The 285,092-nt window shown below is 40.7% G+C and overlaps 1 protein-coding gene across 1 annotated transcript; it reads right to left on the bottom strand.

Moving 5' to 3' along the window:
* Positions 1-42,051: 42,051 nt before the first annotated feature.
* Positions 42,052-242,365, bottom strand: man1a1 (mannosidase, alpha, class 1A, member 1). Its single transcript, XM_049589654.1, has 12 exons — positions 241,649-242,365; positions 186,505-186,601; positions 154,793-154,908; positions 141,883-141,963; positions 87,014-87,108; positions 70,787-70,910; positions 70,425-70,518; positions 63,907-64,022; positions 59,858-60,077; positions 58,927-59,099; positions 58,444-58,559; positions 42,052-49,785 (listed from the first exon to the last, which is right to left on the bottom strand). Exons 1-12 carry the CDS (start codon positions 242,162-242,164, stop codon positions 49,659-49,661), a joined length of 1,875 nt encoding a protein of 624 aa, XP_049445611.1. The 5' UTR covers positions 242,165-242,365; the 3' UTR covers positions 42,052-49,658.
* Between the last annotated feature and the right edge of the window lie 42,727 nt (positions 242,366-285,092).

Here is a 285,092-nt window from a genome sequence, read left to right as displayed (position 1 = left end):
CAGCATGTGTACACATTCAGTAGGCTATATCTTCAGTAGCTAGCTAGCTAACCCTACACTTTTCAGTGTCTGACTTTGAAACGTCTATCTTTTTCCAACGTCTCCAGGTAAGGAGTATCATTAATACACGACGTGCCCCAGGCACAACATTTAGCTCCAAATCCACAAAACCAGCCTGAAAATGAAGGCAATGTGTTGAGTCAATAGAGCACAGCTGTGTTGTTGTCACACCCTGGTATGAGCCAGCCCGATGCCACGTTATGATTGCCCATCTGTGTCTGAGGGCAGGACTTGTTTGCATTTCTGGCTAACCAGCCAACTCTGTAAAGGCCAATTTGAAGTTTCAGTGTCCGCAAGTTTCTTGTTTTCACAAGGGTCCACTTTTGTCTGTGTGACATAAATGTTGTCATCCACCCATGTCCGTGAGGGCCCGCACGGACCCCTATGTGGACATCTGAGTGTAGCCCTTTTTTTTATGACAGTGCAGACTGTACGTATTGTGCGCTGACTGCGTATGCTTTAGTCTCTTGTGACTTACTGATTTACTCCAGACCCAGCAGTGTCTTCTTAGTATCACTTTCACCCAATGTCAGCAGTGGGAGGATGTAAGCTCACATCCCAACCCTCCTGTTTACTGCTGGGGGCTGACGCAGACCCTCAGTTGTACTATGAATGAAACCACGTGCACCTGCATGACCGCAGCTGTTCGCAGAGTTTCAGTGTGCAAAGTATGTCCAAGCTGAAGCCCAGTTTTTAACAGATTTAGGCTTTTAGAACAATATGCAGTTCACCAACAAGGACCACGCCACAACAATAAGTCATTTAAGTGTTTAATTGTAATTCATAAGGCGTTTGCTGTTGAGGACTGGTGAATCATTTTCCCACCCCAGCTGACAGGCCCCCGCCAGATGGTACCTAAAGTGAGACATGGGAGAGGTATGCAATAGACTGAATAAGAAGAGATGAGAGGAGAAGTGAAGAGATGATGAAGGCATGTTGGTAGGTATGAGGTAGGGAGGATGATGGATGAAGGAAAGGGAGGGTGGGTCGAGAAACCTGAGACACACAAGGCAGGATGGGTTGACCAGGTATAAAAAGGTTTGGATGTTAGCTATGATGTGGTTCAGGTGTGGAACTGCTCCCGAACCTAAGTGAACAAATTAATTAATCTATCGAGAGCATTAAGTTAATTTAGACCCTTTTTTAACCCGTTTCCTATTTTAACACAAGCCAGCCAGAAACAAAGTCAACCACAGACAGAGTGAGTTTTCATCCAACTCGGGGAGCTAACGTTGACTAAATTAGCTAGCTGATAAAATCTGGTTGCAATTTCAGCCAGCAAAATCAATGATCACTAGCTAGAAATGAGAAACCTGCTTTTGTCTACCTCTGAGTGAACTCAAGGACCAAGTGTTGCAAAAACTGCCAAATAAGTCTGCAGTACATCTGCCTCAGTTATCACTGCAAACTGTATATGCCAACCAAGAACAAAAAGCTTGACAGACATAGCAACAGTAACTAAGGTGCTCAGCAAAAGGTCAGTTTTTTAAAGATTCAATATGTGAGAAGCACAAGTACACACATGCCTTATACACACACTTCATAATCACTCCTGTTTACTGAAGCTTGAAGCCAATAAAGGTGCATTAATTTTTGTCTTGTCTTGTTGTGGGTCAATAACTCTTTAAACCTTCAAGGACGGTGATTTGCAGTGCTACACACAGTCAAACACACAAATGGATGCACAAGTTAGATGCGTCTGGGGCCTAGTTATTGGAGAAAACAATGCTAAGTATTCATAGAGTACATTTAATATCAGCTTATACAAGAAAGAGCCTCAAGGTCCATCAATAAAGGGATTAAGCTCCCAGGTGCTGAAATTATTCATTACAGCATACAAGGTTATCACACAGGCTCAGTTGTTAGTTTATGTGCAGATACCCACGGCAGGGGCAGGGGGCATCAGTAAGCCCTGACAAATCCCTCGCATCTACAATCATTTACCACCAAAACCTACAAAGCCTCAGCTTACAAACAGAAGAAAACATTTGGGGACAAAGTGGAGAAATGACTGACAGGATGTTATCTAGTTAGCATGATAGATAGCTGTAAACTATCAACACAGGGAGACGACTTGTTCTGAATGTTCCCTGATGTCTCTTTTTATAGCCATGCATTGAGGTCTATGGCAGTGTCAGTTGGTCCAGACTGAATTCTGACTACAGGTGGATGGACTGCAATGTTACTTGTTAAAGAAATTTATGGTCTCTAATGGAAGAATCAAAATCATTTTGTTGATCCCTTGACTTTTGATCCAGCGCTACAAACAAGTCTCTTTACACTTGTCTGAAATGATTACAGTATACCTCTAATATATTGCTACTTATGATCCTGCTAATGAAAGAACCTGTGAGCGTTACCGCCTGATGGGACTGCTAACACTTTTAAGAGTCATTTATGTTCCCTTTATGTACCAAAATAGATACGTCCGTTTCAAACATTGTCAATGTCACTGCCCTCACACTTCCATGCGTCCTTTATGTCTGCATAGATACAGTCAGTAAATGGCAAATTAGGGCAGAGTCAAGAGGAGGTCGTAATATTGTACCTTTAAATGGAAGCAGCATTGTAGATGGTGGTGTTCTGTGCAGCCATTATATACATCCCAACATGTGGATGGAGAATGCTTCTCACTGTATTACTGATTTGTTCCATTCTGCCATCATTTAACTTTCTGCGTCGTCCACTACGGTCATATCTTGCTTGAACTATGCTGCACTGCCTCCATGAGCTCTGGTGGTACTGCTTCAGTTCATCGCTATATGTAAGCTTTCAGAAAACATGCACAAATACAGATGAAATTAACGCAGAGTACAGACAGAATGTTTCATCCATCTCCATCTCAGCATCTATCGTTTAGCATAAATTAGCCCTTTGTCTTGGTCCTGGACATTTTGAGATAAACACTCATTCTCTTCCTTGCCGAGAGCTAAGATACCACTCTCTGTATGATCAAGTGCAGTGCTGGAGCCAGAAGGCTATTAGCCTACAATCACTTGAAGTACCTGAAAGCCACACTTGAGTAAAAGTACAGATATCTTGCCAGAAAATGACTTTGGTAGAAGTTCAAGTCATTCATTCATTCATTCATTCATCTTCTAACTGCTTCATCCTCTTGAGGGTCGCGGGGGGGCTGGAGCCTATCCCAGCTGACATCGGGCGAGAGGCAGGTTACACCCTGGACAGGTCGCCAGACTATCACAGGGCTGACACACATAGAGACAAACAACCATTCACACTCACATTCACACCTACGGACAATTTGAAGTTCAAGTCATCTATTAGGATATTATTTTAGTAAACGTATCTGATACTTACTGTATTTTAGTATCAGAAGTAATTCTATTATATTAAATGTAATAATGCTACAATAATGGCGGATGGTCCTATCTCTCTCAAGTGAACACCTTCTGGCAACCTAGGTCTGGTCTATCTTACAAAGTAACGCAAACCATTGCTGGTCCACTGTGCGTTGGCATTCTTATTTTGTACTTAGCGAAAAGTGGTTATTGGAAACAAACTAATTATATATATATATATATATATATATATATATATATATATATATATATATATATATATATATATATATATGTATGGGTGCATGTGTAGTTTCCGTCCACCCACCTTTGAAAATTAGGGCTCCTTGAAAGCCACAGTGTAAGTTGAACACTTGACATAACAATGTCTTGTTAACTAGTGAGTGAGAGTGTTGTCAATCTTTCAAAGCATATACACATATTTTCCCAAAATAATACAAAGACAGCTTCCAATTAGATAAATGGTAATTTTGCTTGATCTTTGCTCTCTGTTGTTACCCTCGCCAGCTGAATGTAGTTGATCACAGGACACTTGGCTTTCTTCTGGCACCAAAGATCAAATGTGACCCAGGGTTTGGCTCACAAATAGCTGCCAGATTTGGTTAGCTTTGGAGTGCAGACTTTGAAGAAATCGGCCCCAGTTAGCTGCACTTCTTCCAGCCTTTGGCTAGTGTCAGCCCCTGGGAACAGTCAAGTCTACTTAGGCCAAATCTGGTGCATTATTAATTAATAGATGTTGAACTGAAGCCACTGTTGGGAGAAGGTATTTTGACTACCTGTGTAATGATGAAAGATGACACTTGGCCACATAAGCTCAAGTATTAAGCTATGGTATTGCATATGATATATTTCCATACCTAAAAGCACTCATTCCCATAGTTAATGGGGCTGTGCTATTAAACTCCACAAGCCTCTGTTGTTATCAGTATTTGTCAGTACACTGAGGCTATTATAGTGAGAAGAACCATTATTTAGTGAGCTCAGGCCCTCTGAAGGCCACTTTCCTTTGGCATCATGTGTATGTCATTGAGGTGGACTGCCAGGGGACGTTTATTCCTCTCTCCTCATATCAGTAAATCAATAACACTAAAGTACACTCAGAGGGAGCAGTATCCTTGGCTCTCTTTCTCTGTTTTTCAACAAATTTGGTCATCTTGCAGCGACAGGAACAGAATAATATCAGCCTCATGTCCTTTCATCTATTAAATCCTGTCTTTGGACACAAAATCATATTATAGAGACTAGCCATGTACATCAAGTCCTGGACTACTACAGAATAACACACACTGTCACCTGCAACAAGGTACAGACTATTTAATGCTACTGTACTATACATAATGAACAAAGACAGTTTAAATTAATTTACTTTAAATGTACAGTAACTCATTAAAAGATGGCTCTAAAGAACCGGTGTGTAAGATTTAGGGGGATTTAGTGGCATAGCGGTGAGGACTGCAGATTGCAACCATCCGAAACTGCTCTCTGTCAGAATTCCCTCAGTGTTCAGTGTTCAGGAGGTTTTTACCAAGAGCCAAATTATCTGCAAATATAAAAGTTATTCACAAAGCATCAGCTCCTAAGGTGAAAAACTGTTAGGAGCAGAGAGGAGGACTTTAAGAGTTTCTTAATCAGAGGAGAAAATGGAGGAAACACAAAGAGGTCCGAAAAATATTCTCCAAACACTGAAAGACAGTGAGTAAATGAAATGCAACAGATTAGATCATGCAGGGATGCTGTGTGTGTGGTTGATGTCATTAGGGATAAGCACACATTTCCCAACCAACAAAATAACGCTATAACGCCAGAAACAAAATGATCGCGATACTAAGATATTTGACATTCATTCATTCTAACCGCTTCATCCTCTTGAGGGTCGCGGGGGGGCTGGAGCCTATCCCAGCTGACTGACTTGAGTCTGTCTCAACCTTCCATCAGCAGAGTGATCACACTAACAATAACAACACTTTCACAGTCAGCAGTCCATTTCATTTCCACTGGGTGTCCACACCTTACAGGCTCACAAAGGGGTGTGTCTGTGACAACCAATCACATCTGTTAAAAGAATGCATCATACCTAGCCGTGGGGTCAACACACCTCCTCACTAAGATAAAAGTTTCTGTCCCTTCCTTGCTCAGAGTTGCTCTGACAACTTTTCTAAATCACTTGTAAGCTAGGACTCCTTACTAAAAGTTTTGGTGCTGTAGCATTGTTCCGACCTCTCATTGTTCCAACCTCTCATTAGTCCTACGTCCCGTTGTTCCGATATGTGATTATACTAGGCTATACTGTATTTGTGTACCATAGAGGATCAGTAAAGCAACAAAAGTAGGCTACTGATCGAGATACAAGTGCCATAGAGAGGAGAGAATGAAACACCATAACCTCCTGTTATTAACTCTGGGGTCGGGGAGCAAATGGACCTGGTGATTTACACCAGTAAAAATGGTGAATAAAGCAGTTTCAAGTCAGTGTTTTCCAATGCTGCTTGTTGCTACTTACTGCGGTGGTCGACTTGAGCCATGGCAGTCCTATCTAGAGCCAGTGTTTGGTTTTTCCATTCTGGGATTCTGTAGAAACATGGCAGTGCAACATGGGTGACTCCATGGATGAGGAGCCACTTCCTTTGTAGATATAAATGGCTCATTCTAGGGTAACAGAAACACTTCAATTCTTATTTTCAGGTGAATATACACTAAAGAAAACATGATTATATGATATTTAATTTCTGCCAACATATCCTAAATCTTACACACTGGACCTTTAATGGTTTTGTGTTTTTTTGTAGCTTGTAAGCATTCAACGGTTTCTGTTTGCTCTGTCCAGTAAGGTCCTGTTTGACAAGGACCTTGATGACAAGACGTCCTTCATTCTGTGATATAAAGTATGTTTTTTCAATAGGCAGAAGTACTGATAGATTCAAAAGGCAACTATTTGATCTAACAAAGATCTTTCTGAAACAACCTCTACATAGAAAAAAAAATCTGTATTGTTTCTATATCTTTTATTTCTATTATTTTGTTTTTATTCTATAAGTATTCCCATTTAGTATTATAAACATATGCATGTGCATTTACATACTGTACATACATATATTACTTGTTATTGCCTGTCGTGGAGTGTTGTACACCTACACGAAGTATATGACTGATCTTAAATTATATTATCACAGGCTAAAGTACTTCACAAATTTGAGCCACAGGAAGGACCTGAAGGACTGAAGTCCCAATTAATCTGATTAGAAATCAGTAAAATTGGCCTATTCGCTGCATGGTGTTATCATTACAGATGTGTAACTGCGCTCCTTTGTTCAGAAATATTAGACCTCTGAAGTAATTTGTTAGCCGACAGAATTCAACAAGTGCCCACAGGAGTATTAAAAGTTGTGTAATTATATGTAAACACTTGTCTGAAGAGCAGAGATGCATGTTAATTCCACAGCTTTGCTTTTTCTTTTTGAGTTGGTGTTTATCACCTGAAATAATTTCCATGCAAACACACAAACATGGAGCGCTCCAGTGTTTCCCCTGAGCCACGGGTCTGCAGTCCTGTACCATGAAGGAGGTCGCCTACCGAACCCCCGCAGCAGCTGTGTTAATCAGGAGCAACAGCTGCTCCTGTGTTTGGTTGGAGGGAAATGGAACGGAAATGGAGGAGTTGTCTGGGAACATTAGCAGCAGGATTGTAGTCAAGGGGAAGAGTGGGCGGATCACAATTTGTACTTTTAGAAGACGAAGAAATAATCTATTAATCCCAGAGGGGACATTTATTTTTTTTCTTCACTCTGTTGTCATATACACACAGGCCTGAATACACACATATAAATAAACAGGACCTATACAAGCATTAAATGGAGAGATATCAGAGAGACGGGGCTGCCTTGGACAGGCACCTCAAGCAGTAGGCGGTTCACTGCCGTGTTCAAGGGCACCTCGGCAGTGCCCTCGGGGCAAACTTGTGATGGAAGATTCAGTTACAAATAGTCCTACATTCAAACTTTAACTTAAAGGTCCAATGTGTAGGATTGAAGGGGGGTATATTGGCAGAAACGGGATGTTAAATTCATAACTATGTTTTCATTAGTTTATAATCACCTGAAAATTAAAAATGTGTTTTTTTTCTTAGAATCAGCCTCAGAATGAGCCTCTATCTACAATAGAGCACGTCCTCTTCCATGGACCTGACATGTCCACCATAATAAACAAACAAAACACTGGCTCTAGAAAGGGCATAGAAATATGCGTTTTGCCTCGGTCATTTAGGAGAACTATGTTCTTTGGCACATGTGAGAAGTTTCAGTTCTGCATGCTCACCACTAGATGCCACTAAATCCTACACACTTGACCTTTAACTACTTTATATTTGGGCTGTCAAGTGATTAAAAAAATTAATCTCATTAACGACATGCTCTATGATTAATCCATCTGAATTGATACATCAATTTCAAGTCAAAGGAATTTTGTCAGATATGCCATAGTAAAGCTGCTGGATGTTGGACACAATTGTCTTCCTATTATCCTCTACCATCGAAACTGGTCTACAGTCCATTGCAATTCATTTTGCAAGGGAGTTAGACGGTCATAGGTAGACTTACTCACTTTGTGGCTTGAAACTCAGAAAATGTGCTAGCTTGGATCTCCGGGTTCGCTGCTAAATGCTTTGTGTTGAGTTTAGTTTAGTTTAGTTTTATTAGATTGCATAAAACACAAGAGTACATATTACTCATGCACGTTGGCTAACACAATTGAGGATAAAAACACAAAGTCCAGGACTTATTTCCATTGTGGTCCTCATACATACAAGGTGGCAACCCACATGTGCGGCGGTTAAAGCGCCATCAATAAAATCATACAAAAACATACACAGCCATGGTCACAATAAAGAAACGAAGAGAACAATCATATTTGACACAGATACATCTTCAAGAGCTGAGGCAATTTTCACATAGGAACCTTTTCCAAAAGCCAGTCTTTTGTAAGAAATTTGAACCATCTTAAATTGGAGGCTAATTTAATAACCAAATCCAAGCCGTTCCGTTGAAAAGCCCCAATGTAAGAAAAGGATCCTTTACCGATAAGAGAGTTAAACTTATACAAGCGCACATCAGCAACACTGGCTCTTGTAGAGATACTGTGTACTTCCCTAACATGTTGAAAATAATCTATTAAAAAAGCAGGGACAGCACCATAAATGATCTTATGTACTATACACAGCCTAGATAAAGTGACTCTCGCTTCAACTGGAAGCCAGTTGAGTTCTTTAAGATGGCTCCTACCTATGTGTGACCGGGGGCCCAGACCTAAAATCACCCTCATAAGCCTGTTTTGGGCAGCCTGGAGCTTGCCTTTAAGAAGTTTAGTTAAACTCTCAAACCAAGAGGTACTGGCGAAATCAAAATGACTTAAAATTAAAGAGTTAGCTAAAACTAACATTGACTTCCTGTCAAGCAATCTGGAGGTTCTTGCTAAGAATTTAGTGAGTCCAGAGACCTTGCCAAGAATTTTGGAAGCCATAATGTTACCATCCAAACTGCTTTCAAGAATACAGCCGAGGTACTTGACAGATGAGGTAGCAGATACCGTCTCACCATTTAGTGTGCCCTTGACAACCAAGGACTTACTCAACCTGTGTTTGGAGCCAAAAAGAATAGCCTCGGTCTTGCCTAGGTGCAAAGACAACATGTTATCAATGAGCCATGAATTAACCTTTGACAGCTCAGCACTCAAAATTCTCTCCAAGGAATCTTGTTCCTTGTGGGAGACAAGGAGTGCCGAGTCATCGGCATACAAAAATAAATCACATGAACACGCATCCTTCATATCATTAATGTACACCAAAAACAAAAAAGGGCCCAGAATGCTGCCCTGAGGCACACCACACTCGACAGGCAGGGCATCTGAAAAGACACCGTTTACACAAACTCTTTGATAACGCTCAGACAAGTAAGACAAAAACCAAGAGCAGGAAGAGCTGGATACACCTAAGGCCTCAAGCTTACTGATCAGTCTGAAATGATTGACAGTATCAAATGCCTTTTGGAGGTCCAGTAGCACCATACCACACAGATTCTTATTAACAGCTTCTTTTCTTAAGTGTTCGGTTAAGTAAGGTAAACAGGTGTCAGTGGAGTAAGATTTTTGGAAACCTGACTGAAATTTGTATAAGAGGTTGTTGCTGCACAGGTAGTCAGAGAGCTGCTCATTGACTTCCTTTTCAAAAATTTTTGAAACTGCACTCAAAATTGAGACAGGCCTATAGTTCCCTGGGTCACTAGTGCTCCCTTTTTTGTAAAGGGGAATAACTTTGGCCATCTTCAGGTCATTTGGGAACACACCCAAATCAACAGAAAGATTAAAAATGTGTGATATGCAGGGGGCTATAAGGAATGCAACATCTCTCAGAAAAAGAGGAGATATCCCGTCAAGACCAGCTGCCTTAGAACATTTAAGTTCAGAAAGTCTCTTTGCCATCACCTCCACTGTGACCCTTTTTAAAGAGAAGGAATTTTTAGAAACTCCTAAATTGGCATAAAAAGACAGGTGATATTTTAGGCTTGAAGTACTCTGATGGTACAAAATACATTACTGCAGAAATTGCAGAGAACGGCGCTCCTATCAACACTTCCATCTTTGTGTGTTTTAGATGGAAATCTTCGATTCACACGGCCAAGTAGCAGTGTCTCATCTGCCATTAGACAAAGCCACTGTGGCCTTCAGTGACCCACCGGTTCAGGGGCACTACGGAACACAATTAATCAGCACTAATTTTTTTCTGTGATTAATTGATTGAAGTTAATGCATTATTTGGGCAGCCCTACTTTACACACTGCTTGGTGGTTTAACCTAAAATAATATTATAATTTATTAGTTATATTTTGTATTAATAATCTTAATCTGCAAAACAACTACAATTCATCAAATGAATGTAGTGGAGCACAGAAAGTACAATATTTGCTTCTGAAATTGAGCAGAGCAGAAATAGAATGTGGGCCAGCATAAAATGGAAATAATCAAACTTGCATTAAATTGTAGCACTGCTTTTAATATTACAGGGAAGTTGGATAGATTTTTCTCTTAACTTGAAACCTGCTGAAAGATCTGAAACGAAGAGGAAGAAGAAACTGATACAAAAACAAGATGTTATGCTCGATGTCGTGACCTCAGTAAACTGCACTCTCCTAATCAGGCTGCAGGTGTAACAAAACTTAAACTTGTTGGCACATTTGACGGTTTCACTTCTGATCGTCCCAGAGCACTGGAGATGTATTAATTCAGGTGTGTGTGTGACAAATGCAGAGAAGCTCATGCTGAATTTAAACTTACAGTTGCAGCTGCAAGAATTAAAATACAGACTCTGATTTTCCGCCGTACCCAGCAGAGAGTTATATTTGGAAGTACTGACACAGTTGTGTATGTTGATGCTTTATTATCTTTGTGTTGACAGGTTGTGGTGTGAAAAAAGATGCAGTCAGACTCTGAAATAGAAAAGATGACTTAACTGATAGCAGTGTGACATGTTCCTCATGGAGACATTTTCCAGCTAACTGACGTTAGCTTGCTAGCTTAATTTTATTTCCCTGTTAGTATTAGCAGCTAATGCTAACTGTAGCCTTTTCACACAAGATTTTTTTATGTTGTATTATTATTTTAAGGTGGATGAAAAAAGTGCATAGCCTACTTTAAATAGATTTTTGCGCACAAGTTTTAGACACTCACATTTGCCTCCCAGTTTGCCATCATTGATTATGCTATAGGCACTGTATGTCATACTGGCCTTCTTTCTGATTTGACAGTGAAGTGACTCTTTTCTGAATCCCAAAATTAAATCAAATGTTCTTTGGGGATTTATAGGAAACTTGGAATAATCCATTGCAGCAGCTAAAGCACCTCACTATCCAAAAGGTCAAACAAGAATTGGGGTTAAAAGTTTAAATGCTCTCTTAGGATTAGGATTTGGTCATTTGGATCATGGTCTGCAAAATCTTAGTGAACTCCAGTACATGATGCACCCTGGATAGATGAGATGACAGCTCAGAGATCAAAGATTAAAGATTAAAATACATGTTCTATACATTTTTCCCAAAGATGGTTCCTGTCATTTTAGATAGTTCTCATCACACTGATGTTTGTGTGTGTTTATTTTTCTGATACGTTTGGTTTTAATTTGTTAATTCATACTTTAAAAGAGGGTTTCACTTCATGATTGACAACTTTGTGTGATGAAAAATAGCGTGCACAACTCCAAAAATCTTAAAAAAGGTGCACGGTTCTAGCACAGAACATTGGAACTAATGGTAAACTTTACCAAGTTAATATGGGCAAAAACTACAAACACAGATGCATTTCAGAGAGCCATCATCAGTGTGACAAAACACCAGTGAGTGGCTAATTACATACACACAGGTGAGGTTCAAAACACAGTCAGGATTGAGAATACATAATTAAGTAATAAGATCCCTCGGTTAATGAATGAACTGTGAAATATAAGCCTCTTACAAATAGGAGGAGTGTCCATAATAATCAAGAAAAGAAGAACAGCAGCAGCTGCTGACACAGACTGCTGAAGCATACAGTAAGATGCCCAGTACCAGAAATAATAGTGAAAAGCTATACTTAAGGAGTTATATGATCCAGAGTCATAAATGAATGAATGAACAAACAACAAATAATACATGACCCAATAAAAAATGCATAATATCTCGAAGAACATTATGTATAAGGGAGCCCTGAGAAATATCATAGATACATGAAAAAAAATATATGCAAACAAACTCTTAGTATATCATGCTTACTGGGAAAGACGATACCAAGAACTGAAGTGAACAAAAATGCTCCTTTTAACAGAATTCTAAATTTGCCATTCACTATGCTGGTGTTCTCCTCCGAGAACCGTCACCTTATCGTGGTGGAGGAGTTTGAGTACCCTAATGACCCTAGGAGCTATGCTGTCGGGTAGGGTTTCCCATGGCAGATTGGTTCTGGGCGAAGGGTCAGACGAAGAACAGTTCAAAAGACCCTTCATGATGGTTATGATCAAGGATATGTGTACCCGGCCCGGAGGGTTACCAGGGCCCCGCCCTGGAGCCAGGCCCAAGCCTGAACCGGCTACATGGGTTCGTCCCCCTGCAGACCCACCACCCGTAGAGGGATCCAGAAGGGTTCGGTGCAATGTGGATTGGGCAGCAGACCAAGGCGGGGGCCTTGGCGGTCTGATCCTCGGTTACAGAGGTTGGCTCTTGGGACATGGAATGTCACCTCTCTGGCGGGGAAGGAGCCGGAGCTTGTGGAAGAGGCTGAGTGTTACCGGCTAGATATAGTCGGCCTCACCTCGACACATAGTTCCGGCTCTGGAACCCTAGTCCTTGAGAGGGGTTGGACTCTCTCCTTCACTGGAGTTGCTCCGGGTGAGAGGCGGAGGGCCGGGGTGGGCTTTCTGATAGCCCCCAGACTCTCTGCCTATACGTTGGCATACGTTGGGGTTTACCCCAGTAGACGAAAGGGTTGCTTCCCTGCGCCTTCGGGTCGGGGAACGGGTCCTGACTGTCTGTGCTTATGCACCGAACAACAGTTCAGAGTACCCACCCTTTTTGGAGTCCCTGGGACGGGTGCTGGACAGTGCCCCAACCGGGGACTCCATTGTTCTGCTGGGGGACTTCAACGCTCACGTGGGCAATGACAGCGGGACCTGGAGGGGCGTGATTGGGAGGAACGGCCTGCCCGATCTGAACCCGAGTGGTGTTCAGTTATTGGACTTCTGTGCGGGTCGCAGTTTGGCCATAACTAACACCATGTTCAAACATAAGGATGTCCACGTGGCACCAGGACAGCCTAGGTCGCAGGTCAATGATCGACTTTGTAGTCGTATCATTTGACCTGCGGCCATATGTTCTGGACACTCGGGTGAAGAGAGGAGCAGAGCTGTCAACTGATCACCACCTGGTGGTGAGTTGGATCAGATGGTGGGGGAAGACGCCGCGCAGACCTGGCAGGCCCAAATGAACAGTGAGGGTCTGCTGGGAACGCCTGGCGGAAGAACCTGTCCAGATGATCTTCAACTCCCACCTCCGGGAGAGCTTCGACCGCGTCCCGAGGGCAGAGGGGGACATTGAGTCCGAATGGACCTTGTTCCGCTCTGCCATTGTTGAGGCGGCGGTTGCGAGCTGTGGCCGCAAGGCCGCTGGTGCCAGTCGCAGCGGTAATCCCTGAACCCGCTGGTGGACACCAGAGGTGAGGGGAGCCATCAGGCTGAAGAAGGAGGCCTACAGGGCATGGTTGGTCTGTGGGTCTCCGGAAGCAGCTGACGGGTACCGGCGGGCCAAGCGGAGCGCGGCGGCGGCAGTTGTGGAGGCAAAAACTCGGGCGTGGGAGGAGTTCGGTGAGGCCATGGAGGAAGACTATCGATCGGCTCCAAAGAGGTTCTGGCAAACCGTCCGGCGCCTCGGGGGGGAAGGCGGCAACTTGCTCACACTGTTTACAGTGGGGCGGGAGCTGCTGTCAACTGGGGACATTGTCGGGCGGTGGAAGGAATACTTTGAGGAGCTCCTCAATCCCACCAACACGTATTCTAGTGAGGAAACAGAGACGGGGGTCTCGGGCGGTCCCAATTTCTGGGGCAGAAGTCGCCGAGGTGGTGAAACAACTCCGAGGCGGCGGAGCCCCGGGAGTGGATGAGATTCGTCCCGGATATTTCAAGGCTCTGGATGTTGTAGGGCTGTCTTGGCTGACACGCCTCTGCAGCATTGCGTGGACATCGGGGGCAGTGCCTCTGGAGTGGCAGACCGGGGTGGTGGTCCCCATTTTCAAGAAAGGGGACCAGAGGGTGTTCCAACTACAGGGGATCACACTCCTCAGCCTACCGGTAAGGTCTACTCCAGGGTGCTGGAGAAGAGGGTCCGTCGATAGTTGAACCTCGGATCGAGGAGGAGCAATGTGGTTTTCGTCCCGGACGCGGAACCGTGAACCAGCTCTTTACCCTCGCCAGGGTGCTGGAGGGGGCATGGGAGTTCGCCCAACCAGTCCACATGTGTTTTGTGGATTTGGAGAAGGCTTACAACCGTGTCCCCAGGGGCATCCTGTGGGGGGTGCTCTGGGAGTATGGGGTGGGTGGCCCCTTGCTAAGGGCCATCCAGTCCCTGTACCGAAGGAGCATGAGTCTGGTTCGCGTGGCTGGCAGTAAGTCGGACCTGTTCCCGGTGAGGGTTGGACTCCGCCAGGGCTGCCCTTTGTCACCGGTTCTGTTCATAACTTTTATGGACAGAATTTCTAGGCGCAGCTGAGTGGTGGAGGGTGTCAGGTTCGGTGATGGGAGAATCTCGTCCCTGCTTTTATCGGATGACGTGGTCCTCCTAGCTCCATCAAACAGTGACCTCCAGCTCTCACTGGGGCGGTTCGCAGCCGAGTGTGAAGTGGCCGGGATGAGAATCAGCACCTCCAAGTCCGAGGCCATGGTCCTCAGCCGGAAAAGGGTGGATTGCCCACTCCAGGTCAGGGGGGAGGTCCTTCCTCAGGTGGAGGAGTTTAAGTATCTCGGGATCTTGACAGGCGGATTGGGGCAGCGTCAGCAGTGATGCGGGCGCTTAACCGGTCCGTTGTGGTGAAAAGGGAGCTTAACCAGAAAGCGAAGCTCTCGATTTACCGGTCGATCTTCGTTCCAACCCTCACCTATGGACACGAGCTCTGGGTAGTGACCGAAAGAATGAGATCGCAAATACAAGCGGCCGAAATGAGTTTCCTCTGCAGGGTGGCTGGGCTCAGCCTTAGGGATAGGGTGAGGAGCTCAGACATTCGGGAGGGACTCGGAGTAGAGCCGCTGCTCCTCCACATCGAGAGGAGCCAGTTGAGGTGGTTCGGGCATCTGGTAAGGATGCCTTCCGGACGCCTCCCTTGGGAGGTGTTTCAGGCATGTCCAACCGGGAGGAGACCTCGGGGCCGCCCCAGGACACGCTGGAGGGACTACATCACCCGGCTGGCCTGGTAACGCCTCAGGGTTCCCGCGGAAGAGCTGATGGAAGTGGCTGGGGAGAGGACTGTCTGGGCTTCCTTGCTGAGGCTGCTGCCCCCGCGACCCGGACCCGGATAAGCGGAGGACGACGACAACGACGACAACGACAAATATGCTGGTGTTCTGTTTTCTGACAACTGTGTGTGCCAATGGTGCGCTTGGGATCAATGGCGCTGCTCGCGATTGGTCTGCCATCAGGGACTCTATACTGCGGAGATCGCTACTGCGCATTCTCTTGGTGCTTCTCAAAGTCAGGGATCCCTCCTTGGTGAGAATACTGTCAAGCTCCACTGGCAAATTGTGCGCAAAGAATTGTGGGTACTTCATGCCTGCTGAGGATACACACATACATCCTTGAAAATTCTCTTTAGAAAGGACTCTCCTCAGTAGGATTTGAAGGATCTTTGACTTTGGAACAGTCCTTAGGCAGGTGGCCTATGTCGATGACGTAGCCTCCTTGAAATTCAGCTATTTAAGGATCCTTCCTTAACTTTGAGAAGCACCCACAGGCTCACAATAAAGTGAACAGCTCAAGATGGCAGCGGCAGAATCTGCGATATTTTGGCTTCATTTTTGTACAATGGGAGGAAGTGAGGAGCCATTGTCCATCTTTATATGTAGTCATAGTTTATAGACCCTTTTAGGTCAAACGTCACAATGATGTCAGTTTGTTAGCTTGAGGCCAAACACGACTCTCCACCACAGGGCTGTAGGCTACATAGGAGTCTTAAAATATCATCTTGTTATGTTATTGGGAGCCAGAATAGGAGGAGTCATGGCTCAAAACTTAAATTCTATCGTCAACAAAAACCAAGACAATTATGATTAAATGTGATAAGACCAAAGGACAGCACGGAGGTGATCATCAAAAATGCTCACATGTGGAGCGCACACTTCATATCAGGTTAGGGAAAAAGTATTTCCTGTAGTAGGGATTAATAACATTACGTGTGTTAAGGGTTATCATGTCCACCTAATCAGAAATTTGGAAGGTTTTAAGAGGAATATTGGATTTCTCCATAAAGTTAACTTTTCAGCGCATTAGCTAGCGCTAGCTTCAATAGCAAAACAAAGTTGAAGAAGCCATTCAAGTGTCATCCTCCTTTGTTAGACTGGCATAGTAATCAACCACAAAGCTGCCATCTCACCTTCAGCAGTCCTGTCAAATCATCCATCCACTGAGTGAGAGCATACGGGTCAGCCAGTCTGGTCCCGTTGGTCAGTGTTTACTTTTTCAAGTAACACTCAAGGCCCCAGAGAGTGAGTGACCTGACATGGTGCGTTTGTAAATTCAGTCTGATGCTCTACACTAAAATGAGAGCCCTGTTGGTTGAAGAAACTGAGCTTTATACTTCTGTACGAATTAATGAGCGGTTCAGTTAGTCATACATTCATTCTGCTCAACGCTCCGCTGCTCGGAGAGCGTGGTGCTCTGAATAACCGAACGGTACATTCCAACACCAAATTTACGAACGGGCCAGTTTGTGCCAGAGTGCGTGCCAGCAATCGGATGAGTATTTCTAAATGCACTACTCACATCATCTTACTGTCTAAAACAAGCCAACAGAACTTGCTAGCTAGTGCTAGCTACTGTCTGTGGAGAACTGTTTTGCCTCCAGCTAAGCCCCGCCCACCAAAAACACCATACTGCTTACTAACAGTAAAAGGGTCTTTGTAGCCAGCGCATTAATGTGGAACAGTGAACGGGCAGTTTCACTGGAACTACTCACTACATGTCCATTATCAGAATTAATAGACACCCTGCAGCCAATCAGAATCAAGAATTCACCCAGACCATGGTAGGAGGTTTAATCAGCCAGAATAACTGGAAACTTTACTTCTGTAAAGGTGAGCTGAGCCTTTAAACACCGTAGATATCAACACATAACATCCCATTAATGCAAAACAAGTGTAAATATTGCTATAAAGCAGTCCTGCAATGACTTTAGAGATCGTTACTTGAGTTTAAACAGTATCACGAGGCACATCTACATCACATTACCCACCCCTGCTTTGGTCCTTGCACAGACTAATGGCTTCATGTTTTGGCTGTCAGTCAGTTTTGAATATGTATGTGGTGCCAACGTATATGTTAAGAGTGATTACTGTTTGTGATGATTTGTAAATGGGGCACATCCTCATTTAACTTGCTCTTAATGAATAATGAAGAGGGACGTGCTGGCTCAGCTTTAGCCGACTGAATCTGAGATCAGCTTTTTTAATCGCAACATGACAGAGCAAAGCAAGGCTAATGAAGATATATGACGAGAGTGTAGGTGTGTGTACTTGGAGTATTGTGTTTTTATATCTGACACACACTAAGGGTGACTGCAGCTGGAAAAAAAGCGCAGGAGATGTTCGGTACTGTGGAGAAAAATGAAAATGGGGAGAGCTGGGGGAATATGGATTGCATCTGGTGCAACAAAATGATGGACTGCTCTCTATTGTTTCCCATTGTGTACTGGGGATTGATTCGGTAACTGCAAACACATAGGCGCACACACACACACACTTACACACACACTTGTTTGTCACCCATCTGTGTTTCTATTTTTAGCGGATCTAAAATTGAGGCACACATTCCGCTTCACTTCTCCGAGCTTAATAATTGGAATATTTTATAGGTTTAAGCTTCCTCTTGCCGAGGGAATACAGACTACCACAATCCAATTAGGTGAGCCTGGTGGCTCACCCAAAAAGTAATAAAGTTGACAACATAATAACCACAACAATCTAATCTCTCTTTGCTCACCGAAATATACAGCGTGCGGCGTTAACACTGGAGGGCAAACGATCAGATTGAAACATAATTGCATAACTTCACAGAAGGTTATTGTGTGAGCAAGTTTTACAGAGGAAACAAGTATTAGATCAATTCAAAGCAGATAAGTCAGATCACGAGTGCAGCTCCAGTAAAGACTAATACAGCACCAACTCACCTGTGACACATTAGTCAGGCTTCTAAGCAGCTGTATGTGGCAACAGAGTGCCAACAACAACACTGTGGTCAGTGTGAGCATTTATTTTTCTCATCTAATTAATGTTTGAGTTAGATTTTTCCATCAGATCTCCAGCCAACAAGCTCTTCCTGTTGTAGGATTATGTTATTGAATCCCTCTAAAACTAGTTTATTAGTTTGGCTTCCAGTAGAAGTTTTTAATGTCTTGTGATAGTCTAAATACTGTTTAAGAGGCTTTCCCACTCTGACAAAGATAACTGTGGTGGAGATATACACACATATGAGCATAATGGGCCAACAGTTTTGAAAGTTTTGGCACAAGAGAAGGAAGATTTACTGTACACAAAATGTACTGCTCATTCTCAGCTTCAATCCAATAATGTCACACCAGTTTTGGCAGTTATAGGGGCTCAAAGGACACAACTTGTGTAATATATCAGGAATAAATTTAGTTGTGAGAATCCAATTATGCTAATGTACTGCATGTGTTTCAGAAAATTGTTTAGCAACCCAACAAGACACCTTTGAGACCATGTGGTTTGAGTTTACAGGCACTGTAGTGTGTCGTGGGGCAGGATAATGAAGTTAGCTCAATAGTATACCATGGTCTGGGTGAATACTCGATTCTGAAATAAAGACTGTTAATGGACACTGACTAAGTAGCTCCAGTGAAAATGTCTCTTCTAAATTAATGTGCTGGCTACATAATAGTATTAACCTGTATCATACGGAAAACAGGGACGCAGTCAAAGCCTCTATTTACAATTTATTTACAACACTGAGAGAAGTCCTTCAGTGCATCTACTGGACACCACAGGATGGAGACTATAACACACACTGCAGGTACTACACTGCCTCTATGAACTTAAACAATCATCTAATATCCCATTGGCTATTCAACTCACTACTTCAGGCTGCAGCCAACAGTAACATTACACAGGGCGTATTGTTTGTTCCTGAAAATCCAACATTGATTTTGGGGACAATGACGTTAGCTAGCTAGTCGTGTTGTTAAACATCTTGTTAAATATACTGTTGTTAACTGTATGCAATATTATTGACTTTGACTTCTGCTAGCATAGCATTAGCTCTCTGGCTAACAGCTGAACCAAAGGGTTCTATGAGCTGAGTGGACTAGAAACATCTCCCATTGCTAAGTCGTATCTGGTGTTCATCCTATTGACTGGAGTAGTGAATAACGTGTCAATTGCACAAGAATCATATGGGGCAGTAATGATTGTTTCAGGTCTTAAGTAAACCCCTAGGTGTTACCAGGGAAACAGAGTTATGGCTTGTAAAAAAAAAAATTGCTGCTGACAATCCCACAATGGTAATTGAAGAAACCTAAATCAACGAATCACAAAAAAAAACAAAAAAAACAAAAACAAAACAGTAGTAAAAAGGATAATGCCCATTATCAGCAAATTTGGCAGTGGATATGCACAATAGACTGTTCATAGAAGATCTCAGGCTCAGAAAAACAGAATGGACACCTCAGGTTAACACTACAATTACTTGACATATAAAACCTGATTCCTACCCAAATCTGGGACATCTGTAAATGTATCCTCCGTAGAGTTCCACTTGTGCCTCTGTGTCAGAAAGTGCAGCCAAGGCTAGATAGTTTACACATATTTTTTTATTTTTTTATTCCTTTCTTATTTTTATACCTGAGGTTATCTGTAACACGTTACTGCAGCAAATGCAGCATGCCAAAATACCAGGATGTTTTACTGCATCCAGTCGCATTTTGTATAAGTCAGCATGCTTTTCTGGTTATTCTAACCCATGCTGCATCCCAAATCACATAGGCCTACTTTTTACATTTTGGAGTTACAGCAGTTACCCTTAGAAAGCATGTACTGTTGCATGCAGTATGCATACAGTTGGGACATACTACTTCTTCATAACATTATACCCTATCTTTGACCCTCTTGCTCATATATCTGTTACTTTTCTGAGAGACAGAGGTCAATCTGGAGAGCTCTGCTGGTGTAACACTGCAATATATATTATATTATAACCTGATTCTAACATTCACAACAATAAAATTACATATGCATTTTTTTCTGTCTGTTAAGTTGATTATTTTTTTGTTGTTGGTTATCTTTATGATTATTTTGTTCTCTTAAACAATTAATATTACTATCATTATCGTTCAAGTGGACATCAGTCACCTAAATGTGTTGTCATCCATCACTGTGGCTTCTGACAGCTGTTAACAAGCTGTCATTTGTTTGCAGTTCAGTTGATGTGACGCATCTTCCGCTGCACTGAATCTTTTTTTTTTTTTTTGGCATACTATATAGTATAATAGTATGGGCACTGGAAAGAACAGCCACAATCCTTTGTGTAGCAACAGATACGTCACATTGACTGAGCTGCAAACAGATGGCAGTTCATTGACAGCTGTCAGAAGCTGTAACGACAGATGACACTGTAATCAAGTGATTGATGACCAATCGTATAGATAGTAATGTTAGGAATATTAATTGTTTAGGGTGAACAAAACACTCCCACAGATTGCCAACAAGAAAAGGACCCAACTGTCAAAATAAAAATGAAAAAGAAATGATGTCATTTTACTGTTGTGAACATGTTGGAAACGGCAATGTATGTAGTACCTTGTAAAAATGAAAAGTACGTAGCCCAAATTCTTTTCTGAAATACTAAATAGTGCGGTGGTGTGAGTATTGGAATGAATGGAAAGTACATTGCAGGGAAAACAGAGCAGGAAAGATGACGTGATGACATATTTACATACCTTAAGATACCTCAAAGTTCACTTGGTTTCTCATGGGACATGAACACCAGTTTCCTGGGGAAAAGCTGTGCGTTTGATTGACCCATCCACCACCCCAACCTGCCTGCTTATGTGGGCTTTCATCCTTTATACTCTCTTCTTTACTCCCATCAGGCATACGCCACGTGATCACAGCCTTCACAATTATATCCATTGGTTATACTTGACTTCTGGCGTACTGCACGGCGCGCAGTATTAAACATTTACTAACACAATCGCATACCTAATGGTCAAATTTAAATATGCTGAATATGTAAAAAATTATAAATAATTGAGAAATAAAACATAAATTTCACTAATAGGAGCGGGAGAAGAGGGACCGCTGCATCCTCGCCGTTTTACTCCTCACCTTTTGTTCTTCATCTCCTCACCGGTGTCCCAAGAGGAAACGCCACTGACAGTTCCCTCGATAACGCAGAGTGCCAAACAAGCATGCATATGTATGTATGGACTGTTTAGGGATTCAGCTGGTATGTGCTGGTGTGTGTGTGTGTATGGAAATGAATTCAAAGGCACTGTGTCACTGCTGTCATCCCTCTGCTCCCCTGCCAGCTTATGGAGAATGCCGAAGAGTAAATCCACATCTAGTCTCTCTCCTCCTCAGCATCCTCACTGTTAGCAAAGTGCGGAGGACTGTAGCGTTCATCCATTATTCACAGCTGAAAAGTGTCGCCTGTAGTGATTTAACATGCAACTAAAGAGCGGAGGCCTCAAGTTCCTTATGTCTTTTTAAAGGGTGATCATTTTCTTCATTAAAAAACATGCAGGTTCCATGTTACCACAGTATAAAGGCTAGGTTTTTGGTTAATTTCAATTTGTGTGTTTTTTTTTTAACACTAATTTACCATCCAATGATTTACAATGAAGGGTCCTGCTTACCTACATGTGTCCTCAGTTAGTTTGTCTTTATTTGGACTGTCCAGAAAGCAGCAACAACCAGCAAAGTACAACTTCTTCATTTCTATCAGATTTTTGAAAATAACTTGTTGTTTTTTTATTTATGAATTGGACAGATGGAGAGCAGACACATATTAGGCTTATTGAAGACTTATTTCTCCTATATGTTGCTGCCAAATGGCACGTATTTTTATTGCTGTAATGTCATCCTGTTTGCTGGTTTTTGCCCATATGGACGGTGAAAAATGACAGCTTGACAAAAATATGAAAACAGGAAAGAAAATGGGAGCAAACTGTGCTGCCATACTACCAAATAATCTGTGAATCTTGGACAGAGAAAAGCTTTAGGTTGAGCCAAGACTGTGAAACTTATTAGCAACTGAGAGAGAAGAAATTACATTAAAGAGGACCATTATGCTCATTTTAAGGTTTGTAATTGTATTACTGTTACTACTAGAATATGGTCGCATGCTTCAATAGTCGAAAAACATTTTCTTTTCCTCATATCGTCTGCACTGGAATACTTGTATTCACTCTGTAGCTGAGACGCTCCTTTTAGCGCCTGTCTCTTTAAGCCCCCCTTTCCCTAAAAAAGCCCAGTGTCAGTCTTTCCAGGTCTTCCATATTGGTGTCTCTACACCATTACTGCAGCCAGAGAATGACAGCACCAGAGAATAGCAGCACTTTCTCCCGTTTAAAATCAACACTAAAAGCTTCTGAACACAATAGGACATGTTCCAGCAGGAACTTGACCCCAAATTGACCTTTTGCTAAGCCCCGCCCCTTTGAGATGCTCTGACAAACTGTCAAAAAAGCATTGGGGCCCACACTGTAACTAACTGCACTCCCTGAAGAAATATTATCATATTTTTGGACAAATGAAACAGTGATTCCAGAGAGAAGCAGACAGAGGGGTCTACAGTCTGTGTTTGAAGGATATATCCAGGATGTCAAACTGACTCAGCAGCAACAACAGGTTAAAAAGACAAAGATAGTTAGAAGCTAAAGCCGAACTATAGGCTACAGATCACAGTGTAAAAGTGAACCACCACATCACTGCTGATAGACACAGAAGACAATGAATATAAAGGGAAACTTTGCTGATATTGAACCAGCTGTGTGGCATCACAGTGTGCGCAGATGAACACTGTTTGGCTTCACCCCCATGCTGCTGCCAGCACACGGAGCTCTGCCACCAAATGGGCAGGGATCTCCTGGGGGAAGTCAAACAATGTTCACCTGCACACACTGTGATGACACACAGCTGGTTGAATATCAGCAAAGTTTCCCTGCTTCCCTTCACTGGTTCCTGTAAAGCAGGGTTGGTCTTTATTCACTGTTATAATCATTAAAAAGCAAAAGCAGCATGTGTATACATTCAGTAGGCTATATCTTCAGTAGCTAGCTAGCTAACCCTACACTTTTCAGGGTTTGATTTTGGTTTTGGAACAGGGAAGAAATGTATGTCTTTTTCCAGTGTCTCCAGGTAAGGAGTATCATTAATACACGATGTGCCCCAGGCACAACATTTAGCTCCAAATCCACAAAACCAGCCTGAAAATGAAGGAAATCTGAAACAATTGCATTAGAGTCAATGGAGCACAGCTGCGTTGTTGTTGTTGTTGCTACATTATGATTGGCCAGTCGGCAACTGGAGGGGCGGGACTTAGCACAGGGGACAATTAGGGAGAAATTGACCACATCAGCAGCCAAGATATAGGTTTTCCTAACATTAGCATGTAGCTACATGTAGCAGTGTAGGCTATGTAATGTACACACTTTAAGTAGCATGGCTGGAGCAGATGACAATAACTGGCTTTTTTAACATAGACACATTTCCAGTGGTGGTTGTGGTGACGATGCTGGATATTTTAAGCCAGACTCTAAACCTAACCACTCAGTAACCACAGCATTATTACTACATAAAATTGAAAAATTAACATTTCCACATATTCGCTACAAACGAAATGTGCAGATATAACATATCTATGGTTTGTAGAAACGTACAATGCCAACATTTATTCTGGTGACTGGGTTGATATTGTACTCTGAGGAAGAGCAGGAGATTTGTTATTCACCTCTGAATGTATTCTGGGACACTGTGCTGAGCAGCAGTGTCCTGTGCTGTCTCACCGACCTGCTGGAGCTGCTGCAGCCCTGATGTGGAGTTACTACAGGAGCAGTTATTTAAAGTTTGAGCTGGAGCTGGATGTGACTCAGACCCAACAGTATGAGATCCAGTGGGTACGACTAATAATTCATTCCTCAGACAATGATGCTAACTGCAACCCAGAAATTAAAATTCAGGATGCACAATGAGACTATTGACAATGTCAGGCTGCAGCTGATGAGGACTGGAGTCGATATTTCTGTATATTTTTTGGTGCTTCAGAGTGATTTCTCACATTTTTCCTTTCAAAACATGAAAAGGACATTCTGTCAAAGGCAACAATAAACAAACAGAGACTGACCATGCATCAGAAAATAAAAGTTTTTTCTAACCAGCGATTGGTTAGAGGGTAGAAACAAATCATTTACTATTCTCCGTGCTCTGGTGTGTTATATTGAATTTAAAGGTCAAACACTGCCTCCGTGTTGTTTCCACGTGGTTTGCAATATTGCAGCTGTGTATGATTGTTGGATAAGTTTGGGAGTCACGCAGTTTATACCACAGAGGGCGCTGGCTGCTTTGTGTTGGTCACCAGAGGGGATTGTTGGGGTTATGACAAATGCCTGTATTCTTGGATTATTGCTAGAGTTCTCAACAGGATGAAAAAAATGACAGCCTAAATTGAATTGACCTGTGTGAGCTGAGGGGGAACTGCCCATTGGTTCGACATCCCATTGGTTCGACCATATTAAACTCATTTTTCCGAAGTCTGTTCCGAAATCATCATGATGCCCTGTGGTTAAGGTCTGGTTAGGTTTAGGCACAAAAACCACTTGGTTAGGGTCAGGAAAAGATCATGGTGTGGGTTAAAATGAAAAAGAAAGTGACAAACTCAAAAGCCGTGAGCCTGCTCCGCCTCAAGCCGTTCAGCACCGCGGACAGTAGGACTAATGGGCTGTCGAACCAATGACATGGACCCAGCTGAGGCCCAAACCTGGCCTGAGACCATTGATAAAATACTGAGCCTGAGCCGACCCTGGCCAATCAGTGCACATTTTCAGCCCTAACATGGTTTCGACCTGTCGGGCTTGGCTTGAGGTTGAGAAACAACAGGAATTAAGTAAAAAAATAATAATGGCTTTTGAGTTTTCATGTTTGAAAGTTCTGTTGATGAAATGTATTTTTTCTCTAAATGCATACTGGTGATTCAAAACTTTGGGAAACACTCTTATTCACTTGAGTTACATGAGCAGATTGATACTACTCACTACGGCCAGCAGCTGGTTAGCTTAGCTTAGCATGACTTGAAAAGAGACCGCTCACCTGGCTCTGTCCAAAGGCAATGAAATCCCTGCAGAAAGCTAGTATGCAAGGCGTGAGTTAAAATTATTTTGTCAGCCTAATGTTCAGTGGCTCAAGGATGAATGGTCATGCTGTTGTTCATGGGATATGTACCTATATACAGTATGTGTTTCAGTCGGAGTGAAATGGACGGACAGCTAGGAACAACCCAGCTGCCACAACGTTGGTATTGTACATCTCTGCAAAAACCAGATGTGTCACAGTTCTGTGTTTCATATGTAGTGGATATGTTGACCCTTTATTTCTTTATGTTTCAATTTTATGTTGTGAAATTCTGGTTGTGGTTAGGTTTAGGCACAAAAACCAATTAGGTTTGGTCTTAAAATATCGACGTTGCTCACTGCAAACACTGCTGGAAATGTGCCCAACTGTTGTGAAATAACTTTTTGTTGGTACACATATGGCTCATAATATTGTACTTTTAAACAGAGGTAGCATTGTAGATGGCGGTGTTCCTTGCAGCCATTATATACATCACAATATGGGATAGATAATGCTCTGTTTTATCTGTCCGCAAACTTGTACACCTTGTTCCAACTTGCATATATGTACTGAGACAAGGCAACTGCAAGTCCATTAATTCCTGTGGGAATCTCTGTGATATCAGATGCCTGCGAAATTCCTCCCATCCGTAATAATTCGGTCCAGATTTTGCCTCGAGTACGTTCAGAAGTGTGCTACTTTAGCTAACAGGCAGCTAACTGGCTAACATGCCATTTTCTTCGATGCAGATGCAGTTGCCTGATTAAATTAATATAAATATTTCACCAAACATGCCGCATTCCTGGCAGGTCCTGTTTCTGTCCCGCTAATGTTCCAAGCGTATATTCTAAACTACTGTATGGCAAAAAGCAGGCAAAATTCGCCTCTCCCCCACAGCTACAGGTAGTTTCCATTAGGTTTCTATCCAGCCGTAAAAAAATGCACTTCCTTGCTTTGGACACTAGAGGCATCATTCATATATTCATGGCATATCTACAGACACCGGTCACATAACGCAAGTGTAAATGAGGCGTCTGAAAATGCATACAATGCATACAATGCAGCTAAATGCATTGTATGGACAGAAGGCTCTGTTTGTGTTCATATACATATGTAAAGCTGAGCATAAATGAGCCCTTAGTTTCTGTATTTTTGTTCCTTCCTTTCTTTACTCCATTCAATAGCACGTCTGTCTGAGTGTGTTTAATCCATTTTTATGAGAACCAATGTGAGTTAGGTTAGGGTTGAGATGGGGCATTGAGTTTTGATGGTTAAGGTTAGGGTAAGGGACAGGGACTGCATTATGTCAGTTAGAGTACTCACAAGTATATAGGTGCCAGGTGTGTGTGTGTGTGTGTGTGTGTGTGTGTGTGTGTGTGTGTGTGTGTGTGTGTGTTAATCTAGACAGACACATTACTGCATCAATGGAGGGTAATCTGAATATTCATCATGATGAAGCTATGGCATCATTAGCTCTAAAAATGATGCTGCCTGTACACTGCATAACTGAAAAATCCTTTAATTCAAACACCCATGACTGTTTTGAACATTAAATACAAATGTAAAGATTTCTTTACTAGAATATTATTATATGAAAATATTGAAAGAGAAAAGTGAACAATAATCTCTACATTCAGGTGCCATTAGAATTCAACATGCTGTTTTTGTTATCGATGAGCACAGACAGTGACGGTGATTGTCCAGCTTCTCAGCTGTTACCAGTCAGTATATATTAATATAATTCCATATTTTGAGTATTCAAAATGTTCATATACTCGGAGTGATGTAACTTTAAGCCATGCAGCTGCTCTATAAGTACACGCATTTAATTTACTGATGCACATGTACTAAATGCATATATACATAATCAGGCTTTATAATCCCTGTGTTTTGCTGAGAGTGCGGTACAGTATACCAGAGGCAATAATGACAGTTATGTAATGAATAAGCTCTGAAATGGATCATAACTTGGAAACCCCATAGAGTCTGCATGGTATTTAGAAAACGCACACCTAATACACAACAATGCACACAGCACACACTGTATGATGTGGGACTTAAAAACCCAGACCACAATAGATTTTTTGGAAAAGGAGATATTTTATGCACTTACTTGCCAATAGGGAGATTTTCAATATGTATAGCACTTTTCAAACTATTGTCAACCTCACATATTTTATGTTTAATATTTGTCCTTGGAGATAAAGTGTTGCGATGGCGTCAGGTGTCCACAGTAGGCTGATAAACATACCTATGTTTTTGTTTGTAGGTGGGTCAAAGCTTGATTACAGTGTGGTACACTTGAGGCCAAGAGGGGGACAAGAAAAATGGTTGTGTAAAACTGTCCAGGGCATGGATGGATTACTGAATGGGCTTACCAGGCACAGGCCCAGGGGCCCAAAGTGTCAGGAGTCCCATGGCTTTCACTTACACAATGTTACTCAAATTAACAGGTACCAACCAGGAGGAGACGCACAATGACTACAAAGAGATATACAAAGACCATAATGAGATGCAAAGGAACCACAAAGAGACAAACAACCTCAAGGAGGTATAAAACGACTACAAAGTGATGCAAAATGACCAAAAAAAAGACATAAAATTACCTCAAACCTTAAGGAGAAACACATTTACATCAATAAAAGACAATTAAATCAAAGAGACCCAAACAACTACAAAAAGACACAAACCAGTCACAAAGTCTGTGTGTTTTGCTCCTACATAGCAGAGGTGGCGGGGCCCAGGAGCCCATTGCCTCATGATCTGCCCATGGTCCAGGGTTTTGTCAAGCAGTATTAAATCCCATATAAACTTCATATTCCACTCCTCCCTGTGATGTCTTGTACTGTATTTGACTACTGAATAGTGACTTCACTGTTTCCTGCACTCATGTATCTTCATGCAATATTCAGAGATCGTTCTAGTGTTTTTGGATGGGTTATCCCTTTTTCTAAAATTAATCTGACGTCTGCGGTTGGCTGGAACTCGGTTTGCTGGCGTGTTCGTGTGCTCTGGGAAACTTTGAGAATCTGCTTGATTTCTTGTTAACATCAACACTTAAACTGATCTTTTCTTGACCAAAGGTTTTATCATTTCAGCACGAAGATGCCCTCATTTACTCTGTCTCTTTTTCTTTGTCTTTTTTTCCTGTTCCTTCCTTCTCCAGTATGATTCAAAAGGTGATTTGCAGTAAGGCTGGGTAGTGGTACTCAGTGTCTCAAAAGGTGTCAATCGCAATGTCTTAGTGCCAAGTACTGTAGTATCAAAACTACTCCAGTCAAATGATATGTGCATTCATTCTTTTGTAGCAAGATCTAGAAAAAAATAACTTTGTATGGTTCTGCTCGCAGCCAATCACAGTAAGCATTCTTCAATTTAATGCAACATACGATTGGCCCGCTACCACAGCAGCTACAACCAGGTGAAGTCGGGTGCAGATGCCATCAAAACGTTGAAACGTATGAATGCTGCAAATGCTTCCATTTACATGATGGGTATCGACTGAAGTAGAAATTTAAGGTATCAAAGTACTTTTAGCATCGGTGTCACATTACAACACATTCTCACTGCGACCTCGTCACATATTTAGTCATGGACTTTCCATGTCCAGATATGACATGAAAGGTACCCTGGGTGCGTTGGTTTTTAATGTTCTGGAAAGCCATGTCAAAACACAGCAAACTGATGTTTTTTTTGCCTTCAACAACAAACACACGTGGTTGGGTTTAGGCAACAAAGACACATGGATAGGTTTAGGAGTAAAGAACAGGGGTTGGCTTTAGAATCTTACGGGGCACGACCACCGCTCTCCAGGGTGAAGGTCAGTTTATGTTAGAAAGTCCATGACCAAGGTTGGTGTTTGCTGGACCCATCCACCACCCTTCCCACCTGCCCTACTCAGACTTTTGTTGCCTTAAATTTCTTTCATGTCCCACCCTGTTTCCCGCTGACACTGCCCAAACGCCTTTAAATTATAATGGGGACCGGCTGCATATTATGCCAACGTTAAAGGACAGATTTCTGACAGTGTCTGACGCCGCAAGTCATTGCCCAAGTGCCCAGTTTCAACTGAAACTTCGGGTTGCACTTTAAGGGCGCTGGTATCGTCATCTTTTAAACTATACCCAGCCCTGGTTTGCAAAAACAAAAAAGGGAATCTGATTTCTCCTTCGGCTGTGTGAGAGTGAGGCTTTAAAAGCTGAACAGTTGGGACAATGATATAAACTCAAAATGAAATGAATCCAGGTTTGGATTCAGCAGAGTAATGAGACTGTGGAGGGAGGACAGTACAGATAAATTGAGACAACAGCTTTTTCTATGATAACATATATCACAGGGAACACAATCACAGTACAATACTTCATCCGTTTTCTGTGAGAGGATTGAATTCAGACACGACTGCAGCGTGCATGTTGTCCATATATACTGCACAATTATTATGCTGCATGCTGGAGCATCCATCAAACTGTTTACAAGAAGGTGTGAGAACTTTTTCAATAAGAGTATTAAAACGAGGAAGCAAAAATCCTAAATATGAGGAAAAACCCTGAAGTCTATCTTGTCTCCGTTGTTCAATAAAAGATGAGCGCAAGAGAGAAAAACAGTTCCTCCTTCAGGGTTATTGTGGCTCAGCAGATTCTCACACACACACACACACACACACACACACACACACACACACACACACACACAAGGGAATTTTCAGGAACGCAGAGGTTGCGTCCTCTCCTGTTTTGTAATCTGCTGCTTGCTGAATGAAAGTTGTTTACTATTTAAAGCTCTGCTCTATTCTTCTTGTTTAAACAGAATATAATCTGAGTACTGTGTTGTTCTGCAGGGAGATGAAAGGATGGCAGGAGGAAGCAGGTACACAGGAAAAATAAGGAGGAAGTGAGAGGATGAGAGTGAAAGGACAGGAAAAGGGATGGTAGCACAATATTAAGGGAGCAGTTTGAACAGACTCCAGGAAGTGCTTCATTAACTTGCTGATTAGATATCTGCAATGACAAACAAATGTACCTCCTGAAGTGGCAACTGAATGTAGATATATACACAGCCTGGACTCTCATGTTGTCAAATACCAACACATGTCACACTGCCCAGCGCCTGATACTGATGCGCAAGGCACCCTTTAGCATCCGTATGAGACATGCTTGGCTTTCAACCATCTCCAGTGTAAACCCATCCACAGCAATATTATTCGCTGACATAGTATGAAAGCAAGAAAGTCTGCAGAGGTAGGAGGTTTGAGTGGATGTACAGGTCAAACCAACCTGTTCTCATTTCCAGGTCGTCAAATACCAATGCTTTGTCACCCCTTAGTGTCTCATACTGTAGCATAGGGCATCCTTTAGCCTGTGGTTCCCAATTGGTGGGTCGCAGTCCAAAAGTGGGTCCATTCTGAATGGACTGTCAATGACTTACTAACATGTCAAGTTTGAAGAAAACACACTTTATTTTAAAGTGCAGTGAATTTCTGGCACAGAGCTTTATTATGAAGTTGTGTTTCCTGCTGTAGAGTGAGTGACCTGTGGACAGCTACTTGACAGAGACAGCGAACTAGCTCAGTGACATGGCCAATGCAAGTCTGATGCTAAATGTATTAAACTGTGTGGAGAAAGCTGGAAATCAGAACTAAAGTACAGAGAGTTGTTGCATAGAGATGATACACCATCTCATCTAGTTGCGTTGGTGTGAACTGGCAGGTTTTTAGAACACAATGGCAAATTGCAAGTAGTTGCCTGTGACAGCTTGTGTCATGGCGAATCTTTCGTCTGGACCGGGCATAAGAAGTAGGAGAATTTTCTCAACACACAAAATTCTTCAGTTTATCATAAACATTCAACATCAGCACATCACTGAACAGGAAGGGGATGAAAAACTGTAATGGAAAGTAACTAAAGCCATCAGATAAACGAAGTGGAGTAAAAAGTACAATATTTACATCTAAGGTGTAGTAGAGTAGGAATACAAAGTTTCATAAAATGGTAATACTCAAGTAAAGTAAAAATACTTGGCCACATTCCACCACTGGCTCTGCGTACGATTGGTCCCCTGCCCAGGATGTGTCTTATTGGCCAGTCATGTGCTGAATCACACTCAGCTTTAGATCTCCACTGCTTTGTTTGTGCATAGAAACACTCCTGTGTGTCACAGCTCTCCAGCTGACAGATCGTACATCGTCCCTTTGGATCATTAGAGAAACAACAAAACAGCGAGCGAGTCCCCTGAGGCTACTCTACTGTTGAGCTGACTCACAGCTTTGTCATATTAGCAGCTATTGACACTGATGTCTGGATTAATGACATGTTTCCCTCAAACATTATGCCATCAATTAAACAAACGTGAGACACTGAATCAACTCGTCACTTTGAGAGCGCAAACAAGGTTTATTCAACAGACATCATTTACATTTAAAATGTTTACTCATGTGTTTGCTGTGGCGGAGAGAGATTATTTTTATTCTGCTCAGACATAAAGTTACGACCACTTCACAACAGTGAGGAGCCTCAGTTAAGAAAAACACTGAAGAGAGATGGATGACAGGGTCATTTGTTTCTGACACATCTATGACAACAACTGTGCAGCAGACATGTCACAGTGCTTATAACTGTGGAGTACTTTGCACCTCAGGAGGTTGACATTTGGAAAGCTTCACTCTGTGTCTGAAACATTCAAGTATTTTTTAATCCTGCACAAATACTGTAACCACAACGCCATACCCCAATCGACGCAGTCACAGCTTAAATAACTACCTATGTCGTATTGTACTTTTTATTCCACTTCATTTATCTACACTTATACTTACCTGTGATTTGTTGTAATACTTTACACTAATATTATACTAATAATCTACCCAGTAGTACACATTCATTTTCACTTATCCTGTCACGGGGAAGCTGGAGCCTATCCCAGCTGACACTCGGCGAGAGGCGGGGTACACCCTGGACAGGTCACCAGACTATCACAGGGCTGACACATAGAGACAGACAACCATTCACACTCACATTCACACCTACGGACAATTTAGAGTCACCAGTTAACCTGCATGTCTTTGGACTGTGGGAGGAAGCCGGAGTAGCCTGAGAAAACCCACGCTGACATGGGGAGAACATGCAAACTCTGCACAGAAGGGCTCCCAAAGTATCTAAAACTGGCTCCACATTGACAAATTACAACATTAAGCAGAGTCACATAATATTCTATAATAAATGTCAGTAGCTCATGTTGTGATCATAAAATTAATATTCATGTGGTTATGATACTTTAAAAAGGAGCCAGTCTGCATAATGAGCACTTATTACTTTTGATATTTTAAGTACGTTTTCCTGATAAACATACATAGATGATAAGTATTAAGTAGCATTTTGAATCCAGACTGTGGTATTTCTATTTTTAAATTGGAGTGCTTTTTCCGCCACTGATAACATTATAACCAAACTTTTAATTATCATAAACTGACATGTTATTTCACAGAGTGCTGCTCACCTCCCCCCTCAGCTGGGAGTAGGGCTGGTTCATTGGTAGTGGGAGGTATGGGGGAGACAGATGAATCTGCCTCTGTACTTTGTCATCGTACCAGGCAGGGACAACTGATTTAGTACAAGTAGTTTGCTAAAAGTTTGCCTGTGATGATTAAGTGACGGCTTTATGAGGAGCAGAATGCAAACACTGCGCATTTCCTGTGAAGATATGAACTGTCAGGGGAGCAAATGTGGTCTATTTCACTATATTTCACTGTGACTGAACAGGTTCATTTCCTCCTCTCACGGCGACCCACCTTTCTTTGTGAAGAATTGGGTGATGTACTGTCGCTCTCTCTTCTCCATCTCCCGTGTTTCCTTTCATTTTCCTTAGCCAGATTTTTCCTTTGAAAGCTGACACATGAATCTCAGCTCCACTCTGCGAGCAAGTACCATTTGCGCCAGGTTCAGGGGCAGGACCGAACTATAGCTTGACAATATAGGGAAATGCAGGAAAGAGTCAACATGAATAAACTGAAAGTCACATAACTAATGTCGAAATGTAAGAACCAGCCCTTTGCACCACAGCTGCTCTTGTTAAAGCCACACATTTCTTTTTAGTGGTTACAAATACAAAACAATGGTGATAGTGCTGGCTGACATGTCCGAGATGTTTGATAGAGTAGGCCACGTCCACATGCTGCCACATCTGGATGACATAGAGTTGTGCCCAGAGGTTACACCTGAGAGCACCCAAGGAGGTGTGACTGTCTTTGGCAACAGAAAGGACATTGGGTATGCTGATGACATAGGACTGTCTCAGGCCATTCCCTCAACCAATACTGGTGACACTTCAATGGCGATAGAAGCCCAGCAGCTGGGTAAGTGGTCTGCATCAAACAACACACTAATCAATGAAGGATAATCAGTGGGATCTGCTTCTCAATACACCCACCACAACCTGCTCCTGTTTCTCAGGGCACAGGAAGACCCATTCGTGACCACTACCAAGTACCGAGGCTTTTACCTGTCCTCAGTGGGAACACTACCTCCATATAAACATGGCAAAATCTCGTCGCACAGTAATTATCACATTGCCAAACCCTCGTCTGTCACATTCAGACCAAGTCTGTTTGTCTCTCTGCATGCTGCTGAAACATTCAAACCAAGGCTGTGTCAAATATCAGTGTCTTATTCACTGATTCAATGTTTTCTAAATAACAGAAACCAAATAGTTTAGTTGGTAGTGGCAGTAAATTGAGAATTTGGAGGCTCACAAATTATCAGAATTCTGCGTCACCACTGACAGGTGTGAAGTAATTGTTGTCAGCTGTGGAGCATTGCATTGGATTATTGTGAGCAGAAAGTAGTCTAAATGCTATTGTGCTATTATAACACTTTTTCAGAGATCAGACACTCTGATGAAATCTGGCAAAAAGGATTTCCAACACAGCTCAAGTCTGTGTCTCTTTCATAGTGCTGAAACATTCAAAGCCAATATGTTTCTCTGTCATCACTGTGCTCGTCCAACTGAGCACATCCTGCGTGTTTCCATCTACCACCTCACAAACTGAACAGAACACCCAACAACCACTTTGACACATCTTAAGAATCACATCAGACCACAGACTGTATAAAATAATGGACGTAGCCACTCTGAAATCACCCAATGGTTTGTGGACTCCTGTCCTGAAGCCTTGCATTTGGAATTTTGGCCATCGCCATCTTGGATTTTTTGAGCCAGAAGTGACCATGTGCGGATAAAGAGGTGCAAATGATAATCCTAATACTCGCTGCTAGTTTGGTTAGCATGGTACATTTACAGTGTGATAATGCTAAAAAAAACAGGCTTAAAACCATTCAAACAAACCGCACTTTACAAAAAAACTGAACATCCAACTCCTTATAGTGTCTTTCAATACAACTAAATGCTGAACATTTATTTATGCGACCAACATGTTACACTTAGCTTTCATGAAAGGAAAACACACTGATATAGCAACAGCTAAGGCTATGCTTATACTCTGGCAATCTGGGGTTACGTCATGGTTACATTACCTGACCAACTTTATTGCTGTGATAATGACTTGTCAATGGACAGCATCCACGTCACTGAAAACAGCCACATCCTTAATTATGCATAACTTTAAGCCTTAAGAACATTTAAATGGGTGAGTTCTGTAAAAATCAACCCCCATACAGTTGTAATGAACGAGGAAATTAGCCATAGAGACCAAAATTGTTTTTTGTACCAGGCTGTAAATGTGTTTATTTCTGCTGTAAAGTTGGGTATTTTAACATAGGGGTCTACGACGATTGACCTACTCTTGGAGCCAGCCTCAAGTGGCCATCAGAGGAACTGCAGTTTCTGGTACTTTGCCTTGGCTTCATTTTGTTTTTTAGCCCTGGAGGTGCCACTTAAATAAACCCTTCCAAACACACAGAGTGCTACAATGCTGCCACCATAAACCTATATTAATTCCAATTTAGCATTACCTTAATACCCTTTATCAACATGCTAGCAAAATTGTTTCTTTTTTAAAATGCTATTTGGCACTAGAGATAAAGACAGGAAACACTGGAGGGAAGACAGACCCAGCAGGAATCAAACATGTTGTGGTTACATGGTATGAAATGTAACCATTATGGTATGAAGATGCCCACCAAAAATCTGAGCAAAGCTTAACCAAGGTTTCAAAATAAAATGTTTGCCTTTTTCCATTATTATTACAATTCAAAGTCTTTCATAGAACAACATGAATCTAAGTGATGAAAAATCCCAAAGCAATCAAATTCAGTAACACTGAACAAGCAACAAATTACACATCCAGAGGCTGGTGTCAGATGGGTGATCCCGTTCTGAATAATGACCTCATATCTTAGTAACTTTATCGAGTCTCCATTTATACCAGAGAATTCTTTCAGTTCTGTCTGTACCGCAGTCATCCAGCTGTGTTGTGCAAACAAAGGCTCAGATTTATGCTTTGAGGCTCCAGAGTAACAAGGAATCAACAGCATGTAACATCTATAAGTACCAGTCTTCAGAAACCCATTCCTTTCTCCCCACAAGCTTCTCCTTATACCACAGGGGTTACCTCTTTTACTGGCTGAGCACAACCACTTTTGTGCTGTCATTAATGGGATGCTAAGCTGCCCGGAGTTTCCTGGCTGTTTAGACATCAGGCTTAAGTGGTAATGTTGCCAGAGGGTGGGCTTTGTACATGCAGGGAGAGTTAAAGACCAAAAATATAAAATCACCTTTTAGAGTGTGGATGAGGCGTTTATGAGCTTAGATGGAAAAGGGAATCTTTGAGATAAAAACACATGAAAGATTAAGAACATAAATTACATAAAGAGCGTTAAGATTTTAAGTGGAAATAAAAGTCATGATGGTCAGACTCAGACTGAGCAGAGACAATCTACCAGAGTGCTGTTCTGATGGTCCTCTGCTGCCCTCTGGTGGTCACGCACATTGTTGTCTTTCAATGTAAATGAAAGAAGTGTTCAGGTTTGGGTCCTCTAACAGCAGGTACACACAGGCTGCTTTGGCAAAATGATAGGTGGCAAGGGGCCAGTTAAAAAACCATTAACATATATTTATTATTATATATAATAAATAAAATACCCGTTCTCAGTCTCGCTCAACGATTGCTGTCCTCACTCATCTTCCACAAGAAGCAAATGCAGTCGCAGCAGCCTCACACAGGTCAGGTGTACACACAGGTGTGTCTAGGATTTGAGGACATGTAGGGCTCAGCCCTGACATCTGTTGGAGGGTCTGGGATCCTGCCCTTGTGCAAGGGCAGGATCCCAGACCCTCCAACTTTGGCACCTTATTTACATTTAAAGTTATAATAAACTTCTCAGTGTGAATTGATTTATTTTCATTGTGATTAGAAAATGGCAGGCGGCCACCTGGCACCACATCACAGGCCAGATGTAGCCAGCGAGCATGGATGCATTACTGAATGAGCTTTCAGGGCACAGGCCCAGAGGCAGTTGGGGAACCCTGGCTTTGACCTGCAAAATGTCACTTGAGGAGCCACGTACTGACAACAAAGAAACATAAAACGACTACAAGAGATGCCAAACAGCTGCAAAGAGACACAAAGCAACCACAAAGAGACAGAAAACGTATTCTTGAGACAATATATTTTATCCTATAATATACGTCTTATGTTTGCCATTTGTCTTGATGTTAAACTCAGGGAGACTCTCTGCTCTTTAGGGCCCAGCTAACGGAGATGCTAACAAACAAACAAAAACAAAATGACCAATACAGGGGCCAAACAACCTCAGACACAAATCAAGTACAAAGAGCCACACACCCACAAATAGATCTGTGAAACAACTACAAAGAGAGTCTAAGGTCTGTGTGTCTTGCTCCTTGGTGGGGCCTTTTGCATGCTGCCCATGCCTGCAGGCCATAAGCTGAGTATCACACTCTAAAAACTAAAATACACTTAATATTTAAGTGTTTCAGCAAAAAAAAAATCAGTTGACAACTTATTATAAGAAGTTTTTAAAAAGCATCTGACATTTGTTGTGGGATGGAATTAGAATAAAGAAGTTAGAATATCTTAAATAAAATGATTCGATTACTAAATATCAACACAGCTTTTGGATAAATATTAAGTTGGTTCAACTTCATTAAGTTTTTTTAGGTTAAAGAAAATCATGTTAGTTGCACTAATCTCAGTTTGTCAGATTATAAAGAACTCATAGGATTTACTCAATGATGCCATATTTGGAACTACTTGATAAGATACATGCAAATTGTTCTCTTAATTTTCCTTTAAAGCTAAAGTGCACTGTCCTACAGTATGTAATGTTAAAGGATCTAAAGCAGTGGTTCCCAACTGGTGGGTCGTGGTCCAAAAGTGGGTTGCAGGTCCATCCTGAATGAAGCGCAAGTGACTCAAAAACGTGTCAGGTTTGTAAAAAAACACTTTATTTTTGAAGTGCAGTGAATTTCCAGCACAAGCTTTTATTTTGAAGTGTTGTTTCCTGCTGTAGAGTGAGTGAATAACAGTCAGCTATTTAACAGACAGCAAACTAGCTTGATGACATGGCCAAACGCAAACACTGTGGGCCTTGAACTAATGACTAAGGAGATCTCTGGACTCCATGGCTGCACCAGTTGGAACCACTGATCTAGAACATTGTTGTTTTTCAGTGGTTGTTGTTTTGGTGTTTTGCACTCAGTGTAATCATAAAAACAGATATATGTTTTTAAAAGGTATTAATTTTCAAGTCAAACTAATATTAAACAAACATATCTATTATTTGAATGTACGATTAGCATCCACATGCTGCATCCTGTCACATTCACACGTGTAGGTTTGTCTGAAAACAGCAGAGCTAAGTTTGATACTGTGAGCAGAGTGAGAGCAGGCTGGTTTCTGCTGGATGAACACATGCTGGGTGATTTATCTCACAGAGCTGTCGACACACACACAGACACAAATTTATGCATTTGGCACCCGCCATGTTCATCTTACCTCTAAATCTGCACATCCTCTGTAGTTTATGAGACATTCTGTTTTCTGACAGCAAAGTTTAACTGAACATTAAATGACTTACTTTCTGGTTTGTTCTTGTTTTCATGACAGTGCTGACGTGTGCTGGGCCTTCAGCTGGCTTCTAGTCTTGATTACTAACACCTGTCCTCATTAGTGTAAATGCCACTCAGGTGACTTCCTGTCCTGAGGAGGGCTGTGTGCAGAAACCCTGACATAAATGCATCAGTGTGCATTCACTTCTCTTAGAGCAGCCACTGCAGTCATGTATGAAGCATCCTTTCACTTACTGCAGCATCACTCCTGTAAAATAGAAGACCCTGGATATGAAATACCTCATGAAAAATATGATATCACGAAAATATTTGACTTGATTGGTCCCAGTCGTCTGAAAGCAATAACGGATGAATTCAGCAGACAGACTGTATTGTTTTTTTTTATCTGTGTGGGACAGAGCAGAGGTGATAAAGATGAACAATTGTGCTAAATTATCTTTTCTTATTTCCGTTCTCCCACTCATGTCCCACAGCAACGGTTCAGCCAGATAAGAGAAGCGTTCTCAATCTTTCAGCGGGGAGATAAGACGGCCGGAATTAGACTGCAAAAATTATTAGTCAGGAAACAGAGTGGCCTCGGTGTCTGAGATGCTTATCTTTATTATATTTCCTGTAAAGGCAGATAGTGAGAGTGAAGCAGAGGACTACAAACACTGCTTTGTGCTTTTCATCACTTGAAATATAATAGACGGATGAATAAGCTTTTTATATAAAGTGGTCAAAACTGCGGACAACTGTTTCATTATTCATGGTTTATTCTCCTGTAGGATATAATTAGTCTTTAATTTCATACTGCCTCTTTGAAACTGTGCTGCTATTGTTGGGATGTGTCATCACACACAGGAGGAAAGTCTTATGACCAAAAACGACTTAACCCAAGGTCCATTTACTGGCTTCTTTTAGAAATTTCCACAAAATATAGTTCAGTCAAAGAAAACTTTATTTCCATTTGCAGTATTATATTTGGCGGTATGGCTCTGTTCTGGGGCCTCTCTGCCTTTACTCGGGCCTACGCAGAAAGCGTAAAGTAAAAGAGAGCACACCTCTCTGCCCTTCCACGTGCAAATGAGGAAAGCCTGAGGCAGAGAGAGCAAACCTCCCTGCCCTTCCATGTGTCTACATGTAAAGCCTAAGGCAGGGAGAGCAGCAGCAAAGACCTCCCAGGAACAGAACAGAGCAACATCAATGACAAACAGAAATGACATTGATAAGTCAGATACAGCATGAAAAGGAGGAGCTGGGGTGGAGGCAGGTTGCAAAGCAGTTTGCACAGGAAGCAGCAACAGTAGGCAGGTCAGAGCAGTTTAAATAGGGCGCCCTGAATGAGATTCACCAATTGGTATCACATGGCATCGTATCCCATCACATCGTATCTTAATGTATCATGTCACATGTTTCTTTGTTCCTCATGTGTACCACAGTTTGATGCTTTTATTTTATTTAGTAATATGACCACTAATGCAAATACAAAATCTTTTCAGATGAAAGTTTTGCACCTGAGTCTTGTTTTCTTGATCCTTAATTCTCATTTGAAGGAGAACATTCACCGCTTTGGAGCAGTTCTCACAGCGAGTGCGAACTGTAACTCACACTGACACGTATCCCAAATAAATCTGTTTTTCACTGATCCCTGCTACACTAATGCTGCCACACACCGCTGCTGCTACCGCTCCTAACATGGCTTAAAGGTTAAAAATGTATTTTATGTCTTGCTTTGGGCCCACTCTTGTACACCCAGGGGGGTTTCTGCATTGCGCTCCTGTACTGGTTTAGCATGCTGCTGGTCTGATCCAAGTATAACTGTATTTCCATTTGTTGCAATAAATGGTCAAATCTATGATGAGAGTGTTCCTGATTGAACAATAATTAATGAATCAATCAGCAAAAATGTTTTAATATTATAAACTTAGAGCAGAAACTGACACATTTTAACTCATTATTAAGTAAATGTTGATTACACAGTGTAACAGCTATAGAATAATGACACCATTTGCATTTAGATTGGTTCTCTTTAAGCCTCGCCTTCACTATGCAATTCTGTCTGTTGCTGGGTCCGATCTCCTGGGAAAAGGCGGCTCGATTCACCACAAATGAACTGCATCGACCATTGTGCAAACAAAAAAGAGGATAGCGCTTTGTTGTACCCAGTAGCTATCCCCAGTTACCAGAGAGTATCACAGAGGATCTTTGCAGTTGATATCCCCAGTGGTGGAAATGGCGGACGGTGGAAGCTGTGATATTTGCCAGGCTCTGACGAAAACAGAAAGAGATCTGGTTGACTTTGCCACAGCACTTGGAAATGCTAAGGAAAAAAAATTAGTCTGTTTTCATCTTAGTATCATTTATTAGTTTCACTACATTGATCAGGGTTTGGTTGAACACCAACACAAAACACCTCAGCATCCAATCATGGCTGCAGCCCAACACAAGCTCTGCCAATATTCATGTAAAACTTATCCATATAATTCAGTGACATCCAAACACATGTAAGGCAGCATCACAGGGTAGCGTAAACTTTTTAAAAAAACCTCGACATATTCCACAGTATTGGTCTCGTTCAACTATTCAGTGACATTCGTGCACATTTACACCAGCACTGCAGTGCAGCGTAAGCTTTTCAAAAAACACTCAAACATTCCATCATACATTAATGGTATTATTTTACGTTTCAAGCTAGCATTGCAGTGTGGCATAAGCTATTCAGCTTGAGCATTCACACCCTCAATTACTTCCGAAACTATGTGCCATCCAGGTGTGCTGTGGGATTTTGTGATAACCACACATTATTATTGGGATATTCAACTGGGCCTATTCAAGAAGTTATGAACACATTTTTAATTGACTGTATCAGAATGTTGTGTGCACCCATTTCGTAATAAAAAGGCAAACTCTAGCTAAAAATTGTTATTCAGTTTAATTGAGAAAACCTTCACAGGGAACCCAATTGTCACAGTTCGAGCGAGGGAATTATAAGTATGTGACATCACATTATCTCACATAATTTCCCATTTAATTGTATGTTATTGGTGCTTTGATGTAATTTACATTTAAAATTAATTCTTGAATCATTTTGTTAATAAATATGTCATGAGTAGTCGTCAATTTTTATTTGATATTAGTAAATAAAAACAAACATTTTTGTTGTGATAAGAGTGAAAACACACATTATAGAAGCTGTTGTGTATAGATATATAAATACAGACGTGCCTTGAAATGTCAAAGTATTTAATTCCGTATAAACTGTACTGAATGTGCTCACTTTAAATAAACTAAAACATTAAAGTAGGATTATAAATTGATGAGGCTCTGCTGGTTCAAAAGACTTAAAAAAAACCACAAGACAAATCCACAACACTTATTAAAAGATTGTTTTTATTCACAATAGAAGTGTAACAAATATAGTTTATTAAAAAGTCTGCTGCTTATTAATATCAGTTTTAATCCATAAGCTCAGAAGATTTTCATATAAATGTAGAACGGCTCGTCTGCCGGAATGGAATATTTACATTTTTTTTCAATAATAATAATAATAATAATAATATTAACACAATAAAACAGATTTCCCCACAAAATTAAGATATTGCATTTGAACGCAAAGTAAACTATGTGCAATGGAATGATTATCAGCAATATTTTGTACAGACACATTTCTGAGGTTGGTTTCACACACTTAAACCTTTAAAGGGCAACGCCAACCGTTTTTTTTTTTTAAAAATTCAGATTATTTGAGTCCCGGGACAGGTCAGTCGTAGTTAGTGATCTTACACCACATGTAAAGAAAAGTAATAACATCAGTGTGATATAAATTAGCAGTTTATTTTGGGAAAAGTGGTGCATTTTCACAAGGACTGACTCCATTTAGAATTCTTAAAAAAAGGTGGCATTGCCCTTTAATACTCACCAATAGAAAGGCATTGGAACGCAACAGATCAACACAATATTCAGAAAATCACCAAAAACAATTCAACCTTTTTATTTCAGAAAAATAATAAAAAATAAAGTCTGCATGTGGAAATGAGCAGATGTCTGATGTCACACTACGTGAAGCTGAAGCAGATCTCACACTGACGGCTCACATGGAAAACCAAATACATTCTGCACGCACTTCCTGTTCAGATGGTGAAATGACCACAGCAGTGTCACATGAGTGAAAACAACATGTTAAAACTTTTTCAGGTGACTCCAGGAGGGCGCCAACAGGAGCCAACCACACGTAGGGTCGACTGTTGTAAAACTGACTTCCTACTGGGGGAATAACAGTGGATCAGCCCTTTAAGTCTAAATCACGAGTCCAAAACCTGACTGATGTTTCTAAGCTTCCAAGGTTTCAAAATACAGGTTTGCAGGTCTACACGCAATTACTTTATCACACTTACAAACCCCCAAACACCCTGAAAATCTAATTTCAGACTGGAAGAGCGACACTGTGGTCTCCCTCCCCAAACAGGAAACCATGTTCTACCAGCTCACCCTATCAGACTTCCTGTAGGAAAAACAAGAACAAATACATCCCTCACCATAATAATCTTTGTAGAAACACCAGCTTGATCCATAACCGGAATTAATAAAGCTTGACTTCAATCAAATTCAGGCAGCATCAACACTTTACTGTCACAGTGTGGCCTAAAATAAAATATTCAAAATTTCTGTATGGAGTTTTCAAGCTGTTTGTATCCAAGAAAAAAAACACTAACACCAGTAATCCACTATTTCCACCCACCAGCTCGGTGTTGTTCAACTAAAATACACTCAGTCACCACTTAATTACCATTAACTGATGCAACAGTTTAAAGGAACACTTCACCCACAAAATTATAATTTTCATAAAATTCCTCACCCTATGTTACTTTGAATTTGTGACAAAAATCTTAGTTTTTCTCGCATGCCTCCACGGTGAACGAAGAATCTGAAACAGCGAACATTTTTGATGAATTACAGTCATTGGGGTCCATGTATAAAAACAGGAAAACTAAATCAAAACATCCATTTACAAACTCGTGCAGCATAATCCAAGTCTTGTTTATCTGGTCCAATGCTCAGGACTTCATGAACACATGATTTTTGATAACTTTGTATTAAAAATGTCAGCATACGAGCAGGAAACCTCGGCAAGCCATGCGATTGAACTCTGCTCATGCATTACACTGGGTTGCCCAGGTGCACCACCTGTCCATGTGTCATACTGTTTATGCACAAGTGTTTTATAAAGTAAGGTTTAAGCAAAAATGCATGTGTTGAGGCATGTGAGAAAACTTAGATTGAGAAACTGACACGCAAATGTTCTTAGGGGGATTTTAGGGGGTGAAACATTCCTTTAACTATTAAACTTGAACCAACTGGACCATAAAACAACACAGAAGTTTGAAATAGGAATTTCTAACAACAGAGACCACAATGAACTACATTAAATTATCTCACGATGCTTTACCAAAAGATCAATTTGACTGCTTGAATAAAACTTAACATGACACCTTATTTACCAAACTAACTTTGCTGTTTTTTTTTTTTTTTTAAATTTGCACAATATGAATCCAATTATTGGGTAAAAATTAAAACAATAAAGTGTCTCCATAATGGACACTAAAATACATTATAACAGTTTTACACAATCTGGACTTTCCTTCATTATAACCATTCTCTGGGCCAATACGGAGAACACACACATCTCTACAAGCTGATATTAGTGACTCATATATGAACCAAAACACTGATGAAGCAGAGTCACCACTTTTCCCTCTGTATTCATATGAAGCAGCTTCAGTGTCTGAACACTATACTGTACGATGAACACTTAAACACATCTGGGTTATGTTATAATGCTGAATATTCCTGTACGTCCATGTGTCACAAATGAAATCAATATTACCTATCATATACGCCTCATGTGGCAGATTTGGATCATTTCCTACACTAACGGCACATCGTTGCTGTGTTTAACAGCCATCAGAAACACTCAACGGACCCGCCATTCCCTCTTTTTTCTCAGGAAACAGACTCTGCTCACACTTTGCTTCAACATTTGTGCTTTCCAGGATAAAAGAAAATATAAAAGCATAGAGAAGTGAACACACACAGACAAAAAAAATAAATGCATATAAAATATTCTTCACTTCACATTGGATGGTACATTCATACATTTCCTATCCTCCTGTAAGGTTGCTTGATTGACTCCCAGGTCCGTCTTTGTGGCGTCAAACCTTTCTGCTAACATCACTTTAAAGCTACCACGGCAAGCCTTTTTTAAACACCTGTAATCATTGGTGATATCACTGGTTTATACTGAGACCACTGTGGCAGCTTCAATCATCGATGTTAACAAAAAGATGAACAGCACAGGACCTTTAAATTCTTACAGACATCAGCTCAGGATGTCTCTTTTTTTTTGGTAGATAAATTTGCACAATAACTTGTATACATGGTCCAGTCACGAACCATTAAATCCACAGCGCCACCTGGGGGTCAGCTCCCATACCCCCTCAAGTCCTATGTTCACGACTACAGAATAAATTAACACAATCAGCAAAAATCAACCATTACAATACAACATCACACGGACAATAAATGCCTCTAACGCTAAACAAAAACAGATTAAACATGAGAACGCTGTCGCCGGTACAGTGATGTGAAGATCATGGAGGGATTTATCACAGCTCAGGAACTCAGCATTATATTCAATTTGAGCAAGAAGACCGACTCACTGATATGCCTACATGAGTGGGGCTGAGGAAAATTTTGGAATTTAGCTGTGTTTATTTGGAATAATTACAACCAGGTGAAAATCTAATGAAAGACTAACGTCATATGTGATTTAACTGGATTTAAACATCATTCGCAGCACAAACACTTTGTAGTTAAACTATTTCTTGTTCCTTTTACCGCAATCAGAAGCAAAATCAGTAGCTCTTTAACCCTTTTCTGGAATTTTGTCTTTAGTTTCTGTTTATTAGAAAAAATCATGAGCTCTTCTTGTTGCAAGAGGATGTTATTTAGTTTAAATACTCACTGCATTAGCTTGCCGCAGAAAACACAAGAAATTTTGGATGTATAGGGAGATAAAATGCTGAAAAATGTATTTATGGATCCATCTGGGTAGTTTTTGGTTAAAATTTGCTGAAAGCCCAACCAAGTTACTGGAATAAATGTCAGCTTGTACATTTCTGCAAACCATGTATATGTGACATTTGTATGTTTCATATGTAGCAGATATGCTGAAACTTCACATTTTAACTTTTAGTTTTACCATAAAACTTCAAATAAAGGCCTGTCTCAATCAGAAGCCCGGTCTGTTTGCAAAGTAGCATATTTCTTTATAGAAGTTCTTTGGCTGTATATAAGTGGGTTGTTGGCTACCTGGAATTATGTGTCCATTCCTTGATACTTACTCTGTAAGCTATTCATATTCCTTTGGTCCGTGAGGGTCCTTAGATCAAAAGAAACAAAAAGGTTTTTGATAAAAATTAATCTAAGTTGTGAGTATTGTTTTAACAGAATAAAGTGGTGCCGTAATCCTCAAGTGTCGTAACTCTCTCTCTGATGCGCTGTCTGTCGGTGCTAGATCAAATGAACGATTCATAATTGAAATATTATCTGAAGCCTAATTTTTAAACAAATAATAGTCATACCAGTATAAAAAAATATTTTGATTGTATTCCCTGTCTTTGCTGAGCAGCAGTTATGTGTGAAAGGAATTAAAGGCCTGTCCCAAATAAAGTCCCGTGATTTAAGCAAATAATGGCCCAGGCTATTAATTGAAGTTTTATGATATGCTGTGTCACCACACAAAAACAACTTGGTTAGGAAAGAAATCATGTCTGGGCTTAAAATACCCAGTTTGGTCGCTACAATCACAGCTGGAAAAGTCCCGAAAACACCCACTTTTGTTGTTTGTTGGTCTTGAACAATGGTCAACTGTTTGATTACGGTCTGGCCTAGGTGTCAAGTCATATGTATGAAACATACAAATGTAAAATGATGGTTTGCAGATGATTAAAATGTCAGCATCTTACACTATGAGCCACGACAACGTCAAGCATACTGCCAAAAACTGGTGGACTTTTTCTTTACAGACTGCTCTGTGATACCTGGGCCAAATGTCTTAAAACCTGCAGAGGAAGAAAACTCAGTTTGTGGTTTAAACTGTTACTTAGTCTGCATGCCTTCTGTCAGACAGCTGAAATATATGAATCTATGCTATTAAAATGTTTCATTTTCCATCTGCCAGATCTCCCAGTGACACTAAAGTGTGTTTAACACTTATTTACAGAAGCAGAAGCATGGGAGAGAGATCGGAATATGGACATTGATATTACCAACCACTGTCTTTTTGTGTCATATCTCAAGTCAAATACACATAATAAAGGCTCAAACTAATCAGTAAGCTGCAAAGCAAAGGTCAGTTTTATCAATTAGAGGTCCATGGGTAAAATACACTATTTTAAGATTTGATGATTTGTCAGTTTTTGTACTTTAATTAAAGGATTTTACCTTCTCTTATAGGATGACAATACTCTAATCTTTTGTAATAATGGGACCATCTGGCAGCACGCGAAATTGTTGGTAAGAATCACGTGTTTAAAAGTGACGACCACATGATGTTCTTGACTAGCCCAGGTGAGCTGTAATAGGAAAGTCTCACCACTAGATGTCAGTGTAGCCAAGGAAATAACTGCTGACAGGAACCTTCACTGGTCTCCAACCATTTAATGATGGTTCCCTACAGGTGACGGCCTCAGGACAAAGTTATCATTTTAATTTTGAAATAGTTTCCTCAGATGGAACCTATACAAGTCTAATCTCCCACTTATCACAAAAACTTTTCACCATTTTGGGCTACTTTCAATCCAACGTTACACTAAATATTGAATTAAAGAGCAGGAATCATCCTTCAATCAGCGGGTAGTTTTGGTATAATCCTCATCTGATGCATGGGGACTTTACTTAAAGCTCTGTGACTATTTAAAACTCTCCTCTCTTGTGTTTGTGTGAGCTGCTTTTCCCTCCAACTCCTCGTTTTCTTTTTCAACAGTGAAGGCACTAGATTGAGAGACTAAACTGGGTTTTATCTGGCTACAGTTGTGTGTGTTATCAGGAGGAATCTTTACCATAAAATCCAACTAAATAACTGACTTTGATGAGTGCGTACTCTGATGAAAATGTACAACAATAACAGTTTGTATCAATACAGTCACACACATCCCCCAATGTGTGTGTGGAGGATGAAGGGAAGAAAAGAAAAATCTCACAGACAGAATGGTAAAGCTGTTTTGAATCAGTATGGCTTCTTCTGTGTGAGTGTTTGTGTGAGGGTGAAACATTACAGCAAAGTCGAGTGTCTGCGTCTCCTCATAGAGGAGAGAAGATCCTACAGGCTGCCCTACGCTGGAGCTGGAGGATGGAGACAAGAAGAAGAAGAAGAAGAAGAAGAAGAAGCAGCGATACAACAGAAAAAGAGGGTTTGACTGAAACACAGGTTTGCTGATGAATATGATCGATCAGTATCATCTTTAGAGGAACCATTAGGGTCCTGGGGTCTAAAAATTTAGTTTATACTCATCAAATGTTCAAATTTGCAGATGGTGTTTGTGGATATCTCTGAAAAAAAGGAAATAAGATACAGTTTCTCCATTTTAATTACCATAATCCAACAACATTATTATTTATTCTTGGCTTCAGGAATAGTAGTTTGCCAAAAGTAAGTATATGAATAGAAAGATTTGACTCAAGGTCCACTTACGAGCTTTTTCCCCAGAGCATTCAGCTGCATCTAATGACTGAGCTCATCTCCGTGCTCCATTACAGCTGAGAAAGCCGAATGAATGAAATGTTTTCAGCTCCACAAAACTGGAGCTTGAGGTAAGATTTTTTGGTCAGACAATGGCACAGCTACTTGCAAACCCTTATAATCGCTGATAATTACTTTTTTGTTGTGAGCAACAAATAAAATCCTGAGGGGAAAACTGCAAACGTGTAATTATTGTGGTCAAATTGGAAAAAATAGTTTCATATTTGAAGGGAAAACAGTCATCAGCTTGGACAAACCTGTATCGCTCAAACCCCAGAAATAAAAAAAAAAGAAATAAATCCAGGATCCGAAGCCAGAAACTGAACTGTAGATGAGATGCGCAGAAGAAGAGGGTCAGCTTTGTGTAAACGTCATGGGGAGAAAGTGAATTTACTGGCAGGTAGAGAGCTGGTGTGGCTGGTCGTCTTGTGTCACACCCAACACTCAGAGGAAGGAAGAAGCAGTCAGGTGTTCAGGTAATAGGGAGGAAGCAGAGGTCCTCAAGTCCTGCGGGGCTATAAAAAGAGGCTTGGGTTGTGCTGCGTCTTTCCTTTACTCCCACAGAGGCAACCACATGTTTTTATAAAAGCAAATATTCCTCTCAAGACGATGTAGAAGTAAGGTGGTGGTGGAGGTGGGTGGCGCAGCAAAACCGGTTCCTATTTGGATATTGAAGCGGTACAGCAGAAGGAAAAAGAGGACACGCGTGAAGTGAACGGAGCATCCTTTAGCTTGCTAAGTCAGCCTTGTAATTCCTCAGACGGGAGATGCAGTTTTTCTCCCAAAGCTCAGGTCAAACAATATCCACATCAGGGAGACGACTGCTTCAAGTCTGTCAGCGTTCTCCTTCACAACGAAAACAACAGCTGCAGCTGCTAACAACAAAAATCACTGACGAATAATGTGACAACTGGTCAGACCGTCCCTCTGAATGAGTCAAAATAACCGGTAGTGAGATAAACTGCCACTTGATGCAATGACATCTTCAGAGTACCACTTTGATAATGCAAGAATACTCAAAAACTCACAATACCTGTCTGACGATATCATACTTCCATTCTTATGATGAGTTATTATCCGGCAGTAAATGTGTTGGTTCAGGTCGGCGTCTGGACTCAACCACAGCTGACCATAAAAAAACAAAAAACAAAAACTGGATTCTACAGCAAGAATTCATCGCCAGCAGACTTGAATTCTGTTTTGATCCCATTGAAATTAAAAAAAAAAAAATCCCAATCAAGAGGCATCTGTAACCATTGGGGACTCCAAATGGCTAAACTGTTTTCAGACAGACAGCTGGAGGCTCAGGTATACAGGATCAGAGGTTCTCGCACTTGGGAAGGGTCCACTACTCCACTTCGTTGGGTATGTCTGTTTTGTCCTTCTTGATGACGGGCAGAGGGTGAGCCTCGGTGTTAAACACCCAGTGGTCAAACGGTAGGTGGTCATCGTCAGAGAAGAGCAGGTAGAGATACCTGAGGGAGACACAGAAGAACAGGCTTTATTTAACACACCTAACAGTAGCTGTGCATCAGCACCATCACACCTACGTTAAAATAAACTCTTAGAGATAGAAATAGAAGCCCAGATATTGAGATTGTGATCATTTCCTGGAGTACTCTCCATTTGTTGAGTTATTGTTTTCGTGCTCCGCTGTTTCACAGCTGTGAGACCTTTAGTGTGTCTGGCTCAGGAGTGTGTTTATTTATCACAACAACCTCTGCATGCATCTTTCCATCACACAAAGCCCTTTGGCACATAGTGCTGTGACACCTGTAAGAACCAAAATAGCAGGTGCAGCTGGAGACGCCCAGGTCTGACTGATCTGCACAAAAACCTTTTGGAAATTTAAAAATAAGGGAAAAAGGACTGACATTTTGGGAAAGAGAATAAAAAAATACTGTTATAAGAAAAGAAAAATAGCAAACATGTTGCAGAATTCTTACTCGCAACAACTGGAAGATAGCAGTTAAACTACCCCTAGTTAAAATATGATTTAACTAGGGGTTCACTCCAAATAAGGTTTTAAAGGAATACTTCACCACCCAAGTGACCATTTGTAAATCAGTTGCCCCATCAGTGTTAGGTTGAATTTGTGAAGCAATCCTTGTTTTTCTCACATGCCTCCAGTGAGCGAAGAATCCAAAAATGACAAAAATTCTTCATGAATTACGGTCATAGGGGTCAGCCTTTTACAACAGCAAAACTATGCCACAGTATCTGTTCACAAACACTCAAGTCTCTTTTATCCAGTTGTATACTCAGTACTCAGACAGCCCTTTCTGACAGACAACTGAACGGAAGGTGAAACTTATCTGTGCTCTTCAAAGCCAGACTCCACTGACGAAAACAGTAATTTTACCTTGCTGAACATGGGAGCTGTTGGTCTACCGCTGCCTCGGTCAGTAATTTGTTTGTGTTATTGTGCAAGAGTTAGTTTAGATTCACCAAAGTCACACAATAACACAAACAACCAAACAGGCAGTGGTAGACCAACAGCTCCTGAGTTTAGCAAGGTAAAATTACTGCTTTGTCAATAGGATTTTAGCAAAAATCTATTTGTGTGGGAAGTACAGAGCATCCGACTCGATAATTAAGACTTGGATTATACTGCACAAGTTGTGTGAGAGTTTGTTAAAGGATGTTTTGATATAGTTTTACTGATGTAAAGCACGATTGCCTATGACTGTAATTCATCGAGATTTTTTTTTCGGTTTTTGGATTCTTCGCCCACTATGTAGGCACAATAGTGAAACAAAGTTTTCTTTGCAAACTCAACATGGGGTGAGTTTTTGATATACAAATGGTTATGGGGGGGGGTGAAGAGGTTAAATATCACTATTGTATATTTTGTAGTATAGTTTGAGTATATACATAGCCTGTGTACTGCCTGTGCATAGTTTGACAAAGCAAAACATCTCTCATGACAAGGACAAGGATATAAAGATGAGATTAGTTTTTTGAATGAATTTATATCTGTAAGACAAATATTACTGGTAATTAATTTAATATATTAGAATAGGTCTAGGAGAATTATTCATTGTACAGCTTTATACTGATGGGGCGCTACATCATTGACTGTTATTAATTTATGAAGAAGGGGTGGGAATAAATAAGTTTGTACTTCCTCCTAATTCTTTTTGGACATGTAAATCAAATCATTATATGCTGTTAGTAACGTGTTTTTATGTCTGTCTACTACTGGATGATTATTTTGTTTATTTGCTGCCTAGATGTTCGAAACAAACTGCTACTCACGAACTAACTACCTAATAGCTGAATATACATACTATAGTAGATGAGTGAAAGAACTACATCGACTGATGAAACATGCAATGTCGGCGCGAGCTAAAGAGAAAGCTTGAGAGTAGACTTTGAGATGTTTTGTGAAACTAAAGCTTACTTTTCTGACTTTTCAAAGTCAGAAAAGTAAACCTGCTGCAGATTCCACCTGATCATCTGTTCTCCTGCAGCACACACAATTCATCAGCACGGAGATAAAAACTCTTTCAACAAACTCTTAAGGGAAAATAATGTTTTGATTATATAAACAAGCCGAAGATGACTCGTTTTGGGATCTAAACTGTTTACTTGTTCAGTGTTTTAGATATTTCCAGATATTATGTTGTGTTCAGCTGTTGCAATATTTATCCAGCCAAAAAAAATAAATAAATAAAAAAAATAAAAATTATGAAACAGATGTGGAACTGAGAGGGAGGGACGGGTGCGGCTTGGGCTCAGACTAGTTTATGAAACTTGGAGTGATGAAATTCTGCAGCCCAATGTCATCAGATCTTATGAAACAACCCTAAAATAACATTATCCATAGAAAGAGGAGGGGTAGGAAAGTGAGTAAATAAAGTGAGTTTCTGGATGGTTGCTGTTCCACTGTGATCACCTTGAATTTCATCATGGAGAATGAGAGAAAAGATCAATATACGAAGAAAGCAAATGAGTTTTTGTTCAGAAAATTCAACTGAAGACGAGGGACGATCTGTGTGTCAGCCAACTAAAACTAATGTTTCAGCAGAGGAGCTGCTCGTCCACGAAGCCCTCAACCTCCACAACAAGTCCCTGTCCTCCTCCGCCTGCCAGCAAACCACAAGAAAGCAGTGAGTGATTGAAGGCAGACAGCAGTGTGAAGTATGGCCGTGTCCTTGGCAGCAGCGGGAAGATGGATACTGGAAGTGGCTCCGCACGGTGCCAAGATCCCCGAGTAACATTAGGAGGATTAGACTTATGGGCTTGCTGCTAAATGGGATTGATATTTTCAGGTCTGTCTCTGATACCGCGGATGTGATGTGACTGATGAGGCAATCATTGTGTTGCTGTCCAGGCTGGTGGTCAATTACACTCATATTTTTCCTCTAGTTGTCTGTGGGAGGCTAATGAGACATTTTCTTTTTGTTCCGCTTCCCCTGGAAAACATTTTTTCATGCCTATAAAGATATTCATATCTCATTCTGACTTTGTCATGTTCAGTTGGATTTTTTTTGTGACACTGATCAACAGAAAGAAAATACTTTAATCTGTATGTCACAGCCTGGTGGACCTGTGAGAGGAATCCTGACATCTTACTTTGAGTGTGTTCGTGTGTGTGTGTGTGTGTGTGTGTGTGTGTGTGGGGTGTAATCAGGAGTAGAGGTGACGCTTGTTAAAATTTACTGCCTATAAAAAAAGCTGGATTGGATGGCACCTCGCCCCCATCAGGCTCTGTTAGGCTAACCTTGACTTCCTGTCAACAGCTGTCTGCTGTTGGGGGATAAAAAAATGATAGAAGAAGAGGAGGAGAGGAGGAGGAGGAGGAGGTGAAGAGGGGAGGGAGAGATGGAGGATGCAGGAAGAGGCCATAAAGATTTCGATGGAAGTAAAAGAAACGCAGAGGACCATAAATTTGGAGGAAGAGTGGGAGGAAGAATTCAGAGGCTTCTCTGCTGCATCACAAATGGATTTGAAGGATTTTAAATGAGAACTTAATTTATTTAACATATTATTAAACACCACTTCTGACATACAGGCTAGCTTGTGCACCAAAAAAGGTCAGATATGTAAAAGTAAAAGGCTACATTGGGTTAGTGAATCTAGCACCTCAAGTTCCCGATCAGGCAAATGGTTAAAAAATAAGCAGATGATGAAAGTAGCTAAGGAGTGAGCCAATTTCTTCTCATCTCTGTTGAAAGCTGCGCATGCTCAGTACTGATCAAGCACTCGCAAGAAAATGGCGTGTTCAGTTGGGTGGTGTGGGCAAAACTCAAATTTTGTATTGTGCAAAATACCTAAAGTTTGAGAGCAAGGCGATAAAACAGTGAACAGTGAACTTAAGTCTTTGTTGTTTGACATCCGCTAACAAATAAAACACTTCTTGTAAGGGCAGGTGAAAATTGACTTCAGATAAGTAGATTTCTGACCCACTTTTCCGACCAGGCAAGTGAAAAAACACATTAATGTTGAACCCTGGGTTAGCTGAACGATTATGACTAATTAAAAATCAATTAGAGGCATCGAATAAATCAATAAACTAAAAAGTCAAGCTCTGAGGAAGGCATACTGTGACACACAGAACAGTTGTGTTTGATTTAGTCAACAGCACAATTAATCTGCATTTACTTTGATAATTGTTGGTGATTTTTAATCAAGAATGGCCAAAATTGACTGATTACAGATTCTCTTCTGGTACCAATCGTTAAGGAGACATTCTTCTTGGGTGAAGCTATCCCTCGTCACAGGGGAACAGCATAGTGCTGAGACATTCAAAGTCAAAAGAGAGAATCAGCCTCAAAGAATGGAGTGATGAGCTGGTGAGGAGAGCTTCTTTTGAGCAGCTTATTCACAAAGTTAATAATAGTGTAAAGGTTTTCAGAAATATTTGGGGTCCCTATCTGGAGATGATCGGTAAAAATGATTAATCAATTAATATCTCTGGGTCCTATCCTTGCTCTGTGTGCATTAATGTGTTTATGCTAGGTGGATGAACACAACATACAATATGACGTGGTATAAATGTTGCATGACTAGACATTACAACCTAGAAGAATGTGCGTGTCCTTTTCTTTTTTTCCTTATCATTTTTCTTTTAATTTTGAATATTGTTTGTACAGTTAAATCATAAAAAAATACATATTCTTCCTCTTACCTGTAGTGCTATTTATCAGTCTAGATTGTTTTGGTCTGAGTTGCAGAGTGTTGGAGATAGTGGCTGTAGAGATGTCTGCCCTCTCTCTGATATAATAGAACTAGATGGCACTCTGCTTGTGGTGCTCAAAGCAGTCGTTCCAGATATCACCACTCCAAGATAATCCACAGACCTTGTCGTGAGCAGTTTCATGTAGGAACTATTCTCTTTCTACCAAACTACACCCATCAACTGTATCACTGCGCAGAAGGAAGTCTGCATCTACTGCTAGCTCACCTAGCACCACTGAGTGAGCTAACGTTACATGAGGCTCTCGTCCATGAGTAGATGCACACTTCCTCCTCCACAGTGATACGGTTGGCAGGTGCAGTTCAGTAAAAAGAAAATAGTTCCTACATGAAACCACTCACAACAAAGTGTATTTTTTGGTGCTCTGAGCACCACAAGCTGAGTGCCATCTAGTTCCAATATATTTGAGAGATGGCATCTCTACAGCCAATATCTCCAACACCTTTAGAAACTAACAGCAAAACAATCTAGATTGATAAATAGCACTACAGATAGAAAGAAAAATATATATTTTTGATTTTAGAGTGCACTCTCTTTAATACTTGCTGGTTTCTCAGTCTACTATAAAAATAAAATAGAATATTTTTGGACTTCTGATTGGACAGAACAAGATGTTGAAGACATCAACTTGTACTCTGGTTCATTTAAAATGAATGAATAAAAACAAATACTGCAAATGTGTGCCTGTTATTTTAGTGTAGCTGAATAAATAAATAAACACACATATAGAGCATGCACACACTCACACTCACACACACACACACTCACACTTGTTAAGCTGTAGTTGTGATTTCTCTTCGTGGTTTAAAACAGACTGTCTTCCTGAACACAGTTGGAGAGCCATCTGAGAGGGAAAGCCCTATTAGCCACCAGACATCACACTGTGTGGCTGACAACACATTTAAAGAGCCATTTGTAGCCACACACACACACTTACACTCTCACTCTCACACACATTAACACATATAAACTCAGACATGCACAAGATGGCAGTTAAGTGAGAATATCAGGCGCCTATTAAGAGGAAGTGAGAAGTGGTAGCTGTCTGTGGTGCTCTGGGACATGTGGCGTTTCTCACAGTTTCTGTCCTTCTCTACTTTTTCTACTATTTAAGATCCATCCAGGCATGATTCCTGAGTACAGTATATACTGTAGATAGTGGTTGGTTGTTGAAATATGTTCTGGAGTCAGACTGGTTTATTTCGAAAACATTTGTGTCTAATTATTTTCACATTATTTATTACATGTCTCAATCATCAATCAAAACTCATTCCAGTTTAGCGTGGGTGGATTTCACCCACCAACTGAAATTAAATCGGTTCAAGCTGTTTTAACAGTACAATATGTGATGAGTCAATACAATATTTGATTAGTCCAAAAAGCATTTTAACAACAGCACCTCCATAGATATACTCAGAGGGAGAGGTCAGAGGTCAGAGCCTGACAGCGACGTCTCTGCCTGTTTCTGAAGCATGTAACATTGGTGCAATAACAAGGATGACACTGAGGTGGTGTTTTCACTGCAAGCATTCATGGTTTTCTTACCATTACATGTTCATTGCCGAAATATGCTGTATGTCCTCAAGGACTAGAAGAGTGTTTTGAAATATGTTGTTAACATCCGTCTACACCCTCCACCTACTCTTTTATTGACAAGTCTTTATGTCACAGAGTTACAAAGCACTGTCCTCTACAGCTAACATAAAGGTGTACCTTGTCAATGTGTGCTCCTGGTGTGCAACCTTCATGCATGTTGTGATAGAACATGTGACCTATTGCTCTACAATGCTACCAGTGGTGAAAAACTCCACAGGTCACCTTTAATAGACTGAGATATAAATATGCTACCCCAGGGATTTTGGTTTACAACCCCTTAAGGTCAAGCAATGTTGTGGCGTCATGTTGGTTTGAGGGTTTAAGCACCATGTTATAGATTCGTCACCAGTTATTTATCATTCCCTATTACTCTCTCATTTCCTCTCACATCTCTACTATCTACTGTCTGACAAAGACATGCAAATGCCCCTATAATACTTGAAAAGGGGAAAAATTAAAACAATGTTTATTTGTAACCCCTTGTTTTAAGCTGGATGTGACTGATAGTTGTGGCCACTTTTCTCTTATAACGTTCTCAGATTGTTTAAATATATTTTAGAGGCCTGTAGAAGTAAAAATATCTTTGATTCTAAAAAAAAAAAAAAGCCAAGTTCAGAGAAAAGGCAGAAAACGTTTTAGCATAATAATGTGTAGCAGAGCAGTTATCTTTTTGCATTCCTGTTAACCATCTGTTTTTCTGAATGTAACGTTTTACATGTGTTAATTGTTTTTATAGCCAATGGGAACGGACTGTAACATAACTGAGACCTTCACCGACTTCCTCAGTTGCCTCTAGCAGCCTGTGGTTGGACTTCTGTGTGAAGGACTCGGGCTGTATCTTCCAGAAAAATTCAAAGGATCTGATGTTATGTGCGTTCTCAAGGGTCTCGCCTTTCTTCAGCGCAGTCACAGCACCAACAGTGTCCAACACTAGCTAACGATGCTAACATCAACAAAAGACAAGCACAGCAGAGTTCACATACGCTGCTGTGCCTGGGCAGAGATGGACCTTCAGTTCGGGCTGTAGCAACATGAATTCAGCCAGTCTGTCTGGTTTATCTTAGGAGCTGCTGTCCACTCTCCCACTGTCTAAGTGGTGTCTTAGTGGTGAGGAGAAAGGTAGACCCACTGTGAGGTGCACAGAGCAGCTGATTTTTGCTTCATTTGTGGTCTGATAAACAGTAAACCCGTCAAATTCAGTGCCCCATATCATAATTCCAGCCCTTATCGGTACTAGAAAAAAAACAATCATAACATCAGATGAAACACTGACGTCAAATATATCGTGATATTGTAGCTCTAGCTGGCTGTTGTTTGCTTGTTAACATGGACAAATTGCTAGCTAGCTAACATAGCTAAATACTGCATTGAGTGGATAATGTTAGCCAATTTATCCAGACTCCTGGGGCCGGTTTACAAATTATTTCATCAACTAACATTAGGGAGGGCGGCACGGTGGTGTGGCGGTTAGCACTCTCGCCTCACAGCAAGAGGGTTGCCAGTTCGATCCCGGGCATGGGAGCCCTTCTGTGCGGAGTTTGCATGTTCTCCCCGTGTCAGGTTAATTGATAACTCTAAATTGTCCAAAGGTGTGAATGTGAGCGTGAATGGTTGTTTCTCTCTATGTGTCAGCCCTGCGATAGTCTGCAGGGTGTACCCTGGACAGGTCCCTGGATAGGCTCCAGCCCCCCCTGCGACCCTCAAGAGGATGAAGCGGTTAGAAGATGAATGAACATTAGGGAAGCAACCAACACCAGATCCATGCAGTGTAGCTACATCATAGCTAGCTGACTAACCTCAGCTTGCTTGCTTGCTAATGTAATCTGTTGGCTAATTAATCACCAGTTTACCACACCAGCTAAGGTGATCCAGGATACTAACTAAGACGATAATAGATGTAATACCAAGCAAAGGTGTATTACTAATAATAGTGTTCTACTAGCCAAGAGTAATGCAAGGCAGGGGCAGCTAACTAGATAAGGTAACCTAAGCTAATAATGTGATATGATGACAAATTGATCTTCAAACATACAGATTTTCACCAGATATATTAAACAGCTTCAATCCACAGATGACAGACAGCTGTAAAAGTCTCTTTTAGATTCACTCAATGTGTGAGTGTGTTTTACAGTAACCTTGCCAGTGACCTTAGCAACTCTCTGGAGCTTTGTCTGAATGAATGACAACATCATACTTTATGTCTGTGAGTGTGTGTTTGTGTGTATGACTGGGGATGCAGGGGCCTTTTCCCTCCATAAAGTGCGCTGACAGCACAATCATAAGAGGACAGAAGCGGAGGCTGTGCGTATAAAGATGCTCAGTTTGTGTGTCTTACTTGAGTGTCTCGGCCAAGTAGAAGCTCTGCTGCACGTCATCGTGGTTGGGAGATGAAGAGTAGACGTCTCTGACGCCACTGTAGCCTCCTTCTACTTTACAGTGCTGCTCCAAGGCCTAAATGAGGGATGGTGATAGAGATACAGGACAAGAAGAGAGAGAGACATCAGTGACTTGCAACATCAGTCAAGCTCTTTATGTACTTAAAATATCACTAAACCTCAGGGTGGATATTTGCTAAATATAAAAACAAGTTAAATAAACTGACCTCTTGTGAGCTTCCTTCCTGATTTGTGTTGTTTTTTAAGAACATTTGAAAAACTGCCAAATAATTCAGTGATAGCTGATGTGCCTTACATTATTGACAGAAAATCTAATTGAATTCCACTTGCAGTACAAGAACATTTTGGTCCAAATTGCCAGACTCTTGCTAAACATGCTATGACAACAAAGCAATTTTTTTCAATTCAATTAACAGATGTACCTGAACAGCCTCCCAGCCCCACTCCCTGTATTTGGGGTCGTGGGTGAACCTCCACATGTACATGTAGGTCTCTATGACCTCCGGACGGAGGATGAAGTATTTCTCATTCTGGCGGGTGGCGATGGCCTCGACTCCTCCATCGAAACGGAACGCCTCTGGGCCCAGCTTCAAAGCTAGAGAGGAGAAAATATTGTAAATGTAAAGCAGCTTGTAGCCTTGTTTCAACAATTGCTTTAGTATATGGGAAAGAAAACATAATGTTATCTGTGTGCAGGTGTAAGGATTTTGAATTGTGACTGATTTTCTTCCTTTGAGTTTATGTTATTAATATTCATCCATAATGTTTCCCTATTTTACTTGTTTTACAATTTCACTTGATAAACAATGTTGAAGTGGTGATGCTGCCTTTAAAACATGGTGACTGGTGTGAGAAAAATAGGATAATTAGATTGAAGATGAAAAATGGCATACGGCTGTGATTAAAATAAAAGACTCTTTTCAATAAGAGCACTTGTCTGTGAATTTACGCTAATCTGATGACAAATGCAGCATTCAAAAATCTGACATCCCTACTTAAGAGCAGATGCTGTCACTGTAAGAAATGTAACTTGAAAATACAATGAGAAATAACTTTCTGAAATGAGCAATATGGCATAGTTCAGTATTTAGGAAAATTCGGTTCCCAGTAATTATTCCATCCAGCAGCTGTCGATCTGGATATTAATATGACACTTTAAATAAGACTTAAACTATCATTTCTAATACATTTGACAGAAATTATTTTTTTTTGGGACTATAAAAAATGACAACAATAAACTAAAGAAAATGTGACCTAACTCTAAATCAAAACTGGCTGTCAAATTTAAAACCAAAGTGATCAATTAAATGGGAAAACAGGAATCATTTCATCATCTTCCGCGTGCATTTTTACCTGTTCTGGCGTAAGACTCATGACAGGTCCGGGCGATCTCAGCGGCCTGCTCCATCTGGTGGCCCGTCTTGTCGCTGGGCGCCCCATCAGCACCCAGAGCGATCATGCCGCCTGCGAAACAGGTCAGGTGACCCATCTTATGCTCCAGCAGCCCTCCCTTCCACTCCGCTATGTAGGTCAGCCCGCCGCTCGACTTCCTCATCAGGTTGGTTTCTATCGCCTGAAAGACAGTGGTGAAAGGTTTTATTGGCTGAATTAGGTTTGATCCTTACGTCTGAATCATACATGTGATGATACAGACCTGAGTTAAACATCTATCCCATAACCTGTGATCATCCTCCTTTCATTACCAGGAAAATCTGAGAGTAGCTTTAGAGAGAACTATTGTAAAATTCTTTGTATTGCAGCTGCACCTGTTTCTCCATTTCAAAGACAGCTGGTTATTATAGCTGCTTTAAAGGGGACCTATTATGGCTTTCCTTTTTTTTCTGTCATATGTAATGTGACAGTGTGAGATATTCATATGAAACAAGGCCAAAGTTTCAAAAAATGAGGAGCAGAACCCTCACACTTCAGACCCTCCTGAATACTTATGTCCACACCTGCTCTAGACACACTACTGCAAGTGTTTGCATTATGTAGCCTACGCTGCTACATGTAGCTACATGCTAACATCAAGGAAACATGTAATCTTGGCTGCCATTGTTATTAATTTCCCCCTGATTTTGGATCTGCTAGAACATGTCCAGTTTTATTTAAATACTTTTATTTATTGATTGATTTTTAATGGGAGCGAGTGCTGCTACACACAGTTATTCCTCGGCTGAAAGTGCGCTGCTACATGTAGCTACATGCTAACGTCAGGGAAACGTGTACTCTTGGCTGTCGACGTTGTTAATTTTCCCCTGATTTTGGATTATATACCTGCCAGAAAACGTCCAGTTGTCTTTAAAAACTTTTATTGATTGACTGATTGATTTTTAATTGGAAGGAGTGTTTCTACACACAATCATTTCCCAGCTGTAAGTACACTGCTACATGCTGACGTCAAGAAACACAATCTTGGTTGTCGACGTTGTTAGTTTCCCCCTGATTTTGGATCTCATTCCCGCTGGAACATGTTTAGTTAGCTTAGCTTAGTTAGTTTAGTTTAGCTTTTATTGGTGATTCTGCACAGTAGGAAGTGCTGCTATTCACTGCTACAGTCATTGTGCACCTGCAATGACGGTCAAGATGCGGAAGACATAGATACACTGACCAATCAGAGCAGACTGGGCTTTTTCCAGAGGGAGGCTTAAAGAGACGGGTTGTAAAATGGAGTGTTTCAGACAGAGGGTCAATACAAATGTTCCAGCACAGACGATATGAGGGAAATGCAGTGTTCTTTGAACATTAAATCATGTAAACATCTTCTAGTAGAAACTCAAAATACAAGTATGAACCTGAAAATCAGCATAATAGGTCCCTTTTTACTTTAACAGAATTAAACTTATTTCACCTTTAAACCAGCCTACGATTTATACCATTCACTTCTTTTACATTTAAGATATCTGCCACAACCTTGATACAACAAAGCTTAATGGTGCTTGGTTTTTGGGGCTCAAAGCAACAATCTTTTAAAGCTGAACAGCAACAGTTGTTTCCAAATATAATGTTAAGTTACATATTTCTTGTTGCTACCGGTTTGACAATCGTAATTTCAGCTGTCTACCTAACTTCTATTTATATATACAAACAATTAAAATATATATATGTGAGCTTGTGATGCGAATTGTTTCATTCATAAAGACAAGATGGCTTCCTTCTACACATGTTTGGATTGGAGCACAAGCTTCAGAAGAAAACACAGATCTGGATGACACTGCTCACCATAAGGTCTGTGTATTATTACAGGTAACCATTGCTGCAAAGACATGATGACTCTGGATATATTTTGGGTGGCTCAGACAGTATAGAACCGCCACAGGTTATCGTATCAGTGTAGTGCTGTGACTCAGATATTCACCCTGTTGCTGCTCTCTCTCTTCCTAGGATTCTTCTTGGCAAATAAATCAAGAGCGCCTATAATCCTTGGAGATCTGGAGGGATTATGGATAAAGTATCCCTGCATGGTTAATTCTCTTCTTATTTTAGTCGCCACATAATATATTTGCTCCCCAGTGTGTTACAGAAAAACAATTGGAGAGTCAGCCCTCTCCAGCTGAGACCCGTCGCTTGTCACCACGACTTAAGTTGACAATTTATTTAAACAGAGAAAAGCATTCTGCATGTGTGTGTTGTCTATCTATTCACTTTAGGAGGCTGTAGATTCATCTGCTCCCTGTCTTTGTCTTCTTATATGAAAGTGTGTTTATCTCTGTCTGTGCCACCATCTCTCCGTCTGCTCAAACTTACTATCTGGCTCCAAAAGATTAAAGAGGAAACACTGAATATTTGAACATTTTGGCACGGCAGTGGTCCAAGTGAAAGATAGTGAACACTTGATCACAAAATTACCACTTAAAGCAAAATAAAAATCTCCATAAGTCAAACAAACCTAATTTAGTCTAACACCAGTTACAATTGTAGTCGCCCCAGAAAGAATTTATGGCATTAAAACGCTCATCACTTAAATTATTCCTTTTATTATCTCATGTGCAAGAGCTTCAAGGTTATTTTGCCAACTAGATTCCGGTAATATCCCCCCTGCAGGGAGAAATAAATACAACAGCAAGACCACTTTTCAGGCTTTAAAGCTGACCTCGTGTTTGTTGTCCACTATTATCACACAGCCATTTATTATGACTCCGAGGGTGCATGAGGGATGCAAAATCCTGTGGAGAAAATCCATGCAGCTTCCCATCTGTAAACAGCATGTTCAGAGCCTGATTTTGGCCACTCAATGACAACAACTTCCAGTTAGAGGTCACTGGCTATGTATTATACATTCATAGTTTCTAGAGGCTGCCCATGTAGAGTTTAGGTTTTCACATATTGATATGCTGAAGCTGAAATTGAGGCAACAGACCAGTTCTCAGTGGGAGAAGAAGTGCAACAGATTGGAAATTACAGCCCATAGAGACCAGTGCTGTAACATGGTGTGATGGTTGGGACAGATAAGGTGCTTCAACCCCATTCACAGATGGTGCGTTTAGGGACCTGCAGACAGGTGACGTGATGGTTTATGTTTCAGTGGTACAATTACAGCTGCTAGAAAATAAACCCACAAACTGATTTTTTTTTTTTTTTAAATTCATGTTCAACTGACACTAAAAGTTTTTAAACCTTTATGTACTCTCTATCAAAAGTTAGTATTCAAATTGGTTTATTTGTTTTGTGCACAATACTGTAAGTCAGACGCACAGTTAGGAAGCTCACCCTCTTTAGGCTAACTGTTAATATGGTACAGCTGACTTTCTGTAAATTGAAGAGGCTGAAGAAGAAGATGATAAAGAAATGTAAGAAATGAGAAGATGTAGCTGAAGAAAAAGCTGAAGTACAAGAAGCTGAAGAAGAAAAAGAAAAAGCTGAAGAAGAGGAAGAAAAAGCTGAAGTAGAAGAAGCTGAAGAAGAAGAAGAAGAAGAACAACAAAAAGCTTAAGTAGAAGAAGCTGAAAAGGAAATGGTGGTGGTGGTAGTAGTAGTGGTGGTAAAATATGAAGTTTGACTTTAACTACCTGGCAATAATCGTTTAGCACAATGTCCATTACAGTTAAAAGCCCAAAGTGACACCAAATATTTCATTTTGTCTGACCAACAGTTTAAAGACATTCAGTTTGCCATCACATAAAACAGAAAGGCAGCAAATCCTCACAAGACATAGTCTGAACCAGAGAATATTTGGGATTTTTGTGTGAAAAACTGATTTATTAATTATCAAAATAGTTGCAGATCAACTAATCGTTGCAGCTCCAGTGAGGTCTATGAGTGGGTCTAAGAATAAATCTACCTCCTGTTTCATACTCCAAGAGTCAAAGTCACCTTTAGACTTATTGAAGAGATTGCGTGTGTATGTGTGTGTGTGTGTGTGTGTGTGTGTGTGTGTGTGTGTGTATGTATGTATGTACTACCTGCAGGGCATCATAATACATCTTCTTGCCCTCCTCGTCAGTCTTGTCAGACATCAGCCAGGCCTTGAGCAGGTACTCATAGAAACTGTCGCCTAGGCCACCCACGGACACATGATCTGCAACACACAGATAAAGGATTATAACACACACGCACGCACAGGCCTCCTATATGTATGCTGTTTGATACTGCATCTGTTGGACCATCCATAGATCACCCACACAAGACACGGGGTGAGACACATGTGTGTAATATATAAACGGGAAAATACCTACAGTCTGTGATATACTACAGGGTTATGTGCATGCATGTGTGTGTGTGTGTGTGTGTGTGTGTGTGTGTGTGTGTGTGTGTGTAAAGGGGTTGTTATCGTAGATGAGTCTCCAGCCAGCTGAGCTGTACTTTTGTGTTTGCCCTCCTGATTGTCAGTGAAGGCTCATCCATATGCATGTGTCATTAACAGAGTCCAGCCCTGTTTGTGGTGTGCAGAGATTAAATGTCAGCTGTGATCATCTTGAAGAGAAAAAAAAATAAAAAGGAGCCAGGTGGTGAAGACGGGTTGGTTTTGAGCCGATAAGAGTACCTGGTCTCCTGCAAATATGATATTAAAACCAGGAATAAGAACACTGTGCGATTGAGAGAGATGACACAAGCTTAACATACAGTAGAGCATCTGCTAAACAAAACAACAACTGTCTGATGAGAAAGCAATTACAAATTCATGTACAAATTAGGATGTCAGTTTGTGTTAATTTTGCTCTTGATAGCCAGACACCAATTAACAGCTAACTAACCGATTAATTTTCAAGGAAAAAAAAAAATAGAAGCAAATTGACATGAAATTTAAGACGTCTTTACTTTTAGTTTACGCTCCACTGACTCAGTGAACTTTAGCATCACATTTCAAAGCGCTATCCATTCAGAGGTGGTAAAATTTTAATGTTTTGTGATGTAAATGTCTTGCCTTTTATTTTGTTTTTTTTGTTGGCTTTGCTGACAGACAGCCATATTAACATGCAGAAACAGTGCCCACTGCCCACTGTCCAGCCTCTACTGGTCAGCTAACTGGTTAGCTAACGTGCTTATTGGTGATTACCACCACCTGGTTGCTGCAGAAACATAGTAGCCACCTTCTACTGGTTAGCAAACGTTAGCCTTGGTCATACTGCACTGCATACCATCCGAGTTGGGTGGGAGCTAGCTGCAGAAACATAGTAGCCACCCTCTGCCCTGGTGAGTAAGCGGCTTCTTTTTGAGCCGCAAAACCCCTTTTGGATTTTTAACTTCGTTAGCACCACTGGCCGTGCTGACAGTGCTAACAGAGCTAATGCTAAAGAAGGTTCACAGCTCAAATATGAGCCACTTAATGACCAGGCCGACTTGGGAGGGGACCAGAGGGTGGGCACCATGTTTTCACAGCAAGACAGTTGGGTCAGGACTGTATTCCGAGCAGTAATTGCTGAATAAGCAGCAGTTAACATAGCAGCAGTTTGGATTAAACATAAAAAGTTGAAATATGACGCCGTCTTCCACGTATGCACCGCATGTGAAAGAGACAGGGTAAGCAGTTCTGTGAGGCTGTGTTGGAGAGATATTTTTCAAACAACATTAGGCTGCAAACATCCCTAGGTCATAATTTATTTAACAAATGCATTCCCATCACTATTGCATAATGTCTTTCTAGATGAAAAACCTTCTTTGCCTAAGACATGCATGAAAGCTTTGTGTGTGTGTGTGTGTGAGGACTTTTTTTTGTTGTTGAAACTTGCTGTTTCTATTCAGCATTCCTAATTGAATATGTCACAATTTGCATAAAATACTTGGATGAAAACAGAGTTACTGGCTCTGGTTAAGAGTGTCAGCTAAATGCCAACAATTATAACTGTGGATGTGCTTTCAGTAGCTTTATTCAATGTTTTATGCATTAGATAATAAAAAAGTAAGTAGACCAGAGGTGCAGGTCCGTATTTAACCATCACAGATACTAACAGCCCTCCAATCAAGGCCTGGGTATCAAAAACAATATCAGACAGACTCTAATAAATTCTGAAGCATAGCAGTGGATATAAAAACTAAGTAATAAAACACGATCAAAGGATTTCTAATTTCATGCCACAACTTTCTTGTGAAAATCAAGACAAAATATGCCCTGATTTAATGTAGAACAGCGTCTGACCTGAACAAACATGACACCTTTGCAAGGCGAAATGGGTATTAAAGCATATTAAGCATGAAAAATAATTAATTTTCACCCTTTCAAAACTGAAGTGCTCACAAGCTGCAAGAAACTCTCAGCAGATCCTAACAACCTCAGAGACACTACTTACTTTTCCACCTCTGCATGTGTCCTTTCCCATGACTCAAACACCACAGTCTCCCAACAATGAATTACTAAGAACATAATGTGTCTGTACTATTTTGTATGCAAAATACTGTTTCATACAAAGTCAGTTTTTAATCCATTGTTAGTATAATTTGCCTAATCTCTGCAGTTCTTAGTAGGTGGCAGAAATGAAAACACAGCAGGCTAAAGGATCATTTTTTCTGATGTTCCTCGTGTTGTGTTCAGGTCCTGGGTTGCCATACTTCCTGGCACGATTTGGTAAAAAATTGCCCACTAAAGACCCAGAAATTGGTTTCAGGAAAATTGGACTTACATTTGACAGGGGATGAGAAATATCACTCATATGTTACTCTGCTAACAGTCTGGGTTGCCATGTTGAATATGTATTGGGCTGTGAGCTTGCCAAAAGATTTAAGGACTAGTTTGACAATTTGCGAAATATGCTTATTTTCTTTTATGCTGAAGATCTACAACACTCTTAAGTTGCTGGAGAATATCAATACCATTCTTATATCTATATCTGTATTTATATATGAGCCCAATACCAAAAAAAAATGGTTATCTTAGCTTAGCATAAAATGTTTGTGTAAAGTTCCTCTCTAGACATTGATTAAACCCCTAAAATCTCACTTCTGTTGATAGAAATGACTTAGATTTAGAAGTTTTATCTATGAAAAATGCCCCTTCATGCCTTAAAATGGATTTCAGTCAGGAGCACTTTAGTCAAAGAAAACTTTATTTCCATTTGCAGTATTATATTTGGCGGTATGACTCTGTTCTGGGGCCTCTCTGGCTTTTCTTGGGCCTACACAGAAAGCCTCTTCCACGTGCCTACGTGGAAAGCCTTAAGGCAGAGAGAGCACACCTTCCTGCCCTTCCATGCGAAAACAAGGATAGCCTGAGGCAGAGAGCAAACCTCCCTGCCCTTCCATGCGAAAACAAGGATAGCCTGAGGCAGAGAGCACACCTTCCTGCCCTTCCATGCGCCTACATGGAAAGCCTAAGGCAGTAGCAAAGACCCCTCAGGAACAGAACAGAACAGAACAGAACAGAACAGCATCAATGACAAACAGAAATGATATTGATAAGTTAGACACAGCATGAAAAGGAGGAGCTGGGGCAGAGGTGGGTTACAAAGTGGCTTCAGAGGAAGCAATAAGCAGTTTATAGAAATTCATAGTATCAAGAAAAAACACTTGAGATATATTATCTTTTTTTTCAAGGGGGTCCCAGAAAGTTGACACGTTTCTTAGGTTTGTGATGTAACAAACCCTGGAAGTCTAAGTTTGTGTTTTGAGATTGCCATTGGTACACTGCCGTTCTAAGACCCAAATGCTCAGTCTGCTTAAATTGCTAATGACAAGCCTTATAGCATATAAAAACACCATATGGACATGTTAACCAGGTTAAAACTTGATACTCAATGGAGTTGGTCTTTTATGGTGTATAACCAATGATTTGTGTTTTCAGAAAGGTTATGAGTCGGACTATTTCTTGTCTGAGAACACTGACTTCCTGGAGTCTCTGCAGCTAATGACAAGAGAGAACTGTTTCCTGGCTGTGGTTTCACATTTACTGCACTTAGTATTGCCAATCTTTTCATCTAACTCTCTGCAAGAAAGCAAATAAGCCTTGTCCCATAAAGGTCCAACTATTCCTTTAAGAACTTTATAATCTGATGTAGCTGTGATGTCGAGGTCTGTCATTTTGAGTTTGTTCTGACGTCCAATTTCTGCTCTCTAGTGGTCAGAAATCACTTAAAGCTGCTTTAAGAATGGGCTGAAAAATGGATTCTGATATCCAGCCCTTCTCCTGCCACTTGTCACTGTCACTTTCATTATATCTACTCAGCTGGCAGTTTTCTGTGACGTATGACAAGTGCGATTATGAGGCTTTTACTGCTGGTTCCTGTCCCCTCCTTACAATTCTTCTCTATTATACTGTATATCTCTCTCTCTGGAACTCCATATGTTCCTCTCTTTTCTCTCCTCTTCCTCAAAGTCTCAGCTCTCTATCATTATCATCCTCACCCGTTAAGCTACACGGTTTGAAGAGCGTGATAATCGATTCAAAATTATACCCTGTTACCACAACCTGTCAGAATGGTGGACAGGTGAGCAGACACATGATGTTAAAGATAGGAACTGGGGGGTGGAGCAAGTATGGAAATACTTGACACTCAGTGACACAATTAAAAAAGGGGTTCCAGCAATGTAAAGAGAGTCAACAAGGTTCAGACAGAAAGAGTGAAGAGACGTGACGAGAGACAGAAAAGGAAAAGGAGTGGATGTGACAATCAAGCCATTCAACAACACTGTCTCCACTGCAAGAGAGTAAAATCCATCATTCTTTTTTCCTTGTTGATTGTTCTTATGTGGTCAGTCACTCACCACATATGACTGTGATGTCAAAAGAAAACCTAAAGGTCAAGAGTGTAGAATTTAATGGCATCTACTGTACCAATGACGTTGCAGAACTGAAACTTCTCCTGTCTTTTAGGCAACACCATCAAAAAATGAATACATCTATTTATCACAACTTCTCAAAAACCAAAAGCTTTTGAAAATTTACTATAACAGAGGACAAAGAAAAACAACCTTACTATCATAATCAGGCATAATCAGAAGGCTAAAACCAGTGAGTTTTAGGTTTTTTTTATTAAATGGTCTGCAGGACAAACTGATTATCAAAATAGTTACTGATCAGGTTTGATCTACTAATTCATTCACTGACTTATCATTTCAGCTCTGCTTATCATAGAAGGTTTCTAACAAAAACAAATGGCTCTTGAAGATCTATCAGGAGGTCCAGAAAAAGTGGTAGGAGATAACTCGTGTGACATAACTGGGAGTAAGTTCATCACTTAAAACTCAAATCAAAGCAGGAGCCAGTGAAATGGTTGTAAAAATAATAATATTAATGATGGTTACCAATAATAATTTGCATTTCTGGTTTTAGTAAGAACAAATTACAGGTGTAAAATAGTTTTCTTTAAAACAGCAGCACTGAGTCCACTGCAGTAATCCAGACAAGTGGTAATTTGCATGCATTAGTGTTACAGCGTCATCTTGGGAAGGAAAAGGTCGGACCTCGGCGACATTATTCCAGGATTAAATGCTAATTTTATTAATGTTTCCAACATCAGCCTCGATGTCCAGGTTACTATTAACCCAAAGATTTCAGCCTGTGATTTTCATTTCAATCAAACTGTATTTAGATGTCTCTTTCTCCATGTTTGTTTAATCTCTATTCTTCTGCAAGAAATCATGAGTCTTTTATTTGGGTTGGCAAAACTTGTAAGTGTGGCAGCATAGCAGAAAGTATTTGGGCACAATGGCGGTTTTAACAGTGAGAGGAAATATTAAGTATGCAAACTACATGTTAAATCTCTCTTTAACAGGTGAAGGACAAAAGAAGCAGAGAAAACAGATCCATTTTTCCTGTCGTTAACCATCTTAGGCTTTTTTCCGCATGCACATGGGCATTTTTGAAAAAGGTGTTTTTCCTTCCTCTGTTCTCAAAAAAAAAATAAAATAAAATAAAGTAAAATAAATGAAACAATTTCTGTCAGAAAGTAAACACAAAAACACAAGTGAAGCACTGTTGAGACCTTGCCAAACTAACAGGTGGCAATATAACCCTAACCCTAAAGCCTGAAAATCTTCAGCCTGGATGGAGTACAATTGGTAGGTTTTGAGTTACCTAAAATGAAGTTTGCATGCGAACGAGGGACCAAAACGCTTTTGTTTTCAAATACACCCCTGCACTAGGCCTTAAACTGCACTAAAAGCACCTCCGGGGAGTATCCCAAAACACAGTGACAACTTAAATCCGCTTTAATCTGAGTGCTGACTCAGCAACTGGAATACCAAGTTCCTAGAAGTACAGAGGGAGCTGCACTGATCACATGTTTAACATGCATGTATGTAGCCTAAGCTAGTTTTCATAAGGATTAGTAATCACACCTCAAAGATAAAATCAGTTTGTCCTGCTAAATGCTTTGTGGCAGCAATTAGACAAAAATAATAAGATGGGGAGCAAACACTGGAGCTGAAGAGCACTGTTTCCACTCAGGTGTTGCTGTGACACTCAAGTACTACACAAGAGGGAAATGCAGGCAAAGGGCAAGACAGAAACAAATGAATGGGATGTGATAGAGAGGTGAAGAGGACTTACGTTGGCCCCACTGGCCACTGTTGGGGTTCAGGTAGTTGGGGTACAGCCCCTGGGGTTTGTCCAGGCGATTTAGTACTTTCCGGATGTTCATTACCTAATAAATAAAGAAAAGAGCACACATGTAACCAGTAAACCTCACTTCAAACAACTGTTATAAATGTGACATAATCAATATCTGTACAGAAAAATAAGGTGACAGGGTGAAGAGTCTGAACTGCAGTTTTCATTCCTCCTCATCTTTCTTAGCTCTCTGATATTACTGACACTTCTACAGTGCGAGAGTGCAAGTGGAAATCCTGCACACTTGCAACCCATTAACTGTGAAAACATGAATATCATCTCATCTAAGGTGTGAACGTTACCTTCTGTGCAAACTCAGGATTTCCTGAGAGCTTGCTGAGGTGCATGAACTCCAAATGCAGCGTGCCATACTCTGCCAGGATGCTGCTGCCGCCTGATGCCCAGGGCCAGTTCCTACCAATACCACTGGACAAAGATAAAACAAGAAGGAGACAGAGGGTTAGAAAACAGGACAACAATGAGACTGAACCCCAGCTGATAAGTTAAAGAGCCCCACAAAGTTTGACAATTAATCCTTTTCATTTGAGAAACAAGCCAAACTTCTTTTAACTTGTATATATTTTATATTAATTTTTTACAAAGACCCACGAGTGCTTTGTTAGCAAAAACACAAGAATACAGTATGAGTCATGTTCGAAAAGCAATTCACGAGCCTACAGAAAAAAAAAAAAAAAAAAAATCCTGCCTGTCTCGATGCTAAACTGACAGCTGAAAAGAGGCGATAAATCCTCAAAAAGTCAGCTTAACACTCTGAGTGACTCAGCAGCTGTACTTTAAACTGTGAAGACTACTAAAATGTTCCTGTAATTTACATGTTATTTTAGAAAGCCGTTTTGCTTCAGTGACATTTACAAATAGATTCTTTCTTTAATGACACTAAAAGCTAACTTCACACTCCATCCGTCATATTTATGGGTGCATTCGTTTATTTTTTTCTCCCACAGACTTGACTTTGGCAGCTCATCTCATCCTCTATCTGTCAGTCAGTGCTTGGGGGACCCCACCCTCTCCCTTGAGTATAGTGGCGATGACGTTGCCTTGACCGCATCTGGCTATATGTGAGTGTTTCCAACCTCTGGCATGCTTGACAAGGACAGAAGACCCAGCAACAGGGTGTATACTGTATGTGTGTGTGCGTGTTGGATCATTAGAGCCACTGACAGATCACTTCCAGGCTAAGGACTGATGACTCTGGTGGCAACGCTTCAAGAGACTACTCATGAATACATATTAACAATTCACTACACTGTGAAACATGCACCGGGATGTGTGTGCTACACCAACTACATGTGGACACGAGCCACACACACACACACACACGCACACGCACACGCACACGCGCACACACACACGCACACACACACACACACACACACACAGGAGACATCCAACAAATGAGGAAAAAAAAAAGAGGTGGAGAAGGAGTGTGAATTGGGAGAACTGCCATATACACACACACATCACTTCAAAGAGGTGGATGAACATACTAATTATCCCCCCCTTCAACTCATCATGCTGCACAAGCCGTAATTTGTTTCCCATTACACCGTGGATTTAATCAAGTCAACCAGACACAGAGAGGACCACCGCAGCATCAGGCAGCCGGCAGAAAGACAGAGATCAGGGTCAGAGAACACAACATGCGGAAGAAAAATCCCATCACTGTAGACCTGATTAAGTTTGGAGCTGTGTTTGTTAGAGTAAAAGTTTTAGTGTTCCGGCTACTTCCAGGAGAACATTATTCCTTTATCTCCACAACACTCTCCTCTTCCCCTCGGTCAACTTGTACGCTTGATCTGTCTATCCATCTTTTGCAATCCTTTTATAAACCCTGTGATGAACGATAAATCCCTTCTCCTGGTAGGGCGGAGGCGTGGAGGTAAACACACACCTTTCCAGCTCACCCCTGTCCAGCCCAATCCCTCTCAAAGCCGTGCTGTGAGACAAACTAAATCCCTGTTAAGGAGAACAAAACAAAAGACAGCAGGGAAAAAGCTGCTGCGTAAACCAAACAGACACAAACCAATGTGGGGCAGATAGAGAGTAGAACTGTGGAGACAGACGGATGAGGGTGTGTTTGGAATATCATTAATCTGGCCTGGGTGTCTCTGTGTTTCAGAGAGATAAATTCAGCATCATTTGAGACCTCTAAAGCCGGCTGGACCTTAATTAGAAAATGGGGAAGTTTTAAAAATCAGGGCTGTCAAACCCAGTCTACTTGTGTGAACACAGCTAAGCTTGAAGATATTAAACTATTTGGGAAAAATGGGGTACTATAAATTGTAATTAATAAAATATAACTTTTCAAAGAAATAAAACATTCTTCATCTTACAAATACAAGCTGCATTCACCCTTGACCCTTCAAAACAGCAGCAACAGTCTTAATTAGCCCAAAATTACCATTATCAAATGTTGGCTAGATAATGCCATAACCTGTAATTGTAACTTGTGGTTATGGTTCAGCCAAAGTTACACAGGCTCACTTTAAAGGAATACTTTATCCTCAAAACAACCATTTATATATCAATTATTCACCCTGTGTTACATTGAATTTGTGAGGAAAACTATGTCTTTCTCGCTTGCCACCATGGTGAACGAAGAATCCAAAAACTGATAAAATTCTTGATGAATTTAACTAAAGGGTACCATGTTTAACAACACCAAAACATTATCAAAACATCTGTTTAGAAACTCTCACACAACTCATGCAGCATTACCCAGGTCTCATTTATCCAGTCATATGCTCAGTACTTCCCAAACACATGCATTTTCCCTAAAAGCTTACAATGACAACATTTCCGTAAAGGGCAGTGTGTCTGGGCAAGCACAAGCATTTGAACGCTGCTTGTGTATTCCATTAATCAGAGTTCAAGCATACCACCCTTCCACAGGCGCAATACCTGTCCATGCTTGAGACTTTTAGTGTTTCAACAGTAAGGTTTTAGCAAAAATGCATGTGTACATGTTTTGCTGCTCTTTAATCAGCAAGAATTTTCTTTGTTTTTGGATTCTACGTTCACCGTGGAGGCATGTGAGCTTTATTCTTCACAAATTTAACACAGCACAGCCGGAGTAGCTAAAATACATAAGATGATTTTGTGTATGAAGTACTCCTTTAAGGCAGTGGTTTTCAAGTGGTTGGTCCGGTCCAAAAGTGCATCACAAACCCAAAAAACATCAATAGAGAAATGAGGGTTAGTTTGAAATAAAATGCATCGATTTGTCTGAGTCCTTCCTGTGGCTGCTTGCAATAACAACCCACAGTGAATGAACTGTGATTCAAATAATATATTAATGCTGATAACAGCACTGGGTCAAGGAGCTGCCTCTGCTCCATTTCAGGTGAAATGAACCTGCTTCAATAGCTACTAAGGAGCATTCACGTCTGTTTTCTAATGGAAACTCTTTGTTGTTTCAGTCACTTCCTGTACTGGTGCTGGAAACTGGCAGTTATCCACTGGCGTACAGCACAATACAACTGTATTAGTCCATCTGATGGGAGTCTACTGTTGTGTTTGACTACTGATGCGGATGTCCTGGCCCAGTTTCCAGAGCACTGTTACCAACTAGCATGCTCTACATCCCTTTTCTCACATGGGATGTGATGAGACTTATTACAAGTCTGAGCTATAAAAACAGTGTTTGGTTTATGACCTTTCCTTGCACTGCAGATTATACTGTAATATTTTTAAAAGAAAAATACTGCACAGCTGGTCAAGGTTTGAGCTCCTTTCCTCACATAAGCCACAACTGGCTTTCAGCATCAATTTTAAGAAATTATTTGGCAATAACAAAGTAATGACATCTACTGTTGACTGTGTTTTTCAATCTCAGTTGGCTTAATTTTCACAACAGTCAGGGGTATGAAGATTCATATCAGAAGCTGGCCGAATATAAAGTCTCAGTTTGATGAAGTCAATTTATTAACAGGAGGCAGAGTTCTGTTTCTCTCTCTTTGTCTGCATGCTTTAAACCAAACAGTAGTATTGTAATGCAGCACACTGAAACACATTCAGATTGGAAATGTTAATTAAATGTTGGTGACCTAGAACCAGAGGACTTTTTAGAGAGCTTATACAAAGCTCAGACCAATGCATCAATGCTGATATTGAACTTTCATTATAAATCAAGAGATGAGCTGGCAACATCCATCGCTGATTAGACTGATGTGATGCAGTTTGTTTGGCTAATAGGTGTCCATGCCCATAGATTTTAATCAATTTCTGAGCCCATGGTTCATCCTGTTTCATAACCCTTATCAGGAAGATGTGAAATCAGGCCAGTAGCAATTAAATTAATGGTGTTTTTGGTTTAGTCTTACCAATACTGTTGGTTGTCATGTGCTATATTTTGTTCGTTTAAGAGGACGATTCACCCGTCCCAGGGACCAGACATTCCTTCAAAGCTCCATGCCATGACACCTGGGAAAAACCTGGGAAAACGCCATCTGCTGAGGAAGACCATAGATGGACCTTGTTCTTTTAACTCATGTTTGTGAGGTCACAAATTAAATGTCAATCTCTACATTTGTCCAGTGTCATGCTGAAACAAGTTTTGAAAGCGAACAAACTCGAGGTTCCCAACTGGTGTAGTCACAGGGTCCAGATTTCTCCTCTGTCATTGCTTCAGTGTCGACAAAGTTTAATATATTCTGCATCATACTAGTGTTTGGACATGTCATCAAGCTAATAAAAGGTCTGTGCTAGAAATTCACTTTGTACAAACTTGACACACTGGCGAGTAACTTGTGGTCCATTCAGAATGGACCCGTGACCCACTTTTGGACCGTAACCCATCAGTTGTGAACCACTGCAGTAGATGGCAGTTGGCAAACGGACAGTTTGGAGAGGCCTGCAGGAGTACTGCCAAAGCTAGGCAATGTACTGCTGTGGACAGAGGTAGCCACCTATAAAAGGGCCCACACCATAGACTCAAACGGTAATTTGAATGATTTGTGGTGAATGAGTGATGTTAACTGAATTTAAATTTACCTTTTAAAACACCAAAGTCACACAATTACACAAATAAATTGATCAAGGCAGTGGTAGACCAGCAGCTCTTGTGTTCTGCAAGGTAAAGTGACTGTTTTTGTCAAAGGAGTCTGGTGGCTTTGAAGAGAGCATAAATGGTTGTAGAGTCTTGAGTTCCTTGTTGGAAAGGGCTGTCCGATAGCAAAGACAGTGAAAATATTTTAGACTGATAATGACTTTTTAGGTGGTTAAAATACATTATGCTGCTGTACTTAGGTGGGAATGTCCATCAAGATAATCTGACATCACACATTTTCTGCCCTGCTGTTCAACTTATAAACAAAAAAACCAAGGACTCCTGGGGTCCATGCAACAAATATGGATCCAAAGCCTCGACCTAGAAAAAACTGGGTCTTAACAGATTGATGCCACTGTGAATTATGAGGGTTTGCATTGGAGGACATATTCCAGTCCTCTTGGTGTCTATCTTGTTTGTCCTTTTGGGGGTGTCCAATGTTCTTCTTATTCAACCTCTTACACCCTTATCCATTTTCCTGGCCAGCTGTGAAATGACAAATCCAAGCCTGCTAGTTTTATACCCTCCAGTCTATTCTGCGGCGCCAACAACAGTGATTTTAATTCTGTGGTGCCAAGCAGTAACCTGGAAAAACAGAAAAGGCATTCCATCTCCATAAATTAGCATGTCACACCAGGAAGTGCCCTCTCACGCTCCTCTAGTATTATGTTAGGCAGTGCTCCAATTCATTTGTACTCTGTGTTTGGATGAAGTCTATATTTTAGCCCAGTTTTTTTTTCTGTGTCCGTCCTCCTCCCTATCCATGCCACGACCTCTGATTCCCTCTTGCTTTTCTCCCCTCAATATTTCTTCCTCCCTTGTCTTAAAATCTATCGCACTTCTCCTCCAGGGTGCAAAGAAAATGTGAATCGTGATAGATTCACAGTTAGCAACTTAATTAGAGGCCTTAAATCATGGCTGCCTTCCACTGCCTTAGGTTACTGCCTGGGAGAGCTGCACCGAGAGCAAGTGTGTGGATTCGTGTGTTTGTTTAAAAGTGCCTCAGGGTATGGAGACAGTGTTACTACCAACACTGCGACTGTGTGTCTGCTGTATGTACATGTGTGTACCCCAAACTGTGGCCATGATTGGAGCACCTAAAAGGGTTCCTTCTTTTGTCCATTGGGTAGAGACCCCTTAACTAGTTTAAGCCCCCTGCACATCCTAAAGATGTCTTTAACTTGAACCTAAAAATGATAATGAAGGCTGCAAAACTATAATAAAAATAATAATAAAATAATAAAATAATTCATTACAGCTCTAAAGTATTGCCCAATATGAGCTCATCTGTGATATAATAACTATTGGTGTATATGTAAGTTGGAAAAAGAAACAGCACAATGTGCCGAAGATACATTTGGAGTAATTTAGAAACATTGTTACTATTACATAGTTTGTTGACCAGAGAGTGCTGACAAGATCATTTGTCAAATGTAAAATGTCCCACTCAGTTCATATCTTGATCACAAGTTTTTAAAAAACAAACAAAAAAATTTGATATTATTTGTTTAAAACAACACTGACTACGACTATAGTTCTTGGTTGGTCTATTGCTATCTGACTTTTTAACCAAATATTAATGTTTCTAAAATACTTATATTAGTAGAGCCAAAAATCCAGAATTGATTGGGTTCTGTAACTCCTCATAAATTGCTTAAACCCCCTTTAAGTTTTACAGCTTCTTCCAAATTTACTTCCATTACTGTAACATGACCAAAGCTGAAATCATTGAATAAAAGAAGCAAAATTAGACCACTGTAGTTACAACAGTTCGACTAGTGACTGCCAAATTACAAAGAAAGTGCCCTAACATGCTTGGGTGTAGACAATACTGTCTCAGGTGTCAAAACATACAGTAAAGTTCTTAAATAGTGGATGAGGTTCCTATACAGTGCTTCAAATGAAGCTACTGCCAACTTGTGGCACTTACTAGGTTACTACAAAATACAGTTTGGCTGGGACATTAACACACATAAGCCTCTTTCACACATGCACCTCAAACCTGAAGTTATCAAGACATTACCCTGTGGAGCTGTATGTGAGAAAGCAAATGTGCATATCAGTTGAATAGGACATTAAATTGACTTTACCTTCCAGCTCCCTAGTGCAAAATCTGTGTAGTTCATATGAGAAAACGGCCTTACGCCAAAACTGACTAAAATAGGAAAGTAACACTTGATGAGTAATAGCAATGAGTAATGTTGAAAATAAATAGATTATATTGCTGAATTTTATCATTTATCAATTAAAGTAATGGAAAGGAACATTATTCTTAGTTAGCATACACATTTTCTAATAACCATGGCTAACTCACCACCGCCAAAGTGACCTGGTTTTTGTTGGACTACCAGTCTTTATTTACGAAAATACAGTATATCTGGAAACTTAGAATTACAGGTTGTCTGAATGGACTCATGTGCCTTCACTGGTTTTCTGAAAGTGAGATCCCATTCCCATGAGGAAAAAAAACACAATAGCCCAAGTAGAATTTTCAGTAAATCTGATCCTGTCTTTCCACATTTCACGTCTTTTTTTCCCGCTGCTATGCCGACGACACTCAATTATACTTTCCTGTTGGGCACTAAGGGCCTTATTCTACTGATGCACTTTAAAGTAACTCTAAATGAAAATACAAACCAGCTGTCTTAAATGTTAATAAGCTGTCATCAGTCTTTACTAAGCGCAGCAAGTTCATTTTCCTATCACATCTAGAATAAAAGTCTCCATGACAGAGTGCTACTTCACAGGGTCACCCAGTGTGACAACCTCTCTAGGCTGTACTAATAGAGCTATTCTCCATCTTGGCCTATTAATCAAACTCCAAGACCCCAGGAGCTCAGGATTGATTGCTGCAGCCTCAGAGACTCTGGCTGAAGGAGGAAATCTGTCCCAAACCGACATTATTTTTTCACATTTTCCTCTATGAGATAAGAAAAGAGAGCAGGGGCAAAAGAGTTAGCTTTAACTTTGCAGCGTCATTAAGATGATGACAACACAGCAGCAGTCTGGCTGGAAGACAGACACTGTTATTGAGTTAGCGCATTCTGGATGATGGTGGGCATCTAAGACATGCATTACAGTACATTATGTACATATGTAGCTCTTTAAATGTGACAGTAAAGTCTGAATAAGCACCTGAATAAACACTGGACTGAAATGTACCTCTTAACATTTTAAAACTTTCTTGTGTAAGTATGCTTTTGAGAGTTCAATTCTTGCATTATCTAAACCTTTTATTGTCAATTAGAGGAAAACAATTAATGTATATGTGTTTAGTAAGTGTGTATGTGTGTGTGGGCTACAGTCATCATCATGATGCCTGTAGAGAGGAATAACAGCTAATCTCAGGGCGGAGCACAGATCCACACACCTCCACACAACCACACACACACACGCGCGCGCGCGCGCACACACACACACACACACACACACACACACACACACACACACACACACACACACACACACAATGCCTCATCCCATTAAGGCCAGTCAGTATGCAGTGCAGTGGGAGTGATTTGCAAGAGCTTTATCAGTCTGAATGTTAATAGAAGAGCTATGGGACATACTGGCCAAAGCAGATAACGACTGGCTAACTTGTGTGTGTTTGTGTGAGAGAGAAAGAAAATGTCAGAGGAAATAGGCAAAGCAGTTAGTTTGTAAAGTGCTGCTATTGGTAAAACACAACAACTTAGTATTGTAGGAAACCACATATGTACAGTATGGGTACAGACAGACCATGTGCAAAGACAATTTCCACCACCGCTCTGGTTTACAACTATTTGAAGTTTCCATTATCTAATATATCAAAGGGGACCTATTATACTAATTTTCAGGTTCATACTTGTAATTAGGGTTTCAACTACAACATGTTTACATTTTTTACTGGTCAACAAAGGCTTGATTTTTCTCAAACTGTTTCTCTGTGCTGGAACATCTGTATTCACCTCCTGTCTGATATGCTCCATTTTAGCGTCTGTCTCTTTAAGCCGCACAGCTTTAAGGAGCCCTTCTGTGCAGAGTTTGTATGTTCACCCTGTGTCAGCATGGGTTTTCTCCGGGTACTCCGGCTTCCTCCCACAATCCAAAGACATGCAGGTATATCGGTGACTCTAAATTGTCCGTAGGTGTGAATGTGAGTGTGAGTGGTTGTCTGTCTCTATGTGTCAGCCCTGTGATAGTCTGGCGACCTGTCCAGGGTGTACCCCACCTCTCACCCAATGTCACCTGGGATACAGCCCTCCCCGCAACCCCTAACAGGATAAAGGGTTATGGAAAATGAATGAATGAATGTCTCTTTAAGCCTCTCTCCTGACAAAGCTCAGTCTGCTCTGATAGGTCAGTATTGCTAGGTCTTCCATACTTCAGCATCTTTGCACCTTTCTAATGCTTCTAAACCTGTTCCAGCAAGAATATGATCTGAAATTGGGGAGAAATTAACAACATCAGCAAGCAAGATTACATGTTTCCCTGACCTTAGCATGTAGCTACATGTAGCAACATCTGACTCCCTAAAATGAGCAAAAACATAAAAGGTCTCCTTTAAGTCGGAGGAATAACATATCATCAAAAATGTTTGATTTATACTTATGTCAGTGTTTAAGGGAGAAATTGTCATATTTCTTCATTAACAATCTTCACTAACTGGACTAAAAAGCATTCAGTGTAATGAACGTGTGAAACTGTATGGTATCTTCCTAAATTATTGCTTGACTTTGCCAAAAATCTTTTCTTCATCTGGCTTACAATATCATTATTCATAATTATTCAATTACTAAAAGGCAACTACTGACAGGCAAAATAAAACAAAATCAACATTTCTGAGGCTTTCCCAAAGTAAAACCAAATCTACGCAGCATTTAATTAGCTAATATTGGTTGTTTGTTTTCTGTTAATGCCTACATTTACTATTTAACACCAATTAAGTACATTTCAAAACGGATTAGCAATGTTCAGAACTTTCTCTAATCCAAACCTTTTCATGTGAACCACAAAATCTTTTGACAGAATGTAATGAATTAATATTTCCTCTGTTGTATGCTTGATGGATTTTCTACTTTCCATAAGTCCATGATAAACATTTGAAAATCATTAAGTCATTAAGGAATAAAAAGAAGGAAAGAAAACACAGAAATCAAACAAGAAAGTTTTCTCTAACACAGCTAATTAAACAGAATATTTCACTAGAAGAGACATCACGACCGTCTTAGAGATGCAACTCTTTGCCTCTTTACTTGTTTTACTTTTAATTATCAAAGCTGAATTCAGAGGCAAATGCTCCTCTGTCGGTCTGGCTGCAATGCCACCAGATTTACTCTGGTGGAGTCAGAGTCTGTGGCAGATCAATTGGACAAATCAATCGGACCTTAGCAGCATTTTCCGCTCAGTTAGTGACAATCAATGGGTTTACAGAGAGAGCGAAAGACAGAGGGAGAGGGAGAGAGCTCTCTGAGTCTGGGGCCGGCCCCTGATGCTTTATGACATATTGTACCCTGGATTTATCTGACCTTGCTATTGACCAAGAGGCTGTTTCACGTGTCTTCTGAAGATAAATCAACTGTACATCAAGACGAGATTTCCCACTGATCAGCCTCATGAATAATTATGTCAAGACATCTTTTGAATTTCTATCATGACTAATTCAGAGGGTTTCTATATGCATACATACATACGTACATACATGCATACATGTTGCTTTATACTGGACTGTTACTGGTCTTCATGGATGAGCAGTCTAATGATCAGTTGGGCTTATTAGTGCATGCACTTACACTAAATCTCTTAACATAAATCAGATTCATGGACCTTTTCTGTTTGAAACAGCAATACCTCTTGATGTCAGTATATTAAAGGAATTCCAAGACCAGCGTGAACCCTTGTCACAGATAGAGTCCACATTTTCAGCTGACAGTGAAGGATAAAGCAAACAAAAGGGTAAAGATATTGGCCTGGCCTGTTTTTATGACTACTGACAGAGCACCGTAACTTCCCCTGAAAATCTTGTTTTTGCTGACCTCCAGTGATTTAACTTTGGCTGCAGTGGTGGATAGGTGTACTCTTTGTCACCTGTGACATCACTGAAAGGTGTGGTTACAACTGCAGCAAAGCATATTTATTCAGAAACAGGCTTGAAATTTTCAACCACAGAGGGCAGTACCATGCTGCGTTTAGCTTAACGGAGCTATTTGCAACATTCAGAGCATATCTATGATTCAGAGTCTGAGACAGGATTGCCTGCACAAGGCTCTTAACATGGAGGTGGCTGAGATAGCAAATAACAGCGTGAACGGTGCTAACAACGGCAACAGTGCTGACAGAGCTAACAGTATTAACCAGTGGGGGAGCCAGAGGGTGGGTGTTAGATGCCATTCCCCACTGTGGGTCAGGATGACAATCAGCTAGCCTTAGGGATACATACACAAGGGCTCACCTGAAACTACACAACTGTAGAGACTGAAACTTCACCCTTGATCGCGGAGACAGTAGTTGACAATCTGACCACAAGGCCCCTTTATGATCTTCCTCAGCAGATGGAGTTAGCTTCATTTTTGCCCACTTTACATGGCGTTATTGAAGTTCTTAAAGGGGCTCTAAGAATAAGTGAGAGCATTTGAGTCGTCTGGACATGGTTGTCAACATGTAGGTGGCTGAGCTGGCAGCTAACAGTGCTAACACGCAGCTGGACAGGCTTCCATAACAATGAACAGGACGCCATTACTCCACTACATCTTTACATTGCTAATAGGGGTCTGCTGCCATATTAATGCTCTGAATGCTGTATACAACTTCTTTTAACACCTAACTTAAATGACTTAAAAGATCCAATTGCCAGCTAAAGAAGCAGGTAATAAGGTGAGAATCACATAGGACATTTGGTTTCCATAACACTAACGGTTATGTAATGGAACAATGTGGGTTGTGTCGACAAAAATTACTCCTTTTGTCTAACTTGGGACTTATATTATTGTCTGGACAAACTGCAAAGCAAAAGTGGAAAAAGTAGCAACGACAGGAAATTACATTTCTGGCATTTATCTTGTTCTCTGAAATTAAAATCGAACAACTGAACAAACAAGGTTTACTTGGTGTAGAAGCAATAACACATTTTAAACTGTGGCCTTGTTTCTCGGCGGCCCTCTTGGGTTTTTCAGATAGCTACGGGGCAGAGTGATGAAAAACTGCAGAGAGGGAATAAAGAGAACAAGGCCATGGAGTGGAGTGGACCCACAGCATGATGGCCTGAAACTGAAGAAGATACTGGGTCACTCGAGGCAAGATGGATGGACCGAAGGAGGACGGAGAGGGAATACAGGATAAAGTAAGTTTTTTAATAAATGAAGGAGAATAAAGGAACTGGGAGTAAAACAGAGAGAGGGGAGAGAAATAGGGATGAAGGGAGAGATGATAATTGGGCCTCATTTGCAAGTGTGTCTGTGTGTTTTACAGATTTCCTCTGCCTCAATCTGGGTCAAGGTTATTTAGGCTGTCTAACAGCTCCTAACTACACTGCTTTAAAAGTGCTTCACTGATGTTTCATCTCAACCATCCATTTGTGAGAACTTTGTATGTGCTTCGACTATGCCATTCCCTCCATCACTGTTTAATCTGCACACAATACATTGAGTATATCAAACTGAGAGACTTTATCCTACAGTCTGACCACATCATTCATGAGTGCCATTGTAACCACTTAATTTCTGAGCTGTGTGTTAATATAATTAAACAATTTTACATATGACTTTAACTGTTATCTATTAATTAATACGACAAAACACAGGTTATTGGTCTGGGCTTGCTTGTAGTCTTTAAAGTGTAAATCCCCTTGTTTTACTTTAATTAGCATTTTAATGATAACTGGATGTTTGTGATGTATAGCTCTTGCCATGAGCATGTTTTGCTGGTAGCCAGCTGTAGGCTACAAACACAGCAGGGAAGTCATTCTTGCTGTGTTTTTAGCCTACAGCCAAACAGCATGAAATACCTACAATAAACAACACAGCCTAATTCTCAGAGGCATAGAGAGGTTATATCACCACAAGTACATTGATAGCTCCTGTTAAATGACTATTGCAGGATTTATACTTCTGCACTGAATTGACGGCGTACCCTACCCTGTAGCCTGCCTTGCACCTCCCCAGAAATGTAACTACATGTTGCAGTGACGCAGACCTCCTGTCTATTTTTGTAAGCTGAAACCCTTTCCCTCAGTGGAAACAAAGTTTTCCTTTACTTCAGTTTCACAGATAATAAACAATAAATTGTGAAGACAATAAAGGCTTCAAAACAAAGCATTTTAAGTCTTGTGTGTTATTTATCCTGGCTTCATATGAGCAGAGGACATCTCCGCTAGTGCTAGGCTAATTTATAAAATGTAAAATGCCAAAGGCTTGTGCTAATAACGTTAGCATGTTGTATTTGTTTGGAAAACATGTTCAGTATAAGACAGTTGTTTTGTCAGTGATCCTTGTGTAATGGAACTTAACTTATTAACATTACCTTTGTTAAATGTTGCTGTTGTCCCTGGCTTCATATGAGTAAAGGAAAAGTCTGCTAGCCGCTAAGCTAATTTATACAATGTAAAATGCCCAAGGCTTGTGAAAAGAACATTAGCTTGTTGTATTTGTGGGGAAAATGTGTCCAGGTAAAGACAAATGCTGTGTCTGTGAATGCTGCGAGTTATAGTGAAGCTGATTTGTGTACTTTTGTTTAAAATTGTCTCTATTAAGCCATGTTTAATGTGTGTTTAATGTGCGTTTTGAATCAACTAAACTTTATATCACTTTAAAGAAACCCCGCTGCCAACTAGTGTTTTGGAGGTGTAACTGCAGAGTGACACAGACACACCACTGCACAAGTATGAACTCTTTTAACAGCGTACACTCTGCATAGAGCTTCTTATTAATTCATTCATATAATATGAGCAGGACTACAAATCAAAATATGATGAAAGCAAAAACTACCTTGAAGCTAAAAGACAGAAAGATATAAACATTCGGCTGTAATGCACATTCTGGATGATTTAGACTTATTTTCACTTAAGCCACACACACTAACATATAGGTGAGTATGGACCACCTTGGACATTAAAAACAATGCAGTCTTTTCCTGTCCTTGGTCATGTTTGACCCCCCTCATTTGCATTTTGCTGAGTCGCTGCTCACTTCCATGACGCTTTGAGATAACTGTTTCAGTCCACCAAACATACATGCTCACTGATGCATGTGTAACTGCCAATTCAGGCTAATCTGAGTTTAAATTTTGCTCCCACAGAGTCATTTCCAAGAATCAGTGCACAGAATTGAAAACCATGCATTTAAACAAATGACCGGTTTGTTCTATGTGTACATGTCGCACACAGGAAGAAAACTTCCAGCTAAAAATAGGAGTTTAAGTTTCCTGCTCAGTGGTGCATTAGCCACTGTGGCGCTGGGTGTGTGTGTTAGGAGATTTGTGTGTGCGGGAATGTTGGTAATATGTGTGTGTGTGTGTGTGTGTGTGTGCTTCCAAGCTATCATAGCTCAGTCATGCAGGTAAAGTCATCATCACCAGCAATCTGCTCAGGCCTCTAGGGGGATGATGCATGAGGACACACATACATGTGCCTCCACATGAACCCACACACACCCACGTTTAACAACACATCTAACCACACACAGACACACACACACACAATCTCCCCTGGGGTGTTCCTCACTCTTGAGAGAAGGACCAGAGGGGGTGCAGAGTCCATTCACCCATATAGACAGAGAGAAAATTAATTTGTCACAGCACGTTTATCGTCATGACAACCTGCCTTTTAATTAACGGCTGACAAACAGCAGTGTCGAGTCTCTGTCTGGGGAAGGAGAGATAGAAAGAAAATGGAGGAGGAAAAAAGGTGCTCTCCTCATCATTTGTGATTGACATTCTTATGACACTGATACTGTGCTGTATGTTTTCAAAAAATTAAGGTTTGGCTTAGTTTAAGGATTAAATGACTATCGGCCTGGATGATTATTATGATTATCAGAATCCTTATTTTTTTCTTCTGACAGTAAAAATGTTAAGTTGTAATAAACATCATGATCCAATATGAAGAAGTCGCAAAAACACCCAGTGGTTCCACTAGTTACATTCTGCCATTAGTCTTATAGTAGTTACTGGATGAACCCTTAGTTGCACAGTACGAGGACTGTAAGGAGAGGGAGAAGGAGTGAGACGGAGCCTGGATGCGGCAAGAGATATGACAAAGTTATCATAGTTTATAAACTATACACAGTGGTGACTGACAATACAGACATGTTATACACTAAACAAAGGATGCTGAGAGGAATCTGTATAAAGTTTTGTGTTGAAAAGATGGTGTTTGTTTCACTCTAAACTTTGGGATTAAAATTTATATTTTCACTATAAATGTATCGGTTCCAAGTAATGGTTAACGGCCTCGTCGAATACTAATAATTAGTGTTGGAATTGGCCTTGGAAAAAAAAAAAAAATTGGTTGATCCCTAGTTTAGTTTGGGAAATGTAAACCAGGTTAAGATTGTCATCATGGATAAAACACACAGCAGTGATTATTGGCAGTAGCTTGTTTGCAAATTCAGGAAATTTAAAGACATCATGATAAGATCTAGGTAATTTTAATGGACATTTATAATTTTTTGACAATTTAAAAACAAAAAAACAGCATTTCTCAGCATTAATCTTTAGATAAAAAGCCTAATGAAGATTAATAAGAGCTGCAACGTAATCTAATAACGTAATTGCAGACAATGGGAGTAGTCTTGGTTTTCCATCTCTTTTTATTTTTCTTTTCACATTCTTCAATGCAGCAACTCCAAACCTATGATTTCATCATATATAGTAGCTTTACATTTAGCCCTTTGATGTCAAATTACAGTGGATAAAAATCCAAGTCTTTTTATATATAAACCACAGAGGAAAAGTTTGTATGCACTGCTGTATGGATCAGTTCCAAAAGAAATATACCAACAATCAGGCTGCATCCAATCTGACACAAAAGAACAAACTGGCTTTATATCTCCATTATTAAAATTGCGTGTGTTTCTGCATGTGTGTTTGTGCAGCAGTCAAACCCAGCGGCAGCCCTTTGACAGAGTGTCACAGTGCATTAATAAAGGCTGACTGTGGCCTATAACCTTGTCAGTGTACTCCGAAACTTTTGGTTTGTCTTTTGAGTGCTAGTGGAGTTTCAGAGCCAGCCGCTGGCATGTAGTCCTGGATGGAAAAACCAAACAACTCCTGTCTGACAAGCCCGCTCTGTCATGTAAAACTAAAGCGTCTCAGCTCTGTGTGTGTGAGAGCGGAATAGAGAGGAGGCTTGTGTTCACCCGGCTCACTTCAAGCCTCAGACCACAGAGCTCTTTTAAGTATCAAACCATAAAAACAGACCTGCTGCCTCAAATACCGCCAGTGTGAAAGAGCATGTGTGTGTGTGTGTGTGTGTGTGTGTGTGTTCTACCTCTTGAGGTTAAGCAGAGCCCAGGGGATGCCAGTGGGCGTTTTGAAGGCAGGCAGCAGCTTTTCACCCAGCTCCACCGCCTTTCTACGGTATACCTGAGAAAGAAAGAAAAGAGCATCTCATTAAAAGAGGTTTCTCCCTCTAATCTCACATTTTCTTGACCATCCTTTTGAGAGATAAAGTGCACCCAACGAAGGGAAAAAAAATCCCTTTCTCCAGCACACAATGAGTGTCTCACACAGCAACACCATTCTCTATTAGACCTTTTACCCAAGAATGGTTTCATTGTTGTTTGGCCATCTCAGCAATGATACCACACAGCTTACACCTACAAGTCCACATGAAACAGACAGCCGAGTATGTGTATGTGATGCTATGTAATTTTACATATGTCTGAGTTTCCTGTAAAAAAAAAACAGGAAGCAAGGGAGGAACTTGTTGTGCTAGCCAATAGAAATGTAATAGAAATGGCAGTGGCTAATGCTAGCTGTGCTAACGGTGCAAATACACTAGTGGTGACAGAGCTGATGATGTTAATGCTGGTCAGTAACTGGCAGAATTTAAAGCAATGGGGGAGGGACGTAACAATTAACGTTTAATTAGTCACAAAATGAGTGTACACCCCCAAGTGCATGGTGAGTCACCATTATTGTTCATTGTTTCCAAATGACAAACTCGAAAATACCATTAAGAACACCCACAACATTACTTTTTCGTCATTTTTGGTCCAGATTCAGATTGTTTGTTTTATCAACCAAGAGCCAAAAACTCAAATGTATTCAGATTACTATCATACAGGACAGAGAAAAGCATCAAACCCTAACAACAAAGAAGCTGGATCCAGCAAACTTTTTTGCTTGAAAAGTATAAACACTTTAAGTAAATCAGCTTATTTGATGAAGTTGCTGTATTGTAAATGGCTTTTGATTAGGGATGCCTAAATTGATTGGCCGATATTCAGTGGAAATATGCGATTGGGAGATGGAGATTATTGCTTTCTAGTTGCCAATCATGCGCACAGGGGTGGGGTGGGGCGTTATCAGCAACTAGCAAATCCGTGAATACTCAGCTTTCCCACGTGTTTTATTAAGTTTTTAGGTACCCCACAAGTACTCTGTTTTGCTGATACCTCACTAGAACTGAACTCCCACTCCTGCAGCGAGCAGCGTTCTCCTGCCTGCCCCACGCCACACATCCACACACTAACTGCCTGCTCACAGCACAAGAGGAGGGGGAGAGAGATTACACTGCATTTTTCAGTTGTCCTTATAGACTTACTGTAGGCTACTGGTGTATTGCACCTTGGGATTTTGTTGTATTGCTCTGTTGTTTTAAAGTAGTAAGTAAAGTCATGTTGGTGATAGAATAAGAAACCATCAAGACTCTTTGTGGTTCTTTATTCATATTGTTACTTTACAGCCTAGGTTACATTGCCACGTGGTGGAGAGCCCATTACCCTACAAACCAGTCAAACCGACTTATGACACTGCTGTACCAGTTGCTATAAAAAAAGGAAACAAATGATTGGTAGTGCCCAATATGGCTCATGAACAATCGACAATCAGTGCAGATGTCAGCCTGATATTGCTCATAGATGATCAACAATCAGTATTGATGTCAGCCCAATATGACTTGTAGACTATCAACAGTCTGTATAGGTATCTGCTCTCATGCAATATAATGTAAAACTTCATTAATGATAAAGCTATAATGATAATTGGTATGGATTTTCTATGCCTGTTGTTTTTGAACTAAAGAAAATGACAAATACTAAACAATTCATCTAAAAGAAGAAACAAAAAAAACGCAACCATACACAATGTTGAATGGTAAACAGAGGCATTTTCTGTGTCAGGTATACTAGTTTTAGAAAATGTTTTAAAAATAACTACCAGGAGCCGCCTGCCAAATCACAGCACCAAGGGACAAACTCCAGTTCTGAGGCCAGTGCTTTCATTTAGGGCAACATTTGACAAGGACACAACGAAAGTCAAAGCTCACTGAATTCAAATTCTTTTAAAACCTGATTTACATTGCAAATATAATAGTCTTCTCCTATTATATGTAAAGCTCCCAGGAGAAGAACAAAGAAGTTTATATTACACCTGTAGCTAAGTCCTCCCCTCCTTCCTTCCAATGTTTATTATCCCCTTATTCCAGGCTTTCGCTCTTTCCTGTCTCCTTCCTTTAGTCCTTGTAATCTGTTGCCAATATCATTCCCTGGCTGTCTTGTTGTTGCATGCAGCTACATTGATGTTTTCCATCTGTAATTTGAGGGAAATTACACGGATACTTCACCCCATTTAAGGTCACTTGCACCAGATACCTCCCAGTAAAACTATTCCAGTAAACTCAAAACAATAATATAATGAGATGCTAAGTCTGAAACTGAAGAAGCATGTCTGGCACACATGTGCTGAATATTTCAAAAGACACGATACAAACAGTTTAACACCAGTTTAATGCTACAACAAAATGGATGATGGAGCAATTTTACAAATGAAAATAAGTCTGGAAGAATCAGCTTACATTTGACTGAACAGAACTAATTGCAGTTGTGGAAAATAAATAGGCAGAATGAACGGACAAATTATCCAGCAGTATTTCCCCGTTATACATTTAGGGTTTTAATGCATTCAGAGAAAAGAAATTACGATGCTTTCATGACTCACTGCTCACCAGAGGTAACAAAACTTAAGCTTCAAAGTAATACAAACTTCTCGTAAATAGCAGTGAGTCAGCCCTCCATCCAGAGAAAACTTCCTTACGTTTGATGTTTTATTTTTTCTTATTCCTTCGGTATCTTTTAGAATAAGACATCACAGGCTGAGCTGGTAAACATGAGCATGTGTTGTGCACTTCAGTGTACTGACATTAATTTATACAATTTTGGAGTATTCCTCTAAATTTACTCTCTATCTTGGAACAAGTGTGTGCAGAGGCTCTGTGTTGCTTTAAGTAACTTCATGAATATTAAACCATAGAACAAGCAAAACAGCAAATTTACCTGGATGTGGGGCCTGTAAAAAACAGGTGTGGATGTCTTATAAAAGTGAATTACAGGTAAATGTGTAACATGACTTTTGAACATTGTCTTCATGAGATTTTTTTTATATATCTGATTTGTATTTTTCTTGGCTGTGTCACTTTTGTGGTTGGAATTAACAGAATCAATGCTTGATTGTGGACTCATGTTTGATATTTGACCTCTACCAATCTAGTAACAATCAAATGTTAGGTTTCACTCTGAGACACAACAAATTATGACGTTTCTGCTCCAAGGCAAAACCAAATTTTCCCCTTGAATAACTATCACCTACAAGTGCTACTGAATTTGATTTCCCAGTCAAAGCTCTTGTGTTAGCATATCTGACCGGACAGCTTTGTAGCAGTTTTAGCCGAGGGGTTATGGTGTCTCTTAGGTGTCTGAATTTGTTGGCTGTAAATGTGAAGTACTTCCATATTTGGCTCCTGGCACGAGTTTAGTCAAGCAGTTAAGATAGAATGGGATTTGGCCCAAGACGTGGTAGACTGTTTGACACTGCTGCCAAGGTTTCAGCAGCTTGACTCGAACTGCTGCTGCTGCTGTCCGCTGACAAGAGTGAGAATGACGTTATGTCTGTTTTAGTTTTTCTCGTAATAACTGCAGTCCACATGTGAGTGACATTTCATTTTTATCTCTGACAGTTAATGTAGGCTGGCAGTGCCCTCCCCCAAAATTACCATTTGTTTATGAATGATTTATATGATCACTAACCTTGTGTTATGTTGTATTGGTGAAGAAAACATTTTACTTGTATTCCTCCATTGAACGAAGAATCCAAAAACGGAGAAAGTTATTGACGAATTGAAGTCATAGGCAACCATGTTTAATGACAACGACAATATCAGAACATCTGTTTACAAACTCTCACACAAGTCATACAGTATAATCCAAGTCTCATTTATCCAGGAACTAAACACAAAGTGAAACTCATCTATGTTCTTCAACACCAGACTCCATTGACAAAAACACTAATTTTACCCTTGTTGAACACAGGAGCTGCTGGTCTACTGCTGCCTCAATCAGTTGGTTTGTTTGTGTTATTGTGTGACTTTGGTGTTTTAAAGAATAAGTTTGGATTCACTAAAATCACAAAATAACACAAACAAACTCCAGATTGAGGCAGTGGTAGACCAGCAGCTCCCGTGTTCACCAAGGTAAAAATAACTGCTTTTGTCAATGGAGTCTAGCTTTGAAAAGACCATAGATTAAGTTTCACCTTTTGCTCAGTTCCCCGTCAGAAAGGCTGTCTGTGTGAGAGTTTGTAAATGGATGTTTTGATAAAGTTTTGCTGTCGTTAAATGTGGACCCCTATGACTTAAATTTATCAAGAATATTTTCCGTTTGGGGTTCTTTGTTCACTGGAGGGATGTGAGAAAATTCAACTTAACACATGGTGAGTAATGCAGATATACAAATGGTCACATGAAAGATGAGTGCAAACTACCTATTTACCCATCAAATGCAGGGTTGATTTTAAGGTTCTATCATTTTTTAAAGCCATACATTGCTGAACTTCTCTGCCCCTACTCCAAATCTTGACCTCTTAGATCTTCAGAACGATGTCTTTTAACTGTCACCCAGTCAAGGCTGGTGCTCCAAAGCTTTGGAATAGTCTTCCGGTCTCAATCAAATGCTCCCCCTCTACTGATAATTTTAAAACAAATCTTAAGGCATATATGTTTTCAATGCCCTTTGCTTGTTCGTAGTGATTGATTTTAGTATTTTATAATATTTTCACGTTAATGGTGTTATTCTGTTTTATAGTTGTGTATATGTTATATTGCAATATATTTCTGTGTCATTCTTTTAATTTGTACAGTACTTTGTTCAACTGTGGCTGTTGTTAAATGTACTACATAAATAAACTTGATTTGATTTGAAACTTTACAGAAGCATTTTTGAAGCAGTAGTATGACATCAAGCTTTATGAATGAAGAAACAAGTGCACTTGTTTAAGGAGGGACATCATTTAGTTCCACTTCAGATTAAAGCATTAAAGCACTAAAGCATTAAGTGCCGCAGTACCGGATATTATTCTAGTTTCTGGAGACACTGGCGAGCGTGTTTGTATGTTTTTTAGGTGTGTTTTTTATCCTGTCTTGTATGTGGTGTGTCTGTCGTCTATTTTTTTTTTATTATATTTTATATGGACCTATTTTTGAGTCTAAAATAGAGATTGATTGATTGATTGTGCACATGCATAAAAGACTTCTGAATCTAGAATATGAATGCAGGAAACCAAGCGAAACTTCAACTGTTTCCTATATTCTCAAAGAAAACAAACACACAAACAACACAAACCTGTTCAGCTTTACTTGATTTGCTGCATTTGCAAATCAAACACATCTCTGATCTGACACAACCGAATAGCTCTATTTAAGTACCTGCAGTAACTGTGCATTACCTCCCAGAGAGAGCAAACACCAAACATTTACATCCTTGACTCATGTGCTTTAATCACACAGGACTGTTAGCCCTTCAAACACCCACAAGATTATAATATTACGAGCTATATACATAAGCTGGTTTGTGGTTGCCAGACTCATAACCAATTTTAAAACCTACTGCTTGAATATCATTGATACAGTTTTACCATTTCAAATCAAAGCAAGCTGTCACACACACACGCACACACGCACACACACACACACACACACACCCACCAAATTAGCTTTTATAGTGACAACATCTGTCCTCTCCTCTTTCATCATCCATCCATTACTCTTTCCTTTACTATAGTGATACCTTCCATATAGACACACATACAGAGAGGTGATACAGTAGCATACACTATGTCAGCACGCTGGCAGCTCAATTCCCAAAGGATCTACCGCTCAGCAGGGTGTGAGAGACAGGGGCAGAGGGGGAGAACAAGATCTGTGAAGAAGAGAAGCTCGAGAGGCTACTTGTCAAAACAATATGGCAACTGGACAGCTTTTCCTTCAAAAGTCAGAGGGAAAGGTTACTGTGAGCTCAATGCAGTGGAGAGGTAACAGGGGTGTGGTAATCACGTGGAATGGTACATGCCAGATTTGACAGTCTGGGATCAACTATCAAATCATTGTGGGTGAAAAGAAGTAATGTCAGGATGTATATGTTTGGTATTGTAAGGATGCCACAATTGTTGTTTTCTACAGACGTAACAGGCAGGTCTAACACCTTCCCTGGTAAAATGTCATATTGGAGGTTATGGATTGTTGTATAGACTTTAATCACACACACACTCACTCTGTTTTTAATATCTTCATGTTTCGAAACATATATTTATATTGTATTTCAAAAGGATTTACAAGATACAGTACTTTCAAGCCAAGATTTGTGACACTGTTGACACCAAATTACCCCAGAGTGTGTGTGTGTGTGTGTGTGTGTGTGTGTGTGTGTGTGTTTCAGGCGGCGTTGTTGGAGCAGGATTGTGTCGTAACAAGGCATCAGATCCCGGTGATTAATGCCTTTAATAATGCCAGGAGCACACTGAGGGGAAGAATAAAAACACTCCCAGGGACGCACAGAAGAATAAATTAAACACACCCTGTGTCCAAGGCCATCAAGCAAACTGCCAACAAGCTTTAATAAGCAACTGAATTATACAGAAACTGTGAACACAGACACTTGAAGCTTGTGGCTGATGTCATGAGTAAAAACTGATGTTAATAATCACATTTCACACCTGGGAACTTCTGATGAAATATCCATCAGGAAAAATTAACCACGTTACTGTTGTTATTTGTGCATCTAACCCCACGGTAAAGTAACAGCATAAATCTGTTATTATCAGTATCTGACGACTTATGAAACCGCTGTTTCGGAGACACCAGCTGACTGTTTTGACTGCGAAAATGTTCGCAGGGTGAGAAAGTGTGCATGATTATTATTTTAATAAGTAGTGTGCCTGCAAGTATCTGTCATGCTGTAATCACAGTAGCGGAAGAAGTTTCATAATATTTGTACAGATTAAGTGAAGTGAAAGCAGGATGAAGAAATGAATTATCCAAACACAATCTCTAACTGCACTGATCTGCATGCTTTAAATGTGTCACACGTGTTACTACGAAAAGAGTGTTTGCTTACTTTTGCTTAAATCAGGTGATATTTGCTTTTCATGGTTACTTGTGGCAGAGCATGTGTGTACTTAAAGTACGGTGAATGGTGCCACCGCACATTATGGTCAGTGGTGGGGATTCAAGTCATATAACTCAAGTCACAAGTTCGATGACTTTAGAATCGACTTGACAAAATCAAGAAAAGCTTGCAATTCGACTTTAACACCAGTGACTTGTGACTTCACTTGGACTTGAGCTTGAAAATGACTTGAAAATACTTGATACCTTTCCCCAGCCCAAAGATTCACAAGCATGATATTTAAAAAGTTTGCTACAAATCAATTCATTTCCTACATTAAGTAACATTACAACTATTCATTTCCAGCAAGTGGACACTAAGGTTGTTTTCACACTTGGTCCTTTGCAGCCCTCTAAATGGACTCAGAGCATATAAGAACACTACAAGAGAACTCAGACCCCTCTGAAGCAAGGTGGTCTGAGTTTGGTTTGCTTGAAGTCCTCATTGCAGTTCACTTAACCTGTGCATTGTGAACACAAAGTGCTCCAGGTTTGCTTTGCTCTTTGCCATTGTATTTAGCCCTCTAGATCACATGCTGTTGCACTGGGACGCTTGAAAAAATGGATGAAACCACGTTGGCCTGTAATGCTTACAAGGATGCAAAACAAGACGTAGTTTGGTCCACGGAAGATACTGCACGTCTCCAGATGTGGAATGCAGAATACATCAAACAGGAGCAGTCTACAGCACAGAAACACTAAGGTTTCCCTCCAACTTTAAGATCAACTGAAAGCGAAGGGCTTCATAATCACACTGCAGTGCCACTTTAAATTAAAAACAAATATAAATTATATATAGGCTATAGTGTGAATAGACAGAGGACTGAGTCCTGATCAGAGCTGAAGTTGACCAGAGAGGGAACTGAGTCCTCTTTCAAATGACAATGACAATGAGAACACAAAAAAACAGAGTCCCTTTTCTGTTGGTTCACTTTTTGGTCCACTTTCAGAGGACTGAGTTTGGTTCATTTAAAAAGGACTATATGTGAAAACACCCTTAATATCCTAGATCCACTTTGTTTGAATCAATCTAACAACATCCTATCAACTTTCAGGAGAGAACCATGAAGAACGTAAGTTACATTAATGAGTGGCAGTTGGAAGAAAATATACAAAGGATAATACTGTTTGTGTACATAAACTCTGCTGTGGTCAAAGAAAAATGAACTGCAGTATGCAAGACACGCAGGTTGAAAACTACAGACAGACACAACATCTTCCATCAAACTTGCTTCGACAAATACGTTAAACATTTTCTTTAAAAAATTAATGATTTTTCTGAGTTTGATATATTTTGTTGTTAAAATGGCATTACATTTGGTCAAATGTGCATTATGACATATCAAAATTTAGGACTTGAGACTTGACTCGGGACTTGCAAAACAATAACTTGGCCCCAGCTCTGGTCAACCCTCTACCCAAGGACCCTCATGACCCCTGACTCTTGTTTGTTGTTGAAAGACAGATTTTGGACAGATGCAGAAAACAGGTAGTACATCTAACAAAATAACACCCAACCATTGGTGACAATTCAGGTCAAAGAATCTTTGAAAAGACAAAGAAGGACACAACAGGACAAGTTAAAGTTCCAGATATGAGTAATGAAAAGAAAAAGGAGGTACAAAGAGAAAAAAGAGGAAGACCATTTGCTTTACCTCCTTTCCTCCAGAAGTTTTGGCCATTGTGTTCGCTCTCTACAAAGTCATTTAATCCACAGAATGAGAAAAGTGTGTGTTTTAGCGCGATAGAGACAGAATGAGAAATGGAGCAGGGACAAAGACAAAGAAAAACAAAGGATCAGTCTATTTAGGATGCAGTTACATTCCATGCTACTTGTACCACCAGGGAGTTCGCCTTGTTAACCCATGTTTTCTTGTGTGTGTAATTAGTGTGTTTGTATATGCTGAAGACATTTCAGCCTCTTTGTGTGGTATTTTAAGGCAGCTATTTTGGTTTGGGGTTCACTCTAATTTTAGGATTAGAAGGTTAGGTTTAGGTTTCAACGTATTTCCAGAACACAGTCAATAAAAGGCAGCAGAACGAATTTAAAACAACAACACATTCAACAGAACACCAAATTTTAGTGGCTTTAGGTCAAACAGCTGTTTCTAGACTCACTACTTAAGCAAAAAGTCCAGTTTCTCCAACACCAGTGGTGTGATGATTAAATCTTGATTGTTATTCTTACAACAGAGAATATGTAAAACCACTAGCTGGAGTCCAGACAAGTTCTCTCCAGAGGCTATTGTTGGAAATTCACTGTCGCAAGTCACTAAATGAGAAACATGTAAGATAGGGGGGTTGAGGGAAAGTGAGTACATCAGATCAATACAGCTTTACACCAACATGACTGACGTATATACACAGGGTAAGACACCACTGTCAACAATGGTCAATGAAGCATTAAAACACAATACAGGCGTCACTGACACATCTTTTTTGAGTTTTCTGATATTCAAATTTCAGAAAAAGGAAAAACAAGAGAAACATTGTGAACAAGAGTGCCAATTGATCTCTACCAGACATGTCTATACGAAAACAAAAGCATTAAATCTAAACAGATCGATCCAGAGAAAGGTTTCTTTCCAGAACTAAAGTTTCCAGAAAGCTTGGCCTTATGTTTTATTATTTTGTCTAACTTTCCAAATAGCTATGGGGTGAAAATAAATAAAATAAAGTTCTCATCAAGTTAATTACTGAGACGTGGAGACCCAGCAACATCAATTAAAAGAAACAACACAAGCCGACAAATAATTAGACACGTTGTAAACAATTCCCCAGTGTGAAACAATTACACACACCAAATAAAATCCAACCAAAAAAAAAAAGGAGAACATAAAATCTTCATTGAAATTTTTAAACTCCCTGCAAACTCAACTCTAGTAAGTGTGGCACCGTAGGGTATAGTTAATACAATAAGGTATGAGTGCTGCACAACCTGATAAAGACTTAATAAATGCAGGGTCTGGTTAATAACCTACTAAATATTCTCCAGTGTAGTCTTTCCCATAATACTGGTTTAAATAACTGAATTTGTCTTTTGTTTTTCAACACTTTTTTTAATGACTGGAAAAACAATGTTAACGCAAGAACCTCTCACTCACTTGTTTTGGAGCTAAACCAAATCACATGGTCCTCGAATTAAGATGTCATGTCCATGATTCTGAGCAGCTTTACCCATGTTGGCCTCAGCGTTGAGCTTGACAGTTGGACACAGCATTTGACAAAAAATATCCTCAACTGAAGGTCCAAAGCGGGACAAACACTGTATGAATTGGTTTCAGACCCAATTTTTGAGCCAGACTGAATTTGTTTGGCTTCATCTGGCATCGTTAATCATGAAGTGTACAAGATGGAATGTGGACTGTGTGGACTGTGGACTGGTCCGATCAACTGCTCCTGACCAGCCGTCAGATGTTGGGATGAATTTCTGGCATCAGAAATTTTGGTCAGGCTCTCGCACAATTGAAGCAGCAGTCAATTTCCCAAGGTCAGTGCCCTTTTTGCTCACTCAAACAATCACACAGTGCATACCCAGCTAGTATACTGGTGGTGCCGCTAACTAACTAATTTGTGTGTGTGAGTATGTGTGTGTGAGAGACAGAGAGAGAGAATCAAACCTTAGACTGACCTGTTTTTGCAGAAATGGACTTTTAATCGTGTTTCGGGACTGTCTCTACATTACTGTTCACCATACCACCGCTAGCAAACAAACTTCAACCCACCCTGGATCTTTCAAACACATCTTTGTTGACTGTTGTCAATAGCCAGAACAGTCCCCGGGGGCCGATGTGCCATTTTATTGTCTGGTATGAGCAATGTGAGCACTTAGGTCATGGCTTGAATATTGGACCTTCCAAATCGAAGCTCTGGCTTTTGACTGAAGATGAAACAGGCTCAAAACTTACAATGTACAGCCAGCTTTACTTGCTCTATTCAGGAGCTTCAGATGAAATGACACAGTCAAGAATGTGGACTGTGACCTTGTTGTGTGAGTTAGTGATCAGTCATAAAGTCAACGGACAGAGAAAAAGGAAAAATTATGCCATGTTTCCAGCCTCAGACTGGTTTTCTGAGGGTGCTTTCGGACCTAGAGCTCACTTGCTTTGGTCTGAATCAGGGACTACTTTTGTCACAAAGTAGCATGAATGCGATTACTGTGTTCACACCTCCCAAACGAACCACACTTACAGTAGGGGGCAAACGAACTTGAGTTTGACTGAACTGAACCAAACAAAGCAGGTGTAAAAGCACATTATGTAAACTGGTACCACATTGGATCCTGGGAAAATCTGGTGAATATTTTTCACTATTTTTGACATTTTATAGACCAATTAATTAAATAATGGAGAAAATTATTGCTTGTTGTAGCCCTAGAGGTGTTTTGTTAAGTATTTCCAAAGTCGAGAAGAATGGTCAAGCTCAATGTTTTCTATTGCTGCCCTAGTGAACTCTGTTTTAGCAGTGTAGTCGGTGAGTAAAATGTTATTATACCTGAGAGTAATGATGGTCAGACATGCAGCAATGAGGCCAAGGTTGTGAATAATATGATTTTTGTTTTTAAGATAATAGTGTTTGGAGGTGATAATCCTCAACCTGAGTATCTTTGTTAAACAACCTGAAGCTCTATGTAACATTTTACAGGTTTATTTCTACCTTATTTTGAGCAATAATATCTTTGTAAATGGAGAATAACTCACAGCTGAAACCTGCCCTCCCCGTGCTTTCGATCCATAATGGCACTGAGCATAACTGACAGGTGTGGACCCCGACTAAGATAAATTACATTAATCAAGGCTTATCTTCGGGTTTAAGTTGTGTAGGCTATAGAATGCAGCGGAAGACCCCTACAAGGATTTCAACATTTTAAGTATGTGGGAGTGTGTAGAGCTGTATGTATGTGTGTGTGTTCACCCAATCAAGTTTCCAGATCTAGTCCTCTAACCAGAAATGTTGGCAGCATGTGTGTGTGTTGTGTGTATGTGTGTGTGTGTGTGTGTGTGTGTGTGTGTGTATGATTACGTGTTGCAGTCTACAGAGAGTTGCCTGGACAGCTCCCTAACTAAGATGAATCACCCTGCAGGCCTTGTGGGACATGTGGCCCAGAATACAGCAGCGTCTGTGGGGATCGAGAAAGCCACGCATGCCAACACCTCCGCCTGCCTCCCCCCTTCCTCCTGGACCCTGACACACTGCCCTGCTCTCCCTTCTCCTCCCCCTCTGCCCTTCATCATCTCCTCCCTCCTCGTTACTCCTCATTTCACTGACACTCCCGTCGCTCCGGGAGACCTCCTGAAACTCATTCCTCCTCCTCCTCTTTCCTTCCAATGCTCACTTGTATTCATCCATCTATAAAACTCTTCTCTCCACCTCATTTACAATTTCTTTCAATTCCTCCTGTCTTGCCTCTGCGTTACCTCTCTACTACTTTCTTAACTGGCACACACACAAAAGAAAATCTATTTATAAGATGCCAGTTGTGTTTACATACACATGGCCAACTGTTTTTTAATGCAGGGTTGGCCTGTTTCATCAATATTTTTGAGAATACAGTCTCCTGCCGACTGATGTGCTCCTCAAACACATCCTTCTATGTTTTATCTACGACCCTTTATATGGGGTGACAGCACTACAAGTATTTAACATGAAGTAACAATTGTAGATATTTCCATTGAGCTGTCAGTATGACAGTATGAATATGAGTTTGTAAAGGTGGCATAAGGCCTCTTTCACGAGGCCTTATGCCACCTTTACAAACTCAGAAAAACATGCACTCAAAGATGCTTCAAGAAAAGAGCTTTGCAAAGATGCATATGGTTATCAACTTTGTGATCATGCCAGGTGCTTTCTGAATCAAGGCACATCATGGGTAAGTACTGCATATGCAGGTGGATTGTGCGGTCTACAGAATCCTCAAAAAGGGCCAAAAAATATTTAATCAAATTCACACCCTAAAACCAAAACACTAGCCCACACAACATGGGCAACATGTTAATTTCCTATGTTTTATTCAAGTGCAAAACTGATCATGTATTTCATTCTATTTTATTTCAAGTAGCACTAAAAAAAGGCCCAGAAGTGTTATATTTCACTTCATGAATTAATGAATCCGCAGAGGCAAAACTGAATGATGAGTGCCGACTAAATGTGGGAAGAGTAAGGCAGTGTACGACTGTCTCCGTGTCGGCTGAATGAGGCTCGATTGCAGGCTGCTGCCCTGACAGCTGTATTGGAGAGGCTTAGGCAACACACACACACACACACACACACACACACACACACACACACACACACACGTACCACTCTGAGGAGGTGACAGCTTTCAGTGGTTAAGAAGCCTGCTGTTGTGTGAATGGTTGCTCTTGTTCTCCTCTCTACTCTCCGTCAACGTCTCTCTCTCACTCTTTCTCTCTGGGTTTAATAACTTGCTTCAGGGCGGGAAAACATACGAACGGTGGCAGAAAAATAAACATTGGCTTGAGGAGATGAATTAGTAATAATTAAAGCAAAGCATACAGCAAGAGAAAGGAGATGAGAGTGCAACAAGGAAAGGGAAGAGATGGGGGGAAGGAAAGGGAAGGGCAGGAAACGGGAGAGGGGAGGAAAGGAAAGAAAAGAGGGACAGGAGGAAAGAAACTGATAGGAAAGGAGAGGATGGGAGAGGAAACAGGAGAGGAGAGGAAAAAGGACAGGAAGGGGCAGGAGAGGAAACAGGAAAGGAAATATGACAGACAGAAGAGGAAAGAAAAGGAGAGGAAACACGAGAAGGGATGAAATGAAAGAAGAACAGACAGGAGAGGAAAGAAAATGAGAGGAAACAGGAGAGGTGAAGAAAGGAAAAATGAAAGGAGAGACAGGAGAGGAAGGGAAAGGAGTGAAACTGGAAGGGATGGAGAGGAAAGGAGAAGGGAAAATAAAAGCAAACAGGAGAGGAAAGGAAAGTGGACATGGGAGGAAAGGAAAGAAGGAAAGGAGAGGAAAGAAAAGGAGAGGAACAGGAGAGGAAGAAAAAAGATAAAGAAGAGGAAACAGGAAAGGAGACGAAAGGAAAGGAAAGGATAGGGAAGGAAAGATGGATGAGGACAAGAATGGAGAGAAAGGAGAGGAAAATGGACAGGGGAGGAAGGCAAAGGAGAGGAAACAGGATAGGAAGAAGAAAAAGGGAAGGAAGATGAAACAGGAGAGGAGAGGAAAGTAAATGAAAGAGGGATTAGGAAAAGCATGGAGAGAGAAAAGGAAAAGAGAGGACAAAAACAGAGAGGGAACAGGGTTGGAAAGGAGAGCAAGGTAAAGAACAGGAAACAGGAGAAGAGATAAAAGGAAAGAAAAGGACAGGAAATGGGAGGAAGGGACAGGTGATAAAACAGGAGAGGGGAGGAAAGGACAGAAGGAAAGGAGAAGGAAACAAGAGGAAGGAGAGAAAAGGAAAGGAGAGGAAAGAGGAAGTGAAGGAAAGGGCAGGGAAGGAAAAGAGATATGAAAAAGGAGAGTTGGCAAAAGACAAGAAGGCAAGGGGAGAAGACGAGAGAAAAGCAGAGGAGAGACTGTCCAACACAAAAAAGGCCTGTATAAAAATACATGGATAATGATTTACATGCTGTCTTCTATCCAAATGAACAAAACGGTACACAGTGTAAAACAAAGTCCGTCATGTTACAGCAGTGCCTTCTTTCCACAGCCGTCCAGCAGTCTCATCACCGTGCCTTGCAGCAGGGAAAGCATTGCTAGCATTCACTAAAGTGTGACATGCAAATGTCTCTGAGGTATAAAAACATTTCCCGGCAGAACACCTCAGGGAGGAATATTTACCAAGGTAACGAATGGCTTTACATGGACGTCACATAATACTGGAAAAAATTTCACCTCAGCATTTTGTCTGTGCGTCAGTGGTGTTTTCTGGACCAGCTGAATGCATTCACTCCAACAGCAGAATTTAGAGCAGAATTCACTGTGGTGTTAGAAGGGGGGGAGTGAGCCTCCCAAGAATACCTTTTACAGTCCAAAATAATTAAACTCTGACTCCCCCTCAACGACCACAGAGTGCTGCAGGTGAAGCTGTTTGAATGTTAATGAGACTGGACGAAGAAATGAAGAGACGGAGAGATGGACACCTGAGTGGATGTGGTGTTTTGGCAGAGGGGGGTCACCTGTCAGCTGTGATGGAACACAAAAGGACACACTAATACTCAACCCTCATTTATAAGGTTTAATGTGAACAACGGACGTAACAGAGAAAGAGGAAAGGCTGACAGAAAGACCTCACACCTCATGTCTGACAGTAAAACCTGATACTCAAACTAAAACGACAACATGTAAATCAATATCCATGTATTTGTATACAGGCCGTTGGTGTGTTGGACAGTCCCTCCCATCTTTTCTCTATTCTTTTCATTGTCTCTTCCCTGCATGCCACTCTGGAGTCCTATCAGTGCACATTCAGCCGTAGACTGAGACCACAGAGGAGCACTACAGAACACAGTCTGTTTTTATCCACCATTTTAGTTCCTTTTTAGTAACTTCTGTACTTATCTCACTCCTATTGTTACTCTATCAGGCACTGGTTTTTGCTTCTGCTCCTTGAAACCACTTATCTTATATTAGTGTATTTTTAGATATTTAATACCACATTGTTATAAAACTGGGCCCAGTTAGTGACCCTGACCTAGGGAACACACTGGTTGTCTGGTTTTTACTGGTGTGATTAGTTAAAATTGTGGTTACTAAACTTAGTGTTACTGTAATGTGAAGCATTCTCTGGCACGAGGGTTTCCTTCAGGATAAATAAAGTTCTACTGAATTGAATTGAATTAAAAAACACAATTTTCTTAAAAGTTACTATTTGTTATTATCCTGTTGGCTTTTGGATTTGTTTGTAAAACTGCAACAGAATGCTCTGGCCTGCCTACTGTTGATGCAAGGGCAAGGAAGTTTGCTTTCTCTGCCTCAGGCTTTCCTTGTTTGCACGCGGAAGGGCAGAGAGGTGTGTCCTCTCTGCCTTAGGCTTTTCATGTAGGCGCATGGAAGGGCAAGGAAGTTTGCTGTCTCTGTCTCAGGCTTTCCTTGTTTGCACGCGGAAGGGCAGAGAGGTGTGTCCTCTCTGCCTTAGGCTTTTCATGTAGGCGCATGAAAGGGCAAGGAAGTTTGCTGTCTCTGTCTCAGGCTTTCCTTGTTTGCACGTGGAAGGGCAGAGGGGTGGGCTCTCTCTGCCTTAGGCTTTCCATGTTGGCACGTGGAAGAGGCTCTCTGCGCTCTCTCTGAGGCCCGAGGAAAGGCAGAGAGGCCTTAGAACAGAGCCATACCGCTAAATATAATACTGTTATTCTTATTCTGATTCTTATTTTCAGGTGATTATACACAAAAAAATCATATTACATTTCTGTCAATAGATCCCCCTAAACCCTGCACACTGGACATTTAAGTCAGTATTCTTTGTTTCCAGCTTCTCAGACAAGCTTTCTGCTTTTCGGTGTATTAAAACATCCTAAATTGAATATTTTGGCAATTTGTACAGCTGGTCGGAAAAAAAGACAAAAGCTTTCAAATCATCACCTTTGGCTCTGTGAAATTATGATGGGATTTGTTTGCTATTTTTTTTGACACTTTCTAGAACAAATGATCAAGAAAAGAGACAAAAAATGCCAGACTAATCGATACTACTGATCTCAGCTCAGCTCAGCTCTGGCAAAAATAAACAAGCTTAGAAGAACGTTTCCTCACACACATTACTACAGTATCTGTTCTGTGTTCCTGCTGGGTCTTAATCCATTAACTGCATGTTCACTCTAACAAAGATATTTTTGTACAACAGATAATTATACCATTCAGTACATTATTCAACCAAATCATATTGATAGATGAACACACAAAACAAACATGACTTGGACAGTCGAGATGACAATGTAATTGACTTCAAATTAACAGGCCAAACAGAGAGCACTGCTGGGTTAGCAGACTGTGCTTTGCAGTAGTGAACTAAGCAAAGCAATGTGCAGTGAGCTTCTGTTCAACATCTGTGTCTTTACTGACAATAGCAGGCCTTATTGTGCAATAATGACTGGCTGACTCTTACAAGTGAGCTGATTAGGACACTGAATGCAGCTGTGTGAGAAAACAAAAAGACAATAACAGAGTGGCAGCATGCTGCAGTTACTATTCTACTGACCTAATTTAACACTACTTAGACATCCTCTACTTTGAATATGGACTGGGTGAGGTTTTATGCTATGGTCCCATTGTGTTTTCCATATAATACCTCCCAGTTCTAGTCATCTGCGGCATCTTTTTTCAAGAAAATATTCAGGTAAAGATGAAAAAAAAAACCCAAACAAAACACAAAAAACAAACAAACAAAAAAAACACTTTTAGTGTGCTGAAAGTTAAATATCTCAGTGACAGGGGCTTTGACCTTTCAAATGAGACCATGCATGTACATTTAATAAAATAGAAGAACAGCTATCAATTTACTTTGGGAATGCCTTGGAAAGTCATTTTAGGGAAATTTCACAGGACTGGTCAAAGTAATGAGTACGATGCATATCAACCACAAACTGCAGCCTGAGAAAGTCACTAAAGTGTTTATATCACTGTGTCAACCCTGCATTTGTTGAGTCACACAGATTGGATCGATTCCACCCGTGCAAAACATGCAACATTTAATTTACGTGCGAGGATGAAACCAAATGTTGTTCATTAAATTTCATCTTTTCACAGTGTGTTTCTGTTGCTTTAATTTCACACATCCTGCATCCATGCTGCTTAATACATCCCATTCTGATTAATCTGGTGTAGTACATGGGACTCATTTCACAACCCTAATATCTAATTTGTTTCTGACATGATGGGAGAGTGTAGAACTACATAGTAACAAGACAACCCAACAAGATAACCAATATTAAAGGTTGAAGCTGATATACATCAACTCTGCTCTCACCGGCCAACAAGGCAGAAGGATGTTGCCATGTCGAGACAACGTCAATCAAACTAAGATAATGTCAATCAAACTGTGACGACAGGGACGTCAGAATTATCCGATTTCCTCTGGCTTCAATGCTGAAAACCTTTCCCAAGTTTGACAGATGCTTGATAGTAAAGGTAGAAACTCTTTCTAAGAAATGTGAAATGCTCTGGCTTTATCCTTCATCTCAATTTTAGCAATCTTTGCCTCGCTCCTGCCTTTGCATATCAATACACACATACACGTGCACACATACGCAATGAGAATCAACTCCTGATATTATTTTCTCTCCTCTCTGGTGGCACGGTCGGCGCTGACTCAGCACACTTTTGACAGTCAGCTCTTTTGACGGTGCTGCTATGGAAATGAAGAAGACCGGGGAAAGTGAATTTACATAGAAAATTGCCATCTCGGTAGGAAAGTTACAGGGGAGGAGTGCACGTTTAGATGGGCTGGGGGGATAAAAACTGCAATGTGAGCAACAAGCAGACAATTGGGTTTAATGCTCTGCTACAATATAAGTCCGTTTTGTCAGAATACACATCAATGCACCTCTTAATATCAGCTGATCTCATTATGCAAAAAACTACAGCAGACAAAGGAAGTGACAAGTTGGATGTCTAAAACCTAACACATTTAAAAATGTGAGACAAAGCCACAGGATGTTGCGTGTTCTCCAGCAGCAGCACAGTTTCATGACTCTCTCTGTGCAAGAGTGCAATTAAGCACCAAGTCTGGTGAGAGAGTGGGAATCTGTTCAGACCGAATATCTCATATCCAGATTGTGTCTCGATCCAGCTGAGACAGACTATAGTTCACACCTGACATTTAGATGCGTCTCAAATGCATCTCAGGTGGCCACTTGCGATTGGATTTTTGCTTCCTGGCTCACATTTGATTTTATCTGCAACTGCAACTGCTGACAGAACAGAAAACTACATATGTGCTCTGGCCGAACAGTTTAAGAGGAGGACCGTGGTGGAAATGTGTGTAATGGATAAGACTACAATGGAAAACACCTTTTTCCTTTATGCTAGGACTGCAACAATTACTTGCTTAATCGATAAGTCAATCAAAAGCAAAATAATCGCCAACTATTTTGATAGCTAATAAATCGTTTCAGTGATCTTGTCAAGCAATAATGTCAAACATTTGCCGGCCACTGCTTCTTATATGTTAGAATTTGCTGCTTTTCTTTGTCTTTTATGATCGTAAATGAAAATCTGTGGACTGTTGGTTGGATAAAGGAAGCAAAGCGAAGACGTCACTTTGGGGCCTTGGAAATGGCATGGATGTATTCAAAGATCTGGATACAGCACTGGAGGCAGGACCCCATTCATTGCTATGAAAGTTGCTCAGTGGCGCATGAAGCCAAAATGGTTTAAATGCTGCGTATGAAATTACCCAGATGATCAGGGGATTATCGGCACAGCTTGAGACTTCCGCTGGCCGAGCTGGCTACTTCCAGTTTAGTGCTTTGTTAAGTTAAATGGGGAGAAAATGATTTAATTGTGCAGCTCTTCTAGACTTTACAAATGTTATCGGACCGAATTAATTCAATCTCCATGGTGAAACGAGTCGTTTCACAGGGGTTGTGGCTCTTAGAAGAATTCATCCACTGAACGTCTTGTTCACCATGTATATCAATGGGAAAAAGTCTTTTTGGGCCACGGGGCATCACATGACAGTGTAATTACACCGTTTGGCTACTACAAAAATTGTCTTTAAAGCCTGATGCACTTCCTGGGGCCTGGAAAATTATGGTAGCATTTTTCAAAATCATTTTGAACTTTTATAGGCCAAACAATTATTGATTTATTGGGAAAATAATCAACCGATTAATTGATAATGAAAACAGTTTCAGCCCTATTTGTAACATAAAAATGTTGATGTCAACGGAGGTTCAGGAGAATTTATCTAACCTAAAACTCCTCCATAGAGTAGGAAAACCTATGTGTGGCTAATATTACTGGTAATACCTGATTGTGTGACATGTCAGGACCAACATTAGCCAAGTTTATAGGCTTGGAAGCAGTTGCCATGGAGACATAATATTCCGACAATGACAAAGTAGAAGCTGACACATTTGTGATCAAGGAAAATTGAAATAATGAAAGGTTTTCCTGCTCAGTACACCTCACTTAACCTACTTAGAACTGTTTGATGATCGGTTGCCATGCAAAAAACTGCAGTACACGTACAATTACCACATTAATAACAGCAATTTTGTTGACTAACACAACATTCCTCCTCTCTGAAATACCTTTGTGTTTGTAACAACTAAGACAATAAGAGGGCTATTTACGAGAAACCGACATTCTTTCACTTCAGCTGCCACATTGGGAATTATCAGGAAGGATAGTGGGACAAATATAGCCCACGGAAAATGAACTGATGCTAACAATAATAAATATTTCAGAAGACTATACTCCCTGAAACAACAGACTAAAAGTAGAAAGAGGAAAGACTGAGAGTCACAGTGAATGAGTGTACAGTCGAGAGAGAGAGCCAAGTGAAGTGCCATTCAAGTGTCCCAGTGGAGAGTCAGTGTTGTCAGAGAACAAGCTTGAGCTGGAACCCTGGAAGGCTTTCATCTGAAGGAAAATGTCAAATATTCACTCACACAGTTCAACAGGGCCAAAGACCGTAAAGAGCCCGATCTGACTCCCCCCTGGCAAATCTAACACGGACTGAAACTGGTGTCACAGCTCAGCCAGCCACAGCACAGCCTCCACATCATGCTGTACTGTACCATATTTGGTATGTTTAACACACTAGAGGCAGCTTGTGAAGAGCTGCGTGCCAAGAGAGGATAGGTGACCTGGGTTGACACAGGTTTAATAAGTTTTGTGATAAATCAGACAGCAACAGACCTAATTTTTCAATGTCAGGGAATAAATCAGAACTGTTAAAAAGGACTCAGATGTGGCTATTCGGGGTCTAAATGTCAGAGAGTCAATAGCAAGTGTCAGTCACTGCAAAAGTCTTTAGCAGAGACCTTCTTCTCAAAGGTCTGCAATAAAAATTAAGCTCTCAAGTCTGAGGGCAGCCCTGTTTGACAATATAACTGATAAAAAGAGGGGTCATCTGTGCAAACTACTTAAAAAAAGTTAGTGTATGTGTTATGTGTGTATTAATTTCCCATGTAAATCCACTAAAATAGTCTACAAAATAAAAGATCTGGATCGGTGTATGCTAAAGAGACGGTATCAATGGGTGAGTTTTGCCTTTTTTGTAGGGAACCCAAATATCTTCAAAACATGTGCCAACAAAAACTGAAGCAGGTTTACAGAAGAATATCTTACAAGTGACAGATTGAGTCTACAGAGAACAGTTTTTGTTGAGACGGCTGGTAAATTTAGACAAAAGACAACAAAATCAATATGGCTTAAAGAATTTAATGTTTCTTCCTTCAGGCTGTTTTGAAAACACAACGGCTCCCAGGAATTTACTTTAAATTTTCAACACTAGCATATCTAGCTAAAAGGATAAAGTCTGTGTGTGTGTGTGTGTGTGTGTGTGTGTGTGTGTGTAATAGCTGGAAGAGATTTTGTCACAGCTATTATGCTTCACTGTCTACAGGGCTGGTAACCTAGTGACTTGGGAGTCAAATGGAACAACAGTAGCCCAAACAAAACCTCTATAGTATGTGCATACATTAGAGTGTCACACTTTGAAGTAAGTCTACAAAAGTTTTATTTTAAGTAGTAAGTGAATTTTGCAATCCTGTCCTTTGCTGCTCCAATTATTAACAACAAAACCATGGCAACTGGGATGCCAGTTTTGGTTAATTAATTAAGAATGCTAACTAACAAGAGGCCTTTCCTTTTAGTCCCGTGCTCAATTGGCTCAATGAGCTTTAGTGCCAAATTTCAAAGTGTTATTATATTAACAGTGAAATATTCATGTTTTTTTATGTAAATGTCTCGCCCTTTATTTTATTTTCTGTTGGCCTGGCTGACAGAAAGCACCTAGCTGTGTTACCATGTGGGAACACAGTACTCACCGCCCATCCTCTACTCTCCACTGGTTAGCTTACATTAGCCTCTGTACTGTGCACCATCCAGGTTGGGTGGAAGCTAGCTAGCAGCACCGCCCATTTAGCGATTACAGCTGGTTACTGCGGAAACATGGTAGCTATCCTCCTTTCTCCCCCCATGAAGCCTGTGAGTAAGCAACTTAATTTAAACCACAAACCAGCATGGTTAACTAGGTTAGCACAACTAGCCTTGCTGACGCTGCTAACTGTGCTAACAGAGCCAGTTAACAATGCTAAAGGGGTTTAGCGGCCCAAAAATTAAGCTACTTACTTTACAACTTGGGAATTTAGGAGGATACTAAAGGGTTGGCACAATGTTTCCATGGCAACGCTGTTGGGTTAGGACGGCATTACTAGCAGCACTAACCGCCGGATGAGCTATACCGCCAGCTAGCTCCCACCAGACCTGGTTGGTGCACAGTGCAGTCAACTGTAGCAGCAAAATTAACCTATAGACTGGCACGCATAGCCGGTCAAAAATATTATCGGTGTTGACGTCCCTTATGGCAACAAATCTGTCACGTTTGACAACCGGCTCGAATACTTCGTGCTGAGCATTTTATGAGGGTTATTTTCAGTCAATACTAATTCAGAAAGTAGGAAACTAATATTTCTTTACATGCAAAAATTGGATTTACTTCTACTCCAACTACCTTAATTCTAGTATCTGAAAGTTAAAGCACTATTTGTTGGCCACTACAAGGGGGCAGAACAACCTGTAGATACAGCATTGGCACATCACCACAATGTAAAGTTGATATGGCAAAGTTGCTGACAATTAGCCATTTACACATCCAGAAGATGAAACAATAATACTAAAGATAATAAAGGTAATTTTCAGTGCCTTCCACGTAACGCAGAGACACTTTACATGCAAAAACAAGCACAAAAATATGTTAATGGAAAAGCCTGGAGTCTTAGGAGTAGATTTAAAAACAGAAATGGACGGATTAAGGCAAGGAGAGTACTTCTGATTAATTTAAGATCAGTATTCACTTTTTTTTTGGACCAGTTTTAGTGTTAACCAACTCCTGAAGGAAATTGTTTGGTACTGAGCAGGTAGTGAACAGTGGGCTTATCTTTAACAGCTGTCTGCTACTGATACTAACACTGTCCAGAGTAAAACAAAGACGTTAATTTGTGGGATAAAAAAATAAAACAATGAGCTGAAAGATGCTAAAGTGCTCTAGAGCTGAGAGGCACTAAAGAATAATTCTCTAAAGGTTCATCCGTTTCACATCAACCTTTGACCCATTATGAAAATAGAAATATTGATTAGGTTTAACATCAGATCAGGACAAGTTATTTGTTAGCATCCACAACAATTGATGATACAGAATTGCTTTTTAAAATGTAATACATAAATCCCACATACAGACAGGACAGCTGACAGAGAGACAATTGCGCAGGTAAGCTTAGTTAACAAAAAAGCAAAGATGTATTGTCGTGGAAAACAAAACAACAACAACAACAACAACAACAAAAACAGTGGAGCTGTTAGAAAGAGAGGCAGTCAGACAGACAAGCTGAGTAGAGAACAAAGACCTTTAAGGCGGTGTGTAGCACAAGTGTTAAACAAAGCTACCTGTCAAACTGCTGTCTGCAAGAAAGTTAAAAAAAAAAAAAAACCTTAGATCTCCACAGCTAGACGGCACACATACCAAAATACACACACTTACTTTTCCTTCTCTTTCAAAGCCAGGTTAGACATGATAGAAAGACAGGCCTCCTGTATTAGCCCTTAAAAGCACCAGACTAACATCAAAAAGACATCAGAGGGGACTGCAGATACACAGATGCACATATATATATATATATGTACACACACACACACACACACACACACACACACACACACACACACACACAGACCTGCTAACAAAGCCTGGGAGATAGCTGATGTAATTGGACTGTAAGTTCCACAGAGCAGTGAGTTGCCTGGTGAGGAGTTTGGAGGCACGCAGCTGGCGCTGGGCATTAATATTGAGCAGAGAGCCTCAGGGCAAGGCGCACTTTCACCCAGCAAAATTTGGACTCTCTTTGTCTCCCGGCACAGATAAGACAATATGGACACAGTCAGGTTAGAGCCAAAGCCGACCTGAGGAGCTCTGCGTCTGGAGCAACAACCGAGGTCAGAGAGGGACATGCACTGCTGAATTCATTAAAATGATTTTATTTTTCACTGCTCTGTAATGTGGTTCATGAAACTTTCTACATGCAATTACAAAATGTTCTTTAGTTTTTGTAGTTAAAGGAAAATCCTCTATTTTCTAAGACCAAAACCAACAATGTAATAGTCCATCTTACAATACTTTTCTTATCCTGTCAGTGACTCTGAGCTTCAAACCAAGTTTCTCTTAATGAGGTCTGTCTGTCTGTCTACAGCTAATCTAGTAGTAGTAGTAGTAGTAGTAGTAGTAGTGGTGGTAGTCATTTTTATTCCAAACATGCAAATGATATATAACGTATATATGAACAAGTAAAACAGAAATAATAAAACAAAAATGGAAAATCAAGACAATTTTAGAAAAGAAAACAGCACAATAATTTCACTTACATGTCCGAAAAGGGGTGGGAAGAAGTACAACTTATTTAATCCTGCCCCTTCTCCATAAAATATTAATAATAGTTATTTATCTCCCTATTTTCCTTTTACATTACTCTTTTCTTATTTATATACATACACACAAACACATATGTATACACATACATACTGTATGTACATATATACAAAAACATACAAGTACACATTCACACACACATACTCTTTTTCTGCTACATTTCTTAATTGTGCTGACAAAATATAAAATATATATATAAACAACAATGAACACATGGTGACAATCAATAACCCTCATCCCTGTATCTTGTGAAAAACATTTTTCTATGTGTTTTTGAACTGTTTTATGTTTGAATTTCTCAAACTACTGGACCAATCAGCCTAATATTTTCTGTGCACATTTATAACTGTACCTCTGATGGTTGTGGTGATTCACAATTGTTGAAAAAGCTGTTTTACTGACTGTTTTATATCACCACTTACTGCTGACTCCTCACTCCTCTTAACTGGCCTGTAGGGGACACAAATTTCCAGAAATGTGTTCTGCTAAAAACCAACAAGCCTTGCCGTCTGTTGCATCTGCAATTAATTCCATACCCCTATACCATAAGACCCACTTAAGGCATGATACCAGATGAATAAGTGAATTGTTTTCTTTGCTAGCTATACCTAACCCATCTTGACATCTTGTAGGGAGCGAGGAGGGACAATTCAACTGGGTGCAGCTACATTTTGTTCTAGTTCTGTATCATACCACGCCAGGAGAGTTTCAGAAGCAGAGCATTTTGCCTGCCAAATTTTGTACACAGATTTTGCTGATACGGTCATTTCTCCTTGACATTTGTGCTTCTGCTTTGAGTAGGTTTGAGTAGTAAGTAGGCAGTTAAATGTTTCCTTTTTTTGTCTGTTTTGGGCAAGTTTATTTAAACAGCACATTTCAGACACTAAGGCAACTCAAGGCATTTAATTGTGTTTATTGTTGTTATTTCCTTCTTTGTTGTGCTGCAGCTGACAGACAAGTTAATCCTGTTTAAAATCTAGTCATGAATGACATAGATCAAAGATCTGTGGCTGTGTTTAAGTTATTAAAAATACAATCATCCTCCTAATTATACAGTTTCTTTTAAAACAAGCTGTGGTGCCTCTGCTGGAAATACGAAAATTGTCTTGAGCAGAGGTTCTCAACCTTTCTTGTGTCAAGGACCCCCACATTGATTCACATTAGGTCATGAACCTCCTTTGCTTAGATTTCACTTCAGGGATCTCCATCTGAGAAGATTTTGGTCGTTAGAAATGACTCAGACAAGACTTCTTTATTTGAAAGTTACAGTTAAGCCATGGAGGAAGTGAAAACTATGATCATAATAGTCAGTCTTATGACTCATACTCACATTGGATCCCCGGACCCCCTGGCTGAGAGCCACCGGTCTAGAGGCTGTCATCAGCTCAGGCTGTCATGCTGCAGCTGGAATGCGGCCGTCTGGCGGAGATTTGCACTCTACTGAATGCACTATCCTGGTTTGGGACTGTTTTCAGTGGCGGATAAATGCAGAGTTGGTGCTGATATGGTAATGAAGGAACAATGTAAGGCTTAGTTAACAGGGTCAGTTACTGGTTTTCTGTTGGCTTTATCGCCATAACTCAAATACAGAATACCACCAGATCTATCCTTTAAATCTTGCATGCTATGCTAGGCTAACTGTCTTCAGTTCTATTCAGAGATGAAGTCTAATGGGAAAGCCTGCAGCCCTCCAGCCTCGCCCAAGGTAACTCTTGGTCTTTTCATGCTGCTGAGCAGAGCAAAGGCCAGCTACATCCGAATGCCACATTTACAGCACGCTTGCTGGAGCTGTAATTAAAAAACAGAGTACACTATGCTGAGATGCTTGGTATTTCACAGCCTGCGCCGGGGAAAAAAGGAAACTGTTTGGGTCAATAGCTTTTTAATCAGAGCATTTGCTGGAACTGTTTCAAAATGAGTGCAAAAGCCTTGAGGTAGACCTAAAATATTGGGCTACAACAAGCTGGTCCGTGTGCTGGCAATGCAAGTTTATTAATTACATTGGTTTTAAATGGTTATTCAGCACACTTCAGCGCATTACTGGAGCCACCTTCTTATTTGCAAACTCACTAAACTATAACTGCAGCTGCAGTGACCAGTGATGCAGTAGTGAATGATCAATTCTACAACTAACTCCACTGCATCAGAGAGGGACAAAAGTGACTATATTGGAACATATCAAATTAAACAAATTAGCTCTTAACTTAGCAAAAGAAAAAACATTTCCTCCTCCCTCCTAACAGGAAGAGAAAATCAGAGACAAAACTGCATAAAATGAGACAAAAAAAACCAAAAAAAAACAGGAGAATGAATGACAGGAGAACAAGTTAGAGATATGAACAGAGAGAGGAAGCTGAACAAAAGGCATGTCAGAGTCAACTGCTAATCTGTGATTAGATAGCACCACGGTTTGATAATACTCAAATGTGAGAGCAAAGGGAGAGACTCTTGTTCTGCTTCCTCTGTCACTCAAATATGCGTGTGTGTGTGTGTGTGTGTGTGTGTGTGTGTGTGTGTGTGTGTGTGTGTGTGTGTGTGTGTGCCTGTGTGTGTCTTTGTGTGTGGGAGTATATTAACAAGGCAAATAGCTTCTTTGCCTTATCTTCCTCGCAGGGGGAAGAGATAAGGTCCAATGAGAGCAAGGTCTCTGAAGCAGCCTGGCTCCCTTCAGCCCAGCTGACAGGGATAAGAAGCAAAAAAAACACATGAACTCTGGGGACATTTCTGTGTTTCTAACAATAACCTGCTGCTGATCTGTCAGGCAGCAACCCCAGGGACACATCCGCATATTTGCTGGACATATTTAAAGGTTTAATAATACTACACATAGGGTCCCAAGATACTCTAGGAATTTTCCACCAAACAATATGTCAACAGTACTATTTAATATTGCATGTAAGGGTTTGTAATACTGAACCCAGGCTGTACACTGTCTTCACGAGATTCAAGAAAATAGCGTAATATGTCTTTAACAGTTTCCTTAAGATAAGAGAAAGATCATGATCATGATCTTTCTCTTATCTTAAGAGAAAGAGAAAGAGAAGAGAAAGATCATGGTCATGAGTAAATAATAAAAATCAAAACACTGACTGCGAGTACGAGGCAGGAAGCCACACTACATCCTCCGTTAGACCCCATCGTTGCATCATCCTGATAAAAATACTGCATTAACATTTATCTCCCACTGTAAGCAGGAATGCTAATGCCATGCTTATGCAGTGTGCATCATTTTCACACCACACTGCTGCCTCTTCACCTGCTGCAACATTAATGTTTCACTGTATTTCTATGAAATAAATCTACTCTGCTTTGCAAGCTTGCAAGTGTTTTCTCACAGATTAACACACAGCTCACAACAAGTGAAGATAAGAAGATGGTGCAAACTAACATGGAGGCTATTTTGGGGGGCTTTTTTAATCCTTTACTGCACACATCTTATTTTGGAGTTGAAAGATATCCAATCCTGCTTTTAGGAGGACTGAGGCTCTTTGATAATAGTTTAGTTATTAAAGCAGCTACAAGGAGTTTTTAACTGGTTATGTTTCAGTTTAATAGTGATGCATCTGTATAACCTACATACACAAACAAGACCATCAGCCAAAAGATTGGCCATTTCTATACAGTTATTCTTAATGCCTGTCTGCAGGTCTGATTCCTTGCAAAATCAGATGAAATGAGTTAGGCTACAGCTTGCAGATTGTAAGAGCTTATACATTTTGACAGGCAAAGTTTTGCAGTGAGTAGTACATTAGTCACTTAAAAGGAAGCAGGAGAAGGTCTTTCTTTGGAGAATTTTATTCTTAACCTTATATTTTGTGGTTTCACCTGATACTGGGTCAGGATCAGCAAAGAGAAACGTAAAAAACTGACCAAAGAACAACAAAATAAACCTTGGTCGGTCACTGAACAGATGAAGGGACTAGCAAGATATCTAACATTAAAAACGCAATGCTGAAGTGGCCCTCTTTCTCTTGAACAGGTATGCCCCCTAATAGTCAACCAAACTTTGGTTGACTAGAAAGGTCAGCAAGATTTCATTGGTCCCTTAGTAGGAATTTAATCTGAAAGGACAGACACAGAAGTGGCCACCCTCAGCTGTCGGACAGGATATTACAAAGGCTAGTTAATAACATGTCGGGCAGGAAATCCAAAGTGTGGGATCATTTTGAGAAGGTGAAGGACGAACCCAAGGTGATATGTAAACTCATCTTCATTGGTCGGCTACAAACATGACATATCATCTGAAACATGTCAGTAGCTACATGCCCATTAGCCACTTAGCACAATCATTACTGCTTTGCCGACAGCGTCATTAACAGGCGGCTCGCTCAGTGTGTGACGTGCACTTGTAGATAAAATATAGGCCTATATTAATGAAGGTTCATTAGTACGGTTTTGTATTGGTCTGTAATGTAGCACAGTGTTAACAATGTTACTGATACTATTCTTTCTCACACCTTCAACTCAAACCATTGTGTTGCCCCGCCCAAAATATATAATTAAATTAATATCGTAAACATACAGGCAACTAGTCGACTAATGGCCCTAAATGATGACTAGTGGTTGACTAGGAAAATTCTTAGCTGGGGGCCGCCCTAGTAATATGTCTGTTTTATTCATGAAATACACAGTGAGACGTGGCTTTACATTAATATATGAATTTATGCCACCACAGTTCTTCTACACCCTTTGCACATCTCAGAAGTTTCAGCTCTGCAACCGCAATACACTAGTGGCTAGATGCCACTAAATCCCACCACAAGATCTTTCAGACACAAGGTGGTGTATTCATTGATATAACACTACTGCTTTTGTCCACAGAGGCTGCCAATACCAACAAAGATGGAAAGGTCCTTGTAGTTGCTTTGAAACATTTACATTTTTTACCCTCAAATTTTCCTGTCCTGTGCCTCTACAGTGACTGAGTCGGCTTTATATTTTGAAATGATAAAAAGATAAATCATTCACCAAACTAAGTGGAATTTTCAAGGTAATGAAGTGGACAGTTTTGGTTACAGTGTTGCATCTCTGTGCTAGACTAGTCGAGTCAAAGCATAATAATGTTTCTGCAAATACAGAGGCTGCTGAGTGATATTATCCTGCTGAATGGCACAATGCAGTAGTGTCTCTTTTGCTGTTTGCATTTCCAAATAAGATGATCTGAGAGGTGGATATGAGGGTGCTTAGTAAAAGAGTAAAAATAGTGTACAAAATAGAACACAAGAGAAATGAAGAGGTCTGAAAAACATCTTCCTTTACCACTGTTATTAAGTTTAATTCTTGACAGCTGTATCATGAAATTGACGAACTGAGGATGAGGAGGAAGACCTTCAGCTTCACTGAAAAGATCACCTGTCTGTTGCTGCATATTACTATTACCTCTTGTTCCATTCCTGTCCAAAGAACACAACGCAACATGTTGATTTTTGTGAGTTATGGCTGTACAGCTGCTCCTCTCCAGATTTCTAGCTTCAGTTTCTCTTGTTCAGGTAATAAATATTGAGTTTTTGTGTTTTTCTCCCTCTCCAGGAAAGATGTTGGCATACAGATGGCGTTATGATAGCAGGTGTCAATACAACTTGTTTATTTGTTCTCCACTCCAGCCCGGAAGGAGAAAGTTGTAGAGGAGTTTTGTGCTTCACTCGTAAGCAAATCCTCTCATTTGGCTGCCCTGATCACAGCAGCACTTCTTTTCCTGGTGGTTGGGTATTTTTGATCGAGGTTCAGATGTTACACAACATGAATGGCTTTACACAGACCAATACGGCCTCCTGCTCTGTGCGTGTGTGCTTGTGTGTGTATGAAGACACGGGACAGAAAGGGGAGCGAGGGGGAAAATAAAGCAGAGTGCGCTGTAGCAATTACACAGTCTGTCAAAGCACGGTGGGAGGAAAGGCTCGGTTCCTTCTCCGACCAAGTGTGTGTAAAGTTGTTAGGAGGCTACAAAGACGGACCTCACAACTGCCTAAATTACACGTGGGCTTGTGAGCACACACACACACGCACGCACACACACACACACACACACACACACACACACACACACACAGCGGGCTGGTGAAGGCTTTGGTAAGCCACAGGAAAGAAGGAAGACTCAGCTCATGTGTGACCCTGTTGACCAAACCAATTTTCCCCTTGTCAAGCAGTCTACTGCTGTGAGTGGCTGTGTGTTTCTGAGACAGAATGGAGAGTAAAGGAGTGTGTACTAATAATGGACTGAGGGAACAATGCAGCTGACTGGTCCAGAGGGAATACAATACAAGATCGTAGACACACACAGTTAACCCAGAATGAAAGGTGTGTGTGTGTGTGTGTGTTTGCATGTATAACACAACGTGGATTATTACAGCCCCATTTGCTGTCTGCTCAGTAGACTAATCCCATTACATCAGACTGTTGAGATGAACAGCAACTGTAGCCTGTGGGCACTGACATGGACGATGAGATTAGGTGCAATTTGGAGTTCATAGCTGTTATATCTAAATAAGAATTCAACTGCATTGCTTTATGACGTACTGCAGAAGTGGAAGCGTTCAGATCATCTACTTAAGTAAAAGTAGAAATACTAAACTCTAAAAATACTCCATTACAAGTAAAACTCCTAAATTCTAAATGTTACCTAAAGCACAATATTTCCTTCTTAAGTGTGGTGGTGGTAAAATTGCATAAAATGAAAATACTCAAGTACCTCAAAACTATACTTACAGTAAGTACAGAACTTGAGTTAATATATTTAGTTACTTTCCATGACAGTAACTACACAGGTCAGGCTTTTTTCAATGCACTGTTTGTATGTATATCTACAAAAAGTACCTGCGTAATTATGAGCCAGTAATCCATAAAAAACCCGCCTAGCCATGAAGGCTGCAATCAAGTGACAAATGCGCTGACGGGATTGGAGAAGGAAGTACTAGAAAGGGTGAAAGTCCGTGTAGGGAGGCAGGTGATCTGCTTATCTGGTGCCGGGTAAAGCACCCCAGATGTCCCTCTCCCTAGCAACACTTTCCAGCTCCTCCTGGGGGACCCCAAGGCGTTCCCAGGACAGATGAGATATCCAATCCCGAAAGCGTGTTCTGGGTCTGGGCAGGAGGCATCCTGATCAGATGCCCGAACCACCTCAACTGACCCCTTTCAATGCGAAGGAGCAGCAGATCTACTCCGAGCTCCCTCAGTATCTCGGAGCTCCTCACCCTATCTCTAAGGCTGAGCCCAGACACTCCACGGAGGAAACTCATTTCAGCCGCTTGTATCCGTGATCTCATTCTTTTGGACGCTACCCAGAACTCATGACCATAGGTGAGGGCTGGGATGTAGATGGACCAGTAAATCAAGCTTTCAATCAAGCTTTGCCTTCCGGCTCAGCTCTCTCTTCAATACGATGGTCCTTTACTTTCGTAAACTTAACGTAAGTTTATGTTAATTACATAACTTTACATTAAAGTTCACAACATGATGTCGCCCAATGCTTTTTCCTTCCCTAAACCTTTATGCAACTTCAGTTTTGTGAACCTAACCTACATAACTTTATGTTAAGAATATAACTTTACATTAAATGCATAACGTGGCGACGCCCAACCACGTTTCTTTTCCTAAACCTAAACTACTTCACTTTAAGTTAAGTTTGAACATGAAGATGCCCAAAAATGATTGTTTTCCTAAACTTAACTTGTCCGATAGGGGTGCTAATTTCTTACATATCATATGAACCACTACATGACGATAGATTGCAGAGGTTGATACCTTTTGTAGGTAAATTAAAGTATCCTAAAATCAAAATCAGTTAATCCAGCACATTTCTGGGAATAAACTTGACTGATGATTGAAAAGAATTCGGTCATAGGACCATAATGATAAATCATTCAAGGTATCCGTTTGGAAAGCCACATCCTGGATGTTAACACACATGTATAATCGTGTCTGGAACAGAACAGAGAACAACTTTACACATCAAATGAAAGTAACAAGGCTGTCAACAACAGCCTTTCTCAGGGGAGAACATACTGTATCCACTGAAAGCTCTCCAACTACAAAGAGCCTGAATAAGAAAAATCTACAGGAAATGAATTCTTAATGGACTGTGTAAAAGCAAGTGGAAGCCATATGACGCTTCTAACCTTGTCCTGAATTCAAATTCATCTGAGAGTCACACATTCTTTATATGGTGAGACAAAGAAAAACCCATTGACCTCTACAAAACCTTTTAAAAACAAGGTCAACGTCACTGTCAGAGGAGCAATTAAACCTGACACAAAAGCTTTTACGGTAGGTGAATAGACCGTGCTAATATAGTTATCCTAGACACTCACTGTCTGTTGCAAAGACGCAAATCTCTCAGTTATTACATTAATATCATGTAGTCAGGGCCCTCGGTGTTCAGCCAGTGGATCCTAATGCAATGTGTGAACATGTGTAAGCAAGGGAGTGTTTGACATAAAGATGAAATACAGATAGTGTTTGACTTGTTTCTTGAATCTTGAGTGGAGGGAACCATGAACTGGCGTAAGATTGACATCGGTCTTTATTCACATCGTTGAGAAACAATGTCTTAAATCAATTAGAATGTATTGCTGATTGTAGTTTTAATTGTTTCTCTTTGATGAATCTTGTGTTTTCTTAAAATAACCCTCTCATACCTCAAAAAATACAAATTAGATACAAATTTTTGGCCATACCTTCGAGTACTAGTCTATTTCTTCCTAAGTGCTAGTTTACTTATCGCACCATGCATCACTTTAATCTGTCCTTATCATAACATATGATACACCAGCTGTCTCTGAGTGGCATACACATGTTAACACAGTAAAATGGCTCATTTAATCCATTTAATTGCTGTTTCCTTTTGCAGTCTCGTGTGATCAGTGATCCAATCCAATTATTTTATCTCTGCATGACCTTTACAATAACAAACGTGTGTGTGATTGTGTGTGTACTCCATCTCAATCTGTTGAGTCATTGAACAGAGTTCCTTATCTAAAGTGGTTTTTGGTCAGTCCACCTCAGAAGGAAATACAACCGTGTGGCATTGTTACAAATGCTTCAAATCCCTATGAGGCAATTTCACCTTTTTTTTTATGTCCGTGAGTGTGTGACTTGTGTTTAATCCAACAGCCTTTTCATTATCTAATTAATTACAGCAAATAAAGAACAGTTATACTGTAATCTGACAACACAGTGCCCAATTTACATGGCAAAATACATCTTTATAGCTTTGACAAGCTCATATATTGCATTTTTAGCCAAATTCCCAGTGAAGCTCTCCATATTTCTCTACTAAAACCTCCAACTGTCTCTAGCTTTGACAGCAACTTTTTTTGTCATTCATATTTTATTGGACTTTAGTTGTGTTACAAGAGCAACACAGAATAAACCCTGACAGTGTCTTGTTCAATGTGGCCTCTGACTGACTTTCCCCTGGCTCTAGGAATAACTACAGAGCTCTATTTTAGAGTGGATTTTTTTTTCTCTTTGAAGTTACTGTGATGTAAGCTTTGTACTCTTAGATGCACTACAAAGACCTGCCTTTGTTTATACCAATTACAAAAGAGACACCAACTACCTTTCACTTCTTTAATGAAACTTGATGAATTTTTGATAGTCATCACTTCGTGGTGTCTGTAGTGCACACATTCCTGGCATGAAAAATACAATGTTGGGTCTGGTGGTGCTGAAGTGGTTGGTCAACTTATCAATTCTAAATCCAGAGAAAATTCATCCACAACAAGTCTGGTAACGGATTTATCAATTCAGTCACCAAACATTATCATCATTAATTATGGTACACATTTTTCATTATTTTCTGACCCCCCCAGCCCCCACTCACTAAAAGACGTATAACAATACTGTTGTTCATTCAGTGTGTCCAGATTTTTCCTTAGTCATTGGTTAAAGATCCACACAGTTTAATATATTCATCGCCATACTTGGATTTGGCCATGTCTCAAGCTAGTTTGCCGTCTCTGACTCATTCTACAGCAGAAACCTGCACTTCAAAATAAAAACTTTGTGCTGGAAATTCACTGGACTTTAATTATACTGTGTTTTGTACAACTTGACAGGTTTGCAATCTCTTGCGGTCCATTCAGAGTGGACACGTGACCCACTTTTGGACCAGGACTCACCAGTTGGGAACCACTGTATTATGCATCCCATTTAGGGATGTCAACGGATAACCATTAATTGCTTAACTGCAACAGTATTTCTGACCGGTCTCAACCTATAGATTTATTTATTTGCTACTTATTTTACTGCTCTGCACACCAGCTGGGCCTGGTGGGGGCTGATAAGCTAGTGGCCCCACTCATTCAGCAATTGCAGCTACTAACGCCATACCAACCCAACAGCATTGTTGTGAAAATATTGTGTCCAGCCTCGGGGTCTCCCCACCGGTTGCCTCAGTGAGTCACTTTTGAGCTGCAAACTCCATTTTGGCCTTGCTGTAAGGTCTGTTAGCACCATTAGCAGTGTCATCATGACTGGTGGTGCTAACATAACTAGCTAATAGTAGTGACCGGGGGATGGTCACCATATTTCTGCATCAACGCTGTTCCGCCACTGGGATGGCATTGCCACCTCGGTGGTGCTCAGTTCAGAGCAGACATTAACATCACAAAACATTCAAGTTTCACCACCTCTACATGGGATAGTGTTTTAAAGTGTAGTGCTAAAGCTCACCAAGTCAAAGGCTGGCCTGACTAGAAGGAAAGGGCTCTTGTACTTCATGTCATTTTGTTTTGTTTTTTTCCTTAAAAATTGTGTTGGGCGATTGAAAGCAAAATTAACTGAAATTGACAGCCCGAAAGTAGGCATGTACAGAAACTTCTTAGCATGCAATGGGGCACAGACTCATGAGCATGCAGTAAGTTTTATTCATAGTATGCCATTGTTACTTCTGTTACAGCATTTATTCAAGTGTTTGAGTGACATCAAAAACTATTCTGCATATCAGCAATTAACCAAAGGGGAAAAACTTAAGAAAGAGGGTCGAACAAGTGGAGTCTGATGACCTGAGGTAAATTGGACAGAGTGACTGTGTGCATCATATCGGTCAGACTGTACTATTTCCTCTTCTCTGTCCTCAATCCTTCTCCTTCCATCTGTAGCCCTGCTCTCTTTCCTCAGAACAGATTAGACCAGTCTAAAAAAGAGATTAAGATAGATATCCAGAAAATTCATTGTCTACGGTTGGTAAATAACCTTTACTTGGCTGTGTGTGCGTGTGTGTGTGTGTGTGTGTGTGTGTGTGTGTGTACGGATATGTGTGTAGATGTGTAAGGCGCTTTACTTGGGCGCAGCAGGAGGATAGCAGAGATGGCCATAAGGAGAAAAGGGATGGAGGCGGTTGTTTTTCTCTTTCTGTCCCTCCAGCAAAGCCAATTTTCTCACTGAGTGAATGGGATTTCCTGCGGATAGACGATAGAAGCTGTCTGTCGGCTCCGCCCAATGCACTACAACACCGTGTGTGTGTGTGTGCGGCTCAGCTGTCAGTGGTCAGCAGTGCAGGTTGTTGTGCTGACCTGCGCAGCGGGAGGTCAGAGATGGGATTACACTGTGGGCAGCTTTGTGTCAATGAGCTTGCCCCCTGCCTGTGAGAGATTGTGTCTGTATCAGAGCCAGGTATTGATAGAAAGTGTTAAGTTTAAATACTTTAATATAGATGGAGGGACATCCATCCTAATAACCTAACGATGCAGGGACATATGCGAGAGAGAATGAGGGCCCAGCGTCTTACATATGTCACCACACTGGAAGGTGGAGTGAAAATTTGAGTGTCATGGAGACAGGTGGAGAAATTCCTGCTGTGCTAGACTGATGCGCCAAGTCAAACCAATCCAAGACAAGCCAGCACATGAGCGTGGAAAAAGGGTATTACAGTGTTGTGCGCTCTGTTGTTTACACAAAGATATAGTTGTGTAACAAATGGAAAAAGAGCCCTAGAGAGAGAAGTTCAAACCCTGGCTCCTTTCTCACCTCCACACAGCTAACCAATAGCGGCTTAAAGTGGGTGTGATGTCGGATTGTTGTTTTCAGAAAGTTACATCATCATTTATATAGTGCAATCACATCCACAGTTTGATCTGTTCGACGTGAGCCACAGCGGACGCTTTACTGTCAAGCCGTCAAGTCGGAGATTTCTCAATTTGCGATGAAACCCTGTCGAAAACCCTTGGCTCATTTCCTGTAGGTCTTTTGAATTACGTTCTCACTCCTACACTCACATTTTTTAGACATCTCAGTGTGGGTATCTGCTGCCTCCTGGGTTTTAGCTGCATTGATCTTACAAAAGGTAAAAACTGAAGCAAAGGAGGAAACTCTCCCACAGATCCATCTATCTACGATGTCTTTGTAGTTTTTTTCCAGGTACATGGAGGGGAATGCAACCGATCCCACCATGCATTAAGCAGAAAGTACAGACACGCTCTTGACAGGTCACCTGTCTGTGAACATAAATGCGTGCAAGGCTCTTATGTGCAGTTTGAAGTCCTCAATTCACCTGGGTTGAAACTGTGAGAGGAAGCCAAAACACCCAAAGGGAAATGCAGAACATGAGAAGTGCTTAAATTTTTAATCAGCTGAATCAAATGTGCTCAGTGTCTACGAGTCGTCATATATAGAGAGACACAGATTAAAAAGCTATCACAAAAGTTGTTTTTTTTGTAGGATTACATAAAAACCCTGTCTATACTTATATATTTGTGAAAAAGAAACTTGTACGACAATCGTACAAGATTTCACCATTTGGTGGATGCTTTTAAGTCTTAACTAATCTACAGTGCCATGCCTGCATGTATTTTTAGCATACCAGGTCCCAGTGGAAATCAAACTCTGTCTTTGTCCAAGTGTCTTGCTCTTTAAAAATAATACGCTAAAGTATGAATGGAACGAGCAGTAAGGTGTCAAGATGTTCATCCAGCTTTCCATCCTTCTCTGTTCTTGCCCTCTATCCAGTGGCTGCACAATGAAGTGGGATGGTGTAAATAGAGAGCTGTGGATGTGTGTGTGTCACGCTCGATGGGTGTCTGATTGGACGCCACAGTCTCAGAGGGTGGTCTGTCACTGAGGGTTGCTCTTGGCTGCCTCTTTGTGCAAGCATTTCTGTGTGTCACATATGTGTTTGTGTGTTTCTGCCTGTAGGTGCCCGTTTCACATTCAATTCAAGCTGGGGATTAAGAGGAGTCTGTCTCTCCACTGTATGAGCCTAGCAGAAAATATTAATGTACATTCAAAAGGTACAATCAAATACTGTACTTTAACAACATACCATAATACATGGGCTCGTATGTTATCTCACAAATTAGCGCCACTTAGGGCTGCTCAATGAATCCAAATGTTATTGAAATTCCAATATGGCCAAAAGCGATATCAATCCATCCATCCATTTTCATCTGCTTATCCAAGGATGGGTCACATGGGCAGCATGGGCCAAGCAAAGCACCCCAGACTTCCCTCTCCCTAGCAACGCTTTCCGGCTACTCCTGGGGGACCCTGAGGCGTTCCCAGGCCAGATGAGATATGTAATCCCTCCACCATGTTCTGGGTCTGCCTTGGGTCCTCCTACTAGTGGGACATGCCCAAAACACCTCCAGCAGGAGGCACCCAGGAGGCATCCTGATCAGATGCACAAACCACCTAAATTGACCCCTTTCGAGCCAAAGGAGCTGAGGTAGAGCTATCTCTAAGGCTGAGCCCAGCAACCCCATGAAGGAAACCTATTTCAGCCGCTTTAATCCACGATCTCATTCTTTCTGTCACTACCCAGAGCTCATGACCATAGGTGAGGGTTGAGACGTAGCTGGACCAGTACATCGAAAGCTTTGCCTTCTGGCTCAGCTCCCTCTTCACCACGACAGTCCAGCGCAGCACACACATCACTACAGAAACCGCATCAAACCGCTGATCCATCTCATGCTCCATTCTACCCTCACTCGTGAACAAGACCCCAAGATACATGAACTCCCTCCCTTGAGGCAGTAACTCTATCCCAACCTGGAGGGAGCAATCAACTGGTTTCTGGCAAAGAACCATGGCCTTAGTAAAAATGAAATGCAAAAACCTTACTGGTAAGGTTAAGTTTAGGAAAAGAATCCCCCCCCCCCCCCCCTCCCCCTCAGGAAGAGCAACTGAGGAGGGATCCTTCTTCCAGGACGCACAGATGTGCAATAGATGTCGTACAGAACAGATCAACATAATAAGTTAACAGTAATCCGTATAACACAATGAGACAGACAGAGAGAGAGAGAGAGAGAGAGAGAGAGAGAGAGAGAGAGAGATGCAGGACAGACGGTAATGACAGTAGCTTACAACAACATTAATGAAAGTAATAATATCATAATTAATAATAATATATTAATATCTGACAGTATACATGTGTGACAATAATCATATGTGTATAATAACAGTAGAAGTATGACAAATGCTAACAGCAGCAGTAGGAGGCATCTGGCAGGACCACGGCAGCAGCACAACCACACGTCACACTATGTAACTTGAAATAACTCAATGGTAGTTTTACATGGGACACAAACCCCAGTCTCCTGGTCAAAGTCCTATGTTTGTTTGACTCATCCACCACCACCCCAACCACATTTATACATGGATTTTTTTTTTGCTCTTCATACCACGTGAAATGTCTTCCTTGTTTGTTCCTGTCATACTATGAAAAACAATGGACAAAGTCACACAAAGAATACATATTGCACAACATAAAATGCACCTCATGGGACTAACCAAGTCAGACAAACACTCACTGTACCCTTAACACAACTGACCACTATTTCCACACACTCTGGCTTTGCCCACCGGTTTCTTCAAAGAAAGAAATAACTACCAAACTATCACTGTTCTTTGGCTGCAGCATACCCCTATCCCTGTCACTGTGGGTACCTGACACATCACATCACACATCCCTGATGGTAGCCCCAACTATTGCCAAGAATACTATTCTACTAAATTGGAAAAACAAAAAACAACTCACCATCTTTTAACAGAACAGGTGACACTGGAACTAAATTCAGCCCGAAAAAAAAAAAATCACAACTTCTCAAATCTCTTGAGCTTCTGGTGAGCTAATGCCATAACAAATTCAAACAAATAATACACATCTATACAAACACAAATAGGACCACACACATACACACATGCATCTATTACAAACATATGCACTCTTTAGAGGCAGACATACAAGTGGAAACACTCACACAGACACAAACACACCCACGCATTTATTCAATCATCCACTTATTATTTTTTCTCTTTCCACCAACCATCCTTTGTTTATTTGTATTACTAGTGCTGCCACAAATATCATTAATAACTAAATACTTTTCTGCCCTAACTGCTGCTGCCTTCCTACAGCAATTATTCACCAAACATCCTCTTCATGCACATTAATGGTAAATCCCTCATAGGTCTACTTGGCATGGGTCTACTCGATACAGGTCTACTTGACATTTGTCACAAGATATCAGCCTCTTGGCTCACTCTTACATGGGTTATATGTATGTATTACTTTTTGCAGGTATTAGCACAGTGAGTGAATGAGAACAGCCTGAGCTTCAAACTAAAGTTGTGCACAATAAAATGCTCCAGTAGTGAAAAAGACTACATCCATAAACATGTCCAAGATATAGGAAGTAACCTGGCTTGCTTCCTACATTCCCCTGCAGCTTCTTGTCTCACTCAATCCTCGTCTCACTAAGTCATTTTTCCCCTTCTCAATGTAAAACCATTTTCTCACGCCAGCCATCCACCTATTGTCATGCACTTCTTCTTCTTCTCTCTCTGCTGTATTTTCCATTATCTGAGCCACTGGCTAAGAGCTGGACCACATTCCCCTTTCTTCATGCCTCTTAGATAATGCCTTTGCTCCTCTCGTTCTGTGTTCTCAACAGCCTCCAGACGAGGAATCTGCAATGTGTTTTGGGTACATGTACATCTGGATTTGGTGTTTTTTTTGGATCTGTCTAATTACACTGTGATACATGTTAATTGAGGACAAATGAGGGCAGCTGAGACAGAACACATTTCAGCATGTCAGACACCACATTCCCTCCTATAATTAACGACAATCCTACATTGGAGGCGTTTGACTGTGCTTCTTGGTACTCTTTGGTAAAGTTGCACAGAGATTTTAGTCATACTTGCTCATTAAGAACATTATTATGCAGTTCCAGAGGGGTGCTGGTTGAGGGTATTTTTAACACCTTCATGTGGAGCCAGAAGTGGACACACAGGGAGGTTAGTATCAGTGGAGGAGTGAAGAGGCCAGCTCTCAGACCATATTTGGTTTAATGTCACAGTAAGGCTTTTCACATTTGTGTTTCTTAGCCATGGGCTAACCTGAATCCCAGGCTGGTGAAAGCCCATAGCTAGCTGAACCTCATTTTATTCATTACTCATTATTCATTCACTCTGGGCTAACAGTAAATGTTGGCTTATGAGTCACACTTTAACATTAGAGCCCAGAGTGAACAAACTGCTGATGGCACACAACTTGTTTCAATTTGTTTGGACATGAAACATTTAATTGGCTCTGGCCTCGACTCACTGGTGATCCTAACTTTGTGTTTCTAGGGATAAATCTGCCCTGGACAGGAAGGTGAAAGGTCACACTCGTGTACATCACATGTACTTGTTGTTGCATATTCAGTTGTTTCTTACCTGCATAAAATCTCTACAAAGCTGCCACCAGCACTTGTGAGAAAATGAAGTAAAGGAGCCACATATTGTGATTTCTTTAAGCAAGCAGCTGTTGAAGTTACCACCCTGTCAGCCATATGGTGCAGCAACACATCAAAAACACTGTGTACATCAAGACTCCCTGCTGTTCCCAAACTTCACTGCGAGAACTGTCGACTTGTCTGTAGGCCTGTCAGTCACAATCTGCCTCCTGGTTTCTCTGCCTTGATCTTGGCTCATCTCCTGTTCTGTTTAACACTGCATTTATGTCATATCACACTGACCACAGATGCAAGCTACTGACTGGGAGAAATATTATACATTACAAGCATCTGACTCGTGATTACAGGGGGCATTTGTAGGCTATGGTATCACTTTTCCTCAGAACAGCAAAAGCAAAAAAAGTTTTTCAAAGAACAGGATCACATTCATCTTGAATAAATACCTTTGGACTAGGGATGTGCATTTTGGTTCATTTTGCTCTCAATAGCCCAACACCCATCAACAGTAACAGTGAAATACAAGAGGCCTTTCCTTTTAGTCTGGTGCTCCATTGACTCAGTGAACTTTACCACCTCATTTCAAGGTGCTATCCACTTAGAGATGGTGAAATTTTAATATTTTGTGATGTAAATGTCTTTCTTTTATCTTATTTCCTGACAGACAGCCCTGGTGGTGCCTACTACGCACCCTCTGGTCTCCAATGGTTACCTAACATCAGTCTTGGCCACTCTGCACTGTGCACAATCCAGGTTGGCTAATTTGCAAATCCTAGGATGACGAAGGAATGGCCTACCTTACTCTGCCTTACTTTGCATCTAATTGGCTTACCCTGACATTCTTACCCTGACCCTTACCAATCCAACCAACAAAGGCAACAAGTACTAGCCAGTCATAGGAGTGTAGGACGGGTCATTCTTTCGCGATACTAGGATATGCAAATTTGATGTGGATTGGTTGGGAGCTAGCTAGCGGTGCTGCTCATTTGTGATTACTGCTGGTAATGCCTTTCTTTTGGTGGGTTGGTGTTGCTGTGTACACTGTGCTGTGACACTGTTAACGATGCTAACAGAGCTAATATGCCTAAGGGGATTTAGCAAAACTGAGCCACTTACTAACCGAGGTGACCTGGGAAGGGTGGGCACAATGGTATGCACTGCAGAGTGGCCAAGACTAACTCACCAGTGGAGACCTGAGGGTGGGCAGTGGGCACTAGTTTTCCACATCTGTTTCCCATCAGGTTTGGCTGGTGTGCATGCAGTAAACTGAAGAGTGGCAAAAATAACCTATAGACCAACATGTGTAACTGGTTAATGATTAACTCTTAACATTCCCACATGCTCTGTAGGGAAATATGGGAAATAGTGAAAGTAACTGTGGCAAATCAACACATGAGAATTTGAGAATGAATACAGATGCTGACATGCCCGACTGGCACCTCAGTAAATGAGGCAGGAAGGCAGCCTGATCAGTCTAATAACATAGCCTGCATGGCAGCAGCACCAGTATCCTTTAATGACCCTGAAATCGTGGTTGGGACTGAATCCTAATTAGTTTTGAAAGCTTCAAGGACCCCCACCATAGTCCACTCACAGTCTATTTGAAACAGTTATCATTTCTTGTATGATTTTTATCATGAAGGCCAGGTATTAAAGTGAAAGATGTACGCTTGCCTGATTGCAGATTAGCTTGTCCTGAGGTTTGTGAATATAACTTGAGAAAAACAATCTTAATGGAGATCAATCAATTAGCAGAAGGAATTGGCAAAGTCATGCTGTGCTGTCCTGAGCCAGACTGCGCAGCTTCATGTGCCATCTGATCCATCACTGACAATACAAAGAAAATGAATTAAGGCCTGGCAACAGGAACCTGAAGTTCAGCTAATTCCTGTTGTTCATGCCACAAAAATCCATGGAACAACCACAGTGTGCCAAACCCAGTCAGTCAAAGGCAGATCTGTGCAGTGGTCCGGTGGAAAGCAAAGACAGTTTCTGTTTCTCCACATGAAAGCCAACCGCAATTACTACAATGCTGAGCGGCATCGTCAGCCAGTCATATATCTGGCTAAACAGTGGACCAGCAGTCACACACTAATTATTTCCTTTATGCCTAATGCATGGTCATGATTGATAAACTCCTATGTCATTTGTATCATTTTATTAGTAGGACAGGTTTGACTTATCCCAATCAGAAGGATATATTTGCTCTGGCAGCAGTGTCTAGAATTGTTGCTGGTATTATGTCAAGTCAAGTTAAGCCCCAGCTCTCTGCATAAAGCCCAAAGTCACTGTAACAAATCTACATACAACAAGGACACTGGAGAGGAGGTCCCCATTCAGATGGCTGAAGCTTTTGTATGAAACGAGGACTGTGGGTCTTGACCTCTATTTCTTGAAGTATGTAGTCACTCTACAAAGGTTTACAACGGAAGGATGAATACAGCAACCAGTAAAGCTTTCAATCTATAGTATATATCGACTCTATTTTATAGACTTGACGTACTAGTAAGTCAGTATGGAACAGTACTGAACCAACCAGAAGTACACTTTACACTGTTCACTTCCATTAGTTATTTAAGCTCTTTCTGCTCATGTACTGAACTTATAATTACATGTCTGCCTTCACCTTGAAAGAACAGCTCTTGTTAGAGGGGACCTTTTTATGCTTTTCCTCATTTCCTCTCTGTTACAATGTGGGATGTTCATGTTGAAAGTGGCCAAGGTTTCGAATAATAAAGTATGTAAAAGTATGTAAAAGTAACTCTGAGAGCAAAAAAACCCTCAGTCTTTAGAGCATTGTGAATCAGGGTGCCTACAGATATAATCTAGTTAACTTTAAGACTTTTTAAGACCTTTTTAATACCACCTTAAATGAAATTTAAGACCAAACCTGTAATGGAAATACACATTACATATATATAATGTATTAGGGCTGCAAAGATTAGTCGACTAATCGATGACTAATCGACTATTAAAATAATCGGTCACTATTTTAGTAGTCGACTAATCGGTTTGTGTCTTTTTTCAAATAAAAGTACCCCAAAATACTTTTATTGCAGCTTCTTACACACGCTCCCATGACGATGAACTAAAACCCTTTGGCGTGAGTACGAAACAAGACATTAGATGACATAATTTTGGGGTTTGGGAAAGACAGACCAACATTTTTCAACATTTTAACATATTTTTCGATAAAATGATTAGTCGACTAATCAAAAAAATAATGGACAGATTAGTCAACAATGAAAATAATCGTTAGTTGCAGCCCTAATATATGTGTTGCTGGACTGGATTGTATTACCTTTCTCCTTCAGCAGCTCTCTCCACCTGGGAAAGGCAACCCCAATGCTGACCCTTGTTTTTTTTAATTCGCCGGTCACGCTGCCTTTTTGATTCCCTTTTGCACTTTCTTGGCGACGAGGATTTCGTCTCCCGTGATGCTGCATAATACATGATCCTGCATTATGCTCAAAGAGTGGGACTTTGTTATGCGGCAGTAGTGCCGCTGGCCACTAACAGCTGTTAGCGGCGCAGTAATGCGAGGAAAGGGATGAGGTGTGTGAGGTTGAGGCACTTGTCAGTTGTCAAAGGACAAGACATGATTGGTTTGTTTCAATTTACATCCGCCCCAACAGTCCTACGTTGTAAACACAACCAGCATGGTGAGGAGGGGGTTTGTCAACTCACGTTGCGTGTGTCTGTGTAGGAGCTTGAATGAATACTCCATGTAGTATTGGATGACTTGGTTTCATCAGTGTTATCATAGCTTTTTGGTAGGGATGCACCGAATATTCGGTAACCGAATATATTCGGCCGAATATTGCAAAAAAACCCAAAAAAAAAACAAAACACACATTCGGTATTCGGTGGAATAAGTTAAAAGCAAGGCCGAATAACAGCGGCGTGTTTTGATAATGCAATCAAACAGTGTGCCTTGACGGGCGGAGTAAAATGCCGGCAGTGTGGCGATCCGCCCATCACGGCACTCGCATTTGCGACTAAAAATAGTTTTGAGCGAGCAAAATAGGCTTAAATCATTCAGCACTCTGTGCGAGCAGCCTACAGATTTCAACCAGCAGCAGAAATGAAAGGCGAATCCCACCGATTGTGGGTTGAACGAGGGTCACAGACACAGACAGTAACGTTAATGTACTCCTGTCAAACACGGCGGCCATCGGCTTACCGGGCGACGGGGAATTCGGCTCCAATAATATCCTCTTCTTGGCGTCATGACTGCCCAGAAGTACCTGAACAGCCGAGCCAGCCAAACACAAACCGTACGTGACGTGTCAGAGGAGAAACGAGCCTTTCGCATTTCTCTCTTTTAGTCTTTCAGTGGCAGGTAACGGCCCACAAACCTCACCGCACTTTAGGGACTGTTCATTACTTATGAAGGGACTTGTCAGGGGAGGAGGGTGGCTGGTTGATTTTTATTTTATTTATTTATTTTATTTTGATCCCCCCTATGTTAATCACTTATTGATGCTGTTTTTGAAGTATGAATAAGTCAGTAAGTAATTTATTCCATTGAAATATCATTGATGTATTATAGAAATGATTTATCTTTTTATAAATGACAAAAGGCACATCTGTCTCATTTTCGCTGTGGTAGCGTGATACTACTCAGAACCATGATATTTTCATTGGTATCATACAGTGGGTCCCAATTTTAGTACCGTGACAACACTAATCTGGAGGGGGTTCATCTGCAAAAACTAATGAAAAACTAAACAATGATGTTCGGTATTCGGTACTCGGTATTCGGCCAAGCGTTTAATAATATTCGGCTTCGGCCACAAATTTTCATTTCGGTGCATCCCTACTTTTTGGTACACAGCGGCTACAGTTGTTGCAATATGTGTTTGAAACAGTGAGGCGCTAGAGTGCGCCATCTGTTTGAATATGATATATGATTTCAACGTTAGATGGGAGAAATTCCTACACACTGTGGCTTAAAGACATTCTAAGACTTTTTAAGGACCTGTAGGTGAATACGTCTGTTCATGACAGATTTATTTCTATGGTCATTCACTCCAGGTGCGCTACTGCAAGTGTTTACACTGTGTACGTACAGGGGCAACATGTAGCTACATGCTAACATCAGGGAAACTTACTTTTTTAATTGCAGATGCTAATTTTTTTCTGAACTTCTAATTATATTCCTGTTGAAATGTGTCTAGTTGTGTTAAGAAGCTTTTAATAGTGAGTCTTCGTAATAGAAAGTGCCGCTTTTATCTGTTACAGCCATTCCCTTGCTGCAATGACGGGGGGACTTAGAGAACGCTGACCAATAAGAGCAGCCTGGACTTTTCAAAACGGCGGCTTCAAGAGACAGGTGCTAAAACTAAGTGTCTCAGAGGACAGATACAGGTGTTCCTGCACAGACAGTATGAGTAAAATAAAGTGGTTTTTGAACATTAACACGTGGATATTCTCTGGTGGGAACCTGAATACAAATCTGAGCCTAATAATGAGCATAACAGGTCTTCTTGAAGTAACAAAAGATTGTTCTTTGGTCGTGGTACAACTACTTTAACAGCCAGATGCTGTGAAATTTTCTTGTCATTGTTTCTTATAGCTACAGGGTTACATGTAGACAAAAAAAAAATCTAATGTTTGTACCCTTCCTGTCAGTTTCCTATCCTGCTGCAGGCTGACAGAAACATTATCAGTGATATCAGGTGACGAAAACCTCAATGTTAACATCACCAGCTGGAATTTTACCAAACTTCCTACTGTCTGTGTCTAAAGTAGGTCCATAAGACACCTGAGAATATAGCCTCTGCTTTGGTTTTCTGGTGACAGGATTTTCACTTTAATCTGGGTTGTTCTAAGGGATGAGGGAAGCAGCTGGGACACTCATCCCCGCCATCACCAGATTACTCTATCAGACACAACTAAAGGAGATTGGGATTAGTTTTCATCACAATCAAGCATCATCACTGTTGTTCATTATAATCATTGCAGGATAAGGGTTTGGCTGGAGGATGGAAACCTACTCTTATAATGAATAATAGCAACTGTATAATGCAGATCGTCACAGCAAGGATTTGTTGATTCTTGCTCACTGTAATTAGAATTTTACACATCACAATCACTTCATGAAAACATTACTTGATGTATTTATTATGTTTATAGTGATTATATACTTTCTATTTATTGTTTTTTCCTTGATTTCTTCCCATCTTCCCTTAGTCATTTGCTTGTTCCTTTTGTTGACTCAACACTCCTCTTTGCTTTCTGACTCCTGCCTTTCATTCCTCAAACTTTTAGTTTTTTTTATTTAATGCATTTATTAATTCTATTTGAAATTAAACACATAAATAGATTGATTTTTTGTATAGTTATTACAAAGACAGTACACTATATACATTATTATACAGTACTAGTGTATACATTTCTGTCTCCCCATTTTCTTTTAACATGTCAAATTCCTCCCCTTGTTTTTCAATTAATTTCCTCAATCAATCGTTACTTCTTCCATACTTCTTTCAGGTTTTTCCCCTTCTTTTCACACACAATATCTTCCTTCATGCACCACTTCCTTTCCTGTTTCTCTGGCTTTCTGTCTTTCTTCTTGCTGCCTGTCCTTTCTTTGTCCTTCCCTCCTTGAAGCACTTAGCTTTGATTAACAGGAGGAACTGAAAGCCTTTTATTTTGTTCATCTCTCCGTACATTGTTTACTTCCTACCTACCTTTCTACCGTCCTTCCTTTCTTCCCGTTCCTCAGTGGATGAGGTTACAGGCTGTGGTTGTTAAAAGCCTGACAGTAACGGCGCATGCAGCCAGTACCAGCTGTACTTTTACTGATCACATTTTCATCAAAGGCTCGGGCCTGTGAGTCAGAGCAAGACTACACCTGAACGGCAGAGCGGCAGAGTGACAGAGTGACGCCTCTGTACAGTACCTGCTCCTCCTCTCTGTCTCCAACACCTCTCGTCACTCTTTGACTCCCTATCAATCATCCTCCTTGAACCAAAAACTTCTTGTTTCCAAAATTCAGCTTAGAAACAAAACTGCCAAATAGTGTTCAGCTGACTGCTGACAGTATGTGAGATCAAGGATGGTAAGACGATAAACCTCAACCTCTCTGACTTCAAGCCATCAACAGCAAGGTGGCAGGGCTGTCACAGGGAAGGAATTTCCCCTTTGGTGATTGAGGCTGGCTCAACAGCCTTTTACGCAGTATTGCAGCCACTTCTTTGTGTATTTTGCAAATTACTGATTTTAGTGCGTTGTAAAAAAGCTTTATCATTAGGCTATTATTAGGTATATTGTTCATTTTTAAATTACATAGATGACATATTTGACACAAATTAAATACTTGTTTATCCCTAAATGCTGAAGACAGAGGGGCAATGAGGTGCAATATAAGGGGCGCAGTGTTTTTTCAGCTGAGACGCTTTGGTTATGTCTGGTTGCTATGATACAGAATATAAGCGGAAGTAAAAGTTATGGCACAATAAAAGCGTAACTGCTCTGGATGAAGCGAAGGCTGTAGCACATATGGAAAGAAGATGGACCCGCTGGTCTGTATGAGCTCTGTATTAATTTCTCCTCCATTGATGTTGTTATTCAGCAATGTGATAGTTGGTTTTTGTGGTATTTGTCTCGCCCCTCCTCTGCTGTGATGGCTTGGTTATAAGAGACAGTGACGAGTGGCTGCATTATTTTTTTTTTTTTAAAGACTGTTTTTTTTTTTTTTTTGGATTTTTGCCTTGGACAGATTAAGTGTGAAAAAGGGTGAGAGAGAGGGGGGATGACAAGCAACAAATGGGCTCAGGCTAGAATGGAACCCACGGCTGCTACGACAAGAACAATGCCTTTGTACATGGGATGCCCGATCCCCAACCACTGAACTACTGGGTGCCCCAGCTGCAGCATTTTACCCAAAGCTGAATATTTGAAGAGTTGTTGTGGTGGTTGTATGCCTTTCCCTTGTGGTTGGCTTATCAATAGCGCGGTATTGCAATATTGAGTTTATCGCAAAAGCCTTAAAAGGCGGCTAATTTCAGATACTGTGCAAGCACTGAAAGTTGCTTAACTGCAGGTTGAAGTAAGAGATTAAAAAGTTCAAAATTTTAGTTGAAGTAAAATTGACAACATCGATTTCACTGAAAGCACTTAAAATGTTAGTTTAATAATAAACAGAAAGCTAAACGGCACTCATCAGGCACAGTTTAACTATTTACAGTGCTTATGTACAAACTGCTTTAACTTGAACTTGAAATTTAAATTTCATATGCTCTAAGTATTTTACACTTAACTTTTTTTGGCTGTGAAACTTCACTTCAAGTCCTTTCAGTGCTTCAACTTCAACTGAAACTTCAGATCCCTTGAGAGCTTCACTTTAAAACTGTAAGACATTTTTGGCCTGTTTACAGTTTCTGCACCTGCAAGTTTCTGTGTATGAGCACAGCCTGACATTTACTTTGTTGTTTTTCTTGAAGAAGCTGCACTTTATTCGTCATTTAACTACTAAATATCTCTGCATTAAATTCCAAATAGATTCACGATTAATTGAAATCCCTCAGGTCTCAAAGATGTCTCTACAACTCATTTCAATCATATTTCATTAATTCAATTTAGGCAATGTAATAGAAAACACATATGTATATAATACAGTACATAATGTACTTCTAATGTCTATAAGTACATAAAATAAAACTAATAAATGTTCGACAGAGAGAGGACAGTACTTGTCAAGGCAGACACCCTAATGTTGTCCAAGGGAGTTTCATGTTTAACTGGCAGTCTTTCATTAGGGAGTACTCTGAGTGGGCCTGGTGTTGACATTGTCTCCCAACTCTAATGAATCCATTTTCATTTCAGACAGCAACACTACAGAATGCAGAAGAAGTCAAGGGGCTGAATAGTTTCTAAGGTCACATCTGATCTTTTTTTTTATCACTCTTTCTATTCAGCTGACAGCCTCCCTCTGTCTCTGCTCTGTGGTCTCGTTGGGTTTGCAGGTTGAACATCTTCTCGGGAGGTCAGGTACAGTCTCATCTAATAGATACTCCAAATGGGGAGTTACATAATGCCTGACCGGTGTTCAATTAGTCCATTTATAATATAAAAATATCAGTCGGCAGAATGTACCTGCAGTACAGCTCCACTTTATCTGCGAGAGCTTTTATCTGGAGTGGATTTCCAAAAGCACTGGTTTTACAGGTTGTGGAGTGTGGCATGTGAAAGAGGGAAAGTGGACAACTCATCTGGAAATGCAAAAAATTGATTTTGCTGCATCGACTGGATGTGCAAAGTCTGGTTTACCTGTCAAGGACTAGTTTCACAAGATTATATAACACCAATAAATAACAACAACATAGTAGGGCTGGGCGATACGACCAAAATCTCATATCACGATATAAGTCATTTCATATCCCGATAACAATATATATCACAATATAGCACATTTTAATCCAATGAATAAAAAGTTGCAGGCAAACATTTGCCTATAATTGGTCGACTACAAACATGACGCATCACCTGAAACATGTCAGTAGCTACATGCCGATTAGCACAATCATTACTGCTTTGCCGACAGTGTCATTAACAGACGGCTCGCTCAGTGTGTGATGTGCACTTGTAGATAAAATAAAGGCCTATATTAATGAAGGTTCATTAGTACGGTTTGTATTTCACCTTGAACTCAAACCATTGTGTTGCCCCGCCCAAAATATATCATTTAATAATGAAATTAATATCGTAAACATGCAGGGGAGTAGTTGACTAATGGCCCTAAAACTATTGGTTGACGAGGAAAATTCTTAGTCAAGAGCAGCCCTACAAAAATGTAAAATAAACTGAACATCTTTGGGTTGTTGGACTGCTGGTTGATCAAAACAAACAATTTGAAGATGTAACTTTGTGCTTTAAAAAATTTAGAAGGACATTTATCATTTGTCTTGATATTTAATAGACTCAATGACACACAGTTGAACGATACTCATCTGACTCAATAATGAAAAAATGTTAGTTCCAGCCTTGTTTTGTGGACTATATTGCTATTTTAAAGTGGATTTAATTAGAAGTTGTGGTGTTAAAAAAAGCGAAGAGGATGAGGCTATATATACGGGTCTGTGTTTCAGGGTTCTGCCAGTCCAAGCTCAATCAGCACAGTGTATCTCCTTCTTATCTTTCACTGTTGTTTGTTCTTTTACCCCTAACAGCCCGGTAAGCACTACCCAGCTGTCTTTGAGCCATTCAGAGGCACACCACCGGCAACACTCAGTCAACTTGTCCATCAACAGCCTTCAGTCCTTGGAGGCCACCCATCAGCCATTCATCTACCTCCTCCATCCTTCAAGTCACCCTGACCTGCAGCTGAAGGAGAGCGGCCTCTCATGGCTCTGATGAAATACAGGAGGATGTCTTGAGCTGACTGACTCTCATAATAAAAAAGAAATGGAGCTGCGAGTGACTGCTGAGACAGGATGAGGGCTCACAGTTGCCCTCCACTGTTTCACACTTGTCATGCAGTTCAGATGATCTCCACACAGCTTTTGTTATGACTGTGTATGTCAAATGCAGATCACAGTGGGAAGCTCAGGGTTGTTCTTCCAAGCACTTACATACAAGTTTTTGGGTTTTTTTTGCTTTTAGCTGAACTTCAGCTTTTTATTTTGAAATTGTTTTGAGGCATTTCATCTTGTGTTGTTTTATAAATTCTTCACTGTTCACTTGTTTTGTAACTTGTTTTTAGGCATGTGCTTGGCTGGTTGAGCAAACAAATCTTAATTGGAACTTCCTCACATGGCTGACAATAAAGCAGCCAGAGCCAATGATTCTTCATACTGATTTCACTGATAATTCGTTAAAGACATTTTCCAAACAAAATTACTCTCTAGTCCCAGCTCTGATTTGCTCCAAGATTTGCTGTTTTTCTATTTATTTCTCTTTTTGGGGTTTTATACTTTTTGTTGTACAAAATAAGAAATTTAAAGAGAAAACTTTGGGTTTGAGGAAAATTTGATTTGAAATATCATATTTTTTTCACAATTTTCTCACATTTTTAGACCAAATTCTTTACTAAAGCCTGCAAATAACTGCCAGCTTAACCATCCATCCATCCATTTTCAACCATTTAGCCAAGCCCAGGTCACAGGGGCAGCAGGCTATGCAAAGTACTCCAGATACCCCTCTCCCCAGCAATGCTTTCCAGCTCCTCCTGGGGGATGCCGGGGCGTTCCCAGGCCAGATGAGACTATATCCAGCGTGTTCTGGGTCTGCCCCAGGGCTTCCTACCAGTGGGACATGCCCAGAAAACCTCTACTAGGTAGAGCCCAGGAGGCATCCTGATCGCCTGACCAACCTCAACTGGCCCCTTTTGGACGTGAAGGAGCAGCATCTCTACTCCGAGCTCCCTCCGGATACCCGAGCTCTTTACCCTCTCTAAGGCTGAGCCCAGCCACCCTACAGAAGAGACTCATAAGGTACTGTTTAGGTTTGAAAGTACTGTTGAGAGACGCACACATTTAGAGGATTAATCTCTATGATTTGTGCTATATTGTCTCTCACTTTGGAATTTGCTTTGAGAAATGAACAGATTTAGGACTGCCTCCTGACAGTTGAACATTTAAATCATCAGTCAAAGACCCCTCAGTCGGCTAAGATTCTTGGACCCCAGGAATTGTCAGTGTGCGGTGTACTTCTGGGGACGTTTCGGTCCCCAGAATAAGCTGCAGAATGAGCACTCCTTGCTTTAACGCTGCTCTCTGGTCCAGGCAACTGTGGACCCAGAACCAGGATAATTCTGAGTGAGATGGAGGCAGCTGCCCGAAGACGAGAGGCTTTGCCCGGTCAGGCTCTGAGATAACGTTATTTTCTACCTCCTGCTCAGAAGTGGTGAGGTTACAGCTCACAGCAACTTAATACAATTCAGTCTTTTGTTCAGGCTTTTGTTTTGGCACATTTGCAATCTGTCGTTAGCATAGTTAGTCTGCATTAGCTTGGAGGGCCAACTTGGCTTGTTTGCTATATTATGTGACTGTCATTGTCACTTTCAGTGTCCTTTTAAATATCAATCCTTTTAAATACCAAACTTTTCATGGGGAAAAAAGGAGCAAGTAGCCAAATCTGAATGGACTGACATAACTCAAATTTGAGTACAGCCATTGTTATTATTGCCAAATTTAAGCCATAGTCCTAACATCCAGCACTTGACCAATAAGAAGTAATGTTTCCCCAGATTTTCTGTGTGTGTTGAAGCGCCAACATGTTCAGTGAGGTTGGAAATAGGTTTTGCTACCAGAGAACTCCCAGCCTGACTCCTGTCTGCACTATCTCCCCCTGTTAATAAAGGAGCACTTAGCCTCACAAGTCCTGTTCGCTCACCACTACGATGATGGTGTAGATTAGGACCTGTGTACGTGTATTAAAGTGCAGATTACAGCTGAGGTGTCAACAGCAGTGCAGATAAAAGTGACTCAGAGTGAAATCCCTCTTGTGACAGAAACAAAACTCCGAAGATCTTTCGGTTTTCAGGTACCAGGTTTCGGGGGAGTGTTCTCTGGTGGGGTCTTATCATACATTAAGGAGACTGAGGCGTGTAATTAAGAGACAGAAAGAAAAGAGGATATTAAGGAAAAGTGAGCTGAACGCAAAATCCCTACATTGGTGGAGTGGAACACAATCTGAGTGTAATACCCTGCTGATGTCATTTTCACAGCCTCTAAGTCACTAAGCAGATTCACATGCACATAGACACAGCGGGACTGGCGCGATGAGTAAAGTGAGAAGCCCCGTGGAATCTCTCTGCTCTCATTTTTCTGAATAAAGCAAGTCTGGAACAGTAATCTGACTCTTCAGAACAGAGTCTTCCCCCTTAGGCCGATGGAGAACCACCTTTCTTTTTCTTTTACGACCCAAAAAAGGAAGTCTTTTCTAAGTACAACTGTAAAACAATGGCAGTTTTCTATATCTGAGGCACCTTGTACGCAACCTTCATTTTACAAATGTTCTTGCCAACATGCAAGGACATTCCTATGGGAAAACAAAAGAACCTGATACTATCTCTTTAGTCTGACACATAGATTAACAGTGCTGTATCCTTTACCTATGCACAGCCACCACATAAAATAGGAACAACACTACAGGCCATTTTCCAGCCATCTTCGACTCATCAAATGTGTGATTGGTATCGAACTAGAAGAGAAAGAGAGACCCATACTCGGAAAGAGTACTCCCTAATGGGATACATTTATCTGTACCAGCTATTAAAGGGGATATTACTAAAGATTTTGAGCATATAAAGCACCCATTCAATCACTAAATCTCCACAATCAATCATCTGCCCTGTACCATCTGTTTCATCGCTCAGCCAACAGGCGGCAAGATTCCCTCCTCAAAGTCTCGTTCACTGCAGAGGTGGCATGAGAAAACACTACAGGGAGCTTCACTTTGTTTCTTACCTCTTTCCCAGACAGGTAGTAGGCGGACAGCAGACCTCCAACAAACCGGATGTTCACCTCAAACACAGACACTTCAGCATTCTGCAGCGGGGACAAAGGAAAGACATATGAGACAATAAACACTTGAAGAAGTACAACTCATGAATACACATTTCTCCACCTACAAACAGTGAATTAGGAAAGCAAAGACTCAATACAGAATTGTTCCTGGGTTCCGTTTCACTTCAGGGAGGATTAGACTGAGGTGGACTTTCCACAGTTCAGACAAGTTATTTTTGGATTGAATGAGCCAACAGTTGGTACTGAAAACATTTAACTCTCTGCTGGTTTAAAAGTGAGTGTGCTATGACTGAGTAAGATGATGAGACATTGCAGTGCTCTGAGGAAGTGGCTTATCTAGCAACAATCACAGCAATATGCACATGTGCATTCTGCATGCATTTAGGGTGGGTAGTTTCTAGGGCTGAGATGATATGCTTATTTCCTGATTTGATACTATCTCAATTCTTGGGTACTGATTAAGTATATGTTGTAATTTTGTAGAAATGCAATTCAAAAAGTAATTTTTGTTTATTTTTTGACACTAGACCATGGGAGAAAAGTTGCATCATACACTGTCTGTACATCATGAGACATATTCTAAAAATAACGGAGGTTGCATATCAGTATTTCTGACTTTTATTTCTGTAACATCATATACAGCATAGAAAAGTGGTAAATAAATAAGTAACTTTCTTATGGTCTTATATCAAAAATTTTAGTCCAGTGAAGCACTTTGTGACCTTGCTCTGTGAAAGGTGCTCTATTAAATAAACTCACTTAATCACCTACTAAAATTTTTATATTTTTTATTAATCTTGAAGTGCTGCATTTAGGTGTCCCTGCTCATCAGGCTAATGTAGTGTTTGCCACACAGTGATTTAACATTAGTGGCTGCCACAATATCAACAGTGACGGCTTATTGATTTTCTATTGTTTTTTAGTATCTAAAATGAATAAAATCTGATTCCATGTGGAACTAAATGAAGCGCATTGATCTTATCAGTCTCTCGACTTGCTCTCGCTTTCTGTTTATCAGACTACAAATCAAAAGAAGAACTAGCTGGCTAGTTAACTAGCCCATGCTTCCTGCTGCTAGGAGACCATTTGCTGGGGGGAGAGTGGGTGACAGCTCCAGACACGGCAGGTGGGGTTCACAGTGAGCTGGATCTGGACTGTAACGGCAGCAACAGATTTTGCTGATCCGGCGAGGAGAGTGCACTGGGTTGCCTGAATTCAAGTTGCTATTTGAGCAGTTAATAAAAGGCTGTGTCCTCAGATTGTCCACCATTTTCTACTTTCTCAGTTTAGTTTTGCTTCTCTTGAAACTGATATGATGTCACAATATTTGTAAATTATCATGATAAAAGCAGCAACTTCTTTCCACCTCTGCATTTAAATTATTTACTCAGGAATTTAAAAAAAAAAAAAGAAAGCGAAAAACCATCAGTTTCAGCAGTTTTTAACAGTTGCCCTGCCTTCTGGGTGTCTTGGTTATTATCAAAACATAAAATAATGTCAAACAGCTTTGTTTTTTTTAGCCACGCTAGTGGTGTAGATGAAAAGATGGCGATCTTGGTTGGTCCACCATTTTGGGTCCTGTCTGAAATATCTGAAGTGAATAGCGTGCAAGTCAAACCAAAGTCTGGTTTCGCGAACACACGACGCCAGGCATCTCGGCAAATCCTGGTTTAGAAGTTTACATGAAATCCATATTCACTCAATTTCCAGAGTATGCTGGGGGTGAAACTGGATACTAACTCCTTGAACAGAAAACAGCCCGACTGCTTTGATCTTTTTGATCAGCGTACAACTGAAAATGACACCTAACCAGACAAACCCAAAAAGAAGTATTAGCAGAAACGATATCGGCAAGAGAGACATTGTGTACGAAGTTGTTGGACGTTGGTGAATGCTGCAATTTCCAGTGTTTGCCAAGAACCATCATCAGGTCAAATTTTTAATTTGTCCAATACTTTTTTGGTTTATGGCTAAATATTTGTACTTTGTGTTTTATGCTAGTTAGTAAATGCTAGCATGTAAAAAAAAGCTACACTAAAATGGTGAGCACAGTAAACATTAAAGTTGCTAAAAATCAGCATATTGGCATTGTTGTTGTGAGCACATTGGCATACTGACATTAGCATTTAGCTTAAAGCACCTATGTGCCTTCAGAGCTGCTGGTGTTGCTGTAGATATTGAAAGATGTATGTGCCAGATTTTGAGTCATTCTGTCCTGTGAGTCATTAGCAGGTTTTGAAAAAGTTTTTCAAAAAGTCCACTGATAAAATATTGGCCCTTTTGTTGGACACTGTTATTCCTATCTGTGTGGAGGAGTGAATGGCTTCATATTCCCTCTTCACTTAAAAAAGAAATCCTTCGCCACCAAACATTGCCTTAAATGGCAGTGATAAAGTGTGCTGCATCTAAAAATACAATGCCTCTATTTCAAGACAGTTTTTGGCAGAGGGAATGGGACAAATAATGACAAAAAATGTAAGTTTGTAAAGCCATTTGTCTCAGCAGCAGAACAATGGAGCCTCATCTCTGCCTCTCGCTCTCTCTCTCTCTCTCTCTCTCTCTCTCCGCGTCTTTATGAGCAGATTCCTGACTCAGATGAAGTTTTTGTGCTTGACTGACAGCTCTCATAAGTCACTGCTGTCAACCAGAGATAGGACAATAGACTTCGTCCTGTGGAAAAACAAATTATATGCAAGACAAAATGTGTCCTGTCATCCCCCCCTCCCAAGTCTGAATGACTGATTGAGTAGCTAGATTGTGTAGCTAATTCTTCCTAATTAAAATTGAATTATTTCCTCTACAACACACAGGCAGCTGAAATGCTTCCTACTACCTGCTGTCTACGTGCAGTTCAGTTCAGTTCGGTAAATGAGACAGAAGAGTGAAACAGAAATGTTTCGTACTTCCGAGCAATCAGTCGTAGCAGATTTCCTGCAGTATCTTGTGTGACTGCCTTTACCGGCCATTACTGCTTTAAACTGTTGGACAATGACCTCCTGAGTCAGCAGTTAGTCGACGTTATCTCATTCCTGCAAGAGGGCCTGACGAAGTTGGCAGAGGAAGAGTCAAGTCTCCTGATGTTGCAACATTAAATCCATTACAAAGTGCACAGGAAACTGACTAAGCATAGCCTTTTCCTAGCAGAGAGCTAATTAAGGACTACAGTGAGATGAATCGATGAGATAATGGCCCGAGTATATGGAAGTATATCTTATGATCTTCTTTTTTTTGGGTGATTGGCTGGTTGTTAAGCGTCGCTGGACAACTTGTATTTGCTGGTCTTTGAGTTAAAACCATAAACAGAAAAAAACAACATATAGTTATATCATTACACCTATAGTTTTGTCATTACAGGAAATATCGAGTTTCCTTTTTCCTGACAGTCTTAGCTTATGATTCTAAGTTGCGTTTCAGAGTGTTTGAGGTCTGACACAGGAAGTCTCAGGAGTGCTATAAACCCTGTACTCCTGCTCTTTTCCTTTAAATAGATTTAAAAGTGTTGTTTAGCTGCTTGTGTAGAAATAAATGGCAGTGAGACCTGTGTGGCTCCTGCAGTGGGACTCTGAGTGAGGTGTTGGAGCTACAGTCATATTTTGTCTGGTTTTATTTGAAGGAAAAACACTTTTTCAGTCACTGCACGTAGAAGAATAGAGAGTTATGCTGAAGTCATGCTAGTAACTGTTTATATCAGTAACTAGAGGTGCAGACAGAGATTTGGTTGCATCAAATAAGAAGGGGACATGTACTCTGTCAGGCTTCAGTCAACACAAGGCAGTAACACTAGTGTTAGCAGCTAATACTACTTCTAATTGGCCCTGAGTTGTCCTAGTTACAGAAGCAACGTGCTGTTTTTTTTTAAAGAGGCATGATTAAAAACTACAACTACAGAGGGATGACACTGACCCACAAAGTGCCATACTGTAAACAACAGTCAGCAGCATTTTAATGAAAAATTCCTCCTCCATCAGGACTGGCTAAAAAGCCATTCAGTGTATCACTGCCTAGTGCCTTCTTTGGGTCGACAGATTGTGGATTTTTAAAGGCCAATATAATAGTGACAGTTTGGATCAGGGAAAAGCTGATAGCTGACAAATCTTAAAATCCATCTCAAAGTACTAAATACCTCAATAAATCCATAAATCTGGAACTTAACATGAATCTCAAGGTAACTGATGAATAAATCTGGAACAAAACATCAAACTAACCTTACAAAATGTAGATGGGGCATTTTTTATTGAGCCATTACTTTTCCTTAAAACCTAAGAATCTACAAAATGATATAGCCTTGACTTTGTGTATGGAGCTTTCATAAAACGTGATGATCAGAAATAGGCAATAATTCTAGGCCAACTTGTATTTGTAATATGTATTTCAATTACTTCTGAGTATTTTGCAACTGTTCTTTGACCGGGCTGAAAAAATTCATATGCAATATGTAACAAGATACTTAGAGGAGTCATTTTGTGTTTTCAAAATACTCAAAATATATATGTATTATTATTATTATTATTATTTTTTTATGATTTTTTTTTGGGGCTTTTGCCTTTAATTGATAGGACAGATATTAAGCGTGAAGGGGAGGGAGGGAACAGGGGGGCCCGCAAGCCAGAATCGAACCCATAGCCGCTGCAGCAAAGACTTTGTACATGGGGCACCTGCTCTACCCACTGAGTCCCCAGGCGCCCCATACTCCAAATACTTTTGCCATGATACCGAACACATAAAAAACAAGATCAAGTGAAAACCTAGTATAAAGTTGGACTTACAAAAAATGCTATAGGGTCTTTAATTTGAAACAAGAGCTTTTAATTGAAATGAAATGGAGTAGTCACACAGCAGAAGGGACCGTCTTTCTTTGGAGCTGTACCCACTGATCAAGCCCCTATTTGCTTTTCTTCAGCTCAGGTTGGGGATGTACGTCCCTGTATGACTGGTGGAGACTGTGCATTCATCGGGCACTATCGGAGCCAAGTTCCACCGATAATGATAAGTAATTTTTTGGGGCATGTTTGATTCATTTGAAATTTAAAAAGTTTGTCTTAATTATTCTAGTGACAATTTCATTATTAAAAAAAAAAATCAAATCCTAAATGCTAAATCAAACTGGCTAAGAATCACGGTGTATTTCACCCATAGTAGTTACAAAACTGTATTTTTCTATCACCAAAAGCTACAGCTGCAATATCTTTGTACACACGTGAGAAAACAAACTGCTGCTACAGAACCATAAAATATTGCATATTGAAAATCACTGGCTGCATTTCCCCTGACTCATGTGGCACTGCCTGAGTTCACAAGTGCAGGATCTATGCAATTAGATTCACTACAATATAGTAAAATATACCTTAATGGCTGCACAATTTACTTTCTTTCCTCTCCTGAGATCGTCTTTAATTCCTGTGTGAACCAATCGGTATGTAGTAAGCAGGTTTGTTGTGGCATGAAAAGGTAAAAACCATTAGTCTATACCCCCACAGTTCCACAGGAAAAAATGTTTAGACAGCACAAACAGGAGCACAAAAATACAGCACAACTGTTTCTTTCTTTTACCGGCCACTGCTGTCATATCCCTGTGTGTTGATGTGTGTGTGAGAGACGATACAAAGCAATCAGGTCTTGTGTACTTTTGCTTAGGGACAGTTGTATTGTGGCAGACATGTTGCATAAAGACATCAAGTATATCTGCATTCTCTGCTTTCTCCATCTGTTACTCCACGTCTTCTTGGCAAAGTGTCCAGAGACAAACACTCCTGGCTATTGTCATCACTTCTGTATTCATAAGTCTCAGCAAATCTCCCTTTGTTTGTTTAACAAACCTTTGTCTTTCTCCGTCTCTTTTTAAATCCCCTTTCTCTGTCTCTAAATCGCTTTAAAGGCTCCTATAGGCTCCGGGGTAATGGCAGCATTTTTAAGTTTTAAGTCTCCTCGGAGACTGTATAGTTTAAGACTACTTTTCTGGATCATTTAACTTGATTCTCAGAAGTTTATTGTTGATCTTAACATAATATCAGTCCCTGTTCTGTCATTTATCATGCTGTCAGATGTGATAACATCTTATTTCTCTATGTCAGTGATACTCGAGTTGCAGGCTATGAGCCAAATCTGGCCCTTGATAGGGTGCTGGGTGGTACCTTGACCATTTTCTAATTCATAATGAAGATAAATTGAATCACATTGGCAATTTTTCTGTACTTTGAATGTAAATAAGGTACCAGAGTGCACAAAGACATCAAACTAAAGCTTAAAAAATTTGCCAGAGGCTAAGGTCTGGCTTAGCTCCAAATGTCCTCAAATCCTACAAACACCCCTGCGTACACCTGAAGTATGTGTGGCTGCTGCAACTGGATTTACCTTGATTATCCATTTTATCTGATAAATAATAAATGTTTGTTTATTATCTGGCCCCTGGCCTCCTGTCATTTTACAAAAGTGGCACCCAGGCAAAGCAAGCTGAGTGTCCCTTGTCTACGTAATCTTTCAGACAAACTTCCCAAGTACACCAGGAGAAATGTCTCCATCTATTTTTAGAAAATCTTTATCAATACTTCGGTAACATTAGCAAACCTAAACAGATTCAAATCATCCCTTCCCATTGTGGTTTCACAATAACAGCCTTTCCATTAAAAAGCACTTATTCTAAAGAGAAAGTGTGGAGTACCGGAGGTGAGCTTTACCTCTCAACATTATGCTACTGCAGCAGACGAACAAAGCAGATCAGAAAACAATGGGCCTCCCGCTGCGTCATTGCCGCTTGAGTGACGGGACGACTGCTGAGTAATGATGTAAATAAGGCAGCATTATGCACGGGGGATTGCTGTGACACTGAAAATTCAGGTGTGGCAAGCCTCGACCTGGGAATAGGCATCCGGTTTTGCATAGAGTACAGTAAGGGAGGTTAAAACTAATGTGAAAGTATATTTCATGACAGTGCTTGACGTTTATATCATGTTGGACCGGATGTATTCTTTGGTGTGGTGGTATCTGTAAACCACATTTGCAGTCAGGGCTGCACAAAAGCATTGTTTCTCCCTAATGACAAGCTCTTAACAGGGATATTATAATGAGGATCCTGCTACAATCAAAGCAGACATCAAGGGGAAGGGGTGAAGCGTGTGTGTCTCGCATATCTATATATTTCTGTCATTAAGCTCACGAGCAAAAGTCCATAAGTGCTTCAGAAATGAGCACGGAGAAACATACACTCCTACTATACTTACAATGAGCCTATTAACTCTGTTGTTCATTACAGAAATGAGATTATCTGAAGATAGTTTTCTCTCTATTTTGCAACTTTAAAGTGTAATATTTTAATCATAAATAAATCAATCCTACTACTAATTATAAACCCTTCCATTACTGGCATATAAACCTGATTAACTTACCATGGAGACCCCACATGCTTTTTGCACCTTTCAATTAACTGAAGTCAAACTAGACTGGTGTCTGTGTGTGTTCGTGTGTGCACAGGTGTGTATGTATTTAAATGCTAAGCAGCTCATACAGTTCACATCATCCCGTTTTACCATGGGTGTAAAAATAACAATTGACAAAAAATAAAACTAGAAAACACGAGAGGAAGAAGGAAAGGGAGAATGCTGATATCAAACACAGGAAGAGTTCTAGTACTTAGTCATCCAGCTGCATTTGAATACGTTTTGTGTGTGTGTGTGTGTGTGTGTGTGTGTGTGTGTGTCTGTGTGTGTGCTCACACTAAAGAAGCAGTAATAGACTTGAGTATGGATCCATTAGACATATTTTTGGCTCTTCACCCCTCTGGGTTTTATTGATAACGTTGTGGAAGAGGAATCAGAGTCAATACACTCATTTCCTGTTCTCACACACACACACTTACACCCACACATACAGAGTTCTGCGACTCCTGTGATTCCTGGGTGAAGTGCACTTTTTTTGTGACTGTTTTAATTAAAACATCTAAGAACAATGATTTCAATAACTTTGGTAACACATTAAAAGAAAAAAAAACACCTAAATTAAAAATTCTAGTGTTATCTCCATGGCCTAGGAAAGCTTAGTCAAAATTTGAGAACATGAGTTCAAAGCCAGAAGTTTTAAACTTGTGATGTCATGGGGTATAAAGTCTAGACCTGCCCCACAGACAATGAATGGGAGACTGAATTTGTGGACCCACAGCATGTATGTTTTCTTTTTTATACCCAAATGATCTTTATTCTATTGTAGTGTTCTCAGCTCTGGAACAGAAAATGTACCCATATACTCAGAAAATTCCCCTGAGTACTCTCAGTGTCACCTAGAACATCTGTCATCATTCAATGTCTATGGATAAGCTCCAGACTTAATACCCTATGACAGAGGTCAGCAACCTTTACTGTCTTGGGAGTCATTTTTGACCAAGGTAATTATAAAAAATAAAATCTGTCTGGAGCTGCAAAATATATTTGAGAGTTACATAAAGGTAAATCAGCTGATCAACATTATTAATAGGTTTAAATGAGCATTCATTGGTATGTTTTACCACCAGGTGGCTACTCTGCAGTGGGCTATTCGTGATTATTCTGTAATTTCACTTTGCAGCATTGATGGTAAAAGCAAACAAACCTGTTCACACCCTTTTAAATTCTCTATTTTCCTCCAAGATTTTTCCTTTTCTGGATCTGGATCCATAGCTAGCTCAGCAGGGAGACTCAAGACTAGCTACTGCTACTGACATTTGGCAAAATTTAGAGAAAAGGTTCCAGGTCATAGATGTATGACACATTTCAGTTAATGAAATGTTATAACATTTTTCTTAACTGGTGTATAGGCTACACATTTTTACTAAGGATAGACCGATACATCGGCCGGCCGATATATCGGGCCGATATTTGAGTTTTTTTTACTTGTATCGGCATCGGCCGATACGTGGGTGGGTTCGCAGATTTATTTTTTCCTGGCACTTTTTTTCATTTGAAAGTATGTGGTTAAGTTGAACAAAGCTGTTGAATCCTACTGTGTACAGTAGTTGTTGTTTTATTTATGCTTCAGCTTAAATATTTGTTTATTTTATAAAGACATTGCTGGAAGATTTAAGAGCACTGAACTCTTTTTTTTATTTGAATGTATGATAATAATAATAATAATAATAATAATAATATTCTACCTGTTCTACCTCAACTTTCCATCTTGTTTTAGTATTTTTTACTGTTCAATAAATGTTTCTTATTTTAGCAGTATCGGCCCCAAATATCGGCTCAAGAAAATCGGCAGTCCATAATGGGTTATCGGCTAAGGGTGATGGGAAAAAAACAGTATCGGCATTGGCCCTAAAAAATCCATATCGGTCTATCCCTAATTTTTACAGCTGGAGAATATAAAAACTTCTTAAAGTTTACAATGATGATAAATTTAAATGTTAAAAAAATAACAGATCCATTTCCATACTTTTTTGTCAAAGCCACAGGGAACCACTGGAGAGAGGCGAAAGAGCCACATGTGGCTCTGGAGCTGCAAGTTGCCTACCCCTGTCCTATGACATCACAAGCTTGATTATAAGCACTCTATCTTTTGAATTTGGGAGAGTTGTTCAGGTTTACTAGTATTTTTGACTGTTTTAGACCATGGAAAAACATGAATGAACATGTATGAATTTTGAAAATTGGTGCCGTTCTCCTTTAAGTGTTGTGTTACCAGCAGAGCCCATTAAGAGGTCTGGATAATTTTTTCTACAATTTAATCATCCAGGCATCAAAAAATTACATTAGCTTTGATATCAGGTCATTAAGGATACGTTTATCACATCAAATATTAAAACACAAAGCAATTCTGAGCTCATTATGTTTGTTATATTATGACTTAATTATACCAGTTATCATGTATTTATAATGTCTTACAAGCAAAAGTTAGTGAAGACCCTGATTAATGTGTTGTCCCTCACCACAATACATTTGTAATATATTTTCTTTTTTAAAAAAATATTTTTTGATAGTTGTTTAAATTTTGCTTCATCATTTTCACATGCTGCTTTCAGTGAGTTAGTGGAACACCCACAACCCCACACACATTCTTGTACTTCTATCTTTGCGAGGACCCTCATTGACATGAAGCATTCTCTAGCCCCTTATCCTTATCTTAACCATCAGAACTAAATGCCTAACCTTAACCTAGACCTAATTCTAACCTGAACCCTAAAACCAAGTCTCCTCAAACAGGCCTCTGAAAAAGTGAGGAATGGCCAAAATGTCCTCACTTTGCAAAAATGTCCTCACTCTGTTGCTAAAATACATTTTTCGGTCATCTCTATGTACCATGTACAAGTATGCAAAAATACACACCAATAGAAACAGCTTAGATGGGGGGGTATGGTTAAGTGCTGCAACATCAAAGCCTTTTTCCATCCACTTGCTGATCATACACACACATCTCAAACATCTTGATGGACACCATCAAGAGTCTTGTATATAACAGTTCACTTACACTGACCTACATGTGGTGAAATCCAGTTAGATGTCTCCCTGCTCATCTTGTCATGTCTCTGTATAAAGTTTAGGACTATATCATACATCAGGTCATGCACATAATGAGTACAAAGTGTCCAAATGAATCACAGCCATTAAAAGTCCAAATAAAACAGCTAATGTGACTTTCAGGCTTTGAAAAGTGGCATCAATGTAATTACGTATTTTCTTCTGTTTTATATGCTTAAAATAAAACTTTTATGGGCCTTGGGAGTCCTGTGTATAAGCATACGTCCTTGGCAAAGAGCTCTCAAAAGGTTCAAGAGTTTCTTAGTGTTTTAATGAGAAAACTGTGCTTCTTTTGTTGTGGGTGACAGCAGGATGCAACACTGATCACTACTTTGACACAGCTTGATTACATACGCAGCAGACAACAGAATACGGATACCTCAGAGAGATTTGTCTCTCTCACTTAAACTGGCTCCGCTAAACATCATCTCCTCTTGTTATACTTGCATCATTTATTAGTGACGGTAAACATCCCGCCCTGCTTTTCTCTGATCCAACAGTTTTCTGGCAAGTGTTGGGGGTTTTTTCATCCTCGAACGACATGCAAGTTGGAGGCAGATTATGTTTTCTCTCCTGAGTGTCTGTCAGCAACATATCTCAGAATGTTAGAGACAGATTTGGCAGAAACTCAGCAGACAGGTGGTGATCTAGATTTGGGATTTACACCAGAACCAGACTGTTCTGAACTATAACTACCCATATTATGTGTTGCATTCAAGTGCTGGTGGGAAAGCATGAAATCTAGGATGTTGACTTGTGAACAGCATCAATTTCTCCTCAAAAATGAAACCCAGTTGACAAACTATAAATAACACTGGGCTGTAGTAGTACTCTATTTCAGACTTTTGTGTCTTTTTATGTAAAACACTACTGCAGGCTGCTAAATTGTTTGTCTTATTTGTTTATCCGCGGCAATGTTCTTATCTACATCCCACTCCCACAAAAAACCTCCTGTCTTGTCTTAGTCCTATGACAAAGTAAAAATGTCGCCCGAGCTGATCACAGCCAATCTAGACAGCTCTTGTAATTCAGGAGATGCAGCGCAGCACCTTTCAGAAGCGTCCCAGAACCTAAAAAAATAAATGCCTCATCTTTTGTTGACATAGCAGCAGTGTGTTGCACAAAGCAGATAAAGTTTTCCTGCTAACAGGCACTGTATATGACATAAAGATACAATTAAATTATAAGAATTCATGTATTTTTGACGACTAAACCATAGCCACAAATATCTGACCCATGTCGTTCATAACTGAACTTTGAACGGTATTAATTTTGTCTATAAGCTACAGCACAAGCAAGAAATAATAACGATAAACACAAAATCTACAAGTCTACAAAACTGGGCAGGCAAAACACTCCGCTTCTAAAATGCTCCTGGTGTGGTATGAAACCCAGGTTGCAGTTCCACCAGGTGAAATTGCCTGGTGGTTCATAACATATCAGGTATGGAATCAATCTGCAGTAGCTCTAGTTTAAAATGATACCAAACTTTTCTGTGTGCCCGTTTTGAGCCACATTGAAGGACAAAATCTGGCCTGCAACAAACATTAAGGCTTCTTGTTTTTAGCTGTGCCAATTTCCAGAATACTTGCACCCCTTGCTGGCTAGTAAAGAGGAGTGAGGAGTCAGCAGTCAATGACGGTATTAAACTGTCAACAAAACGGGTTTTTCAACGATTCTGAATCACTGCAACCATGAGCGGTCCTTCAGCATACAGACTTACATGTGCAAACAAAATTTTAGGCTGATAGGTCCAGTAGTTTACCAGATTAGCTGCAGAAAGACAGATACACACACTCACACACATAGAAACACGACTTTAAATGAATGTTCCCTTCCAGACTCACAGCTCGCAGAGATAAAAAAAAATTCCTGTCCCGTCCCTTTTCCGGAAAAAGGACTCCTCTTCCATCCCGATACCGTAAAGACAATTAAAAAAATGTATCTGAACATATTCGCACTTCATTTTTACAAACTTTGACATACTGTAATTATGACTTCTGTCTTGCCTGCTTCCAGTCAGATGAATAGAGAAATTGACTCCCATCCTACAGGATTCCCACAGGAATAACGTAACCCACAGGATTCACGTCAAAATGTCAGCCTCTAGTTCATGTATCTTTAATTAAATCAAGACTGAGTATTAGGTACATTAACACCTGGACTTTAAAGCTCTTTTCAGGGCTCCTCTTTACCAGTGACATAAATGATTCAAGCCTCTATTGACTGAATTATGGCTTATGGTAGAGGGTCGAGGCTTTTGCGAAAATCAATTTAGTTGATTATCACAAGGGCACGGGCACAGGCACACGCACTCGCACTCGCAAACGCACACGCACACGCACACGCACACGCACACACTTCCTTACCACATTAAAGTCTAGGTTTTTCTCAACCCAATCCGTAGCAGCCTCAAACTCTTCAGACATCTCCATGATGTAGAGAGTATCCAGAGCATCCACTATTGTTGCTCCCTTTATACTGCCTGTAAGAGAAAAAGATAAAAATGTTAGAAATAGATTACAGATTTTCTAAAAACACATTTTCAAAGGTTGCTGTGTCTTCAGTGGAGAGTTTTACATATCATCCGTCTTCTAAACGAAACTAAGAAATGCTGGAAAGGAAGCTGGATACAAGTTTAACTTTTCAAATGAGCAAAAACTCCAATGAAGTTCATTGAAATGTTAAAAGCTTGTTAGTCTGCGTAGCGCTCCTTTTATAAGTATGAATGACAACAGGTGTTTGCAGCAGTTCTCACTGAGAGAAGCTGTGAACAAACAGCAGAAGTTGGGAGTTATGTTTGGAGGTTGAATAAATTATTTTGCCCGACAGATGGTGAAAGGCAGCGATTATCGGCACTGATGAAACGCAGGGAATATTGCTCATCTCTAGTGATTAGCCTCATAGCAGGAGGGAAGACACACAGAGACACACAAACCATCATTCCAGTGCTGTCATTACCCAAACCCCTTAACAAATCTTACACTACCTCAACCCCTCAGTATGCGTATGTGCCAAGGAGCTCAATAAATCAGCATGCAGTACTGTGCCTTCAGCAAAGCTTTTAGTCCTAACATACTTGTTATAAACACAAGACCTCATCCGTCTGAGCTATCTGACCACTTAGAGGTGAAATAGAAAAAGAAAAAAAGCGAAGATGGGGAGGTAAAGAAAGAGAAACGGGAAAGTAAGTAATAAATTAAAACATCAGCGGCGACATAGGGGCAGGGAGTAACAAGAGGAAAGACACTAAAATAGCTATAATATGGAAAAACAGTCCAAGTCAGACCACAAGAAGTTTGAAAATGTTGTGCAGAGTCAAGATGAAAGCCAGAAAGCTGCAAGTTTATGATTGTGTAAATCTGTGGGTTTACAGTATTTCCCTCTGTAAAGTAGTGGGAGGATGCAAAGGCAGCTAAAAGCTTTCCATTAGACACAATGCTGAATCATCAGCTACAGGCGCGGGGCCACTGGTGTCCATCAGAACAGAAGTAGCACTATGTTCACAGAAAATATTGGTATTTCTTTGAAATCGCCACAGTGAGATGAGAATGTGGGTACTAGCTGTGAAGACGATCATGATTACAGAGCAACAGACACAAATAACATTTGTGGATAAAGCTGCTGATAGTGTATAGCACATTCATTATCTTTTATTTTTAATCCTAACAAATTCATACCAAAACATATTGTAGAAAGACTCTGAAAAGCTGGGTACTAAAACCTCTTTAATGTCCTGTATAATTCACCTAAATTCACCTAAAACGCCTGTCCAAGGCATACCCAAAGTTAAATGAAAGCTGTTCTTGTTCCATTTTTAGAACAAGTGAGTCCACATACATGGTCTCAACTCAAAGGTAACACTTAAAAGTTTTCCCCCCAACAGTTAGATTCACTCTAAGTGCTTCTGTCATTGAGCTATATTTGTTTCAACACACTGAAATAAAAGGTTTTTCTTTGATCTTTTCCCTTATATTTTCTTGAAAAAAGATGCTGCAGATGACTAGAACTGGGAGGTATTAGCTGGATAATGCATTTTACATATTTCTAAGGTTCTGACCAGGAGCCTTTCAAAAATGAGGGTAAAACAATGTACTGAATGTGTGATCTTGAGTGAAAAACAAGCCAACTGTATACAGAGATGATGAGAAAGATTGTTTTTCTCCTTTAAGACAACAGAGAGCCATTTGTTTATCATTTATGTACAATTAGAACAGCTTATGATGCCAAGAAAGAGTTAAAAACTCCTCTGGATGTAAGGAGTGTCATTGACTACAAGACCTATAAGCCATTGGGCCAATCGCTGGCTACTGATGGGCTTTGAGGCCTTATGAAGTAAACGAGGGTCTTTGTTTCAACACATGCCCTCATTGGCTATTGAGGTCATGGCAACAGCAAGGAAGCTCCTATTGGCTCAAGTGAGGAGTCAGTCAAAGGTCAGACTTTAGCCACCATTCTGACATTGAGGAATCAACATCAGTCGAACCATAAGAAGCGTAGCTTTTGAACATTAGGTCGTATGAGTAAATCACTGAAACAAAGCAACTGTTTACATATCACAATAATCAAATAAAATCTCACAAGGGCCCGTGGGTGGGCTGTCGGATTTCTAAGAGGTTTTAAAGGAATAGTTAAATACTTTGCTTTCCAAGAGAAGATATGAAGATTGGTACCACTCTTCTACTGTATCTGCACGTTAAATACAGAGCTAAAACCAGGAGCTGATTAGCATTAAGACTGGAAGTCGGGGAAATAGCTAGCATGACTCTCTCCAAAGCTTGAGAAAGAACTATAACAACAGTTTGTTGACTGTATCTGGCAACTCACAGTTTTTACATTTCTTTCTGAGATACATGCTAAGTGATTTTTTGTACTTACTACCTGTTTTCCCCTGCTTTCAGTGTTTATGCTAAGCTAAGCTAATAACCTACTGGCTCCACCATCATACTTAACTCACAGACATGAGAGTGGTATCAACTTGGTGTCAAACTAATTCTTTAAGGAGAAGAAGATGTAAGATTGACAGATGATAATAATGAGGAGGTAAAGGGAGTATCACATGTACTGTGAACCCTACATTAAAATGTAGCATTCAAATTTTACAATACAAGTGTGATCAAGCATAAACTTGTAATTTACTGAATGTTTGGGCAAGCCTCAAGTCATGGGTTTAGGGAGGGACAGAGAGAGCATGTGACTGGAGGTGTCAGCAGATCTTATTACTCTTGTAGTCACTTGTCCTTCCTGTTTTTCATCCATCTCATATTTTCACTCCATTGAAGCCTCCAGAGCGACAAAAAGAGGACAAGACACTTTCCTCCTGTCCATTGTCTTGTCACTGTGCTTCCTTCCCCCTCACTGCTCATCCTGTATCTGAGAGTGTATGTGTGTGTATGTGTGTGTGAGTGTGTATGATGTGATGGGTACAGATGGTCAAAGAGTGAGCAGGATACTAATACTTAGTATAAAAAATGAATATGTTAGAGCGGAAACGAAAGATATGTGAAAAGAGTTATGACGTGTCCTTCTGTAAAGGGTATAGCCCCCTTTAATTGAAATTTGATTATACGTATATAGGTCTGGGTGATAACATGATTCATTCCCTTTATATAATGTTTTGGGACAAAATTTCTCCCAATGAGATAGTGTGATACACAGTTTTAATGTTGGATCTTTTTCTACTAAAATCTGCCATCATTCCAGATCCTTAATATTAATACTAACCGAATAGGAACATTGTGGATAACATGAAAATGACATTCAAATCAAAAGTTAACTACAGTTACCGCCCCACAGTTGTATGCCTCCGAGCACCAGTCAAGTTTCTCTTATAGTTTACATCCATGTCTGTGAAAACAATGATGTTTCACACATAGATCTATGCAATCTGCACAGTTTCAAGGTTGGCACGAAAAATTAGTATCACCAATTCAGTATCTGACCAAATGTCTCCCCTTCTGTTTTTGATGTGATGTCAAATAATGTCCAGAAAAATCTATCATGCAGAAAATTTTGATATCGTAGTGAAGCTGACCTTTAACCTTTTGGATATAAAAAGTCATCACTTCTTTATTTTAGCCTAAAAGATGAAGTTTTGTCATAATTGGCATATTACTGCTTGTGTTATGGCAAAAAAAACCCCACCTATGGCCATCAAAACCTAATCAGTTTATTGCTGAGTCAAAGTGAATGTTTGTGCCAAATTTGAAGAAAAGCATGAGAACAAGATGGATGCAAGGTCATCGCAACCTTGACCTGTGATCATTCAAAAGAATCTTATGAGTTCATCCTTGAGTGCAGGTGGATGTTTGTATCAAATGTAAGGAAAAATTTCCTCAAGGTGTTCTTGAGATAACGCGTTCACACGAATGAGACAGACTCGTGTCTCATGTGTCACCTCTGTGTTTGCTTGTAATGTTTGAGGCAAAAGCCGTGTGCAGGCAATCCAACCCCAGACGTGTACAGAAAGTTTAACTAAAGTGAAAAATAATTTGTGTATCTGCCCCGTGATTCAAATCCTTTCCAAAAATTAAGGTGTTCTTCTGTGGCCCATGATACACCCTTCCACAAAGATTCATGAAAATAATGCCTGTAGTTTTTCCATAATCCTCATAACAATCACACAGATAAACGCACAAACTGAGCCGAAAACAGGACCTGCTTGGCAGAGATAATATAATAATTAGTTAGCCGCCTTCCTGACACTGTTCATAAAGTACACAGATTATTGTGATCACAAATTGGGGCTTTAATCAAAAGGATCTCTGATGTTTACGAGACAGATTGTTCAGGAACATGAGGGACCAAGAAATCTGCTAGAATCAACTTGTTACCAGATCCAGGATTTGTGTCAGTGTCCAGATGGGAAGACTATGAAAACTGAGACGGGATTCATCTGGGGCCTGTGAGGTTGTGAGAGCAGAGTCTGTTGATCTTGGAGGTGATGTGTGTTGCTGCCGAGGAGTTTGTTTCTGCTTGTGACTTGCGAGCATGGTGAGTTAGCAGATGGCTCAGCAGAGGGCAGCGTCTATGATGCTTCTGTAAAACATGAGTGGTAGCGGAGGAGGAGAGAGTCTCGGAAGCTTCTATAGAGACAAAGCAGTAGGGGAGGAGGGCCTTAGGATACCTGCTGTAGGTGGTAGGCTTGTTGCAGTGGGAGAATACATATATTGGAAAAGTTATTTCAAAAAACACCAAAAGCACCAGTGTTATCGCCCACCACAACAAGCCTCGTTTGCTTTTACATCATTAAACAAGAGTTTGGGATCGCCTTCTCCGAAAAATATTTTCTCCCAGCTTTGTTTTCTGTTGGGAAGAAATTCAATCCCTCATTTTAAAATGTGGATGTCTTTTTATCTTCATCATTGATCACAGAGTTGCACATCAGAGGTGAAGCTTGTGAATGCATTGAGTTCTTCGGAGAATGCTTCAATGACAAACATGCAAACAAGGCCTGTCTGCTTGTATGATCATCGCCCTTTTTGACATGGCCAATAAAGCAGAACATGGAAAGAAATGGAGAGAAATGGGTGGAGGGATGAAAAATGAAAGAGCCGGCGTCCTCAGAAGACAAGGAGAATCATTACCTTTCTGTTCCCAGACAGAGAATAAGGATAGATGGTAGAGGGGATGGCAGAAAGAAATGGGAGACTCAAGGTCCAAAAGTCATTAAGGAACAGTATCAGTCCCTCCATTCCTGTGTGCCATGAAACACAATCCATCCAGTTGTTCCTCCTCCTGCAGTCACTTGTCCTCTAATGAGGTATCCATCAATCGTTCCTCCTTCCTCAGTACCAGTACCTCTATCCTTCCTTCATCTCCTTTTCCTCCCTGTAATTGCTCCCTTCATCCTCATCCACTCGGCTTGTTTTCTTTCCTTTCCTCCCCGAGTTTCTTCGTCCAACAGAAAATGGATGAAGATGGAAGTGATGGATGTATTAAGAAAAGAAAGCACTACACCTTGCAGGCTTCATTCATCACCTGTATAGGCAGATGCCCTTCTTCTAAAGTTAACACACACAAAAACACACACTCCTGCATGTCATATCCTTTAGTATGTCCAGTACAAAGTGCATTCTACTGCGGTTCAGTGTTACAAACTTAAGTATGAGCTGGTACAGAACTCTATTAGTGTGGATGACTGGTCAATAACAACACTGACTTAGTGCTTAGTGTGTGCTTAGTGTGTGTGCTTAGTGTGTGTGTGTGTGTGTGTCAGACAGGAGAGTGATGCATTGTTTGGTTGCTCAGAACAAAATAACCTTCACTTCACGCAATCAGGCGGCAAAGACAGAGCTGTAATCTGTGATGCCGTGATGTGGGAGTGTGCATGAGTGATTGAGAGCGATTGACAAATGTGATGCTGCTTTTTCTCTATCATACACACACACAGAAACATACCACTGATTGTCGACAGAGGTCAAAATGCAAACATGAGCTCTATCTATTTAGTCAAGTATATATTGCATTTTGAATCTATAAACAGTGGGCGGAATAACAATTTACCTGTGTGTGTTTCTGGTGTTTCTGTTGGGGAAGCAGGGATGAAGCAACAAGTCCACACAGAGGTGTCTGTGCCACATTTAGATTGATTTAGAACCATTTGTTGTGTGTTTAAATGTTTTTAATGCATTTAAAATGAGTTCTGCTGTTCCTTTAAACACCCTACATACATGCTACAATGCTCATCTTCATATTAGTTTACCTTTGTTCCTGTTAACCTAAGCTGTACTGGAGTTGTGTTCACTTACTGCTGACGCTAACCAGATTAAAGTAATTAATCTAGTCAACAACTCTGCAAACACTTCCACTGTCCAAGTGTGGCTGGATTGCCTGCGGCTGTTCTTGCCATGGCTTGGCACAACTACCTTTCCTTGTATAGCAACAGTCAGTGAGGCCAGCTAAGGATCACTGGTGAAAGATTAAGTACTTGTAGGAAGTAGGGCTGCACGGTATATGCGGTAGACGGTAGAAATAATATAAATTTGGCCCACGGTAGAGATTTGCTCTCTACCATCCTATCGTCGATGACGTCATCGCACCTGCCTCAGTGTGAAAATGGCTGCGAGCACAGAGACAGCGAAGCAAGAGGAGCTGGTTCACGTCCGTGATTTAGCGTAGCACTTGCAACATGTGTTGCTAGAGAACTTGTGAGTGAGTGAGTTAATGTCTTATGAACAGCCCCGGACTTCTCAGACTCTTTTAGCGACTTACCGCTCAGAGGGAACTCATTCAGTGTCTCCTCTGGCAGCAGCACAGCATCTCTCCCTCTCCTCTCTCGCCGTGCGCACACGGGAGTTGGTTTTTGGCAAGAGAGTTTGTCATAAACCTTTGGTAATGTAAACCTATGTGACGCTAGGGGCTCCACAAAAAACTCCATATGTGAATGTGTGATAGTTTTGGTATCATGGCAGCCTGTCACAGGTTACAGCGTGATGATTAGAGGAGAAATGGCAGAGCATAAAGGTCCAGGTGGAAAAAACACAACTCAGTCATTTAGGATTTTGCTAAAAGAAGGAAATTACCTTTTGATATAGATCCCAGGGGACATTTGGCACCATAGAGTACTGGGTTTTAATTTTGAGTTTTGAGATCTGCATTCTGCACAATAAATGCTCTAAAAATACATTATATCTTTGCTTTTGTTGTTGTTGTTGTTGTTGTTTTTTTTATCAATTTAGCTTTGCTAAGGGACTACAAAACCCATTCAGAAACACTTCTATTATAACTTTTACACCTAAATTTATACCGCGATATATACTGTTACCGTGAAGGGATTCGATTTATAGTGTGATATAAATTTTAGGTCATACCGTCCAGCCGTAGTAGGAAGTATAACACAGTCGGCCAATTAATCTGGTGAACACACAACGTCATCCTGAAACAGTTTAACAGCAGCTGAATTCAACAATTTCCTATCCACCTTATTCCTAGCCCCCATGATACCGTGCGTGAATTATGGGTGCTACTTTCGGAGTTGAACCGAAACCGGCGATTTCCAGAGGTAACAGTTTGTTGACAGTACTCTATTCTTCTTTCCCAGAGCAATTGGGAAATCAAACGTGGAACACACCACCTGTTATAGCTCAAACAGGATTAAGTGATCATACCTCTGCCATCTCTGACAGCCATCTCAAAGCATTGTTGTTGTTTTTTCATTTTCAACCGAGCTTGCTAGCAATTAAAAATGCCTTTTGAAAAGTACCAACATTGGCAGTTAGTGGGCTATTATTTGCTTAAATCACTGGACTTGACAGGCTTATATTTGGGACAGGTGTCTGTATGGGACAGGCCTTTACTTCCTTTTAAATCAAACTGTTGCTCAGCTAAGATGGTTCAAATTGTTTATCTGAATTGGGACTAGGCTTTTAATTGAAGTTTTACGGTAGTTATGAATATCATATTCCATTTCTGCCAATACATTCCCCTAAATCCTACACTCTGTACCTTTAAGTGAGCATCGTAATATAATATCTAGATCTGTGGGGTGGGTTTCTTTGGGAACAAGAAGCAAAGTACAGTTAATGCCATGTGGATTGCATCATGTGCACAATGTGAACACAAAGCGTGACCTCAGCAGTAGCTGTGCCCTCCAGCTCTGGGTCACACTGAGCTCCTTGGTGAGGCTCTCGTATCTCCCTCTCACTGTTCTTCAGAGGTCGTGCAATTCAACCTGAGCACAACGCTGTGGATTATGTCACAGCAGCCACGTGAAGCAAAGCTCCACTCCCACAATAAAAGTCAGCCCTGCAACTATAGGTCACATGAAATGTGACTCAATCCGTGGCGTCCTTTACCCTGAAGCTTTCTGCTCCCCGCTGTCAGGCAGCATCATCATTTAAATCATTAAACTGCATCTGAAAACATTAAGCCTTTATTGTGTGTAACTGACTGATGAATTAATAAACCTTTTTCCCTGACTAAGATTTGAACGACAAATTCTGAGCTGAAATATTTAGATTATGTACCACCCATCATCTTTAAGTAAGATACTCTGGCATTTTTGATAAGTTGAGAAGGACGAGTCACATTCGATGACTTAGATTTAAATGAAAACAATATGTGGTGAAAGCCCTCCACCTTTTCAGCACAGTAGAATCTGTGTTTAGGTATGATACTTAATTGAGAGAATTAAAAACAATACATATTTTTCTAACTAATGTCTTCATTTCCCACTGAACAAACTTTCTCAAAAAATTTGATCAAGGATTTGCGAGGACTCTGATAGGATAAGCAAATATGAAACCTGATTCAGATTCTATAAAATGCTATCAAACCAAATCTCTGTACGGAACAATGATGGCCACCTTAAAAACACCATATCCAATCTTCCTGATTGCAAAGCAGTAACCATGCAAATGTAATCACAACTAGTTTAACTCTAGACGTCTCCATCTTCAATCTATTTTTTTTTTTTTTTTGCTTAGCAGACTAAGCAAAGTTTGCTCAGCACAAAATACACCCGCTCCCAGTGCTCATCCCTGCAGGTGGTGGGCCAACGGGGTGGCAGCTCCATGTCATTCATTTGGGCTGAGCCAGACCGGGCCCCATGGCCCAAGGCCCAGCCACCAGACACTCGCTGGCGAGTTCCCCCACAGGTCTGGCTCCAGAGGGGGGCCTAGTGTCCCCATACCAGGCGAGGTACTCGTTTCTCAAATGTGCCGTTTCATTTAGGTCTTCTTGAACCACTCTTAGTCTGGCCCCTCCCCTGGGACCACTTTACCTTGGGAGACTCTACCAGGGGCTACTCGCCCTGGACAACAGAGCTGCCAGGATCACAGGAACATGCAAACCCCTCTACCACCTTAAGGTGGTGATTCTTGGAAGGGTAATTCTTGGAGAGCTTTTTTTTTCTTTTTTTTTTTTTTTAAAGAAGGCAAAACAGCCGAAAAAGATTCTTAGCTCCTTATTAATTATTGTGGTCAGAATACCACAGTGACATATTTTTTAACATTTCATATGCATTCACAAACAACATTACGATACAATCAGACTGCATTATATCAGCCCTGGAATGGCCCTACAGACGTGAGGCAGGATCAGGAATACACAAGAGAAATGATGTTCATGGTGCGGTCAGGTCGAACAGTGAAGTTGGTCTCTGGCACTGAATGGGTCGACTGATGCATCAATTATACTCAACCAAGGATTGTCACTTTGTGGAAAAAAAAAAAAAACATAATATCTGAAAAGGTTCAGACAATTCGGTGAAATCCCCACATGTAAGAGGCAACACTAATTAATGTTCAAAGGTACAAACAAGTTTTGGAGTAACATATACTACCATCCAAATGATGTAATTTTCAGGGATGTCGCTGCTGTGTGGGTACTTGACTGACCTGTCTGCAGACCAGACCTGTCTATCATTTAAAATGTGTGGCAAAAGAAGTCATATATTACGCAAGAATGGAAAAGAATTTCACTTTCTAGACTTAAACAATTAGTGTCCCCAGTTCCCAAATGCTACCTGACTGATGTTAAAAGACAAGGTGATGTAACACAGTGGTAAAAATGTCCCAGCCACAACTTTTTTGGAATGTGTTGCAGGCATCAAATTCAGAATGATAGTTTATCAGTCTGAACAGTATCTTAAATATCTTGTGTTTGTACAGTGTCTAGTGGAATATATGTTGTAAAGATTACACAAATGATTGCATTCTGTGTTACACTGCCCCCCAACTTTTTGGGAATTGGTGTTGTACTTTATTTAACTTTATTATAACAGTATTTTATTTCACTTGATTATAACGTTAGCAGGCGGCATGATGGTGCAGTGGTTGGCTCCCACAGTCCAAAGACTTGCAGGTTAGGTTAATTGGTGACCCTAAATTGGCCGTCGGTGTGAATGTGAGCTGTCTGTCTCTATGTGATAGTCTGGCGACCTGTCCAGGGTGTACCTTGCCTCTCGCCCAATGTCAGCTGGGATAGGCTCCAGTCCCCCCACAACCCCCAACAGGATATGCGGTTACAGAAAAAGAATAAGTGAATCTAACAGTTTAGTATTTCAGTAGTCAACAGTAGTTTAGAGGAGATTTCAGACTATCAAGATATATATAGAATGTATTGCATTATAGCCTAAAAATATCACAACTATTCATAGGCCATATCGTCCAGCTGTATTCTTGGTCAAAGGTTTTCAACCCTATGAGCACCTAATGTGGCATAGCGACTCAATCTCAAAAGACATAATAATGTAGTCTACTCCTGGCAAAAAAAAAGGCTACAACACATTAAATCTGACAAAATTAATAAACATCTTATAAATATGTAATTGAAACAGTAATAATATTAGTAACTTGGACACATGGGCTAAAAGAAATCTGACAGACAAGCTTGCCAAGCTCCATGACTGTTTGGGTGCGTTCAGAAATTGCTTTGATTTGCCAATAAAATAACCATCAAAAGCAATATGTGCCCAGACTTTCCCACAGGCAAATGAACACAGCATGATAATTATGACTAAAACACAAAATTCATATAATAACAGAAATAGTTTTCATTTTACTATCACAACTCAAGCAACCTGTTGACCTGTAGTTCATGAAATTCCCTTGACTTCATGATATATCCTGCTCTCCAAGAAAACAGGAAGCCAGAAAACACACAGGGCTGTAAACATAACCTATTTCCAGCCTTACTGGGAGATAAATTAATATTGGCGCTGCACACTGACTCAGCAGCTTTAGCTCAAAAATAGCAGCCTCAGCCTTCAAAAGACTGACAGCAGTCAAAGTGTCACTGATATTAAAAAAAAAATCTGCAGGCTGCTCGCGCCTTTTGAAAATTCAGTCTTAAAAAAAGTTTCTCTTCAGCTCACTGCCTTTCTCAGCCCAGAAACGTTCTCAAAAAAGAAGAGGGTCCCAGTGTGTCCCATATCGTAATGCTAACTCAATGCAAACTCCAGGTCTAATCCTTAATCCTACAATTTGATCCAGATCGCAACACCCCTCAGCCCTGCTGGTGATCCCATTTAGCCCCAACTACCGTCTCAACGTTGAGTCTACACTGTATTTTGTGAGAGGTCACAGAGGGGAGGTGAGGAAAAAGTGATGGCTAAGCCTTTGGCTAATCGTGTTATCGTAGGCAGAAAGCATGAGCACGCACGAACACACACATACGCAATCCCAAAGTGTATTAACCTCTTGGCTTCTGCTGCCAGATACTCGGGCGTCAACACTTTTTGTCAAGGTTACAGTGAAAGGCATTACCATGATTCACTTGTGTGTGTGTGTGTCGAAAATCTGACAGTGATACAGAAAAGAGGGATTTAAAGTAAAGCTGTGATAATACACCAAATACAAGACAGAAAGAGGCTGACTGCATATACGCAAATCGGTGCTGTTTATTCTGTGTGGCTGCTTCACTTGTTTAGGCGTGGGAACTTCCAGGGACCATGCATACTTTGAGGAGTGTGTGCATGAGTGTGTTTGTGTCTAAGAGGGTGTGTTTATCATGAAAATGGGTGGTGCTGCTGCAGTGTGTTGTTCTAGGCCTTGGGGGGCGAGGAGGCTTGTTGTTCGCTGTCTATGAGTGTGTGTGATTAATTAATGTGGATGCAGACTCAAGGTTCTATAACAAAGGCTCAGGAGATGAGTGCGCGCAACACAGACCTGTGAGCTGTGTGTGTGTGTGTGTGTGTGTGTGTGTGTGTTCATGTGATGGATACCCCCCATTTCAGCTGCTGCAGTGCTCCCTTGTCTGTGTCCCACCCACCTCTGTGCAGAGTGTGATTTACATCATTTCAGACACAACCAAATACAACCCCCCCTCCCTCCTACTGCACACACACACACACACACACACACACACACACACACACACGTACACAGACACACACTTCACGAAAACCTGAGGGAAGGCTGGAGCAGAATTACTCCATCCATTTCAATTACAGAGATTGAGTATCTGATTCAAACACACACAATGCTGTGTGGGAGCTGAGGCTGCAGCCCAGGACTCAATGTCAAATTATATAACCAACTAAATGACTTGTCTGGAAATAGAAAGACACCAAAAACATTAGCCTTCTTGACTGGTGGACGCTAACAATATTTTTAGCTCTGCCAGAGACAGAGCGGGGCTCTGAGGCTGGCAGGATATAGAAATCAAATTTGGAATGACACAATGATGGGGTTGTGACCAAGACGAAACAGTGCATTTGGCTCTGATGTGCTGCAGCGTACGCACGACAGGCCGGCCGATATGCTCGAACACATCATTCACCATTCTGACAGACACCTGAGCCTGCTCAGAATGCTACGTGACTGGTTGTCTGCCACGTGTTTCAGTTGAGTTCAACTAGTTTTACTACAATTTGTTTTGTTTTGAATATCTTTTGTATTGTGTCTTCTCCCACCATGACTCACAAAGTCATCCAGCTAAAGTATATACCATTAAAGGGAAACTACACCCATTTTTTTTATCATTATTATTATTATTATTATTGACACAGCATACTATTCGGGATGCACGATAATATCAGCACATTATCAGTATCAGCAGGCATTGGCTTTAAAGTGAAATACTGGAATCAGCCAACATACTGACAATATCAATATGTCATCAAAATCTGCCTACATGCTTTTTCTTATTCTGCATGAATATAACATACATTGAAAAGTATTGTATTTCATGTCTCCAGCTGCTGGTGGGCCATCACGATGAGAGTATAAATGCATAATATGATGTTAATTCCACTCCAGAAGAGACTCCATGATTACTAAAATTAGGTAAAGTATCAATATTGGTATCGTTTATCAGTCAGATGAGTTGTTACATATCGGCATATCGTATATTGGCAAAAAATCCAATGTCTTGCATCCCTACATAGTATCGCAATAATTTTGTGTATCAATATTGTATTATTACATGGATGCCAAATATCCATTTTTTATTTCATAAATTATTCATATTACACATACAAATTAAACTATACTTAACTTACTTGGATAATATAATCAATTTCCAGTCTACTAGATACAATTTAATGACATAAAATGACTGAAAACTTTATCTTTTTAGATTAAAAAAAAGATGTTGATAAAGTTTTCCTTTGGGGACATAATTTGCAGTTGAAAAGAGTCAATAAATCACAATATATTTTATCGCAATATTCAGCATATTGCAACACATTTAAAATCACAATACAATATAATCGTGTCCTAAGTATCATGATATTATCGCACCGTGGGGCCTCATTACATATGTGGCCAAATGCATCCCAGACCACCAAGGCAAGTGGTTTTCAGGATTGGATGCATCTGGGTGGTTTAAACTTGTATTTAGTGCTGTCAGCTCATGATTAGATAACCCAAGATGTCCTGTCATCAACATGGCCAACAAAATCAGTCTCCCATTCATTGTCTATGGAGAAGCTCTTGGCCTTGTACCTTAAGAATCACAAGTTGGAGACTTCCTTCTCTGGTTTTTGGAGAGAGAATAGCTCATGTTCACAAACTAGGCCATGGAAATAACAAATTAGAATATTTAAGATACTGTTGGTGGTGTTTCCCTTTAAAAACACTCTGAGAACTGCCACAAAATTCTATTGGATTTTCAGTTATATTCAGTTTCTTTAATATATGCCTCCCAGAGTGCTGCTTTAAAAGTCCTGAATTGTAACAATGAACAGTTTTTCAAATTTAGGATCAAATTCTAAAACCTGGAAAAAAGTTATGAGTATTCATAAAAACTCTACACCTTGACTTGTTACTGGCATCAAATAGAGAACACGTAAGTCCTCTGCTGGCCTCCACTCATTTTCCCCCACTGGAGTTTCAGAGCTTACTTCAAAATCTCGCTGTGTTTTTTAAAAGGTATTGAATGAACTGGCCCCCTTCCTACGTCTTGGACCTTTTAAGGTCTCTACAGTCTTCTTACCTAAAGCCAACAGCTGTTTCACATTCTAGGCTGAAGTGCTATAGAGATCTGCCACTGCTGTAAATGTCCTTAGATTGTGACACAGCCTTCCTCTTAAAGTTTAAATCAGCTGTATAAAGTGACCTGACTTGGCTGGACAATTGTGCAAAACTGAATGGAAACAGCAGGAGTTTTTTTTTTAAAAGACATCTGGAAGCACAGAAATCTCTTTGTGTAATGAGGATTATGTTCTTTGCTTTTGTATATGCTGTCATGGTTGTTATGAGGTGCTGGTTAAAACAAAAACAACTAAAACAGAAAATGAAGATGCATTATTATAGTTTACAGATAAAGAGAAATGCTGCCACAATGCCAACGCTAGAGGTGAAGGTGAAGCTTCTGCAGCTATTATTGTTCATTCTCTCTAATAGATGTTTCTTAATGCTATAACCTCTCCCTCTCCTCCTTAAAACTTAAACCACAGAAGCACTCATGTCCTTGTTCATCCAAAAAAGAGGTGAAAATGAATTAGAGGACATACAGAGCAGCCAAAAAGTTATCAAGATTTAAAGTTGGAGTGGTGTACTGCAGAAAAGCCAGCCCAGAGACATTTAATGGTGTAATATGTGATGGCATAATAGACCATGGTTAAACAGACATCTGTGCTGGATTTAAACCAACAACCCCAATCAGTTTTTGGCAGAAAGCTTGCTTCAGACCCGCTCAATCTCCCTCTACACTCTCAGAAAGTACATAACTACTGTTTGGAGGACAAAAGCCTGTCGCTGGAGCAGTAATAACATAGTAGGGGTACTAAAATGACTTTAAAAAGTACAATTATGTACCCCTAGTGACCAAAAAGTACACAGTAGTAAACAATCCTAAAAGCTGAAGTACCACAGGTCTTTGTGGTCGTGGTTCTGTGATCACTGTGCTACTATTAATTATAGAAATGGGGATGCAATATAAACATGACATTTGAAGGTCAAGTGTGGATGGCAAGAAAGAGGCTTGAGTTTTTTCACTATTATTCCGTCTGGGTACTTCCATTGTCACTTAAGTATAGCGATTTGAGGAGCTGCAGCATCACTGCAGGGGACAAAGAGACAGAAAAGCCATTGAGAAGGCTGGCGTGGAGGGAAGGCCACAGGAGACAGGAGGGGGAAAAACAACATAAAGAAAAGAGGTCATCACAAAACCCTGGCAGCATCTGTGGCAAAGGCTGCCATTCATCCACCGGCCCTTTAAAGCACTGCAGGCAGGGCCGAGCAGATAACCTCTGCTGCAAAGCCTGTGTGTCTCGGGAGATGCACGGGCCTTTTACTTCTTCACTCTGCCTGTAGCTACAGATCCATCCAGCTGTCTAGCAAATAACCAAAGTCTTAACAGGCTGTCAAAGTACAATGTGAATTAGCTAACCCCAAGTAGCAGGGGGAAAAAGGCTGGCAAAAAAAAATATAAAAAGAACACGAGAAACTCCAGAGTCCATTCTGAGATATATCATGGGCTGTTAAGATGAGTTCAACCTGGAGCTCAGGGCGGCACAACACAGCACACTGCATACAAACTGTGCACAGTACATGTGGCTGGCACACACGTCTCAGCTGCTGCACAATGAGACTGATGACATTGGCTGCATGTGCTAGAAATGCACCGCACTGAGATTTTTTTTTTTTTTTTTTTTTTTTTACCAAAAGCCGATTATTTCCACAGTAAGTTCAGCCAATACAAATACAGAGAGTAATATATTTATGTTTCTTTCTAGCTTTCAGCAGTTTATTTTAAATGAAAGTGTGTCAGTGCAACATAATGGTAACATTCTTTTTTTAATGTGACAGTGGACAGATGAGTCACACAGGAAACAAGGGGAAAAGCAATAAGGAATGAGTACCAATGTGTTTTTAAACTATTACTGCCTGAAACCAAAATGCTAGCATACATTTGTGCTCATGTACTACATATTGTTTATGGCCTGACTAAGGATGTCAACTGTTGAGAATATTATGTTATGTAATATATATGTCAACCAGTGAGAATATTTTTTGACCAGTTAATCATGTTGGTCCATAGATTTGTTTTGCTACTCATAAATTCACTGCACTGCGCACTAACCAGGCCTGGTGGGAGCTAGCTAGCAGCCCTGACCGCTCACTTGTCATTTACTGCAACTAACGTCATCTGACCCAACAGCGTTACCTTGTAAACACTGCACCCACCCTGTGGTCTGCCCCCATGTCACCCTGGTCAGCAGGCAGCTTAATTTTGAGTCCCCATTAGCATCACTGTTGGCAGTGTCACCACGGCTAGTGGTGCAAACATAAGTCGGGTTACCATCCACCTATTTTTATTCGCATTTTCAACAATTGCAAAAAAAAAAAAAAACTTGAATGGAAACACCAGAAATTCATAAAAAGGCTGAAATATCGCAAAAAAGTTTTTACGCTTGGAGGGGGTGGAAAAGTCAGCGTATCGATATTAGGGAAATTCGACTTTTGGCAATGGAAACAGATTTAGCAAATAAACAATGACGTAGGCTACCGAATCCTAAAAAAATGAAGCTGCTTTCTCAAGAGAGCTACCTGGAGACTACTTGGGGAACACCGGAGGGTGGCTACCATGTTTCCCCAGCAGGACAGTGTTACCAGCAGTAATCGCCAAAAAAGCAGCACCACTAGATGCCTCCTGCTGCTGCTGCCATCATTAGTCATTAGTCATACTTCTACTGTTATTATACACATATGACTATTGTCACACATGTATACTGCCAGATATTAATAGTTGCTCTTCCTGAGGTTTCTACCGTTTTTTTCCCCCGTTAAAGAGGTTTTTTTGGGGAGTTTTTCCTTATCCGCTGTGAGGGTCATAAGGACAGAGGGATGTCGTATGCTGTAAAGCCCTGTGAGGCAAATTGCGGTTTGTGATATTGGGCTTTATAAATAAAATTGATTGATTGATTGATTGACTAGCTAGCTCCCTGCCAACTCAGTGCAGTGCTGGCACTTTTTACGTTACTACAACAACATTTTGGAGGAGCGAGTGGAGCGGAGCTTCAGAGCTGCTTTTCTGAAGCAAAACAAAAGTTTACATGTTCTAAAAAAGAGAAAACATCGCATGTCCTGCGATGTGACTATTGCACATGCGCACATCTCGATGGCGATGTTCAAACGATAGCGTGCATGGTATAGGATTCCTCATAGGCTGTACTCACTAATGCCTGATGCCGCATTTTAGGCAGTATCAGAGGCATTTCCGATACTGGTATCAGTACAACTATATACACGTTTATGTGGCCTTCTGGGGTCCATACCTGAAAGCAGGTTGAGCAAACTCCGATTATAACCCTGGTTGGTGATATGCACTTGAGTAGAGCAATAGGCTAGAGCTTGTGCCGTGTCATCGGCCGATTAATTGGCTATCGGCTTTTTCCTGCTCCAAACTATCGTTATTATAGTGGCCATTAAAAATCCACTATCAGTCGACTTCTGCATCAAACCCAACAGGAAACAAAATACAAGGCATACATTAAATTTGTTCCGTGTTGTTGTGTATCACATGTGTAAGCCATGCACTGAACTTGCAATGCCACCAGGATGAAGTCCATTTGTCAGAACTGATGCTCTATTCTCAGCATAGTCAGATTTTGACATGTCTGTTGAATTTTCCTCTCAAACAGCCCACAGCTTAGACCAACAAGACAGATGGCGTTTTACTTCACACACACACACACACACACACACACACACACACACACACACACACACACACACACACAGTTCTCTCCTAGCCCAGTCCAGGTCACACTGGAATAGATGGCAAACGACCTAAAAATTCAGGCACATTCTCTTTGTCTCCAACAGGAGACATTAGTAGTGACCTTTAATGTGCTATGGCCCAGTCAAGTGTGTTTATTTTAGACAGAAAAAAAAGACACACACCCTTTGGGGAGTTTTTTTTGGTTGGTTGAACACATGAGTGCCCTCCAGTGCTGGCCCTCGGCTAGATTGAGAGGCGAGGCGAGGCATGGAGAGCCTGTTTCAACCTTTAGCTTGTTTGGCTGTTGAGGAGCACAACCAGTGGTCTGTCAACGGTATCAATTAAAAAGACGACAATGGGGAAACCACAGAGACAGGAAACGCCTCAGACAGCAATACAGGGGCAACGACTGTGCACTCCAAAATGTATGTATTTTTTGAGTTGACATGGCCTTGCCAGAGACATATTGAGGTCATGCCCTTGGTAATATATCTGTGAATTTAGGGCCTTTAATTACACAAAGAGGAGTCTACCCTCTACAACTGCATGAATATTCAACATTTTGTTTTTCTGTCAGGCAGAGTCTGCTGCCATTTTATACTGAATATCTTAAAATGTGATTGTTTAAGGCACACAGGTAAGTAAATACTGTAAAATAAAAATGATTTAGGATATTCCTACAGAACACCTTTGCAGGAGGCTTTGAAAGAACATTTAATTATAGTAAAGGGCAGAAAACTCATACAGAAACTGTAGCTGAACATATAGTGGAAAAGCTTAACAAATAAATATATTAAATTGTGAAATTTCTGAACTTTATCATTTAATTTAAACAGTTTGGTTGGTGTCTAGTCCATACCACAATCTCGTTCTTTCCTCTTGCTAAAAAACTACCATATATCCTGTCCAATATTTGGCCAGTGACGTGGAAAATGTAATTAATTACCCATTACTTATCACTCCTTGAAATAGTAATCCTACGACTCTACTGATCACTTAACAGCATAAGTAATTAATTAAGTTACATGTTACATCACCCAACCTCACTGCAAACCCATGAGTACATCATGTAACTTGTCACGTGAAACGCTGAATTAATGCCCATCTATAACTTGAGAATTTTAGTCAAAACTGACTGAGACTTATAGAGAAGAAACTAATCAAACATCACAATCCATTACAGTGCTGCAATCCAAACTGTGGTCCAAACTCATGTTCTCTTTGTTGCAGCTGTGAGGAATCTTTCCAGAGAGTTAAGTAGAAAAAAATCCACATTGCAGTCTGTACCTGTAAAAAGGAAGGGTTGCTACCCCATTCGTACAACTGAAATCCATTGCCATCAGAGTAATGCGTTCATTGATTTTAGAAAACAGTCTTCTGTGTGTTGTCAGAGCACCACATTAGAGAACTCTTCTTCAATTGCCGGTGTGTCCTTGTAAAAAAACAACTGGGCTCCGAGATAAAGCCTTGGTAAAAACAAAACAAACAAAAAAAAAACAAAACTGCAGGCTCGATGGCTTATAATGGGGCTGAGATTAAATTAAATTCCATAATGTCTAACAGGAGTCAGGGTACAGCTTAAGGCTGGGCCGACAATTCACTGGCACAGAGCTCCAAATGAGCTCCTGATGATCTGGAGAAACTTAACAAGGTAATAATTCATCTTCCAGGGGACATTTAACATATTCTGGTCAGTGAGATCTGGATGGAAAAAGCCCTTGGTGGTTGTTCTGATCGGAGTTCATAAGGACAGCTGATGTTAGAGTTGGACAGTTACAAGACTTCTGTGAAAGGAGGAGGTCTAAATAATTCAAAATACTCTTCAAGCATAAAATATTACAATTAGAATAGACATTTGGAGATGTTATAAATCTGACTTCTCTTTCTAATCTTCACAGTTATTATTTCTAAAATCTTCGCTGAAAAAAAATAGAACTGCAACACTTGTTTCAATTTTTCAAGAGTTGAAATAAAAGATCTAGGACTTTTTGTATGCACAACAAGAACTTAATTCTCTCATTTAAAAAAAAAAAAAGTTAAAATTTGTTTTAGTGAGCATGGACACAATAAAAGCTCACCCTAACATGTGCAGTTTTATCACACAACACAATGCCACAGATGTCGCAAAATTTGAGCAATTGGCATGCTGACTGCAGGAATGGCCACCAGAGCTGTTGCCTGTGAACTGAATGTTCATTTCGCTACCATAAGCCATCTCCAAAGTCGTTCCTAAGAATTTGGCAGTACATCCAACCAGCCTCCCAAACGCAGACCACTGTGCCATTCGTCCCGGCCATCACGTCATGTTGCGGCGTGATAATGCACGGCCCCATGTTGTGAGGATCTGTACACAATTCTTGGAAGCTGAAAACATCCCAGTTCTTGCATGGCCTGCATACTCACCAGACATGTTACCCAGTGAGCAAGTTTGGGATGCTCTGGATCAGCGTGTGTGACAGTGTGTCCGACTTCCTGCCAATGTCTGGCAACTTCAGACAGCTATTGAAGAGGAGTAGGCCAACGTTTCATAGGTCACAATCAACAACCTGTGTGGCACTGCATTAAGCAAATAGTGTCACACCAGATAGCGACTGATTTACTGGGGTACCTGTGACCAAAAAATGCATTGCTGTAGCACTAGAAGTGAATCTTTATAAATGTTTTTTTTATCAAAACAAAACTTCAGGTTTTACCTTGGTCTTTTATTGTGACCATCCCAATGAACACCTGTGTAGTAATAATGCTGTTTAATCAGCATGTTGATATGCCACACCTGTCAGGTGGATGGATTATCTTGGCAAACAAGAAGTCCTCACTAAATTTTAACAAACTCGTGAAGAACATTTGAGAGAATTAAGTCTTTCTTATGCATGAAAAAAATTCATATCTCTTATTTCAACTCCTGAACTCTTCTCAAAATGAAAGCAAAAACAAACGTGTTTATATTTGTGCTCAGTGTATATTCAGCAGGTTGCGGCCTCTCCTTGAAGCAATGTACGCCGGCTGTGTCTGTTAGCAAACTGCAATGTCACAATGGGATTTGACCCGCTCTGGATTTAGAAACAGAGATGTACCTGTTCTGGTGGGTGAGAATCAGTAGCAGTGTGCCGGTTATAGACAGCGGAGTTGAGTGCCAAAAGATGGAGAGAGGGATCGGAGACGACAGGAGGAGACATGGGTGCCATCGTCGCCTCTAGGTGTATTTAATTTTAGCTATAAAAGGGGTGAATCTCCCAAATCTCCAAGGGCAGGGAGCTGTTCTATTGGAACAGATAGTCTTGTCTTATAAAACTCTGTCCTTCAAAACTCTGTACTGGTCAAACTATGATTCAAACCCACAAAGAGAGGAGACTGACGTATCATGCTTTTGTTAAATTAATCAATCAACTGGGCACAATATTATCGACATTGCAACCAAAATGACACAATCAGTCAGCCTCCGCGTAACTAGATAATTTGTGAGCAGCACAAACTGTATTTATAGAGCGACGCTGACAGGAGGGTGAATGCAGAGCGCTCTGGGTGAAATATTGTTTCTGACTGAAACTGTTTGCACCACGATGAAAAGCTGTTACAAGAGTCTAGACGTGGGATGAAACGGCAATCAGTCTGCCCTTCAGTTACCCAATCAGTGTGCAATTCAATTATTATTGCAACACAGCACTTCATTTTAAATCTGTATACAATACGTTACTGTTATTGAATGTCATTTCAATTTATAACCCAACACCTAAGCAGTTCAGACTTACAAAAGTCATTAATGCTGATGCTGTATAAAATGAATCACCTCTATTTGTGAGTTGGATTATCTATAGTGCCTTACATTTTCATGATATAGAGGGCTTTACAAATATAATTATCATGCTGTAATGTTTAGCAATATTTGAACTTTTAGGCTTCTTATATTTCTGAAAGTCCTTCAAAATAACAGTCTCCATAAACTAAATATCTGAATCATGTTACATGTGCCAAAGCAACCGAAAGCTTACTTTTAAATGTCCAATCTTAAAAGTTTGGCAAGCATTCTTAGCCCACTGTTTGGTAGATAGATGGATGGTTAGATAGGTAGATGGGTGGATGGTTAGATAGATAGATGGGTGGATGGTTAGACAGATGGATGGGTGGATGGTAAGATAGATGGATGGATGGATGATTAGATAGGTGGATGGATGATTAGATAGGTGGGTGGATGGATGGATGGATGGATGGATGGATGGATGGATGTTAGACAGATGGATGGATGATAGATGGATGGATGTTAGACAGGTGGATGTTAGATAGAAGGATGGATGTTAGATGGATGGATGGATGGATGGATGGATGGTTAGATAGGTGGATGGATGGATGGATGGATGGATGGATGGATGGTTAGGTAGATAGATGGATGGATGGTTAGATAGGTGGATGGATGGATGGTTAGGTAGATGGATGGATGGTTAGATAGATAGATGGGTAGACGGTAGTGGGATGGATGGTTAGATAGAAGGATGGATGTTAGATGGATGGATGGTTAGATGGACAGAGAGAGAGAGAGAGACAGACAGACAGCTTTATTGTCCTCCTCAGTAGCTTATTTCAAACACATCAAAGGTAGGTACAGACACTTAACAAAATACACTATTACAAACATACACTTAAACAATATATATGATACAACAGTGCAAATAGGCTGGTAGGACCAATAAGTTAAGTCCAGACAGGAGCAGCTCAAACTCTCTCTATGTTCAAAATAGAGTTCAAAAATTCAGCTTATCTTTTCCATCAGGCCTGTGTGGATGGGATTTGATCAGATATCATTGACAGTGGGCTTGCAAATAATCTGTCATCTGTCATCACATTGATTTAAATGTTGCCGAACTGATTAGTGCACAGAGGTATGTAAACCTTACTTTAAATCAGTGAGTAAAGCAAGAAGAAAAGCACACCTATAGAAATCTCTTAAGTGAAATAACCCAAACGCTGGTAGCAAAATTGTTATTTTAGGCAACCATTTTGTAGCAAAAAGTAAAAAGATTGAGAACGTATATGATCAGGCTCTTTAAACTCATCCCCCACCTCTGATTAACAAGCTGCTGTAGACAGATGGATGTTATTTGTCAGGACAACCACGCCTCCTTTAATTTTTGTTTGCCTCACATCTAAAGTCAATTAATCAGCATCTTGACCTTTTAAACAATTTGTTGCACACTAACATGACCTATACACTTCCCTGGCTTTATTTAGAGTCTGTCTTGAGAGCAGAGCTGCTCACATTAATAGAAAGACACGAGCAGAGATAATAAATTGGACACTGACTACATGTCAATGCTAATAGAAGATTACAAGCAGACTGCATCTTGCTCATATCTCTGGCTCTTTGCTATTGAAGGTTTTAGGTTGGGGGAAAAAAACATATTTTGTAATGCGGTTTGATAAAACATACCCAAATCACGGCTGGTTGCCAAAGTACTTGGTTGAGAAGATAAACATAGTTGCCTGCCAACATTTTGGGAAGATATATGGCTGGTGGTTTTAGTCACTTGAAAGCTTGAGTTGAGCATGAAGTGTTTTCAAGTATCTAGTAGCAAAAACAAATTGTACAACAAACCAAAAAGCAAGCTCAACATTACAGCCTCACTGAGGTGGTGCAACATGCAGCCAAACACACTGGAGAAGCAAACAGCTGACAACACAGCTGGCGACCAAGGAGTTGTGCTCCTTCAGGGAATGACCACAGAGGGGACATACACCCCCACCCCCCTAAAAAGGATCCAGCCCATCTGTAGTCTTCTTCCATTCAACAGCAATATAAAAAGAGAATAAATATGGGTTACCCAGGCTCAATGTAGGATTGGTTTCTGACCCGTCATCCAGGGTGGGTATTGGTCAGACTAAACACGCAATTTGAAAATGGCAACCTGAGATTAAGGAAACTGTGATAGGCTTTTTTTGTACTTTCTTCAAACATTTTAGAAACCAAACAATTTATTGACTGACTGAGGAAATAATCGTCAGGTTAATCAATGATGAAAAATGAAACTAATCATTAGTTGCAGCCCTAATATCTATTTAAAATTACAATTTATTAGTCTGGGAGTTTTTTGCAACCATATGGTTGAAAAACTTGTTGAAGGACAGCAAAGCAAGGGAGCAGCTATTCCCCTCCCAGTTGTCAATCTTATGTAACAAACTAACCTTTAAAGTCCCAGTGAAATAGAAGTTGGAGTGTCTTTAGCTTTCGCGCTGTGACATATTCATTCATTTTCCTTAGCCCATTAGCGGTCTGGGGAGGCTGGAGTCTATCCCAGCTGACATTGCTGCAGGGTCCTAGAACTAACGCTGATTTGAGAAAGATTGCTTTAAGATTCTTTGCGCCACACACCTGGAACGAACTGCAGTGTACTTTGAAGCTTGGTACTCTGGTTCCAATGGGTCAATTCCGAAATCTAGTCAAAGTCTGACTGTTTTGTGTCGTTAATTATGTACTCAGGTCTCTCTTGAAAGTGAGATCTTGATCACAACAAGACTTACCTAATTAAATAAAGGTATATAAATTGGACGAGAGGCAGGGTACACCCTGAACAAGTAGCCAGACTATCAGAACTGACACATAGAGACAGACAACCAATCACACTCACATTCACACCTATGGACCATTTAGAGTCACCAATTAACCTGCATGTCCGTGGATTGTGGGGGGAAGAGTCCCCACAGAAAACCCATGCTGACACAGAAAGAACATGCAAACTCCACACAGATGGGCTTCGAACCCCCAACTACAGGTTGAACCAGGAACCTTCTTGCTATGGGCAACAATGCTAACCACAGTACCACCGTGCAGCCTGTGAACTATTTCACAATAAAATGAAATATTTGAGCGATGAACAGTCACAAGAGGAGTTTCAATCAAATCTTTCACAGTGGATTGGACTGCTAAAAAGTAGGTGGGCTTAGAGTTTAGCTCAATACGGACCTACAGCAGAGTCTGAGCACACCTCCCTCACCGTTAAGGGAGGACGAAGGAGAGATGAATGAATTACACCACATTGATCTGGAAATAAAGACAAAGGTTTTCTCCCCTGAGGTTAACCTGAAACTTTTTTTCATTTCTATAAAATGTAACTTGACCTGTTGTTTTATTATTTTATGCAGTATTGTTAAGAGCCTGGCCCATTCTGCTGGCCAGTTTGAACCAGTAATCCAGGTTACTGTGCATCAGGGAAACAGCCTCTGGTATGGAAAGTGGCTTCATTGCATAATATTCCAGGTCAGGCTAATATTATCGTCATACATCATGTTCTATAGGAGCTGGAAATGGCTGTGACAAGGCTCTGGGGCCAAGCTGTCTTATTTACTGATGGGGTCTGCTGGAGCAGCCAACTAAAACCTATTTACTTTTCTATAGCAGAGACATGAGGAATGGACAGAGATGGAGAAACACTGAGAAAGACTAACAGAGAGAGTTAAACAGGCTAATCTAACAATTAGTATTCACACAGCTGCTGTCTTCTCTCTTCCTACATTTACGTATGATAAATTCCAGTAATGAAACAGTGGATGGAATTTACACAAAGCTGATTGAATTTCCTCATTAAACATAAGAAGGAAATCATTAAATATGAGCCTGTAAATCTTCCACACTGTATAATGGAATCGACTTAGTGGGGTTTTTGGCATTTTCCCCACGGCAAAAGCTGAAGTTATGTATTTCAATCAAAGGTAGTTCAATTAAAACACCTCCTTTCTTAAGTATTATATAAGGCCTTTAAAACATTTGACACCTGCCATTTACTTTTTTTAGCAACAGGATATATGGTGAAATCTAGCTGCAGATTAACACCAAACTTATCATGTCTCATAAAATACATTTCCCTAAATATCTCAGAAATATTGTCCTGTCTGTGTGTGTTTCCAGAACAGTGGCCTGACAATCCTTTTTTGACAGGTAAAGCTTGAAAGAGTCTCTCAGAGAGAGCTGGGTGTAGACAGACAGAAAGGAGGCTCAACATCACAAGAGTAATCTTACTGCCTAAATTGAACAATACAGTCCTGACCCAAGTCTGGGGCTTCAAACCTTCTTCGTAGCACCCTGCATATATACACTCAAAGTGCTGTCATCCTGTCACTTCTGTAATTTGATGAGACGCACAAATCAACAGCTCAGCTATAGTCCCCACCTTGACACAAATAATGCAAAGCGTGCTCTACTGATGATGTAAGTGTACAGAAACACTTGATGTTCAGAAATAACTCTGAATTCTGCTCTTTGTCTTTTCATGTAGTGATGGTAAGACTGCATTAAGGACTACTGTAAGGCTGCTATTATTAGACTCAGTCACAACTTCCATTCATTATACTCTGAATAACACCACACGGCTGCACAGAAAACTATTACTATTAACCAGAGCCAACCACAGACCTTAAGGGGGCAAATGGAGCAATGTACTTATACAATCTAAGCTTGTTTATTGATGTGACACTTTCTCAAGCAAAGGACAGGTGACGTCCATGTCTGCACCATGTTTAAGGTCCAGTGTAGCTTAGTGGTTGTGTGGCAGTTATTTTAAAATGAATATATAGAAACTGATGTTACCTGCACTGAAAGATAATTTTATCAGAACTAAAATATTATTTAAAGCTAGAGTTGTACCGATACCGATACCAGTATCGGAAATGCCTCCGATACTGCCTAAAATGCGGTATCGGGTATTAGTACAGCCTATGACCAATCCGATACCATGTAATGCCTCACGTCATTACGCATACGCGCGCCACAGGAAAACAAAACAGAAACGGAGCAGAGTTTAAAAAGCATTCTACTGTAGCCTTTAAAATGTCTTTTTTACCAAATTGTGTGGCTGCACTTTAACCTGTGTCTTGATCTATGTCAACACTGGATAATAATAACAATAAAAAAAGGTTTATGGCATTCATTCTACTATTATGCATTTATTTCTTAATATTTTACATAGAGTTTTAGGAATTGAGACATAAAACAATTCATATCCCATCCATTTTTATTTTATGCGCTGGTATCGGATCAGTACTCGGTATTGGCAGACACCTAAGGTTCGGGATCAGAATCGGTATCGGGAAGGAAAAAGTGGTATCGGTGCATCTCTATCTAAAGCTACACTTATCCATGTCTACATGTCTACACCCAACCGTGTAGTTTCCCACAGCTCTAAAAGGCATTTTATCATCTTTCAGGTCTTTGTTTTGGTTTAAGAGCTTACAGCTTTACTGTTTTGGTTCAGTCTCACTGCTCTCATCAAACCAGCTTATAGAAGCTGTTTTCAGCAAGCAAACCATTAAAAATAAAACACTTAGGTATGGTTAGGAAGATGAGATGTCATGATGTCATTCTGGCTCAAAATACCTGGTTTGGGGGAACAATCCCAGTAGGAAAAGTAGCAACAAAACAAAAACAAAAACAAAAAACGTGGCACTATGCCCGCTGGAAAAACAGTGATGGGTCGCTACAAAACACCAATCTTTGGAGCCTAAAAAGCTTCTGGAAAAACACAGGTGGATTTATGAAGAGGTCGCTACAAATCACCCACATTTGGAGCCTAAAAAGCCAAAGGAAACACACTGAGACATCACTAAAAGCTCCCCCCTTTGGAGCCTAAAAAGCAGATGGAAACCTATTGATGGGTAGCTACAACACACCCACATTTGGAGCCTAAAAAAACAAAAGAAACACACCAATGGGCCACTACAAAACACCAATGTCTGGAGCCTAAAAAGCTGATGGAAAAACACAGATTGGTTGCTACACAACACTAACATTTGGAGCCTTAAAAGCAGGTGAAAACCTATTAACAGGTTGCTACAAATTAGGGATGTCCTGATCCGATATTCGAATCGGTATCGGCCACCGATATTAGCAAAAAATGTGCATCGGCATCGGATCGGTCCGATCCAATTTTTCACGGAATCTGATCCAGGTTTTCCGGCCAGCCCAGCGCTCCGCGATTCAAGCAGTCCATTCCAGTGATCCACTCCAGCTCTTACTATCAATCCACCAGGCCAGCATGCAGACGGCACACACGGAGGGTAGGAAGAGTAGCGGTCAATTTAGTTAACTGACTATATGTTTTCTGCTCTGGTTTTTTTTTTTTTGAGAGGGATATTTTTATTTGGTTTACACTCACAAAGAGCACTGATGGCATTGTTTTGGGCACAATTAGTGAAATTGGAGCCATGGATGGACTATTGCTTGTTTAAACAGGCTGGCACTGACACTACTAAAATAACTGAAAAAGAAAGGCTGCGTTGTTTGTTAAATGTCAATAATGTCTTGTGGTGTTAATCTATTTTTTATTTATTAGGTGGCCAAAGCACAAGTGTGTGGAGTCTTGCTGCTATTTTAATTTCAATGTTAGACATTTTAAAGATTTCTTGTGTTGATTTATTTTCTATTTATTAAGGAGCCAAAGCAGCCAAAGCAAACAGCTATATTTTTTATTTAATGTTAATGTTCAAGTTTAAAGTTTGTTTATTTAACCCTGTTAACAATAAACGGGTCAGTTTCTCATACCAACTGTTGTGCATCATTCTAACTAACCCAATTAAGTAGTTGTTCTTGTGAGAGTAATATCGCTTGATCAAACCTTTTCTAACATGACTGACAACAAAATAAGTGAATATGTATAATACACGCTTGGATCGGATCGGTATCAGTATCAGCCAAAACTCAAGGCTGTAATATCGGTATCGGATCGGAAGTTAAAAAGCTGGATTGGGACATCCCTACTACAAATCACCCAGATATGGAGCCTAAAAAGACAAAGGAATCCCACCGAGACGTCACTATAAAACACCTTCGGAGCCTAAAAAGATGCTTGAAAACAGACAGGTCGCTACAAAACACCCACATGTGGAGCCTAGAAAGCTGATGGAAACCCAGCGATGTGTAGTTACAACACACCCTCCTTTGTAGCCTTAAAAAAAAACAAATGAAACACACCAAGGGGCCACTACAAAACACCAGTATCTGGAGACTAAAAAGGTGCTGGAGAAACACAGACGGGTCGCTACAAATCAATCATGTTTGGAGCCTAAAAAGCTGCTGGAAAAACAGACAGGTCGCTACATAACACCAACATCTGTAGCCTAAAAGCCGATGAAAACCCACTGATGTGTGGCTACAACACACCCATATTCTGAGCCTAAAAACCAAAGGAAATACACCAACGGGCCACTACAAAACAATCACTTTTGGAACCTAAAAAGCAGATGGACACAAACAGAGGGGTTGTTGCCAAAAAAAACAAAAAACAAAAAAACACCCCACACATATGGAGCCTAAAAAGCTGACAGAAACACACCAGGGGTTTTCTACAAAACACCCAAGTTTTGAGCCTAAAAAGCTGATGTAAACGCACTGACAGGTCGCTACAAAACACCCACTCTGACAGTGATCTTCAGCATGGCAGCTGCTCACCTAGATGACACATCATCCCTCTTCCCCTCCACCTTCCAATGACAAAATCAGCTCATATACTATACCACTTTAAAAATGTTGACATAGTACATATGAAAGGTGCAAATGTAAAAAATCTATAGTTTGCCAAAAATGTACAATGCCAACATTTTCATCTGGCAACTGGGCTGGCCAATAACATGTCTGCTGGATGCGTTTGTGTTTACAGCTTATTCACCTGTTCCTACACTAACAACAATTAATTTATACTACTTTAAAACACCATTTACATTTTTATGTTACCAACTGATTACAGGCAGTTTACTGTAAATTATTTAAAGGGGAGTATAGTGTTCTTACAGAGGAGAAGATGAATCAAATATGAACAATTTCTCTGCTTCTGGCTTCACTGACACAGACCTGTACCTTCACATAAGAGAGCAACATAAAAAAAAAAAAAAACAAACAAACACTGAGAAAAACTTCAAACCATATCAAGTACATGAGTGTATTTAGGTGTCAAGAGACCTGTCTTATCAGCAGTGGAGGCACAGCTACCTCTTTCACACATGAATGCCATCTTATCTAGTCAAGAGCCTGCAACGGCACTACTCTAAACTGTCTCTCTCACACACACACACACACACACACACACACACACACCCCTCATCTGGAGCTGAAGGTATCTAAACAAATATTCTCACTGAGAATTTAATTAGGTCAAGAGAGAGAGAGAAAGAGCTCTTCACAAATTAAAAATCCAATTCCCACTCTTATTAATCCAATCAGACAGAATAAATCACAGTATCCATTATGTGTACAAACACTTGGAGTACAGACAAAACACCTGCAAAGAGAGCGTGTACACTGATCTAACACAGTCTCAATAAAAATTAAATGAATGTTTTTTTTCTTTTTTACTACATCATTGCTTACAAGATTGTGTCCACCCCCTCTACTAAGCGACAACTGCATCCAAAATAGATTTATTGTCTCAGAGGGATATTTGGTTTCACAGCCGGTACACAGAAACGTACAGATATACACATAGCAACACATAGTTACACACATAGCAACATTAAGATATAGACAGTACACAAAATCTCAATGAACGCATCCATGATCTCGGCTCACAACAGTGTCAACAAGGAGGATTGTTCGGGACTATCAGTTTTAGGACCGTCTTTGAAATATTAGCCAGTTTTATCTCAATCCTTTCAAATCTCTGCTCCCTTTATCTCTCAACACAATTAAGACAAAACCAAATACATCACAGATTAAATGTGATTTTAATGAGTCGTATTGATCCTCTGCCATTGGCACGGCTGCCGTCATAACAGATTTGTGGAATCCTCTCCTTTTAGCTTTATGTTTACTTTGGCGGCGTTTCTCTGAGTCCAGCTTTTATTAAGCCAACAATCTCAGCCAACAAAACACAATGAGACAACAGGAGGAGCAACATGTAGCCTGTGCGTGTGTGCGTGTGTGGCTGGGGGATATGAAAGTACTTAAAAAAGATGCAGTTATTATCCTAGTTTAATTTGGTTTTGGCTGCACACACACACACACTTACACGCACACACACATTCAAAGTTGGTTGGGGGTGATCACTCGTATCAGTCACAGCAGAAAGACCCTAAACAAAGTGCGTGTGAGCGCATGTGTATGCGATATTTATTAACGAGGCCCTGCAGTCATGTAGCAGCGTGCTCTGTGTTTGTTTCACAACTGAAAGGCAGACGGAGAATTAAGGTTTTCAGAACAGAGTTGTGTGAAATAGAGAAAAAGAAGCGGGGACAGAAGAAGACACCACACGTCACCACACTCATTAACACCAACAACTGGCAAGTGGCACAAACAGAATATAAATATATGATAAAGTTGACATTTAGAGGCATCCATAGATGGATGACTCTAACTGACGGCCAATTTGGCTGCTAATCTAAAGGCCAAGGCCGCTGGTGGCAGGGACAAGAGATCAATCGTGTGTGTTTGCGTGTGTGTGTGTGTGTGTGTGTGTGTGTGTGTGTGTGTGTGTGTGTGTGTGTACGGTCTCTCACTCACCAAATAGATTGCTGGAGTGGCCTTGCTTGGAGACGGGCCTGAGCTCATTGGAACCCCAGGCGTAGCGCCTGTAGCTGTCCCACGCATGTTTCATCATCTGACAGGGAGGAAGAGGAGGAGGAGAGAGGGGGAGAGATGAGAAATGAGGAGAGTTAAAGAGGACAATTCAACTTTGAGCTGTAATAAAGACAATGAAGTCATTTTCGTACAATGGTTTGTTTCTAGCCCAAATGATACTGGATTTTCATGGTAAATACCAACGTCTGAGAGACAATTTTTTAAATACATAGACACATATGAAACATTTTGATGAGGGTGGGGGGAAAAAAATCAATACAGCATAGTAACGCGATATTTTTGTGTGGCAATATTGTATCGTCACACAGAGCCAAGTATTTATTCATTTTTATTATATAAATCATTAAAATCACAAATACAAATTAAACTTTGGGTAGCCTACTAGAATAATATAATCAATTGCTTTTTCAGTGCACTGTACACATTTTGCTACAAATACAATCAAGTTAGATGAATAGACTGAAAACTTTGTCAACATCTGCGCTATCTAATAAGATAAATTTTTACTTTGGGGACATCATTTACACTTTTAAAAAGGTAATAAATCAAAATATATTTTATTGCAATACTCAGCATATTGCAAAACGTTTAAAATGGCAATAATACTGTATCGTGACTTCAGTATCATGATAAGATCTTATTGTAGGGTCTCTGGTGATTTTGACAGAGGATCACTTGACTTTACTTTTTAAAGAATTCTGATCAAGTTATGGAATTTTTCAATTCAATTCAATTCAATTGTGATAAACACTTAAAATAAAGTATCTGCGGCCTCTAGAAAACAAACTATGTTATAAAAACAGTTTCTTAAATAATCCATTGCCGTTTCTGGAATGAAATTTTTGCACCAATTATAAAATTCTGGACTGGTACTGATGTTTATATTAACACGTTTTGCCGCTAGGCAATATAAATGTTGTTGTTTATTTAGTCTTGTTGTTATTTCTTCCCCCTTTTGTCGCAGTGACACAAATAAATAAATATAATAAATAAATATAAAATTCTCACTGTAATGTTTTAAACTAGAGATGTCCCGATCGGGTATCAAAACAACAAAAATAGCCAGGTTTTTCATCGATGTTGTTCATTGTTGCCTCCACTTTCCAGTGTATTGTAACCGAGCGTCATGGGTTCACCTAACTGAGTGCAGCTAATTTCAGCACAGATTTGCCGTTTACAATGTAGCATTATCGGGGAAAACATAGGGTGTGTCCCCTGACCCATCAATAGTGAGTTTACTGTGTCCTTTTGTACTGAGGGCAGCCCGGGAAAGATCTCTGTTCGTCCCCAATGTGTTTTCTGTTGTCCCCAGGACAGCGGGACACAGTTTGTCTCTAGTCCTGCATTTAATGTGAAAAAATAAAATGTGATCTTATTTGCCAAGAGGCTGATGGCAGTCAACAAGGCGAATGTTCAGTGTATCACTAGATGTTTTTGTTACTAATCAGCCAACATATGTATCGTTCATTTTTATTCTTGATTATTCTGATGTTTGTTTCATAATTAAGCAATGAATCATGTGGTCAACAAAATGTCAGGAAAATGGTAAAAATAAAAACTCAGATGTCTTGCTTTATTCCAACAACAGTCCAAAACCTAAAATTATTCAGTTTAACATCATTAATCGGTTTGCTGCTGAGTCATGCTGGCATTGCCTGTACACTGTAAGTGACCATTTGAGGTCCCTGGATATCTAGGTACTAAAAATTCAGACAATCTGTTGTCTACATCAGCATTCTTTACAATGTTTGTCCCAAAGTGACAAGTAATTCCAGAGTCTGGCCTAGCCATTAAACTGAAATGAGCAGGGCCATTAAGTTAAAACAAAATTAATGAACAAGACAAGAACAAAAGTCCACACAAACTGGAATAAGTATCTTCACAAGCTACAGCAGATTTCCAGCACTGCAGCTCAAGATGAATTTAAATAAATTACATTTGGAGATTGATTTAATAAAGTGGTATTATTCTTTTCATATTGCAGCAGCCATATGTCATGTCCCTATGTACTGGTTCCTCTTTCGGGCAATTTAACAGAGCTCCTTTTTAAACTTTCTTTCTCATTAGATGACTGTATGAGACTTAACACAATATTAGGAGTAATCTGACATAAATGTATGTGCTTCATCATATGGTTGTCTTGTAGATCCTCTTTTTAGTTGTGTTCAAGCAGCAACCTCTAAGGCTGAAAAATGAAGCAAATACTCAAGTGCCAAAAACTGCAGTTCCTAAAATGGCCACTCGAGGCTGGCTCTAAGAACAAAACATGAAGTAAACATGCTTACAGCCTGGTTCAAAGAACGGTTTTAGTCTCTACAGCTAATATCCCCATTCATGAAAACCGTACAGAGAGATGATTTTTTTCTATAACTCACCAGATATTATTAAAGCTCATCATCACATATATTTAAGGGGCACCGCCACTTTGAATGACATGCTGTGAGTCTATGAGTCAGATTCCACCCCCTCACTCCTGCCTAGCTCCAACCCTCTTGTCCAAGTATGTTCACTTCTGGCTCCAAAAATCCAAGATGGTGACTGTCAAAATGCCAAACTTGAGGCTTCAAAACAAGACTCAACAAACCAACCGCCGATGTCACAATGGCTACGTCCATTTCAACATCTTACCCATGAAGAGATTCAGCCCTTTCCAATGAAAACATAACACTAAAATATGCAACAAACTTTTAGCAGAGGGTAATGGACATATATTGTATTTATTCTAGTCTATTTAAAGATAGTGTCGTTGCTAATACATCCCAGTTTAGTCTTCACATGCTTACTTTTACTTCATGTGCTTAAAACTGATATTTAAGTAACGTGACAAGTAGGGGGGCCCTCAAGTTAAATCCTGCTTAGGACCCCCAAAAGTCTAGGGCTGGCCCTGAGTAATTCATCTCAACTTCCTGGCATGTAAATCAAGGCTGTTGTCAGTGCTTGAGTCCGTTAATCACAGCGATGTTATCCTTTAATTTAATGATCTCCTTCCATATCTTCTGATGCAAACTGGGCAGACATCCATGTTTAACACCTCTGTCAAAGATGTGAAACCATGTATTCTCCTTTCTTGATCTTTTTCCACCCTTGAAAAATAATATCTGATTTGTTTGTTCAGTTCTGAACACCAAAATGAAAATCAATAAACAATAGTACAACATCTGTCAACATAATCACTGTCAAATGACCAATTCAAAATGTATGTCAGCCAATCACGATCGGTGTGGCTGACTGATGGGCTCATTTCCTCTAAAAAAAAAACAAAAAAACAACAACAACCCAAATATTAAGTTCCCTGTGAAAAGGAACATTTTCCTCTGCTGAGTCCCATTATCTGCTGTTGAAACCACCCAATTCCCCCAGAAGGAATCATTGAAGCTCCATTTTATTTTAATCTGGTGTTGGCTGGGGGCTTGATAGCAGCGTGAACACTAGTTTCCAATCTAACACCCAGACACTCATTTCAGTCTCAGATGTGGCTCCTCCTCCAGCTTGGCATTTGTCTGTCCCGGTAATCCAGGTTACACAGCATCCTTCTGGAGCTTTCTAGAACCTGCCTCTGGATTAGACACGCTAAAACCCTTTATCCTCCACCTTCAGATGGAAAGTCTGCTCACAGACACTTCAATGGTGGTGTCTTTCTGTCATATATATAGCCTCTATGCTGTAACCTATAGCGTATATATGGGGTAAAGGCCTGCTTTGTACACCTGAATGTAGTAAACCACATACACAAGCATTCAGAAAAGTGATAGTGAAGCTGATACAGAGCCTGCACAATCTGTCCAGGGGGATCATATTACTTTATAATACATCCTTCTTCAGTACCCAGCAGTATCCTGTTGCTAGTATAAACTGTACATGCATGTGTGCACAGTAGTTTGCATTTGTGTGTGTGAGTGAGTGGCACAGTTACTTCTGTCACTGCTGCTGACTCACTCTTGGTTAGCTCACTCAGACAAACACTCACTGAGAATAGCAGCGATTCACTGTGATCATTTCAAAAGGCAGCTACAAATGACCACAGCAGGCAGTAAACCAGCGGGTCAACAAGTCGCTAAGTCACTGTGACCTGTTGCCCAGGAAACTAAATTCAGCAAAGTGAGCCCGAATACCAGAAAGTAAATGAGCAATTTAGTTAATCAGCCAAATGGGAAACCTGTCAGGAAATCCGGTTTCCAGTGCTGATACATCATTTCCCCTGTCTCACAGCCACTGCACATACAGGGATGAGAGCAGGAGAAGCTGAAGTAATGTTCAGTAAAATATGAATGAGTTTTTAATACCTACATGATGAAAAGCTGCACTATGTTACAACTACCATCAAAAAAGAACATCACAGGATCGGGTGGAGACTGTACACTTGGACACTGACATCTGTCAGTGTCCAAGTGTACTGGTTTCCTTTGTATTGTTTGCTCTTTAACAAGTAGTGGTGGTTTTCAGACTACAGCTCAAAATGGTTTCATCATCATTTACATGTTTTTTTCTGTTTTTTGGAAGTAATTTATGATGTAGTCTAAAAAATGTTAGGAAATCAAGAGGCTTCAAGAACCAAAGTTGTGTCTTAAATTAGCTTTGTTTGTCCATTATATTTATGCATTTATATTATACAACAATGAGAAAAGGTGCATATTTTAAAATGTAAGAAGCTGGAACAAGGCATTTTAGGTTGATAAGTGATATGACATGGGCTCTATATGCAAAATTCTGAGAGTATGATGAGTAATGGAGGTGGCTCTGTTGGCAGCAACGAGCAGCTAACTGTGCTAACTTCATAAACAGTTATGACAGAGCTAAAGCTGTCACCCGGGGTCGTTAGGCGTCATGCTTCAGCGATGCCGCCATCCTGTTATCAGCACATATTGCTGTATGAGCGCCATGCAAAGCGACGCCAACAACCTAGCCCAGTGGCTCTTAAACTTCTTCTTGCCAAGGACCCCTAAATTGATACATATGAGACCCTCATTTGATAAGATTTCACTTCAAGGACCTCCATCTGAGAAAATTTTGGTTGTTAGATATAATTACGACCAAAATTCTGTAGTTGTCAACTACAGTTGAGGAGATAACCATGGAGAAACTGAAACCCATGATCAGAATAGTCACTCTTGTGACTCCTATGATGTGTTCACACCAAATGCAAGGCAAATTTTGGCAATGCATTTCTGGCACAAGGTTGAATGCTAGAATATTTTGTCTTGACTCGCTTCAAATGCAAAATATAGTCATACCCGTGCCCGGTGTGAACACTACTACTCACAGTGGGCTCCTGTCTATAGAGGATTAGGTAGCTGAGCTAGCCAGTGGGATATACACGTGCACTAATATGCATGCGTGGCCAGACTGGCTTACAACAACAAACCACAGAGAAGCTCAGATTACAACACACACAGAGGGAGTGTGACCTCATGCTCTGCTCCGGACGCCATTACTACACTGTATCTGTACAGCAAATAGTGGTTGGCTGCTACATTAATGCTCTGAATGTTGCATTTAAAGCCTTTATTGATCAGTGTTAATACATTTTTTGGCATCTGCAAGCAAGGTAAAGCCCAATGTAAACACTAACACTCTTTATATAACAAAACAGCAAATCACGCACACCTTACTACAGATTTTTGACACATACTAGGTCAGAGATAACAACGAATATTCTTGCAAAAGGAAGGCACAAAACTGGTGGCAAACAAAATATGCTTCTATCAGTTTGTACTTTTAAAATGGCACATGCACAGCCACAGGTGCTGCGCAGGTGCTTTGTAACAACTATAAACACCAGAAAAGACACTGTTGTGAGGGGTCCCAGGGGTTTATTCTTTTATTCACACCGTGAGCACGACTGACAGACTCCAATGAATAGACTCTGATTTCATGCATTTCAAAGAACAACAGGTTATTAGGTCGCAGGACATAAAGGAATATGTCATAATATGCTAGAGAGGAATATGAGAAGCATACTTAGCACAGTTACCTCTGATCCTGTGTGTTGCATGAGCATCTCTAACTGTTGTGCAAGGACACGAGGATCAGCACACCAACAAACACATACATACATCATGTTTCTTATATTTAGCTTCTTAGAAGTTAAGTATTGGTTTACTGGCAGATAGGCATCGCTAGATCAAAAATGCTGGTCTATCTTCACGTGTCCTTTTAAAAACACACACACACACACACATCCAACACACATACATATGTACGTGCAATAACACAGAACAAAAGCCACTGCATTTGCATAACATCTCCCACACACATCAAAAGGACAGCGAGCGAAAGCTTTCCTCCATTTAAACCCACTAATTAAAGCTAGTGAGCCTGCTAATTACAGCTCCTATATGCATGTCACATTAAGATATCTACTCAAACACTCTTGTTCCACTCCACATGCTGCACTGCAACACACCAGAGATGACTAAAGATGATCCAAGGTCTGATCAAGGATGTTGACATCAAGACGACAGAAAACACTCGTCATGAAAACACAGAAAAAAGTAGCACAATGATCTTACACTGTAATCAAACTGGCACTGGATATCTAAAAAGGGTGCTGTCTGACACTGTATAAAAAGTATAAAATGAGACTTTACACATCATAAAGAGATCATTTACCAAACTCATAAACCAATACGTACAATAAAGGTGTTAGCTTTGTTGAATCTGGTGAGGCAGGATAACTAAGAGGAAGATCAAGCATATGTCAATACAACCTGGTCCACCAACACACACTCACAGTTCAAGCTGAATATGTAAAAACACCTGTGGCGGTGTCTCAAGGATGCACATGTCTTTTCAGTGAATAAATAGTCTTTTGCCTAATATATTTTGTATGAACAAACATTTCAAGTTTCAGGCACTTTAAAGAGCATATCCAGAGCCAGGTACTACTACTTTCTTACTGCTCCTTTAGTTTGAATTTACCTGTTTTCTATGAAGAAGGTTTGGATTATTTTGCTGTTATCAATCACTGGTATCCAGCCACTTTTCAAGCAGCCTCATAACTTTGAATGTGTACAATTTGTATAAAGTAATACAGCACAGTTGATACTAAACATATACTACATACTGATAAAGACAGTTCACTGGTTAAATAAACAATAATGTGCAACAACACACCAGGCCGAGCTGAAGATTTCTGTGGCACAAAATAGGAGTTCCCTCCCCTTGACACCCTTTACACCTTGCATTAAAATGTGTAAAACTACATAGGTGGGAATAAATTTCTGCGTGCGACCGTGTCAAACCAGCAAGGCAGCAGTGGCTCTCCCTCACCTGATGCTGAAGCTGCAGGGCACATGGTGGTCTCTCTCTGTTATCTGATCTTGACACTACTGGGGTGTCTCCCTCATCTGTAATGTACTCTTCCTATCGATCACTGTCTTTGGAATCAGGTAGGGCTGTTTCGTCCTCGTCTGCCTCGCTGTTGCCCTCTGAATCTGCAGGACTTGCTGTGACATAGCCAAGATCTTTTAAATATTTGTTTTATTTTAGTGCCAATACTGTCTCTAAAATTTAGGCAATATCATGATGCAAACCCTATGTAATTATAGTTGGTTTTTTTTTTTTTTTTGTTTGTTTTTTTAAATTCTTTTCATAATACTTGTTGACACGCTGGGGCGGGGCCCATTTGGACTGTCTACAGTTGTGGACAGAGCAATTGGATCTCAATCTGATCATAATTAGGACGCTGGAGACACATATCAATAGCAGGTGTGAATATAATCAGGTTAAATCATATCTACATACAATCTGGATATGAGACACATTTCAAGGCAGGGTGTAAAGGGGGCTTTGACTCTTAACCCTTTGAAACTTGGAGTGGACCATGAGCAAATTGGTGTGATTTCTTTCAAAAAGGCCACGATCGACTTGGTGAAAAATGTCCAACAAATCGCAAAAATAAATAAATAAATAAATAAATAAATTAAAAAAAAAAAAATAGATTCAGAAAATATATTTTTTTTTAAATTAGGGAAAAACGAAAAGGAAGAAGCTAGGGAAAAACATGTCTATAATTATTATTATTATTATTATTATTACTACATTTTAAAATGATGTTACAGATTTTCTTAAAGAAATTTTAAGCAATTTTATCCAGGTCATTTCTTTGTTTGGTTGTTTTTAACTTTGTTTATTTCTTTTCGCTAATTTTCTTTTTTTAAGTTTCTCTTTTTACTACATTTCTTGGGTCATTTCTTCCTTCATTGATCATCGCCTTCCTGCCATGTTTCTGAAAGAAATCAAGCCAAATTGCTCAGGTTTTAAAGAGTTTAACATGGACACCTCGGAGGAAACAAAGGAGAGGGTGTGTACCTAAGTCAGTGTTATCCTTTAACAGTCAGAGGGTGACAGACTCAGAAGTCAGGTTGGCTTAAGTCAGTCTAGCTAGCATAACATCACACGTCTCTAGCATTGTCATGCAGAAAAGACATTCAACTGAGTATCTGTCATGTTAAAATAAGGAGAAGCAAATGTGGTCAAACTGTAGCTAATACGTTCACAATCCCTGCTATGTTCACTGGCCTGTGTCTGCTAATATACCGAACTCAACTTTCATGAGTTACTCAACAAAATCTGAGCCATGAGTGGGAATTGAAAGGTCTGAAACCTGGCTAGGATCTCCCCAAACTGTCAACAGAATTACAGTTTGGCAAATCAAAGTATATAAATAGGTATGTGTAAATATAAGTTTGGCTCACACTACTAAACATTCCCTGTGTGTTAACTCTTATTGGATTTCATGCTCAGGATCCCTATGTGTTCACTCTAATTGGATTAACCGCTCAGGATTTTCTGGGCTGACCGCTGTTATTAGGATCTGGTGGCTGAAGCTATTTCAGACACACAATATCTCGATGCTAATTGGCTCCGTGTTTAAGGTGCAATGCTTTTCTAGGGCACCAACATCAAGTTCGATCTAGCAGGAAGATCTAAGTGCATACACACCTCCTCTCATCCCGAGCATGCAGACACACACACACACAAGGCTGAGGATGAGATTATTTGGTACAGAAAGGCTGCGTGAGAAGTGTTGATAATTACTTCCTCCTCTTTGGCTCTTCAATTCATTCATATTCTCTGTTGTTGTCCCCCTGCTCCACCTCTCCTCTCAGCGTATTGATCTGCCTCAGGCACTGAACTAATAACAGTGCTGTCTTCACTGATGGTGATGTCACGCGGCACATATACATGCACATGAACCCACGCAGCCAAAATCCTGTCCTCGCGTCCATACAACTGCTTCCTGTCAGCAGGACCACTAATTGTGTGAAAGCATGCTAACACGTAGCAGCAGGGAATAAATTACTCACTCTAAGGAACAAACATGACTACACCCAATTTAAAAATGAATACTGATGTTCCTGTAGTGTTCTTGTTGTGCAGATTAAAATGTTTTTTTAAAGAAAGATACAATTCTAATGTGCAACTTCCAAAAACTGCCAAGAAGTCAGAAGACTTACAGTTTAATTATCAAATATTCACATTAATAAGGCATCAAAGCCTACAGGCCATGAAACTATATCAGTAACAAGCTTTAGTTTTTTTTTTATTTCTACAGTGGAAACTGAGGTTTGGTCTACAACAGTTCTGTCTTTTTGACGTCCAGGGTAGATTAATATTGTTAAAGTCCTAATTTTCTATATACAGTACAGGCCAAAAGTTTGGACACACCTTCTCATTCAATGCGTTTTCTTTATTTTCATGACTATTTACATTGTAGATTCTCACTGAAGGCATCAAAACTATGAATGAACACATGTGGAGTTATGTACTTAACAAAAAAAGGTGAAATAACTGAAAACATGTTTTATATTCTAGTTTCTTCAAAATAGCCACCCTTTCCTCTGATTACTGCTTTGCACACTCTTGGCATTCTCTCCATGAGCTTCAAGAGGTAGTCACCTGAAATGGTTTCCACTTCACAGGTGTGCCTTATCAGGGTTAATTAGTGGAATTTCTTGCTTTATCAATGGGGTTGGGACCATCAGTTGTGTTGTGCAGAAGTCAGGTTAATACACAGCCGACAGCCCTGTTGGACAAGTGTTAAAATTCATATTATGGCAAGAACCAATCAGCTAACTAAAGAAAAACGAGTGGCCATCATTACTTTAAGAAATGAAGGTCAGTCAGTCCAGAAAATTGCAAAAACTTTAAATGTGTCCCCAAGTGGAGTCGCAAAAACCATCAAGCGCTACAACGAAACTCGTACACATGAGGACCGACCCAGGAAAGGAAGACCAAGAGTCACCTCTGCTTCTGAGGATAAGTTCATCCGAGTCACCAGCCTCAGAAATGGCAAGTTAATAGCAGCTCAGATCAGAGACCAGATGAATGCCACACAGAGTTCTAGCAGCAGACCCATCTCTAGAACAACTGTTAAGAGGAGACTGCGCGAATCAGGTCACATAGCTGCTAGGAAACCACTGTTAAGGAGAGGCAACAAGCAGAAGAGATTTGTTTGGGCCAAGAAACACAAGGAATGGACATTAGACCAGTGGAAATCTGTGCTTTGGTCTGATGAGTCCAAATTTGAGATCTTTGGTTCCAACCGCCGTGTCTTTGTGAGACGCAGAAAAGTATGGATTCCACATGCCTGGTTCCCACTGTGAAGCATGGAGGAGGAGGTGTGATGGTGTGGGGTGTTTTGCTGGTGACACTGTTGGGGATTTATTCAAAATTGAAGGCACACTGAACCAGCATGGCTACCACAGCATCCTGCAGCGACATGCCATCCCATCCGGTTTGCGTTTAGTTGGACGATCATTTATTTTTCAACAGGACAATGACCCCAAACACACCTCCAGGCTGTGTAAGGGCTATTTGACCAAGAAGGAGAGAGATGGAGTGCTGCGGCAGATGACCTGGCCTCCACAGTCACCGGACCTGAACCCAATCGAGATGGTTTGGGGTGAGCTGGACCGCAGAGTGAAGGCAAAGGTGCCAACAAGTCCTAAACACCTCTGGGAACTCCTTCAAGACTGTTGGAAAACCATTTCAGGTGACTACCTCTTGAAGCTCATGGAGAGAATGCCAAGAGTGTGCAAAGCAGTAATCAGAGCAAAGGGTGGCTATTTTGAAGAAACTAGAATATAAAACATGTTTTCAGTTATTTCACCTTTTTGTTAAGTACATAACTCCACATGTGTTCATTCATAGTTTTGATGCCTTCAGTGAGAATCTACAATATAAATAGTCATGAAAATAAAGAAAACGCATTGAATGAGAAGGTGTGTCCAAACTTTTGGCCTGTACTGTACATTTAGCTAAAACTTAAGGCAGGAAATGCTGGCAAGATATGCTGGTCTCTCTTCTAGTCAGATGGCCTTCCGACAGGTTGGTGTCTGCTTTGTATGCTTGAACTATGCTGCAGTCCAAAGTTAAAATATTCAAATTTTTCGCGGTCCTCCACAACAGAATTTACAACTGGATGCTACGCAGCTGCCTCACACAAAAATAAAACATGTGTGATCTGGACAATTACTGGACATTACAAGAATAATTCCATACAAAACAGACACAAAATAATGTTATTTAATATACTCTATTCCATTCACTGTAAACAATACACCATCACAATTGCAACATATCGTCATGCATGATTTCTTTTACTGTTCTGCCATTCTGTGAACGTTTTTTTTCCCGTGCTGCCTAGGAGCAGTTTTCCATCTGCCTGATTCCACGTGAACGTAGCGTAACACAAACTGACAGACCAGCTGGGCCAGGTAATGTTAGCATAGCAAACACTATGTTATCAGTAGACACAAGCAAGTGTTGTTAGCAAAGTGCATGTATAACGCAGATTATCTGTGTCATTAACTGGAATACTAATTTTGGCTAGCAGAATCGACCGACTCTTTCAAGTCTCTTTTAGCACAACTGGACACTGAATGAGACATTTTTAGGTGACCAAAATGTTACAACTAACTTGACTGTCAAAGGGTCAAGGTTCTAAGACATAAACAGTCTGTACGTTTACATGCGTAGTTAAGTGGAGCTACGGTTATAGCACAACTAGGCCATTTAACTGGACTACTGTCCTTCTCCCAGTATACAAGCCTGGGAGGGGAATCGATTTATTGATCCAAGTATGTGTGACTCTGCTACCATAGGTGGTGATATGCTCCCTTTCAGCTTATTACTATTGGACCTTTTTTTTGGTTGACCTATTACGTCACAGACCAAACAATCGACTAACAAGTTAGCCACGGTTAGCTGGTACCATGGTGGACAGCTTACGTGCTGTTAGCTTTACTTTTTATAATGACTTTAGTTGTTCCTTTATCTCAGACATGTTAGGATGTTAACATGGCATATGACAGGCATGACTGTTCTGTCAGTTCCTGACAGGACGGTCACGCCTCCCTAATATCAGCTGATTGACAGATCAGCTAATAAAGACACATCACAACCACCACCAAGTGACACTTCATCAGAAACTAAAGACATGATGAACACCACTGAAGCTTTACTTTTTCTGTTTCTTCTCTTCTTGTGTTATGTATATATTGCTATTTGACTTCCAGGTCAAAGCCCTTGGCAGAAACTGTGGAGCATGCACAGAGCCCCTAGGCTGGTTTAGGTCTGACTGACTTTATACCTGCAGGAGTAATGTGACTCACAATCGCATTATCTGGGTGTGTTAGTCCGACTCTGAGAAAATGAATTTGGTATGATTTCAGTCAGGCTAACATGTTTATATGTATTTTAAAAGTCCAGTTTTAGTTGGACTAACACAATAAATTTTCTCTAATGTCATGTAAACATTCTGACTGACATCACCCAGAAACAAGTTCACAGTGCCACGAAAATGCATTGCTACACCTGACTGACAGATCACTGTGGTAGCACCTTGTAAATCACAAGGTAGCCATGCCCTAAAGCATACCCCGCTTATCATCTATGTTACTCTAAATGGTAGCATAATTTACAAAATGAACATCATGCTGTATTGTAGAAGACTTCAAACTAGCAATTGAGACCATAAACCTATACTTCCACAAAACATGAGCAGGGAGAAAAATGCTGCTAGTAGAGATACATCAGAGAAAATAGATAATGAGAGCAATTTTAGAAAGAAAAAAATGGTATAGTACCTTATTGAATGTGGAGCCAACAGCTTACTAGAAAGCAGCAGCTACAAACAGTAGGTAAAGATGATCCATTTTCTGACTTACACACACTTCTTCTGATAATGAACGATTACTTAAGAGACCTGTGGTGCTTTCTTTACATTTAAGAACGTCTTTAATTCTTCAGCTTGTGAGTAGGAGTAAAAGTGAGGGATTTTTATTTTTATCTTTTGCTTTCTTGCTTTAAAGCAGTCTTATCAATATGAGCTCAGATTCTAATTTAAATGAACACCTCAGGGAGACTTTGGACTGATGTTCTAACACCACCATCTCAAAACAACTATTTTTAAAAAACATTTTTCTGCATTTAAACAACTTCAGTTTCTTTACAAAAAGGGACTTGCGATATGGACAACCCCCTTAAAGGGATAGTTCGGGTTTTGGACATGAAGTTGTGTGAAACGCTGACCATCTGTAGCTCTGATGTGACGGTGTCACTACTGTCAACGAGCCTCCTGCTCTGAGAAATGGCCCGTAGCTTACCGGAGAAAAAGTAGTTCTTAAGATAGAAGGGGGACACGTAACCAAAATGTTTTAAGCTACAAAAAAGTATGCATGTATTTTGTTAGACTATTTCAATAATTTTAAAACATCCCCGCATTATGTCAGACCTTGCTATCAATTGGGACTATTTTCTGGCCAGTATCACTCCGCCGTGCAAGCCCGCAAGACAGCACGGCAACGGAAATCAATTAGACAGTTCATCACCACGCCGTGCAGGTGCACAGGACAGCAACGGCACCATTTTGGTATTCCTCTGTTTACCTACAGCAGCTGACGAGGGTGTGTCGTGAGCCTGAGATGGTGTTTGCGCTGTAGTAGTAGGTATATATAGGGCTACTACATCTTCTTCCTCACTAATAATAGCCTGCTGGTTCTCTGTTGGAAACAGCCGATGAAGTTTTCGTTAGCCGTTGCTGTCCTGCGCACCTGCATAGCGTGGTGATGAACTGTCTAATTGATTTCTGTTGCCATGCTGTCTTGCGGGCTTGCACGGCGGAGTGATACTGGCCAGAAAATAGTCCCAACTGATAGCAAGGTCTGACGTAATGTGGGGATGTTTTAAAATTATTGAAATAGTCTAACAAAACACATGCATACTTTTTTGTAGCTTAAAACCTTTTGGTTACGTGTCCCCCTTATATCTTAAGAACTACTTTTTCTCCGGTAAGCTACGGGCCATTTCTCAGAGCAGGAGGCTCGTTGACAGTAGTGACACCGTCACATCAGAGCTACAGATGGTCAGCGTTTCACACAACTTCATGTCCAAAAACCCGAACTATCCCTTTGAGTGATCAAGAAATGTCCCAAAAACCAAATCTTAAATAGAAAAATGGAAAAATTTGGATGAGATAGCACAAGAGGGGAGCCTTTTCCAAGTCTGCCAGGAGCTTCCTGGCCTTCATGACAAAAAGCATTACACTGACATAGACTTAAATATAGATGTTACCAATACAACATTAAGACCAAACCAAGGGGAGTGCTACACACAGATGAGCACTGAGGTACACCTTACTCCACTGAGACCTTGTTTAAATGTTCCCCAAATTATAACCTGGCATCGATTCAGGGTGTGTACTTAACACGGCTGTTTGTACACACACATTCATGCACACATTGAGATGATGGCAAATCATTAACTGCTGTGCAAAGATCTAGGGGTTAATGACCCTGTTTGCTCCAGGGTGTTTTAAGTAATCTGTAACTGAGTGAATGTGTGTAAAACAGGAAAGGAGGGAAAGAGTTTGTGTGTGTGTGTTTGTGAGTTCGTCCAGGGGCCGCTGTGGAGATAGTGAGGCTGAAACTAAATCCTCTTGTCTCAGGGGAAACACTTGTGACTAACGCCCTTGTAACAGGTGCATTGTGTGTGTGAAAGTGTGTGAGACAAAGGGGGAGCTGGACAGAGGGTGAGACAGAGAAAGAGGGCAACTAGGTGACAATATGCTCATTGGGCAGATAAGGACATCTGACCACCAACTGCCAACCACCAGCCGGCATGAGGACCCCACAAACATAACCGCAAAACACACACACGTGCGCGGACACACACCCAATCTGCCTGCCAAAGAAGCATCCCGAGTGAGAGTGTGGTGAAGTACAGATGCTTGACTGCTTCACTCCCTGCCATCTCAGTGAGAGGCAGATAAAGACAGAGTGAGATACTGAGAGAAAAAAGACTGGGTCACATGAAGCAAGAGATAGATAGGAAGCAGGAAAGACTACAGATTGAAAAAATAATGAAAAATCCTTCACATAAACATGCAGCAATAATAAAGACACATTTTACCAGTATGTTTAAAGCCAATTTTTAAAAATAATGGCAGAACATTTCATAGAAGCACTGAAGAGGATGGAGAAAAGCTGAACCAAAACCCAAAAAGCCGAACAGAGAAAGAAGAAAAATGCATTATTTGGCCTGTGACGATAATAGAAAGTGCTCAGCAGGCCGCTGATCTGATCATTTTCCACTCAATCTTTCGGCAAAGTTTGAGAAAACTTTTGAAATATCACTTTGAAATCGAATCAGTTTCTTGAGCATCAGGGGAAAAAAAATCCTCGAAAAGTCATTCAGATTCATTGAACTGATTCTGACATGAATTGGCTTAAGCTACCGTTAGCCATGTGTCACACTGTGAGAAGAAAATAGCAGTTATGATATTACAGACACTTCTGTCTATATTTCATCCCTGGGAACCACAGGTGGTTATTTCAGTGAGTGGTCCCAAGTTACATTTGTGTTTTTTGACAAATAGGATGTGTTAAACATGTTTGATGTAACATGGGTATAATTATGGTAATATTTATGTATGCCGAAAATGTTTCTGAACATTTCTGTAAGTCACTGCCCTATAAAAAGCTTTAAATCTCTGTGGTGAAAAGTCTGAGTCATCACCATATAAATGAATTTCGTGGTCATTTCCATACATGTTCACTCAGTTCGTTCCTTTTCTAGTCTCTCACACACTTTATCAAATCAGAACTTTGCTGTATGTAACATTGTTGTTGTACTCAAATTGAGCATCAGAATGGGGAAGAAAGGTGATTTAAGTGACTTTGAACGTGGCATGGTTGTTGGCGACAGACGGGCTGGTCTGAGAACTGCTGATCTACCTTGGATTTTCACGCATAACCATCTTTAGGGTTTACAGAGGACGGTCCGAAATAGAGAAAACATGCAGTGAGCGGCAGTTCTCTGGGTGACAATGCCTTGTTGATGGCAGACTGGTTCAAGATTAAAGAAAGGCAACGGTAACTAATAATTAATTAAAACCAAGGTATGCAGAAGACCATTTCTGAATGAACAACACGTCAATCAAACCTTGAAGCAGATGGGCTACAGCAGCAGAAGACCACACCAGGTGCCACTCCTGTCAGCTAACAACAGGACACTGAGGCTACACTTCCCACAGGCTCACCAAAACTGGACAATAGAAGATTGGAAAAACGTTGCCTGGTCTGATGAGTCTGGATTTCTGCTGTGACATTCAGATGGTAGGGTCAGAGTTTGGTGTAAACAACATGAAAGCATGGATCCATCCTGCCTTGTATCAACGGCTCAGGCTGCTGCTGCTGGTGGTGTAATGGTGTGGGGGATATTTTCTTGGCACACTTTGGGCCCCTTAGTACCAACTGAGCATGGTTTAAACACCACAGTCTACCTGAGTATTGTTGCTGACCGTGTCCATCCCTTTATGACCACAGTGTACCCATCTTCTGATGGCTACTTCCAGCAGGATAACGCACCATGTCACAAAGCTCAAATCATCTCAAACTGGTTTCTTCAAAGAGTCCACTGTACTCCAATGGCCTCCACTGTCACCAGATCTCAATCTAATAGAGCACCTTTGGGATGTGGTGGAACGGGAGATTCACATCATGGATGTGCAGCCAACAAATCTGCAGCAACTGCGTCATCTCTGAGGAATGTTTCCAGCATCTTGTTGAATTTATGCCACAAAGAATTCAGTCAGTTCTGAAGGCAAAAGGGGGTTCAACCTGGTACTAGCAAGGTGTACCTGATACCGGTGCTTTCACTCACTGGGACAATGAACAAACAGAATCTCAAGGATAAGAAAATGGTGGCCACTGGTGAAAAATCTTTTCAACACGCCGTGTCCCTTTGACAGTACAGCATAATCAGGACCTGTCATCATTGACACGAGTGAACACATTATCGATCAGCAGCACAGCTACATCATCACAATGTAGCATTATCAGGGGGAAAAGCAGGTGCGTTCCCTGGATGTGTCGATCGTGAGTTTACTGCACCCTGTCAGATTTTAATGTGTCAGAGATGCAGGACACATACCCAACAACATCACTGATACTTGATGCATTTTCATCACCACATCCATTTCCTCAAGTACAAAATGCTCTCCTTTTGGGTGGCCATAAAACTACTACAATATTTCCTATATTACAAAAGTTTGCGATCTCATTATGCTCTTGTAATTCAGCACATCAGCCTCTGATAGCGATCTATCATATTATAATACAGACCCAGAAATCAGTCATTTTCGTTTCCGTTAATTTCATTCACAGCAGTCACGTAAAACATGATTTCCTGTTAATCTCATAAACATTAACGGGAGGTCTTTGGAAGATACGATGTCGCAGTGTTGGCAAGAGCAAATCTTAAGGTTTCATGAAATACTATTGCTTGACTCATTACTACATTACAGCAGTCGGTCAGTGAGAGTAGTAAAAACATGTTTGCAAGAGAAAATGCTGGAATATTTCTTTAAGCAGCTGCTACAGGTTCTTCACTCACAATAGCAAAAACTGTCGAGTACTGTCGAGTTGAGAGGAGATATGACAAGACGTATGATCAGGGATAGTTGTCTTATCTATTCCCCCTTTAATCTTTACTTAAAGTACAGCTACAAGTGCATGGATAGGTTAAAGAGCAGAGCAAAACTGCAACAACTCATTAACAGCGTGTTCAAACAGTAAAAGAAACGATGAAGCAACAAAGAAAAAGCAGAGAGGAGCATGCTTTTAATTTCACCAAGAGTTCAAACTGATCAAGTTCTTCTGTAAGTTGTTACGTGGTTGTTGATTCTGTAGCTCCGGGGTTGTTTACCAGGCCTGTCTGTGTTTATGCTATCCTGAATTTAATCTCTCCCTCTATATCCACCCCCTCTCTCTATGTGGGGATGTAAGAAACTGTGTACACCTCTGTAAAAAATATATTACTGCATCTCTCTAAACCCTATCTCTGAGCCCAGACAGCCACTGCTGGTTCACACAAGTCAATGCACGGGTACAGACACACACACAGCCTTTTATGGGATGAAATAAGAGCGCATTAAACATTCACTATGATCAACTCGGCAAAAACAAGCATTAAAAAATAAAGCTTCTTGCATCATGTAAATCATACTTCCCAGATACCATGAGGATATATGTATTTCAGAGACAGAGAAAAAAGGTGGATGGAGAGATGGAGAATGAAAGGTTTGACATATTAAACATCATGAAATAAAAACGACATTTTGAAATGTGCCATACCCCGGGGCTGCATCTATATTAGAGAGGAGAAGACGTTGGGAGCCTCTATGCACCATTACACCACTTAGACAGAAACACAGCTGAAAGGCTTGGAACAAGTCTTACGTGAAAACACACAGAGACACAGGTGCTAATCAAATTACACAGGGCGGGTTTTAGGGTTGGGTGCAGCGTGGGGGAGGGTCAAGATTACGTAACACTTAATAGTCAGGATCAACAAATACAACTTTTCAAGCAGTTTCACTGTCCAATGTCGGAATAAAATCATGAGAGTTTTACCTCAGCTAGTGTGCACTCCTGTGATCTTGATCGTTTGGTGTAAGGTGGTCATAAAACTACCAGGTTTTTCTGGTCTAGGCTCATGCAAGTGCTAAAGAACAGCTGTGCTCTCTCAGCACCAAACAAAAAGCATCAAATTGGGTAAACAGTAAACACGGCGAAGACTCCCGGGAGGCAAGAACGTGAATAAGTCTCAGTTCTCTTGGACTGTGGAAAAGGAGGAAAAACTGGGGGGAGTTGGGGAGTAGCTGGTGCCTAATTTGACATGTATGTTATCCACCAACCAGCACTTGTTTTAGTGGGACATCTAAATTTTGGGAACAGTGCACCTTTCATTCCCACTCCATTCCCTTTTCCTTCCCACTAAGTGCAGCTTCCCAACGGAGGCTGGTGACAAGATGAGGGGACAAAATCCAAAATGTAAAGTTTGTGCACAAATACAGTATATCTTTATGGATTATAATGATGCCGAACTGACAATAATGCTGTCGACACCTTTTATTTTGCATTTCTAGAGTTATGTGTTTTTGCAACATGTAAGGAATCGTTAACTCTTTCCCCACCATTGACGAGATTTTCCAGCAACCTGTGTTTTCACTTTTATAGGACACCTAACACATACATCTCATAAAATAGAACAGCACTGTCCAAAAACAAACAAAGACGAAGATCTGCGGGAAACCAGAAGAAGATGTTCATAGAAATTTAGCAGCTTGTAAACTGCGCGAAAATGCTGGAGTCAACGGGAAAGTTTATGGTTGCCCAAGCCGTGGAAATGTTGATGGACTCAGACAATTCCTGTTTTGATCTACATTCTAAATCTGATTTGGACGAAGAAGCAAATTAGTTTGGTGGGACAAAACAGGATCTCCATGACGATGACAGTGACACATGGACAAGATGACCACAGAGGAGAGGGAGACAACAGAACACTGAACGATCACTAAACGTGGCAACGTGTTCCGCTACACCTCAAAGAGAATGTTTTCATTATTACTCTTATTATTTTTATTTATATAATTCAAACTGACATAAGGAAATGGAAAAAAAATGTAAATGTGAAATTGATTTTATACTTATATACTTATATTTTATGCTTTTTGTCCTAAATGTTGTTTTTTTTCTATGAAAATGCACAAATTCAAGTGTTAATAAAAAAGAAATGGAAGAAGACAGAATAAAATGTTTTTTTGTGTTTAAAAACAGAGGGTCTCTTCTTTTGTTTCATATATATACTGTTTAGATATTCATCGAACAAATTATTTTGTGGGTCTTGAAAGATTCGTGAATATGATCAAAAATGCTGGCGGTGGCTGGCAACTTAAAAATAATACTCTGGCAGGGAAAGTGTTAATGTCAAATTTCTTGAGCGGAGTTTGTAGTGATATTTTCCACCAGGAGCAGGATGGGGAATAATCTTAAAATCAGTCCAGCTGTAGTGTTGCAAATAGTGACCCTGCCACATCCCCAGTGTTTATGAAATCTTGTAGTGTGTGACTAAAAACTCAGTCTTTCGGTGTCGGACTTTAGTCTTTAAGAAGTCTTTTCAAAGTCTTCTAGTGTATAGTGTGCTTACCACTCACAATAGACATGTTGGCTTACCACAGTACAAACAGCACAGGTGTAGCTCACAGCATTAATGAAGGCTCTGTTTTATTAAATCACAGTGAACCAACATTCACAGCTACCGGGCACACCTCAGATGGACTGCATCCAGTGTCAGTGATACGACTTGCACCTGTTTTTGAAAGCTCAAACTGTCCGCCATTAGATCGGTCTTTTTCCAGGCACAGCACAAAAGCAGTTCCGGGCACATTTTATCCCACCTGTCTGTGTGTGTGTGTGTGTGTGTGCGCAGTGTTAACTAAAGTATGGCATGCAAATGAGTCCAGGTACAAATAATTAGAATTACAAATGCGCAAGTATAATGGCCAGTAACCCAGGTGCAGCAATTTCCTCAGCGAGCTGTGGTTTAATGACGGGGAAATGAAGGAGCAAATTTCTCTCCAGCGTGGGACGGCAACTGAAACATGATTTCGCAGGAGCGAAGAAGCATGACACAAGGAGGCCTGCCACAAACAAAGGACCTTGAAAGCTATAAAAGGTGGCTTTAGAGGCAGAGAAGTGAGCAGTGAGGAATTGAACAAACAACTCTCTGTGTACTGAGTAATTAGACATTTGTTCCTAAAGTGGTGAAGGATCATTTTGTATTGTTTTACTCATTCACCATCAATCATGCATACTTTATATCACTGATGATCATTTCTCAAACCATGCCGTAGTGTTTCCAATTTTGTAATGTGTCTTCTTGCCTCCCAGGCAGCCATTTGTTTCCACACTGGTATGAAAATCAATTTGCATCAATTACTTGAGCGATGTAATTCATCACAGTGAACATGATGCGTGCGACTGTTATTCTCATCAAAGTTCCACCATCATTGCGTGGAAATGCTATTGTGAGTGATTTGAAAAGCCTGAAATGTGCTACTATTCAACTTCAAAACAACAATAAAGCAACAGTTTTTTAAATCTCTACCACAGACTGTATCAAGGATGGGAGCCACGACAGTTCCCCAAAAGTAAAGCCAAAACATCTTAATCGCCCCCTGGTGGCTGGCTGCAGCACAGGTCATTAACCCTGCCTTCTCCATGTTAGCAGATGGGACATGGGCCAAACTAATAAACCAAGTACATGTTCTGTCATCATGCTGATGTATGTTCTATTGTTCATTATTCTGATTAGTTTTAATTTGTTATTTCATGACAAAAACAGCTGTCATTTAGTATGTTTACATGCACATTAAATTGGACTAATTGTCCAGTATACAAGCACGGGAGGGGAACCAGTTCATTGACTGAAGTATCCGCAACGATAGGTGGCGATATGCCCCCTTTCAGCCTGTTAGTACTGGACCTTTCTCCGACTGACCTTTTACATCACAGCCAAAACAATCGTCAAATTAGTTCGCTATGGTTAGCTAGCAGCAAACTGGTGAAACATGAACATGAACTGTATCTCCTTGTCCTTCCAAAAATGCACTGCTCCAGATACATTTAGCCATGTTGTTAGTGGTTTCTTCTGTTCTGCATGTAATGCTATTCAAGTTCCGGGTCAAAGCCTGGGGCGAAAACTGTGGAGCATGTGCAAAGCGCCTTGGCCAGTTTGGGTCCATCCTTAGTTGGACTGACACAATAAAGCAATTTTCTCTAATGTCATGTGAACATACTGACTGAGTTGCAATTGAGTCCCATGGGACCTCAATACCACGGCTCTACCCCCAGAGCACTACTGAACAGAATCCGACTCCAAATGACCACCCTGTTATCATTACCAGGGGGTCAAATACCACCGCTCTGTCACACTACCCAGCGTGTGATATTGACACCAAAGGCACCCTTTAGCATCTTTATGAGACGCTCCAACTTTCATCTACCTCCAATGTAAATCCATCCCTGGCAATACTTGACTATAAGTGTGAGAAAGTCTGTGTGGGCCAGGAGCGACGGGAGGTTGAACAAAACTAGTCTTTCATCCAGGAGACCACAAACAGTGTCCGAGTTGAAACCTAAAGTCAATGTTCTTTTGTATTGTTACATCACTTATGTACCTACGTTCCTGATGAAACTAAAAGGTGGAGTCGTTTTAACGTAACGTTACACATTATTACATAATCTTTCTTTTTCAACCTGATTGAGTAGTTTGTTGTCTAGACCTAACTACGACCGTTTCACCACATTAACCATGTTTACAATGTGTTTCAGCTGTGTGTCACATAGATACAGTTATGGGTGCCCTATGCGTCGCTATGAGACGCAGAGAGACGTGACAATGCATTGGAATTTCACAACCTGGGAATGAGAACGGGCTGAAATGATGTCACCCGCACAGAATGGCAGCATCCGTATTGCGAATATTTTGGCTTCATTTTTGTACACTGGGATGTGAAGACGCCCCATCTACATCCTTATAGTCTATGGTCTCTGCTTGTTGACTTATCATATAAAAATTATTGAAAACAAGGGATGTACCATAAGTGGGCAGTATTTACATTTTTTAAAACACTGTCAGTGCTTTATATACTTCCTTGCAACTGGCCTGGACAAAAATATGTAGATCTAAATTTAAATAATCAACAGAGCCAATGCACTAACTCTAAATTAGTACCCTAAGCTTAGAACAACATTGCATTGCAAACTTTGAAAAGTTCAAAAGATTTTTCTGCCAAACTTCCAATACAAATGTGATTTCTCAGGAAATGACAGAAATACATTTTGAATTCTATAAGTGCTTTTATTTATTTTCACAGACACCACCATCACAGAGCAAAGAAGTTGGGTGAGGAAACTGAACTAGAGATATTAAAGCCAAAATCCACAGTCGGAGCGGCCAAAACTCCATCACCAAAACTGCAGTTGGTGGTTGATTGTACCTGATCTACATTTCAATCTTGAGTATAATCATGGATGAGGCCTTTAAATAAGAAGTCAGCTACCCTGGTTTGACTACAGGCTTGAAAATGACATCACTTAGTCTCTGTGGAAATAGAATGGAAAAAACATCGAGCTGTCAACCATGCCCTGAACTGATTCATTGCAAAAATACTTCCCTTTTAATTGTTGCATAGAAATTGCAGTAAATATTGAGACATTAGACAGTATTGTTATGTTCGGCTTCATAACAGTACTCAACACAAAAGCTGCAAAATGCAATTAACCCCAAGGACAAGTGAGCTGTGTCTCTCAGATCAACCTGTTACTCCCAGTGTGCAGAAGACAAGGTTTTTCTTGCCACAGTTCCTTTTGTGCTGGTAACTATCTTTAAAAGATACAGCCTGCAGAAGCCCTGACACAAAAGTTGCTTTTTGACCCATGTTGTTTTGGAACAGCGCTCACCACCTAACCGTTTTTCCACCTTGTCTCCTCACATGTTCTCACTGCTCAGAGACGGAGGACAATATCCATCTCTCCGCCTAGGGACCAGTTCTCCAGGGATCAGTGAGGGATTTCCTAAGCGGTTTAGTATTTCAACAACCATATATGGGTCAGTATTGTACTGCTGGAAAAAGGATGGAGCCTCCGCACAGTCTCTGCTGACAGAGAAGTGGGTTTAATACTTTGTTTCCATGATGGCTAGCTGCAGCTGTTCATGCAGCTCTATGTGAAACTATCAAACACTTGAGAGCAATCGCAACATAGAGTTTGCTGAGAACAAGCTCCATGTCATGCTCATGTTTTTGTAAGACAAACAAATAAGAAAGCTGTCAATAATAAATGACACAATCAGCTTTATCACACACAGTCTAAAATGGTTCTTTGCTGAATATATAGGGCTCAAAGGTTTCCCTTTCTATTTTAAAGACACACTCCTCTGCCAGTAATGAACCAATTATCTTGCTAAAACTTCCCTGGCTGGATAAAAATGAGTGCATCTTCTTCCTGACCTCCCCAAAACACTACCAAACACAACACTGAAAACACATTTTGGGTAAAACTTTTAGTAAGGTCGTTTTATATTTAAGGAAAATAGGAAATAGCACAAACAAATACACAGTGAGACACAATAATGGCTGCAGTTAAGGAGGAACACAAGAAAGTAAGGAAAGTCATAATGTTTTGGGGTTATCTGATTGGTCATTAGGTTTAACATCTTTCCAACAAACCCTGCGAGCAAAATCCAAAACATTCATTCTGAAATGTCGAGCACCAAATGTTAGCAGTGAGAAGGGAACCGAGGCTGTAGGAGGCTTTTCTACAGAGATGAATAACAGCACTGCACCAGCATACCAACACAGAGGATTCAATTCACAGTTTCTTGCAGTTCGTGATCATTATCTCCAAAAGCAATAATTGATTTTCCTCAAGAAGAGACAAACAATGTAATGATATTCTACACCAGACAGTGGAGGCTGGAGTGTGTAGGACTGAACTGATTTGATCAGGCCCTATTGAGTTCAGGGTGCTTTCATGCCTACCCTGTTTGGTGCACTTCAAACAAACTCTGCCTTCTGTCAGATTGGTTTGGTTTGTTAAGGCTGGTGTAAAAGCCGCCCATTGAACTCTGGTGCAGACCACAACAACCACACTTATTCTCTTATTACACAGCCAAGGCAAAGGCACAGTGCTGTGCCGTCATTCCACCACACCATTCTATATAAAAAGGTACGAACACGGAATGAGAAACAGATTTGTTCCACCTTTAAGCCGGCAGCCAGCACAACGAAACTACACATGCACACTCACTGGACACACACCCTGTTGTGTTACACATCACGCCTCTTTTATTTCTGGAACGCCAACATGCTATCTTATATCTGGTCTTATAGCTGGTCTTATAGCTGGTCTTATAGCTGGTCTTGTTTGGTTCACTGCAAAAGAAGCAAAGCTGGCATGATGGCCGATCTTTAGGGTGTTATTGCAGAATCTCTGAGTAAAAGGGGCTAAAACCTTTCTGAAAAAGAGGGTCTCAGTTTCCTATCCAACTCTCAAATTGAGCTGCTTACTCACAGGGTTTCCACAGCAACACTGTAGGGTTGGGACAGCGTTACTGGCAAGTAATCGCTGATGAGCAGCACTGCTAGCTAGATGTGTTGTGTTTGTGTCCTACTATATGTTTTGGCAGTTCCTTTAAACCAGTGGTTCCCAACTAGTGGGTCGTGGTCCAAAAGTGAGTCTCCGGTCCATTCTCAATGGACTGCAAGAGACTCGCGAATGTGTCAAGTTTGTTTAAAAAAAAAAAAAACAACTTTATTTTGAAGTACAGTGTATATCCGGCACAGAGCTTTTATTCTGAAGTGCTGTTTCCTGCCGTAGAGTGAGCGAATAACAGACAGCTACTTATCAGACACAGCGAACTAGCTTGATGACATGGCCAAAACTATGACGCTGAATACTTCAAAATGTGTGGATGTTGTACTAATGACTAAGGAGAAATCTGGACCCTGTGGCTGGACTATTTGGGAACCACTGCTCTAAACTGTGAATAAAATATAGTAACCACAAAGAAACTGTCCCTAAACCACATCAGCACCAAAAGGTAACAATGCATCTCTTTTTCTTGGTAAAGACTAAATTAATTTTGGCCAGAATAATCGTGACATGAAATTTTCATATTGTCCTATGCCTATATGTAAGCACCCGTATTTCAATAGCAGGTAAACCATTAGCATTTCATTAGTACTTTTTCTCCAGAGGAACACAATGCCTGTTGAGTAAATTATCAGGAGGATAGAACAAAGACCAAAGTCCAGAGCTACGACCCTATTGCTGTTTCACATCCGGCCATCCAGTTTGATACCCAAGTGATAATACTGAAAAGGTCAAACTGTTATCATCAGTCACACGCAGACAGATACAGACTTTATCCAGAGCTTCCAATCAATCAAAATTCCATATGCCTGACATATGAATCCAGAAAAATATGACCACAGCCTTCATATCCCTTTATTCAAGGTAAATTCAGTGATTCAGCTCACCGTCCACCATTGACTAATCAATGATCATCCACTGAGTAAAATCCAAGTGAATAAATTCCGCCCAATAAAAAAGGAATTTCCCATCAGACCTCGTCTAACTCATAGATCCCCGCGCTCCTTACAAGCTGAGCCTGAGCCAAGACTCACTGACCTGACAGGGGCCATAAAACGCGTCGTTCCCAATAGCCTGATTGGTGCTTAACTGTGCTCAGTGTTGATAACACAGTCAACAGACCAGGTCTACCTGCAAAGCAACATTACACACTAATCCATATTAGCTGACGGCCGTCTGGAGAGGAGAGAAGTGAATGATGAAATTGAAGACGAGGAGGAAAATCTAAAAAACTTGGTTAAAAACTTGGATCTGGCAGTAAAGAAAATAAAACACTCCAGAGGGAGCATGATTACTGACGAAAAAGATGTCACAATAAAACACGAACACTGAAGTCCTGGTGATATGATTACTTTCATTATCTGCTTAGAAATGGAGCCATAACAGCTATGAACAATGTGTTAGGGAGCTACAACTGTTTGAAGTGTTGTTATTTTAATTAAATTTTACCAACTGAGTTCTCGTACTGTATCTAATGAAGGGAGGGAGGACTGAAGAGGCATGGCTCAAAGGTGCTCAAAACATAATAAGAACTGCGTGTATAATCTCAACATGACTGGAAAATGAATTTCAAATCTATGCTACATTTTCACTCTGACAACTGTTGAAAATGTAATGAGATACGTTTCTGGCATTTTTATGTGGATGTAATCTAACAAGGTTTACAAAAGGTTTTTCCTTTTCATTTCGCTGCGACTTCGATGCCACAGGGTGAAGTGCTAAACACTGGCTTTCAAACCTCTCAGTGGTGTGTGTGTGTGGAGGGAGGTTGCACAACTGTATCAGGCCACACACATTTATTGACTTGACCTTTCTCTTGGTGCAGGAAGCAGCCCTATTGGGTTTGACCCAGCCGCTTGACAAAAGGCAAACTAATGAAGACTTTGTGAAAGGCAGATTGATTTTTCTCTCCCTCCCTCCATTACATCCATTGCCCACTTCGATACAGCGGGCAGGAGAGGAGGCAGGCGGCGGCGGCAGCAGAGCTTGAGCTCATCACTCATTTGTTTAACAGGTTGGCAGGGATGAGGACTGAACAGCAGAGAACGCCAGAAAATACACCCCGTGCTCCATTCAAATGACTCGGGCCAAAGGAACGGAGAATAACTACCGAATATGATTTGGCTGGATCGAGGGGAAATCTGGAAACTGCCCATTCTGGCCATTTGACAGAAACAAATTAAAAAGCTTTTTGTCTCCTCGTCCACATTATTACGGCTTTAACCTTTTTACTAACCGTGCATTCAAGCACTTCTGTGACATTGCAGATGAAATTGGAGTATGAAACCGTTTCCAGGATTGGCACCACGGGTTGGAGTGGAAAGAAACTGGCCTTAATTACAGCAACTCTTCAGCCGCCATCAACCGACCCCTTCCACTTACTGCAAGTGCATCACACATGCTCGTCCAGACTCAGGCAGATTGGAGCACATAATAGTAGTTTGGTCTCAAACAATGTCAGAAAATAGTGAAAACACAGTTCTCCATAGTCCAAGGTGACATCTTAAAATGTCTTGTTTTGTCCGACAAACAGTCTGAAATGTAAAAACATTCAGTTTAGTTTCACAGAAGACAAAGAAAGCCTGAAAATATTCACATCAAAGGAGCTTAAGAAGTTGCATTTTGGCTTTTTCCCTGAGAAAAAGAACAAAACTAAAATGAGAAATCAGTTAATTAAACCGTTGATTAATTTCCTGTCAATCAACTAATCCGATACTCATTTCTGCTCTAATCCATGTTTCTTAACGCTTGGATCTCCTTGGACAATTAATCCCCCCAGGAGAGTTGCTGTCTGCTAATCCAACCATGTCTGCAATCCCAATAAATGCAGGCAATCATCAATAACATTTATACCCCACCCACCCAACCAGCACACCAGCAGGTTTTCAAAACACTTAACTTTTACTGTCCATTCCACTGGAGCATAAAAATAAAAGCCCCTGGCTCTTAAACCAAACTAATTCTGTTTCCTCCATTCTATGGTATTTCTTCTTGCCATATTAACAATGTCCAATATGTTCTTGGTAATAATATTTAAACTTGTGATAATGTAATAATTATACCATGTCTCCACTACAAAGCGGCCCAAATTAGATTAGCTCCACTCCAGAGTAATTAAGCCACACATTAAAAAGGGATATTAAAGTTGCCGTGGCATTTTCTAATCTTTTACGCAAATTTATTACCTGGAAATACCTGGATAGTCCCCAGCCGTAATTACTGCACAATTTGCATTATCCTTGTGACTATGTAATCTGCTGTGGTAAAAGACTGCCTGCTCAAATAGAGTTTAGGACCACTGAACAGTCTATTAGAAGCCCAAAGAACATTAAGCACAGAGTCCTGATTTCTAGAAAAGTATGTTTTACTTCTTTTGCTTACTTGTCCTGTTAGAGGATCAAGCTTTTAGTTGTTAAACCACATAAGTACATGCAGTTTACTGTGAATTTTATTGCCCCTCAGTACATTATTTTCACCTGATAAATTTAGTTCACAATGTTTAGAGCCTTATTAGATTAAACAAATAGCTTCCATTTTCTCACTGCAAAAAGTCTTGCGAGCTGTGGCTGAACATAAAAAACACCTTTTGATGTTAAAAATTATGTGTGCATGCAAAGTTCCCCCAGTTGCATTTAAGACAGAAATGCAGTAGAAGGTAGTCCATTCATCCCTACAAAAAAACACAAGCCTTTCCTCTGCGAATATATTTTTGTCCCCGTCATGAAGATACACTGTAAGAGATATTGTCCGGTTAAGTTCCCAGCTAGAAGCCTATGAGCCCCTCTATTTTACCGGCTAGGCAGCAGTCCAATGCATCTTCTTTAGCCAGCTAAAGCAGTTTAAGAGTCTTCCATTTGTAACTATTAGTGCAGCGGTGGGAGAAGCCCAAATCCTTTCTTCCTTTTTTTTTGTCAAACAGATCACTTGAATCCTAATGTTCATTTTTTTAGAAGGGCATTAGTGACTTTGTGAGTTAGGTTTAAAAAGGACACCAGCTGCTTCTGGGGAGGATGAGCTTGAGAATTTGATGTGGACTTTGTTGGATCGTTTGTCAAATTAAGGGGGCTTTCACATAACGAAGCTGGGCCAGGATTCCAGTGCACTTGACACCAAAACCCAGCTTGTCCGATTAGTGTGAACACTGTGTACTGTACCCAGGCACAGTACCCCGACCAGCTGTACCAAAACACGGAAGTGGACTGCTATTGAATGCAACAACAAGAAGCTTTTGAATGGTTAAAAAACAGTCTCAATTTAATACTGATACCTCTATATCAGATGGCACCACAGCCCACTGTGGACAGACCCAGATCTGGCTTTGATGCTACCTTCAACCTAGAGTCAGAGCTTCGGCAAGAGGTGGAAAGCCCTGCACCTAACAGCATCGGCTCCTCTTCCAAGAGGAACAGAGCCTCACCTTGCTGCTTCACTGATCCCTGGGGCAGCAGTGTCCATCTGCAGCGCCCCTTTCTACACTGAAGATACCGGTGCAAGCTTACTTGGGTACAGAACAATATAGCTGATGTGAAAGCTGATGCCCTAAATCCAGATCCTGGTTGCTATCAATGTCTCGCAGTCTAACAAAAGACAAATAATCTCATGAACTCTGTCCTCCGCCATACCAATCCTGCAAAGATACCCAATAGTCCAAAGAGGGAACCAAACAAGCAGTCTCTTGACTGTCGACAAACAATCCTCCCTGTGGTGGTACAAACACAGATCAGAGGTTATGCAAGCCTCCTGCAGTAGCTCCCAATGGGTCATAAATGCCTTACTCAGTTTATTTATATGACCATTAAAGTAAAGACAGTATTCAGCGAGGGTAACGTGAGGGCACCGGCTTCAGATGTTGAGAATTTAACCTGTGGGAGGACTCCATAAGACGGCCTTGGTATTGTGCATGCTGGCTGACTCACCGGCACGGCTTACTGGCTCACTTAAAAGCAACAAAGGCATTATTAAGGTTATTAGACACACTTGCATTTTCCCTGCTGTGACGAGATAAAATGGCTGGCGTGGGAAAGACGTTAACATAGGAAAAAGACACAATAGTAAGACAGACAGGTGTGGGGTTTGCTCTGTTTAGTCCCACAGCCACAGGGCTTCAATTATTGCTGTTTGCTGGATGTGTTTAAACACACAGGTTCACAGGTCATACCAGTCTACATCAAGTGAGAAGCATTTCACCTCCTGGCTATGGAGTAGGCGTCAAGTTCATAATAGACTGTCTGAAAGGTGTGTGTTGTTGAAATTATGGCAGCACTGATAACGTCCTTTTAAAAAAAAAAAAAAAAAAAAAATCAGATGTACTCCAATGAGACTGCTTCACATCTGATGTGATTGACAGATTCAATACTACAATGGTTGCCTTTTGCAAAAGATCAGTCCAAATTGAATTTAATCAGACATTAGGAGGAGACTCTGCACAAGCACATGTCAATTAATAGAATTATTACACTTCCAACAGTAAATTTAGGTGTCTTCTGTGTTCTGAATTCAGTTTCAAAGGCTTTTTCATGTGAAACAATGCTTTGAGGGGCATGAAATTGGTCAAAATTAACAACCATAATAAGCTTTAATGAAAAAATAACACAATAGAGCTTCAAAACACCCATATCGGTTAATAAAGACCTTTTCGTCTCACCCTCGCTTCCTCCTTTTGTGCCTCTTAACGTCTTTTTTTTGTTGACCTTTCCATTTGTTGACTTAATGGCTGCATGTCTGACATAATATTTCCAATTAAGTTCACAAAATGCAAAATACTTATAAGTCTCATAAGTCCTGCGTATCAAGTCCATTTAAGTGATTATCGAAAATACGTAGCATACAACTGCGCATAATGACCAGTATCTATTATAAACGCACACAAACACGCACTCTCATCTTCCTCCTCCTGTGTGTTGGAGTGGCTGCAGGATGCAGGCTGAATAATTTAGCTTGTGTACTTGGCTTGTCTCTCTCCCCGGTAAATTGAACTGGGCGCACAACAGCACACAGCCAACGCATGTGAGGAGGAAAACAAACTACATCAAAACTGGAGTTTATACCACTGAGGGGAGAGGCAGACGGGAGCTAAGGAAGAGGCGTTGTAGGCAGAAGGCACCCTGCTGAGACTCACCTGTTAGCCTTCAGATTATGAAACAAACTGCACGTTTAAACATGAATTAAATAAAAAACTATAGGGGGAATTTATAGCTCTTTGCACTTCTCTTTTTTTATGCATATATGACAGGCAGGATCACAAATCATCATGGATTGGAGATGAGGTATGCTCTGAAATTCCGACAAATTGCAATGTTGTTTTGCATGACAAGAACGTTCTCACAGGTAGCTTAAATGGAGAATGTTGTGGGTAAAACTTTAGTGACAGCAACAGATGAGTTCTGGAGCAACAAAAAAAGCTTCTTAGAAAGAAAACAGCAGTAATACCAAATGACTATTTTTATAATGCCAAAACAAAGAGCGAACAGGGAGTTATGGCTGTGTGGTCATTAAACTTGGCATTCACAGAGATGCTAATGCACTCTGGCTCTATGCACTCTCTTTTTAAGACATTTGTATTGAGGTGGTTGGGATTTTTATAAGCAATCTTTTTTGTTTCTGTCTCAGCTGGAGTGAAATTGTGTCCTTAGTAAATGTTTTTGGAATGTCATTGCTTCATTAAAGCATTTCGGTTTCAGCGTTACTGCATTTTGACTGCACTTGTGATCTTGCTGATCTTGCACAAATTCCACCACTATACTGCAACTTTTCAGCTCTCTATCACTTGCGGAGCGTGCCCAGGGGGCAGTCCCATTTGCTGATTGTGTAATTACCTGCAACCTTCGTAAATCAGACACTAATTACAGAAATACTGCAGACCCAAGTGAGGGAAATGCCTTTCAAGAACATAAACCTTGCCTCTAGCTTACACTGTCCTGTTGCCCAATTTGGCCGTTGGTTTAGAGATAGATAAATACCTTAATCATGTGTCAGACACACAAAGTGGTGATGAGAAACCCTGGACAGGAAGTAATATCCAAGTACTTAGAAAAATTCTGATGGATGAAATCAGAAGTGTTGAATGAAGCATAAAAAAATATGACAAATGCTGAAACCATGTCACAAATCAAAACATTACATAAAGTAATTATGTTTTGTTGCATGATTGATGCTTCATCTTTCAACTGTGAGACAATAAGAACTCCATGGTCCTTGAATGTCACATCCTACCAAGAGATTATCAGGTCCTCAGCTGATACAATATGCAGGATGGTAAAGCTTGCCGTGTTAAAATGCTAGCCCTCACATGGAAAAGGGAAAGTTGGGAAGAAAGAGGAGATTGAAAAATAAATGGAGTATGTGATTGACAGACTATGACTCTGGGTATTAGACTGAAATGGATTAAATCACGAGAATCGGCCAGCCATCGCCCGGGACACGTTAATATTGGATATCCGTGAGCCTTTTCCTCCATCTCCATCACTGGGCTACAAGACCTGGTCACAAAATGCTTCATCCAGTCTAACGGCTCCCAGCCTAAAGGGCTTCAAATCCAAACCAGCTCGAGCATTTGCAAGCAGCCAGCCTGTTTGTGCCAGCACCTAGGAACTTGTGTTTGCCAAGAATAAATTGGCAACTTGTTGACAGAATGTGAAATGGCAAATTTCAGTCCTTGGCCTTTGGGCTGGCTGTTTTTATCCTTTAAAACACCGCAGACATGCCGTTGTGAGTGCAGACAGGTGGGTCAACTGTATAACAACCCACTGAATGAACAGGAAACCTGAGAAAGTGGTAACATAAGCCTGGATAGGAAAATATGATAGGCGGACGATACACAATGAGCTCATCTCAAACGACAGATGTGTGCATAATGGTTTTGAATTCTGGCTCATGTCCCAGGTGATGTCTGTGGGAGAAAAACATCCATTTGGGAACTTCACACCCTTTCCAAAAATGATGCTGCTAACACGAATAATATTTGGCTGCTCACCCGACAGCTTTGAGTAGGGGTTTTTTCTTTTGTATTTTTATAGTAATATTTTACATTCACAAGTCTGTATGTAAATACAGTTAAGAGAGAGGAAGAGTCCTCCAGGATGATGTTTTCACATGCAGTAATTAGCTGTAAATTCTGTCGCCTTGCAGCAAACTATAAATGTTCTTTGCTGTCTTCATTTACAGTTCTATTTAAACTTATACAGACAAAATCAGCCTGCAGTGAAGAGAAAAACATCTATAGTATGGTCCAGTATCATATTATTTCAAAATGGTTTTCATTTTACCTGTAAAATAGACATGTGTCTCTATGAACAACTGTCTTTTGATTTTCTTCTGTTAAGTGGTGTGCCTCAGGAGTCAGTTTTGGGACAAGTTGGCACATTATTCATGGATGTGGTGTCTTTTTCAATTCCTGTGATGATGATATGCAGATGTGCCTCCCCGTTTGATCCACAGACCCTGAAATGCTGAGTACACTAAATGACTGCCTTTGTGTTGTCAAAAATTTCTCTTCGGCTGAGTCCAGATAAAACAGAAATCCTTGTCATTGGGTCCCAGCACATGGCAAAACAAATTCTACCTTTGGCTGGTCCCATCTTGGATCATATCAAGCCTGTTGCAGGGAATCTTGGTGTCTGATTTGGCAGTAATTTAAATTTCCAGCAGCAAATTTCAAAGCTTGTGCAACCATGTGTTTAAGATCTTAGAAATATTTCAAAATTTTGATGAATGTTAACTTTTTAAGACCCAGAGACCATTTTACACACCTTAATGTCATCAAGCTTGGATTACTGCAACAGCCTCTTTACTTGACCAAACTTCCTAGTTGACCAATAGTTGTCATTTAGGGCCATTAGTTGACTAGTCACCTGCATGTTTACGATATTAATGTAATTATTAAAGTATATATTTTGCGTGGGGCAACACAATGGTTTGAGTTGAAGCTGTAAGAAAGAATAGTATCAGTAACATTGTTAACACTGTACTACGTTACAGAGAAATACAGAACCGTACTAATGAACCTTCATTAATATAGGCCTATATTTTATCTACAAGTGCACGTCACACACTGAGCGAGCCGCCTGTTAATGACGCTGTCTGCAAAGCAGTAATGATTGTGCTAAGTGGCTAATGGGCATGTAGCTACTTACATGTTTCAGATGATACATCATGTTTGTAGTCGACGAATGATAGGCAGATGTTGTTTGAACAGATTTTAAGATTTTACTAATTACTTTTCAAGCTTTTCATGGCTCTTCCTGCTGTATCTATGACCTCTTAGTACTGTACGCTTTGGTACATATTTTGAGGTCCTCGGGCAGAGGTCTTTTATCTGTTCCAGAGGCTCGGCTGAAAACTAAAGGGGACAGAGCATCTGCAGTCAGGGCCCCGAGGCTCTGGAACGATCTGCCTGAGGAAATCAGGTCAGCTGAGTCAGTGATCTCTTTTAAGCCCCTTCTTAAAACATACTTTCATCTGGGAGCCTTTCCTGATTTTACTTGAGTTTTAATTTCCTTGTACTGTCTTTTATTTCCTTTATAAAATGCCTTTCTTTCGTTACCTTCTCCTAAATTGCTTTGCTTTTTATACACCAAACTTTGTTTACTTTCAGAACCTGATGATTTCATGACTTGCCTGTTTTATTTTGCTGCCTTGTGAAGCAATTGTAACATAGGTTTCAAAAAGTGCTCTTTAAATAAAAAGTATTATTATTCGAATATTGTTTTTTATCCCACCCATAAGGTTATTGTGCTTCCACAACAAACACTAGAGTATGTTAACTCCTCCAGTTGAGACAAATCTAACACCACTTAACGGTCTCTACCTTGGCAAGTGTTAATACATCCTGATTGTAAACCACCTCCACCTCCTCCTCCTCCTCCTCCCCTTCCTGTGTGCTACATACTGTAATTCTCTCTCAGGTCCTGTGAAACACATCCAGCAACACTGGTCTTGAGAAAAGACAACAACAAATTCCTTCGCACTGAAAACGGTTGGCCTAATATGAAAGTATTGTGCTTCAACGTGTTGATGCAGGCATGGAGAATTAAATATGACATTTCAGTATGTCACAAAAAATAAAAAGGTGGGAACTCCCTGGAATTGAGGTTAGCTTGGCTCCTCCTGTCTGGCATTGTGTCACGTGAGGACAGGTTGAATGAGGCTGCACTAACAGGTACATAGTGACTTAGGTTACACTAATGCCTCTTTTATAGCTCAAGCTTTAAGTTTTTGACTAAAAACTGTTCCTCCTCTCCTTTACTTCAACAAAGTCATTCATTTGATGAATGACTGGCTGTCAGGACTTCTTTTAACATTGAATTTACATTGTGCACACACACACACACACACACTTTGTCACTGGCCTGTTTCAGTTAATCCAATGGGATTCAAGTCTTTGCACTCAGATCCCAAGTCAATACAGGTAAGTCCCAAGTCATGTCCTAAGTCAAGTACCAAGTCCTAAACGTTGAGTTTTAAGCCCTAAATAAGTCACTCCACACCAAATGTAAGGACATTTTAAGAACAGAGTAACGACATATGACATTTACAAAATCATGAATGGTTTTTCATTCATTCATTCATTATCTGTAAAGTTGGAGCTGGAGCCTATCCCAGCTGACAATGGGCAAGAAGTGGGGCACACCCTGAACAGGTCGCCAAACTCTCATAGAGCTAACACACAGAGACAGTCAACCATTCACGCTTTGAATGCTTTTTAAAATTTGAAGTTATTTAACAGGTTTATTTTAAAAAGTGCGACTAACCTTAATCTTAAGAAGTAATACTGACACTGCACTTTCATAGCATACAGCACTATTACCATGTACCACAGCACAATGAATTTTGTATGTTTCTGTCCTGCTTTGTGGTGTAATTAAAATTAAATGTTGCTGTTAATGTTAAATGTGGCAAATAGAGTATTTTGACATATAAAATATTGCCAGCCTTAAAGTGATAGTTCAGGTTTTTGGACATGAAGTTGTGTGAAATGCTGACCATCTGTAGCTCTGATGTGACGGTGTCACTACTGTCAACGAGCCTCCTGCTCTGAGAAATGGCCCGTAGCTTACCAGAGAAAAAGTAGTTCTGAAGATGTACGGGGGACACGTAACCAAAAGGTTTTAAGCTACAAAAAGTATGCATGTGTTTTGTTAGACTATTTCAATAATTTTAAAACATCCCCACATTACGTCAGACCTTGCTATCAATTGGGACTATTTTCTGGCCAGTATCACTCCGCCGTGCAGGCCCGCAAGACAGCACAGCAACAGAAATCAATTAGACAGTTCATCACCACGCCGTGCAGGTGCGCAGGATAGCAACGGCTAACAAAAACTTCATCGGCTGTTTCCAACAGAGAACCAGCAGGCTATTATTAGTGAGGAAAAAGATGTGCCAGCCCTATATATACCTACTACTACAGCGCAAACACCATCTCAGGCTCACAACACACCCTCGTCAGCTGCTGTAGGTAAACAGAGGAATACCAAAATGGTGCGAACAGCTGTGGGAATAAAAACATCGCCAGCTCCCAATTCCATCGGTTTCCTGTTACAGATGTAACCCGTAGGCAACTTTGGCTTGTGTCAATTGGGATGAACCTCGCTACCAAGCCGGCGAGGGTGAAGCAACTGCGCGTATGTCAGGCTCACTTCAGCTGCCCACAGATCCCGACGGACAGAGAAAACGCAATTTCCGCACTGCTGTGCCCAAAGAGAGATATATTACCTAATACCAGTCTATATAACGATGTCTGTAACTGATTGTCTGTAAAACAAAATGTTTGATTGAACTAATAGCCTGTTGTGTTGTGGAGAGTACATTATACGCAGCCTCATTTTACCATCGGCATTTAGTTTATTATATTAGGCTAACTGCTAAATCCATGACATGAGTAATCAATCACACAGAAATGTGAATTCATATGTGATTATGACCAGTCTCTGCTTTGTTCTGGTGGTGGGTTAGCCAAAGTTGCCTACGGGTTACATCTGTAACAGGAAACCGATGGAATTGGGAGCCGGCGATGTTTTTATTCCCACAGCTGTTCGCACCATTTTGGAATTCCTCTGTTTACCTACAGCAGCTGACGAGGGTGTGTTGTGAGCCTGAGATGGTGTTTGCGCTGTAGTAGTAGGTATATATAGGGCTGGCACATCTTTTTCCTCACTAATAATAGCCTGCTGGTTCTCTGTTGGAAACAGCCGATGAAGTTTTTGTTAGCCGTTGCTATCCTGCGCACCTGCATAGCGTGGTGATGAACTATCTTATTGATTTCTGTTGCCGTGCTGTCTTGCGGGCCTGCACGGCGGAGTGATACTGGCCAGAAAATAGTCCCAACTGATAGCAAGGTCTGACGTAATGTGGGGATGTTTTAAAATTATTGAAATAGTCTAACAAAACACATGCATACCTTTTTGTAGCTTAAAACCTTTTGGTTACGTGTCCCCCTTATATCTTAAGAACTACTTTTTCTCCAGTAAGCTACGGGCCATTTCTCAGAGCAGGAGGCTCGTTGACAGTAGTGACACCGTCACATCAGAGCTACAGATGGTCAGCATTTCACACAACTTCATGTCCAAAAACCTGAACTATCACTTTAACATACTTTTTAATCTTTGGTGTTGTGAGGAGGTATTAAGTATTTTCAATTCAAAAGGCTGAAGTCCAAATAAAGATATTGGCGTAATTGGTTTTAAAGTCCAAGTCAAGTTGCAAGTCTCATGATTTTGTCGAGTCAAGTCTAAAGTCATCAAATTTGTGACTCGTGTCTGATTCAAGTCCAAGCCATGTGGCTGGAGTCCACACCTCTGGTTTCAAATGGTGTATTTGCTTGGGAAACAAGGAGAATTTTAGCAACCCATGATGGAACACCTGATCCTTCAGCTTATCTCAAAAATTCTGAATTGCCACATTTAGAGAAACACAGTGTTTGTGTTTGAATGATTTGATTTGTAAACTACAAAGAAAAGGTTTCTGGAAAATCAGTCACTTGCCTATTCCTGTTATCATTCACATCTGATCATTTAGATGACCATCCTCTCACACAACTTAAGCAGGAATATCAGGACAAAAGGTCATTAGATAACAGAAATATATTGATTTACTCTTCAACAACTCACTGTGTTGATATTAAGTGTCTTAGCCAAGATATTGATGTGTCATTATAATTTGTTGTGGTTTTATGTTGTTCTACGCATGATACTAAAGCAAATGTAAATGTAATCAATAACCTCTGAATGCTAATACGCTAGTAGCGTGTTAGCTCTGAGCAAAGACAAGACAAATGGCACCTTCCAGCCTCACTAATCAAACTGCTCCGACAAATGCACAAGGCATGGTCATTAATGGCAACGCTGGTCCATAGATTTTACATGTGTGTTCACCCAAAGTCCCAAGAGACTGAGAGGCCGCCCTGCTCAGCATACATCACTGTCTATGGCTAAAGGAATGCTAATAATCCTGTAATCCCTCTGTAGACTGCTAATGATTCAAAAAGCTATGCATATACCTTGCCTGAACCCAGACTGGGACCTGTGTGGCATCTGTAAAATTCTCTGTATTTGAATATTGGCTAGGGGGGAACCGGTTATCTGTACTGTAATGGCTCTCAGACGCTTCCTGCAGATGTTTCACAATAAAAACCTTGTAGTGAAAGGAAAGAGATTGTGCCCTCTGAACTGCTGGAAGAGCTTTAATGTGAAACAGATGGAGAAAGTGTGGAGTTTCCATTAACAGCAAACAGCAACAACAGCAAATTAACACAGTAAATGGAGGCAGAAAAACAGCGAGGCTTCTCACTTAAGTATGGCCAAATTCATAAAAAGTTGATTTTCAAAACCTGTCTGTAATAATACCCTCTCTCTAATACAAATTCTCTCTTAACTTGAGGTGGACAAAGGTTAAGGGATTAATCTAATAAATGAAGGACAAATGTACTGTATCTCTATGAGCTTCTTTGTTAAAAGAGATGGTGAGTGAAAAAGAAAGAAAATTAGTGAGAGAAAAACGGAAGAGAAACCGAATCGGGCGGCACTCATAACTCCCTCGTGCACCAAATAAAACATGGTCACATTTGTAGAGCTACTGGAATCTGTCAATAGGCAGCTGCCCACAGCAGGAAGAGGAGGAGGTGAACACACACACTCACACACAAACTCACACTCACACCAGTAATACAGGTCCATAACCAACTGCAGGCCAAGGCCTGTGGTGTATCGATAGGATGCAGTGAAGAAAAGCTAAGCTCCAAAGCTCACCTTTAAGTTGAAAATGTCAGGCTGTACATACAGGAGGTCTGAGAGGGGAAAACACTGCATGGAGCACCACGAGACTCCCCTTTGCCCAGCCCTAAAAATCTATTTTGTTATGTAGGGCTAGCAGTACGACATGTCTCTGTTCGGACTTTGATAGTCTAAGTGCATTTCCACTGGTTTATGTTTGGCTGTTGTTGGTGGTTTGGCAATGAGCTCTCTGCTTAAAAACAAGGTGTAAGTGGAGGAAAGAGGTGGACTGAAGCATCAAATGGAGGTGCTTCAAATGGTGTGTGGAGGGAGACTGAAGTGTTATTGATGACTTGTTATTGACATTTCATTTAGCTAGCTTTTTCCAGGCACTAATTTCACTCAGTCTAGTGTAAGGTAAAGGCACCGCGACATTAACTGACTGTTCTACATCCATCAGATGATGGAGGTCACGTTTCAAACCTCTAAAGGCATATTATGACTGAGGACAATTAATCATGGTCATTTAACCTCACTGCCACACTTTTAGCACTTTAAAACATTAAATCTTAAGTTTGGAAAACTGCATCACCTGACACCTTCATGCATCACAACACACAAAATTAAGCTCAAGGCAAATATGCACTTAACTTGCTGATGACCTTCTGTGACATTTTAGAGGAAACACGAAAACTATTTTGTCTCAGCTTGCCAAAATTTACAAATCCCAATAACTATACATTTTAACAGGGCTTACAACCTCCCCCTCATATAAAGCCAATTGTTATAACAAGATAACAAGCAGGATACGCTAAAAACATCTGGACAAATTCTAGTAAGGGAACCTTGACTTTTCTATATGTATTCTAGGGCTGCCCACTGAAAGTCAAATATTTGAAGCATCAGTCAGAGACCCCTCAGTTGACTGTCAAGCAGTGTTTTAAGTTCTGTCTGTACTTTGGTTTGTGTTTGTCAGTGTGCGGTGTACATCTGGGGATGTTCCAGTCCCCAAATGTAGCTGCAGAATAAGCGCTCCTCACTTTCACACTGCTTGGTGGTACAGGCAGCTGCAAACCCAGACCCAAGGAGGTGTTTCTCAAAGTCAAGGTAGGATCCTTAAATTTCAAGGATGCAACGTCAAAAGATCCTTCAAATTCTACCGAGGACAGAGTCCTTCATTCAGAGAATTTTCAAGGATGCATATGTGCATCCTCAGCAGGTATAAAGTACCCACAATTCTTTGTGCACGATTTGCCGGAAGTGAAGGCGGGGTCTCGTCAATGAAACCTACGCAAGGGGAGCTCAGCAGGATTTAGATAAATATGCCATTTATTTGGATTAATATCTCCACATATATTCTACCTAAAAAAATGTGACTCTGAAACCACTGCTTACAACATTAGAGAGTGGCAAAATTATCACAGTACCCTGAAACCTTACTTGGAAGGGCTCGTCCTATCAAGGAAGAATCCTTGATTTTGAGAAACACCACCGGAGTGAGTCTGAGTAAGACAGAGGCAGCTGCCCAGAGGAAGAGAGGCTTTGCCTGGTCATAACTTTATCTTTTGCCTTCTCCTCAGATATGGTGCATTTACAGCTCACAACAACTTAATACAATACAGTCTCTGGCTTTTGTTTGATATCCAGTGTCGGCAAAACGCATTGTTAGCGTAGTTAGCATGCATTAGCTCGGGGGGATAACTTAGTTTGTTTACTATAAGACATGGATGTCGCCATCACCCTGAACGTCCCACCAAACCCTGCTCAAACTCAATACTGAAAATAAAAGCTTAGTTATTAGACAGCCAAAACTGATTTGACTGTCATAACTCTGAGTCAGGTACAGCCTTAATTTGGTTTGCAAAAGTAAAAACACTATCTCATATAGATATGGGTTTCAAATCTGTCTGGCAGTGTTTGTTTTATCTTCACTCAGAATCATAATAAAACATGGATAAAAATCAAGACATCATTAGGGTCTGCTTTCTGCAAAGGACTGCAGAAATCCAGAGAATGTATGTATTTCACTTGGCATAAGTATAGCCCCATGCATTTGCTTTAGCAATTTCCCCTCCATGCCATAAGGTTTGCTTTTGCTTTGACCTACAGCACAAATGCTAGGTAATAGTAATAATGATCCATCTAATTTATTTTGCGCCACGCTTTTTCCAAATCAATGCTCAATGACTATGCATGAGCGGGAGAGCAGATACAGTAACAGCAGTAAAGAGCTAGATGTACCTCTGAGATTGATACGGTCCATGGGTAATAAAGCTTAATATACCACCATCTCAGGCCTGTAGTGTGTGGGATGCTGAGGCTTGCCCCTGGCTATGGCTGGACTGTGCAAAGGCTACAAGACACACACAAATACATAGAAGAAGTGCACTGACAGTTTGAGTGCGTGTTTATGCAAAATGACCCAATCAGTCACTCTAGAGTCTATATTCCCTCCTAGAGAGCCCGGAGGCAACAAACGCAAGACCTGGAACAGGAACATTCATCCTCATCCTCCCCCAGTGCAACCCTGAAACCCAACCACTGGACCAATCCATCCACACTGACTTTGAAAGAGCCGTGCTCTAACAATCCATAACAATATATGGATTTAAAATATCTAAAGCCTCGCGGACGATCCAGTAGTACAATATATTTACAGTGACTTTATTATGCTATTAAAATATTCATTACTTGGATCTAATGCTCCTAGCCAGCGTCCTGGCCTTAAGCTACAGGTACAGAGTAATTTGTCTTTATAGGGAATACGGTGGACATCATGATCTTTTACAGAAGCCAACAATCTGTGGGTAATTTCCAATTCATAAAGTCGACCATTTATGATCACTTCTTCAACCAAATGCTTGCTCTAAAGGTTTCCTTTAGTATCATCCCTTATAAGTTAAATAAAATAATGGCATTTACAAATTTACATTTACAAGAATATAAGCTAATATCTTGCATGCATCCCAACGAATGGTATTAAAGTACGTAGAAACAAAGTTGTTGGTGGTGCACTTGGTTTCACTTCATCCTGAATAGTGCAGTAGTATATTTGTTTTTTTGTGATTTGTGTTGATATCAAAACTCCCTTTTTCTCTGCAGAGGGGTTAAACTTCATGATACTACCAGAACTGATGTGACATTTTTGATATAAAGACATATTTCACTGTTGGAAAGATGAGCTTTTCATGAAACTGGGCTGTCCACAGCTGGCACTGGGCTGTGCCATCCACTTTTGCTTGAGATGTAGAAAATGTACAACTACCAGAATGTGCTACACTGGACCAATAAAAGCTCCCACTGGTGGGTGTAATACGAGTTGGTCTGTATTGACACAGGAATGAATATGGTGGCCGGCTGGTGATGAACACTCTCGAGTTACAGCTTAACAGTAACTAAAAATAGGTTTCTGAAAACATTTAGGTGAGAAATAGGCAACACAGTTACAGAATCTTGGTTCAAATTTGATCAGCACTGCTCAGTTTTAACGTTCAATCCTCGTTTTTTCGGCTTCCTTTTTGACAACACAGAAAAGCAAATTTTCATATTACACCCAACCAGTGCACTAAAATCTGTTCTGAAGATATTTCAAGTGAAAAACAGGCAGAAACTTGGTTTATATTTGCCCAGCTGTCACTGTCCAGTATGCTGTTTGATCTGAGTTTGAGAGAGAAAGAGAAGGGCGGGTCTCTCTTGAGCCACGTCTATACTCTGTGTTCATGGTGAGGGGCTTTGAAAATGTGGAAGTACAATCTGTACATTGAGCAACAACCCTAGAGCCAGCAAAACTCATCATCTGGCAGATCTGAGCAGAGAAATGAGCAGGGAGATTTGGGTACTGCAAGGTGGAGTGAAGTTTACCACTGCTCATTAACACTTACTACCCACATTGTTATGATACGCAGTGTATCCCTTTAAACTCAAACTGGCAAGCATGCAAAGACAGAGTATGGATATTCTAAAAGTAAAGAGCAATCAGAGGACTATTACATGACCAACTTTACTCCTTTGATCAAATTCAAAAAGCCAAAGTGTTTACAGTACCCATTTTCATTCTGCGTATGCTCTTATTCAGATTAGTGACAGGAAGAAGTTCTGCATAAATGCAGCTATTAATGACTTCTTTATGTCTTTACTAAAATTAGCATAGGAAATTGAACAGGACTTCCATTGTTGGATGATTGATAAGAGTTCTCTGTCTGCAGTAGCACCCACAAATACATTTATGTACATACACACATACCTGTGCAGGAAGTAGGAGCACTGGTTGTCAGCCACAGCTATTACAGCCATTAGACAATTAAAGAGAGCACCTGGAGGGCCCGGCTGTAACTCTATCTGACACACACACACACACACACACACGTCTGGTTTCCACTCTCAGAAGAGAAGTGGGACCAGGGAACTAGAGGCAATTAGTTCAAATGGTCGATACCGAAATAGGACTTATAGGCTGCCAGGTTAGCCTCAGAGAGAGACAGAAACAGAGGATTTTATTCCGGGCTGTAAAGTTTGGCGAAGCGGCAAAATGGCCTTTTTGGTGAAACGTATGCACGCTTGCAGAGACAACTGTGTTAGAAGTGGGCAAAAATAACTGAACTGTATCCTGAAGACAGCAAAGCAGAAAAGAGGAGAGCAAGAGGCAGATGAGAAGCAGGGAGAGATGTAACAACAAAGAGGGGATGAAGAGGAAAGCAGGGAGCAAAGACGAAAAGAAGGGGGGAAGGAAATGGCAGGCATGCAGAGATGTAAAGGGGAGCGAGGGAAGATTCATGTTTCATCTTTGCTCGGCAGTCGGCTTTGGACAGTGAGGAGAGAAACCTTAACAAACCACCAGCCTCTAATCCACAACATGTGTGTTTATGTGTGTGTATACAAGTCATTGCTTACAGTTTCCTCTGTGCATGTGTGTGAGCATTTCAAAGACGACGACGTGCTGACAAAGGTGACGGGCTGAAAGGGTGTTAAAGCAATTGTCCTTTAAGATGGTGGGCTGAAAGGAGTGAATACTGCAAACACGCTGTCCTTATGGCAAGTCGAACGCTCATTTGCATCTCATCTGCATACTTAAGCAGCAACAAGCTCCACCTCATCACATCACAAACACACACAAGGTAAGGATGTTGAGTCAGATAGGACAGCAGCTGCTGCTCAGAGCATAAAAGGTGAGTCTGCGTATTAATTAGCAACAAGTCTGTCATTATATTAAAAATGCTGCCACAAAGATAAGAGCGGTGGCTCTTAGAGCAATTCCAGGTTTCCCCAGGGATCCTTAAGGAGGTTTCAGGGGGTCCCCAATACACAGTTTAATAAATTACCTGTTAGTGCCAGTAAAGATAAAGAAGCAACTAATGTATTTGCCACTGTAAGAGGATACAACTTTCTTTTCTCTTAGTTGAGATGCATCTGACCAGCTTTTTCTCTGCTACCAGCATCCTGTTTTCCCAAATTTAAACTCTGTATATCTGACTGTGGAAATCACTGGGCTCTGTTTTATTTGGGGTGACATGAGGCCAGGAATTGTGGCAGGCATCCAAGACTGAATAAATGAAACTGTCACTTAATTCTCTAATGACATTAACAGAGAATCAGTATTTAATGTGGATCTGTGGCACCTGGCTGATATCTGATCCACCTAATAAGGCCGGTAGTTACCACAGTTTTTTCCAGCAGTACTGTAATCAAACATCCTTTAGATTTGGATTGTGTAGACACTGTTAAACAGGGAACAGGCAAGATCAAGTGTTTGGTGTCATTTTTAAAATACAGTCGGTGAAAGTTACAGAAGGACATCTGTTAGGCAAGCCAAGAGATATCTGCTTCCAATGGAAATACAAGGTGTCCTCTGTGACTGGGATATGAAACACAGATAAAATGTTCTTTCTTCGTGGTTTGCCATTTTTCTTAAGACGTCAGCTGAAAACCAGCACATGTACTGATACCACTTTCATAAGGGAAGTGTGAAAAAAATATGACGCAGGCTCAGCTAAAACACATTTTACCTATTCATATACTATCACAAGTTAATCTCTGCTTGTCACTGTTCATAGAAACCCCCGTCAGCAACGGTAATTCCATAAGTACACAGCTGCACCACAGAATTATACAGAGTTTTATGACATAATTACCAAAGGAAGTTCAGTTCAGTACTATCCACATGTTTTGTCATTTCCCCACTCATGTTTCTTCTCTTAAAGTTCCTCTTCAGGCACTGATTAAGCCTAAACTGCTAATAGTTCCTCTCTGTTGATCAAACATATATTTTTAGAAAATGTTTCCATGACAAACATACCGTCAGTGCTTAAAGTCACTTCGACTTCTCTTAACTACACTAAAGCCAAGTTTCTACCACGCAGTACAGTATGGTTCAGTTCAGTTCAGTACGCTTTTTTTCAGTTTCCACTGTGAAAAGTTGGGGATGGTACCAGTAGAACCATTCTGTACCATCCCCATTTTTGGCCCTCTGTTGGGGTACCTAGCACACATATCTGGTACTAAAAGGTGGAGCTGTGATCACTGCAGTCTGTTGACTGGTCAATAGAGGATGGTCACTCTGCTCAGGGCTGAGTTGTGGCTGGTTTTGAAGCTTAATTTCACTGTAAAAACTTTGACCATTACTTAAGCTATTATATTACATACGCTTTTAGTAATGCGTGGATCCTCAAGCGTTTGTATATATGAATTTCAGCTAGGTTATGTGAACTGCATATATTCTATTCCCCATTCAGAGGGGAAAAAAAGCATTGCAGAGCGTTGTTCCTGTGGGCTACGGCAACACTAAACCCCTGAGCTTGCCTGAGAAGGACTAAATACACAAACCCATTATTTTAAATATCCCATGGAGAGGGACTCTCACTGCAGCCTGTTTTATTTTGTTCTCAAAATGTCGGCATGCAGCATTGTTCTGTGGACGATAAACGAGGTACAGACTTCCATCTGTGTCACCGGTAATGAGGAAATACAGTGAGTGCCGGACGGAGCAGTGAGTGACAACAACACCGACCACATTTAAGAGCATTGTTTGCAGTGTAAACACAAGTGTCTAGGTACCATGTTTGAAGGGTTAATTTTGGTTCCAAAGGTACCATACTGAAAGTGTTTGGTGGAAACAGGGCTTCACTACAACTAACTTTACACCTTTGTCTCATTTAATATGCACAGATGTGTGAATATGCCAGTTAGCCCTGTCCCTTAGACGCTTGCCTGCAGCTCGAGCATATATATTACGTAGCTACACCCTGGTGGTCTGAATCTGTGTTTCTGAGACTGTCGCTGGCACACTGCAGTTGCAAGGGGCAAACGCTCAGCCGTGGCGTTCACTGGCCTTTACGCTCATGTTATGAGAGGGACATTTAAGGTTAAATGTCATTTTAAACATCAATATTGTACATTCAGTTTAAATCTGTACCTGCACCTGTGTACCAAAGTCAATTAGTGTCTGACCTACAGTTGACCTCCGACGGGTTACAAATTAAGGTCACCCATTAACCCATTCATACTGACTGACAGATTGACACATGACACTGTGTTCCTATAATGCAACTTGTTAAAAGAATAGAGCAAACAAAATGATATCCTATGACTCTGCAATTTACAAAAATCCTGATGGAAAAGCACTGCTCCACATACATAAAATTCCAGGAGTGCTATGAAAGGTAAAAACCCTGAAATTTAATCTACTCCAAGCATGAAACACGTCAAGACCAGAGAGAAAAATAGTTTACTGTGTCAAATAACGCAGCTGTTTCAGCAGCCAGCATCGACCCCATCTACCTTGATTTTCCCTCTGTTTATCAGCCAGGGTTTTCATTATTACCCCCCACTGCTCTCGCCTCCAAAGCCTCTCTAGTAGCAAGTGAAAGCCCAGGCTGCAGACTATAGAGAGAAGGGGGTCTCCAGAGAGCCTTTGATTTGAAGCAAACAGATTTAGCTGATTGTAGGATTGTGGCGGTCACTAACAACAAGCCGTTTATCCTTTACAGAGTGGCCCCTGCTGCCTGTCCGCTGCCCGTCGCAAATATAACACTCACCCACTGAGACCAAAACGCGGTGAGCCAGATCCCTGGATAACTGGGTCAGGTTGTGGTGGGGTTGAGTAAGAAACCAGCATCACAGAAGTTTATCTAGACATCTATGTCTAAATACAGCTTAAAAATATCCGAAAAAGTGATAATCTACCTCGACACATAATTTATACTGCAGATTATGTCAGCTCATTTGTCCTTCAATTATTATGCAAGTTAACCACATGCTATTTTTGTCCAGGTATGTTCAGAAGCTCAGCAAAGCAAAACAGAATTTTCAGAAGTCCCTGAAATGGAAATCAACCGATTACAGTATCTAAGATGTCAATATATTATTTCTCTATCTATCAGTGCTGCATCTATTCTTCCAGATCCACTTCTCTAATGCAGCTACTAACTATGACTTTCCTCAACACTATCATGACCTCTAAAGCTATTGCTACAAGCCTAATTCTATTACTATAACAATCACAAGCATCATTTACTACTTCATTGGCATTTACTGGGAAAGTATCATCTCAAGAAATGACTGAAGCCCACTCTCAGGCTCCTCTGAAATAACTGTTGCAAATTCATCTTCTACCGGATTTATGACAATTACAAGCACTATTACTACTCCCACAACTAAGATTTCTAGCACAGAGAGTGCTATAGAGCAGTATTGTTCTTAGAAATTACTGAAGCCCAACATAATACATGACAGTTCAACACAATTCTTGCATTAGTTTAAATATCCCCTCCACTCAAATGCGTTTTTTGTCTGTTTATGTCCCCTAAAATGTCAGACCTTGACTTTACTGACTTGTTCCTGTGCTAAGTTTGTCACTAGAGAGGCGCTTTCGCTAAAATCTGAGAGTCAAATATACACCAGGCAAGCTATATTAGGTACGTCACTTAAATGAAAGCCAATCGTCGTCGAATATGGGAAACACATATCGACGGGGGAACAGACTTTGACACAACATCGACAAAGAAATCTGAAACCTCAAGCACAGAGCAGACGTGTCAGTACAGAGAGCAGAGTTAATATTAGGATAGTGAATGTTTTGACAGCAAACATGGTAGAGTGTGCAGTTTTGTAAACCGGACCTTGGATCTTCCTTCTACTTTACCAAAACCTCCATGGTGACAGATATTACTGTATGTTTCACAGCCACTGAGACTGTGTCAGCCACCGGCAGTTAGCCTGCAAGCTAACAAACAACATAAACAAATAAAAGATGCGAACTGATTTCACTGAGTTCAATTCATTTTCAAATTTCATTTCAATTGTCCCTCGTATCTGAAAGTGTTTGACTCCATGTAATTCCTCATATCCTTTCAGACATATGCCATATTCCTTCTTCTTTGTCCCCAGAACCTTAAGTGCTATATCGCAGGCAACTGGACTTGTTTGCGTTTCTTGAGTATATTTTGCCTCTCATCCAAGAGGCTTCTTCAGTTCTTCAGAACAAGAAACGCAAGCAAATCCAGTTGCCTACGATATAGCACTTAAGGATACCATGACCTGGATGACTGAGAATCTTCAGTGACATTCATGCCCAGAATTTTCAAAGAAGTTGGATGAAGGTCATTCCAATACAGAGCTCCATCTGATTGGAATAATCTTCCGCTTTTCTTGAGATCTGTTACCTCTTTTTGCTGCTTCAGGACTTCTTCTGAGTGTAGGGGTGTGGGTGGGAGATGTATCGGAGTATCTGTGGTGTATGTTTGTTATAATGTGGTTTTGTCTGTATGTTTTTGTTTTGTATTTGTGTCCAGAGGATCCCCATGAAAATGAGATGCTACATCTCAAGGGGCTATCTATTGAATAAATTCAAACTACACTTAGTATTCTGATACGTCTGCTAGTCGTTGATTTTGGTGCACAAAGGGCTCCTCATCTGACTCTGGGTCTGAGGCTCGAACATGTATGGCTGAATCTCTCCAATGTTTAATCTACAGCTAACACTAGCCACACTGATGCACACTGCTCTTTTACCAGTCAACATTTTCAAAGAAGTTGGATGAAGGTCATTCCAGTAGCGCTGTGCCTGCACTACAGAGAGGAAAGCGAAACCTACCACAAGCAGTGGTGGGCAGGGCATACCCCAGATCCGTGATATCTCAATGACAGATAAGACGTAGATGTGCCTTCCTTTCCAGAGGTTTTTTTTTAACTTTATATGTGGGAAACCATGATAAACAAAACATATCATACCAGAGTATTTTTACATTCATTAAAATGTGTCTGGAGGGAGACTTGGAAAATGTAAGGCTGGTATTGCAATGAAGCATCAAACATGTTGAAACTCTGACAACAATCACAAGCGTCAGATTTTTTATCTTTATGTTTTGACTTTGAGATGTCTTACTGATGGTGGCGTGTTATCTAGGACAGTATGCGTAGTCTTCTCTGGACACAAACTGATTATCTCGAACGTACTACACCACCATGTCTCATTGTATCCTGTCAAAACCAGAACACACAAGCAGGTTTCATGTTTTTCACCCTTGTCGACTCACTTAGAACCACAATGACAAGGCTTTAGTCAATACTGTGACCACGAATAAAGGCAAATGAAAATTCACCTCTGCTTGTTAAAACCACTTTACGTTTTCCTTGTTGATTTATTCTAATGTTGTCTCCCTTATTACAAAAACAGGAATGTAGACGTAACGTAACTGAAAAGGTGATATGCATTGACACAGCAGGCATTATTTACTTAAAAATCTCTTATCAAATGTGTTGCTCTGCCAGGATGATGTGGTTTGCTTGAGAAAGTATTTGTTTTAGAATTGATCAAAACCTCACTGTTGTTCTGCGGAAATCTATTAAGCTGACATTACATAATAATAATGATTCACGCTGTACTGTGTCAGATCAGTGGATTTCTGTTTGAATAATAAACCACTTTTATAACCACTATTTGTCAAATTACAGATTTGTTTTAATAGTGTAAAAAGTCCTCTCAATCATAGAAACCTTTATGGAATCCTGTCTTATGTTTTGAAGTTACAATACATGTGTTTTCTGAGTTTTTTAGTTGCAAAAGTAAGTGAGTGTGTCATCTCTGTGTCATGCTGAGTAGATAAACTTCTGTTCTGTATTTCTCCCATAGTTCTACAAACATTACACACTCTCTCCAAAGTTTAAAATGTGCTCATTAGTTGCGTCATTAGGTTGGGTATTTGCCATGACTTTTGCATTTGTTTCCCTGCTGTACAACACTACACGGTCATGGACCATTTCTGCAACACTGTGGGTTTACTTTGAGCAAACAGAGATTAAGATGTAGCTATTTACGGATGGACAATCTTGTTTTTCTTCTCTGACAATCCCTGATCTCACAATCTAAACAGACGTCACACAGGAATGGTGAGCATCAGAGTAACCATTCATTGGCACCAAACATTTTATATGTAATAGTTGTCAATGTTCTAACATAGTTTTCTTGATACTGTTTACCAGTGTTGATCTTGGGCTCGAGACCGGTCTCAAGACTATTTTTTGAAGGTCTCTGTCTCGTCTCAGATTCGACCACATTTTTTCTAGAACTTGCCTCAGTCTCAGACAAAGAGGACTAGGAGTGGGAGGAAAAACTGATACAGCATATTATTGCAATATATTTGAGTGTTAACATTGTATAGATACACAGACATCAACTGTCGATCTTTTAGTAGGCTATATAAACTATTACTACAAATACAAATTATACTATTGGCAGCCTACTAGAATAATAAATTCAACTGTTTCTTCAGTCCACCAGAGAATAAAAATCAATGAAATGAGATGAACAGATTACCTTAAATTTACCTTTCAAGATTAAATAGTTTTTTTTGTTTGAAATTGAAAAAAAAAAAAAAAGGTAATAACTTGTGGGGGTGGGGGAGGCCCCCTGTGTGGAGTCTGCATGTTCTCCCCGTGTCAGCATGGGTTTTCTCCGGGTACTCCAGCTTCCTCCCACAGTCCAAAGGCATGCAGGTTAATTGGTGACTCTAAATTGGCCGTAGGTGTGAATGTGAGTGTGAATGGTTGTCTGTCTCTATGTGTCAGCCCTGTGACAGTCTGGTGACCTGTCCAGGGTGTACCCTGCCTCTCGCCCAGGACAAGGAGTGCTGACCGGTTAAGTTGATTTTGGCTCCTCGGTGTTTGTTTCTCATGGTAAGATCATACCACATACAGTATATGGAAATAAAAGAAGTGAATGATGAGTAATCATCAGTTTTCTGTGGGTGTTTTAATAGGGAAGTGAATCTTTCAGATCAATTTGAGGAGTATCTATGGTTTGAATGTTCCCCATTTTATCTAAGTGTGTCCTGCGGTGTGGGACTTGCACTGGTCTGGTCTCGGTTTTGACTTGGTTTCAATACACTCTGGTTTTGGGCATGACTTTGTTTCAGTTAAGGTGGCCTTGGCTACAACACTGCTGTTATAACTGCTGTGAGAAATATGTTCAGTCAGAGTAGTCTTGTCTGTTACATTTAAGAGTCTGCTCTACAGCATATAAAAAGGAATAAAATCCCATAGTGATGCACATCTGCATAAGATGCAGTTTTCACTAACCTCACAGTGACCTTGGTCCCCTCATTCTCACATTTTAAAGCCCTATCTGTTTTACAACTGAAGTCAACTACAGATCTTCAGATGATGAAGCCAACGGAGGAAAACATGTATTGACCTAAATGTAAATATCAGTGATGCTGAGGGAGCTACTAAATTTTTCAAAAAGCAGCATCAGTGACTTGTGCGGGAAAAATCAGTTGGATGCCCTCAGTACCAGTGCTACTTTTTTTTCCCAGACTTAAATGAACTTAATATTTGCCCATATTAAAAAACAGCCCAGAGCGAGACAATCTGTGTTTCTGCTGAACTCTATAAACACAGATTACTGCCTTGACAAAACAAGAAATCTTCAAAACAGTTGCTTTTCATTGGGACTGATGTTATGTTGACTTTACTCCCAACTAGCTGTTGCTGTTTGGGAAGTCACACAGTTCACGGTTAAATTTCAAAACATAAACAGAGAGCTGGGAAGGAGAAAATTTGAGATTCAGGGGCTCTGCTGGGCATATTAAATTAACAACATTTGCTATAAATTAAAGGGAGTTTATCTGTAAAGTAAACTGTTAGGATTAGAGATTAAAGACAGAAAGCTAATGTCATCTTTGTCAACTTTAAGCGCTGGTATTTGGCACAGTAAAGACTCGGAAGTAGCTTTATTTAAGTTAATGCTTATGTCTTTTAAATTTGATAAGGTGGGCTCAGTGTTTCAACTCAAGTAATTACACCTATATAGGATAGTGTGTTTACCGCTGTCGATATGATGTCAAATATATCTGTGATATCGCCTATGTGATGACAATCAGTTGGCAGGAGGATGCACACTATTGGCAAACTGTAATTTGTACACAGTATGATCCCTGATTGACATGATGTGCTTAATGCCACATTCGTGTGGTTGACAGCATGACCTTTTAGTGGCAGATAATGTCATCTTAAGGTCAGAAATGTGCCCCATCAGTATAGCAAACGGTGCGTCTTAAATACCAAATACACGCTGTGGTTTTTTAAGGTTTCAGGGCGGCGTTGACAACCTGATACCTGAGCGATATATCAATGAAATATTATGCTGTGGTATCTGACTGGGCGGTGTAGGGAATTTTAAAACATAACATGGCGATTAAGTTCAATCTTGTCTTTTTGGGGGTCTTAAAAGCTGCACTGATAAGATTTTCTTAACTTATTAGACTTTTATAGTTAATTGAGCTTTACCAATTATTGCTATTCATAATCTTCTCAAATATAAATATCAAAGAGTCATCCCTGAGCACTCAAATACTTCACTGTGATATTTAATTTTGTCAGTACTGACCACAATCCCCGGACACCCCGGAGTCTGCTCAAGGAAGTCAAATTCAGACCTCCTTCATATCAGCTCCCAGGGCCACACAATGCCCTGCAGATATTTCATTTCCAAATGATTCTCACTGAAAGGCAAATATCAGTCCATATGAATGTCCGTACAACAGCCACATGTGTTCAGCCAGGACACCAAACCCTTATTTGCTCACTCACTCCAAGGTCCTCTGCCTGAGTCTACCAGTTAACCACCTGAATGAGCAAATGGAAATCAAGTCACCTCACTGAGCAGAAAAATTCCTCTTTAAAATTACACTTAGGATATTACATTTCCATCTAGATTTCGTTAAAATTCCTAGTGAGGATAATAACAATACAGATCGTGCAGCAGCACGACTGAACACCATCAGCAGCCACCTGAAACCACCTCAGAGACCTCAGCACTGGGCTTTTTTACTTGTCTCCAAACCCTACACACACACCGAGCAGTGTGACACAACACAAAAATGCCAGACATGGTACCTGTTGGTGTTTTTCACACTGCTGCAGGGTACAGTTTTGCTTTCACCGGTGTGTAATGATAGGACATCAGGGGGCACACAAGCGACTGAATAAAAGTCATACACAGGGGCACTGGGAGAGTGTCTCGGTAAATAAAAATGGGGGTGAATTATGACTCAAATGAGTGACAATTAACATGTCATGCTTTCAAGGGAGGCGTAAATTTGCAGGTTCTCTTAAAATACCCAATCTTTAGGTTATGAACTGTGGAGTAAATGTAAATCTAGGTCATATATTAAGATCTGTGAAAGGCTGAGAGGTGTTTAAGATCCTCCACATCCCCACTGATCCCACTGTGGTGACTGGTCACAGATGGATAATTGGATATGCCCCATCCTTGTACTGTCCAAATACGGGGAACTTGACAGACAGGTATATCAGCCCGGAGGGGGGCGGTGGATCCTGCATTCCTTCCTTCCTTCCTTCCTTATCCCCAGGAACTGACTGCTATTAAATTTCGTGGGAAGGAAAACGCCACGCCGAATTCCCTTGGAAACGTGTTAAATCATGTGTCAGATCCACCGGCAGGTGTACGTGTTTGACAACACGGCACAAGCACTTCAGCTAAACAGTACTAGATGTTTTACGCATTTCGGCCACAAGTGATCCACAATGTTCAGCAAAAACACAAGTTATATACTTGGTGTGCACTCGCTGCCACCGCTGTGCGCGGAGAGGACTTTCGAGATAACAAGCGAACATTATGTAAAAGTTCAAATTTCGTTCACATAGGTGCTCTATTGGTGTGTTATATGTAAGCCGAATTGAAGAGGGGATGCAAAAGATTCGTGTAAGCTGTTGAGTCATGTTATACAGAGAATATACACAGCCCTACGCTAAGGCAAATTTAATGTGTCAGAATTAAAGCGGTGTTTGGCGCGGCATGTTTCTTCATAGAAGGAACAGTGCGCGAGCTCAACAGATCCTTACCTCTTTGATTTTGGCCCGTCTCTCCTTGGTTTCGGGGTCCACAGGTTCGTGTCCAGTCGCCCCCGGCGGGCGGTGGTACTCAACGGAAGGTAAATTATTGACATCCTTCCCACCTTGACCCATAACGTTACTCTCCCTCGGAACTTTCAGTTTCTCATTTAAAATGTCTTGTTTTATCTCGTCGGGCCGTTTCTGTAGAGTATCCTTGGCCTCTAATAGAGCTTTTTCGTGGTCTTTCCTGATTTTGGCCAGGACCCTCTCGTCGTTTCCAGCCGAACCTGGGTCGCTGCTGTCCGGACCGGTGCGGGTGTTGGTCTCCACCGCGGAGGAATGAAAGAAAACTCCGCTAAGCAGCTTGGACGAGTCCGGTAGGAAGAAAATGGCCCCGAAACACAGGGTGATAAAAGCGCTGAAGACTAATAACAAAATAAATTTCTCTGTCAACCTGAAAGAGGTCGGGCTGGCAGACTTCCTATTCGGGGTCGCGGTGAAAGGCAGAAGAGTTGCAACTGGCATTTTCCCCCTCTTCCTTCAACAACTCGAACAACAAAAAATGAATTTCAACGGTCGAATTAACTCACGACGGACTCACTGTCGGGTTATTCCGGTCAGACGTCCATTTCCAGAGGATATAAACCGTGTCAAATGTACCGTAACAGTGGTAAAATCTCCGGTAAAAAGTTGAGGAGTAAGGCGGCTGCCCATACCGGAGACTCTCTGCAGACAGACCGAGTCCACTGGCTCACACAGGAAGCAACGGTAGATAGGCGTGACTGACAGCCGCGATGAGCTAATCACTTTCTGCCCTGTGAGTGGTGGGCACGCGGGGGGCGTGGCCTCCCAACGGCTGGGTATAAAAGCGCTGACAACCGCGATCTTAACTTCATGTTTCACTAACCATACAACAGAAAGGACAGCATGACTGAGTCTGGGACACCTTATAGTTTTAAAAATGGATCCATTAAGTCAAATTCTTTATTTAATTTATTGCCAAAAGCAAGAATAGACCAAAAATAATCAATGAACTGACTCGCCTGTTTTGCCTTTTAAATTGAAAGTTCTTTATTATCATATGCACAACAACAAGCCTAAAGAAAAGCAGTTGTTGGCAATGACAGTCTTGGCTCTCAGAATCCCCTCAGCAATGCTCATTAAATATACATTGAAAACAAGAAAAAAAAGTAGAACTACTGCCTTGCTGCTGTATGCCTCCGCCAACCAGTCAAGTTGCGGTTTACACCCATGTGGCTCCTATGTAGCCATGAAAGTTGACAATACTTCAAATGTGGATGTTGCTTTGAAGAAGCTACGTATTCTGATACTTCACACACATCTTCAACCCCCGCAGCACAGAAAATCTATACAATCAGCACAGTTTCAAAATGGGCACCCAAGGTTTGTTTCACCAACTCTGACCAAATGTCTCCCCCTTCTGTTCCTGAGTTATGCCATTGATTAATAGCCAGAAAAGTGTTTTTGCAGAGCATTATGATGTCATAGTGAAGTTGACCTTTGACCTTTTGGATATACAATTTCATCATTTTATCCTATTAGACATTTCTGTGAAATTTTTGTCATAATTAGCACATGAATTCTTGAGTTATTGGCAAAAACTTGTTCTTTCAGGTTGCAGTTACCTTGACATTTGATCACCAAAATCTAATCAGTTCATCCTTAAGTCCAAGTGGATGTTTGTGCCAAATTTGAGGAAATATCCCATGGCACTCTTGAGATATCACGTTCACAAGAATAAGACGGACGCAAGGTCACAGTAACCTTGAATGCTGACTACAAAATTCTAATCAGTTCATTCTTGAGTCCATGTGGTGGTTTGTGCCAAATTTGAAGAAATGCCCTCAAGGACCTCTTGAGAAATCACGTCCACAAGAATGAGACGGACACAAGGTCACAGTGATCTTGACCTCTGACCCCCAAATTCTAATCAGTTCGCCGCTGAGTCCAGGTGGATGTTTGTGCCAAATTTGAGGTAATTCCCTCGAGATCCACTTGAGATATCGTGTTTACGAGAATTGGATGGACGCAAAGTCACTGTGATCTTTACCTCTGACCACCAAATTCTAATCAGTTCATCATTGAGTCCAAGTGGACATTTGTGCCAAATCTGAAGAAATTCCACGTGGGCATTCTTGAGATGTCGCATTCATGAGAATGGGACAGACGGACCGATGGACAACCCGAAAACAAAATGCCTCCAGCCACGGCTATCACTAGTGTGGAGGCAATTAAAACACTCAAGTACAAGCAAAATGAGAATCTATACACACACACACACACACACAGATGTGAACAATTAGTAAAACAGTAAGTTAAGTATATAACAGTAAATGTCAAGTGATAAGCTCAGGAGCTCCAGTGCTTAAAAGTCTTATGGCCTGTTTAAAGCCTGTGGGATGATGCTGTCCCTGAGCCTGGTGGCGCGATAGTCTAATGTCTGCCAGACGGCAGCAGGCAGAACAGTTTGTGACTGAGGTGGCTAAGGTCTCCGATAATCCTGATGGCCTTCTTCCTGCAGCGCTGGGTGTCGAGGTCCTCCATGGATGGCAGCTCCATAAGCAGTTTTCACCACCCTCTGTTTCCTCTGTGCCATGGAGCTACCATTCTTGCCCAGAAACTAAACTAATAAAATGAACAGTCTGCAGAAACATTAGTGGTTCTGTAAACGTGCAGATGTTCAGCAGGAATGATTTTACCATGTTCACGTTCATGTTAGTTTCTCATGTTAGCAAGTTGGACAGCAACTAAGTACATTTACTCAAGCATACTCTACTTAAGTACAGTTATTAAGTTATTTAAATACTTAACTAAGTATTTCATTTTTTGCTGCTTTATGCTTCCACTCCACTACATTTTTGAAAAAAAAAAAACTTTTTACTTCACTACATCTGTTTAGGAGCTTTAGTTACTGGTTTTCAAGTTTAAGAATAGTATAAGATTATACAACCAAAACGTGACCAGTTTATACAGCAAAGCACTGCTTACATATTAATACATAAGTAATGCTGATCCAATAATACCATAATAAAACCTTAACTGTACCCACTGCATTGAGAGTAGTACTTTTGATTTGTTGCTTATACTTTCACTTAAATGCATTTTTGAATGCAGGAATTTTTACTTGTAATGAAGTACTTTTAAACTGTGGATTTACTGTAGACGTATGCCGCACGTTTTAGTTGATAAAATGTTGTTTTTCTGTTTTGTTTTTGTTAAATTCAGTGCATAAGATACACATCTTACAACTTCAGAGAATGTAGGAATTTTGAACAATGATAAATATCTGTGAAAATGTTTTTTTAAAAAAACGTTAATTTTCATGTTTTTTCTTTGTCAAAGCCACAGAGAGCCACTGGAGGGGCTCAAGTGTCACATTTTTCTGCAGTACTACAGGCTGCCTACCCCTGACCTAACCTATATAACTTTAAGTTGAGTATGTAACTTAATGTTAAGCACACAACAGGACAATGCCCCACCATGTTTCTTTTTCTAAAGCTAACCTATGTACCTTTACTTTCTTAAACCTTACCTACCTAACTTAACAACATTCTCACTCTGACCTTCTCACATATTGATGTTTTGGTCATGGACTTTCCACATCCGCATACAACGTGCAAGGTACTCTGGGTGTGTTGGTTGATGTTCTGGGACACTGTGTCAAGTTCTGGCTGTTACATACATTGTCTTCTTTCAAGATTTTTTCCTTCAACAACAAAAGCACATGATTAGGATTAGGAAAAAAGAACAGGGTTTGGCTTTAGAATATTACGGGACGCAAATACCACTCTCTCGGGTGAAAGTCAGTGTTTGTTGGACCCATCCACCACCCCTACCGGCCACCCCATTTGGACTTTCACCGCCTTAACTTTCGTCCTTGTCCTGCTGCATTTCCCCCTGACACCACCGGGCACCTATAAACTGTAACTGCAACCAGCTGCCTATCATGATGACATTAAAGGACGCCTTTTTCGTTGGTCTCTGATGCCACAAGTCATTGCTCAAGCACCGGATTTCAACGACTTTGGAGTGAGACCAGGCTTAATTTAATGTTAAGTATGTAACTTTATATTACATACTTAACGGGACAACGTTAATATTTCGTTGGTAGTGACAGAATTCAAATACTGGTGCAAGTCTTCCTTTCTTGACATTAGTCTACCTAAACCAAGGAGATGGCAGTAGACTTTAGGAAGAGTCCGATTATCATCTCTCCTGTTTTTATCAATGATCAGGCTGTTGAGGTTGTGAAGCAGTGTAAGTATCTTGGATGAAAAGCTGACCTTTGAGCTTCAGGTGGACGCTGTGTGCACCTGAAGCTCATCAGCTCATGTATTCTCACCGCAAGCTCCGGTGTTTTAATGTTGACAGCACTTTCATGAAGGTGTTTTATCCCTGTTTTATTGAATCACTTCTCACCTTTTCTTTTATCTGCTGGTGTGGGGTACTTAACTTGAAGCACAGAAACAGGTTGCTGAGCATTGCAAAGGTTTGCAGCAAAATTGCAGGCACAATCTAGGACGATTTGACTGATGTGTACATGGTCAGAACACTAAGGAGGGCCCAGTCAGTCCTGGCTGATCCCAGTCACCCCTTATTCAGTCAATTCAGGTTGCTTTCATCTGGCCGCAGATATAAAATGCCAGCTTGCAGGACAAATAGGCAAAAAGACTCATTTGTCTATTCTTAAATAATCTCACCTGACCCTATCATTGTAGTGTTTCTTTGCAACTAACACAGTGTGAGGTCTTTTTTGCATCTATTTATGTATTAATTGTATATTTATTTGTTTGTTTGTTTTTTATCTGCACAACAAATTGTCCCTCAGGGATAATAAAGATATCCTGTATCCTGTAAATGAGATTTAGGCCCCGGGCCACACTGCATGCGTGAGCAGCGCGTGATGGCTACCTTGCTGAACTGCTGCGGCTCACATGTGCTCGTATGTGCTCACACTTACAGTGTTGTGACTGTATGTGTGAACTGTAGGCTGCAGAGGTGCCTGCTGCTGTATCTACTGTATTTCCACAATTAAAAGCCAATGGAGCCATGCAATTTACTGCATTGCCAACAACACAGTACTGCAAATATTTTACAATAAAAAGCCTCCTGTTAACAAATCAAGGATACTGTCCACAGAAATGTTGTAGGAGTGCTTTTATTTTTATACAGAACCAGGAAAAGTTGAGCAAAACAGATATGTATATTTCTTTATGTCTGTGAGTGATCAAGACATTAGTCAGAGGTAGTAATCTCTAGATGTGGTGTACCTGAGCAGCTCTGCTCACGCGGGCAATGTGCCCGCTCTAACCTGTTAACACAGGCGCTGGAAAAAACTCAACAGGTTCTGCGATATATACACAGTGCTCACGCATGCAGTGTGACCCGGGCCTTACTCAGGGTCGGGGAGGACAGAGGGCTGTTGTCAGAGAATGACGCAGCAAGCGAATACGCCATCTGCGGACGGTTCACCGACTTGGCAAACGGACTTCGCTACAAACTGATTGGCTGTAAAAACAGGTGACATGCCTTATGTTTTACAACCAGCTACTGGCAACTTGACAAGCTCGGTCACAGGTGACACTATCAGCCTACTTGAGTCGAGTTGAGAACAACTGTTTCACACCACTGCAACTTTTGTCTGCAGTGTTCTAAAATGGTTTTGTCTCGTCGCAAATCTTTGGTCTGAGCTGGGCTTTAGATATAATACGAACCGTTTTATGAGGGTATGTTGTATGGATTAAGACCTGGTGGCTTATGAGTTATAGAACTTAAATTCCCCTCAACATCCAAATGTTGAAATAGGCTAAATTTAAACATAAGTATTCTATTGTACATATCAGGAGTTAGATAGTTACCAACATGTCCAAGTTGCTCTGTAAGTTCACTTCTAACATTTACAGTATTCTCAGCATGTTTTATGAGAACTCAACAAAGCATCCTTGTTTAACACTACTTAATTTTTAGCATGTATGAACAAGAGTGTGGAGCAAGTTTAGGTCGTAAGTGTTTCCCTCCGTCATGACATTCCTCATCGGCTTACCCTCTGACCATGTCATGTGTCTTACTGCCCAGCCTTCACTTCTTTGATTTGGAGGGTTTGGGCGGGAGAGCCACTAAATCCTAAGATACAGCATTCATGACTTTATAACTTATGTACTTTATGTCCAGTACATTTCTTACACACAACTTTAATGTAAAAATCTTGGACTTGCTTATGCAGAGGTGTAGGAAGCGACCTTCCTCACAATACACAGCTGACTACCATTGAAAATCTCATCTATTACATTGTGTAGGGTGCTTATTATTATTCATAGGCTTCACAAATGGACAAAAAAATCCGCCCCTCAACACATAAGCACATGCACACATGCATGAATGCACACATACACTTACTGATGAGATCCATGATCTTTGCTAGTCCGTGTGTGAGTGTGGGAGATAAATGGCAATCATTTCAATTGTCTCTGTTGGTGACTAATAAGGGTTTGAGGAACCAGTCAGTTGTATGCGTGAAACATGTAATTTATGCTTAAATAGAGGTTGGAATTAGTTCACAGCTAATACTAGAGTTTTACCAGAGAGAGAAGGGAAAAAAAAAATCAATCTTGGACTTGTTCTTTGCTATTACAGATACTGATGAGTGCGTGCTCCTGTTTTCAGACCGAATAAATCATCCCCTCCCTGTGATTTGAATGTGTAAACTTATGTTGTTGTCTGTTGAATATTTTGTTGAACATTTACATTTATATACCATACATCACTGATCGCATTGTTTATGACAAATAGCTGCCATGGCTGTAGAAATCACTGAAGCGAGAGAAAGAAAAACAATTCGGATGGAAAGCTTATGGCGTGCTGCCATATTAAAATTGTAATTCTGGGATGGCAACATGTCTAAATGATGACGCGTATGTATGATTACTTTCTCACTCTGCGATTCAAGCAGAAAATTAAATCTCGGATGAAATGTATGGCATCTCAATATTGAACTACGAGTCTCCTGTGGCAACAGATTTGACAACCGCCATTCTTCCCCGTGTCATTTCGTCAAAGTTGGATTTTTCAGTGGAATTTCTTTTCACCCTGAGTAGCTGTTGATAATACAGGTATCAAAAGAAACACCATTTCCCCAGTGGTGTTGTGGTTTTCTAGGTGTGGAGGAATAAATAATCTTTTGTTGTGAAGCTGGTAAAACATGTAGCGAGATATGGGGTAAACCCACTTTTAAGGCTCATTCAAAGGAAAAATCCCTTTTGTATGCTGCACTATTAGATCTTAAATCCAGCGCTCCCTGGGAGTTATTTTCAGAAATGAGAACTTGTAGTTTAGCTTTTTGTTGTACCCATCCTTTAATGTATTGAGAAAAGCTGTCCACGCAGCAATCAAAACTAGGACATGAGACATTTTTGTCATAATAAACTATGATGACAGGATGCAAAACCTAAAGGCAAATACTTGCTACTAGCTGTCAGCAGTCCCACGTAGTAAAAATTAAAAATATCACACTTATGCAACCCTGCTGAAAGTGAGAAATTCCTTGTATCCATCATGCATGGTTTATTTTAAATTCACAAGCTACTTTGGATGTGGTTGTTCAAAGGAGATAAACACATGAAGCCCTCAAAGCTTTAGCAACAAGATGTCATTCTTATTAAGTTGCAATGAATTCTGGTCTACTGTAGCAACTGTTGATGTAAGAATCAGCCCGCCTGCCTCCTCTATTCTCCCTGTATGATTGATGAATTGTTGGAGCGGGATGACAGCTCCAGAATGAAAGAAGTCCCGGCTGTTTGATTGTAAGGAACTTAGTCTACAGCCTGATGTTTATAACGATGTAGATCACAGACAGAAAATCTGCTTTCCAACTTCAAAATAGCAGTGCTTAAATGTTAACGTGTGGTTATGTGATTTATACGATGGGAAGTCGTCTGAAGGAGTATTATACCAAACAACAGAATAAAGTCAGAAACAGAAGGTCAACTATATCACCTACAGCTCCAACAATGACAATGATGGCTGGACAATTTAAAGGAACAGTTCATCCCAAGATCAAAAATATTTTAACTCTTACCCATAGCACAATTTATCAGTCTAGATAGTTTTGGTTAGAGTTAGAGTTGCAGAGTGTTGGAGATATCGGCCGTAGAGATGTCTACCTTCTCTCGACTAATTTGGTCTGCTGTGGGTTGAGCTTGTTTGCTGACAATACCTATTTGTTGGAAATAAGAGCAATGAGACTGAAATGTTCCGTAAAACCAAAACAGTTAGCTTAAAAAGGCAACAAAGGTAAGTAGACCCGTAAAATTTGGTGCTATTTCTATGTTAATTCACATTAAACATTATTATTTCATTAATTATTAATATTTAAGTAGAGTAACAGTATTTGGTGTTGGAGACCAACACGCTCCCACTGGCAGTGTCTCCACACATCGACATGGAACCAGCGAACAGAAACCAGGAATGTGGAAGCAGAGCTCTTGGTCGAGGACAGAAGGCTGAGTGGTTTACCAGGAAGCAGGTGAAGCCGGAGAGGTCAGCAACGAGGAAGCAGTCCAGAAACACATACTGGAATGTCTTGCATAGGAATGACAAAAACAATCTGGCAACAAGAGTCTGGGAAGCTGCAGCAGTTGGCTCGATGAGGTGGGTGTGGTGGACCAGCAGGAGCGGGAGATGTGTGGACAGGTGATAGGCTGGCAGGTAGATGTGGTGGAGAGGCAGGCTGAGTGGAAATTAGAATGACATGAATGGAAGGTTGGAGGTGCACAGTGTGACACCGAGTGTGAAGTGGTCAAGATGAAAGTCAGTACTTTTAAGTCTGAGGCCATGGTTCTCGGCTGGATTGCCCCCTCTGGGTTAGAGGAGAGTTACTGCTCCAAGCGAAGAAGTTTAAGTATCTCTGGGTTAGTGAGTGAGGGTAAAATGGAGCAAGATTAGGATTGGTGGTTTGCTGTGGCCGGCCCAACATAGTGAAGTGCTAAGCTGAAAGGCAAAGCTCTTGATTTACTGGTCCATCTACGTTCTGACCCTTACCGATGGTCATGAGCTTTGGGTAGCAAAGAATGAAGAATGAGATAGCAGATACAAAAGGCAGAAATTACTTTCCTCCCTAAGGTGGCTGGGCTCAGCCTAAGAGGTAGGGTAAGGAACTCGGGCATCCGGAGGAAGCTCAGAGTAGAGCTGCTGCTCCTTCACATCAAAAGGGGTCAGTTGAAGTGGTTCGAGCATCTGATCAGAATGCCTCTCATCAAATAATGGACATAGCTTCTGTGATGTCACCCACTAGCTTGTGGACTCCCATTTTGAAACCTCAATTTCGGAGCTTAGGCTGTCGTCATCTTGGTTTTTTTGGAGCCAGAAGTGACCACATTTAGACGAGAGGTTAGAGCTGGGGATAAGCAGTGAGGGGTGGATCTGACTCATAGACTGTAGTGACGCCTCACAGACAGCCTGTCACTCAACTGGCTCCACCCTTAAATATGCAAAAATCTGAGCCTTGATATAATGTAAAGAGGTGAATTATATAAAAACATCTTCCCCCGTACAGTTGTCATGAATGTTGAAATTAGCTCTAGAGACCAAAACTGTTTTTGAAAACATGTTTCTTTCTGCTGTAAAGTTGAGCATTTGAACATGGGGGTCTGTGGGGATTGACTCGCTTGTGGAGCTGGCCTCAAGCGGCCACTAAGGACCTGTAGCTTTTGGCTCCTCCGCACTTCAGTTTTCAGCCCTGGAGATTGCCCCTTGATGCCTCCTGGGTGTCTCCCGTCAAGTGGTTTACGGGGATTTCCAACTAGTAGGAGGCCTTGAGGCAGACCCATAACACACTGGAGGGATAATATATCTCATCTGACCTGGGAACGCCTCGGGATCCCTCAGGAGGAGTGGGAAAGCGGTGCTGGGGAGAGGGGTGTCTGGAATACCATGTTCAGCCTGCTGCCCGCGTGACCTTGCCCCAGATAAATGGATGAAAATGGATGGATACAGTATTTGAATCCACCTTTTACCTGTGGAACTGTTAGATTTGTTTTGGTTCCAGTCACTGTTTGATTTTCATTTCCCACCCAACTACATATTATTAATGCTATGTTACCCACAGTGTCCACTCTAGTTCATTTTTCCCACTATGAATTATTAATGGGATGTAAACAGTACTTTAATAACATCTGTTGACGTTATTTAAACATTTAAAAAGACGCATACACTCTATATACACAAGTGGACTGGAAAATATTGCCACACTGAAGGCAAGGTTGGGTAGACTTGCTGGAGGGTGAAAGCTGCTGTTGAATCTGGTCTCAGTTCAGAGAAGTGGTCTCAGATCCTGCTTAAAATTTTGGTCTGAGTTTTGCCAAGTCCACCACAGTCCCTTCTGGCGTCTGCATTTATTTTCTTAATGACTCCACACACCTCATGTCATTACGTTAAGCATGAATCATGGAAGTTGGCGAGGTGATGTTGTGGTTTCCAGGTGTCACTTCTGGTCCTCTGTAAATTGGAGGAAAGAAAACAGAGACGGTGAAATAACATCATCACTAATGAGAACCAAACTTTTTATATTCTGCTGAAAGTAAGCCTGCAAAGATGACCCCCTACCAAACAGTGGGCCAAAAACTGAAAATGACATGACACCAGTGCATGTTTATTTTGCTTGGTGATTTAAATACGGCTTTATTTTCTCTGTTCTTTGTCTTTATTTAAGCCTGGGACTGTAGTAGGGCTGAACCCTAATAGTCAACCAAACGTTAGTCAATCAGAAAGGTCATTAGTCGGCAGGATTTCAATGTTAACAATGCTACTGATACTATTCTTTCTCAGACCTTGAACTCAAACCATTGCGTAGCATGCCCAAAATATGTTATTTCATAATTACATTAATATTGTAAATATGCAAGCACCGAGTCGACTAATGGCCCAAAATGATGACTATTTGTCGACTAGGAAAATTTTTAGTCAAGGGTAGCCCTAGACCGTAGTTTAAATCATGGCGAGCAGTGTCAAACCAATGGGAGTAATGACTTAAAGATTTTTAGAGGGGTAAAAACATACACTAATTTTTATTCTCAGTTTATAATGATAATTCCAGCTGAAAGTCACAGTTTAATCTCCAGTTCTTCCCATAATATCATCATCACAATTCAGAGCTATTATCCATGTATGTTAATGGTATTTAGACTGGCAGCTCCAAATGAGTTTGAGATTTTTATTAAACTAATATTACTAATATTGTCAGCTCAATGTACCCTGGGAATCCACTTTCAGCCAATTTGCTGATGTAAAATAGGCCATGCAGTCATCACCCAGCTGTTTGATGCTTCTCTCTCTCCTTCTCTCTCCGTCTCTGTCTTTCTCTCTCTCTCCAGTCCAAATATAACCTCGCCCCAATCTGATTTAACCACAGTGGTCTCATCCCTGGGGCAAAATGGACTCATTTGTGCGGAGAGAGGAAAAAGAGAGAGACGAGAAAGAGGCAAGAAGTAGGAGAATAGAAAGTCCAGCAGAGAAGAAAAGAAGGGGTCTAGAGGGTGGAGGGGTATGAAGGATGGTAGTGAATAGAAAGTGTGATGAAGAGAGGAGGGGGGAAAAAAAGACGAGATGTGCTCAGTGAATGAGGTCACTAATTGGGTTGAGACTTGTAGCTCCCCTGCAATCCATTCCCCTCGTTCCTGACAGAAATCAAATTATTTTGAATTTCTTTTGTAAGAGCAAGAAAAATATGTTAATTTCCAGCTGCAAGAGGCTGAAATAAGGAGGGAGAAAATAACAAGTGGCCAGTGTGAAGACATTTAATAATTCTTTAGCCAATGTTGTGTAATACTCTGTGATCTTTTGACTGCTTTTCCTTTATTGTTCAAATCTTTATTCATCTCTTTTATTCAAGAAAGAAAAGATTAGAAAAGAGATAAGATGACACATAACCTCTAGTGATTGCTGGAGCCATGCTAACTATAGGTGCTGTTACTGGACTTCCTCTTTAGAGGAAAAGATAAAGATGTAGAAACAATGTCTGTTTTCTTAAAAGGAATAAAGAAATCAGAAGACAACACAGTTAAATGGTCTTCAATCTGTCCATATAGACTCAGTTATAAGAATAAGATATATACAGTAATGCTTTAATTCAATTATTTACTTATATTTAGAATATAATTAGAGCACAGACTCAGCATAAAAACAGCACAGAATACGTGGCATTGTTTCTTTATGTTTTAAATCAATGTATAATATAAACGTTTATTGTTATGGTGCAGAAACGGGCATTTTTCAGAATCTTATGGTGTCCATTCATTGATGCCTGATAAGATGGAGGTTCTTAATCACAGCTAACTCTGTACTCTTTTTTCTCTTTTTACTCTTGATTTTAAAATATTCTGAATTAAGAAAGGTAACTAGTAGTGGCAGAAGAAATACTGAATATAAGCAGCATTTAATTCATTTTTATACCATTACTTCTACTTCTAGTAAAAATTGGCATCTATGATAATACTGATAGTCTATTTAAATGCCCAGTGTTGGTCTACATACTGCATAAAAATAACTTATGAAGCTTTTTCTTTAAAGATTATGTTTTAGGCATGTCCACAGTTTTACTTGTTTTATTGACAGTGAAGGATATAGTCTGGAAAGGCAAGCGAGAAAGAGAGCGAATAACATACAGCAAAAGACCCAGGCAAGACTCATACCTGGGTCACTACGGTAAGGTCTCAGCCACAGCGGTATGCTCCCTACTTGGTAATGTACCAGGGCATCTCTGCTCATAGAGCATTATTGATTTTTTTCCTTTATGGCCACTTGGGGGCAGCACAACAAGCTGTAAACAAAAAAAGGGACATAGTGTCACTCATAGATAATATGAGATAGATAGATCCCCCTCCCAAAGATGTTCAAGACATTCAGTCCACTGGAATTGCTCGCCTGGTCCAAACTGCACCTGGGTTTACTTCCAGGTAATACAGCCCACTCAATATGAACAGTAGTGTGTCTCCTGCCAACAAGTTCCTGTATACAGTACCTGCATACTACCTTGCTAAATTGTTATCCTTGTGGCTGATAGATGCTGACAGTCAACATTGCTGAGCAGTGGTGTTCTCAAGGTTTCACTGCTGGAAGGATGGTCTGTTCATGACACTATACTTCAGTCAGGACCACTTTAGCCAAAGGAAACTTTATTTCCATTTGCAGTATTATATTTGGCGGTATGGCTCTGTACTGGGGCCTCTTTGCCTTTACTCGAGCTTACGCAGAAAGCCTTTTCCACAGGCCTACATGGAAAGCCTAAGGCAGAGAGAACACATCTCTCTTCCCTTCCATGTGCAAACGAGGAAAGCCTGACGAAAATTCTTAGTGCACCTTTAAGGATATTAGGAATATTTACAACTGTATCACCAGCATCAAACCACAAATATCTGTATTATCTTCCTAAATCTCATATCTATTAACACCAAGTCATATAGGCACAACTCTTTGCAGCTGGAGGAGGAAGGATGGGAACTATACCATTGCTCCTTGTTGAGCCATGGAAAACTCCAACAATAATCTCCCCTCCAATTGCAGACAGAACACATATCATCTTCAGTTTATGAGGGATCCTGCTAAGCTTTAAGCAGATAAAATGTATTTCCCCTCCTCTCTCTGGATACTGCCAATTTCATATCTGACTGATATTTTCTGGCAGAGAGTTTTGCTACCTATACTAATACATGATCTTGACATGTGCGCTCAGGGGTTTAGGGAAGATTAATATTGGTTTATGAAATCTTTCTGCAAACACGAAAAACAGCCGCCATCAGCCTTGATATTTGACTAACAACTTCCTGACTTTACAGGCACTAAAATAAATGTTAGTAGGGTTGGACAATTGACAGTGTAACATGTGAGGATAGAAATGTGTCCACCAGTAGAGGTTTAGCAATACCGTTTCTACCGCAGAAACTATTTGGGGCAAGCTGTGTAGCAAATCAGGGCTGGATTTTCGCATGGTCTTGTGAATCCAGCTGCCTCTCAAGGTAACGTGATTCAGGCAGACATGGAGGAGGAGGGTGAAGTTGTAAGTACAGAAACCTGTATCACTTGATACCATTGTTCTTAGGAACCCTTAAAGGTTTAGTGTGTAGATATCTAACAGTGAGCTTGCAGATTGCAACCAATGGAAATTTCCCGTGTGCCACGCATGTCAGAGAACTACGGTAGCCGATGTGATAATGTGAATGGCCCCATCTAGAGCCAGAGTGTGGTTTGTGCACACTAGGCTACTGTAGAAACATGGTGGTGCAACATGGCAGAGTCCTTGGGCGATGGTCCACTCCATATGTTGATACAAATGGCTCATTCTAAGTTTCCAATTAAAAGAAGAAAATAGTCAAATGTGATGAAGTACCTTACGGTTATTTCAAACCATTTCTTGATTTATAGAACAATCACTGCACCAGCATTTAACATTGTCTCCCAGAAATAAAGTTTGTATGTTACTGAAAGGCTTTCTTAATGACGTTGTTGTGGTAACATAATCGCTGCCGGGATTATGTTCAGAGACAACATTTCTTTCAAGCCATGAAACACTAAATTCAGGTACTGTGCATGCTTCGGGAGGAGGCAGTTGGTGAGGATGGCAGGGGTACAAAGTGCAATACCTTGACAACTGAACCTATTTTCATGTCCAGACTCCTGTCTTAGGTTTAGGCTGTCACGTATCAATTCAAGGAGGACCCAAACGCAGACTAACAGGCACACTGAATTTGAACAAAAAGCAAGCAAGCTTTAATGCAGCTGACAGAAATCATCCGGTACAGACAGGTAACTCAAAGTCCAAATACAAGCAGAACCAAAACTAAACTGCAAACCAACCTGAATAATACCATGAATTCAAACCCAAACAGAACACCAGGCGGGAAACAGAGCAGGGAATGACACCAGGAACACAGGGGTGAACACAGGACAAATATGGGATGAATACAGATGAACTGACAAGGAACAAAGGGAAACATAGGTATATATACACAGAAAACTGATCGCAAGAGTGAGACACAGCTGGAGTAGGAGGACATGGGCAAAAGGAGGGAAATGGAGATTGGCTAACAACAAGGGTGTGGAGGGAAACACGAGGGTGGAGCACAAGACTAATACAGAACAGGTGTGAAGGGAAGACTGGGAACAGGGAAGAACTAACAGGTGTTACAGAAAACAGGCGGGAAAACACACACAAAGACAGGAAGTAAAACCAGACATCACACATAAGGAGAGAATCTACAAAATAAAACAGGAAGCAGATTAAACATGAATGAATAATATGAAAGAAGAGTATAAACAAAAACCCAGGATCGTGACATAGGGAATAAATGCACTTTGGTTATGATTAAGTAAAGATCATGATTTTGGTCAAATGATCATAGAAAAAAAATAAAAACATAATGCTGTAGGTGCTAGAAGTGGATACTTAATTGCAAGATTGCCTATTTTGGCTTAAACCAACTTAAATTAATTGTGTCAGTGAACATTTTACTGATATGTTCAATTACAACATTTCTGCAACTTCTCAGACAGATTAATTAGCCAAATTTTCTTATTATGTCAATAGAAAAATGTAATTTGCTCAGCATTACATTTCCCTCAAAAACATCTGCTGATTCAAATTAGTTGTATAGAAATGTAATTTCTAGGAGACAGGGCTGTGTGATATATACTGTTACCATGATATAAAATGACATATACTGTGACAGAGGACTCTGGCCATGTCACCCACCCCTATATGTTTGACAGAAATAGGATGAGATTTTTGTTTATTTCACTACAATAAAAGATCTCTGTATCCCAAACAATAGGTTCCAGAAGTCATCTAGGTTGCAGGAAGTGAACGTTTTGAACAGCTGTCTCTCCGGGGAAGAGGTGTGAAAACTGCAGCTCTCCAAAGCTGCTGAGTGTAAACAGCAGGTTGCAGTTGAGAGGTCCTTGACAATCAAACAAGAGTGTTGTGGAACACCGAGTCCTGCCTGGGCTTCAGGGAGATCTTCTCTCTATTTTCCTGTCATTTCTAAAATGTACTCTATCCTAAATCTTGTCCCGAGGCTAGTTCTGAATCATTTTACATTTGTAGGCCCTGACAGCGAGCAAGCACATCTGTAACAGTGGAACATATTCACAGTGAAAACCTAAGATGTGAATTTACTTTAAGTTAAAAGGCTGGATAATCCATTTCTGCGGTGGTGTGAATCAAACATTCATTTCACTTAAGCCTAGTCTCCTGGAATTTTGTAAAATTAATATGATGTCTTCAAATCAACCTAACGCAGCACATTTATCAATTTTTTCCGCCAGAAAATAGGAAAATGTACATCCCTTGAACCAACCAGAAACCAATATTATATATATTGGGGCCTGTTGGCAGAGTGCAGTTTTAAAAATGGCAACTTAAACACAACATCTAAATGCCTACTGAGCAGGTTCATCCCTGAGCCTTGAGTTACTGAAGCACTGCAGTGTCGCCTGAAGAAAATGTTTGCATCGTACATTTCTGCAGCCACTAATATGTTAGTATCATATCAACGTTTCTAAAGTGACATAATATTTAAGGTTAACTTTTGTCAGTGAGAGTTTGAGGGGATGGTGGATGCCATGTCACTCTGGTGAAACACCTGCCAAGCTGCAAACCCTTGGCAGCATTTACACCTGTGTCTGTTGCACCGAACATGGGAATTTTAGTGGCACATTGCAGCATTTCCCAGCAGCATTTGAGCCACTGAACCCAGCTGTTTTTCCACTGACACATCGTGGCAATTCCCAAACATGGCTAATTTAAAGATACAGTTGGTCACATTTATGACAATAACTGTGTAATATTTGCTTAGACTGTCGCTGTATTGTGAAAGAAGAAAATGAGACAGTCTGTGAAAATCATGTTCCTTCTCCTCTGCTTCTGCCTCTGATGCCATTTGCTTGAATAAGATCGTGGTGCAGTCTCTAAGGGGCCGTACACATGCTGCGTCTTTAACTGCCTGGAAAATGCGAGGTCGGGTGCTGGGTGCTACTCTTGTAGCCTTTTTGTTCCAGAGTGCAGAGCTGATCTTCTTCCAGGCGTTGTTTATAAGTGTGAAGGCCTATCATCTGTGGGACAGATATAAACCTCTGGCAGCTCTACATAATCATGAGCAACTTCTCCATGTTTAACACAGACTGATATTTATGGAAGAAGGGAAAGATATCTGTCAGCTGTGATTGGTTGGCCCTCATGACGTGACGTGGTTTGCACTGCTGCATTCCAAAAGTTGCACTTAGTTTATCTCAGGGTACAGCTATTGCGCCCTGAAAAATAGGCAGTTAGGAACACGTGTGCACCGCGGTGGCATCGCTCTGGTGTTTAAGCGAAGGGTCTCTTATGCAGCTGTCAATCACGGCTTGTGAACTGCAAACTGTCAAACTTGGCAGCACTGATTAAATATGAATCAAGATTCATAGATTGGTCGGGCTGGTAGGCCATGCTTGTATCCAACATGGTGGTCATGTCACAAACATTCTCATTTTACAGCTAAACAGTACACTAAGATATGTTTCTGAAAACATCTGAGGTGAGAAATAGACAGTGCAGTAACATTTCATATTTCATATTTGATCAGTGCTGCCTAGTTTGCGGGCTGTGAGTGACAGATGAGACTCATCTAGTCTGATTGGTTGGTTTCATTCACAAGCAGTAAGCCCATTAGAAGTGCTACAAGGCAGTAGTGTAGACAGAGGAGTATGATTGTTTTGTTTGATTGAGTTGTTTCCAAAATGTACAATGCACACATTTATTCTGGCGACTGGGCTGAGCACTGTCATCAGTTCAAATATTTGGCGATATGTTAAAAAAGGTGAATTGAATTGCTTTGTAAACTATTTTATAAAGTGTCAAAGAGGGATTTAATCACATGCAGAACAGAGAATATTATTTTCTAAATTAAAATATTCATGTGACAATTTTTCTGTAGGTACAACCACACGTATGCTGAAACAAAGAATTAGTGAGTACAAGAGCTCAATCAGACGCAGTGATGTGAACTCCTGTTGTCATTTCAATGAATTTGCACACCATATCTGCTCTCTACATTAAATTGCCAAGAGGGGGAGATACGGAAAGAAAGATATGCCGAAGGGAGCTTTATAGGATTGACACTTCAGATACACTTCAGCCTACGGGCCTCACCGAGGAATTTGATATGAGTGTTACGCTGTAATCCAAGATGTTTCTTTTCTCTATGCCTACTGTAGACTTTAGGGTCTATGGTTTGTGATGGTTATTGTCTGATGCCCCTCCATATATCCCTTTGGTCTATTTTTGTTTTGAGATATTCGTTTCATAGATCTGGGGATCTCTGATTAATGATGGGTTTCGCCTGATCCCTCTCAAAGCCCCATTTACTATGTGATGAAACTGTCTGGTACTGTTAAAAAGTGCTTCCTAATTGTATATCCTGTATTTTATAACATATGGCTACCTCATGGTACTCTATTCAGTTTAAAAGCTACCGTTCCCAGGAAGTGGAGCTTCTACAACCAGGGTGGTGCACAGGTGTGTTCTGTACTGCCAATGATTAGAAAAGGATTGATTATTTTTACGTACCTGTCCATTGCTGTAACATAAATGCTCTGATGAGGGTCTGACGGACCAAAAGCTCAGAATAAAGTGAGACACTGCATCGATCTAAGTGTGTGGAAATCTTTTCCATCAGTTTGTGACTCCTTAAATCAAAGCAACCTCGACTTGTGACTCATCATCACTGGCTGCATAAGTCAGTAGGTCCTGACGAGGGCAATTTAAGAGTGTTATTTTTCCTGTTATGTAATAAAATCCACAGGAGAATTAAAAGAGCTTTCAGCTAATCTGCCCTTGGATGCTGTTAAATGAAGATGACTTGCAATGATTGAATCTTATCTTAAAATACTTTCTCTAACCTCTGACCTCAATTAATATTGTTACTATCTTGTTGTGGTTGTTTACTTCTTATTAATCCTTCCTTGATAAAATAATTTTGTGACTCATAGATGTTTTAATCTACTTCCCTATCCCTTTGATGCTTCAAAATGGGAGACCACAGACCAAAGGGTGATGTCATGTTGCTACGTCCATTATTTTTATACAGTCTATGGGTAACACCACCTAATTTAAGAATTCAAATATGTTATTTCCATGGACTAGAAAAGCTTAGTCAATATTTGTGAACATGAGCTATTCTCTCTCAAAGCCAGAAACCAGAGGAGTAATGTGGGATTTATACTTCAGCGTCAGATGGATGCTGTACCTATACGGCATAGACTCTGCGATGAAGTAGAGCCTACGCTGCACCCTATGCGGTAGCCTGACGTGCACCTCCCCAGAAATGTAACTGCACTTCACGGCGACGCAGATCTTCTGTCTATTTTTGTAAGCTGAAACCATTTCCCTCAGTGGAAACAAAGCTTTTATTTACTTTAATTTCACAGATAAGAAACAATAAATTATGAAGACAATAAAGCCTCCATAAAAAAGCATTTTTAGTCTTGTGTGTGATTTATCCTGGCTTCATATGAGTACAGTAAATCCACGCTCATCTCTAGGCTAATTTGTACAATGTAAAATGCCATAGGCTTGTGCTAATAACGTTAGCATGTTACATTATATTTGTTTGGAAAACGTGTTTAGTATAAGACAGTTGTTTTTTTGGTGATCCTTGTGAGTTGTAACGGAGCTGAATTTTGTACCGTTACCTTTGTTAAATGTTGCTGTTGTCCCTGGCTTCATATGAGGACAGGAAAAGTCCACTAGCTGCTAGGCTAATTTATACAATGTAAAATGCCATAGACTTGAGCTAATAATGTTAGCATGTTGTATTTGTGGAGAAAATGTGTCCAGATAAAGACAAGTACTTTATCTATGAATGCTGCGAGTTATAGTGAAGCTGATTTGTGTACTTGTGTTTGAAATTGTCTCTATTAAGCCATGTTTAATGTGTGATTTGAATCAGTTAAACTTTAAAGCACTTAACAGAGACCCCGCCACAGACTAGTATCACGGCACAAGTATACATGCTCACAATGGCATAGGTCGTATGCGTTGGCTATGGTGTACTCTCTGCATAGAGCTGGCACACAAGTATAAATCCTGGTTAAGTCTCAAACTTGTGATGTCATAGGGTATAAAGTCTGGAGCTGCTCAATAGACCGTAAATGAGAGACTGATTTTTTGGCCCCACAAAATTTTTGTTTCCTTTTTTATAGCCAAATTATCTTTATTCTATTGTAGTGCTCTCAGCTCTGAAACAGAAAATTTACCCATATACTCGGAACATGACCCTGGGTGCTCTCAGAGTCAACTAGAATGTCTTTCACAATTCATTGTCAGTGGAGGACCTCCAGGCGTTATACTTGATGACATCAAAAATTTCAATTTTTGCACTCTCTTTAAAATTCTAAGACAGTTCTAATTTTGGACTGTGTTAGACCACAGGATTAACATGTATGAAATTTGAAAATAGGCGTAGATCCCCTTAAAGATAATACACTGGGTTTGCTTTTACATAAAACTGATAAGCTTTAAGGCATATTCTTTTTATAATTGACCATGCTTCTCTTTGGTGAGATTTTTCGCCTCCTCAGCCAGTCTTTTCCTCGAATGTAAAGGGGAAAAAAACCCTGATTAAAAAGTCATTGAAAGATTTAGGTGGAATAAATCCTCCCACTTCTGTGCAAAGTGAAGTGCCGTTCTCATCAGTTTTATCGAGCTCCACTCTGCGGGATGACAACTGCACATACAGGGGGGAAAACCAGTGCTGACAATGGAATGAAAATGACAATGAGAGAACAAAGGAGAATGGCAAGAATAATTTTCCTTGAAACAGTGACTGAAGCAGTGTGACTGCCACTTCGCATAGAGAGTAGATTAGGCAAGCTTCCCTCAGCGGTCTGCACAGCTAGCCGAGAGCAGATCTCTTCAGCACGGTGGGCTGCTTCTATATATGCTCTGATTCAACGGCTTTCTCATGTGACTGCTTCACAAGTTTGTGTTTGTGTGTGTGTGCGTGTGTGTGTGTGTGTGTGTGTGTGTGTCCCCTAAGGCTCCAGTTGTTCCCCTCCATCTTACATGTTGTATGTAAGATCTCAGAATTCGCTGTGCTTCCTATAGCTGTCACATTGAAGCATGTGCAAATCCTTTATCCCGTAAAGTGTATGCCTATAACATGAGTGTGTCTTTATGTGTGTGTCAGTGTATGCATGCGTGTGTGACACCAGCAGGAAGCCACACACTCACCAACTCAACACCTGCAGCATCTGCCACCTACCTGCTATGCGCACAGCTCGGCTGCCGGTAATTCATCATCACGGCCTACGTTCTGCCATCACATCCAATTATTAGGCGATTAGCAGACACACACACTCACAACTAACAATGCAGCATCACTTCCCATTACCGCCCCACGCATCACGCCTGTAAGACTGGGTTGTGAAATGACAGGGAGGTAGTTCAGGGGAGGAACACTTTTTGTGTTTGCGTCTGCCAATCTCACTAAACCCTAGCAAGGAGGAGATTCATGCCGAAAGTTCAGATTTTCCCAGTAACCTCTATGAACTGTTAAATACAGACAAGTCCAAATGAAATCACATTTAGTCACAGTCAAAATATCAGAAATGCTCCTTTTCATCTGAACAGCTGGAGGGGTGTGTCGGCTGAGCTCTGGCACTGACAGGGGAATGAAGGAAAACAGTAAACAAACTTGAACTGCAGCTGACACGCCATGGGTGGACAGTGTGTTCAGCATGTAAACACACCAAAGTGATATTTTCAAGTTTACATGCTGTATAATGTTCTCCTGCTGACCTGCGAATCAGACATCTGGCCTGGAGACTGATGTTAGCAGTGCACTTCTTTCCTCTGAGTGTTAGTCTGAAGGCTCAGTCAACAATAAGGTGCAGACCAAGACCTGTGACTAAAAAAAATCATGGACATAACCACTGTAAGATCAGCCATTGGTTTGTGGATTCCCCTTTTGAAGCCTTTAGGGATTTTGGCTGTCGCTATCAGGGGTGTAAATATAGACAGTGCAGCTGCACTGGGGCCCATGGGGTGGGGAGGCCCAAAAATGTGCTGGACCTTGCAAGAGACTGAGATTGCCACCTCAGAAATATGCCTGCTTTCAAAGAAGAACTTACGTTAACTTGAAAATGTTGCAATTTGCTATATATCACTGAAAAGACAAACTCCACCTCCATCACCATTCTTGTATTTGTGTGCACGTGTCCATCCTTACGTCCATTTTCATCTGCTTATCTGGGGCCGGGTCACGGGGGCAGCAGGGCAAGCAAAGCACCCCAGACGTCCCTCTCCCCAGCAATGCTTTACAGCTCCTCCTGGGGGACCCCGAGGCATTCCCAGGCCAGATGAGATATATAGTTGTATATACAGTGATACATATATATATACAGTGTATTCTGGGTCTTCCCTGGAGACTTCTACCACAAAGACGTGGTAAGGACTAACCCTAACCCTAACACCTAAAGCAGGAGGCGCCCAGGAAGCATCCTGATCAGAGGTCAAGATGTGATGAAGCCAACAGAACCACATCATCTGCAAAAAGCAGAGATGCAATTTTGAGGTTCCTAAATCCGACCCCTCCATCCCCCTGGCTGCGCCTCGAGATATTGTCCGTGAATATCATAAACAGGATCGGTGACAAGAAACAGCCCTGGCGGAGGCCGACACCCACCGAGAACACGTTTGACTTTACGCCAAGTATTTGGATGCAGCTCTCATTTTGGTCATACAGGGACCGGATGGCTTGCAGCAGCAAGCCCGGTTGCCTTGTACCCCCACAGTACCACTCACAAAACTCTCGGGGGACACGGGGGCAAGCGCGTGCATGTGTGTGTGTGTGTGTGTATGAAATAGTCAGTAGCAATCAATAACAAAATTAGAAACTTATTCTACATGAACTATAAAATCTATTCAAATAAATTAATATTTTCTTATTTTTGTCATATGCAGATATGAAATCATGATTACTGGGTAATATATACGTTGATGTTATCCAGTGTCAAGTCTCTTTTTGATCATGTAATGAGACAAGATGATACATGGTAACTAGTTTAGGTGCAAAACCTGGCACTAGGGCTCCTCATAATAGTTTGCACTAGGGCCCGTCATAACTACCTTACGCCACTCATTACCATCTTGGATTTTTGGAACCAGACGTGACCATATTTGGACAAGAGGTTGAAGATAACCTTAATGCTACCTGCTAGCTTGGTTACCACGGTGTATATACAGCTATGGTTAATTGTGATATTGCTAATGCTAATGCTAATTTTCCCAAGCGAAAAACAGGCTTACAACCAATAAAACAAAATGTACTTACTGGAAAAACTGAATATCCGACTTCTTAAAGGGTCTTTTAGTACAACCAAATGCTGAACAAGAATTTTCAGGCAACCAGACGTTACAATAGGCCTATTTCACAGAGGACATTTTGACTTGTCCTAGCACAGGTGTAACTAATGAATTTAATGATGGCTGAATTCCATTTAGCTGCTCTGATTTCAGGTTCCTGGTTTCATGCATGCTTGCTCACCATCACTCTCATTAGAGTATTTGAATACAACTGAACCATCATAAATGTTATTAGTAGTACCTTTGCTTTTCCTACTGGAACAAGTCAAAATGCAAAGCCCATACTCTATGAATCTACGTTACCTAACCTAAGTTGTTGCCATGGTAGCGACTTGTCAACAAACGGCACCTACCTGTCATTCAAAGCAGCCGTGCCTGTAGTTATGCATAACTTCTCAGCCAACATTTGTGTGTGGGGCCCATGTGGAAAGAAAATGGGCTGAAAAATTGGCCCTATATTGTATTGTCCATGTGTTCCAGATCGGCCCCATGCCAGTTACCCACATGGGTTTGCCTAAGTGGATCCCACGTGGGTCATGCTGGGGCTACCTGAGTACAGAAGTGGGTATGGGTCAGAAATTATCTGGGGCCCACTTGGGTAAAGCCACCCATATGGGCAAATGTCATGGGGCCAATATGGAACCTGTGGACAGTCCCATATAGGGCCCATTTTTCAGCTCATTTACTACCCACATGGGCCTGACTTAGAAATGTTGGCTGGATTAAAGCCTAATAATGTTACAGTTGTTATGAAGGGGTGAATTAACTATAGAGACCAAAATTATTGTTTGTACCAGGCTGTTAACATGTTTATTTCTGTTGTAAAGTTGGGCATTTTAACATGGGGGTTGACTCGCTCTGGAGCCAGTCTCAAGTGGGCATTAAAGGAACTGCAGGTTTTTGGCATTTCCACATTGGCTTCATTTTTCAGCTCCGGAGGTGACTGCCTTGCCTTGACTTGTGTTTATGTATTTTTAAGTTACATAAGAAGGAGATTTAAGCAGGAATGCTAATCTTGTTGTTGATAAGAGTCTGTGGCCCTTGTGTTTACTAGAAGGGTGCTATCCGGCTCAGTGTGACCATCTGCGTTTGATAAATGATGACATTACTGATTTTTTCAAAGATTTGACTGGCTGAAGGGAAAAAGTTCTTCACCTACATAGAGGGAGAACTATCATGTCTCCCAAAATTTCTCCCTTTTGGTCTCTGATTTCTTTCTCAAAGGAGAACACGGCACATGTGATTTACAGAAGAGATATGTATGCAAGAAACATGCAATTTAGTTTCAGTTGGACTTTAGAATGCCAAGTCCATAAAGGTCGATATACATGATTTTATCTTAGTGACCCATTGACAGCCAATCACAGCTTTGGCAACTGTAACTAGGCAGCACACTTTTGTCAAGATCTGTATTTCTCAACAGTGGTATCTGGGGTACTAATTAGAGAGATACTAGGTATACAAAATGTTTGGAGGGTCATGTCTGTTTCTATTTATTGTCTTCACAAACCTAGCATTGCTTCCAAGGTCAAGGAACTCATCATTAGCTACCAACATTACTTTGTGGGAATACAAGTTACACTAGAAAAAGCCCAGCTCTGGACTGACTCATCGACTGTGTGGGACGCAGTGTACCACTGGTCCTGGATACTACTGTATCAATGTTTGTGCTTCTGTTTTGCTTATTATTAGATATGGGGAAGTTTTATCTGAGATGACTATGCCAAAAACATTGCTTCATCCTCATTTTACAAGGTTGTAGTAAACATACAAGTCAAACAGAAACATTTAAGTCTCCCTCCACTCAAAAATGTGTTTTTCTTATGTGTATATCCCCTGAAATTTCTGACCTTGACTACACTGACTGAATCTGTGCAAAGTTGGTCACTAGAGAGGTGTTTTCACATTTCTCTACTGAAGGGGGCTATGTTGTCTGTGCACTTCCCTGAAATCTGAGATTCAAATGTACACCTGGCAAGCAAGATTAGGTACATCAAAAATTCAAAAGCCACTTGCTGTCTAATACAGGAACCGCATATTTACAGGGGACAGATTTCAACACAACACTGGCAAAGAAACGTGAAACCTCAAGCACAGAGCAAACTTGTCAGTACAGAGAGCAGAGTTAGCGTTAGCATGGTGAAAGTTTTGACCAAAAACATGGTAGAGCAGGGATACTCATCCCAAGTCACTGCATATTGCCGCTAAATCATTGGGTTTCAGATCTACATATAACGCGCTAGTTATCCTTCTGTGTCCGTTGTTGACATTCCAGGAAATGCTACAAATGCCAGGACCTCAACAAAAGCACATGGTTAGGTTTAGAAAAAAATGTCTTGGTGTGGCATTTGGGAAGCAAACACCAGACTCCTGGATGAAAGTCCTAGGTTTGTAGGACCCATCCACCACCCCTCCCACCCGCCATATAGGGACTTTCCAGCTCCTTATATTACCTTGTTACTGGCAGCATTTCAACCTGACGCCATCCATCAGCGTATCATACCACTGCAACAGGTGCTGTCCAGCTGACCGGTGGCCTATCACAACAATGCGAAAGATTATGTCTAAATGCATGACATGCTGACACTGCCAGGCTGCATATCATACTGCCATGAAAGGTGGCTTTTGGCATCAGGTGTCTGACGCCAAAATCATTGACAAAACCACAGTACTCAAAAACTTCAGAACAGGAAAGCGCTGAATAATAAGCCCGGACCTCTGTTGGGCGTTCAGAGGAACAAGCTCTTTACAAGCTCTACTTTTTGTTGACTCTGGCACTTTTTTTACTCTCAAGTTCCAAAAATATTCCCAGTGTGAATCAATTTATTCTAATTGTGAGGTAGAAACTGGTTGGCACACTACCAGACCCCCTATCGCGGACCACAATTGGCTGTAAGTTGAGTATCCTGTGGTAAAGTGAGCAGTTCTTGGATGTAGGCCAGACCCTGAAGCCTCCTTCCACTATCTACCAAAACCCCCATCATAACAGATATAATTCTATGTTTCACAATCATTAACACTGTGTCAGCCACTGCCAGTTAGCCTACAAGCTAAAAAACAACATAAAAGATGCGAACTACGCTTACCATTCTGATATGTCTGCTAGTCACCAATGTTGGTGCGCAACAGACTCCTCATCTTAGTCTGGATCTGACTGAGGCTCAAACATGTATGGCTGAATCTCTCATGTTTCTTCTAATGCTTCTGGTAGCCATCTTGATGTACACCGCGCTTTCACCCATCAAGGGAAAGAAAAAAGTAAAAGCAAAACTGAACACAAGCAGCGATGGTGGGTGGAGCATAAGCTAGATCCAGAATTTCTCAATGAGAGAGATCGAGTAGACATGCCCCTAGCCCCTTTTCCGAGTTTAATTTCAACCATCATGGGGATACCATATTAAACAAACTTTTAGTATTACTATCTTAAAACTTTAAAAACTCCAGTTTGAAGCAAAGTTTTCATCCAACTCACAGAGCTAATGTGAATTAGCTTGTTACACTAACTACAGCTGGTCAAACCTGGCAGCGACAGTTGTCATTTCTGCAAAACTGACAGTTGCCGGTTGCCGCTTTTGTCTACTTCTGTCTGAAATGAAGAAACTATTGTTTTGAAATGACTACAAATTTGAAGTGTTAGATGTCTGCAGACTAACAGACACGTTCACTTGAATCTAGACGTCACTAAGTGTGAAATAAAAAAAAGCTAAAGAGCCATCTGACAAGTTAAAGCCACCCTACCAGTGTTCCTTTCTTCATTTTAGTTTCACTGCTGCACTAACTGAACTCATATTAAACAAAGTGGAAAGCCCACCACATCTCCGGCCCCGAGCACACTCATCCCCAGTTTATGCTCAAGGACCTCTGCTGCATCAGCCAGTGCTGTTCATGTTGCTGTTCCCAAGAATCACTCAGCCATTCAAATGGCTCTTTTTTATGCTGCCGGCTTGCACAGACACATGGTAAAAAAAGAAATCATCTACGTGTGCATTCCTACACATGATTGTGCAATTATGTTTATGTGTGTGCATTCAAATTGAAAACTTTCCCATTGGCACAGAAGCAGAGTCCTGTTGTCTTTATGTTTTTTCATGTATTCCTTGGTATTTCAGGTTTTATTTGGACTTCAGTTAAGGCCGCTCGATGCCAGTGGGCTCACACTGTACTGTATTTAAAACACAGCATGCAATTATGCCTCATGTCTGAATTATTTATACTAATTAACTGTATAAGAACTGTCTAACGTGTGCAAGGCTAGAACTGAAATTTACACACATTAAACTAAATTAAGTCTAACAATGCTGAACATGAAAGTAGCACAAGATCTTGACCTAAACTTCAACTTTCTGATTAAGCAATTTAACTTAACATCATGGTTCAGGTCAAGTCCTGATCCTTGTTTATATGGCTTGAACATTCTCAACATATAGTGTAGCTGTTTGTGCATTTGGTGTCCTCAGCACAGTGTACATGAAGTAATACAGAGTCCTATCTCAGCGACTCAGCCTGAAGGACCTGATCATTCATCATCCATTGACAGCAGCTACACTGATGTGAGGCAGGGCTTTGCACACTTGGCTGGTCATGCGGCATTGAGTTAACTGCACTGGTGCAAGTGATGGGTGTCATGTTAGGATTAAAGAACCGATTACAGCTGATGCACGAGACGTCTTCACCAGTCAGCTGTTTTGTTCTGTCTAACTGACAAAGGGTCTGTTTGTTTGATGTCTTTATGAATACTGTGGATCACAACAGGTACACAACAACAAACGAGGCAATTGCATTGGCTCAAATCTAAACTACAGTATGTACTAATGCTGTACACAGTATATACTACATGCTAATTGTCATAGTGTTTTGTTTAAGCAGTTAGTATACAAAAAACAACACCACCCATAACCTTTATTATAACAGGAAGTGATACAATATATAAAGCAACATCCATCCATCCATTTTCATAACCGCTTATTCTTTTAGGGGTCGCGGGAGGCTGGAGCCTATCCTAGCTGACATTGGGTGAGAGGCTGGGTACACCCTGGACAGGTCGCCAGACTGTCACAGGGCTGACACATAGAGACAGACAACCATTCACACTCACATTCACACCTACGGCCAATTTAGAGTCACCAATTAACCTGCATGTCTTTGGACTGTGGGAGGAAGCTGGAGTACCTGGAGAAAATCCACGCTGACATGGGGAGAACATGCAAACTCCGCACAGAAGGGCTCCCTCTTGCTGTGAAGCGACAGTACTAACCACCACACCACCGTGCTGCCCAAGAAGCAAAATGTCTTTCTTTTTTTTAAAGATTATTTTGTAGCTTGTTTTTGCCTGTATCAGCTGGTACAGATAGAGGGTGGGGGCAACATGCAGCAAAAGGCCACAGGAACCAAGGCTGTTGCTACGAACTCAGGGTGGTTAGCTATCAGGGCTCCCCCAAAATGTCTTGACAGTTCATTAGTTTATACCCGGCTCGCAGCTATGAAAAAGTTTAACAACAGGGTTGAGCCTTTTAAAAGCTCGGTGTTGGATGTTAGCCGTCACTGCTAATTAGCTCGTGCTAACACTCTGGAGACGGTCCTTCAGTGCTGTGTCTAACCTGTTCAGTGGTCGGGAATCAGTCCCTCCGCGCAATCCTGTTGTCTTCCTCTGGAACTGTGAAAGACGTCCTCACCACGACATGTTTTGCCCTCTAGACAGCTAGCTGCAGTTGTTCTTCTTCTCTGTGTTTATTGGCAACTTGCAATCCAGGTTTAAAGGTACATGTACCGCCACCCACTGTGTCAGGTGTGTAGATGCTGCCTTTGTTTAGTCAATGAAAGCAGTGTGGCTTCGTGTTTCGGCACTATTCATTGGCTATAATTCTAGTTATCAGAATAATGCATAGTTAAAGAAATGTCCCATTACTGACCGATAATATTGTGCATCCCTACTGGTTACTGTTTTGTTGAGGATGGCTGCTGTAAATGGGAGAAACCACAATGTTTGCAACAGCGACTACTGATGTTTCCACAGTACAGTATGGAACACCCAAACCTCTGATATCTATTCTTCAAAGCTTTGTTTATTGTTCCCCTGTGATCACAGGCTGTGCAGATCTTCAGAACATCACTGATGTCAAACACCGTGAGGGTCCAGCTACTAGGGAACGCTCCCATACTGGGGACCGCAGGCCTCTGGACAGCAAGTAAAGTCCCAGATGTTCAAAGAATAAAAACAACCTTGAGTATAATCCCCACTGTTTACACACCAAATGTGAAGCTGTCCTTTATTGTAAACCATTTTCTCAACACTAGATTTCCTCCCTTCTTCCCAACCATCAAAGGCTCCAAAGAGGTGAGTTCTGTATATATGACTGAAGATTAGCTGAAAGAGAGACGTGAGCATTTTTTTAAAAAGAAGATGTTTCCCCCAGGTGGCGTGTATCCACAGTGCTGCCAGCTGTTGTTAAGGATCAAGTGTATTGTAGAAATTGGTTCAACATTTTAATAATGCATCAAACTGGTCTTGTATCACTTTTGAAATCTTCCCCTTTCTTTGACACGGGATTTTTTCTCCTCAGAGGTGGGAGAGCTGTTGTTTTCTGAGGGCTGCTTTTGGTTTCATGTTGCACAGTTTTTGCATAATATTCAAAGAATTAAAAGCAAAAAACCAACCAACCTGTCACACTGGGCAACCTATTTACATCCTTTCATCCCAAATACTGATTCAAGGTTAAACGATGATGTTAATGTTCATTTTGATGTGGTAAATTGATAAAAGAAAATGATCACACACTGTTTTCGATCAAGTGTGAAATGGTACAAGACTGTTAGGGTAGGCTTATATAAAACATGATGATGGGGAGTTGAAGGTCACAGTGGATGAGGATTAAAAAAGATTGACTGTTGTAATCAGCCCATTCTGAATAATCCATATTATAACCACAGTGTGCCACCGATAACTATATCACCCCCGCCTGAACTAGTGACCCTGTTTATAAAGTGATTATCCATGCAAACTGAATGATCAATAATTAATCTGACTGTGCTGTGATAACTGGTATGCAAAGACTAAGAAAGCATATTCTTTCTTGTATTTTCTCCATCTTGCTTTGATTGACAGAAGGTCTCATGCAGTGGTTATGGATATGGGTTTATTGCTTCTATACAATACCCGGACACAGAGGTCTATTGTTAAAGCTTGTACATGTTGTGTCACAATTATTTCATTTTAGCTGCAAGATGCAAAGTCAGCATCAGTTAAGCCAATAAACAAGCTGTAAAAAAGACCCCTGCTGCTTAGTCAGCGGCGTTGCCACAAGCAGCAGGTGTGTGCATTTGTGTGTGTTCTTTTCCTATTGACTTCCACTGACCTGTAAAGATTGACTGCGAGCAGGCTTACCGTGGACAATGCACAATAGATCTCTGAGCGGCTGCGATATCTCTCTTGGTGAATGGAGGGGAATTTATTGGTCTGTTTTTTGTCAGTGAAACAAGACCAGAAAGTCTCGAGCAGCAGCCCCGTTTGGCCGTGATGCTCATTACACAGCATATTTTATCCACAGCCTGGATGAAATACTGAGGGAAGACGCTGACTGATCCCACTGTTAGCATCCCTTCTCCTACCAGCTGTGATGTCGACCTTTGAATGTGACCACGATCTTCCCCTAACCCTAACAAGTAGTTTTAGTTTCTTAAACTTAACCAAACCTTCATAGTAGTGGTGGTGGATCAGGAAACACTCATATGAAAGTTTTCTGAAACAGTTACGTCTATACATTTTCAAAGACATTGATCATATACAGTATGTTGCAATGTTAGGTGGCAATGACAGGGGATGGGTATCATTTAAAAAGTTATAATACCAGTACCAGTCACAGTACCCTCAAGGCTCAGACACACACCAAACTGACATCAAAGAACTAGCAGTGAGGAAAGCCAACTATTGCTTAGCCTGTGTCTTGGCCAAAAAGTTGCTCACTATCCAGTTAGCACCTTAACAACACAATATGTCCAAAGAACAGAGCATATCTATCGCGCACCAGTGGACAATAACCAAAGCTATCACAAAACATTTCCACTACAGAGCTCTATGGCCTAAGAAAAACAAACGTACCTTACATAACAAAGTTTCTTTAATCTCACGTCCCTTTGACTTTAGCCCTTTGTTTACGTTCCTCTTTTTCTTTCCTCTTCTCGTGTGCTCAGTTGAACTGCCAATCAAGAGTAATTTCATTCACCGATAGGCTCTGCCATCTCCAATGCTGATTCAAATGGCCAAAAAAAGGCGATAAAGGCCAACGAGGTCCAATGGTGTGGGACACACCGCAAAGACCTCACCGATGGCCCAACATTGACCGACGGCCAGTCGTTGATGTGATGTATCAGGACCTCTAAAGTGATACCGATACCAACAGAGTACTTCACTTTCACACGTAATGTGAATAACATTTTGGTGACATCTCAATATGCTGAACTGCCAGCTCTGTCAAATACACCACTGCGGACTTCGGCACACCACAGACTGTATGGCTTGTAGTTAATGCTGAGGAACTGTGAGTGCCATGCTATGGACAGTTGTGAGAATCCACCCGGTTATGGACACAGAAGTGACATGGCCAACTGTTAGCATCACAAGGCTAAAGTTACTGAACAGTTATTACAGATTTAACGTCAGAGTCAAGCCGGCTGTGTCAGTGAGAAGATTGTTGAAGAATTTAATGGCTCGGTTGTGGATTTTAGCCACTGCTGTGTTAATTTCGTGCTAGCCGGGTGGACATGTTGAACTGACTGTTTGGCTCTGGAGATGGCAGCAACAAAAACTTTGCAGGAAATTGGGATAGTTTTGGGTCAGAACCCGGTCCATAAATGATGAATGCAGGTATCCTTTGACTAAAGACATTTGGTATGGCTTGGTACTGGGTCATTTAAGTTGATACCTTAAAGGTATCAAGTACCAATACCCAGCCCTAGCAATGACAAATGACCCGTTCTGTTGTTAAGGTTGGAAGACTTCCATACATGTAGCATGTTAGCATGCTGTCTTTGCATCAATCCTAAAATACAGCTCAAGCAGACTGAAATTACATAATAGTATTTGTAGGTGTCCCGCCATTAAGTGACATTTTACGCAGGGGAAATTTCGATCTGGTGCTGGCATACATTAAAGTTATAATTGTGATGTTTCACTTTGCAACAAATTGATGGACTGACAGTCGGACAGTTTAATTTCTATCAAAAAAAATCCCCAGAATTTAACACAAGATAACATAAATATCGCAAAAAATATATTTATATGTAAGGCTATTATAATAATACTATCCTGCATTCAGTGTGGATGGAAACAGTGACACAAATCTGTATTGATACTGAATCTATAGTGTGTAAACAAACAGGTGTGTGGTTATCTGTTTTATGTGTCAATCTAAGGAACCACAGGACACTGACACTCACACACACACACACACACACACACACACACACACACTGAGAGGTGATAAAAGACGATAACTACATTCAGTCACACACAAACCAGGAAATGAAGATAACCTCTCCTTCTCTGTCCATCCACACATTTGTGCCTCTGCAGTTGTGAAGACTGCCAGTGCCCATGACCTTAACCATAATTACCCTCACCTTAATCAAACTGAACAAATCACTCAGCCCCTCCCCCTAACAGTGACTGTCCAATCACACAGTAGCTTAGAAACCATATTTAGTCAATCTTCAGATTTCTCCCCACGTTGAAGTGGTGTGAAAGTGGCTGTAGTCAGAGAGATTTAAATCAGACAGCGTCTTTTTGATTGTCAAAAAGACAAGGGCACAAGTGTAAGGAAAGGACAGTGCTCAAATATTATGAAAGAGTGGCCACTTCACTTTGTCCTCACAAAGATAGAGGTACAGGGACACACATACACACCTCCTCTCCTGAGGCCAGCAGCTGTACACAAAGACAACCTCTTCTCTGCTTTAGTGCAGAAACAATAACAGAAATACACACACACACACACACACACACACACACCGTGCACACTCTCATTCAGACATTAAAATGGCTCCAGCGGCTCAGGAGCTGCGTACTCACCCAAAGTGAAATATTCATTATAGCAGAAGGTGAGACAGCACACACAGACACGCACAAAGGAAGTGATCACGATCTATCTTTCTCCAACACACACACACACACACACACACACACACACACACACACACACACACAGTGAGAAGAGAGTGGCCATTTATGCAGTTCTTCCATGGAGATTGGTCAGATAAAGGAGCGAGGCTGTTAAATCTGGGGATGAGATGATGATTGCCAGGCAGCCCAAAAACAAATTAAAGCATTAAAGCCTCGGGCTCATTTCTATATTAATGCAGCCATGATGAGTTTCTACATTAATAGAAGACAGATGATGATCCACTCCAGGGTTTCTTGAAGTTCAACCAAACCTGACCGGAATAGAGATTTCGAGGGACGTTAGATCAGAAAACACATATTTAACATTGTGCTGAGCTCAGTGTGACTATTGTTTTTGGAACAGACAGTGAAGTCATCCGACCCTACACACCTACACAGATGGTTAGATACAGGTGGACAGGTGAGTTATTCCGCCATTGAAACAGCAGTTAAATAAGTCATTCGTTGAATAAATTCATACATTAGAATGATAAAGGTGGAATTTTTATCCACCCTAAAGGGCTCAAAGGGCTCTTGTAAGGGACAGAGGTAGATGCTGTCAAGCACTCATCAAGACAATTGGATAAAATACTGTAGGTGGAATGGTGCAGAAGCTTTAAAGGGGTCTGTATGGGTCAAACAAACTTAGTCGTACACTGTCATTTGAACACCTCCTAAGGCAAAATTGCTTATATTCATTCTAAATGGCCACACTCAAAGGCTGAGCGAAAAGCCGGCCAACACAGAGAGTGGTGTTGACGCAATTAAATGTGAAAATGGGGGGAAAACTTGCATTCTTTCCGTCTCTCCTGCAAGGATTGTTTACTGTGTTGCACTCGTTCTTACACATGAAAAGTGACAGAAGAGTGAAAGAAGAGAGCTACAGAGAGATTCAAATTCTGCATACTTCTTCACCTCTGCACACCTGGTCCATTGCTGCATAAAGTGGCTATGCTTGTTGGATTGACAGTTTCATAAAGTTACAAAATGTTTTGGAAAAGGTGGGTCAGACACTTCAACAATTTAACAAGCAATGCCTTTGAGGAATACTGACGAGCTCTGAGTCTGGAAGGGTCAGGCTGTGTGCCCTCAGATCTAGTTTGTAAAACCTAACCACATCAAAAATCTGTGTGTTTATAGTTGTGCTGAATTAATACACTTGTAGGCGGAATGAAAAGCTGGCTGTGCCACAAGAAATGAGAAAATAGAGTTAAAAAGAGAAGTTCAAACCCTGGGTCCTTTCTCACCTTTACCCAACTGGCCAGTCATGACATAATGTAGCATAAACATCTGCAAACCACAAATATGTCACATTGCATGTTATCATGTTGTGGATACATTGGAACTTTACATTTCTTTATGTTTCATCAGGCTTAGGCACATAAGCACTTAGTTATGACTAGGAATAGATCATGTTTGGGCTTAAAATATCCACTTTTGGTGGCAGAATCGTGGCTGGAAACTCATCTATGTCTTGGTAAAAAATAGCAGCTTTTAGTAGCACTATCTCCAGAGGAAACACACTGACAGGTTGCTAAAAAAACATCCAGGTTTGTTGGTTTAAAAGCCACTAGAAGCACAGCTATGGGTTGTTAAAAAACAATCATTTTGTCATTTGTTGGTCTCGAACAGCAGTCTGCAGTGGTCTGCAGCTTGGCAGGCATCTCACCTAGATGATGCAGCTACAGGGACGTCACTCATTGGTTTGTGGACTACCATTCTGAAGCCTCAATTTTCGCTAAAGGTTAAATTGAGCTTCGTTTTTAGAAACAAATCTAATTTCTTCCTTCAGGCAAGGAGACACTTGATATCTGCAACTTTTTTACCTCATGAATACTTTCATACCTTCATGAATGCCCTTGACTAGTGCCTAAAGAAGTTAGACACTGTATACCTTTGTGCTTTGTGCTTAATTGCAGGTTGTGGAAATCGCATACACCACTGTACTCTATATGTCACTGCTAAATGGCCACCTTTGTATGTCCGCAGGCTCTCGCATTGATTGTTTTTTAATGTATAAATCTATTCTTGGCCTGGTTCCCTCTTATCTGTCTACATACATGTGTAGAAACCAAAATCAATATGGTCTTCGCTCTTAGAACATTCTACAAATGCTGTTTCCAAGGGTGAGAACAGAACTCGGCAAAAACAACTTATAAATATGCTGCGTCTTCGTCCTGAAATTATCTACAGAAGGATCTGAAACTGGTAGAGCTGATCACTGTGGGGGAATTTTAAAGGATCAAGAAATTAGCTTCTTTAGTCAATGTGATTTTTCCTAAATCATTTTAGAAATTGTACTTACATCATATTTGTTCTTGTTCCAGACCTTGTATTTCATATTAATTGGATACTACAGTTTTTAATCATTTGTTGTGTGTGACAGTTGTATATGTCTGTTTGCCTTGTTGTAACTTGTGATGATGTTTTATGCTGCCCTCTTGAGTGAGGCTTTTACCTGGTGAAATAAAGGATATTTGGATGAGAGGGTGGAGCTGGGGTGAAGCGAGGGGTAGTTTTTACTGAGAACCCAAGGACACTATGCACGCCCAACTTGTCAATCACAAGGTAGCCATGCCCTCAAGCAGTGGCTCCCAACTGGTCCAGCCACTGGGTCCAGATTTATCCATAGTCATTAGTTAAAGGTCCACACAGTTTAATATATTCAGCGTCATACTTGTGTTTGGCCATGTCACCAAGCTAACTTGTTTGTAGGTCAATTTCGGTCCATTCAGAATGGACCTGCAACCCACCAGCTGGGAATCGCTGCCCTAAAGCACACCCTACTCTGTTGTCTATTCTACTCTAAATTAACAAAATGAACTTCATGCTGTTTTCAAAAAGACTTAAACATAGCAATTGAGGCCACAAACTCATGAGAAAAAAATGTTTACTGAGTTAATATATCAAGTGAGAAGAACTTCTTGGAGTCTCCCCCTGCTGGCTATTAGAAAGAATGCAGGTTTAAGGCACTTGCGTATTGTCTTAACCTTTCAGACCCGGATGCAATGTCCACTACATTTATACAGTCTGTAAGATGGACACTGGGATCAGTGCTCTCTTTCTCCCAATGGTGCTGAAACCCCTGTCTCTTCATGTGTCTCTCTCCAAGGTGCTGAAGAGGGCAGCTCCAGTCATACACTGTTTACCAGGCTGTATAGACAACTGTATACAGCAGAGTAGAACATCTACCATAATGTAATCAGACAGAAAATAAAAAGGCACTGCAAATTTAGTTTATGTAATGTCCTAAATTATTTATTTATTTATTAGCAGTTGACATGACATAATGTTTTCTATGTACACTTCCCTATACAGAATATTGAGCAGTGAATAATTTAACATGTTTGGCCCAAGCCCCGCTCTCTTTCAGTGTCTCCCTCTATTGAGCTGAAACTGTCAAACCACCATCTCCTTTACGTCTGTGCAAGATGATGAAACAGACAAATGCTTCGCCTCTTGTGCAGTTGTAGCAAATGTTAAATAAGAGGAAACAGCAAGTTTTCATTTTGCATCAACATGAATCCAGATAAGTCCGAGCTGTGTTGCATCATCTGCTTTTTTTGGTGTTGCTTTCAAAGCTGCTCCCTGTTTTTGTCTGCATGAAATGTACTCACGAGCTGGACAGAAGGCACACAACAAACTCGTGTGTATAATAGTCGGAGGATTATGATTAGATTTCTCTGAATCCGCACAGTGGATGTGATGCTACAATGCGAATCATATCTCAATAAGAGCTGTAAATGAGGTCTTAGTCAGTGTATGTATAATAAAGTAGCCTGCTTGTGTCTGCAATTCGATGCCGTGCATGTTGTGATCATGACGGCAAACAAGGGAGTCAGTTCCTTAAACCCTGGACTGCAACAGTGTCCTTGCATTTAATTCCAACATCATTACCACCAGAACTCCCGAACTTGCTTACACAGAATATATTTACTAGGCAAATTACTACACTGTCAGCACACCTCCAGCTTAGAGGTATGTGATTTTTAGGACAGTTACTTTGGACATACACCACTAAACTCAGTAGGTGCATTTCCATTCACCTGTTCTGATGCCCATTTTCAATTTGCACACACAAAACCTGACTGGACCTGACGAGTCTACCCTTCTTAGACTGTGCAGTACACATTGAAGAGGACAGAAGCCTTGACATCAAGGTGTACGGAAAACCTACACACACGGACCAATACCTGCTGTTCGACTCTCACCACCCACTGGAGCACAAGCTGGGAGTCATGAGGACACTGAACCATCCAACTGAAACATGCCCACTAGGACAGAATGGAAGGTGAAGAAACAGAAACGCATCAGGGAAGCACTCAAAACCCGTGGCTTCCCCAAATGGGCCTTTGCAAAAACCTCAAGAAGAGCCAGACTGGACAGAGAGGAAAAGACACAAAAACGAAACAACATCGTCATTCCTTATGTCGCAGGAGTGTCTGAGAAACTCAAAATAAAACATATCCTTGTGCACTTTAAACCAAGTAACATACTGAGACAGAAGCTTGTCCACCCCAAGGACAGAACACCCAGACATAAGCAGAGTAAGGTAGTGTATCCAGTTCAGTGCAGCCAGAAATGCACAGATTTATACAGTGGGGAAACACTCCACAAGCGCATGGCACAGCACAGGAGAGCCAGCTCGTCAGGTCAAGACTCAGCTGTCCACTTACATCTACAGGAGAAGGGACACTCCTTTGAGGACAGCAATGTGCACCTCTTGGTCAGAGAAGAAAGATGGTTTGAAAGAGGAGTAAAATAAGCCATCTACATCAAACTGGAGCAGCCATTGATAAGCAGAGGAGGTGGACTATGACACCACTTATCACCTACCTACTGTACAATGCAGTCTTGGGATCTCTTCCCAGAAGACTTCACACCCATTCTCACCTGGACCCATCTAACCCTAACGACTCACATAGTGGCCAGGTGGGTCAACGACTTATATGTGAGATTGACTCTGTAAGGGTTCCCACCCACACAGGGTTTATAGCCTGCACCTCCGCACCAGGCTATCGAAACTAAAGAAGTTTCTTGGATGAGAGGCGAAATGTCTTCAAGAAACTCAAGCAAGTCCAGTTGCCTACAATATAGCACTTATGATTCCCGTGACCTGGACGACTGAGAATCTTCACCGACATTCTAATCCTGAAATTAATTGTGATGTTGATTAGAAGTTGTAATATTTATTATTCATCAGAAAACTATTTGCAGCACGACCTCAGAACTGGCCTTTGGATGATTCTTTATCAAAAGACTAAGAGAACAAATCAGCTACCCAGATGAGGATTTTCCGTCATCACAAGTACAGACAGTGACACAATTTACTCAGATGATACTTTTGCTCGGATAAAGCACATTATCCATACCAGATACTTGTTCCATCCGAGCATTCAGCACAACCCTACTTTTCATTTCTGTTGTCCAGTGTGCTCTCCGTCATTATACATCCATTGTTTTCTGGCGCTCTATTGATTACGTCATCTCATTGAGCCCTCGTCTGTAGTGGCACCAAGACATATATAACTGCAGCCACATTCTATTTGGAGCCGACACAACATGCCCCTACAAAACACTCCCACCGCCAGTACAAGACAAAGCCTCCAAAGCGATGATTATGTTAACCCTGCTACAATGCAACATTGTAGTGAATAGTTATGTGGCCAAATGTAGCGATAATCCACTTCATAATTTATTACACTGTACATAAGAATGTGATTCATCTTTTAGGCTGCTTTCACACCTGCCCTGTTTGGTTCAGTTCAATCTAACTCAAGTTAATTTGCCCCCTTTGTGCAGTTCGTCTGGGCAGGTGTGAACACAATCACACTCAGGTGTGCACCAAAACAACCGGACTAAGACCTTCTTGAAGAGGTGGTCTCGATCCGGTTCCCAGCGAACTCTGGTGCGGTTCGTCTGTGGTGAGAATGTGTTCCGACCTCGATCTGAACCAACTGACCGTTTGTTTACTTCCTGGATTTTTCCCACATGGAAATTCTGACCAATCAAGAGCAGCTTTCTCTCTCACAAGGCATTTGATATGGTCCGCTTGTAAATGCTGCTGTGAGAACACAAACCAGCTCTAGGCAATTATGCAACTTTGTACCAAATTTAGTCCCTGATTCAGACCAAAGCAAGACAACTCTAGGTCTGAAAGCACCCTTAGGTATCAAGATATAAACCGAACCTGGGTTTTAACGCCAAACATGTCATACCGAGCCAAACGCTAAATTAGCATTGGGAGCGTATCTATGTTTCCCGGGTTCTATATTCCCCACTTAACCCTGCAAAAAATGTTCTGTGTTCCCTGCTTACACAGAAAAGGTTCTATGTTTCCCGTTTTTTTTTTTTAGTAAACCGGAAACATAGAACTCTTTTTGGTCGAGCAGGGAACATAGAACCTGGGAAACATAGGGATGACCCCTTAGCATTTACTTAAGGCCTTCCGCTTCCTGACCAAGGAGTGAAGGGGGTGATCATAAACAGATATGTAGGTACAGTGGGCGAGTTACCCTGACTGAAGAATTAGCGCCACCCACTGCTTATCTCAATAAATGTACTCCCTGTGCTCATGACACAGTTGAAAAAGCACATCAACTCACATTATCTTTTGCCAATTTAAAAAAAAATGGTTAAAATTTGCACTACATTTATAAATATGAACTGTTTGTATTAGTGTTGAGTGCAGTAGTTATGATTAAAGTTTGTACTTGTTTTTCATGGAGTTTACATAATTTATTTCCCCCACTGTCAGCTGGTCTCTCTATTTGTGTATCAATATTAAAAAGGCCTCTTCAGTTGGGTAGTATGGTCTGTGGGTTTTGGGGTTTCGGAACATTTGTGCATGTGAGTCATTTATAACATCTATGCATGTGTCTTTACATGCATGTGCTTGTGTACTAATGTGATAAGAAGTGTGTGAACATGTCTGAATTAATGTGTAAGTATTACAGTGTTGGGTAAAAAGTGAATATATAAATACAGTATATACTGGGTTATTATTTAGATAAGACAACTAGACACACACACACACACACACACACACACACACACACACACACACACACACACACACACACACAAACTCCTTTTTCTCTCTCCATCTCCATTTCCTCGTGATTTCCATTCGAAGCAGTCTCCACTCCAATTAACCACCTCTAGAAAGTTCACCCTCCTCTCACTGCTATTGATTGAACAGTCAGTTAACTAGACAGAGGAGGGAGGAACAAAGGGAGGAGGGGGTCTCTTTCTCTCTCCATCTCTCTCTCTGTAACTACCTTAGAAGAATGTTGGTAAGTGAATGCAGCACTCATTAGCAGTGTAGACTAAGAATAAACCTTTACAGTAGCTTCCATTTCATCTTAAACAATGACCTCTCTAAGTGTCTGTGTTCCTCTAAACTAAGAGCTAAGATAGGAGATAAAAAGACAAACAAGAAGAAAACTAAATCACCTAATAACCTTGGGATCTAAAACTAAACTCAAATGTTGCCTTGAAAATTTAACTGTGACAAAATATTTGGACTTTCAAATGTATTTGCTAAGTCTGGTGCTACTTAATAGCCATTAAAATACACTGCTCAAAAAAAGAAAAACACTTAATGGTCACAGTAAAACACCAAGTCAGTTAAACTTCAGAGATATCGATGTGTCCATTTAGGAAGCACAAGTGATTGTGAATCATTTTCAGCTGCTTTGGTGCAAATCAAAGTGACAGCAGGTGCAATGGAGAGGCAAAAGCAAGACAACCCCCAAAAAGGGAATGGTTTTACATGTGGTGTCCACAGACAGTTGCTCTCTCCTTCTCCTTCCTGAATGATTCTGCTCTAGTTTTGTGTTCTGCTAGTGTCCTTGTCACTACTGGTAGCATGAGGCAGTACCTGCAGCCCAATCAGGTTACACAGGTAGTCCAGCTCCTCCAGGATGGCACATCCATACATGTGGTTGCAAGAAGGTTTGTTGTGTCTCCCAGCACAGTCTCAAGAGCATGGAGATACCAGGAGACTGGCCATTACACATGGAGAGCTGGACAGGGCCGTAGAAGGGCATCAACCCAGCAGCAGGACCAGTATCTGCTCCTTTGTGTGAGGAGGAACAGGAGGAGCACTGCCAGAGGCCTACAAAATGACCTCCAGCAGGCTACTGGTGTGCATGTTTCTGACCACACTGTCAGAAACAGACTCCGTGAGGGTGGCATGAGGGCCCGACGTCCTCTAGTGGGACCTGTGCTCACAGCCCAGCACCATGCAGCTTGTTTGGCATTCGCCAGAGAGCACCAGAAATGACAGGTCTGCCACTGGAACGCCATTCTCTTCACAGATGAGAGCAGGTTCACACTGAGCACATGTGACAGGCGTGAGAGAGTCTGGAGACACCGTGGGGAATGTTATGCTGCCCGTAACATCATCCAGCATGACTGGTTTGGCAGTGAATCAGTGATGGTCTGGGGGGGAGGCATATCCTTGGAGGGTGACACAGACCTATATGTCATACCCAACAGTACCCTGACTGTTGTTAGGTACTGGGATGAAATCCTCAGAGCGATTGTCAGATCTTACGTTGGTGCAGAGGGCCCTGGGTTCCTCCTGGTGCAGGACAATGCCTGGCCTCATGTGGCCTGAGTATGTAGGCAGTTCCTGGATGATGAAGGCATTGATGCAATTGACCGGCCCTCTCGTTCCCCTGACCTAAATCCAGTTGAGCACCTATGGGACATTATGTATTGGTGCATCCGACACTGCCATGTACCACCACAGACTGAGCTCACTGATGCCCTGATCCAGGTCTGGGAGGAGATCCCCCAGGATACCATCCACCGACTCATCATAATTTTGGTTTCCATTGACTACTGTTACATCATTTTAACAACAAATTCAACAATGTACATAAGATAAGATTTTCAACTTGAATAACTCGTTCATCAAGATCTGATGTCTGATTTAAGTGCTCCTTACTTTTTTTGAGAAGTCTACACAGCTCTGATCAGTCATATGAAAAATGCACAAAGTACAACTGAAAACAAGAAATAAAAAACAAAGTCTTAAAAACATTCCAGCAGTAAAGTAGCAAAGCTATACTCAACATTTTGTTGCTACAAGATTTATGTGATTTCTACACTATTAAAACCAAATATGTGCCTGTGGTTTATGGGCCAGTTTAGGTAAAGCTACCTGATTCTTCCAATTTAAAATTTGCAATAAATCTGGAAAGTATATTATGTTCCAATAGAAGCATTTTCTGTGTTCACACACAAGAACAGACTGTTCTGTTTTACCTGTGGCTGCAAATTGAATTTCCCATGAGGTTACAGCAATTAATTACAAATTGCATCAAGCCCAACCACGTCGGAACACAGTTGTTTTCTGCACTGAAAAAATGTGTGCGTGTGTGTGTGTGTGTGTGTGTGTGTGTGTGTGTGCATATAGTGGGTAAGTATAAGACCAATTGTTGTAAAAAAGTGCCACTATACTTTCTGGAAACACTTTTTTTGGTTAAAGGCTAAGAGATCCTAAGCACAGCCATTTGTTAAGTGTAATTGCTTTACCAGTATACTTGTGTTTTTGCAGGCATTAAATGCACAGTGGGGCTGTGATATTATTTGCAGGATGACGTCTCTCCATCATTCTCTCCCCAGTATGTGCTGACTCAAAGTGCTCGTCTCACCTAACAGGTTCAGTCTCAGCAACAAGCATTAATCCTTACTTTTCCTTTTCCTTTTCCAGGACCACCTCCCACCTACATATTACTGTGTTGTTTTAAAGCCACTGACATGCAATGACTGAAGATTTCTGGAGACCTTGTCTACCCCTGATCAGCAGTTAAACCCTGTCAGAAACACTCGCCATATAACACATGGCACTAAGATTTGACTTGGCAGTCTGGCTTTTCTCT

The sequence above is a fragment of the Epinephelus fuscoguttatus genome, linkage group LG11 (genome assembly GCF_011397635.1).
Source record: "Epinephelus fuscoguttatus linkage group LG11, E.fuscoguttatus.final_Chr_v1".
Taxonomy (NCBI): domain Eukaryota; kingdom Metazoa; phylum Chordata; class Actinopteri; order Perciformes; family Serranidae; genus Epinephelus; species Epinephelus fuscoguttatus.
This window is presented reverse-complemented; position numbering and strand designations above follow the sequence as displayed.

What these genes read in the sequence shown, in the direction of transcription:
- man1a1 (XM_049589654.1), bottom strand. Translation starts at nt 242,164, where the DNA reads ATGCCAGTTGCAACTCTTCTGCCTTTCACCGCGACCCCGAATAGGAAG. An exon ending in ACTACCTGTCTGGGAAAGAG is followed by an intron (nt 87,109 to 141,882) that starts GTAAGAAACAAA and finishes TTTCTTTCTCAG; the next exon opens with GTATACCGTAGAAAGGCGGT. An exon ending in CAGTGGCCAGTGGGGCCAAC is followed by an intron (nt 64,023 to 70,424) that starts GTAAGTCCTCTT and finishes TGTGTGTTGCAG; the next exon opens with ATCATGTGTCCGTGGGTGGC.